The following is a 288,358-nucleotide window of genomic DNA, read 5'->3' on the forward strand; positions in this document are numbered from 1 at the left end:
TTATTATTAATATCATTTATCATTGTTATGAGTCTCATACGAAATCGGGTTACTCCAATTAATTTCAATGTAAGGTAATCACACAAAATTCAGTTAACAATTCTAAGAAAATCCTGCTGTTTAGAAGTCTTAAGTCTTCAAGACTACTAGGGGATATCTTAGATGAATCCTGATCCTCTTAGTTTGCATAAATATTTTAATCTATCTCCCGTAACTGCTGTTTTTGTATTACATGTTGATTATCTCTTTTTTTTTTAAAGTCGGTCCGGCCTTAATTTTCCTTAGGTCACCGTGTTTTTCTAGCCAACCTATGGTTGCATTAGAGAGGATATCTTAGTGTTAAATATTCGGATAGAAATCCTTCAAGTGAATACATTCCCTCGTTATATTTCCTAATTTTCGTCTCAATCATTCATACAGAGGTAAGCTATACTATTAATGGTTAGTATTTTCCAGATTTCGTTATATACATACTAAGAGAACTGCTAGATCCATGTTAATAAATAGAAGTACAGTTGGGAAGCTCGTATAAACAGGGATAAGATCCTTTTCCGAATCACATTTCCTGTTTCGTTTAAATGAAATGCTTCAAATGAGGTGAGGTCTTTAGTAAAAGATTTCTAGGTTTTGTTTCCACACAAGTTGGCGAAGTTTTCTCCCCACTAGAAACTTTTTTTTTTTTAATCTAGCAAGCAAGGTACATTCAAGAGAAATATATGTTCGTCAATAACACGTTTTTTTTTTTTATTAGAATAAATGGAGATAAAAATGGTATTATTATAGTATTCCTTCAAAAGACATTATCGACCGTTTGACTTTCGACGATGCTCGCTTAGAAAGACCTATGTTTGAATTCTAGGACGTGAAGAACCTTTCTAAGAGCTTTTCAATCAAATGGTGAATTAGCCAGTCTCATGGGAACTCGGTTTTTTCATTCCTCAAAAAAAAAAAAAAAAAGGCAAACCGGCCCCTTGAACGCACGCATATCTATAGACACAGAATTCTATTGGAAAAAGGAAGACAAAGGGAAACTACCTTGTTCTGTAATTCCCCAGTAATGTAGCATTGCTACCCTACTAGCCAATGAGCTGTGGGACAACGCACACACACACACACACACACACACACAAACAGAAATTGATGATGGTTGGTGGCAGAGCATTGTTTCTATGGGCAACCAGAAATTTGTCGCTATCAACATAGTGATATTTCAACACTACACCTCTCTCGTATTATATACGTGTTGTCACTTGCCTGTTTCGGGGTGAAGACTTTGAGTTTCCGGAAGGGAAAACCTTAATGCCTTCGCATGAGACTGGCCCACTCCTCCTTTCACAGGATTCGAACCCAATCGAAAACCTCCGACTGAGCTACGGGGACTTTCCCGTCAGGAAAAATAAGGCTAAACTAAGCAAAATTAATTACGAATTTGAAATTCGTAACATTAGATAACAAATATATTTTGTACAAAACATTAATGCAATATCTTTAAAAAATATTTTCTGTCTAATTTTACTGCAAATAAGACGTGAAAAATACTAATCTCATTTGCACTCACAGTTTATTAAACAGTCTATTTTTTTTTTTGACGGTTTCATTTGCTCTTCGTTTGATGCTCATGTTTAGAAATTTCCATGTGAACCAAACTGCTTAAAATTTCATATTTTGGGGAATACAAACTCACATATTCATGCAAAACACACAAGGGCAACTACCATAAAAATGTCTACATATGTCCTACTTTATGTATGTTTAAATGAAAAGAGAATAAATATACATATTAGCATCGGGAATGTCAGAACCCAATGTATACTTACACACAAAACCAATATTTCTTGTTTAGTTTAATATCTCACTTGGATCCCCAAAAGAACAGAAAGAAAATGAACATCATTTATATAAGTAGAGAAGGGTAAACAAATGTTTAAACAGACAGCTAAGGAATTAAATTATTTGCACCCTCTTCCCACTCTGACTTTATCTTAGTCGGGAGCGAAATACGTGTAGAGCATACAAAAGAAAAGAAATCCACACACACACGCACACATGCCCACATACAGAAAAAAAAAAAAAAAAACAGAACTCTACTCTCCTTTTGTATGGTTTGAACGTGAATGTATTATCACGAGACCCCTCCTATTGTTGTTGGTAGCTTAATTGTCCATTATGTCACGCGCTCACCTGAAATGTTTATTTCAAATTACAAGAATGAAGCAAACCCGATTTCATTACGAACGCTTACAATTTATCTAGTGAAACAGACAATATCATTATTGACTCAAAAAAGACATGTACAACTTGGACTGTTTTTGAAAGTCACAGTTTTTGAATTGTTTGATTTTTATATTGAAGATTTTTCCGATTCTGTTTCCAGCTTCAACATTGCAGTTTGTTTCATTCTTTTATTTATTTATTTTTTCTAGCGCAAGGGATTGTACCTATAAAAGACTTCTTTAATATATTAAGGGATGCAGAACGTGTATATAAGGAAAACGATGTTTTTATTTCAAATACAAAAACTGCAAAGACTCTTCCCATACATACATAATAGCATTTATTACAATAACTATTCTAAAAACTTGTTCTAAAATTTCAGGTAAAAAAAAATAAAATACAGAATTATTTTATCGTTCCAGAAGCCACCTATCGGTATGCACTATTTTCAAATAGAGAAAACAAATGTTTAATAATAAGTTTAATTTTTTTTTGTAATAATAATAAATATTTTACGAACTAAATATAAAAAAGGCTTAGATTTTTTTAAAAATTTCTAATATAAGAATTATGTTAATTTAAATAACTATTGTAGCATCCTTTACACCCTGTGGGCGTACATGTTAGGAATTTGATGATGATGAAGATGAATTAAATGAAATCTTAATTTATTGTCACCATCATCATCATCATCATGCCGGTATCAAGTAGAGTCAACATGCTCTACTTGATTTCATCGCAAAGCAAATGGCATCTAGCATATCAAAAAGTCATTCTTCGTAAAGATAAAGCCATTATGAGAGACATGATACAGATGCTAACCAGGTGCGCGTGTAAGTTTGCGATTTAAGTTCTTTTAGATATATCAATATTAGATGAATATGATTTTCGATAACCATAAAGTCATAATCACACTCGGTAACAACATGATAAGCTTGGTACATTGACCAGTAATTGATTATTTCTTTTTTTATTAGATGCTTGCAATAGCAATATATCTAGTAGTCAATCGGCTACCTGAAATTGCTAAATGTGGTTTTTGTCCACCACTTTTTTTTAGTTTTGGCAATTGATGAACAGCCGAAGCTAGAGTTATATTCAAGCAAGTCGTAGCATTCAAATGTTGATGGGTTTTTTTTCAATTCGTCACTCCTACATATCAAAGCAAATCAAGTCTGTACCATACCTTGTCTGAATAGAAATATTCCATACAGTGTAACAGATATCGTTTCTTGACAAAGAAAAAAAAAAGAATAAAATAATTTACACACGGTTATCTTTTTAAAGCTTTTATTAGGGTACTCGTAGAAGTTTCTGGTACTAAGAGTACTCTTCAGTTTTGACTTGTGTCAGAGTACAAGCTTCGTGATCCCAGAGTGCTTCCGTTAGGTCCCTTAGCTATCAGGGCACCCCTTTTCCATCGCGTGAAGCTGAGGGATATGGTAATTACTCCGTCAGTCAGAGTTAGATGTGTCGGAATGCATTCTTTAGTGCAGTGCTTCTCAAATGGGAATTCGTCAGTTGTATCGGGGGGTGGGGAACCCTCGAATTAAGAAGATTCTATTCGGCGGAACATAAGTTATATTTTACCGCCTCTTAATTTTATCGTTAGCTAGAAAAATGTTTTTTTTCTCTGTAATACATTATAATTTCTGTATTTTTTTTTATATACTTCATGTTAAGTAACGTTGAAACACTTAAAATTGCGTTGTAATTTTGTCGATAGACAATACACACTTCCACATGCCAAGTATCTAGTCTTGATAAGCGCCAGTCCCTTACATATTTATTTTTCTTCTTTACGGAGTCTGTAAGCGGTCATTCCATCCGGGATCGATAGTTATAAAGTCCACATTCAATAAATCTCCTATAAACTACACAGCTAATCAAACAACACTCTCTCCCATTGTTCTTTTAGTACTGTTTATGGGGATTCTACACTTAAAACGATGACTTCAATTGACACTTGTACTATGTCCTCTACCTACCTTGGATCCTATTTCTTTGCACGACGGACTTCGTTATCCAAATCCTACTTCACTTGTTTCTTTCTTACCCTTAACACCAAAGTTAGAAGTAAAAAAAAAAAAAAAGGTACAATATAATGACAGTTTCATCCGTCATCATTCTCATTGCCACCTAATGTCCTTTGAAAGTTCCCACAAATTTAAATTTCCTTTTATTTCAACTATAACTCAATTCCCTTGAACTTTGCACCGCCGTAGGAGTCTGCAGTTTAGGAGGTATCAATGATACCCTCTGGTCGAAAAGACCTTTAAAAAAAAACGTTTTTCAAAGGCTTTTTCAAGTGAATATGAGTTAGGTAGTTCTCATGCGATGGTGCAAGGATTTTTTCCCTCCTGGAACTAGGATTTTTTATTCCATAAAACAGGCAAATTGGCCAGAAGAACGCACGCAGTTAACAGACATAGTGCACTGATTTTAAAAGCAAACTAATATAAAGCTTATGTTGCCAAGTTATGCGTATGAGTTTATCAAGATTTCAGTTAACAATCGACTGCTTACAGCGAACTCTATTAACTGTACTCGTAAACAGCACTCATTGTTGAACTTGTATTTTAGTGATTATCTCAATCCATCACTAGAACTGCAACGAAAACTACATTTAAATTTGAAAGACTAGTAATATATAACATAGCGAATTGTGTTACATTATTTTGATTGTTTCTATTGATGTCACACAGCGGATTTTGATAAAGAATTAGCGCGAGTATTTTGTAGCGATCATTTCAGAATAAATGGGAATGTCGAGTTTCTAATAAAATTTTTTTGCTTGTTTAATATTATCATTATAGCAGCAAGAAAACATCTCCGCCTCTTACGATTCGTAAATCGTATTTCAAGTCCTTTTCCGGTCATTTCTTCGGAGTTTTCCCCTTTGTGAAATTTGTGGCGTCTATAAAAGTACTGAGACACAAATTTAAGTTAATCTCGGAAAGTGTGACAGAAAGCCCTTTGGAGTTCTTTTCACGTATTTCGGCAATCGTTCATCCCTCTCGCTATTTGAGTACAGATATTGTTTCCAACAGCATCCCCCCCCTTCCCGAAAAACCAAGAGACGACACAGAGATCGCCGATAAAGCAAACTACCGCCGGTAGATGGCAGCACCTCATCCGCTATGGAAGGAGGAGACTCCCATGATGCTCTGGGACACCGCCTGTCTATCTTTCTGACGTCACAAGCCATACTCGCAGTTTACTGAATGGAAGGTCAGCAGCGGGAAGCGCTCTGTGATCTCCCCGCTTTTGGAGCGCTTTTTAGCGTAAAAGGCGACCGCCCCTGTCAGGAGTAGTACCGTACTACACTACAGCATGCCAAGACGCAAACAGGATCGGCCGAAGCGGATGAAATGTAAGTAATTTTCGATGTTTTAAACGTGTTTTAAGATCACAGTTTTCAGATAAAGTCTCAGACGTTGGTGTTAAAGGCGAGGCCTAGTACTTGCTTGTGTCGCTAGGATCTGGTGTCAAAATATGTCTCTACCTGACAGCTCGTGAGCGAGGCGTCAGATGCGACTCGTCTCTGGTACGTCTGCTTGTCAGTTTTCGCAGGGGCCTTAAAACAACTGTACAGAAGGAGAACCATCGCAGTAAAAGGGAAAAAAAAAAAATGGATTTTTCCAAAAGGGGGGTGTTTAAAAAAAAAAAAAAAGTCTTTCGTTCGCGCGCGCGCTTCTGAAAAACCTTCTAGGCTTACGCCATTTCTGGCTTAAAGCGTGTTGAAAATTGCAGTCTCGAAGGCCTGCGTCAGCCTGGTACCATCTGCTGTTTATTCATTTCTATCAATCAAGGCGCGCTAGCGTAGATGTCAGTCATGTGTCAGACTGCTTTTGTGCACCGCTCTGTAATCTATCCTGGTAACACCATCCATCAAGAACAGGCTATTATACAAATCGCACTGTATGCTGGCAGCCCAAATAACTCCCTCCTTTTAACCATAGGAATAGTCAGTAGCACGCGGCTTTTTTTTTTTTTTTTTTTTTCTGCAGATAGTCCCAGGAAATATTTTTGACTGTCTTTCAACCTTGGACCGCGCGTCTTTCAACTGGTCTCAATCCATCACTAGAACCGCAGAGTTTTCGGGGGGGGGCTGCCAAAGAGAGACAGAAAACGTTCGCGCGGGGCGGGTTTGGCGATACAAACTAGGCAAGAGGAGGAGGAGGAGATGAAGAAGAGAAGGAGTTGGGATGAGGGGGGAGAGAGAGAGAAAAGGTTTAAACTAGCAAACCGGGACATTCGACGGGGGATCGAGTGTCACTGGAAGTTCTCGCACATATCAAATATTCTTCGAATTCTATTTCAAATTTATGATTGCGCGAAAAAAACACCAGCCATAAAGGAGGCGTCTGGTTGTTGAACATGACAGCGCTTATCTGGCGCGAGACGATGATTTAGGGGCTTTGTTGAGCACATAATAGCCCCGCCGTGGAAGTTCGTCGGTGACGTGTTTTTCGTGTTCTTCCCATAAATTATCCCCAGAACAATGTCAAACGTGACCTGCTGGCAGACAACCCGCTTCCTTCAATCATTCGCGGTTGCGTAAACGTCCAAAGAAATGTGGCACTTGGCAACGACAAAGGATTGCTCCTCTCCCTGAGTAGGCAGTTCTGAATTCTTTTAGGCTGTCTTAAGGCACTGCTGTTATCTGGGTGGGAAAAGGAAAAGAGCTATTGTTTACTTTAATCGATAATGGACTTGCAGGAAATGAGAAGGAGGGGGGAGGGGGGGGTTATTGCTGGCAATACTTTACAAAAATAATGGCAGACTTTTCTTAAGGTTTTCCTCCCCCCCCTCCCTTTTTTCCCTTTTTTTTTTCTCTTTATGTCATGCATTTCTTTTACTGTTCACTTAGATGCTTTACCAACTATTGTTGATGGTAATAATGTTTGGTTGATGCATCTCTCGCTTATTTAGCTGTTTTCTAGGGCTTTGCCTTCGCTACGAGATCGGAACGGTACAAGTGGGTGATCACAATTGATGATTGCCATTTTTTTTTACGTTGTTTGCAAGTCTGTAGCTTTTTTGGAAGAGCCCAAAAGGAATCGACCAACTAGTAAACACAGATAATTGCTTCCATACGTCACTTAAAAAGCAACCGTATGTCTTTGAACTGGAAATCACATTTGCAAGGAATGCATTATATTTACTTAAAAACGAAGTTGGGCATCTGCTAAACCCGGAGATGCTTAGTGCCGAAAGAACCCCCCCACTTATTTATTTAAACGAAATTAATTTGGGTCATTTTGAAAATGTACATAGTTACGAAAAGATTGTCTTTTGATTTCTTGTTGAGGATCGTCTACAAAACGTTAAGACGAAGATCAAAGTATTTGAATTTTTAAACATAAATGGCTACTGTATATGAACCTTAGATTCTTGTTATCTAAGTGGATGAATAAAACTATTGTTAACTACGAAAATTAAGACTAAGGACCGTTTAGTTCAATAGGTATCCATTGATTGTGGATATCCTACTCTATCAACGTTATCCTAACAACCGTATGGTCCAAGTATAGAACTGAATATTTTTAAACATCTTCATCCATACTTTATCCTCAAAAATTATTTAAAACGCAATTCCCATATATTTTTCGATGCATTGCTTATGATTTTTCAAAGAATATTTGAATGACTGAGAACTCCATTGTTTGTTGACTACCGGGAGCTGTTCATTGGTATGCAGCAGAGTATCAACCCAGGCATACGAACGATCAAGCAACCTAATTCTCGTAGGCTAGGTCAGGAATGCTAAGGACGATATTTCTGACAGCCCCCCATGCTGGACTTGGTTGTAATCTCGAGCTATAATTCATTGGCATCTGTTCATCATCTTGTCTATGATGGTATTATGAATATACCTTTTGCCTTTGTTGCATCTTCCTAACTTCATTCGTCACTGACGGGGGGAGCTGGGGTGGGGGGGTGAAATGAAATATGTATGAAGACGTGGGAAGTATATATTTGAAAGGACACAAATATCACGTTCTTACGCTTTTATTAAACTTTTTTCCTTTAGAGTTTGTTTCTGAAAGAATGAGAAGTCGATTTAGTGATGTTTGCTTGCATTTTTATTGTGTTTACGTGTGGTTACCTTTAATTTATTATTTTTTTTTTTAAGATTAAAATTAAGGATATAATCTTTAAATCAGTTACAGACGTAAATAGTAGACCCTTTTTTTTTTAACCAATGTATTTTTTTTTTTTTCTCTCGTCAGTTTTTATTCGTTGTTTTCTATGGGCAATTACATATTTATTACAGGCAGAATCCCGGTACAAACAACTACAAATTGCGCTTGGTAATTGTAGGGAGAAACGCCAGACCACTATTGTAAAGGCAATTAGATATAGGTAAATTATATTCGGAGCTCGCTCGCCAAATAGCTCGATCATTAATGCAAACTGGTTTGGAAAGTCGAGATTGCAACGTTTGTATATTTGTGTATAATAATTCATACTTGTGGCTTTGGTAATAACGCCGAGAAATCACGGACACGGATTTAAGACAGCAATGATGGTCACGTGAGAAAACAGTGGTAATGGCCGACAGAACAAAACATAGATGAGAGAGTAATTATCTGATTGAACTTGTAGTAGTAACTTTCTAACTGATGAGCGTCGATCATTTTGAAACTGAAGTTTTCGGAATTGACTTTCTACGTTGTGGTTTTCCTTCCATTAAGAACAATATATATATATATATATATATATATAGATTATCTGTTAATCGTGCCTTTTTTTTTTTTTTTTACTTTTCCTCCTAAATGATAAAGTGTCATAATCAAAGCTAGTTAGGCTTTGTAGATCTCTTCGTTATGGTGGGGCGTAGCACAAAGTTTTCGAAAAGCAAAATAACTTGGAGGGAGGTCTTAGTACTTCTTATCTATTTTCAGATCGGTTTTTGAAAGAGAACGAACTCCTCTTCTCCTTTCTTTCTCTTTTAACGAGAGTTCATCAGCTCTTTTATGGAAACTCTTTTGTCCTTTGTTTTGCCTTAAGATGGGACAGGTAGTTTCTGGTTATCTTTGAATTGATGATTTGCCATCACCGACGTAAAAACGATAATAAAACCAATAATTCCTTTTTTCTTTTTTTCTTTTTTTTTCCAAGAGGTTTGATTTCATTTATCGTAAAATTTGATCGTAGCGAGATCTCTCTCATTCTGTCTATTTTTTCCCCCATAAGAAAATCCTACAAACATACTTGTGATTCGCGCATACTTTTCTTATGTAATCGCTGAAGACACACACACACACACACACACACACACACTTCTTAATGAATATAAGGTCGATTTAGAAACTTAATGCCTAAAAAAAGGGAAATTATCAAAAAAGGAAATACATCGCATAATCGTTCCCCTATTCAATTACTTAAATGTCTCAATCTTTGGTTAAAAATCCATGTGTAAACCCGCATTTTCTGATCAAAATTCCTTATCATTTAAGATCATCTGTGTTTTATTGAATTTGTTTGTTCGAAAAGTTGGATTCTTGTGACTGCTTAAGTGAGATTTAGTTGATGTTTTTATTGCTCACATATGTGACCAAGAGATCTGCGTATACTAATCCCTGGACTAATATTTCAAGCTTGGAATCAATCTAATTCATTGGACCATCATCTCACTCATATTGAAACTTGAAGCGGCTAGAAAAAGGCCGTGTTTAGCCTACAGGTTAAAGTTCCGAATTCTCAACGTCTTAGCCTAGCATAGAGTGCTACAGACTTCCAACATTTCGTAGGTGTGATTATCATTTAAAAAAAAAAAAATCTTATAACGAAGAGTTGCAACTGTTTACAATAGGGGATAGTGCGAGAATTATGTAATCATCTGGGATGACGTGGATACATTTTTCTTTTTCTGACGGAGTTTCAAAGGCCTGATTTATTTCAATATCCAAGCATCAAGGATAATCCCAAAGGTTTCCTAGAAGATACCCATTCCATCATGACTAAAGCAGCGATAAGGGAAGAGAGGAGGGTTGTTAGTGATGAACTTTTGCAACACCACCTTGTATGCAAATGTGTTTGGACTAAAAGGCTCTTTTTAAGACACACAAGACAAAATTTGCATAAAAGGTAGTATTGGAAAAGCTGTCTCAGTTGGTACTTCCGTTAGTTCATAGGTTTTCTTTCATATACATAGTGCAATAACTTTGATTATGATTAAATTATTTTAATCAGCTAATTAACTTTCATTTTTTATTGGTAGCCGTTAATTTAAATGTGCAGAAGTTCCAAGACATTTTTACAGTAGGTTTTAAAATTGTCCCCTAGTAAAACGAACGATTGGAGCTACCGATTTAATGCGAACTAACATTCGACTGAAAAAAAGGTGATTTCTCCTTAAAATATAGAACGTAGAAATACAATCCAATTAAACATTTGTTTTATAATTGCGTTCTCAATATATCCGATTCTAACGCAAGATGGCTGAAGTCATTTTGAATTTTACTTTTAGCGATTGTTTACATCTCATGATTGATGTAAGAACTTAATGAACAAAGTATCGGATACGCCTCACTTTTGAGTCTCCCAGCCTTGTTATTCATCGAATAGTCACATGGTTAATTCTAGCCAATCACAAGCTTTTTTTCTCTTAACCGTAACACTACTAATTGGCCATCTTTCCTGCATGGGTTCTGCTTTAGCCCTCATCTCTCTCTCTCCATCTGATGTTCGTTCCGATGATCACAACCAATCCAAGGGTCACTTTTTTTTCTCTCCCCCAGAAATTTCTTCCTTCAACAATGTTTTAGCACCTGACATTCCTTCACTTCGTCACCCCGAATACCCAACAGTGGAGACAGGTGGTCTATTCGACTTGACCTATTTTCTAGTATGCACTCACTCGCCTTTTCGGTTGCTCCCATTATCATTCTGGTTTACGAAATCGAAATATTTTGTCTCTCCCTTCTCCATCGCGCTTCCCGTGTATGAGAATGTGTTAATTTTTTTTTTTTTTTTTTTTTTTTTGAGGGTGTAACTTACGCTCCGTAATCTGACCTATAAAACTGTGGGAATGGTCAATGTGCCAAGTGGTGGTAAGGACTAGTTACTCTTTGTAACTTCGGACTATATGTTATGTGTGTGTTCTAGGGGCATGCGAAATGATCTTTTCACGTATTCTCCGATTATAGCCAATACTCGTTATGTAGTCCAATAGATTTCAGTTATACAAGTCAATAACATTTCCACTTTCCAACTAACTTGCTATGACATCGAATCCACTATGCTTTGAATGCGTGAATTAGCTAGTAGATAACTGTCCGGTTTCTGACCAATGCTCTGCTTATTAGTGATCTGAAATGATTTTTGAAAGAAAAAAATAAAACGTGTCATGGGACTGTACCCAAGGATCTGTTACATGCTTGGTATATCTACAGTATCAAATACGTTACGAGTTTATCGCGGATGAGATTTATCATAAAAAGCTGCCTTAATTGGAATCTCTACTCAACTCGTGAATATTCAGTTTCCTCAGTAACATCGGATGATTTTTTGGTTAAAAGACAACCACCAGACTCGTATATTTTAACTAATTCACACTTGTACCAAAGCAATTAACTTTCATTCATTGTTGCTACATCCAACTACATTGTTGCTACATACGTCATCTTAACAACAACAAAAAAAAAAAGGGTTGAGGTCTCTAAATATAGAAAAATCTTTTGAATGAGCTTATATAATGATAAGATGCTTACTCGATGACAGATCGGAATTCTATCGAACCTTTGGTTAAGTTTTAATCCCGCAACGACTGGATTCTCTTTGGCATCGATACTTGTTGCCAGTCTTAATGATATTCAGTTCTCTTTCTTTTGGCCTTTTGGTACTTTTTTTTTTTATTCTTCCCATTTGATGTTTTTCTCTCACACTTCCTTTGTCTTTAGTTCGGTTTTTTTTGCCCCTCAATCCCTCTATCTATCTGCATTTTTATGTTGAAACAGCAGTTTCTTAATAGACGTGTTACTTCATTTCAGATATAAGGCAACAATATCTCTATAACTCGCTATATATAGATAAATGACTAATTCTTTTTCACCACAGATATCCACATTCTATTCTTAAAAATCTGTTTTTCACTTCTTTCCATTAAAATCTTGGCACACTGCCTCTCATGTGAATTTTTATGCTGGTTTTTTACCCTTACACTTATTTACTGTTTTCTCTGTTGGATTAAGGAGACAAAAAAAAAAGCCTCAAAAGGAATGTGAATAGCTTTTTCCTGTTCGTCAACTATAATAATTTGTACATTTTGAAGACATGGCTAAGCTGTTACATAGCGTTTCCAACTGTTCCTCCCCCCCCCCAACACACACACACATACATTCATGAAGACGCACGTTTGAATTTATGCACTATCCAGCAGTTAAGATTCTCGTCGGTTATCTCTTGTTTTTCGGAATTCGCGAAATAGTTTTGTCATCCGTCTCCTGAGTACGGGTGTGCATTGCTAGAGATGCGGGGAGGGATGGGATTTCTTCATAACAGATTCAGTAATTCTTGATCTATAATTTAAGGGAGAGAGAGAGAAATAAAAATATTTCTTGGTCGTCCACCAAGCGACTTAAGGCCGTCTAGTACGAAAAAAAAACCACGCATTCTGTGAATTACCAGAATTCATATTTATACTCGGATGTATAGGTAGCATTACTACGAAATGCGTTCAAAGTCGGTTTTTTTGAAAAACCGGAGCTTCCGGAGGAAAGCCAATTCCTCTACGCCTCAGTCTGAGACCGATTCACTCAGTGCTTAGAAATATGAACAACAGTTTAACCGTATATTAACTAATCATGTGACTAAATACGCAAACCACAAAATTATGAATATAAGTGTGTGTGTGTGTGTGTGTGTGTTTTTTTATTTAATTTTTAACCATTACAAGTGCTGACACGAATTTAGTCAATAGTGGGATGTGATAATCTTAAAAGTATTAAAGAAATTAATTAATAATCCAATACGCCTCAAGTCTAGACGGGAGTTTATTATTCACCTCTTCTCTCTCTCTCTTCAACCCCGGCTTGTTTCGTCCCCCTCCCACTTTCGCTTCATACTTTTCTAGAGAACGAGTTTGCTTCTCAGGCTTCTGATTGCTAGACTTTGCGTGACATTGCGATGAATTTTCGTGCTAACAGCCTTTTGATGTCTACGAATTTTGCTAAATAGGTGTGTATGTGTAATGTACCATAGGGGAAACAGGATTGAGGACATGCATACGAGGGAGAGGTGTGTCACTAACTGCAGACAGGAAAAAAGTCATCTGTTAGAAGATGAAATCGATTGCTCTGTAGTTATCATAATGAGGAATGAAAATCTATGGGACTTTTGCTTTTGGAAATCAACATAGAGCGAGTGACGTAAACAATTAAATAGTGAAATATACATAGTGGCGTAACAATCTAAATGGGTTCGATTGTTTAAAGCATAATCGGAGTCTTTTAATCTTAACAATCAGTGTTTTGTTGTTGTTGTTATCAGTGACTTTCAAATTCAAGACTACGTTTTTCTTACAGTTTTTTCCCCCTTAATTTTTAATAACTTATCTCTTCCTCCTGCGGTATGACACCAAGTTACGCGATATCAATCCTTAAACTCTTGATCATTGCTTTGATGTCACTGATGCGCGCAGTGTTTAAGAATGAGATTACAATTCAAGAATTTCGCACCCGTTTTAAGGAAGTAAGTGAACAGCAGGTGGAAGTAGGCCATACCATTCTTGTGTTTAGTTTTTTTTTTTTATCACGATTATAAAATTAGAAGATATATCGTCAACGGATGATCTCTCATCCCTGTTTTAACAAAGTTCCACAAAAATATTCATGGGAGAGTCGTTACCTGGATAAACAAATACGAGGCAATCGTGGCCAATCCATTGGTTTAGAAACTAATCATCCAACGTCTTATTCGTTAATACTATCCAAGGATTATTCCAAAAACATTTAACTTAGGAAGATCAAAGCAAATCGAGGATTACGTCTAGTAAGTGCTACGTTCACTTTCTGACATTTCGCCCCACAGGAGGGAAATTTGAATATTTGGGAGGGGACAATTAGAAAATATACATTATTTATATTATACTCTTTCAGAATTTGGCTGACTATTATGCTAGGGGAGGCATCAAAATCTTTCAGACGTTGAGGTGGGTCATGATCCAAAAAAAGGTTGAGAAACAGTGCCTTATACAGACGAAAAATTGAAAATATTTATAAATCTTATAAGCTCAATCTTAAGATGAATTTTTCTAATTCGGTTAATATTCACTTTATAGCGAACTTTGCTGTCAGAAGTCTCTAATTTACATAATGCTATGTGTATGAGTTTCTACGTTGAACCGCTTCGTGCGCTATTTCATGTTGGGATATCATCTCTTTACGGCTTGACCTAAGTGTCATTATTGTGGTTATCAGGATGAAATAACTGTAATTTTCATTGTGGTATTTGCGGGGGGGGGGAGACTTCCATTACCTATTTTCGTTTCAGTATCAGTGGAAAGAGGAAAAATGACGCGCGCTCGTCCACACACACACACACACACACACACACACACACACACACACACACACACACACACACACACACACACAGCAATAGCATGAAATTATGATTTAATTTAAATGAGTTTCTCAACATTTGGACTTTTCAAATGAAGGTAGGAGGAGTAAGATTTTCATACCGAAAATTCAATTTTTTTTTTCATCCTGTAAACAGACAAATCAGCCTGAGAACACACCTAGTTTAAAAACATAATACAAAAGGCCCTGGGAGGAATACTTTGTCTGTAAATGAAGGGCAAGCTCCATCCAGTTGTCGGTTGGCTTTAGACTGGTTGAGGGTTTTCCTAATTAAGGCAATTTAATTCAATCGGCTTGTCATTCGTCTGCTCCGTCCTCTAAGGGTATTTTAGGTCTGTAGATGTCTATTCACGGCGCCAGTGTGCTTGTTTTGACAGATAATGAAATCAAACTTCCAGGAGAAAAAAAACCTACACCTCCGTATGAGACCGACTAACTCGCCTTTAATTGAAAAACCTTAATAAAAGTTTCTTGCATCATAGACGGGAGTCGAACCCAGGTCTTTCCACCCAAAAGACTTCATCGAAACCGACTTAGCTGCAGAGGCTCTGAAGGACAAGCTAGCTTCATGAAATTCCGTTAATCCAAAAATCTAGTGAATAAATAGTTTGTTTATATTCCTCCCCTCTGAAAACAGTAAATGCATCCACTATCCATCCCTCGAATAATTTGTATTCGATGAATTGATTGGGATTCATTAATGAACCCCAACCATTTATACGCTCCCCTTGACTCATTTCTCTGTTCATCACTGTTCAATGATTGAAACATACACAGGGTTTTTTCATCCCTAAAACAGACAAACCGTCCAGTAGAATACACACAGCTAGCAGACATAATTACACTGACCTCATAAACTTCTTACACATAAAAAAAAAAAATCAACAACCACCACCTTTCACAATAGCTGCGTATAGAATACAAGCAGCCAGACAAGCTACACAATTTCTTGTACTTGTCTTTTTTTTTTAAACGTAGGAGACACAGTTTACAAAAGACAACTGATAGCAAAAGTGATGAATCGATGGAGGGTAATTTTGATGGGACATAATGTTCAGTTTGTATATTAGAATGGCAAATCCGGGAACTACAAATGTAATGTTCGCTGACAAACACTGTTTTAAATCAATAGTGTCCACGAATCCTAATTTATAAACATCAACATTTAAGCGCAAAACAAACGCAAAACAAGACTAGCAAAATTAATCAATTAGGTATAAGTGGGTTCTTCGTGAAGGGAGGGGGGGAGAACTGCCACTTTTATGTAACCCCCCCCCCTTCAACCCAACCCTCCTCCGGTTCCTTCCTATTCGTAAGAACGTAATGTTCATGTTTATGGCTGATGTAAAATCAATGATAATGGAAGTCTTGAAGAATGTACTGTAAGTTCGGTGGCTCTGAGGAAGTTAAAATTGGAGATAACAAGGAATACTTTCTGACACTCGGCTTGTTGTAAGAGATGTGCCGATTTTGGTCGAAGAATTCGACGAGAGTTTCTCTTCATTGTACGAGAATGATAGGTTAATCATGATGAAAAGAAGAGATAGTAACGTCTCCAATGAAAATACATCCGATCGTACAAATTATAAACAAATACGAGATGGTTTTAAATGCAAAAATTACCTGATTTAGTTTTCATCAAAAATTCTCTTCAATTACAATCCTTAGTATTATGGATTCCCTTACGGTAATAATGAAATCCCCTCCAGATTCCAATTTATTATTTTATTCCACATACTGTTTTAGTAATTGATCACAGTCACTTGTTTCTGTCCTGCTAATTAGCATAATTTATTCTGAGTGCGTGCTAGAATGCGCTCATTGTTACAATAGCGATATCCACATATCGCATGCTAAAACGTATTAGATTACGTCACAATGAGTGTTGATTGACCATTTTTGTATTAAATTTCAATCTCTACCATTAGGATTAACTGAACGATAAGTTTAATATTAATGATAGTTACAATCTATTAAGGTAACGTAAGCTTTTCTCCCATGAGAATCAAAGACGTAATAATAGGTATCCGTGACAATAGTTAAAGACTTATTCTTTTCCTAAACTACTTCGAGCAGTCAATTAAGATTAACTTTCGTTTGAATTATACCCACCCATTAAGTTAAGGTATCTTGTGTATATGATCATTAAGCAAGTTTGCCCATTAAAAGCCTAGGGTGCCAATAATATATTTTTGAATATCTTCGGGCATGATGAGGAAAAAGAGATCGGGGGAAAGAGTACAGTGGAAGGGGGTGGGGGAGTGGCGACAGCAAGTTTATCCCCACACAGTTTAATTTCCAAGATTACCACTTCAAGAGATAACACTCTCATATCAGTTTTCTACGAAAGTTCCCGAGGATTCAAAGCCATTTTTTACCTTAAGGTTACTAAGTGCTCATGTAAATTGGCTCTCCGGGGATTAATGCAAATAAAATAATAGTAACTATCTTATTTGCCCACATCTTTCCCACGAGAAATCTTTAATGACTTTTAGATGAGCCTCACTGTATAATGTAGGGACCCGTTTTTCATTCGGTTTTTGTTTCCCCCCCCTCCTCTTTTCTCCCCCTATTCCATCGTGTGATAACGAAACAGTATGTACGTAATAAACACCTCCCTGCACTCCTTAATAGATGGCAAAAGTGCACGAGGTGTATAAATGAACCTTCATGCGATATACATATGTCAAGAGTCGTTTAGGACCCATCTGTCAACACATTCATCATTGGGTTATGCTTATCGTTTTTTTTTTTTTTTTTTTTTGACTGCGAAGATTGCTTTCTCTCTGTATATGTATACGTAATAATTGTCTTTGCCACTGTACGTGTATATTTCTGACCATATATATCGGGCGCATGGGCTTAAAAAGAAATTAACATGGTTTTATATACATCTGTTGTTACATTTGAATAGGAGGAAAGTTATACAAGGAAATACTATGATTTATATTATCCCTTGTGGATTATATACTTTAATATAAAGACGATAAAATCACCAAAGTTATAACGTGTTTAGTATCGGCTGGAAAAGATAGTTTTCCAACCGGTATTCTGTACAGAGTCTTGATGGTCTACTGATGCTTTTAGTGAATATTTTTGTGGTTGGAATGACACCTTTTGCATCCGTAACAGTGTTAAAAACAGGTGTATTATCAATGTGTTTTTTATGCCATTTCTTCAAGGAAATGTAGAAACAATAGCAGTTAATTTGAGATAATTTTTATTCTGTCTTTTCAATTTTTTTGCCTTTTTTTTTTTTACCAATCTGGAAAACATATTTATCTTCATTTCCTCATCCAGAAGCCGTTTATTAAAATACTTCTACATCTGAAAGCTACCCCCCAAAAAAACCCCTCGATACCAGTACTACCGGAGGTTAAAATATGATTGGATAATCTAAGCATTCAAATGTCAGTCGGTGGTTCTGATGCAGGCGAAAGAGAGAGAGAGAGAGAGAGAGAGAGAGTCAAAATGAGAAACAGAACGAAGCAGATTCTGTTCATCGTTTGTTAAACAGGCTCTCGGATACCAGCGAAGAGTAATCGGAAAGGCTCACTGTTATACTTTAGAGCGCTGTCAAGGAAGGAAGCAATTGATTTTCCTGTGTCCGCTCGCTGCGTGTGGAATGCCAGGAGTGCAGGTATATGGAAGTCTGCCTTTCACTGCACCAGGCAGCTGTCGTTAGTGGGGCTGATTGTGTACTCTTTTAATTAGTGATCGCAGACAGCTGCACCGCTATGGTTCGGCTACGGTCCTAGTGGCAAACTACTCGTGCCTTGTATCCACACTCCTAATTTGGGGGGGGGGGGGGAAAGAAAAGAGAAACTGTTAAAGCTAAAGCTCCCTATCCTGGCGGTCATAATTAGAGTTAGTTCGTCAGACTATTTGTGTATTCTTTTCATCGCTATTTACGCTTTCAGGTGCCAAGTCGATTTTGTTTTTAGGGACAAAGTTTTGTTGAGGGGTGAAGGATGTCTCTAGTGTCGGAATGACAATACCGGAATTCGAAGTAATTTAGGACCCCCCCCCCGCACATACACTTATCATCGTAGCCGTATGCAAGAAACCTAATAAACGTAAAGACCAATTCCCCCTCCCCCGCGCCAACTCCAAGTGAATCGCCCTCATTGAAAAGTGCGACGGTATCTCCCCCCCCCTCATCCACCAAAATATCGAATGATTTTATTTCAAGCAAATGTTTGAGGATTTTGCCTTAAAACTTCTCTTCTTCCCCCTTATGACAGCCGTCTTGGTGTTAAGACAGCGCTGTACATTACTGCCACTATAATTAGCCGTAGCCGTCACTGGTGAGCTGCTTCACTCATTACCTTATGTCGGAGATAATAAGATACTAACGTAGAAGGAGCGATTTTAACGAGCACTGTACGGTAATCCCTAGATAATCTTGGGAGGATGAGGACAAACATCTGACAACTGTTGATGATCCTTGTCCACAACACTATGTTTAAACCACAATGCCAACAGGTAGAATGTTGATCCACTAAAGAAAAGAGAAAGTTAGGAAAGGAAACGACGAAGCCAAATATTATGCAGTATCATAGCTAATAATTGTTTATATCGACTGCCTTAGCCTACTAAAAACTTGACATTGATAGCTAGTCTTTTGTTTGGTATTCTGCTGTTTTGTGATTCGTTCTGATTGGTCCAATGCAACAATTGTGCAAAATCAATTGGTTCTAACAATGAAAGCTTGTTCAGGAAGTATTACTGATTGTTGGATGTAATTAATTGTTAAGGGAAATATTGTTTCCGTAGACGTAATGGTGATTATAATCTTGGCTAGTTTGATCTGTTTAATATAAAGATGTACTAAATGTTAATACGGATGTTATTAAACCTGTTACTAGTAGTTCGTTCAAATTTTGTTAATTTGTTTACATATTTATTTCATGAGTAGGTTTGATTTCATTGGTAGATTCATGATCCCTTGTCGGAAACGTGATTCTAAATAAGTGTATCATTTATGAGTATTTGGAAGTCGATATTAATTTCTTGTGAACGATATATAATAGTTAATGGCTAGTAAAAATAGGGATGCCCGTTTGGACTGTGCTGCAAGTCTTTGCGTCTAGACAGAGATGAAAAGAATTCTATTCCTGTGTGTGTGTGTGTATATGTTGACTTCCTGTCGTATATATATGTGTGTGTGTGTGCGCGCGCTTGCTATATTTATGGAGCTAGAAGGGATCATGGCTCCGCGACAAAATATGGTTATTATTATTGATATCGGTGGCTGTCGATACTTGTAACGCCACCTAACCACATCTTTGTAATTAATAAACTATAAAAATTCACCACATGGTGGAGTAGCCGGGGGACTTGATGATTTATAGAGGTACGGCGAATGACCACGAAAACGCAGCAAGCTCCCGTGGAACAATATTTTCATATTTCACGAACGTCGGCGACGGGATTAGAGGGGTAGTTTTGGCGGGAAATGTGACTCTCATAAAGTACCCCGAATGGTGGCAACACTGTCAAGTGGCCTTAAAAGCTTAAGAACACTCTCGGCTGCAGACGTGAGAGGGATGGATATGACCGCATGTTTGGTAACCTAGTAACGAGAGTATACAAGTTGGAAAGAAAGTTCCTAGAATTTTTTTTTTTTTTTTTTTTTTTTCCATCTTTCTCTTTGTGTGCGCTTGCTTCGTAACTATGGAAAATCATCATCTTCACGGTTAAATAATTTATGGAATGCCACTATTTCCCGGCAGATGGCGCTGAACTTTATACAAATTTGAAAAGAGAAGATAATTATAACACTTTTTTAGAGTATTTCAGATTAATCGATCAATATTCAAAGATATTTCTCTCTCTTTTTTACGCGCGAGCACATACACCCCCCCCCCGCATCTTCATAAATACTTCTGTCTCTTTTTTTTTGCTTTGTATTTATTTCTATATAATAAAATATCTGATTTTAAGACGTAACATTCAGGCGGATGTGATGTAATGCCTTAATGAAATATACAAGTACTGCCATTGTTATCGTATTTGAGAATTTATATAGCGTTTATGTAAAGTGCGTATGTTAATTTTGGAGCTATCGGGAAGTATGCCGGACAACAAACAAAAATCGTGCCTGACACTTGATGAGGTAAAAGTTATGCAAGACCAATATTGCATCAAAATCCATCAGTCGATTGTAGAGTTGAAGCACTCCTAAAATCATCATCAATGTCTAATAATGAATACTTAACTATAATCATCAGATATGAAATTGTGTTAAGAAGAGTCTTCTTTTTTCTCAACCTTCTACCCATCTTGGAATAATAATGAACAGACAAACAATGCTATTATATTTTTTTCTGTTACGTAAAAGCTATAAATGTTCTCAAATACGGCAACAATGGTATTACGTCATATCCGTTGGAATCTATTTCTTTGGGTTTCATTACATGATCAAGAGGAGGTATTTCTGTCTGTTGGTATTATTTGTATATTTCATGGAGGTATTACGTCACATCCGCCTGAATGTAACGTCCATTCTTTGAGTTTTTTATTTATTTTTTTGCTCTGACGTAATTCAAGTATTCTAATATTGGCATAATTATTTTTAAAGGTATAACAACACAGATGGGTGACTTGGGGAGTCATTTGACAGCTGTGAAATAATTCCCTTGTAAAGCAGGTCATGGGTAAAAGCCTATTCTTTTAAACCAATATGCTATGTAATCATAAACCCACCTTTTGTAGTTTGCCCACGAGGTTTGACCCACAGAATTTCGGATCAATCTAACTTTGTTCATTTAGGGTTTTTTTTTTTTTTTTTTTTTTTTTTTTTTTTTTTTTTTTCGATGTTCAAAATGTCATGGAAAATAAAACGCAATGTATAATTATTGTGTTGTCTTTGTTTATTGTCCTCTATTTTCTAAAGTGGTACAACAGGATTGGGGACCACATTTCACGCAACAAGGAAAAAAAAAAATCGAAATGGCTCGATTACTTAGTAATTTCGTTTTGACACTGAGAACCTGTTAGAGAGAGCAGGAAATAGGTAATTCATCTAAAACTAGTGATTGATTGCATTCCTGCCAGCAGTCGAGACTTAGTCTGAGATAAAAGTTATACCGATAGGAACATGCGTTAACATTAGAAATGTTTGGCTGATGCCGATGGCCAAAGAGTTCTTTATGAAAAGGTCATAACCCCATCACTTTTTTTCCCCTCTGCCTTTCAGTAGCAAAAAAATAGTAAAACTTCAATATGAAACAAAAGAAAAAAAAAACAATGTATGTGTCGATCACATTGTTGCCAATGAGTGATTGTTGAATATATTTAGCCAACCTAACATAAAGAGTATTAATAGCAATTCACGCAATTTTAATTATTTAGAGGCTAAAAGAACTTATTTAGAATTAATCTAGCTATGTTACTTGCATTTTTCATAAGTGAACTTTTTGTTGGTGTATAAATACAATTATTAAATAAGAGCCTTAAATGCTCTATTTTGATAAAATAAATTAATTTAAAAGGGGATATTATAGATTCATTCTTATTTTATAGCTAAATATATAAAATAGTTGTTTAAATTGCTGATTAGCAAATATATGCCTAGATGCCGTTCTTGCATCATTAGTTGGATGATGATATGCTCAATTGAAAAACTGTAAATTTCCTATCCCCTCTTCCCCAATTTTTTTTTTTTTTTTTTTTTTTGCAGGAGGGGAGGTATCTAACCAGTGTTTTATTCACCATAATTTCTTACCGTATCTATACAGACAATTATTTAATTTTTTTAAATAATATTTTTCCCACTTAATACTAGAAATGTATGGACAAAAAAAAAAACGTTTTTTTTTTCTATCTTCTTAAAGGAGTTTGACGAACAACGAAAGCAATTCTGACAGGAAAAAACCACTGATGCACTTTCCTCAGTTAAATATCCTAACGCTTGCTTATATTTTCAGTCTGTTTGTCATCAATACTGTTTTTCCCTCAGAGAAATAAAAGGTTAGACGAAATCAACCGAAGTCAGTTATTAAAGCCGTGCTCTGCTGATGGCCGATTTCGGTTATATAAAAATAAAAAAAATAAAAAATCAGAGGGGGGGGAGGGAAAGAAAAAAAAACGGGAAAAGATCTTGCTACTACAGTAATTACAAGACCCGGATGTCTTCATAAAATTTCCATCCAGACTCGCTTCCCCTGCCGTCTTGTTTTAAAGTGGTTGACGTCTGAGAAAACTCGCGGCTGCCTCTTTGAAGAATCCGGGCATCGTTTTTTCCCCCGTTACCATAGTAACCGTAATAGCAATATGTTGTATCTAGACTGATTGCAACATTGCCCCCAGTTAGTATCACTAGAAGCAATGTGGCAAGTATGTTGGGTTCAATGCATTTTCCAACTTGATGAAATGCGTCTCTCAGATAAGCTGAGACAACAAGACAAGGAGAGAAAAGCAACCACCGCGCGCTCTCTCTCTCTCTCGCGCGCGTTCTTCTTAAAGCGTTTGGTTGGGGGTAAGTGACGTCATCATCGTTTGTGGCTAAAACCGGGTAGTCGTTCTAGTACATCTTGTCTCCCACCTTCTCTCCACTATGACATTTGTAATGGATCTGCTTGATTGATAGTGATACAACCACTTGCAAACAAATTGACTCGAATGGTTGCCCACCAACCAGGTCAGGGAGATAAGTACAGAGTAGGTTGGCAACAATGGAAGGCCGCCTATTACCTGTAACCTCTTTGAAGAGTCTTGGAGGTTAGTTTCCTAAGATGAACTTCGTTATTAAGAAATTGTCTAGAAAAATGGGCATTTTTGTGAAAGGTTAAACTTTATGGTGTAATCATAAGTCTGTTTTTTGGTGTTTTGACCATGAAAAAAAAACACTTCGAAATATAAAGTATACAAGTATTGCTGGGTGTTTTAACACTCTTTTGCATACGGGTCTTTTGGTTACCGTTGGGATGGTAATAACACCAAAAAACCCGTATATAAAAGAGTGTTAAAACATTTGAATTGCAAACTCAAAATCATGAAAAAAAGGTGTAAAAAAAAAACCTTTTTTCTCCCAGGAAATCCCTCTTTTACATATGGGGTTTTTGGGTTATTACCATCCTAACGGTAACCAAAAAACCCGTATGTAAAAGAGGGATTTCTTGAAAAAAAAAAGGATTTTTTTTACACCTTTTTTCATGATTTTGAGAGGGATAAAAATTCTTAATTTAAATTAGAATTGGAGGGAGGGGAGGTCAGCGATCTTCGTAAATTGCACTATGAGTAGTTAACATCTTAATTAGGTGATAGTAATCGAAAAAAAAATTATCACGTTTGTAGGATGTATTTTGTTACCTAATTCGCTACATCCCTCATTCTTAAGGGATAAAGAGAGACTAATAAAATATTGCTTCAAGACCAAGATTCATTCGTCATCAGGTTTGATTTAATTTTCTATTTCCAAGAGAGAAAGAAAGAGAGAGTCCTGATTTTTCTCATTCTAAATGGGCCTCCGTGTGTCTAATTGCAAATCTCCAAGACGTGGAACAGGCCCTTAAAACATTACACACAAGCTAAAGACACATGCATTGTTTTATGACAAGGGAAATTATTCTAGAAAGAACGACATCACATCATTACAGTGGAACCACCGCCCTCCCTAATCGAGGTCGGCTTGCCACACAGTACTCCGTGTTTCTTGGTGATTAATTAGTTTAATTTCTTCTTCTCTGACGACTCCGGTCTTCAACATTTATTTTCCCTCAACCAAATCTTTACGTTTCTCTCTGTGTGTCTGTTTCTATTCCCCCCTCCCCCCGCACGCTCTCTCTCTCTCTCGCTGTCTTTCATTCTATTTCCCTCCCACCGTATATTCCCCCCTACCTTTTTAACAATCGCCAATGGAAGCAACCACACGTGACCTTCATACACCTTTTCGTCCGCATCGTATCGGACCACACTGACTCTATAAATCAGGTGGAAGGAATCTTATGGGTGTGTGTGTGTGCGCGCGCGCGCGCGTTCGGGTTTTTGCGTCAGTCATTACATTTAATGAAGTATTGACTTCCTACTGGGAGGGATTGAAGGTTTCTGATGGCTCCAAACGTTTTGTTCTGACAGGCATGCCAATTAATCTCTAGGACCACTGCGGTCGAAGGGGAGGGAAAAAGGCCCGCTTAATGTCGTTCTAGCTTCGGGAGCAGGTTTTATGCTAACTAGCGTACCACTCTTTTACTTCCACGCTTTTCCACCCGCCTAATAGCGAAACTGAAAAAAAAAAAAAAGTAAAAGAGAGTTAAAAAAAAAAAAAAAACTCCTCCCCCCTTCGTCAGTTTCGCTCGTGTCGCTAATGTCCGTAGCCGGAAATGCTTTTAAAATTCAGCAATGCACTAATCGAAATACTGATGCAGATCGTCGGCGTCGATTCCTTGCGTGAAGGCAAATATGAAGACTGTTTCCACAATTAGGCATTATGGCGGATCGATAATGCTGAGGGAGGGGGGGGCGGTTAGAGAGAGAAAACTAAGGGGGGGATACACAGTTGATTGATGGCTGGAAGACGGGCGCCAAAAACAACGAGATTACTCTGATACCTGCCTATACAAATAACTCAGAATCAGTTTCAACCTTAATTTTTTTTTTTTTTTTTTCTTTCTTCCTTTGGTTGGGGTTAGTCTGACAGCACGAGGTCTTTGGCTGTATTGGTGTCGTGACTTACTTTCATTTGTAGATTTATTGAAGGCTTTCGGTCGAATGGTTGCCTCTTCGTGGAGATAGATTGCTGGCTATTTTGGTCTCCTTTTTTCCCTACTCTGGAAGCCATTATGGCTGTAGGTGGCAGCACTAGAACACGCCCTCTGGGCAGAGCGTGAAAGGTCAGTTGTTCATCTTCAGAGGGAGATAGAAATGCCCGTAATATGTGTGTACATATATATAATTAAACCTATTATTATATACACAACCCTACGACCTGAATGTTAACTGTTATTTCCTTTGCATTGATAGCTTACGTTTTTCGTAGACTTATACAACATACACTTGAAAACATTACCAGACTTTAACTTCTGTTTTTTTTTTATCCCCCCCCCGAAAAAAAACTGATCTTCCGATTAGTTTCTTACAAGGACAATGTGTCCACCAATAGCATCTTCTACTTGTGCCCTTATGGACTTCAGTAATTGTTAGCGACTCGTCAAGCAGATCTTTGTAGACTTGTTTTTAGTCCAGGCACGTTTGTTGTGTTCACACACTGTCTGTCAGCTATTAAAAGATGGCGGCTGCAAAGAAATAACAACACGAAGGGTGTTTGTCAAGTTAACAGGAGAGTGAGAAGGAGAAGAAAAAAAAAAGTTAACTGTAATGGTGAAGATTGAGAACGAAACCCATGGGTAATAGTTGATTTTTCACTTGTGTTGCTGTATGTAATTGGTGTTTGATAAAAGTTAGCAGGGTTTTTTAGATTTAGTTGAAAATATATCTGTGAAAACACTCCCTATGGATTCAACGTTTATTGCAGACAAGAAAAAAAAAAGGTTGTAATTGACAGTAGTTCCCCTGTATTAGATTTCTGTTACGTAAATTAGCTGACCAATGACGTGTCAGTTTTCTTTCATTGTTGTCTCATGTATTGTTTATACTAAACAGCTATACAATTTCTTTAAACAATTAAATTTCATTGTTTCCAAACTACGCATGCGTATCAGTTACATTTCATCTTAATTACTTTTAAGCTGTTCTTTCAAATAGATACATTCATTAACGTAAAAAAAAAAAAAAAAATCATATTGCTGTGTCCCAGTTGTTGACAAGAATATGAACAACTAATCTAAGATATTCTGATGACTTTAATTACAATTTCTACAAAATGTAATGGAAAAAAACAAAACAGAAACTTAAAATATTACGTTTCCTATTGGAATATCCCGCACATCTGACTTTGAGAACCTGTCTTTGAAGCGTCGATTCTTCAACATAAATGTCTTTTTCTGTTAAATATCAACTAATGATGAATTAGACCTACTTAGTTATCAGATTTTCCCATCAAACATTAACTTATTTATTGGCCTAGTTTCCTGAAAGTTTAAAACATAAGAATAGCCTATTTCGTATATAATCATGTGCCAAAATGTTGCCGTGTGAGTCGCATGATTGAGTCTAGAATATTAATGGTTTAAGCATTAGGAAACTTCATTCTCTGTTAAGCAATCTTTCTATAGCGTTAAATAGATTCCTTTTCCTGATAACACGAGCCTTTTGCCGACGCTGTACAAATACCGTAGATCGATCGTATGTGGGTAATTTAGCCATTTTTGTTGCATGTGTTTTACGTGGCTATGATCATGAAAAACGCATATATGATTGACTATGAAGTAGTGCGGTCAACCAAGGTTTTTTTTTTTTTTAATTTAAATTTCGTCGTGATTTGAACCCACAGCCAGTCGGAGTGTAGAGTCGAGATCTAATCGGCCAATATTTTTGAATTATTTATCATTTTGTTCCATTTTCAGACATTCACGGGTCTTTTCTTGGATTAACATTAACCTCTAGTTTTTTTTTTTTTTTTTTTTTTTTTTTTTTTCCTGTCGTAATCCGTCTTAGCAGTTATGTCTTTTTCTTGCCGTATCATTTGTGGAATTAGCATTCTACAGTAAAGACGTAACAAACCTTAAAATCTTCCTAAAAAAAAAAAACTCTTGATGTATTTAGCTAATCAATAACCTCCCCTTCTCTTTTAGAAACTTCTGCGTTATCGTACGAACGTCTGCTTCGGATTTGTGCCTTTTCTTTAGATATTTCCTCTATCGCCCCCCTCCCCCCAAAAAAAGACCTTGACTTGCAGTGAGTCAAACAAGAGGCGATGTAGATATAAATCCCTCAAGTTATTCCAAAAACGACATTATTTACGTTATTAACATGACAAATAATTAAATTTTGACTTTTTTATCCACATATTTGTATCTCAGGGAAACCATAATCTTTTCTTTTATCCTCCTCTTTTATTTTCCAAGGTTTACAACTTATTCGAGTTATATATTTGAAATTTTGTAGACTGCAGAGTCTGAATGTACATACTACAGAAGGTAGTAAAACTACAGTTCATCGGAGATTGAGAGAGACAATGACAATGCCAAAATCTAACCCCCCCCCAAAAAAAAATTAATAACAAGGTTTCTTAAATTTGGGATCTTTGGACCAGAAACGCGCCAAACTGCGCTACTGTCTTCTCTTTTTTTTTTCTTTGTATGATCATTACATAATTTTTACCCCTTCGAACTGCAATTCTAATATTTCCTGTGATAATTTTTGAAATGCTGCGAAGTGTTGTTGTGATTTTGAAAACTTGCAATGCGTAGTTTCTCTAGCCACTAGAACGCAAGCAAATCATTAAAAGAATATTGGCAAAATTACTTTAGTCAAGGAATCTAAACACATTCCCCGTTTTTGACGATACGCATTTTTATTTTTTATTTTTTATTTTTTTTCGAGAGGGGGGGATTTAAAATGGATTTGTTATGTCGATTTCTGTGCTGAAATAGCTTTTATCTGAGTTTTATATGAATTTTGTGACGTATTCATGTCCGATTGTTGACCTAACTGGACATGAAGTCGCTCTTATCAATACTCAACCAAGCAATTTCCTTGAGAGAAATTGGGGGTTGGGAAGTAGAAGAAAGTCCAGTTGCTTAATATACGGGGTTAATTACCGTACCAAGATTTACTTAGCACGGAGATTACCAGATTATAGTCCGTTTCGTTTTTTTTTTTTTTTCTTCTTCTTCGGCACTGCCTCATCCCGAATTAAAATTCCAAGAGGCGAATGTGCGAACACGTCTTTGATTTAATTAAAAGTGGTGGCTCTTTTCTTTCCGCTCAGTAGCGATGCAGTGTCGTTTGCATGTAGGTTACCAATGATTGATACGGAAACACCAACAGGACTGCCGCTCCCTCACACCTTCCATTTTTTTTTTTTTTTTTCCCTACGCCTTGCTCACACACACACATTTGTATGTCATGACGTCACTATAAGTAAGAAAAACAGTGAGGGATGACGAAGAGAGGGAGGGGGGGGGTGAAGGTTGAAAAGTGAAGAATAATAGACGCTGCTCGCTGTAGTAACCCACTTTAAAGCAGTACCCCGAAGGAGGTAAGCGAAGCTTCTGCCGCTAATTACTTATCATGACCTCTAACCGCCTTATTTGTGTTTTGACAACTATCTAATTACGCCGGTGGCGGCAGTTAACACATGGTGCAACAGTGATGCGGGAGACGCCCATTACACCCTTTATCTGGTCCATGAAGGCAGGGTTGGGAAGGTAATTAAGCCTAAAGCTGGGCTAAAGTGAAAGTGGGGAAAATCCAAAGAGAACAGCCGACATCTTCCGACACTCAGTTATCATTCCTGGTCGCCCCACACTTGTTAAGAACAGTCGAGGACTGCAAGGGACGCAAAAAAAATTATAGGGTTATATGGGATTAGTACGGTATTTACTTAAAACGGGTGTCATTTATTTCAAATTTCTTTATAAGCCGTTCTTTCCCCTACCCTCCAGTGAGGCCCTCATTCTTGTGGGAGAATTATTCTTCGTGTGACATCCCCATTAGATATTTTAATCGTTTTTTTTTTTTTTTTTTTTTTTTTTTTTTTTAAGTTTTTAGACGCATTGACATTTCTTTTGTTGATTTCTTTCATTTTCTCAGTGGTAATTTTTGTATTGATTTATTTTTATATAGTTCGAAACTAGAGACCAAAACGTGAAGCTTTTTTTTCAAGCCACTTTTACACCTCCAATAATCAAGGAGGTGGTGGTGTCCCACCGGGCGATGAAACTCATCTCCCATCTAAACACTATGACAAACATTGATGCGTACAAGAGCAGATATGTTTAAACACTCGACCAACTAGAACGTCAGACAACAACATATGGAAGTCATAAACTCAAATTCGTTTGTGTTAACAAACTTTTCTTTAAAAATATAATAATTTAAAATATAGTACGTAGATTATGGTAGGTTTTTTCCCCTCTTGGAAATTGTTTTTTTTTTTCTTCCGTAAAAAAGAAACTGGATAGTACAATTAACAGGCATAATTGGTGGTTTTATAGCTCTAGTTGATGCTTACCTATTTTCTAAACAATACTTCCCACTATCGATTCACTTATTACAAATATCCATTTTGTAAAAATATCCTTTGATGTCATGTTAAAATTTTTTTTATTATTATTATTCATGGTTTAATTCTAAGTTGAAATATTGCGTTTGTAGCAAATGCATTGAGTCTGCTAGTCACCCTTATCTCCGTAAAGAGGTCAGATCTACTTGAACCTCATACGTTTTTTTTTAAGGTATTCATTTTATTGAAGTGGTATAAAGCTACGATTCTATAGTACGGCAAAATTTCAAATTACCGCTGCTCCGTACAATTTCATTGGGAAAAAGAAAGCTTTTTTTTTTTTTTTTCATCTAAAGTTGAGACTCACTGATAACTATAAAATCTCCCAAACACTCTCTTCCCTATCTTCTTCCCCCCCTGATCCTCCCCCTCTCTCTCTCTTCTTGAGGTGATATAAAAGTCACATGTTCAGTTTCCGGAAGCTCGGGCGGTGAGATATAAATGTCGCGCGGAGGCTCGATTTCAACGTCTTTCGGGCACGTGGTAACAATATCACGCGCCACAACGCAACAAACAACTGTCAACGCAGAGATAGCGTTGGAGAAATCGATCGAAGAAACAAAATGACAACATCGCCTTGCTTGGTCTGTATGTCTTCTTGGCTACGGCAAGGGAGGGAGTTGAATACTTTCAATAGCCCAATCCAGCTTTGTATTAAAGAAGAGGGGCGGGGATATAAAAGGGGAAAAGCTTGGAGTGTCGACTACAATACTTCCGTATTGTAGTCGACACTGGTAAATGTTTCATAAATATTTCTTCACTTTTTTGATATTGTTTATAGGGAGTGGGTCATGGTCAGAAATAAAATTCGTATGAATCTTTGACGGCTTTTTCTAGTGGACGTCATCTACAAAATAAATAAATAAATAAAACACAACTATTGTTAATATTTTAGCTTCTGTATAAGTGGGGCTTATCTGATGGGGAGGAGCTGCACTGGTTGAACGTCTGCTGGGTGTTTTATGCGTTCTTTTTATCCATTCTTTCAAACAGATGACTAGACTACAAAACCTACGTTGGATGACAAAGTAGGCTACAAAAAGCATAGAATAACTGCAAAAAAATGTTGATAATGGTTATAAATTATACTAGCTAAGAAATTATATTGTTGGTTAATCCTTATCCAAATGTAAGTCAAGTTTGTGGGCGAAGTGTCTTCACGACTAAGTTGCTTGTATAACAGAGGCTGATGATTTCACATCAGTTGCTTTAGTATCCCATAATGCAAAGCCCACTTCTTTTCTCAAGTACATAATTCTAAATATTAAGGGAGGGTCGCTATCCAGCCCAGTTTTGAACTTTTATTAAAAGGTCTCATCCATGGGCGTCCGCAGAAAATTTTCCAGGGAAAGGGCAAAGCTTGGAGACAAATAATGACATCAATAAATTTTTATTTAATTTTTTAATTTTTTTTTTCACAAGTAGATCCCTGGGGGGAACAAGTGTCCCGTCCCCCCCTCTCTGCGAACGCCCACGGTCTCATCAGTGGGAACTAAACCCAGGAAGATACCAAAGTTTAATGCAGAAATTTATATATTTTTCGCATATTAGTAATAAAAGGGTGTATAAACTGATTATTAAAATACTCTGGATCAGAGATTGTTGCGTAAAAAAATTTACGGAACCATGCGATCAAAATCTTTGGCCTGTTTCAATTTGCATAATTGAAAATTCTACAAAAGGAAGCAATCAACTGGATAGCGTGGAGACATTACTTCTATAGAAATCTTGAATTGCTAGTTTCTAACAATCTTCCAAGGTGACCACTGCCAAACATGATGGTACGACAATGTCAAGGTTATCGGCAACTGACTAGAAAGATGGAAAGAAAAAAAAAATTTTTTTTCTCTCCACGCCCTCGTCTCCTTTAGCTGAAAGAATGATGACTCCGAATGTTGACACCACAATTTAGTTCTTAATGACCATCTTCAGAGTAGGGGAATCTGGTTGTGATGGCTCCTCCATCAGCTGTCAGGACCAGAGAACGAGAGATATGTCGAGTGTCCAGCACATCCACGTGTCAGCAAGAGGTCATGGCCTGAAGAAGTGTCTGTACGCATCCCTTACCCCCACTGCTGTCAAAACATTGATTGGCTGGTGAAAGAATGGCAGCAACTCATAGAAGTAATGTCTTCTTACGACCTCGGCTCAATCTTGGAACTGCCAGCTCGTTTTATTTCTTATGAAGAGCCCCATTTTTTTTTCTTTCTCTTTTTCCTTTTTTAGTGTTCACTTTAGATCGTTCATTATTGATATGACGGTTCAAGATGAAAAGAAAATGCCATGTACAGAAGGAAAAAACTTGTTCCGTAAAGTTGAAGCAAAATATTGCACTATTGTTAGCCAAAGGCTTTACGAGAAAGCTATAATCCATACTTCGGATATTATTACGTCATCTGAAAGAACTGTTGCGTAACAGTACTATGTGTGGGCTTATCATGACGATTTAGCTCTTTATATCTTTTAATTTGTATTTGCTAAAATACATAGTTTTTAAAGTTACTTAGATTGTAAACTAGACTATAAACATGAAGCCAGTAGGATGTTATTTAGTTAAATGTTATTTTCGATGACATGTGTATACTTGTGGTATCTTCCATAACGCCAGAGCATGCGAAAGAAAAACCACTACAGAGTTGACTAGACTCTAATCACCAGAGACTTTTTCCTTCTCGCTCTTCGGCCTATAGGGGTGTTTCCACAAAAGCAAGAAGTGAGTTTTCTCCGAGAAAAAGTCTGGATTTTATTATTATTATTATTACTTGACACCTCCAGGGAGTCCAAAGACTCGAGGGAGGGCATCTACTCCACCAACTACAACGAACCACATCATCTACACCAACGCCATCTACTGTCCACCACCAATAGCATTTTCACAGACAATCACAAACGTCCACGCCCAAGGCGGATTCGAACCCGCAGCCTCTTGGCTAGGAGAGCGGATACGCTAACCACTCGGCCAACCAATTTTAATCCCGAAACTCAATAGAATCGACGAAAGTTCCCATGTGAAGGCATCCAAATAAATACTTAACGACATATATATTTATGGTTAGAAATATAGACACCACACTCTCAATTAGTACGCTGTGGGAATGCACTTGGCCTCGGCGATGATGAGAAAATACCTACCGACTCTCACAAAAAAAAAAAAAAAAAGGTCTTACTGAGTTCCGTCTGCTGTCTTTAGGAAATGACAAGGTAATAGAGGACTTTATTTATTTATTTTATTCTTACTATCCTCTACTGGTACGTAGAGCAATTAAAACGCGTGGAGATACATTTCCGTTGTTTATATTTGTGTTTTGATTACACATCTACAAGATAAATATCATAAAAGCCATTTATCGGAGAATGTGCCGATCCCAAGGGAGATCGCCATATTCGTGTCAGAGGAGCATAATCACACGATAAGTCCCATAGAATCGACGTTTCGATTGCTATAAGCCAACCTTCATCAATGAAAAAAAAAAAAAATGCAAAATAACGCGTGTGTGTGTGTGTAAAACCGAAATACGGTAGTATTGAAGAAACACAACCAAGAATGTTTACATCTTAAGATATTTCTTATTGTTTGTGTGCGGGTAACGAGTGATGTGCTACCCCGCGATCAGTAAGCACGTTCTCCTTTTCTTTTTTCTTCCTTTTTTTTTTTTTTTCCTGTAAAAATAAACACGCCAAACAACGCTCCCGATCTAATTGCTCCGTTGCCTTTGCACTGGTTTGTACGGAAACTCGCAGCTCTTTGTCAAAATTTAATGTTCTTCCGCGCGCGCGGGATCACGTGAGGGGCTCACAGTAAAGTGGAGATGTTACAGGAGACTGCTTCGAGAAATGCCACCAAGGGTTGTTGGGCGTATGTAATGCAAAATTAGATGTTAGAAAATGTCTTTACGTTCATGAGTTTGCGAAGTCTATTTTTAGCTGTTGATGACAGTGTTGCCTCGTAGCTCGCGAAAATTTCACTATGCATTTGCACCGGAATTAAAGATATAAAAGCAAATCTTCTCAGGGCTGTCTAGGAATCAACAACTAGAAGCTCTCTACCAAATGTAATTCTACTAACAATGTACTCAGAAAAATACATAAGCCTGGTACTTCGTTACGTATTAAGATTTGTTTTTCCTTTTTTCTTTCTCTCTTTCCGAGTGAGAAAGGGCTGTGTGTTTGCCAAAGCAGGAAGCTTTACCCCGTCGGTCTCGCGCCTTCTCCTCCTTCTAGACACCGCGAAATATAATGGTAAAACAAAATAATAATGCACGTATAGCTCATTCTAGAGGCTGGCTAGAATGTGTTGATTTTTTTTTTTTTTTTTTTTTTTTTTTTTTAAGAAAAGTTGGTGGGTTTTCGCTATTTACTTTCCCCTCTCCCCTTCTACCCCTTTTTTTTCTATTTCGTTTGCTTTCGGAATATTTTTTGATTCAGTTCACTTGATGTTAGTTTTGTATTTGCCATCTTTTGATGGCAACTATTTGAACTCTTTTGACAAAGTCTAGATGAACTAATCTAGTTTTGTGAACTACTGTAGAAAAAAGAAAAAATGTTCGAAGCGAGGGAGATATCCACAGATCGAAAGTTAATAGAGCTGGATATCCAATAATTTAATTTGATGTCATTAAGAAACATAATTAATTTTTGTATTTTAATTTAAAATGATCATTTCTCCATTGAATCTTCTTTTATATTTTTCCTTTAAACTGATTCATTTCCATAGTATTATTTACAGTAATATTTAGAACATTGAAGCCTATATGATTTCTAAAAAAAACCTCATTGACTATCGCAGTGAAACTTACAAGGGGGGGAACACTCTTATTTGGGTGTTTTTTAATATCATAATAGTATGGATGCTTCCTTAATGAAATAAAATTTGTATATTTCATAAATATTGCCATTTCTCCTCCTGATTTATATTAATCTTTACTGCAATAAACATGTGAATTTTATCCTCCATACAGCTGAGAAAGTAATTAGGTTTTCAGGGACAGTTGGAGCTTCACATGCGCTTTCAGAATTAAAAATTTTTTTTCAAATAACTTTTCTAGTGATTTAGAATTGCACGAGTATTTCTGCAAAATGCTATTATGTCTGGGAACGTATTTGGTTGTCTGTTATCTAAGCGTGCTCCATAGTTCGATTTGTTTGATTGGAATACCTATCTGCTTGATTGGTCTACCTGCTTATGAACCTGCTTGTGATTACAAGCTTATGAAAGTACCCGTTGATTAGAAGCTCATGAAAGTTCTAAACTGTTTTTCATCGCAAGCTCATGAAAGCCTTTAACAGTTTCTTTATTAGAAGCTCATGAAACCTCTTGGTTAGAAGTCCCTAAGTTGAACACGAACGATTAACCAGGAATCAACAGAAAATGAGTACGCTATCATGGAATATATTCGAGAATTTTTGAAAGGTTAAATTCCAGCAGGTCATTTGAATAGAATGCAGAATACCATTTTATAACCATGGTTACTGTCTTAGAGAGGAAGCAAAGAAAACGTACCCACCAGATATGTGTTATAGATGACAGTCCTTAAGTTGGTGCTCGTGAAAATCGCCGAAGTAGCTAAAAGCGTTGATGGAAAGCTGACAAAATCTATTGACTTTCATGTATTCTTTTGACCCAACAAACACTTTCTCAGATGGCAGCACTGCCTTAACAAAAGACGAGATGACACGCACTTTTACTTAGCGTTTATAAAATTTTCTACTGTTTCCTTTTACTACGGTAGCGCTTGTGTGTGTGTGTGCGCGCCGGTCGGTGACGGTGTTATTTATGTTGCATGTTGTCGGTCCCTGGTTGACATTGGTGCTGAGTTTGCGTTACGTGTTGCATCGGACAAAAGTGTCTCAAGTCTTCCACACATGTTAACAACCAGTCACTGTTGACAGGTTAATAAACTGCTCGTGTCAGCTTGTACTTGGGCTTCACACGAGGACAGAAAAGGAGTCGAAAACGGAGAGGGGGAGGGGGGGAAGAGAATGAGTTGAGATGCATACGATCGCTAATATTTACTTCGCCTCTTCGGGTTTTGAAGCTAATGCAGATGGCAAGAAATCCACTGTTAATCTAACGTCGACTGGAGTCTGGAAGATCGTGGGAATTCTTGTAGCTAGTTATTTAACTATACAAACTTATTAAAGCAACCATGAAGTTAACTTTGACATCTTTAAATTGTCTATCATAATCACTTTATTTGTTCACACAGCCTTGGTGTTTATAGAACACTTGACAGAACCCTCCGAAGGGACACTCTTGTGACTACTTGATTTTTAAGTTCTTCGTGGTTTCATTATCGTGTTCATTTGTTGTGATACTCAAACTAGTTGAACTCAAAGAATCATTCAACAACCCAACTGTCCAAATCCTATAATGTATTCTGTCATTTCTTCTTGAAACCAAAAGTATTTTAATAGCATCACACCAGATGGCAGCACAACTTATGCTAATATAAATTGCTGCCAGTAGTATTTAGGACCGCCTTCCAAGAGTGTTATTATGTATTCTTAACATCCTTGTTAATACATATGTATCCTATTCTTATTTTTTTGTTATTGTTCAAAGGGCACCTGTGCAGAAAAACAAACTAAATACCTGTTGATAATTTTTTTTGGTTTATACCATCGGGAGCACTGAATATATAAGTGGATGTTCTCATAAATTTATTGAAGGTGATCCACCAATTCCCCCCTCCTCTATCCCTCCCCCTTTACCGGCATAACTGTAACTGTTCGCGAATGCATTATTTCCAAACGGTCCTTTACAGTAAACTGTGAAATACGTTGCTATAGTAACCACTGCCTACTGTCATGTGCCTAGAGGTTTCTCGCGTGTTATAATGTAATTCGGTGTATCATTCCAAGATCCGAAGAAGCATCCTATCTTAGACGGGTTTTTTTTTTCTAACTAAAATTGATTAAAGTTTTTACATCATTTAGCAGCTTCCTATTAAAAAAAGTATGCTTTTAAATGTTTCTGACTGTTGCATGAAGTAGTCTTTCACGCATGAACATGAAATCATTTGATTTTTTGATATCTTCCTATTTAATATGCCAATATCGGGAAAAGTCATTACTATGCAACACATTCCACTTAAAGTTCTTCTTGGATGATACGACTGTTTGCTTATTTAACAAATGATAGAAAATGCCAATGATACTTAAATGTTTAATAGGCACTCGGCCCTATTTAAGTCTTGGTGTTCTTAAGACAATATGAAATAGGGAGAGTGCTTTGGTACTATTCTTGCATTTTGGAAATTAGAAGGGTCTACAATTAAATAGCAGTTTGGTAGATATTAAGACTGATACAATAAGACTATGGGACAAATACATCAGAAAATGGTGTATATTTTACTAAAAGAGAAAAGCGATTCGAACTTACGACTGGAACAAAAATTCATTACACACTGATGATGTAACACTGGAGATTGGTTGGTTGTTTTGGATTAAAGGCCGAAGCAACTATGAGACTAGGATATTATCTGTAAATTGCGTGTTCTCTGGCCGGTTTGCCTGTTTTGCGGTATGAAAAAAAACCAAAGTTTCTGTAAGGAAAAACCCTAAGACTAACTAACTCATCTTTCGTTGAAAAGCTCTTATAAAGGCTTTTCGAGTCCTGGACGGGAGTCGAACTCGAGTCTTTCTACTCAAAGGGAATTGTTGAAACACTAAAGAAAGAAAGAGAGAGCCAGCAGGTACGATATTTATGACAAGCGAAGAAACAGCAAAATCTGAAAACCACACTTTCCAGTTGCTTTTCTAGTGAATTGTAAACCCAACTTTGACACTGCTCATCTCTCTTTTTCATTAACACCTGGTCCTAATTGATTTGCATTTCTGCAGTCCATTGAAGCTTCGTCTTTAGCTTGTTTAATCTCTCTTACAAAAAAAAAAAAAAGTGTTGGCACGAACGTTAATAAAATAAACTCGAGTGAAAAAGTGTCTAAAATCTTGACGTGGTTGTCAAACAAAGTGTTGACATGTCTGTGAGCACAGTTTCTTCCCACCCAGCACGGTACACTACTTGGTAACGGTCTCTCCTTACAAAACGTCCGCTAATTAAGCACAAGTTTCCATAATGAGCAAGACCTGTCTTCTTGTCTGGGTAAACAGTTTCAATGCTGACAATTTCTTCCTTGCACTTTTGACGACAAATAAAACGGTGTCAGGCTAGCTTGCAATTAAGCCTTTCACTGCCGCTGTCACCCTGGCTACAAGGGGAAGGTATTGTCTCAGCTTCGTCATTACACAGAAAAACAGGAGAACTCCACTGATGTTTCTTCATGCCTGCGAGAGTGCAGACGGCTTGTGTGTAATGATGGGACAGGGTAATGGCACCAGAGAACAAACAAGGCCCCTCCCCTCCCACTCTGATGGCACGGATTCCTGTTTGTTGTGCACTTTGTAGCAGTCTAAATTACATTTTGTCTGCTGTGGCTCTCTCTCTCTCTCTCTCTCTCTCTCTGTCTGTGTGTGTGTGTGTTGTGTACACGTATGCCGGCAGACTGCGGGGTGATGTTTCCATCTTTTTGGTAACTGTTATCTCTTGAGAGGGTAGGAAAGGGGTGGCTATCATTTGTAAACTTCTTGTGTACATCGTAGAATTTAGCTCGCGACGTTTCGACGGTACCTACTCGACTATCATCAGAGTTCTAAGCTAATTATATATATGCGATAGCTTATATACAATAGACTGCTAACCATTGTAGTCAAAAGATATTTGTAGCAATGGAAACTCTTCTGATTTCTCTTAGTTCTCTATTTTTTCTTCTTTATGTAACTTAATGTATATATTCTACTCAGTTTTTTGGAAGAGAATCAGTGTTCGTTGTGAGTGAAACTCAAACTACAAAATTATAAAAGAGATTTTTGTTTGTATTACCACTTGCTCTATTCCAACTTAACTAAAATGTCAGCTTATTTGCGGATGTCATCCTCGCTTATATTGCTTAGCAATACATTTTGTAGACTCTCTATCAGTGACTTTATTAGCATATTAATTTTAAATATCCAGACACTTAAGCATTAGTTGGCAGAGTCAGCCGCAAGATTTTTACATCATAAGACATTTTTTTATATTTTTCCACCTTAGAAATTCGAGACCCAGAGACATCTCCTCTCCCCCTCCATCGGTAACGCCATTTCTATGTATACTAAATCTTCTAAATTTGCTTTGGCCGGAAGAAAAACCGGAGTTTTTGAGAGAAAAAGCCTCGCACGCTTTCAACTCACTTAATCCTGACTGAAATAAGGCTTATAACATTTCTTCCATCTAGCCGATATTTGAACTTCTATTTCATTACACTAATTATCAAACCATGTTTAATATGATGTAAGATGTGGTTTTCTATTTATCTTCATGACAACTTATACGATGATAGTACGAACACTTTTATGGCACATGAGTATTCTATTTTCTTATTATTTGATTCCATTTATTTTGTAATTAGTATCACACCGCTGTATAGATTTCGGTTTTGAATATTGTATAGACTTGTTTTTCATGTTCTGACGATTCAAAGATATGCAGTCGGTACTTGAAAACGGCAGTATCTTTTAAAACGTTTCCCAGTATCCATTGCATTTTAATTTTCATGAATCATCGGTTAGGCTCTTTACGATACAATATTTTATATTTAAGCTGTTTTATTTGGAATTCATCTCGATTGAGAATATTCTTGTTGGACGATTCTGTTATCTATTTAAGGCTCATAAAAGCCTGGAAAGAGTGAAAAGAAAAAAAAAAGTTGTTATTATGTAATTTGTTTGTTACTGTGGTGACAGGAACACAAGGAAGAACGCATCTACAGTTGCGTATCCGATGGTTTGTTTGAATTGTTACAAACGATAGCAGTTTAGCTAAAGAGGTTTATGTAGTTATGAAAACTAAATCTAGTGCATTCATATCACCTGTCAGTGAATGCGCCTCGTGCACTCGTAAGAATATATCTCTAATAGTTATTTTTGAAAAGTATTCTGTTTCTCCAACCTCTTGAACACACTTGGGGTTTGTCTGCATGCCATCACGATTCTCTAAGACGCCTATCCTCTTGGCGACAAGTATGACACAGATAACCTCCAGTTGTATCCTCGAAGATGTGTATGTGTGTAGTTCGATTCTGACTGCGTTAAGAATTGCTCTGAATTCCTAACAGAGACGAACCTTCTTAAGTAATTCTTGTGAGATTAGACACCCTGAACAATTCACATAAGGAAATCTGATTGGAGTTGGAAACAGAATTCGGGTTATGTTGGGTTTAGTTAATTGTCGGTGTTACAAAACATGCTGATATTTTTAATGTCCTGAAATTAAATGAATAAATTTAATTGATTTCATTCAAGGGAATTAAATTATAAGCAAAATGAACACTCTTAGTTTATGCGTGCAGGTATGCAAACGTACAAACAAAATTTAGCAAAACAACAACTGGATCGCGAGTGATTTATACCGTCCGGCACGACCCCACTCGCTTGTTCATCAGAAACTTGAAATGGGGGGGGGGAGGCATTTTTCGAACATCAGAACATTCTGAGGTATGGAGAGACCTCCATGGCGCAGTCGAACATTCTTTAATTCAAATGATACAGTTGGATTCCCTCGTAGTATACGAAAGGAACCTTTATTAAAGGTTGTCAAGTTAAGGTGAGATGTGGAATTTTCAACCCGCATAAAATGCAAAATAAAATGTAAACGAATTATATAACTTAGCTTACTCACAGTATTAGAAATATGCTACACGTCTTCAACTCTTTGTGAGTAGCATTGATGGGATAATAAATAGAACTGCATTTATTAGCAATAAATATTATCCAATCTTTGCAATTACGATTGGTTAGCTAAAAAAAGGTATAGTTTAGTTGTTGAACCTCTCAGCAGTATGGAAATTTAGCGAATGGCAAGTCATGCTACGAGTTATAAATTGATTCAGTTAAAAATTGGTGGATAGAAAAAAAAAATTCGACTAATCTTCAAAGGGTCTATTCTTTTAACACTGCAGTACATTATATAAACACGTGCTAAGAACTGTTTTCACATCTAAGATGGTGAATCCGAAAGGAAATGGAACCTAATGATAAACTGAAGATTCCGAAAAAATCTATTTGTATAATATTTAACATTACGGTTATGAAATCTTTTTTTCTCTCTAACAAATTTTTAAGAAAATCTTTTCAAGAAAAGCCATTGAATTTTTTACTAGTATCATATAGGCTACCGTAATCACAATAACAAATGGAAACTAGCTTGGTTATAATAAGAAAAAAAAAGTTACCTAAGTTTTAAACTAACTTCTGTTGTTCCGATAGAGAAAAGACTCTATCTAGAAGAGTTAACCTCTTTTGTTTTATTTTTTTTTTTTCTGTTTTGTTTTGCATATGTGCGTGTGTTATTAAACACTAAAATTTGCTAAGGTTATATTTCTTCCGTTGTGTGGGTTTCATCTGTGGTTTGAATTCATCACAAGGTAATCTAAGTAAGCCATTCGGAGTGGATACGCTACTAGTACGATATGTACACCGTTCTTATTTTTCTTTTCGAACAACAACAACAAAAAAAAAGACTAGTAGCGTTAGTCAAAAAAAAAAAAAAAAAGTCTTGTTTTACTGCATTCAGAAGAAGGAAGGGAAAAGAAACAAGAGAGAAAGAAAGAAAAAAAAAACGCAACTGCGCTCTGATCATTCTGATATCCGTTTCTAACGTATTTTGCATATCTCTGTGTAGTTTTAAAATATACATCTTGGCTCACTTTAAAACAACAGTAATCAGTAGTGGTGTTTGATGTGAGAGATAGGGGCAAACCAGCGAAGGGTTTTGCTAGAAATTCGACCCATTACAATATTAGAAAATTTGAATAAAACGTTTACATACAACTTTCTGGCATGAGCGCCTCATTTAGCCAATCACGGCATCGCTTCCCGACCCGTGCGATGCAGAGTAGAAGGGAGATGCCGCCTAGGAAAACCGCCTGCATTTATTCTCGCTCGTTTGCTCATTAATAGTCTCCTGTTTCTCTTCATCAAACTGCTCTAGCTCGATCATAGGATCTGGCGCATCATCCTAGGCACCGGCAATTCGTTGTGTAATCTTGTTTGAAGGCTAGCAGCCGTCTCCCTACCAGAAGTGACACAAACCAGGCGTCCTCTCCTATCCTTATCTTGAACGAAGCTTCAATGATTGAATAGCGGCTTCTTTTTCCTAAAGGGGAAACACACACACACACACACACACACACAAACTAGTGAGAGAAGCGAAGGTTTCTACAGACTCCATTTGCATGCTTCTCGTTAGGCTTGTCAAACGTTTCCAACCTTCGCCGATTTGATTAGGGTGCAGGCCTACCACCTGACACCCCATGACTTCGTCTAGGGACGCAGAAGGCTTGTCACATGACCACAAACGCCTGTAGACAATTAAACAACTGTGCTTAAGAATGACCAGACTTGAAGCTGGGTCACAACAAACATGCCTAATGTAATTCACTGCTTTAGTGCTAACCAATTGACTGTTTTTTTTTTTTTTGTGTGTGTGTGTGTTTTTTTTTATCTTCTCTTTCATTCGTTTCAGATTTGTCAACAACGTTCTACTAGCGTCTGGGTAACAACAGTCAATTAAAAACCACAAGTTTTTCAATCGTACGCCTCTGTTACTTTGTATAATTAAACCTAGTTGTTTCACTTCGCTATGCATAAAACATCAGTCTAACATTAGCTAAACAACCGCCAATTTGTCACATAACTTAAAGATTAACGTACTGAATTAACTATTTATTAATGGAAACCAAAAAAAAAAAAACGTTACATATTTGTACGTGATTACTTCAATTGTGCTTGTAATGGCATAAATATGTTGCATGTATGAATTTGACCAATTAGGCTTAACTCATTGGTTCATCATTGCTTTAAAACGAATTCAGATTTCGATCATTGCAACTTTCAGAAGTGTATTTTATTGTTTTTACAATCCTTAATAATCTTAGTGGATATTCATTTTTTTATACAACACAGATTATTAATTTATTGATTGTAAAAGATCCTGAAAAGAAATTTACCTATCGTGATCATTATCCTTTTGCTATTTTAAATGTATTTAATGATCCCATCGTAAATCATTACAATTTTCATTTACAGAATCGGTGATGAATCTCCCACCTTTTAATATAATTGACTAAAACTGACTTCGTTTTTTTGTGTATGGAAAATTATTGTGGAATGCCATCGGGGGGAGAATAGATAAATGTTGGTAATCTTATCAACCCCGAGATAGCCAACCGATCTGTTTATTATCCTGTTAAAGGGGTGAAGTAGATAGTGGGGGGGGAGGAAGAAAAATGCTGAGTTTGCGCCGTCTATTTCAGATACGTCATTACACCACCCACCTGTTATTATCTAAGTGGAGATGTAATCCCTGTAGATTAGTCCTCGTTTAATTACATTTGCTGCACCAAATGTATCTATTTGTGATAAATGGCACCTTTCGATGAAGCCCTAGTCTTCAATTGCATTTCGGTAGAAGCCACCTACTGAAAAGCACAGGTTAAACATCAGCTGCAACACCCATAGTGCTGCGATTCAGACTAATCCCCCCCTCCTGATTTCTCTTCCCCCTTACCGCCACATGTTTTAAGTGAGAGAGAGAGCGCCTACTAGAAGATTTTTCCATTATCATGATTACTTACACTCCTGTCCTCTATTATCACACGTGCTGGGGAGCCATTGTTGCTTGCCTTCAGTGAGTCGGTTGTATGTGTGTGTGTCTGTCGCCGCGTAAGAAAAGGGGGCATGTTCCAATGAAGTGGAACTGCTTGTCCGATCTGTAACACAGGTGTTACAAGCTTACAGAACACTCGTAATTTGTCCCTGGGTGCGCGTATATGTTGATGAGCGGGAGACGGGAGATTTAAACCCCGGAGTATGAGAGGGTTTTTTTTTTTCGTGGGAATTCAGCGCTTATCAAAGACCGTCCAGTCGACGTTTTTTTGTGAACTCTTAAGGTGCAAATTATGTGTATCGTATCTTTGGACACACACAGGCGAATTTTAACATTAGTAATGGGATAATTTGGTTGGCATGTCGTATTGGTTTTGAATAGAGTTACTTGATCTTTGTTCTTTGTCATGTCTTTTTCTTTCTTTCTTTCTTTCTTCTTTTTTTTTTTTTTTTTGACATATATCCTGATATGGATTATGGTGAACGTAATCTCTGATAGGGGATTTAAGTTAATTAATACATATATAATACGTAATCTCCGATAGGAGATTTAAGTTAATTATCCTTTTAAATCCTTTTAAAATTCAGTTGATCTTCGATTAAGTGTGGAGGATAAACCGTACGATGATCCAATAATCTTCGGAGTCTTTCACTACAACTTTGAAATGAATTCATTTGTTAGGGTTCTGTTCTTTTTTAATTATTTCATTTTTTCCCCTTTCTGCATCGATAAGTGAGACATTTTCGTATGTCTAGTGCTATGTTTACTATTCTATTGACTTATACGACAAATTAAAAAAGAATTATTAAATATAACGCACGTGATTAAACAGTGATAGCTATCGTGAGTTACATTCAATATAAGCTTAGAGACTGTTCTTGATATGAGAAAAAAAAAAGGTCCGACTTTGGTCACACTAAGTTATTATTATAAAGATCATTGTGACCATATCGTAGTGCTTAAAAAAATTAAAGAGTCGTGAACGTAAATTGCATCTCATTGTTATACTAACACATCACGCTCTACATATTGACGTTTTGATTCGCATTATATAAAATTCCATTTCTCAACTTTTTTATTTCTTAAAATTATACACACGTGTGTATAATTGAATAATAATTGAATCCTACTCTTTCCTATCACCAGATAAACTTTAGTGTTTTCTTTGGTTTAACCATCTCTCCTTCCCCTTCAGACAAAATCCTTACAATCTCTACATTTCCATCTTCATATCGTCTAGAGTAGTTAAATATCCTCGGAGATTTCTTGGTAATTTATTGCTAATATTAGAACTTTGCATTCTCCATATTTAGGATCTCTCTCTTTCTCTCTCTCTCTTTAGCTGTAGAGGAGAGAGAGAGAGAGAGAGAGAGAGAATGTGTGTGTGGTGAAAGCTGCAAGAATTTAATGGAAGCTGCAAGTGACTTATAAAAAGGATCCATGTTTGGTCTATAGAGCAGTAGATAGGTACTACAGGACTATCACATTTTGTAGATGGGATTATCATAAAAGATAATTCCCCTTTCAGTTTTTCTATAATTCATAAGGCTAGTTGTGAGCTGCTTTTAGCTAACACCAGCATCTTCGGGAAAAATGCATTTATCACTTCGCATAGACAAATATATACATCTTTATATAATGAAATAATTTCCTGTATTTGTTTATTGTTGGGAATTAATAACATGGGCCCGAATTCTACAAAACAGGAGTGGAAGTAGTTGTAAAATTAAAATCAATACGATTTATCCCACTCTGTCACACACAAGCGTTCAGTTCCTCTATTTGTTTCTGAATTTGTTCAAACACATGCAGAACCAACCAGCATCTAGTCACAGTTCAACTCCCAACTCACATAACAGACGTGTCTTTGTTCACCACTTTTACTTTCCTCCTCCTTATGTATTTCTTAAAAAGTACAACCTGCACGTATTCTAATCTAATATTAATAAGCCCCTTTCTTTCAACTTTTCACCCATTCGCAATGCTAGTATACTGTATGTTGTACCCTGTTCCGTGATCGCTTTAAAAACTGCAGTTCAACGCTGTTACCGATTCTACTCTTGTAGTTTTCTCAATAGAGAGTTAGGAAAAGATCACAGGAGTAGAACCCAGCATCTTTAAAAAGTTAATAAATAGATTATTAATAAAAAAAATGTAGCCTGCTAGTGTAGATTTTATTGTATCTGCTGCTGTAGATTTCAATGCTTTTTTTAAAACATCATGTAGATTTTAATGATTTAAAAATCGTGGCCTGATGCTGTGGATTTCAGTCATTGAAAAACTGCAGCATATGATAATAATTAATGCAAGGATGTTGAATATTTACACAATTCCTAATTACTGTAACGCGTAAAGCTAATTTCTTATATTTCCCACCTGTTACTTCGCGTTTAGCTGAACTACTCATCTTGAATGATTATGAATTAAATTCATAACCGAGACTCGTTAATATAGAGGAGTGAATCTTAGTTTAAATGAAAAATCACTGAAGGAATTCCTGTATGATAATTTATAATGAAAACAAAATACCACCTTTACTCTCTCTTTACGAATAGTGGCTGGTCACTCCTCCATCTTTCGATCTCGTACCAGCTTTTCTTACCTCGCATTCATTGTGCTCATCGCTTGCGTGTCGATTGATGACAGTCTTCCTTAACTTGACCATCTCCGGTGCAATAATCGTGATATTCTAAGTGTTAAATACAACCCTATAAGGGTCAAAAGTCGTGACATACGAAACGGGAACTACCTGCCACTGCGGATGACGTCATTGACACCATTTCATGAACTTCATAGTAGTAGTAGTAATCTATTGATTACATCCATTGTATCGTTTTGACCTCTTTTCTCCGGAGTCACGGTTGTTTTGAAATTCGGAAATATGCACTTATGAGGGAAAAATAAATGAGAAAAGCCGTTGTTGAGATTTTGCCTTTTATTGGAAACAAATCCGATAGCTTGGAGAGTAAGAGGATCGCGTTTATGAAGGTTCAGTATAAGTAAAAGAAACATGATCTATCGGTAAGAATTACGCGCTATCTTAAAACTGTTTCATAAAAATATTTTAAGGATGAAGTAACCTTGCTTGAGAAACCTTTGTTGAAAATTGGAATTTTTTTGAGGAGATTTTGCGAGACAGGTTTGTGAATCATTGGAGTTTCTTCGTAGCGATGCACTAAAGTGGATTCATGAGAATAATGAAAAAAAAATAATAATAATTAACTAAAAACACGAATAATCGAAATTATAATAAATAATAAAAGCGCAAATATGTGAATCATAATTTTCTGACAAATTGGCTAAAAACTATGCAGGAGATTTCCAGTGGCAGACATTCAACTGCATACGAATACAAACTCGTTTTGGGTCAATGTTATGTCTCTTATACGAAATTATGAAAGCGGATGCGAGAGCTGTGACATTCTGACAGATCACTGGATAAAATTTTAATAACACTTTTTTTGCATCCAAAAGACATTGATTTTTTAATCACAGATTTTTTTTTGGACTGCAAATTTTTTGGAGTCCAGTATATAAGTGACATTGATTGGATGTTGCAGTTCGACTTGCATACACTGCACAATAAGGCATCTTTGATATTTGTTTTTCCAAACACATCCTCCGTGCTTACTTGATCATCCCTCTACAACTGTCCCTTATCTCAGTGGTTGTCAATTATCAACATAGAGGAGATTATCCTCTAAAATAATTTTGAAATCTGTCTACAAAAAAAAAAAAAAAGCGTTGCTGGTGGAGGAAAATGCATCAACAGCAACCACATCAATTGGACAAGAAATAAGTTGCAATGGGGAAGGGGTTCGAACTTCTTTTGTTTGTTTGTTTGTTTGTTTTTGATAGTCCACGGTAATTATGAACCTCTGTCACTTCCCATACACGGTACTAAAAGTATAGGTTTACCAACCATCCTCCCGTCACAGTGAGAGATTTTGAGATACTTTTTTTTTTAACTTCTTGCTTTTAATACATTTATTCATTTACCGAAGATTTTTCCAAGGGTTATGACTGTGATGTGTCCCATTATTCTATTTGGAAATTATTTTTGAACACTTTTGAAATCGTTTTCAGAACAGTCTGAACACGTCTGCGATGGTACAGTTGAGAACAGTCACTGATATTGTGAAATTAAAAACTTTTTTCTAATATATATATATATATATATATATATATATATGACTTAGCTATTGTTTTATATTCTTTAAATGATTTAAAGAATATAAATGTACTCAACCACTAACTGAAGAATGATAAAAAAATGATCGGAATGCTATAAACTGACTTCGTCATTCAACTTTCATTTAACAGACTTTGTGGTTTGTTTATGACCAGAAACCTAAATCCTGATCCCAATTTTATCAGGATCAGGATTGTATCATCGTGTGTTCATGAATTGGTTTACTTATTTCTTAAGCGCAGTGAAAAAACTGAATTACTAGGAGTAAAATTCCAGCTACTGTATATGTCTAGTTGGGTAGGAGAGATCTGGGTTCGATCTCTAATTTATTTGGATTAAATTTCATCTATGATAAGAGGAATTTTTCTAGACCTTTTTTTTAAAGCAAGTCTTAGTTATAGGGTGGAAGAATCCCTATTCTCTCTGTTTATACTACGCTGTCTGCCCATCTGCGACGTTCTGACAAAATTTAAAATGAGTTTCGGATACTTAATAAGCCTACGGCACATCAGTGCATCATTCATTCTATTATGGAAAGACCAACGTTCAAATCTACTCAAAACACTGAGCAACTTTTTGTTGTTCCAACTTTAGTTATTTTAAATGAGGATGAGCAAGCACGTTCTGTAATAAATTGGTGGCTTCTTCCACGAACGTATCATTCCTTTTATATCCGAAATGTACTCAATGAGATTGGGATGTGATGAACGAAGAAGTCCTATTAAGTGAAAGTCACTAATGTTCCTGTAACCATTCCTAGACGGCACACGCTCTGTGATGATATGCCGAGTTAATGCGAGTGCAAAATTTCAGCTTCAGTTGAAGGTGAGCTATCCGATCCCAAGCGGTGGCAGTCGTTTTTGTTCTCTCTGAAATTCTGATTTAATCTTCTGCAAAACAAACCAGTCAGAGATCATAAGGAACAGGAGATATAATACACTGGTATCATAGCGGTAGTTACCTGATCCTAACCAATACGCTTCATCTCCTACCTTAGATGATGGGGTGAGAGTGAAACCCTCCAAGTTAGTGCATTGTTATATCCCAATCAGAAGTTTCCTACGCAAGTGTTGTAACACGTTGTAGTTTGGCCAATTGTACATCCTATTACAATCCTTCGTCTGCCTTTCGCATAGGGGACTTTACAATCCTCTCAATTCTTCGTCTACCTCTCGCACTGATCAATTGTTTCAGGTCACCTGTCCGACAATGATTTGATATTCTCTGTTTATCACATCGTCCGTAGTTGACGGGAGATTCCATTTGCGGGTGGCCATCCTTGTAGATGTTTCCCGAACACCGCTAGTCATCCCGAGATAATCCAGTACCTATTTCTTGCCATTTCTGATTACGTGTAGTTAGTTAGTTACAAGTATTAATCGATTTCATTTAGTATGGGAATGCATATAATATGTTCGTACCTAAATATAAAAATATCAATTTTTTTTAGTTGCGATTTCACGTGTGTTAACAATTGCCAATCCAAACCGCAATATTACAAATATAACTTGTAAACCAATTTTCAACAGCGATTCTTACTTTGATTTTCAATCCTAAACTTTTGATAATAAGTAAAAATGAAATAAAGCGTATAGACTTCTTATTATAACCAAGGAAATTTCAAAGGGATAAAGTATTCATTAACATTAAGTATATTCCATACAATAGTAACCACTCGAACATAATCGGATACTTCCCATAAACCTTTTTTTGTCCTAGATTTCCAATTACATTGACCATTTTCTCTATTTTACACTAAACATCTCCAACTTTTCTTTTCATTTTAACTTATTTGAGTTTTTAATATTTCGTTCGTAAACTGACTTCACTACAAGATTCTTAATGCTTTTTTATCATGCAGTGTTTTAAACAATACAGTTTTTTAAATAGCGAATCATGTTGTGGCGATAATGCGCATGTCAATGACGTTTATAGATACTTGCATTCGGAATTGGATAACGAGAATAAATTATGAATGATGTTTTGGTTTTCAAAGCAAATGGATTTAATTAAAGGGTTAAGATGAAAAGAGGTTTTTCTAGAAAAACTTAAATATATAACTGAATAGTGATGCAAGTTTTTTTTTTTTTTTGTGGTGATATTTATACAAAAGTGACGAAAGATACCATTACTTTTTATTAGTTAGTAGTATAATTCGTTGGATATTTTCTGTTCATGCCTTAAATATGACGTTTCTTCCACGCATGCGCTTTGATTGAACAATACGATCGCATATATATTATATATTAGAAATACTATTGCAATTATATATCTTCATCACATAATGTAAGGCAAATGATACCCAAGAAGGGTATCATTTGCCAGCATTGCCAATATTTCAATACTTTACTTCTAACCGTAACCATTAAACCTCTGATTGTGCCTCTCGAATCTCTGCGTCCCAGGAGGGGGAGGGGTAACAGCAATGTCCTAGCCTCAGTTAGAACTTCATTGGCTACAGCATTGCCATCCATTACCCTCCAAGGGTATTGGATTGAATGAATCAATCACCGCATCTCTCAACCGTAACAACAACAACAACGTTACTGGCTTGCTGGGTGAAGCATAAAATGCTTTTTATTTTCTCCTTTATCTGTGTGGAGAAGCTTGAAGGGGGAGGTTGTGAGACTTATGCTCGCACTTTGTGAGCTATGGAGTTAGCTCTGTTCTGCTGAAAGTAGGATTGCCTTGGGTCTTTTGTGTTTTTGATAGTCATGTTCACTATAACTGGAAGCTTGTCTGATTAGTGGATTGGGATGAGAATGTGCCTTGCTGAAGAACTTTTCCGCATGGTCATGAAGGAGAGAACGGATGTCAGGGGTTCCGGTTTCTCTGTGGATCTGCGTGTTTCTGACGAACCATGGGGCGTCTAAGATCATCCGCAGGCATTTGTTTTGTATCCTCTGTAGTTTCTGGATGTTAGATTTGGATGTGTGACTCCATCCAAATCTAATTTGTTTTCACCAGTTTCGACCAGTTTTCACATATGCATCGGGGATGCATATGTGAAAACTGGTCGAATTACCATCTTATATAATAACAGCTTGTTGCGTTTATCCAGTTTGCTGTTGCGATTGATCAGGGGATAGAGTTTGGCTATGGTTCTGGATGTCTTTGTACCTATGAGCTTGATATGGCTGTTGAAATTTAGCTTTTTGTCTAGCTGTACTCCAAGGTATTTGGCTTCTGTTTGCCATGGTATCTTTTTTCCGAGAAGTTCAATATCATCTTGGATGAAGGCTTTGCGTCTGGTGAAGAGTATAGCTGAGCTTTTGACGGGGTTTACTTGTATCCTCCAGTCGGAGAACCATTTCCCTAGCTTTGTGATAGTATCCTGGAGACGACTGATCGCCAGGTGTGGGCGGAGAGATCTTGTCATTATGGCTGTGTCGTCAGCATATAGGGCTGTGATGGTAGTCCTCAGGTTCTGTGGAATGTCAGCCATGTAGATTGTGAAAAGTAAAGGAGCCAAAAGAGATCCCTGAGGTACTCCTGCCAGGATTTTGCGCCTAGTTGAGATGGTGCTATTTATTTTTATCTGCATGGATCTGTCAGTGAGGTATGATTTTATTAGACGGGTAAGGTTTGTTGGTATGTTGGCCTGAATGATCTCAACCGTAACAATCTCATGTGAGAAAGTTATATTTTTCATAAGTGAACTATTGATAGGTGCGTATATAAATTTTAAAACTAGGAGTCTAAAAGGCTTTATTCTTAAGAAACTAAGTTATTTTTTTAAATTATATTATATATACATTCTAATCTCATAGATAATTTTTAAGAAATAATGGCAATATAACCGTAGACGTTGCCTTGTTCTGCACTAATTAAAGACGAATCGATAAACTAAATTTATTTGCGTAATGCAATGAGCGCATGCGTTAAAGTCGAAATAAAAACAAAAGACTAGTCTGGAAATGTGACCTGCTGGATTATCCATTCATTGTTGTTTTTAAAAGCACAAATCATTTTTTCAGTATTCGCAGTTAAAAATTATTATTGTTGATCGTTTAGTTGTTTTTTAAAGACATTTCGAGATTTAGAAAATATAAATGAAGTAAAAGTTTCTTTTTTTAGTGCAATATTTTATTTAAAAAAAATTCTGACTAATCTCAAACTTATAAATTCTCTACAGTAAAGAGAGGGATAATTATCGTAAAAGTTGAGAGATTTTCAGAGAATAAAAAATGTGAAGGCGTCTTTTAAAGGAAACTCTAGAGAAATAAAATTCATTTAAATGGATCTATAGAGAAGAGTACTGATGCTTGAATTTTAATGTATATATTTTTTAAAATTTTATCCGAACATTATAGAACTGCCAAATGCATTATCTACAGAGAAGTAATTGAGCAATTTGATATTCATTGAGAGTTTGCAGATCATGAATCCACTATAGAGTAGATCGATTAAAAAATGAGTGAAGAAATAAATAGGAAAGGTATGGTAAAATATACGCCGATAAAATATAAAAAACTTTTTTATATTTTATCCCTTGATGAACTGTCTGTTTTATGCTATGGAAGTCGCAAAAATGATTATCAAAACATCTGGGGAATTTGCAATGGAGGCGTTGGCGATGTTGATAATTGCTGATTGCAACATTTTTAAAAATCAGGAGACTTCTTTTGTAAAAATGCATCTCTACCGTAGTCAAAGACATCGGGACTCTTGTTTTTCTTGGTATTTTTTTTCAAGAAAACAAACTAACCGAACAGTGTCATCTAGTTAATATTTTGAAATCCGAGAACTCGACATACCAATAATGAATGACTCAGACCAGAAAGATGAACAAGACTTTAAATTAGAATGCCATTAGTATAACATAGGAAATGCGTTAAGGGTACAGTAATTACGTATGTTGGCCGTTGGAACCTCATTTAAAATAAGTATTTCAAAAATGGCATTGCGATACTACTTTTTTGAACGTATGAACACCCGCAGGAAAAATGTCAACGATATAAATGTAATTTATTATATTCAACACGCAAATGTAACGTGTTCTACATCTAGTTAAAATATAACTTATTGGTAATTGCAAGTTTTTTTTACGTCACATTGTGCAATTAAAGCATACGCCAAAGAAAAGCAGTGTCTCTCAATTTGTATTTGCTACGTGCACTGTTCTCGTGTTAAAAATTAGTTTTATTTGTCGGTATGGAATGAACTTACAAATATTTGTCTAGCGTTCCAAATTTTGCTTGGGTTTTAATCGGATCACCCTCTTAGCTACTATGTTCAAATGCGAACAACTACAAGCAGTCCCACCTAATACCCCGAACTTGACTGCGGGGACGATGCACTGAAGTATCGGCTTACGCCTTGAATTCTCCATTGCGGAATCAACATCGTGAAACTTGTTTCTTACTCCCAAAGGATTGTTTCTATTGTCCCATACAATGTTTTCTAGTCTTCGATGTTTCTTGGGGTTTCTTGTAAAAATTACAACGCTCCTTTTGACATTCAGGATACACCTTTTAGGAGCATTTGAATCACTCTTCACTTGAGTGTTTCAGTTCTTATATACTAGATTTGTATTTCTTAATCCTCTTTCTTTCTCTGTTTTTCAACTCTTCATGATTTTACAATTACTCTTGTATGGGAAAATGCTTACTATTACATCCATAACGGCTGCTACTAATATCTCTGGAGTTTCTGTGCAGGCTTTTATGTATGTCCCGTTAACATCAGTAATTATTCCGGAGTATTTTTGTAATAAATGTTTAGAATGAAAGTCTATGCAAAATATGAAATCTATAGAAATGTATGACACTCGATCTTTTTCCAGACCGTTTTCTTGTTGTGTATCAGCTAGCTATTTCATGTTCCCAAGAAATCTTTTGTTTTATATTTCAAAAACGTATTCCGGAAATGTGCATCCAAATTTATTCGGATGGCCCTGTTTCTCAACATTGTCACTTTATAGGCCGATTGAATAAGTTGATCGTCAGGTAGATTAGTTGGATAGATTCATTCTAATTGAATGAGAATGAGATGGAGGAGGCATGCGCACGAAAGTTAGCTGGTGAGCAAAAGATAGTTATTAAATATGCGAGAGCATTCTAGTTACTTTATTATTTATTTCTTATCTGTGACATAATAAGCGAATTAATGAAACGAAAAGCGTACTATTGTGGACATTACTTAGTTATTCCAATATAACGTCACCGTGACATCGTACGATCACTCCTGTACCTCATAGGGTTTTGGGAGTGAAGTCTTCTGCTAAAAGAAGTGGTAGGGTCGCAAATACCCTTTCCACAGTTAGTTGGACAATCACTAACATTCATGCCCACGACAGGATTCGAAGCCGCGGCCTCTTGGCTGGAAAGCGGATACGCTAACCACTCGGCCAACCAGGTCGACATTATGGACATTACATGCCGAAAATTCGAATTTTTGGTGTCGGATTTTCATAAAGTCCAGCAAGGTACAAAAGGGAACCTCGATAAGGTTGAATGAAGACTACTTATTGGTTCATGTCTTGCAAGCACTTTAGATAAGCATTGCCGAAATTGCTGTAGATCACTTGGTATCGAAGATGTCCTTTGATTTTCAAAGACCTCGATTAAAATCGCTTGTAGGATGCGAAGAATTTTTATAAGAGCGTTTCAGCTGAAGGCAAAGTAGCTAGTTATATTATACGGAGCAGCAAAGATTTTTCTCTGGGAAACTCGGGTTTTTTTTTTATCCCACAAAAAAAAAAAAAAAGATAAACCATCTAGAAGAATGCATGCATTTATAGTCATAATACACTGACCTCCATAGCCTTAACTTCTAATGAATTATAAACAACAACAGCTGAAATTGCTAATGTTTCGCAAAGAAATGTTTTAAGGCCAATGTTAGCTTGGGATATAAAGGCAAACAAAAAAAAATGAAAAGTGAAAATAGTACAACAGGAAATAGTGCAACGTAAGAGGAGCAAAAAAAATTATTTGACGCATGCATTTTTTTCTTTTTTTTTCTTTTTTTTTTTTTTTTTCAAATCGGCACTGTCATAAGCTCACCACTCCTACCACCATCCACTGAAGGAGAAATATGCATATTTTATCATCTTCCAAATGATATTGGGAGCACCAAAAAGCGAGTAATTAAATACGAAGACATATGAATTATTTATTAAGTTACGCATAGGCAATTGCCTACATCGCCAAATTATATAAATCGTCAGTTACCGACATTTTTTAAACAGTGTATAATTTTAAAATGTTCAAGATAATAATGATAAGGTAATATAATAATTAAAAATATATAATAATTTAGAATCATTCTGCAAATATATAACAAACGAGGGATAGTGTACTCGCTCTCCAACCAATAGGTTGCGGGTTCGATACCGTGCAATACTTAAAATATTGTATGGGAGGCAGCCCTGAGGTTTCTTAGTGTTTAGATTACGTGATGATGCACTTTGATTATGCCGAGGCTGATCCTTCCTCTTTTTCCAAACAGATGAAGATTGATTTCGAGGATGATACCATCAGAAAAACTATTCTATCCCATCTTCCCTTTTTTTTTAAAAGGATGAAAAAGGCTGAATTATGTAAGTTTTTCATCGGCTGAATACGTACTGCTGTATATGATTCAAGGATATCCAAATAATACTTTGGATATCCTTCAATCATAAACGGAGTTCGAACTCGGGTCTTTACTACTAAAGGATATCGTCGGTACATGGAATTTAATAATACAGTTTGGGATTGAGGATGTATACTAGAATATGTTATTTGGTTCAATTTTGCTACCAATAAAATAATTTTTATTTGTAAAATTTATCAAAAAATAATTCGAAATTATACTTTGTGAGAATCTCTATTAAAATCTGTCGAATCAGTCCAGTTTTGGACTGATCTAGGTTCGATTGTGATAGTTAATGACATCACCATAAAAGAATGCGATCTTCTTGCTCTTTAGCAAGACACCCTCGCAGGCAAACGCTTCGCAAAGGATTAAATATAATGTATATTGAACACACAGACACCCTCTTCGAACTTGACGTGTCCAGAAAATTTAAAACATAAAACACATTTTTATTTCATATTTATTTATTTCACACATCAGGGATAAAGGTATCGACATTCTCTAAAATGGTATACGCACAATAGTGCGTATATCATTCCATTTTTGGATAGAGCAATGAGTTGAAACCATTTCATACCAGTGTTTACTATCTTAGGAATATTCGTATTTCCATTCAAACTCGGTGCGCATAACGAGAAATATATATATTTGTAAAAGTACGTCTAAAATAGCAAATGTAATATCTTTATTTAATTATAGTCCAAAGCTTTAAATGTTATCCATCTCGTTTTAATAAGTCGCTAATATTTATACGAGGATTTGCGATAATTCTATTGCATAAAAACTTCGTCCCATTAATGTTAACAGGTTTAAATTTATGACATTTAATTCATACATTTATAGCTTGGAAATTAAGGTTACGAATTCTTGTCTATTCTGAGGTAAACAGAAATTTGTACTTAAGTATATGTTTATTTTAAATAACATTGACGAAGAAATGGCAAGGCAAGTCAAGTGCTTATAATACAGCAATGTAGTGAGTGGTTCTAGAGCAGGCCTATCGTCCACGCCTTTCCGGGTATCTTTGCATTTCGTAACCATAACTCCAAAATACTTATAGGTCGTATGCCTTATAAGTATGGTTTGTCTGTATGTTACGTATCGTTCTACTGGTTGGTTTGTTTTGCGGGGTGAAGAACGCGAGTTGGAAAGAAACCATCCACTCACCTTCAATTGAAAATTCCAATAAAGGCTCTTCACTTTCGCAAGATACGTCCAGCATATTTTCAACTACTTATAAAAGTCTAATATAAGTTTGTTACAATGTCTTATCACTTTTATGACAAATTCTCTGAAACACTGCTCACTTTTCATACTAGAGGATCGCGTGTGTGTTCTCCAAAATCACCAGTGAGTGTCATGAAAAACCTAACTTGAAGAGACAATGATATTACTAGTTATTTCGTGTCAATGGTCGGGCTTTCATTACCAATCTTTTTGTTTGCTATGTCAGGCATTTTAACAAGCAAAAGAGAGTTCTACAGTGCCCATGGGAGTCGAATGTCATTTGTTTCCTATTTGGTACCTTCCTCCCAAAAATCAAGTAGCTTTACTCATTCTTGTATCATCTGCTTTTGTTGTCCTTATGTTAGTTCATTTGAACTACTAGAGACAGCATTTTATTCAATGAGAGAAAGAAAGAGAAACTTAAATATATTGACCTTTACTCTCTCAAGTCGTTTTTAAATATAACAACACAGTTTCTAAACTAATGTGTGATATGCAAAATGTACTGACGAAACTTGACGATAGCCGCTGATTAGAATCTATAGCGTGAGATGTTCCGACCATCCATAGTAACTGTTATAAGAAAAAAAAAAAGTTCAAAAACAATTAGCTCAGTAAATCTTCTGTATTCGATTTATACATTTAATCAGGAGCGGCTCGTGCATAGGCACTGCGGAACTGCAGCACCCCCAATTTTTTTCGATATATAAATATATTTATTAATTTATTTATATTTGCCTGTAATATTTAATTATATCATCAACAATCCTATACAATTCTCTTATTGTGTATCAAAAATAATAAAAATCCATCTTATAGCACTTAGGTAGACGAAGGACGCTAGCAGCACTGTGTTTACCACACTGTCATATTGCTAGTACTGTATTTGCTAGCATATACACGTTTATGCTAGCAAATTACATTTGCGCGCAAGCATATACACGTTTTAGTGAGATGCGAGCTATTATCGTAATGCGGCACTGTCCGTTGCACAGTTCCACTGTTGTTTATATGCAGTTTGCGCCAGTAGTAGAGTGTTCGTAGTGTTTATCGTGTTTACTCCGTGTCTTTAAATATTTGGACATTATAATTAAAGGATTTAATTGTAATGTCAAATAGTAATTTTGAATTATACCAAACTGTATAACTTTATCAACAATGAACAATATTTTTCATGTTTATTTTTATTTTTTACATTTTTATCATAATTTTGATATCTTATCCAAACACGTATACGCTGCACTTACAGTGTGTATGCATATTTCGAAAGTTGAAGCCCCCTCCCACGATTTCAAGCCACGAGCCGCCACTGCATTTAATTAAATCTTTATCCGACAGATCACGGCAAACAGCGCCATCTGTCGGAGAACTGTATGAGTAAACAAGACCTGAAAATGTCCACAAGTATGTACGTATGACGCGACAAATTGAGTCCGACCCTTGAACTTTGTTTTTCAATTGTGTCAGTCTGCTTTGTGGCGACAGCAGACAGCACGCGGAAATGGGACTGAGTGATAGCCATTTCTCCAAGAACCACTACATTATTTAAAAAAAATAATTATCAAAAATAATCAGTAATTATTTTTGATAATTCTATGATATTTATATACAACTAGAGACTTTCGATGCAAATCTCGATTACTTCAATCGTTATCCGACAGATGGCGCTGTTTGCCGCGATGAGTTATACGTGTCTTTTAAAAAAAGAAAAGCTTAAATAACCATGCTGAAGAATTTTGGTCATTCAGATAGCTTGAAAAATTTGTCAATTCTATGCTAGCCTCTCTCTAAGTCTTCTATCGTACTCTCCGAGGATAGGTGCAATATAGAGAGCTACAGATGATGTATTTAGGTGCATTTGTTTAATAATCCCTCTGCTACACGGCAGTTGTCTGCTACGATACAATTGAACTTCTCATCTCTCCCAACGTTTGGAAATGCACGCCTAGTAAAAAAAAAAAAAAAAAGGTGGTGTGCGTCCGTCATCTAAGAGCGTTGTTTGTTTTTCTTTAACATAAGGTGAAAAATTACACCACAGTGTACGCATCAGACACATCATCCAGAGAACCACGAAGACATCCTCTGTAGATCCACTACTGTAATGTTCTCCACTCTCACAATGATCGCCAAAAGAAGTTTTTGAAATTTGGCATTAAATCAGTTGTCAAATGATATTGAATTCTCTTATGGTGTTAGCGAGCGTAGAGTAGGTATGAAATAGTGTCTATTGCTACCACATTCATCATGTTGTTATTGTGTGGGAATTGTGATCCATATTTTCTCTGAAAGGGTCCGTTTCCTCACTCAGTTTCTCAGTATTATTCTCCCTCGCATTCAGCCAACTGTATATTGTATCGCTTCCATTTGGCATAGGGAATAATAACTGTCTTTCCACTTCATGCCAAGATAGCACTGTCGATCATAATGTATGTAATCTGTCTGTACATGTTGGAGACTGTAATAAAAACGCTGGGCACATGGGAAAGGGAAGAAGAAAAAAAAAAAAAGAATTATAGCGTTCTCTAAGAGCGTGGTAGCCTTCGTACCGTGAAATATGAGTAGCCTTATATGCAGCATCATGCAGATGCAAGTTGGGTGTCAACAGTAGGCCTTGTAGTCTCGAACCCAGGCTACAGGTGTATGTGTGTGTGTGTGTGTGTGTTGTAGCTTAGTGATGATAGCTCTTCAACGTTCGTGCCACACCGGATGACGTGTATCCCTCTTTCTCTCCAAATCACGTGGTTTGGAACAGTTGATTTATGACATGACAGCTAAACGAAAGCACAAAGATATATGGTAAGGCTTTTATAACCCCGAAGGTGTGCACCTATCTCTCTCTCTCTCTTTCTCTCTCTCTCTCTCTCTCTCTGCTTGCTGCCTAAGATTTAAAACCGTCTTTTAGAAAATACGTTAATTACAGTTCAGCGGACGCACCTTGTTTGCTCATCTATAGGGCGTCCTCAATTTCTACTTTAAGTTTGGCTGTTAGCTAAATCGCCCCCCGTCTCTTTTTTCCCCCGTTTTTACTTTCTTTTCTTTCTTTTTTTTTTATCACAGCCGCTTGTTTTAGTACGTTCTGACAATCAAAGATAGTTTTTTTTTTAACTTTTCGATATTCAAAAATAAAAAAAAAACTATCGCTTCTTAATGTTATATTTATTTATTTATATTTTTCTTAGCGTGACATTTAAATATAAGAATGGGAAAAACGGTAAAGATCATGCTCACATCGTGTGAGTATTTTGTTTACGGAATTATGGAAATTATTCTTTATTGGATTTATTTTGTTGTTGCGTTTTGTGATTTAAAGTTTTGATCTGTAAAAAAAACAGAACAATTAAAACTAAAAATAAATCCTTCACGCAATGATAACACTACATTACAACAATCGTTTGAATTTTGACAGCCATAAGTGAGAAGTAATAGGATTGTATATACTATATATGATTACGAAAGTAAAAAAAAAAAAAAAAATTCATAGGAAAATATTAAAAAAAAAAAAATCGGTAAAAATCGCTATTTTTGACTTTGTCAGAATTTAACAGACAGTCGTACGTTTAAATTCCCGGATTGTTTGTTAGTTCTACATTTTCATCACACGATTTTTGAAATAGAGTACATCGAACTTAATTTGATCCAATCAACCAAGTAATGCATTCTGTCAGATTGTTCCGTTGCATCTCTGCTATCTTCACTGTGCTCTTCCTTCTTTTGCCTTTCTTGTCTTCTATTGCGCAGCTAATCAGATGATGTCCGTGTACCTCATTACAAGGGGTATTTTAGCCTGTCAACATCCGGGGGAATGGGTCTTTAATTGCATCACCGACTCCCTCTTCCAAGGTCTTTATCGATGTAATGTACGACAAGTGGGGAAAACTTTGGAGACTGTGAGAGGTGAAGATTTGCTTGCCAATCCTCTTGTCGTCTGTCTTGGAGTAGACGTTAGATCTTCGCATATATCGTTTAGAAACTGAAATAGTTATCTTTTATATATAATAAATGTCTACGTGACTGACAGAATATCCTGTTTTAAAATATTAATACTTTAATTACAAATATCTTTCAGTCAGTCATATTTTCCGAGTAAAACCCGATGAAATATTTTAAAATATCGGTTATACGTGGTTATTTATCGCATGTGTAGAAGTGTGGTTTGCTTACTAAACGTAGAATTTCTTTTAGTGTTTTGTATAATTTGCTTTCTTGGTCATCAGAAAAATTGTCCACTATCACACTGTATTTAGCGTATTCAATATAAGCAACTATATATGGTTTAATTCTACTTATATGCTGGCCCAAGTTGACTAAGTGGATTTTTTGAAAGGTAGCAAATCTGTTGTGCATTAGTAGCGTGATTGGTCTGAAGATTTTTTCTAACTTCATTCATTTATTATGATTTTTTGATTTTATTTATTTTTTACATAGTTCGGAGATCCTGCTCTTAGACACCAAACATGGAACTTTTTTCAAGCCACTTCAGATATCCAGTAAGCAAAATGATGGTCTCACACCGGACGATGAGGTTCGTCTCCAAACTAAAAACAAAACACCCATTCTCCCCGCAGGATTCGATATCAACCTCTTAGTTGGAGAGCGGACAAGCTATCCGCTCAGCCGAACCAAGCTGGCAATAGGTTTTAGTTTAGAATTCCACAGGAGAGATGTAAGTTAGTTTGATTAGGATTATAGACGAAACAACTAAATAACATTACAGTTTATATTTTAAAAATTGAGGATATTAATTCATAAGATTTCTTTTGAATTAAAATCCTTGCATTTCAATCACGTTTCGGGAAATGTGTAAGCACCTATTAGATGCATATGCAGTAATTTCGTGTAGGTTGTCCGTCAGTCAGTATATATTATAATAACGCCTCTGGCAAGATGGAAATGGGAGTTTGGATATACGCAAGATGTCCGTGTTGATTCAGATTTGGTTTTAGCTTTTATTGACAAAGTTTGGCAGAATGTTCAGAAATTATATTAATAGCTGCACAGATTGAATGGTATTTAACTAAATTTGACATTTAGAATCTGTATTAAAATTGTTTTTGAAGAGTTTCAATTCTAGTTTCGACTGCTCCATCGGTAATGGCAAAACGAAGTTATGCCTACAATACGTAAGCAAAAAAAAAACGGTCGCTGTGTCATAAATGCGCTATAACTTTTTATGACCTCTTTTGTACCATTACTTGAGTGTGTTATTTATCACCAAAACATGATAGTTCTGTCAAAAACAGCGGAAATATCGTCAATCCAAAACTCAACTATAAATCCCTTCAACCTGTTTACTGTGTAATGTGTTTTTTTTTGGTCACGTGCATGCAATGCATTCCAATTATTGTGATAATGAATACAATAATACCATTAATAAAATCATCTTTTGTTTAGTGCGCTTAATAAAAGTATTAATTAAATATTATGACCAAATAAGCTGTATAACTAATCTGTTTTAGATATTGATGGAGTACCTCGACGAGGGGGGAGGACTGGTGTGGGATTCAAAGAAACTGGACTGCTGTCCTTTAAGAAGGGTGTATACCTCTGTCGAAAGTTCGCAAACCAAAATGATAATTCATCAATGTCATTTTGATTAATTTCATCACTGATTTTCTGTTAACAGGTAGCTTATTGATAGATAACAGATCGAAAGCTGTCAAGTGGAGTTTGCTTTTACAACTTTCGAGTACATGTTATAATAAATGAGTATATTACTTATATATGTATATACCTACACCGTAATAGTCCTTTTAAAAAAATGGCTATTAATTTTCTTATATTTATCCCACAAATATACTTCGAAAGACTGAATTTTTTAGCATAGCTTCGATGGTAAGAGAACTTTATTTCCATGTTTACACTTTTACGGGCATTTTTTTGTTAATCCTGGAATGTAGATTTCTCTTTTTGGCTTCTTTTTAATTAGTGTTGATTACGGGTTCAGCTGTCCTACTCATAAAGAAAATACGATGTTTGCATACACGGATTTCTGCTTCAGAAGCGTAGAGAACTTTCAAATCTTCTACTGTTAACCACTCGTTCTCTCGCTTTATCAACAGTTATTTCAAAAGTCTCTTTTAAATGACCAGAATAAGCGATTGGAACTGTAGAGAAAAGATTAACGCTTTGTAGACATCTTTCAGCTTTCTTTAGATGAATCGATAAAACATCTGTAGTGACGTGGGTCACATACTTTCGCACATACAACCAGTTATAAGTCCAAAAATACATCGCTAATATACACTAATGAACTTTTCCGATGTTATTGAGCAATACTGGGGGGTGAAAGTATAATTAAATTAGGGCATATTAACGACAGTTTTCTTATAGCAGATGGAGTATTTTGAAAGATGCGTCAGACCATCGGAATATCAAAAGGAAACGCCTTCTTGTTACCTTCAATTCATATCCTTAGTAATTCAACACGTTTATATGATGTCCATGGTTTATCACGATTCCCAAGTTTCATGTGAAGGTGGAGCTTCTGTAGCTCAGTCTGTACTGACGGGCCCTTTGAGTGAAAACAACCTGGGTTCGAATCTCGTGTAGGACACGAAGAACTTCTTAATGGATTTACAGTTAAAGGTGAGTTAGCCTGTATCATAAAGAGGGGAAAGGATTTCTCCGTCTCTTCCAGAAACTTGGGTTTTTCATCCAGCAAAACAGGCAACTCCGCCTGGAAGAACACACACACGCACGCACGCTAGACTCATAGTTGTTTTGGCTACCGAATTCCAAACAAAAACAATTAGCTGAAAATATAGGACCTTTTTTGGTTATTTTTGCAATGCTTTGCCACCTTTTTCACTACTAAACTATCTCAAAACAATTTCTTGATGACATAATGAGTCACTGAATAATAAACAGCATTCCATCCTCTGAACTCGGCTCAGACCGAGCCTAGCTATATACTCCCACTCGCGCCATTTCTAGTTTTTATTTCATGGTAAAGTCTGGAATGTTTTTCGACCGCGAACGTGCTAAATATTTCGTACATAGTTCTTAATTTTATAGCTATAAAAAGATAACTATACTGCTAAAACCTTTTTAAATCTCATTAAGTATGCAGACCCGTGTAATAATAGAAAAAAAAATGAAGACATTTAATTCTTTCTTTATTGTGGAATGCATCTACCAAGGAAATGTATATTCTACATTCGAAGTCGGTTACCATCTGAATAAAATGCACAAATATAATGATAGAAAGATTATATAAAATGCATCACATGATATCTTGTCATATCAAAGGAGAACTATATATCGCGGTTCATTGTCACATGACACTATGCCACACCATAGTCGCTGAATCCCGTTAAGAATACCGAACTTTGCCTTTTCGATACCGGATGAGTTGACCAGTCTCAGACGAAGGCGATCGTACTTATAAGTACGAAACCCAAAAAGGTCTATAATATCTTCATCCATTTACGCGTAGGTTAGCATTCCATCATTTCAAATCCGTAGACTGGCTACCAATTTTGTAGGAAGAAAAACTGAGCCACTTCTGTAATGAACAATCCTGAGAAAGATCGTCTTTGTTTGAATCCTGTCTTGTCCTAGACAGGATTCAAACCCACCCACTTCAGTTTATATGACATCATCGACACCAAGCTATGCACGATCTATTATTCAGTTAAAACACCCTAATCAAGCAAAAAATGCAATAGATAGTTATTTTGCATGACAGTATTATAAATTCGTAATATATCTATCATAAGATTTACAGGGTCAACATTGTGACATGTTATGTATAATACAATAAACATGTTAAGCTCTGTTATCAGAACGTGAAGTTACATACTTCTAAAAATTACAAGATTTGGTATGGAGTGTACGTTTTATTTGAATGTGTGCAACGAAATGATGGTCAGAGGTTGAGTGATATTTGTTTCCGGACAGAGGGCCTTTATTTTTTTAAATGCGAAAGATTTTTGTTTACAAAAAAAATAAAAAATAAAAAGGTTCTATAGCAACTATTAGATTGGAATCTGAGTCATGCCCATCACCAAGGGAAGTCCCCTTCCGAATAGGGAGATGTTTTTATTTGTGCTGTATGGTCCACTAAAATGAGAACCTATGATCTTATTATATTTCTTTTGTCTCCTCGGTCTTCTGAGGTAGTTTGGCTATTTTTAATGGCCTTTTCCAAGACCAAAACTCAAGATGATCTCGTTTTTCGTCAGAACTTTCAGAAGCAGTACCTCACTGTATCCCTCATGGACTTGGAATGTGTATGAAGTTAGGTGAAGGCTTCGCTCCCTATGGGGTGAAAAACCTTATCATCGCACAGAGAAAGAGCTTTGTTCCTTTTTTTTTCCCCACCTCATATAAGACCTTGGGCAGATGGGGTCTGATTAAGTCTCATATCTGAAATATTCCCTCATATTCTTGGTGGTTTTACGCGCCTTCCTTTGCACTCACAGACGTTCAAAGATTGGTCTTTGAACCGCATTGGTCTCGTATCTACTGTTTTCCATTTCAAATCGGTTTCTCTTGGGAATTAAGATTTTTTTTTTTTTTCCTTTTGACTACCGAAAGTTTCTGAGACTTGTGGGAATTTGAAAAAGCATCGGACAGAGAGTAAATAATAAAAAAAATAAACCGTGTTTAATTGTCAACTTCAAAAATTGTCTTTGGCCTAACGAAACCTAAATTTTTTCGACTTGTTTACGAGCTTCTATTCTCCCTTTTTTTTTTTTTTTCCTTACAGAGTGTATGATGGCATCGCTTACAAATGACGTGTATCTCATGTTGATCGCTTGTCACCGGATGACACAGTTAGTATAGGTTAATGAGACGGCAAAGGATTAAGGTTCCGAAACATGGTCAGGCAATGAGATTTGAATTTCAGTAGTTGTTTCATGTGTAAGATAAATTATGGCCTTTGACTTGTTTTTATTTAGTTACGAAAGATTCCCATGCAACTTTAAGGACGCTAGTTCTCCCCCCCCCCCAGTCCCCCATAATATGCATGATTGATTGCCAACTGACTAAAAAAAAAAAAATAAAAAAAAATAAGATGCCCCTCGAAGTAGGAGAAATATGAAACCGCTATATTACATGCACGTATGTTAATTGTAGCTTGTTTCAGGACTAGTTTTGCCTGAAGAAATGTCATTTGTGGCCATAACTTGTGAAACATCAGATACTGGTCTTTGTTGTGTTCCTTTTTTGCATAGATAACCCGAGACGATGCAGTTTCTCCTTAACCTATCTTCATTAAGAGTTTCCGGTTTGTGTTGTCTCAACTAATATATTTTAGATGCCTTTAGTAAAATGGTAAGATTTTTGTTATTTTTATTAGATTCCTTCTCTACTGTGCTTGTAGCATGCAAACCATTCATTTCGGAACCAATATAAAGCTACTGATTGCGATGTGATTGTTTTTGTGTAAACTGCGTGTGTTCTCGTGGTTGGTTTGTCTGGTTGAGAAACGAAAAATCCGTGTTTCCGGGAATATATATGAGAACGGTTGACTCCCTTTCAGCTGAACGACCCTCATAGTGGTAGTTTGCGTCCTAGACAGGGTTCGAACCCAGATTTTCTAACCGAAGGACATTGTCGACCGACTGCGGCATGTTTAGAAAAACAATTATTTTTGTCATCAGTGTATATGCTAGAACTGTTCTAACAATGATGCTCCAGCATACAGATCCTTATTTGTATCATCGTATCTGATCAAACACCAGAGGGCTCTGCGACTCAGAAAAATTGTACTACATTAAGAGAAAAAATATAAATTATATACAGTACCAGTGGGATGGTTAGACTTGACGTTGAGATCACAATCTAAGAATTTCTTTGTACACAGTTTACAAACACCTTATCTCCGATATTAATACTTTTTTTGTTGTTGTTGTTGTTAATTGTAGTCTAGTTTGCATTTAAAATTCCTCTCGTAACTGGACAAACCATGAATATTTTTTGCTTTAAGGCTACCTAGAATCATTTCTACCCACCACAAAATAAAACCACCAAAAAAAAAAAAAAAAAGAACGGCTTGAAAATCTCGAACAAAGTAACGCAAGTCGTCGGCGTTTTCTTCCCGTTCATGTGCTTCCCGACTGAGGCGGGTAATGATAATGTCACCAGGGGTCGCAACACTACGATAAAGATCAGTCTTTTGCTGTGTGTCGCCGCGGTTGTCGAGCTGCCAGCTATCTGGGTGGGGCAGTAGCAGCCGACACTACTGGTGGTGCTTTGTTCCCTGTCTCCGATGTCATCAGGGGGAGAGGAGGTGTGGAGGCATGCTGGGATAGCTGTGATGTGACCCGTCAGCCAGGTGGGTTGGTGGTTGATTGTGACGGTGCAGCAATTCCGCTTTGGCTTTCGCCCGTAAATACATTTAGGGTTTACTAATGTCTATTTGTTGTGATTTTTAGTTTTGATATTTGAAGTATGTTCTAGTTATTGGATTGTTTTTAACCAACATATTTATATAAGAAACACGTCATAGAATAAATTTTTAAATAATGCTATAGATGGACACACCCTTTATTTATTTATTTATTTCATTAGCGGCAAGGCACGGGCCACGAGATAATCAGTCCTTATTTTCCCATTTATAAGTTTTTATTGTTGAGTTCCTTGGGTGGGTTGTCACCCTCCCTCCCTCTCCAACCAACAAGCTGCAGGTTCGAATCCCACCGGTGTGACACCTCCCCCGTCCCCGAAAAAAAATCCATGTTTGTTCTTTAGGTTGATTTCCAAATTATATAATCATCAGTCCGCCAATGGCATTAAGACGTCCACTTAGGCAAAAAGCCTTTACTGGATGAGATTTACGTTAAAAAAATTCTCATTTAGCTCCAGAGTTTGCTGGTGAATAGTAATTATTTTTTTCTCTGTAGCATTTGGTATTTTTACCGTTCCATATAGTTTTATTTCTTAATCTTTCTACGCATGCGGGCGCACGCACACACACACACACACACTGTTTCTCTCTCTTTTTTTGAGCGGTCAGTCGAAATTATTACTGTCGATGTCTGTCAGATGCTTACAATTATGTTGATAATAGTCAAGTCGCATACAAAAAAAAAAAATGAGGGGGGGGGTTAAGAAGGGATTTGTGAAGAAAATAAAACAGAAACCAAAGGCCGAAAGATAAACGCTTGCTGTTTATATAAAATCACGCTCTCTTCTGTCTCGTGCAATACCCATGCACTTAATGGCAGTGAATTGAGAGTTAATTGGGGAGCGAGCTCGAGTCGACTTAATGATGAGACAACAACGCGAGTTAAGTGACTCCATGCGCGGTGTGAAGTTAGATGTGTTGGCGCAAGTATCAAAGAAATCGGGACTTTACTGGAACATACAGACAACAGTCCAATTATCAGAAAACATCTAGCCAACAGCAGTCCTATGAGTGGAGGGTGTTGGTGTGAGCAGACGGGGAGAGAATTAAGAATCGTGTGGTCTTACAGACGGACTATAATCGGTGCAACGACATTAAAATACACCGGTGGGTTTACAAAGGATCATACTAGAACGCAGACTATTTCGAACGGTGTTTATAGCAGCACGTAATCTCACCGATGTCCCACTACTATTAGCTAAAGAGAGCCTCCGTAGCTCAGTCAGTATAGACGAAGCCCTTTGATCGGAAAGACCTGCGTTCGATTCCCGTCCATGACATGAGGAACCTTTATCTGGTCTCTTTCGACTAAAGGTGAGTTAGCCTTTAGTAAAAACTCTTTACCTTCCGTAAAAACTCCTACGGCGGTAGGGGTTTTTACACCCGGAAACTCGGGCTTTTCGTCACTCAGAACAGGCAAACCGGCCCCGTGAACACGCACACACACACACACATTGATCTAAAGTCATAAAATACATACATACTCTCATTAGGATGTTAGGACGAAATAAATAAAAAATAAATTAGCTAAAGACTAGTTCCTACCATGGATATTCGAATAAGGACATCTTGTCTGAATCGCAATTCAAATTGACCCACTCTGACAACAGGGATGATGATATGAGTCAATGGGTCCATCATACGAAACGGGAAAACTTCAAGTCAGCGATCTGATGTGATATAAAAAGTCGTTTTGGTATACACGCTGCGTCATTTGACATCGATATAATAATCTGAATGCCAACAGCGTACTTGAATATTGTTGATGCATCTCTTTATGCTTATCATTATCTCAGTCGCAGAATAATAGGCCATATCAAAATATAAATCGTTCAGAAATGATTCCGGGAGTATGGGGGTAAATTTAATATGCTTCATTGGCTGTCTCGGCTTCAGTTCGATTTCAGCTCAGTTGAGAATATGTGGGATAAAGTGAAACGAGCTGTTTGGAACCAGTAATCTAATCGACAACGGATTTCGCTTGGATCACTAAGACAACTGCACGGATTAGCATTCCTATAGGATCCTTCTGCCACTACTTCTCTCTGTTTTAATTCATTCCGGACGGATGTCCTGAGCGCTGATGGGACTCTACTTCCAATTGAAGAATATTTGATAAACTATTCCGTGTATTCATTTGCTACTTGCACACTATTACGGGAGTAGGTCGGAAAGTACTGTAAGGTGTTTATTAACATTATCATTAAAACAATGTAATCCTACTACTTTTGCGAACGCTTAGTCCTGTAGTATACACGTTTTTGATACCTCCACCAAAAAATGAAAAACTGAAATAATTTTGACAAAAGGTCATGGGACAACAAAAATTATACAAAATCTGATACAAATATTCGTATTGACGCATTACTTTCGCAAAGGTTCCATGGATCCCTTTCATGCGAAACACACACACAGAGAGGCCATAGGAAAACTACATCGGGTCGAACATAGCGGGATTGTTGATGTCACACGTGCTTTACTTTGCATTCTCGTTTTATAATTTTAATGTAAAAAAAGCATTTTAATATATAATGGAATATTTTAAGATTTTTAGAACGGCCTGCAGAGTAAAACCCGTGTTTTAGGGTGTTCAAAACTATTGGTTACCTATTCCTGCCGTAGGATCTTTTTTAGCGTAATATTTTCATAGGTGAGAGTGGAGTCCACAGTATGGGATGAAAACTGTCAATAACTTATCCGATATAAATGTTTTGTAAGTGCAATCTTATAATGACTTTATACAGAGAGCAATTAATCGTTCGATGAATCTGAGCCTCAATAGCTCAGTATCAGCGATGTCCTTAGGTTGTAAAGACCTGGGTTCGAATCTCGTCTAGAATGGGAAGAAGCTTCACCTAAAGGTGAGTTAACCGAGCTCATACGGAGGTGGTACGGTTTCTGGTTGCGTTCGCATTCATCTCGTTATCCCTATATAAGATGAATGACTTGAAATCATTATAAGGCGTTTTTCTTTGACTCAATTTAAAGCTATTATTAGCAAAATCATTTAAAAAAAATAAGATAACAGTTGATTATTATCTTCACTACCATGTGACCTTTGCAGTGCTGTATTGAATTGCGAAATATTGGAAAACAAGTCTCAGTCCGACAACAGATGACATTAGTAAGATCTCAACTAGCAATTAGGATAATCAGTAAAAACATGAAAGCAAGTATTAAAAGCAAACAAATAAAGTAAATACGAAATGAGCAACTATCGCTTGGGATAATATGCTAGAATTATTTTCTACATAACGCAACATGAACAAATGAGATGTGTTTTATAAGGTATTGCACAATAAAAGGGTGGAGAGAGTGTGTGTTTTCTCCATAGGGGAATACTAATGGCCGTGTTATAACTAAATTGAGGTAAATTGAACAACATAATAGCGAAGGATCCTGTATTTTCTATCATTTGTCAGTTTATGTTACATAATCGCTTGTCTAAAATAAACCCATGGATAATGAATTGCATCTAATTTGTTTACATGCGGATTTTTCCCCCCAAAACATTACAATATGAGTTTGAATCATTTTCATATTAGAATGTCTGTTACTTAGTTACTCGTAGAGTTAATTAGTTAATTATAAATTTGTTTGTTTTTTTTTAAATTGCGAAAACAAATTCTGTAATAGCCAACGTGAAGTAAACAAGCTCTTGTGTAATAGTTTCATCTCATCAAGTTGTTCTTGATAGCTGTGAAGAGGTACACGTCTTGTAAATTAAAACCACCCGTGTAAAGTAAAGTGAATCTAATCTCAACCGCATACAAGAATTCTTCGCAATTTATTCATACCTGTAAGCTTACTCTTGATCATTAAGCTACCTAGTCACATCATTTCTTATTCTTGACGGAACGTTATGAAATTAACGGTTACATAATCTACTAACAGATGGCACCACTATTTTCAAATAGGAAAAAATCATATGTGGCTTAGAAGCTTTACTTAACGTATTTCTTTCCTGTTGTGAAACTGTATAGATGAATAAGTCCTGTTGTGTTCTGATTGACAAAATGTATTATGAAGGCAAAGAAGTTGAACAGGAAAAAAATATTTTAAACCAGATGGTGTAGTTGTACCTCAGACCTGTGGGTATACCCACATACCTATACTGTGGGTATATGAGATTAGATGGGAAGATCAAGGCATCTACTGAAAATGCATATATTCCCAGAAATAAACTCAGTGTTTAAAATCAAGTGATTGGTTGCTAATTGTAACAACACTTACCGAAATTAAAAGAATATCAACGTTGCTTATGCACTTGCAACGATGCAAAACCCTGTCCACAAAGTCAAAGAGACTGGAAATGTTTTAGATCGACCTATAACCAGATCTAGGTCGATCTAAAACATTTCCAGTCTCATACACATTCCTGGAGTATTGTTTAAAAAGAATCATTCGTGATATTGCATTGATTTCTGTACAAACTTGCGTTAGCGAAACAAAAATAAAACCGATAATCGCCTGTTTCTCGACCCGACTTGAGCTTTAAGATATTGCATAAGAATAAGATTCAGTGATATCTGTTCCTTAAAGAATTTTCTTTGATGGCTACGATTGTGTATTTGTTTAACAAAAAGGAAGTGAAAATATAATCTAAAAAGAAGGAACTAAAGACACCCTATAATGCGAGAAAGCTTACTTAAAATGTCTTTATTACATAACTGATTAAATGCATTAGACATTAACAAGTGTTAAGTTCTTTTGAACTTAACTTTTCCGTGCCATTTGTCTAAGGGTTGATGACGTAATCAGAAACATCTCTTGTTGATCAGCAGCCACAGAATTCATTTTGGTAGTCATCCCTTTCTGAAAGAATAGATATAAAATTTCTATACAAATCATACCTCAAATGCCTTGTCAATCTTTTTAGGAAATCACCTCTGTAGCAAAGTCGAAACTTTCGTTGCCTGCAAAGCAATGTCTGAGTTCTAATCTAGGACGGGAGAAATTTTTATAAAGGCCTTTCAACTAATAGTGAGTTAGCCAGTCTCATAAGATTTTAAAATAAATAATCTTTTTTTTTTAAATGATTATCTAAATGATGCGGTTTAATAAATCTCATTAACACAACATATTTAACATTAAAAAAAATATATATATATATATATATAAGTAAAATACTTTATAATACTGTGAAAATTAGAGCCTAGAAGATAAACCTAATAGTATAATCGCGTACAATATACGTAGAAGCGCTGTAAGTAAAAATTAGGTTTCTGAGTGTTATTTCATGAATATATTTAATATCGGAAAGCTGTTTATATTTTGTGCCGCATGAAGTCGCATCATACTACAAAATGACGTCATTTCCTCTGTTAAGTTATTACAACAATATACGGATGTAACTTGGTGAAATCTAACGCGAACTTGCAGCAGTTAAACCAAGAAAAGTTGTAATCATTATTATAAGTAAATTAGCCTTGAGTATACAATTCTTTTTCGAAGTACTGCTAAAGGCAACAATATTTAAAACCAGGATATTTGTCATTCTCTTAAATAAGCATCCTATATACTTACTATATCAACTATTTTATTTTATTTTTTTCAAAACAATGCGCTTTTTTTGTGTGAATCCAGCCGGAGCTACGAATTATTGATGCTACAGGAAGCCGTCATGACAAAATGGGCAGAGATTTGAGTAGCCATCAATAAATTTGTGAAGGCCATTTTCTTGCTTCACATTGTTGAAGAAGAAATAAAGCGGAAAAAAAAACAAAAAAAACGGAACTGTCAGTATTGGGATGGATATCTGTTACTGAAGCTTGAGAGAAAACAGATCGTGATACAAAATTCTTATAGCAGGCAATGTCCAAACTATCGTATCTAAAGGCATTTAAATGAAACCATCAGTAATACTTCACAAGCAGATGATGCACTAGTCTCAGATTTCTTAGTTGCATTTTGTATGAAAAAAAAAAGGTTATTCATATAGTTGTGGAATAAAAAAAGACACTATAAAACTATATAGTTTAAAACTATATACTTGTCTTTCCATTATTATAAATAATAATAATCTGTTCGTCGAATTGCTTTGATGTTATTCTTTACTTCAAATATCCGAGAATATCTGTCCGATATTCTATTCATGTATTATATCGGCCCACAGTTTTCTAGCTGTTATTTACATAAGTGAAAAATTATAGTTTTTTTTTTCTTTAATTTATCTACGAACAAACTTTAAAATAACTAATAAAAGTTCAAAGAACAAGTCTAATTGAATATTTCTGCAATGTTCTTTGAACTAACTCAAAGAATCTCAACTGAATGTCGTTGTATCTGAAAAATTCCTTCAAACAAGAACGAAGGAACAAAACTATACAAAGAAATAGATTTTCTTTTTATTTTGATTGTTAATGGGCTTCATTAGGAACTGAAATAAAGTACTTGGTTATTATTGGCAAGTGTTGCCATTGATCAATAACCTGTATTTGTATTGGTTTTTCAATAAATGGCTATTCAAGTACTTTTCTCAACGCCCTGCTTTAGATCGATGCTCTTGGCGGATGATTGCCATTTCGGCACCGTCTCCTTCTTACGGCCTGGGTGGAGTGCACTTCGACACCTGACCTTTTTTTTTTTTTCCGTTCCCTCTTCCCCACCATATGGTCCTTTTTTTTTTCTTTTATTGTGAGTATATCGTTGTGTGGGTGCAGGGGGGGGGTGCGTGTTTAGTTTAAGAGGCCTAAATCCTATAGAATAAGTCCTATAGAGATATCATTAAAACACCAAACATGATTAAGCCACGTCTTTTATTTTTTTTATCTGTTTTGATTTTTTGTTTCTTAAAGCTGCTATTAACCACACAGTTTCAATTCGATGCAGAATTACGCTGTGTCAAAAGGTAAAAGGGGGTACCACGAAACTAAATTGATCAGCTAGTAATTTTAAACTCTTGTTGTCACTCTTCGCTTAATCCGCATTTAATTCTCCCACCCAAAAGGAGAGGAAGCAAGCATGGGGGGGGAGGAGAGGAAAACACCAGCGCAATTGCCTCTTCTATAGACGCTACTTAGGCTAGTTTTCCGTTGCTCTTGAAGGAAAGAAAGTAACGCCACATACCTAACTCCATCCATCGCCATAATTCCGCACCGAACACTCGGTTTGTTCTTCGTAATTAGCCTTCTTTTCAGCCCAGGCAGCGACCGAACGACATGAGTTACGCGACAGCCGGGGTTAAGCCGCCTTGCAGCCAGAAGTAAGGTGCCCAAGGGTTTTGTGGCTTCTCTGAAGTCTTGATTGATTGGTAGCCAGTGAACGTGCGCTTCAACCCCCCCCCTTCCACCTCGCTCAGCCTCCCCTCTTTCTATTTTTGCTCCTTTTTTTTTTTTTTTTCTCCGCTTCCCTTCTTGCCTTGTGTACTTAGGGCCGGCTGGGCGCACGATGACCGCGGTGTCCTTGTCCAAACGCCGCTAATGGCGCCCTATTCATCTTGGCTCGCATTCGTTACTGACAGCTGTCACCATGGAGATGGTGAAGAGTTCGCTCGACAAGATGAAATCTTTTGGGGTCGCCTCAAGGATCAGCCGTCGTCGTTTCTGGACGATTGAGCCCTACTCTTGTCTCTGTCCTCCCCTTCGTTTCTCTTCCCCCCTTCTAGACGCTCGTGCTTATGACTATTCCCCTCTCACCCCTCCCCCCATTCCCAGCCGTACGTTTGCAAGGCTTTGTCCGTGATCGACACTTGGCTGACCCGGCGACGTCAATACTGCACAAGTTGGCTGCGCGCGGCGGACTTGTCACCGATGACGGCAGGGCCGTGGATGGGTTGCCAACCAAAGCAATAACAAGAAGAAGAAACTCCCATCTTCTCATCGTCGCTTGTCTTTATCCTTTCGTCGTCTATCTCGGCAGTCTTTGTCTCTTCACTTCGACTGTTCTGCTGCCTATCTTGGAGACAACGTGAAAAGGATAACAAACTGTCCGGCCCATTTCTCCGTCGACTCACTTCTTCCTTCCCCCCCCCCCCTCCGCTGCGCCTCTTTTTCTCCCCCCCCCCTCTACACCCGACAGACCTCAGGTTGCCCGCATCGGGCACAATAAAATGCCGGAAATGGAAGCATTAAGGGGAGAGAACGAGATGTGTTGGGCGACCGCGCCTGGGATTACAGATGAAGCTGGGCTCCTCTTGATAGATATCAAAATTCTCTCATCAGCCACCGATGGATGGAAGGATTCGCTGCTAGCGGCTGCGGCCGTGACTTCCCCTCCGCGGGCGAGATGGATATCCTGTCATTCCGGGCCAAAGGCGAGATCTTCTTCTTGGCAATATACAGAAGTAAATGGCTTCTTCGACTGAAGAGGGTCACTATCGGGCTCTTTATGGCTTTCGAATCACCCCATCCCCAATTTTATAGCGATCCCTTCCTAAATCGCAACAGAATCGCTGGATTTGTTGAACAAAGTTTACGGTAGCTGTGTACGAAGCTTTTCTCGTTGCCGTTACAGATTTCCTGGCCGCTGATTCTTGGCCCCTCTGACTTTAAATAAACCGTCGTGTGTTTGGGTGACTTTTGCCCGCGCAACTGTTATCACCGTTATTATATTTTCGCCACCGTACGCGTTATATAGACCATCAGATATGGAGTGGGCGAATCATAGCTATCACCCCCTCCCTCCCCCGTTTGCCTTTGTTTCTACCCCCCCCCCCCCCCCCCCACACACACACCCTCAATGAGTCCGTGTCATTTTGTCACGCGCGTGTCACTTAGCTTCTGGTTTTGCGCTTTATAAACGAGATGGAAGTAATGGGGGAGCTTTAGTACAGACTCGTATATGACGATGAAAGACTTACATTTCTTCTCTCGCTCTATCTTTTCTAACTTAACCTTTAATTCCCAACTCGCAGAGGTCGAACGGCTTGTGAAATAATACAATCATAAACTCAGAACCACACCTATACATTTATGATCCTACCTCGGTATTTCTTGTAAATCCAAAGATTTTTGTTTCTTAAAGTAAATTATTTTGTTGGAAAAGAAAAAACTTTATTATTATTATTTTTTTTTAATTTTTCAGGTTTTTAAAACTCCCATTAGTTTAAATACTTTAGATTTCTAATGGTAGGTTACGTATACTCCTATTACTAGAGGGAGCCACTATCAACTTAATAGCTTTAGGAGCAGTATAATATGAAATATAAAAAGCCTGCAAATGATTATTATAATATCTCAATGTCGATTTCTACAAGACAAATGTCACATTTTATTAAGTTAATTAGCATAGCTATTAACTACTGTTTTTTTAGTTTATTCAATGGTTTATACTTTTTATTTTATTTTAGAATCTTTTCATCATCTCTTTCATACCATCGCGCAGTTAAGTACAGACTGCACTGTATACTTGGAATATTCCTTTGCACCTTTTTTTTTTTTTTTTGCTCGAGGTCTCCGCTCTATTAACAAATAATCGCCCGTACTGTATTCATTTAATTTAAGTACTGTACATAAATGAGCCGAGCAGCACAGAGCGGTTGGACCTTCTGCTTTGCAACAGCAGCAGCAGCAGGAGGGGGTAACGTTAATGAAAAACACTGCACTTCAATACTATGAAGTGCCCATATCGATCTTGTTGGCAAATATCCCATAATGTGACAGTGACGGGAACACAAAAACTCCGCTCTGAATCTCTGACAAGTCGTACGCTGCCTTGTAACTGTTGATGCCTGGCAAGTGATCCCCCATTAAATTTACTGTCAGCGGCCCAGATATTCGACCTTAATATAGAACAAAAAGCCGATTAAAGTAGTTATCATTTAGATAGGTGTCGCTTTTTTTTTCCTGTACCCCCCCGAACCTCCTGGTGAAATTACTTAATTCATTAGAGATCCTGCTTCTTTAGTAGTTTGACAACTTCTTTTTATACAGATGCTCCGGAGAGACGCTAAACTAATAAGAAGCGAAGACTTGCAGATCGTTTCCGCTTTTAATATGTAAACCCTTCTTACACTGTCTTCAGATAGACGAAAATGACTTTGTTTGCAGTTCCTTAAAGATTCTTGTTTTGGAAAAGAAAATTCGTAAGTGATTGTGTGTGCGTGTGTATTGAAAGTAAGCTTAAGGAAAAAGAGCCTAAGGATGAAAACAAAAAAAAAAAGGTAAAAAAAAAAAAAACACGAATAACAAGTAAGTGAGCAGTAAGCGCAACGTGTGTGTGTGTGTGTGTGTGTCTGTTATAAGAGTAGGTTCCGGAATATATATGTTTTTTTTTTTTTTTCATTGGTGAACGTTCCTGTTTCTTTCATTCTATTCTCTTCCCCCTTTTCCTGACAGGTATAGACGAGAGCGTATTTTCTATCTATCCAGTTGGAAGTGAAAGGGGCCTGATTGTAGATAACGAGGTCAGGGAAAAGACGTTAGGGGTTTACCATGTAACCTGATCTCTTACTAACATCAGGTAAGCCTGACGCTAGAAGAGCCGAAATAGTGCTTCTTATAATACCTCATCTTTTCCCACATACCTGTGACCTCTTTAGCTCCTCACAAAGCTACTTGAAGGACATTGCGTGACTTACGACATTCCGCATCAGAACTGATGTCACGTGACATCGGGGCGGCAGGAAAAAAAATAGCAGGGGGGGGAGGGGTAGGCTTTACAGAAAGGATACGAAGGGTCAGGCGTTTTTCTTCTGCAACCTCGGACTGCAGTCCGTTTTGAGGGAGACCCGCCCAAGGTCTGCCGGGAACAGAAGTGCGTGAATAAAGCCCGGTTAAGTCATAAATCAGGGGAGGCGAATGCGAAAACAGTTTAGCCGAGCGGGTTCCCTAAGGTCCTCTGGCCGACTGATGATAAGGTTATGTGGTGGTACGAGAAGGTCAGGAGTTGTGTGGTCGGGGTAAAGTCTCTTCGGGTCCGAAGGTGAAATGTTGGTGTGTGTATATAAAAAAAAAAAAAAGAAGAAGTACCGGACCACAGACTCGTGCGTCTTGTAGGTGGGAGACTTTGTTCCCGCAGGTAGTTTAAAAAGTGACGGATGGCTGTGAAAAATGGACATGCATCTTTCATGGCCGTACAACTGGAGTGTGGCCACTGTGATAGCGGCTTTACATTGCCTTGTCCTCGCCCCTTTAGTAGCTCTTGGGACTGATTGGGGTCCTACAATCCTTTTTGGCGTATTTTTCGCTTTTTTTGTATAAGACTTGTGGAAGGCGATTATGAAATAAGATTAATATGGGATAGGCGAGCAAGTTTTCTTTGCACCATCCAAAACTCGGATAACTGCACTCCTTTTTAATCTCATTTACGTAGCCTTATAACAATTTTTCACGTGGCTTCCCTTCGGAATAATTTGTTCCTCTCTCTTTTGATGTGCTTTTACAAAAAAATATTTAAAAAAAAAAAATAAATCTTGAATATATTTCGTGACCAATGCTATTCAATACTACTGTTACTTATATCAGCTGGTTATGACCGAAGAAACAGCTGTGGCTGAGGTCAAATGATAAGCTCTCAACTGTGTGTTCTTCGGTCGGTTTGTCTGTTTTGTAAATGAAATATCTTAATATTTTCAAGAAGAAAAAACTTGCCATCTCCTTACGACACCTACTAACTCGTCTTCAGTCGAAAAAATCTTTATAAAGGTTTCTTTATAAAGATTTTACAAAGTCCTCTCGACTGTGCTTTGGAGGCGTTACGAAATTTCAGATGGCGGTGTTAAAACCATTGTTAGAAAGACGTTAAGAATACGAAGGTTAATCCTTTGTTAATTTTTTTTTCGTGGATAGAATTCTGTACCAGTTACCATATCTTTACAGTTTCTTTTTTGTTACAGTAATTAACTTGCTTGTAGTTCTTCATTGGATTCAAGCACTATCATCTATTCAAGGATGTTTGCATCATAAATCAGAAATAATTTTTTTGAAAAAAAACTCGTGTAATAAAATAATAGATAAATAGATTAACTGTTATTTCTTTTACCTTCTATGACCTTCGAAAGTACATGATTGGAAGGATTTCTACGTAATTTTAGGTGGGAATAGTAGCTAGAAGCGTTTCATTTAGTAGGTTAGACCTTCATCAATTGAGGCGTGTATTTCTGTAATATTTGGCAGAAGAGTTGTGTTTACAGATTGCTATTAATCCGCCATAGAATTTTCTTGAAGACTACCATATTTTATTACATTTTATACTCCGTGACAGTCTTTTTATTCTGGGTAACATCAAGAACATTACTTGAGCAGCACCACCTATGTATTTGCTACATAAGTGTAGCAAATACTTAAGTGGCGAGAGCATGTATTTTGGCTCCACACAAACACTTTTTTTTTTTTTTTAATATTTAACAAAGGATATAAGTGACCGAAAAATTCATCTTTAACTTTCTTTCTTTTTCTATTTTAATTTTTCAGTATTTTAGACGAATTTTCTTTGATTTACTAGCCCTCTATCTGATTCAAATCACTTCGGTTACAGAAACAAACAAACACACACACACCAAAAATAAAATAAACGAGTTCGACTTAATAACAAAGTTGCTATTCTAATAGCAAACTGTCATTCACAAGTACTTATTAACATTTTAAAAATCAACAGATACTGGAGTTGGGTGTCATACTGTAATGAATGAATATGTGGTTAGCGCATTTTGCGAAGCTGTATCGCTTTCTTGTTTGTCTCATTCCAGGGGAGCGTTTCTAGCTTCTAAATAGCCACTAAAGAACTGGTGTGTGTGTGTGTGTGTGTGTGTGTGTGTGTGTGTGTGTGTGCGCGCGCGCACCAGTAATGTACCTATTATTTTTTTTTTTTTGACGATTTTAATCACTTCGACCTGCTTCGAGTTGTCTATTAGGTCTCTCTATAGGCATATAAAAGATTTTCTTCAATTTCTATAGTAGTCTGAACGCTCGTGAGATCTGGTGAAATCGATAAGTTCGTCACTGACCTTCTTTGTCTCCCTGACCACAATCCATCACAAAGTTGTCGGCTGGAAACAAAGTTCGTGACTCAAGGAAAAACCAGTGGAAAATATCTGTAAACGTCAGTGTCATCTCTGTTTAATAATAATTCGTTTCCTGTTCAAGTTCTTTTCTTTTTTCTTATTTAGTACGTTGAAAGAAAACTGCTACCTTTCTTTAAGCGTTTTCTTTACCGTCGTGTCTAGAGAAAAGTTAAAATGGGTTTTGTCTGAAAGAAACTTTACAAAAATATGATCAGTGATTTTAGTATCACGCACACAACTTTCATAGGAAACACTCCACATAAACGTCCAAAGAAGCACTAATTTATGTTCAGTGTTTTGAATGGAGGTTAAATATTCTGTCATCTGTCTACATATATAACTGGCCAAGTTTAGACTATATAAAGACATGGAATGAAAACAAAACATTGTAAACAATAAGTTAACAAAAAAAAAAGTCAGTCTATAAAGATTTCAGCCTTTGTAGCTCAGTCGATATTAACGAACCCCCCCCTTTGATTGGAAAGCATCTGGGTTCGAATCCCGTATCATACGCGAAGAATCTTTATAAGGCTTTTCAACTGAAGATGAGTTAGCATTCTGGAACGAAGACGGAAGGGATTTCTCCACCCTAGAAACTCCGTTTTTTTTTTTATCCCGCAGCACTGGCCAGAACACACACAATAATTAAGAAACATAACACACTAGATTAGCGTCACCTTGTTCAGCTGACTATCCGCTCATCTGTACATAAGCTGTTTATTACACCAAATACGAAATAGCAATATTGTATTTCGTCCTTAGCATGTAGATTGAGCCATATCGTCCAGACAGAATACCTGCCTCCCCTTTTCCCCTGACCAAATGTTTGTATCGAAAAGTTGCTTCTTATTATGGGATTAGAAATATCTTGAACTTTGTGGGTCATCGAGCTTTCTTGTTGTAATAAGATATTTTCATCGAATTTATAACATACGTGGAAATATTAATATTCCAAACGAACACTCTTCTTTTGAACTACTGGACCATGAAAGATGTATTGAAGATTACAGGATTTTATATTATTATTTGTTGTTAAAAATCCACATACCATACAGCATGTTCCAGTAGCAGATATACTAGCTGGAAATATCTTTCTCTTTACGCTATGGAATTCAATAATATATTAATTCATTAAAATATCGAAATAAAGTCTCGCTCCAATTAAATTCAGGATTCTAGATTGCTTCCAAAGCTGAATAAACCGTTATCTTCTCCTGGTTATTAAATGCTTTAAGGTTTAATCCGTACTGTTTCCTTATTTTATTACGTACATGCAAAGTTCAAGCTCTTTAAAAGCTCAAATAATTAGCAACGACATATTTCCGATAGAGGGCGATGCTTGGAAACTAATGGGCTGAGACCTAATGGGATAGGTAGCCAAAGTTAATAAATGTTGGATTTTCAAGATGACTAGGAATTTGTATGCCATTAAGATATATTTAAGTTATCGAACTAACATTCAGTTCATGCGTAAAAATAGTTTTAAAAAATGGATCCAAGTACGAAAAATAATTTGGAAAAAACACGTGACCTTTTTCTTGAGGTCCAAAAACGTAGCTTTGATTCCAACCTTCTCATTTGGGACAACAAATATTATCGATGTGGTTCTAAAATACGAATGCCAATGGATTTCTATCTTGAAAGACTGATTTCAGAATCTTTTGTGTTTTCTCCCCCTTGTCCCATCAATCTTGAAGAGCCAATTATAGGACATGCGATGACCCTGACGTCAGCAGTTGCGTAACCACACACACACGCACCCAGTGCTTTCCCAGGTGTGTAATTTGCCACTTAATTTATTCATTGGCGCCTCTTGATGAATTACCTGACAATCGGCCTTGGTGGTCTGTACTAAGAGAGGCGTGTGGCTGCTAGAATACCACATTTAATTTTCCACCAGTGTGCTGGTAGCATTCTCGAGGCTAAACATTGTGCGTCGGGGCTCTCTCTCTCTCTCTCTCTCATGTCTGCCTTTTGCTGGTTTGCGAACAAAACCGACGCTTTTGAATACTACAGTTGATTCCCTAGACTAATCCAATTAGTTGTGGCGAAATAGCGTAAGCAGTTTAATGCCAAATAACTGCGGGTGTTGCTCGGGATCTTCGTTCGAAACACCGGAGAATGAGGAGTTCTCTTTGATGGTTCTCAATTTCTGAAGGTCCTTTTGTGCATTTTTAAAGGTCTCCCCCTTTTGCATTTGACTCCTAGAGTGGATTCTCTCCTAAATATTCGCCAGTCTTCCGCATAATGTGTGAAAGTGTACTCGCACACATCAATAGCCGTTAAGGATATGGACGTGTATACACTTGAAGCTGACTTGTTTACCGTACGGAGTTCTATCTGCTGATACTAATGATAAAATGGGAATATTAATTCCCTAGTTTATAGGGAAACACTAACACATTTTACGAATCAAATTTGAATTCGAATGCGTTTTAAGGACATGCGCAGGCGATAAAGGAGATCAACTCTGATTTGGGTGTTGATGAAGAACAGATTATGGCAGAAATGAACAATAAAAAGAAGATAAATTCAAATTATTTTAAATAGATGAGAGTTAGCATACTTTTAGAGTGCTGAAAGTATACTGACGTTAGTTTTTTTTTGTTGTTTTTCTTTCACTTGATACAAAAAAGTAAAAGAAAGTATCACATCTAAGGGAGCTTTAGATATGATATAAAAAGTCAACATTTTGAATTCATGTCGATAATATCCGAAAAAAGAGCTAATCGAGTTAAGGCTCTCTCTCTCTCTCTCAGCGAAGGCTAATCCCAAGAAAGGGCGAATCGAGTTAAGACTCTCTCAGAGAGAGCTAATCCGAAGAAAAAGAGCGAATAGTTAAGGCTCTCTTAGAGAAGGCTAATCCGAAGAAAGGGCGAATCTAGTTAAGGCTCTCTCAGAGAAGGCTAATCCGAAGAAAAAGAGCGAATCGAGTTAAGGTTCTCTCAGAGAAGGCTAATCCGAAGAAAGGGCGAATCGAGTTAAGACTCTCTCAGAGAAAGCTAATCCGAAGAAAAAGAGCGAATAGTTAAGGCTCTCTTAGAGAAGGCTAATCCGAAGAAAGGGCGAATCTAGTTAAGGCTCTCTCAGAGAAGGCTAATCCGAAGAAAAAGAGCGAATAGTTAAGGCTCTCTTAGAGAAGGCTAATCCGAAGAAAGGGCGAATCTAGTTAAGGCTCTCTCAGAGAAGGCTAATCCGAAGAAAAAGAGCGAATCGAGTTAAGGTTCTCTCAGAGAAGGCTAATCCGAAGAAAGGGCGAATCGAGTTAAGACTCTCTCAGAGAAAGCTAATCCGAAGAAAAAGAGCGAATAGTTAAGGCTCTCTTAGAGAAGGCTAATCCGTCAAAAGAGCAAATGTAGTCAAGTTCTCTTAAATAAGGTTAATCCGAAAAAAAGAGCGAATAAAGTTAGGGCTTTCTTAGAAAAGGTTAATCCAAAAAAAGAGTGAATGGAGTTAAGGCTCTTTTAAATAAGGTTAATCCGAAAAAGAAAAAAAAAAGAACGAATGGACAGTAATGTTTAAGAGAGCCTTATTTTCATTCGCTGTTTTTCGGATTAATCTTGCGTCCCGATGTGCATTCAGTATCCGATTCCTTAACCCATTTCAATGCATTCGCTTTAAAAGTATATTAACAAACTACTCGAATAGCTGTTGAGTTCATCGCTAGTCTCGAAGCGGGTGAGTCGTCAACTTGTTTTCAAGCGGATGCGTATTCTTATGTCATTTGTACCGTTTTTCATACTAGAAGACTCCGTCTGTTATCATACTATTATTCCCCCCCACCCCCACAACGTAAAGAGAGAAAATAGAGGAGGGGTTCATTAAACATTCGCTTAGATACTCATCGCCTTCACTAATACAGATTCTCATCTGCGGCCAAGACAGATGTCCTCTTCTTAATATTAAGGCACGCCTATCCTTCGTCTGAACACGCGACAGTCTCTCTCTTTCTCCACTTGCCTGCTCCCGTCATGTCTGCCGATCATCTCACTGTACTAATTTTAATGCTATTGATGAGCGAAGAAGCTTTTGGCATTTATATTTTTTCCCGTCCACTCGCCTACCCCTCCCCCCCTAACTTCCCCTTTTTGTATTTTTGTTATCGTTTCGTTTCTCGCATGCTAAAAGGGAGAATTAAACGTCTTCGTTCTAATTATATTGGAAAACGTCCAGAATATTCATTAGGGAACTTTTCCCCCCTTTTTCTTTCTTTCTTTTCTTTCCTCTCTCTCTTGTCCCCCCCCCCTTCTTCTGTGTCGGTAAATGATCGTTTGTGATCTAATGCTAATTACTTTCCCATTTTAAAGCACAACATCACTTCCTTTAACATACACTCAAGTCTGGATTGGGTCGAGAACTTTTCTGAAGAAAAGTGGATCTTCCGAATTCTTAGAATGAACGAAGGAAGGAAAAAGAGTTGAATTGAGAAAGACAGTCATCGACAAATTGATTGGAAAGGATGCGAGGTTTTTTTTTTTTTTTTTTTTTTTTTACAGCATTCTTGTTAATCTCGTCATAAGAATTTCTAAAATTAGTTTGCTGAAATAAGTTTACATAAATTAAAAAAAAATCAATTGTTCGACAGCATGTCTTTTAAAGTCTTTTAATTCATAGACATAGAGGGAGCTAATGAGAGGATAATTCCAGATTTTGCCTGAAAAATTCTTCAAGATTTAGACTATTACATGCTTCTTTCTTCTGCGTTCGCTTATTTGAAATTACGGCCGAAGCAACTAAGACTATCAGACAAGAGTATTATAGATGTAAATTGGATGGATTTGAAGTCTACTTCTTCAATTCATATTTTATCCTTTCTCGTAGGATTCTTTAAATACTAAACATTTTTCGACGTTTGCCCTTTTGACACGATTTGCTTCTTTGTGCGAGGGTACAAAAGGACAGATCGTGTCCAAATATTTTGCAATAACTTCCCTCTGGCTGCACGGAATTTAATAAAAGTTGGGATTTAAAATGTACTAAGGAATGTATATGGCGTTTAATTTTTATTTGATTTATTTTTTTTTGTAAATATATAATCTGTGAAATATCTTTCCATGTGGATTTTTTTCCCTCTCCGTCCGTAACAAATACGCGAGAAAAAGTCCGCTTATAGCAACAGATTTTATATAATTCTATAAACTTTAACGACCTCTTTTTAAGAGCAAACGCTATTCTAATTACCATTGTCATCCTTACCTCAAAGGTCGGCAACCTTTTTTATATTGGGAGCTACGTTAGCCTTTGGCTTCGTACGGGGACTTATCGTGTAGCTATTAAAGGTGTTAACAGGTCAGAGAGAGAGACAGATGGTACATTTTATAAAATTATTACGAACAGTATAAAAAGAATACAAGTTTTATCTAATGTGACATAGCAAAATATTTCGCAGCTCTATTAAATTGACGCAAGAGTTACATACGGGTCTCGGGTTTGCCAACTGCTAATCATTTATCAATGTAAAAATGAAACGTCAACGCATAGAAAACCAGACCACGTGATTTTTTTTTTAAATCTTTTGCCAGATAATGGAAAGAAAAATCTAAATGAAGAAGCAAACATTAAACCTTTGATCAATTTGATTTATTGATGTTCCGGATTAATAGTTAGATTACGGGGAATGCTAAGAGAAACGAAAATTGTTATTGTGATTATAAATACCTTATACTTGAAGAGTCAAGTACAGTAGTCAATAATTAGTATTACGTTAATTATATTTGGATGTAATAATCAACTCTTCTTTAGAATTAATAAAAAAAAAATGTATTTTCGAGACGTTATCCACGGAGCCTTTATAATATTTGTATAAACCAAGTTAAATTTCGTGGATTTATACGTTTGGAGATAAGACAATCAAAACACCACGAAATTTGTATCAAGTTCTATACAAGTGCTTGAATTCCAACCTTATTTGTTTTATTCGAATGATAATAAACTCTTTAGCATGCATAGTTAATACAAAATAGCAAAACTATTTAAAACGCACTTTTGTAATTATATATAATTTGAATTTATTATCAGAGGCTAATGAACTATGTGACCCAGTTAAGTTTATACTCAGATCGATTGATAAGCAGATAATTGAATAAACAGATGAAGGTACGAATGGAGAAATGGTAACCTTAAAGAAATGTAACATAAGACCTTTACATCCGTTTCTTCCGTCTGTGTTATTTATTCTCGTATTAAACAAGGCATTTTGCATTTACAAACATGAGTTAATATTTAAATGTATCAAGTAATAAGAGATTCATTTTCGACTACTGCGAATAGCTGTTAGGCAGTTAATAATAGCACGGAGTTTCCTGTTGATAGGAGAGATTTTCTATATCTGTGATCAACAGGGCATGAAGGTAAACTTGATTTGAATACCAGGATGTTATAGTAACAGTAGAAGGTGTAGTGTGCTGGTACCGTTTAGATAATTACCGCTGTCTCCTGCATGACTTATTGCTCTCTAACTCACTGTCGTGTTAAATGAATGATAGATGTACTAGGAAACAGCTAGGAATCATTTCCCGTTGACGTATGTAACTAACGATTTAGTGACTGTTACCTTATTTGCGTAAACATCTGTACTTCCAGGATAACTGCCTGTCTACGCAGTTTCAGGGAACAACATTGCACTTAATTCCATTATGCAACTAGTCCTTTTCCACACTCGATAATAGATTCTTCGCTCGAACGTTGTCTATTGCTATAATAATCTGCTTAAGTTATTTCTAATATAATCTGTGTAATAGACCACTTAATGCGTTTTATTAGAATAATATTTTGGGAAATATTTGCAGTCCTAATGATGATTGGTTTATTAACTTGTTGATTTCATTGTTGACGTGTGCGACATCACGCGGTAAACAATAAAAAACAGTATTACTGGATATTGCGAAAGAAATAAAGCGACATCACGCGGAAAACAATAAAAATAGTATTACTGGATATTTCGAAAGAAATAGAGCGACATCGCGCGGAAAACAGTGTTACTAAGTATTTGGAAGAAATTAGAGTTGAATAAAATTATTCTTTTTTTATACTTGAAGAGCTTTAAGACATTTAAATTACTGAAGAAATCATATTGATGATTAACCAGTAATATTCAAAACACTATACTGTATTTTATTTATAAAATGCTTAACTCTTTTTCGGCATTAAAAACAGAGAAATTATTATTGTAGAGACTTTGAAATATCTAAGTTCAGAGTTCATTGCTCTCTTGTTGTATATTATTACTCGGCAAACCAGGTAGTACTTTTTGGAATTCAAACTTTCATATCTTAAACAGATGCACTAAGATCTGTTGTTCTTATCTTCAAAGCTCAAGTCAGAGAGAAAATTGGTCAGGTAATTTTACAAATTAGGTAAGAAACACAGTTTGTGGTTATCTTACCAACATCCTTAAACCTGCTCCAGCTGTGAACTATTGCCGCTGGTCTTCAGTGTGTTATCTACATGTCAACTTCTCTCTCTCTCCCTCCCTGTGTATTCTTATTAAATGACTAGTTTAAGGTTGGTGACCATTTCTCCTAATCTTTCCAGATTGGAGTAAAGTGATGTTTCTGATAAGATGTTTGTTCTGCTTCTTGTAAGCCGTGCATAAGGGTACTTTGCTTAGATGATTGACGATCGCAGCTGTAGTCCGCTCTAGGTTCAAAACATTTGTCTTAAGACAATCTTACAGACTTTTATGGCTAGATTCTAATGAACTTAAATGCGTGTTAGGTACCATTAGTAAGTGAACGGTTATTGTAGATAGAAGCATTCTAAAACTAGTGTATATTTCTTATATAAATAATTTCGAATGACTTTTATCTAGAAAAAAAATATACCCTTTTTTTTTTTTCTTTGAAATTGTTATTCTCGTGTAGTTGTCATTTTTGATTTTAGAGCCGTCTACTAACGACTTAGATACAGAACCTTATACTGTCTTTATAGCTTTATATCACGCAAATAGCTCTTCCATCCTTTAGAATAAGTAGACCCCCCCTGTGATAAGGGGTCAGGGCGAGATTCAGCAGATGAGTGGCATACCGGCTGCATTAAAATGCAGCCTACTCTGCCTGTTTTGAGGAACAAACATCTCGAGTTTTAGGGAGAAACTCTAAGTGTTTCTATTAGCATTTTAGGAATGCAAAATAACTCCAATATTTTTCACCTGATTTCTTACCTCACTGAGTTTTATCTGGTATTTTTCCCTTTTAAGTTTATCCCATTATCTTCCAACATAAGGCTCATCCATCTTTCTCTTTACATCGGAGCACTAAGACATAGCTATTATTCCTGTTTCCAGATGTCGCTCTCATCGCTGTTGATTTTCATACAACTGGTAACAGAGTGGTGTTAAATAAATTATGTGCGCCATTTCTGATAGCTGCTTGATGACTAGTTTAAACAAAGCCGATTGGTTTAGCCTGAAGACTGTTTCCGGTTTCTACCAGCATGGAGGGTTGGCCAACCGTGACAGGTGCTTGTTAGAATGCATCTCTTGCTAACATTTCTGTATTAATCATTCTGACCACACAAAAAAAAAAAGAAAAAGGAGAAAATATCTATAAATTTGGCCACCCGTGTTTTTTTTTTTCATTCGTTCTTGTTAATAATTATTCTCTGACGCGCATACATAATATGCTATGAAGTAGCGGAGTACACATGTAAAACGTTTAACGTCATGCTAGTAAGAGAGAAAGAAAGATTTAAAAATAGATTTTTAACTTTTCGAGAACTTCAGTTGTTTATTTAACATAATAAAAATCATCGCACACTCAAAGATTTCTGTAATAGCACATTTCTAAGTATCTTAACGTATGTTGTAGGCCTTGGCTTATCTCCATGAACTACAATGCAACTATTCTTTTAAATCAATAATAAAAATTAAACATGACATGTTTGTAATAAAGTCGACGTTTCCTCTCGATTTTGAGGTACATCCAACCATAGCAATCACGTGATGATTCATATAGTAAACGGAAGTTTTCAATCATGTTTTTTTTTATTGCACGCAGTCTGTGTTCGTAGTTTCCTGTATCGAAATATTGTTTGTAACTGGATGTATCTGAATGACTTTACTGATCTGTTGAAGACTTATTTGGTAGTAGAACTGCAGTAATTATAATAACAGTACTGAAGCAAGTCTTTATCTATATTTTTCTTAAGATAAATTGTATACAGGATTGGAATTTACTTCGTTTTTTATTCGAAAGTCATCTATATCATTGGATAACAGACACCTAATGTAACTTTTCTTCATTAATTATCCAAAACTGACATTATAAAACCGGCATGATAGGTGTGGTGGGTGGAATGGCGAAGGTCACTCTAATTAGACTTGTAATGCACAGTCAGCTTTGGATGACTGCTAAACACTTTTTCTGCCGTTCACGTGTAAAAAAAACTGTTTTTTCGATTCTATCACTCGTTAATCTCTTTGTATTTTAGTTGCTTTATTTATGTTACCGCCATTTTCCTTTTTTTCCCGGCTTTTCTTTTCTAACTCAACAAGTATCCTTGTTGATCTACAAGAAGTGCAGAGTGGATATTTGGACTTTCTTACCCCATCCAATTTCGATATCTATCCACTTAGTAGTGCTCAATGCCAGTAGTTTACATTTTCAGCTCTTAGGTTTCTACTCGTTTATTGTTCTATAGATATCCGCTTTTCTGTGCCATTGCTGAGTTGACATTATCCAACAAGGTCGTAGATATGTAGAGGCATATTAGTATTTATCTTTTTATGTGTACACTAATGATTTCTAGAAGCTTATCTAATGACAATGTAGTTAAAAAGAACAATGAGTAATAGAAAATATAAATTTAATTGGTTGTTTTTGAATACAGTTCGAAGCTTTACCTAGTATTTGAAATCCAGAGGAGGTAAGTAATTCAGACTCATTAAGAAGCAAATAATGATTATATAGAAATCCAATAATTCTCTAAGTTGTTCGACCAACTATCGTAGTCCCCTCACTTTAACGATTGTTATGAGTATTAGTGTGGTCTCTTTGGAAGGCTATAGCTCAGTAGTTTTTTAGAAGGCTCAGTAGTGTCCAAAGTGATCTGGGAAATCAGCAGACTTCAAAAATAACTTGTTCTGCCGTAAAGCACATAATATACAAATATACATTATAGATTATAGTGAGGTCTCTCAACTCACAAACTGCATAACATCGAATAGAAATCAATCAATCAATCAGATATTAATTGAAGATCATTTGAAGATTATTTCTAATGCAAAATTAATGATTTTAATATAAAAAAACGCTCGTATTCGTAATAGAAATACGAATTTTACTTATTTTTCTGCTGTTAGATTTTGGTAATAGCTTGGCATAAAACTAAGTTGATTTAAAAGGTGCTAATAGTTTTCTAACAGAATATCAATATCTACGATATGGTATATGCAGTTACAATAATTATCGATCAGGATTTAGGATTGCAGAATAGTGTTCATTATATTGCAATAATACTTCAGTACATTCTTAATACATGAAATTCCACGCTGTGGTTCTAGGAAAATTAATTTACTAGCTTTCTGGAATACAAAACTACAAGGGATGATAATGTAGTTCGTTGCTACCATAGTAAGAGATTAGATGTTGAAAAATTTTAAGTTTTGAATCTGCGGAAGTTTTATTAGGATTTCTTTGGAATCTTGTATCGTTGCTCATGACATCTGCCCAAACGTTTTGAGGCGACTATAATACGAAGATGTCAGAATTAAGATACGCGATTTACGGTTGCCGATGGCGTAAACTGAAACCGAAGATCAAGAATGCAACTTATCAAATAACGTCTTTTCCACTGTGTATGAATTGTTGACGGCTGGATTTATACTCAATAGAGATCTTGCTTTTCCAATATGATATGGCAGATTAGCGTATGCTGTACTCCATTTTTCCTAGATGGAAGAATTTAACAAAAGAACTCATCTCCCAGACTTTACATTACTTTGGGAATCAAAGCGGATAATTATGAGTCATAAAAATGATAAAACAGTGTTAGGGAAGAAGTCACTACACATGAAAACAGCTTGGATAAAAGCAAACATGGATTGCAAGTGCAACATTAGCATCCTTAGATTGGCTACTGTCCAATCTGGAGACAGTATTATTAGCATATTTAGAAGTTTACAATTTAAATTAATATTTAAAATTATCTGTTCTTTGCAGTATCACTGCCTTCCTAATCTTCTGCTTTATTTGAAGCATTGTCCCGGACTTCCTTAAAGGGATATGGGTTACAAAGAGACATTAATTTGCTCCTTATAGCTTGATTTATTATAGCTATGCCGTTATGAGATTCTATTTCCGCATATTTCTTAGTCTTATGTTCTGATTTCGAGATTTGTAGACCTAGTCACGTCGAAAGCGTTTCCTTAACCATGTAAGAAGGAACTGAAGACTACACTCTCTGAGACAAGTTCATTAACACTCTTAAATGCTCAAAAAATAATTTTTTCCCTCGTTGATCAATGACCATTAAGAAAAAATAGACTCAAAGATAGTTAGTTATCTTCGAGTCTACGTCACCTCAAATGTATTTAATATGCAAACCATGAATTTTCTGTTAGAACTCCCCCCCCCCCACACACACACACAGAAAAGAAATACGCATGCTCGATAGTGCGAAACCTCCTTGCTACAATGCACCTATGCGTATTGTGGGGGAAAAAAATCCAACTCAATACCCGTAAAGTGTTCCTTTGAAAACAATTAAGTTTCATTTTTGGCTAAAGTTTAAGCATGGAGACTCTGTGATATCAAATAATTACCATCGGTTGAATAGTCCTGGCCTGTCGTCGTGGTTGTTGGACAATGACCTTAGCCTTGTTCTCTTTATGTTGTTCTGGTTTCTTGAAATCGATTCCACTCAGTCGGTTACACATTTAGGGACACGCAACCGTCTCTGATGGCCTTTGCAACTTCTTTCAATACCGATTGATCTTCTGTGGTAAGTTTCTTCGTTATTTTGCAATGTTGTGTTCAATCAACTGTCAGATTTTCATAACTGATTCCCACTTTTTTTTTTTTTAAACTCCCACACTTCCGGAATTCGATTCCTCGCTGACGGATATAGCTGATCAGGCACTTTGTTCGCTGAGCAAAGGACGGTCCACGCGGTAGAAGTCTGTTATAACGAGAGTTGACAATATGGTTATAACGAATACTTTATACGTAAACATTTAATTAAGTAGATATTTATGGCACAAATTCATGTTGTCATTATATTCGTGTGAATATTGGAGCAAGCATGGCTACGAAATAGTGGGAATAAAAGTAGAACATAACTGCACAATCCACTTCCATTTCAATCAAGTGATTTTTATTATTCAGACACTTCAATCAGTTTATATTAAGCAGTAAAAGTAGTCTACAAACAGGGCACTTGAAAAGAGATAAAGAGAGAGAGAGAGAGAGAGAGAGAGAGAGAGAGAGAGAAAGAAAGTGTGTGTGTGTGTGTGTGTGTGTGTGTGTGTGTGTGTGTGTGTGTGTGTGTGTGTGTGTGTGTGTGTGTGTGTGTGTGTGTGTGTGTGTCATTCCATTGATATAAACAATCATCAAACATCAGAAATTCGGTATTGCATGATGAACAAATGCAAAGAGTAAAACTAAAGATAAAATTATAAACAAACTTATCTGTAACGCATCAAATCATTAACTTTATCAATCAAAACGCCTTTATCAATTATTTAAGCAACTGTGGAAAATATCGAAAAGAATCCCTCATAATAAAATAACACTATCGTAACAACCGAATGATGTTTTTAAACTTAACAATATTGCTAGGTACAAAAGCAATTATTAAAAGTAACTTTCTTTGTGTGATGCTATTTCCTTCGTGGACGAAGCAACACCCATAGTAGCCATTAATGAATGAAATTTTATCTTTTTTCTTTTTTTTTTTTTAACCTTCGTTCCTTCTTGAAAAAATTTGTGGCAACATGCTTTCATCGTGAGCTTAAACCAGAACCTCTCAAAAGGTTCTTCCTAGACTTCTTTCAGAAACTTGCTTGTGCTATTCCAGGGTGAGATGGAATGTTATCTGCTGACGAATATTTTAAGTGATTTCGCAATTTCCTTTGTTGATTTTCAAGTTGACGCACTGACTTACGAAGCCCAACACGTGTTCATTTGAAAAGTTCCAGGTTCGAATCCCGTGAAGGACCAACGAACAGTTTAGGCTTCTTCAACTGATCATAATCTGACTAAAGTCGGATGGTTTCCCTCCGGGTATTCTTATTTTCTCACTCATAAAGAGACTGGTCTTAAAATATGTACTTAACAGGAAGGGGAAAAAAAACTGTCTACAAATCGAGTAGTTGGCGACAGGAACACACAGTTTACGGGTATCTAAGCGGTAAACCTCCGGGCAGGTCTAGTACAAGCAAGCACAACCGAGTGAGCAAAAGACGATCAAGTCTTCAGTACTATTTCTTGGGCGTGTCGTCTTGTAATTCACATTCGTGGCGTTGACAGACTGTCTTCTTCAGGAGGTGGTCCTCGAGACGACCTCAAAGCTGAACAAATTTAGGCGCGTTCATATTTGGATGGTTTGAAGTGTCGGGTCACGCTCGTACACTCGCTACTGTACGACTCAAGTTGGGGATGCACAAACATTGATAGTTTGCATCCCGCGGTGCGGGGAGTGGCCAGACTGCACGTAATGACTTTTAGCGGAAACCGGATGTAGCACGTCGGAGATCAGACGGACTGTTAGTTCACACTAAGTCGTCACTGTCTTTTCCTAGGATGCGGTATAGTTCTCAATAAACAATCCCCCCCGTCCCTCCCGTGCGTACATTTTGTCGTAGCCGACGGCGTTTAAGTCCGGTTTCATTTCGTCGACTGCCAATAATGTTTTTTTTTTTTTTTTTTAATTTTTTTTTTTTTTTTAGTTTGTCATCGTCAACCCATTCATGTCTTGCCAGGTGTGACGGAGACATGCCTGTCACTTTAGTGCCAGGTGAGGGACAAAAAGCAGTATTCAGATGACGAGAGGTTGACCGGATGCGAAGTAGTTGCAGTCGCCAGACGACACCTGTTTCGTCACAATCATAATAGGACACTTTACTCACTTGACGTACGGCGCAGAGGTCATTACCGAAAGAAATTTACACTGCTCTCCCCCTCCCCCCCTAGTTTCATTTGCTAGAGGGGATGTGGTGTGGTCACGTGTGGGTCTTGTCTCTCGCTGTCTGGGTGGGACAAAAAATGTTTTAGGGGGATAATACAGGTAATTGGATTTTAAATATCTGCTAGATCGTCTCACCAGCATTAAACCTGTAGAGGGGGGGGGGGGGGTTGCTCCGACCAGCTGCAAAGTAACCTCGCTGTTAATCACAGTGTCATTTAATTTTCGTAAGATAGTCATTATACTGCATCGGCTACATCGTATAAAAGTTTGTCGGCCACCGATTTAAGTGGTCTTTCCCTCCTGTCAGATTGTACCACAAGTTAATTTTACGAACTGAATCTATTTACAAAAGAGGGAAGCGGAAGTGAAATATTCGTAAACATCCGTTTACTTTTCATTCAAGATTGTGGGAAGATCTTACATTTCTTATGACTCCAGAAGCGATTCTTCATAGCTATAATCCGAAGTTGCCTTTTTTTTTCAGAATTATCACGTGATTCGTTGTATTGAGTTAATTATTTTTGCTGCGATAGAACAGTAACTTTGTAATATAGTACCAAATGGTTCTTGGAGGAGGTTCTCGAAGTACGGTTATTGTCGGAGTATTATGTGAAGTGCAGGCGTTCGAAATTTTTTTATAAATCTGTTGACTCGTGGATCATCATCAAATTCCTGCCATGTACCCTCAAGGGGTGTACAGGATATGATAGTACTACATGAAAAATTTACATCATTACTAACTTCCATCTACAATTTTCCTCCAAATCAGTGTTACCTGTCAATACTCCGACTTGATCAGATCTTATATTTCTATCTTCTAAGGCACTTTTTACTGTATCAATCCACCTACATCTGGGTCCTTTTCTTACCAACCTGGCAGAGAGTACTTGTTTTGCTAATCTTTACTCGCCCATTCTGTTTAAGTGACCATACCCCCCTGAGATTAGCTCTGCTAACGTATTCCTGGATGCTGACAATGTCAAGTTCTTTCCTAATATCCTCGTTTTTAATATGATATTGTCATTGATGCCATCTGTTCACGCGTATAATCTTTCTCAGGACTCTCATATCTGCAGCCTCTAGTCTTTGGTCAAGTGTTTTACTTCTGACCCAGCTCTCAGATCCATAAGTTAAAACTGGTTTGAACACTGTCTTGTATACAGCTAATTTAGTGTTCTAACTAATTTCTCTCTTATTTCATATAAATTTATTCAATTGACTTCCCACCATACCAGCTTTGTTGATTCCGTTGTATATTTCCATATTTAATTTACCATCTTCACTAAAAATCATGTCAAAGTAGCTGAAATGTTTTACTTGTTTCACAGGTTCTCCATTCACAACACAGTTGACATTTTCAATGATTCTGCCTATTTTCATTGTCTTCGTCTTTTTATTGCTGACCTTCATACCATATCTATTACAACAGTTATTCAATTTAGTCAGGGAATCTTGCAAACTTGTAGTGGATTTACTTAGAAGTATAACATCGTCCGCATAAAGCAAAGAGGTTGACATTAACATCTCCAATTTTGATATCATGTTTAATACCACTTTCCTTCATAATGTGATCCATATAGATAATGAATAACAGAGGAGATAATGTACATCCTTGTCTCACACCTGATTTAACATTAAACCATCTCCCTGTACTTCCTTCAATTCTAACTGCTGACTTACAACTCAATATTGCTTGATATAATGCCCCATTAACACCATATAACTGTAGCGTATTGAATAGCTTCTCTCTTGACAACTTGTCATATGCCTTTACCAGATCAACAAAACTTAAATTCAGATCTTTGTTATATTCCCATGCTTTCTCCACTATTTGTCGTAAAGTGAAGATCTGATCCTGACAGCCTCTATTTGTCCTGAATCCAGCTTGTTCTTCACCAAACATTTCTTCCACAATTCTTCTCAACCGTTTCTCAAGTATACTTGCATAGATCTTGCCAGGAACACTCAGTAGGGAAATTCCTCTGTAATTCTCACATTCAGTTTTATTTCCCTTTTTATATATGGGTACTATGAGAGCTCTACTCCAATCATCGGGAATTCGTCCTTCTGTCCAGGCTTTCTGAACTATGCAGTGCAGCCACTGTAAGACTCTCATACCACCATACTTCAGCATTTCTGGTCGAATATCATCTACTCCTGCTGTCTTTCCACATTTCAAGGCTTTGATGGCTTTTTCTACTTCAAGTATGGATATGTATTCCTGACTGCATGCCTGGTCAGTGTTTTTTATCACTGTGCTGTCAGCACTGCTTGTTTCATTTAGCAGTTTTTCAAAGTAATTACTCCATACTTCAAGGATATCTTTTTCTCCTGTTGTCATGTCATCTTTATCATCTCTAATTCCTTTTACAGCACTCTTTCCTCCATTTCTGAGTTTCTTCAACAACCTCCAGAATATCTTGCCACCGTCTTGATATTTATTTTCTATGTTCTTGCCAAAGTCCTCCAATGACTTTTGTTTAGCCAGTTTTACAGTGTTTAGCTTGCTTACATTTGTTTCTGTATTCTCTAAGAGCGCAAGCTGACTTATTTGACAGGAACTTTTGATATGCTTTCTTCTTTTCCTTCACTGCCTCTTTAACTTCCTGTGTCCACCATGGAGTTCTGATTTTTCTATCCTTGCAGACAACCTCACCACATGCCTCTCTGGCTGAATCAATCAGGGTTTTCTTCAAGGCTTGCCACTAAATCTCCAAGGTTCGGTTCCTGTTCTCAAACTCTTTCATTTTTTCTTCAATAATTTTGTGTATTTTAGTCTACATTTCACGTCTGAGAGCTGCTCAATTTTTATTCGCTTTAAAACTTTCTTACATGTTATTCTTTTCAATATGAAATTCATTATCCTGCTCAAGACTAAATAGTGATCGCTTTCAATTTCAAATCCTCTGTACACGCTGGTGTCCTGCACGAGGGAGAAAACATCACTATCAACAATAACATAGTCAATGAGACTTTTCTTATTCCTTGTCTCTTCTCTCCATGTGAATTTGGGCACATTTTTATGTTGGAACATGGTGTTAGTAATAACCAGTCCATGTCCTGAGCAGAAATCCAACAGGTATTTGCCATTATTATTAGCTTTGCTCTTTTCTCCAAATTTCCCCAAAATATTCTTGTATGTCTGACAATCATTTCCTACTCTGCTATTTAGATCCCCAACTAGGGTCAACTTTTTTTCTTTCATTGTGTCAGATGCTTTCTCTAGAGCATTAAAAAATTCCTCCACTTTTACCTTAGAACCTTCTGTGGGACCATAGGTACAAATAAGTCTCATTGTCCAGTTCCTCATTCTGATATTAGCCCACATCACTCTACTTGAGACTGCCTGCCATTCAAGAAGATTAACTTCGTATTTTGTGTTGAATACTATGGCTACTCCTTCTTTTCCTTGATTGTCATTGCCTGAATATAACATTTTGTATTTATTGCTCTGAAAGATCTCACCAGTTTTTGTCTTTTTAGTTTCAGTCACCCCTATTATGTCGATCTGGTACTTATCTAATTCTTCAGCTAGCTCCATTTCTTTGCCATTCAGGCTTCTTATGTTGATAATACCGATCTTTAACTCTGGTAATGTTGAGTTGGGGTATGCTTTCAGATTTGTTCCAGTAGCTGACTTTTCGCTGGCTGTTCGCCCTTGTTCCCTGGCAAAAACAACGGGGGGGGGGGCTTTGTTTAACCGGGCAACGCCCCAGCCGGCATGAAATTTTGTCATGTTGTACCATCATTTTGTATATTGGGTTAAGCCAATAAGAATACAATTTGGTTGGCTAAATCCCAAATTGCCAGCCCATCCTCGTTCGTTCAGTATCCGGGTAGATACCCAACAGGGTGCACCACGAGAAGGTGAGGATTGGACATTAGGTCAGGAGCCCTGGTCGGTTCTCCGCATTCCTTTAAAGGCTATGTGGAGGTCTCCTCTCAGTTATACAGTTTGACCCTTAAGTACCCCGACTCGTGGATTGATAGTCTAATTATATTTTCCTAGGTTCAAACTTGTTCTTTTTTCTTGTATATACTGACAACTTTGAATTGTAGCTAGTGATAGTTCGACACCATCCTTGCGCCTGCTGTGTGTGTGTGTGTGTGTGTGTGTGTGTGTGTGTGTGTGTGTGTGTGTGTGTGTGTGTGTGTGTGTGTGTGTGTTTTCTCTTGCTGGTTTGCATATGTTGAAGGACGGAAAAACCCCTTCTCAATGGAAGGCGAGATAAGTCATCTCGCCTTCCATTGAGAAGTTCTATTCAAAGATTCTTCGCGTTATCCATGGATTAAAACTGGGATCTTCCCACCCGAAGAATTTATCTCAACGCACTCATAACCACAAAATCAAAGTAAAAAGTAAAAAAGACTGGTCACAATAGATAATAACTTATCTATTGTGACCAGTCTGAGACCCTCCATAGCTCATTCTGTTTTTAACGATGACCTTTGGATGGACAACTGAAAAGTTCTTGTTAAGAAAAACCTTATAATCACCGACTTGTGTCATCAGTATAAAGACTTCTACCATCCTGTCTTGTATACAAATCCTGGGAAGGTTTTGAAATATTTATATATTTGCTAGAGGCATACTTAATTACCATCTCACGATGTACTTACATCTTTTGTAATTGGGTGGCCAGTTTTCGATCAGGTTGTTTACTATAAAACGAGAGACGGCTTCCTAGTTTGAGATTTTTCTAGCGATGCCGAAATGCCCGAGTGCTCCATACATTCATCCATTCTTTTCCTCCTATACATGAATCACCTACTCTTACTTACCTCGAATCCACTCCATCATAGTACTCATATATTAAACAATGATCTCCTTGAACCATTTTTCAAAAAAAAAAAAAAAAAAAAACGAGGACAACCTAGCTTCAATATTATTAAACCGTAGTCGCGTTTGTTTCTTTCCTCGCAAAAAAAACATCTTACTACATCCAAACAAGATTAGATTTCTTTTCTTGGGCCGATTCATCTTCTAGCGTTTCTCAGCCACAAACGTATCAAACACATCACACCCATAGTCTATACAGCTTCAAAAAAAGAAAAAGTCCATTTTCTCTCAAGACATTATTTCTAACTTGTACAAATAGGTGGGAGATGAATTTCATTTGCCCGATGTGAAACCACCTTCCCGCTTACTTGGAGACCCGAAGTGGCTTAAAAAAGTTCCATGTTTGGTCTCCAGAGAGCAGTGTTTCCAGACTATGTAAAAAATGTTACAAAAAATATGACAACCTGTCTGTCAAAGATGATGAGGAGCATTCGCTGTTGTATTAAAAAAAAAAGGAAGAAAGAATTTTCCACAATCATTACACTACTTGCTTTAGTGGACTGCGTTCATTAGCATCACGTGTCTCAAGTTTCTTGCTGATCACCATACTCTTGCTTACCTCTGGGTTTCAGGTGTAATAAGATCATTGGTCTGCTGCGACACCTCTTCCATTATCTATAGATCCAACTCTTACAATAGATCCAATTCATAATACACTAATTTTGGACCTCATGATTTCGTATATTTGGAAAATCGTACATTACCATAGTACGTTACTATGGCAATAATAATCATAGCGTTGACATAGTAATCTCAACCTTCTATAGTCTAATTATCTCCCTGTCGTTTTCCCGTGCGCCTTGAGAACGAGATTCTAATATGTTACTTATGACGTCACCTTTTCTTTGTTTATGAGGCAGCTTGTGAAGTCACTAATATCATTTAAATTATTTTAAAGTAAAAAACAAAACACTTCAAACTTCCTTTCCTGCTTTCTGGATTCTGAAGCATGTCGAAATCGCTCTGTTCTTTGCATGTGTGTGTGTGTGTGTGTGCGCGCATGTGCTAAACCTCTATTGTTGCATTAAAAAAATTCTATAGTAGCTGTCACATTTAAAGAAAATCTCATAGTTTGCACATTTTGAGAGCGAAAATCTAATCTGAAAAGATATAAATTATGTGTAGACATGTGGATTAATCCGTAGCTATGACAACACCGATGCGATAGATTAAATGTACTAAATAAGGCACGTTGTTTGTAGTCACTGCGACATAACTGGTTTGTTTATTATCAAAAGAGTTATGAATATATGTTCTAGACAACATAATTGTCATAGCAATGTGTGTGAATAGTTTGGATAATCATCTCCCACAGGAAAGTCTCCCTCCCCCATTCTTATGTAGATTCTTTTCATTATCTCAATTTTTTTGTTGTTTCTCATAATGTTTGTTTCGTAGCTTTTGCTTTTAATAGGAAGCAATTTCAGGCCATTCAACCGTTTTAACTCTGTTTAACATAACTATTCAGACAGGAAATAATAACCTGCTTAAAGGTAGCACGCGTGACAATTTTTTTTTTTTGTGGGGGGTAGTTTTAGCAAGGGGTAGAATTTCCAATCGTCTTGTCAGGTTCTTGTATACATTCAGAATACCCAAATTTCATTAAGTTCCATTTAGGAGCGGAGTTATTGCAATATATAATTTGGGAATGTTTTATCCTATTGTATATTTGCAGTTGATGTAGTTGAAATAAAAATTAAGGATGTGAAATACCGAATTTCAATAAACTCGCTGTAGCCAGAGCCTTGCATACTGACAATAATGGCAAACGAAATCTAACATGTGCTTATGCAATTTGAGTAACGAACACCAATTGTATGGTTTATGCACTGTCACATCATGTATAATAAAGTAAATATAATCCTCGGTGTATATCTTGCCTTAATTTCAACGATTCTAAGAGTATAGAAAAGTTTCATAGTGTTTTAAACTTGCACAGTAACTATCAAATGAATATCATTTTTTGTCGTCTTTTTCTGTTTTTACTTGAAGCGCCTGGATAGTTTAGGTTATTTTCTCTGCTTGACACTGCATTGTGTCAAGCAGAGAAAATAACCAGAATCCAATTGCTCATCATCGAAGAAGCTCTGATCCCATAATATCGTCCACCTTTCATAATCTAAACTTAAAAGCATATTTCTCCAATAACTAAACTTATCAACGCTCTTCAAGACACGATTTGTGTGCTCATCGCTTCTCTGATCCAGTTTCGCTCTTCTTATTAATAACTCCAAAGTTACTGGGATTAGTATGAAGATCATCCCAACAATTTTTGCGATCTCTAATCGGTTTTTCCAAACACCGTATAACATTTCTGACTCATTGAAATAATAGTATACAATAATCATCCTTTGAACTATGCTGTTTGGGATAATAATATTAAGTATGGGATTGTTTGCATCAATAATATACTTAATATTATGAAAATTATTCAGCCAAGCAGATCTGTTGTGTGTGCTGATATTATAACCATCATTAAGTTCCTGACAAATGATGTTAAAATGTATGTAAAGTGAAATTGTACAGTACATGTGTATACTATCAAAAGCACTTCTTTGCTGCCATGTTAGTTATAACGAGTGTGATTCAAGACTCCCTCATTGCGAAGATGCAAAATGAAAATAGATCTGTAAAAATCGTATGGATACTTGAGAAAATTTTCGTCCTGGTTGAATATCGCCCCTTAACAATTCGATCCTGATAAAATCTTGTTTTATTTTACTTTCACCAACTATAAATGTTGAACTAACTGAGCGATTTCGTCATTTACAGCCTATCGGAGCAATAAGCAATATTGATAGACAACACCAATCCTCGTAAAATTTTTCTGATTTGCACAAATAAATATGTCAACTAGTCTGTTTGCCGTGTAGACTCGAATTCTATGTAACACGGATGTACAAGCCTTCCAGGACAATCCTGGAGTTCGCTCCACGAATCCTGACTTGGTTATGTGACCTCTACTACCCTTCTTTTTTCTTTGGTTAACAAGTCAAATCGGCTAGAAGCACACACTGAAATTAACAGACAGACAGACAGACATAATAGACTTAGTTGCTTCAAGAGATGAGTTTTTCGAATGGTGACAGTACGGTAGTATTGGTTATGATCTCATACAAACTGTTATTCATCAACATTCCACCCCCCCCCCCCGAATATCAAGTACTGTAAATCAAACTGCTTGCTTCTTATCTATTTCCTACCATTGCTGTATTATCTATGACGCCAGTCCAACTTTTGATTGTTAATAAAATACATCAATAGGTATTTTTGTGCATGTGTGTGTGTTATTCATATCAAGGAAGTGAAGAGGAAGGGGGAGGGGTGTTATTTAGGTTCACGTAACCTATGCAGGCATATCTGGAAACATTATAACCAAACATTGTAAACTAGAAGCACATTCTGGACCAATAGCTAAGATCGTTACCTTGACTTTGCAGTCTTACCTAACCGATACCTCTGTTACAGTCCTAAATGTCTCTGGGCAGTATGAGGCATACTCACGTGCATATACGTAAACAAACACTAGTGTGGTTACCACTTTTCTCTCTCTCCTGAATCCTTGTATCGTGTCTTAATAATATTCTATGACTATTAGAGAATTTGGTCTCTTTTTGATACCAAACAGTTCCATTACAACATAGAATAAACGATAGCTCTATAATAACTAATATAATTCACGACCTGGGGAGGACAAATCCTGTTTCCGTATCCCTACAAGGATGTTAGAATTTCTTTTCAGAATAAGACTAATTCTGTCTCAGACGAGAGACAGTTTTTGTTGTTCTTTGAAACTTGCAAACTTCCCTAAGAAAAGAGACAATTGTTAGGCTTACATTAAGCCTAACAATTGTTCAGATCATTTTATGATAATGGGCTGAACATCAACACAAAGAAAGCTAACAAATACCATCATTATAAGTTTTTCTACACTTGGGCTTCTAGAACATCTTAGCAAATTTCCTGCTATGATAAGACATCTTTCTCAATGAAAGCTCGATTTTTCGTAACTAAGACAGTGGAAGTGCATTAGTCATTTGGCTCCTGATTGTTTTTAACTACGTGCTCGAACTAATTTATATTTTGTATCATCTTTTCCTACTTGCCTGTCTACGAAAGAAACACATCGGTATCTTAAAAAAATGTGTTCGCAATCCTTCTGCCCCTAAAAAAAAACGAACAAATCTTTACCTCTAATCGATGTTTTACTGTGCCTTTTACGCCAACTTTTCAAAAACAACGGGGAAATCTATTAACGGATAAGTTTTACACTACCTTGAAGCCTCCGTCTAATTAATGATCACCAATATGGATTCCGTCGCTGTCGATCCACAGGGGATCTTCTTGCTTACGTCACCCACCTATGGATAAATGCCACGAAACATTTCAGAGGAAAACTGAAGCAGCTGTTGGTGACATTTCAGGGGTCTTTGATCGCGTTGTTTGTCATAAAATCTTCTAAATATACTCCGATCGGAGTATATAGTCGACCTTCTGCAATTGAGCAACCAGTTTCCTCTTTGCCCTGTTCCCTACCCATGTGAGTGGTTAGTTTTTTTTAAAATCTCAAACCTCTGGATTAATGTTTAAAAACACGAGTCTCTCTCTCTCTGGCTCTCTTTTCCAGGGGCAGCGGATCGCGCGCCGCTTCCGAGGCATCAAACTATAATCCCGCAAGCCACCAAGCTGCTTATCCTATAATAGGTTCGACAGAAAATGTAGCGAAACATCTCATTTCCATCCGACTCTTACACAACCATTACGATGCGATTTTGGACCATATGCAGTCTTTACCCTTTATTAATAAATAAAGATGCTTCCAAACAGTAGCAGTTGTGTGAATTATCACACAAATGGTACTGTTTGGAATCATCTTTTTGTCATTTGTATTTCTTAAATATTATAACCCATAGATATTCAATATTCCTAAACGTTTTTTTGGTAGTGGTATCCAGTCAAGTACGATATCAGCTTATTATAGAGTCAATAGTCTTTCCTGTTTGGAACTGCAGTAAGTAAGGGTTGTTCTCATAATATAAAGTGGCCGACTAGGTGACTCTCTCCAGTTTTTTAAGAGTGTTATCTTGCTCCTTGTACATGACATGTTTCGTCCGCGATAGTATTCTAGAAATGGATCATCCACCTTTTACTCTAGTGGGAGTGTTATAAGAGTGACTGGGTAACGTTGTTTGTTCAATCTGCAAAGATTATCCTTATTGTAATGGTAAATGCCACCCCCGGTTCTCTGTTTCTCGGTAATGTTCTTCGGCTAAACAACCAAACCGACTGTTGTTAACGTATCCCTTACAGATTTGGTTGAGTGTTTATACTTCACCATCTTAGCGGTCACTGGTTTAGTCTGATTTGAATTACAGCCGAAGCAGTTAAGACTATGAAGCCAGTGTATAAGATCTGTTAACTGCGTGTATTATTCTGTAGAATTTGCTTATTAGCTATAAGAAAAATGTATTTCAATAAAGAAAACTCTTCCACCGTAGTATGAGACTGCTAACTCACCAGTTGAAAGGTCATTATAAACATTCTTTGCCTTTAGATGGGATTCTAATCCCAGTCTTTCCCCCCCCCCAATCCCCAAAGGGCATCGTCGATACAATTGAGAACGAAAGGGACGAAACAGCAGTTGTCTACAAACGGAGACATTTGGCAGAATTTCAGTATGTATTGATTGCCAATATTAAATTCATCGTATACTTTCGTTACATCGAACTTCTTCATTCAGGGTTTCCTCAAACTTTTTCTACGACGGAACACTTCACAAATCCTGAAATTTTCACCGAACACCTTGGTTATTCTGTAATGTATTAATTAATAATTAATTGGTAATTTAGCTGATTTATTATTATTAAATAATAAATGATGATTAATTATTAATTAAACATCAATTAAACCATCATTGGATTAATTTGTGCTGATTTTCATTGACATCGCCTATTCTGATCACCAAACATTTATATTATAAGTACTTACGAGTGAATGCAGACTTTTTCTCCTGTGTGCTGGTCGTTTTCCCCTCCTTTTGTACATCCTGGAGATCTTTGTAGACTTGAGGTGGATGACTCACTATCTGTTCCGTCACAAACACCTTCAACAAGAGATTTCTTAATACCAAAATTAAACAAGGTGCCTTGTCTCTTATTCATATTAGAATTTAAATCTGTATTCCTCTTACTTTTAAAAAAATCACGGCACTCCGGTTTCAGAACCAGCACTTACACACTGCAATACGAACTTGCGAAGAAAGTATTCAGTATTAATAGATTTGAGAACCGGATGCAGACTACCTTGATCTTCAATTTCAGTGGAAAAATTTTCTTTTACTTCCTTGCTGATTGGTCACTGACATTTGCAACGCAGATGCTATTTCGTTCGGTTTTGAAAACACTCCGCCCATTGTTGTAATCGGCTTGCAGGCAATTTTTATGATCGGTCATAAACGGAGATATTCTCTTTCCCGTTTACTGAAAGATTTCGATGTGTGAAAATTAACGATACACAGATGTTATTAGGCGTTCTGGGTCTGAGCTTTTCGACATATTCACAAATATTATTCTCCTCGGTATATTTCTACTATAAAATATTTATTCATGAAAAATGCTTGCAAAACTGAAATGACAAATTCCAGAACTTCTCGCGAACACCTATTCACCTTCCGCGGAACACAGTTTGAGAACCCCTTTAGAGTATTATACTTACTTCTTTCAAGGGGAAAGTCATGTGCCAACTATTAATTTATTTAAAGACATTCCATTTGTAATGCAATGGGGAAAACGGGTAAGGTATGACTTAAAGGTTTGCATATTTCTGATGCATACAACCATTATTACATGGGTGAGATACTTTTCAAATAATATAAAGTACCGATAAAATGAACCGAATATAAATAATTTCTTCTCGAAAAGGAAAACAAAAATACTTGTTTGCACCGAAGATCAACTAACCCTGGAATCAACTAAAAAAAGTCCCAGAAAAAGTGGTAAATAGAATCCAACCTATAAGGTCTTTCTTTTGCAGATCTTGCATTATCAAAGTTATCAGAAGAAAACGCAGGCTTGGACTAGATGTCAGTATTATGAAATATTATCATACACGCATTATTTCAGTCACCAGCTGCATATGATGATTTCATATATCCGATCATAGAAAAAAACTCGTATTCTACATAGCCTTAAAATCTCATCATTAACAGAAGCACCCTGACTTTTCATTCATAGTATATTTGCTACACACATTTGTAATTTTTTTACACCTAATGATTATTATTTTATCTTAACACGAAAAAAAAAACTTGGAGAATAAAAGTAACATTGACAATACAAACATCTAAAGAAGAGGTCTTATACTCCTGTTGAAGCGATTACAGAAGCACTTTTTTTGTGTGTGTTCACCTTCCCTCCTTATTTAAAGATGCTTTGTTTGTTGGCAAGTCTTAAATCTTCCATGCCTCTCCTAATTATGCCCTTGGGGTAATATGTTTACTCAATACAGCTGTTGGGAAAAATATTTCAAAATACGAAAGGGATCGATACATGTACGCGCATACATATATACATACATGAAGCCTGTCTAGGGTTGGGTTACACTATTATATCCTCCAGGTCACAGTTTTCTCTCCTATGAAGTAATTTCTGGTTGGCTGGGGATGGATTTGGCCTTGTGTCGAGCTTGATTTATGAAGCAACCTGTCAAGTCTACACCTAATTCTTTTGTTGCCCCTGATTTCATTTATTAGTATAATTAGTTGTGCCAAGCATATTTTTTTAGAATCTAATTAGCCTGGGTTAGTGACTGCCTGTGACGTGTGAGAGATTTGTTGCCTACGTGAAGAAATAATATTAATAATAAAGAAGACAAGCAAAAAGTTGAGAACATTCTCCGAGCCTTTAAGTTGAGATAAAAGTGTTTGAAACCTCTGTTGGAAAACAGCCAGAGAAACGAGTAATGTATGTAGATAAGACATTGAAGAGCCCTAGTGGAGACCTTTAAGCATGGGAATCGTCAGGGTATAACTTGTTAGTTATTGCTAGGTGACAAAATAGGACCATACGGAGCTGCTGCGTGTTTCCACATTTCCGTAGGTTATTTGGAAACTTTGTCATTAAAAACAGACAAAACCACTTAAACATCTTTCAAGAAAACATAAAATAGAGAATCACCGTTAAGAAAAATTCCCATTGGCATTGTTTAATGATAGTACCCGGTGGTAAACCTTGCCATCATGTGAGTCCACTTTAAAGTATCTCAAGAAAAAAAAAACTGTAAAAGCTTTTTTTCAAAAGTGATACCTACTGCGTCATCTCTCTGTCACGCACAATACTTTTTTCCTCCCTCAGCGCCACCTATTCGACGTGCTACACATACTAACACTATAAGATAGTTTAATAAGTGTCGGTGTCCATAATGGAATGCGGAAATAGAGGGTGAGGAACTTAGTTCCGGTTGCAGACTTATTTTTTGAAACAAGAGTACTAGGGAATTATAGGTTAGGCTTAGCAAGGTGCGAGATCAGATAAGTTTCTTTCTTCATGATTGACCCCTTGTCGTGAAGATATTACGATAACAGAAATTACTTGGCCAAGTGCATCGTTTGTTTTGGACAATATTGCAAGGATAAAGTTGTTAATGGCTATTTTACAATGTTTATGCTCCTTTTATTTCCAAAACGGAAGAAAAAAACACATATATAAATATAGTAATTCCGATTTTACCCTTTTGTAAACACGTGAAAAAAAAAAATATGTTCAAAATTTTCCCCATTTTGCATAAAACCGAATGTGCCTTTCCATTTAGCGTATATAAAACACTGAACTCCAAATTACAATTATGTAGGAACGAATCCGTAGCTAGCATCGATTTCAAGGCATCCACTCCCCAATTGTAAATAGAAATATGACATCCATTCCTGTTGTCCATTGCAGACTGTTGAATTCAACCAAAAAATTTCGCCATGGAAAGGGTTATTTTTTATCAAGCACCTATTTTGAACGCATGAAAAAACTTCGAGATAACTCATCTTAATATCCCTTATGTTTTTAAAATCATGCTCACCATTGTTTGCATTTTTTTTTTTTTCCCTGTTAACTACCCACCTAAAAATCAGTTCTTTTTGACGCCATTATTTCAAATATGTACATCGTATGAAGTGTACTTAATGAGTCGAATGGAAGAAGTCGGCCAACTGTATGAAGAATCTCTGGCTGGTTATATTAGCAGCCAACACCAGCTGTGTATTGATATCTATAAAGAGCGGGCCTTGTGTGTGTCTCATCTAATTAAGCAGTCACCGGCATAAAGGCGACCAATTGTGTGCCAGAAAATTTGTGATGTCGGGGTTGCTTCTGGAAATGATATAGTTTATCTGTTACTAATTCAGTTTTGTCCAAAATGAAACACATTTGTTGGAGAAACTCTGATATCTACTTTTCAGGAAGTATGCCAATCATGACGTACTAGGAACACGAAATGTTCTCCCAAGTAGCTTCCGGTTATCTGTTTATCACCGGAAGTGCTAATTGTGTTACTGTTAGCGTTTGTCAGCAAAGTCCAAATCTCCCCCCCCCCCCCCTATGCCTTGTGTTGAATTCAATGACAGAGACTCAATTATCGGAGGTAGGGAAGGAGATGTTTCTCGAAATTTTGCTGGGTTGTACAAAAGGAAGCGATGTCATGTTGGTTGATTTCACTGGCATTTGTGATTAGCTGAACATGAAAATTGTGGTAAGGTTTGCTGGTTAAGGAAAAACTAGTTGGTAACTTTACACACGAGTCATTTTAAGCTAACCTTCGAAATAGAAATTGTATTCGAATCGAAGCATTGATATAAGTACGCTTTGTTTTAGATGCATTTTTAACAACTGATATTTTAATTTGTGATTTTTAGTTTATCTTTACTGATAAAACTAAAAATCAATTGATACTTCTAAAATCACCTAATTGTAACTTCTAAACCTAAAAGTATACCTTTCTAAAATCCTTGATTGCTACTTCTAAAAATCCCTTAACCTAAAAATCATCTAATTGTTACTTCTATAAATCACCTCACTGCTTAAGACATTGTCTTCTGCTACACTCCTTCCTAATTTAAAGTATTGCTTACGACTTCTATATTTTGCCAGCTTTTCTTCTTTTATTAGGCCTTTCATACTCTATTTTACAGGAAAGTTTAGAAGATAACTATTGGACACGCAGTAAGTCATATAACAATATAAACTAGATTTTCAGGCTCAATTTTCTAAGTCAGATTATTAAAAAAAAAGAAAAAAAAAGCTTGTTGGCAACAAATGAGAATGTTGCTAGTAGCCTCTAAATCTTTCCACCATATTCCTCTTTCTGGTGTTTTGCTTTTGATGCATTCCATTGTGATCCTATTAGATTTGTATATCAAGATTCCGGTGATTGCACAAACCAGTCTAATTGATCGCCGACTAGCATTAAATAATCTGCATTGCAGTTAAGAATATTTCAAGTTTTAAGTGGTGCTTCACGTAAAGAATAATAAAAAAAAAAACACCAGGTTTTTTTTTTTTCTATCTCTTGCTACAGACAGGTAAACATAGTCCCGAGATGTGTGGGAAACCGAACAGATGGTTCAGCTTCCAGCTTGCTCGGCTTGGCTCAGTAATTACGAATGGCAACCGAGGACGCATTTGAAAGAGGCACTGCTATACCCTTCCTCGCTTTTTTTTGTTTTGTTTTGTTTTGCTTTGTTTTGTTTTTCAGGTCTCTGGCAAAGGCTTTATTGCGTTTCCAAACACACGCTGACTTCGATATTTCTCTTTCTTATTCATGTTTCTTCTTTAGCAATCCCTTAAAAATATTGTTTCTTGCACATACCCCAAGATTCTAGCATGCAAAGTAACTCTTCATAGCATGGAAAATATATACACGTCCTTGGTAGAAACTAACAATATTGACTAAAGATTATTGCTGTCCTAGCGGCAGTTCTGAAACTGACTTGAATTTGTTGCAGTACAATGATAATCCTAGCGGTGGCTATGAAAAACTAATTGTTGGTTTCTTTCATTGCTATGGTAATCGGAGTCAAGTATTATTGGTCAGAATTAAGGGAATTCTGTCGATGCAAGATGGAAATCTATACATTGAAGGAGACGTCCGTTTCCTTAAATTCCAAGGATAGGTCGATTCTTCTGCTACGTGTTCACACATGTCGAAGATGGCGGACGTTTGAACCTGCTCAAGTCGTCTGTCAGGAACGCCATGTTGCTGACAAAAACTGCGCTCGTCTCTCATTTGCAGGGCAACGCTCTTCATCACGACTTGGTCCTTTGTTTCGCCGCTCGTCCGCCCGGAAATTGGTCCACGTGTCATTTATTTCCCCCCCCCCCTCTCATATGTTCATTCCCCTGCTCTCTCTCTCTCTCTCTCTCTGTCTCTCATCTTGCTTCCCAGGATTCGCAGACGACAAAAAGATAGCGAAGCTATCCAGGTATTTATAGGCGGACAGGAAAGATAGATCTGTCTGTCATTCAGCGCAGGCGGGCGGGCAGAAGACATGACGAACGGCAAAGAACGCTGGGAGCGTTCCGCTTCTCCCAAAGGGGTGATAGGCGGCCAAGTGTTGTTGGACAACAATCCAGCTGCCGCCGTAAATACAAGCCAACAGCGCTGCTTCCATGATTTATAGTTCCTGTCTATCTTGCAATCTACACGGGCTCATTATCAGCCGCCGCGCGCTGGCTGCGCCGCGTGATGTGAGTTGCCTTAGCAACACAGTCATTTGCTTGTGCGCATGCCCGACAAAGCCGATAGTAGGCCATGACTAGTGAGGCGTTTTCTCATGTCCTTCTTGACTAGACGTAGTTGGGACATTTTTTTTTTCTTTTTTCAATCTTTGCCGATCATGACGCCACCTATTGGATGGTTAGCCTACTTCATCGGTGGTACTGTTTTACTTTCGAAGTTGTCCCCTAGTTAGACAAGTAACAAATTCTATGGTGATAAAAGATTAGCCCGATATCTTCGTTACGACGAATTGCGATAATACTAAACGGTTTAAGTAACGTGAATAGCGTCTGATTGTGCCGCTCTTGCTAGCGCATTTCTCAGAAAATAGACATTAACAACAATCGTAAGCAGAAACTTCACTTCTGCTTAATTTTTTCCAGTAAATCGAACTGAATAGAAGAAATAAACAAAATATTCGCTGACGACAAATTAATTTTATACCAAACAATATTCATTAACTGTTTTAAGACACTGCCATCTTGCGGGAGAATACGCAATGATGAAATTATCAAATTATGTGCATTTTTTAAACTCTAGATTTATAGAAATCAGAAGTATATTACAAAAGACATTTTTATCTGATATTAAAAAAATTAACAAAATATTAAAACTACCTTTTAAGAAGATCATAATATAACCTATAGGGGAGAGTAAAGTTTTCTTTTCACCCTGTGATAACAAATAGTTTGTAAGTTTCGTTGACTCTGGTATTTTGATGAGCTTTTTTAAGTAGCGATAAAAAGGCGTACTCTTAAAAAAAAGTACAGTGAAATATTTGCACATGGCGTGCACACATCGTTGTCTCTCTCTCTCTCTCTCTCTCTCTCATTCCCCTCCACAAGCTTCTTAGTACCGCAGGACAAATATCCCAAACTAGTTTTGACTACTGCTGGAAGTGTTCTATGTTTACAAGCGGGTATTTGTGGAAAGCCAAGTTGCCTGTCAATGTAGTAGTGAACAGCGTTGACTGTGAATTAGGCTCAGATGATTCACTGGTTAGTTCAAACTCCGGAACACGATCGGTACAAGAATTTTGTAACGGCTGTTTTAACTGTCTTCTTATGATGGTAAGAATTTGTTCGTATTGTGAAATTTATGTATAATATTCCGCTTGACGGGGGGAGGGAGGAATTATTTGAATCGGGAGAGTACTAGAAGAGAAATCTGTAGTATATTGGTGTTTAGAAATAACTATACCCAGAGCGCTCTTTTGTGAAGTGGAGATGGACGTCAATAGCGATAAAACTAGTCGATCTCCTGTTGTATTGTTAATGTCATTTGCAATCATGTTCAAAGCTTTGTTCGGAATACACAGTCCTCTTGTATCGTTGAAAATAACCAGTTGATGATGGACTATGATCACAAGTCCATCGACGAAGATTTTTTTTTGTTTCAACAAGTGTATGACGTATGGTGTGGATTATATCACCGGGCGTCAGTTATCTTTCAACCGCTTTTGAAAGGGGGCGGAGAAAGAAAATGAAACAACCTAAGATGGATTCTGACCATAAGGAATACCTTGAGATGTAAGAAATGTTACAGAACAGCAGACTATCAGAAGAGATTTACTTTTTATCAAATGAAAAAGTTACTTTTTTTGTTGTTGTTGAAGTAATTGAGTCTCCAAGAACCTTCAGAGCTTTTCAATAAATTGTCATATTGAAAAGCTCTTATAAAGTTCAAAACAGACTTGTCAAAGATCACTTGCATTGACAGCAGGATTTGGAGACATGGTTAATACCTATGGTGTCCCTGGGGAGAGGTTTATAGGGTAGTGAGACCCAGCAATTTAATGCCATGATTTCGCTGAGAAATAAGACCCTTTTTTTTATTTATTTGCGTAGACCACCCACTTAAAAACATTTCCAATGACGCTATAGTTTCAAGACTGCAGTTGGAATGAATGAAAGCCTCAGGAACCTGCAAATTTGTGTGTGCTAATGTCACTATGCCTTTTCTTTAGGTTTATAAGAAGGAGGATTAATTGGGCAAAGAAAGATGAGATACATTTAGTACTCGCATGTTTTCGTATTATCAAACCAATTGTTAAATTCAAGTAAATTAGAATTATTTCTGCATAGTTGAGTTCGCCATGATGATGATGATTATGGCTAGATCAGCCAACTTTATAGCTTTAGTAAAATTGAATTCGAGTGAGTCTTATGCCTCTATAAGCGCTCATTGTAGCAGGAAAACTATCTTTCAGGGTTTATTAGAACATTAGCTTTCAGAGGAAGCTACCGTTAGCATTACTGACTTCGTTAGCATTTATATAAAAGGTCGGATACCTCCCACGTGTGCATAAACATAATAAAGAACAACACCACACCTTCGTCCGTTTCATCATCCTAGAGGTATGTCGTTACATTGAAACAAATAAATCCATCAGGGAGGGGTCGTCGTCGGGGTCACCCATCAGACGACAGCAATTTTGTATGCGAGGGCCCACAAATGTTGATCCTCTTTCACGGTCGACTTCCTCGAGATTTTCGTTGCTTAATCTTCCTTGCGTTTAATATAAGGTGGACATAGTTTCATCAGGACTCAAATTGCCAAGGAAAGATACCTGGGAAAGTATGCAAATGTCTGTTTCCTCTGAGGTACAGCTGACCTGTCCTTCTCTCCTCCCCTCGGAGATGTAGAGAATTTCATCTCTCTCTCTCTCTTCGCTTGCGTTTGAAGAGCAGTGCGAGGGATGATGAGATGACTGGTTTAAATTGCAGTCATTCCTCATTTAATTGGAGCGTGGTGAATTACGTTGTGTAATTTAATAGAGAACGTGAAGTCGGGTCAGGTAGGTATGTTGGCGGGGCTCACACGGCGGTTTAGTGGAAAATGCTTGACGAAGCTGAAAATAATACTTCGGTTAGTGTTATTGTGGGCTCAAGGTGAGACTCCCTGTTTTACTGCTTAACACTCTCTTTCTCTCCGTGACGAGTTTGGTTTATTGCACTTATGGGTTTACTATATGCCACTTGTTTAGCAATGTAGAGAGAAGAAATGCAAAGAGAAATACGAGCATTAATAAAAATTGGTTACCGCTTTTCATTTTACGGAGATTTCAAACACAGAAATAATGTCGTATGAAATACATGACTACTCAACTGTATACCATTAAGATAGAAATTCTAAGCATTTTTTAATGCTTAGAATTTTCTTTTATTCCAAAATAGACTGAATGTATGCATTGAATATTTGCGATCATTATATGGATATTTTACATTCATCGTAGTACAGTTGGTTTAGATGAGTTTATTATGTGTTTTCAATCAAATGGTGATAGCCGATCTCATACAGAATTAGAGGATTTTAACTCCTGGAAACTCGGGTTTTTCGTCTCTCAAAACAGGCAAACTGGTCAGGAGAACACGCGTTATATACAGACTGGATACTTCTTAAGCTTTCACGAACTATTAAGGTTCTTAGCTGTAGACTTCACAACGGCGACCGTCTCGAGGATAAGGTGGTTAGCTTTATGCCTCCCGGTCTGTGTGTGTGTGTGTGTGTGTTCACGGGGCCGATTTGCCTGTTCTGGGGGACGAAAAACACCTGAGTTTCCGGGTGAAAAAAAAAAAAAAAACCCTACCTCCGTATGACTCCAGCTAACTCTTGACATCATGGACGGAAATCGAACCGAGGCCTTTCCGATCAAAGGGCTTCGTCTATACCGACTGAGCTACAGAGGCTCTCGGTTTCGAATGCCTGCCCAGTAAAGTGTGGATCGACGCGTAAAATTTATATTCAACGAATAGAAGATTGGCTTTCTTGTTGAATCCTGTTTTCGTAGTTTAAAGAATGCTTCATTTGAAATAAATTTTGCGGTGACATTCCTAATTCTTTCTGTCATCAGAGATAAGTTCTGGAAGTCTAACAGAAGGATAATTCATTACATCGAAAGTTTGCAATGCTGTTTCCTCCGTTGATTTTCACACGTGTTTCTCCTTGATGAAGTTACCCTGAAGTGGGATGTGTGATAATTTTCTATCGAGAGCTCTAGTTTATCATCTTGTAATCTGCCATTTAGCCTAAACCATCCCGTTATCTTTCTCTGGGATGTTAGCGATTCAAGTTTCAGCAGTCTACTTCATCTCAAAGCCACACTAGTCGTATTTTATTGCCTAATTAAGTCGAGGACGCAAACGGTTATTTCATCTACTGGAAAACGTGTATCTAATGAATAATAGAGTTGTTCGCATTCGAAGGTCTTTCTATTCCCACGTGCGGTTTTTCAGTTAATCAGGACACAGATCGCGGAGGAAAAAAAAAAAAAAAAGAAGGAAAGTCGACTATTGCTGTTTGACACGCCATCTAGGACTTTGTGACGTAGTTACACGTGGTAGATGAATTGGTCATTCCTCCCTTTCTGCAGTGATGGGGGAGGGGGGGGGTATGCGTCTCTGTTTGCCTGATTGGCAATCTCACAGACAAATCCACGTGTGAAATGGTTTCCGAAATGCTAAAACCGTAGACTCTATAATCTGTCATAAATGTTAGCAATTACCACATTTATAAGAGCGGTGTTGAGCCCACAGACATGCGCGGAATGAAGGTACTGGTTAGCGTATAGATTGAATCACTTGATGATGGTAGATTTAACTGTGAGAAAAGCAGCCAAGATAACCTTTACAGCACTGATGTAATAGGCACTGTGTTGATTTGAGAAAGTACTTTGCCTCTGCGAGTACCCTTCTATTAACTGTTAGAACACGCAGATAAATTATGCTTTGCCATAGCATTAACTCTGCAAATTTCTCCAACTTTTGGTATTTTGAAAAAGCTGTTGTTCACACCTATACATTGTCTTGGTAGCGCAATTGTGAAGACAGGGAGATATTTGCACTTAAGTCGGAATTCGTAGGTTAGAACGCCATTTAGACTTCTAGGACCCTTTTATAAGATCTTTTCTAATCAAGAAGGTATTTAGTCGACCTCGTTCTGACAAAGTCAGAAGAAGGGTTTGGAACATACGCATCCATTTAAGAAATATAATACACTAGCCTCATAGCAAGTGATTAATGATCTTGTGTTATAAAAATCGTTGCAATTGTTATAATAGCCAATAATTTCGCACTTTATTCAGCTTTGTTATAAGCATACATAGTGCCTGTTTTAAGACACCTTTTTGCAGAATGAATAAGTACCCATAAGAATGTTACAACTGTTACAAAACTTACTGCTGACATCCTCGTGTGGTGGCCGGAATAAGAATAGTCCCACTGTAACCCATTCATGTCGTACGAGGCGACTAAACTGGACGCAGAGTTTTGAGAGTTTCGCTCTCTTAGGTTTCTTCCGAAATTTTGCTACCGGTGAGAGTCTTAGATTTCGGGGTGGGTTTGCCTGAGAGAGTATTTTGAGTCTCTGAGGAGGGTGTTCTCCAGCGAGGCCTGTGAGGGGCCTTGTCGGTGGATGCTTTTCCCTGAAATATGAGCGGCTCTGCTCGGTGGTAGGGTGAGTCAGTCACTGAGTGGGCCAATGCTGAGTTGGACGATCTTTCGGCCACTGTGGAGGGGTCTAGGGATCGTTCTAATTTTTAAACAGGGCTTTACTTAAACATCGCCGCACTGTAACCCATGCATGTCGTTAGAGGCGACTGAAATGGGACGCAGAATTTCTAGAGTTTCGGTCTCTTGGGTTTCTTCCGGAATTTTCTCCCCCATGTGGGGGGGGGGCTTATATTTCTGGGGGTTTGCCCTAGAGAGCATTTTGAGTCTCTGAGGAGGGTGTTCTCCGGGGTAGCCAGCGAGGGGTCTTGCCGGTGGATGCTTTTCCCTGGAATATGAGCGGTTCTGCTCAGTGGTGGGGGGGGGCGTCAATGAGTGGAACTAACGCTGAGTTGGACGATCTTTCGGTCACTCGTAGGGAATGGTCCGGGGAATTGTCTTAATTTTTAGAAATGGCTTTACTTAAAAATCGCCCCACTGTAGCCCATGCATGTCGTGCAAGACGACTAAAATGGGTACCCAGGGAGGGTAATGGATGGCAATGCTGTAGCCAATGAAGTTTTAACTGAGGCTCGGCTATTGCTATTACCCTCCTGCCATGATCAGAGTTTATAGCTCAATAATACCCTATCCTTACATTGTCCTCTACAGATAAAGAGGAATGTGAAAAGCATTCTTGCTTCACCCATCTAGCCAAAAAAAACAAAAAAACTTACTGCTATTGAAAGTTCTTTGAATAACGTGAACTTGTCACAGACAATAATAGTTCTCTCTCAAAAACAACAGTAATTCTAGACAATCGAAAATTCAACTCTGAGTAGTTTTTAATTGTATTGTACGTAAAAAATTAGAATGTGTCACATGCGTAGGCAGCAATATAATAATTTTCATTGTTAAATTAGTCCTAGATTCAACACTGGTTAATAAAATTTTTTCCCCCAAACGTTTAATGGTAAAACGACTTGAAATGATAATATCACCTTGGTTGGATGAAATTTAATTTAAATTTGGTTATGTAAGACCACTATTAAAATTTCTCTGTTCAATTCGACATCTCAAGTCCGGCAGTGTGGTTGGATGTTTGTAAGTGGGAAATAAACTTCATCGTCCTGTGTGAGAACACCACTTCCTCGCTTATTGGAAGTCTAAAGTGGTTTGAAAAAGTTCTATAGGTTTGGTCTTGTAGGGTTTTCGAAACAGTAGTTTATAATTAGTTGAAAAGAGTAAGGAAAGGAACTGTAAGAAGCCTTACGCTAGTTGCCGAATCAAAATTGCTCTTCAACCTAATAGCTACAACAGGAATAAAATGACTTAACATTTTCTCAAGTTTGAAAAGCGGTTTTTACAGAATTCCCAATAAATGTTAGGCTTACAAGTGTTTTCCTCCTCTTCTAGCAGTTCAATACTGATTTGGCTAGCACAGCGCACTACTGGACCATCTTGTGGGTTTCTTTTTCGCTATCATTTTCTCTCTTTTTAATAATATTGGCCACATTATAAGGACAATAAAATTTGCACGTGTTCTGGTTTATTTGCCGGTTTGGCGGTAAGAAATAAAACCAAGTTTCCAGGAGGTAAAAACGCTATCACCAGGCCTGGATGTAAAAGGTTGTTGTGGCCTCTAAACTATAACTTTTTAAGAAGCTCCCTTTGACTGAGTAAGTTTTAGGTTATCTATATTGAGGCCGAGGATTCTTGTAATGTGAAGCCGTAAACTGTAGCTTATCTAGTTTGTGTAAATTCAGCCCTCCCAAGAACTCACCTCCGTATAACAAATTAACTAACTTATCTTCAGATTAAAAGCCCTTACAGATGTTCTTCCCATCCTAGACAGGTTTTGAATCCAGGTTTTTCCAACAAAAGGACAATGTTTTAACCTATTCAGCTACCGAAACTCCCGTAAAAGTGGGACATCTGCATGGTGTATATACATGTATTTCAATGTTAATAAACGTGCAACTATGGCTATAATATAAACGTTTTTTCTGCTGTTTTGTGTTGATATCAATTTTTTTTCAACTTACAGTAGAGAAGTAACGTTAATGAGTGATAGGTTGGGATGATGAGGACACTGATATTACATTTCAGTACTCGTAGGAAAAAAAAAAAAAAACTGTTCTATGAATTGAGATTCAACTGATCTGAGAGTGGTTAGTCACCGCACGTATATTAACAGGTTTAGAGGAAATAATTAATGACAGTTCTGTTGAACGATGATCAAGGAATTATCTGCAGGTTCGTCTATATGACAGAGTGGGATGAATCGGTTAGAAATACACCATTAATCAATCTGCAGAGCCAAGAATTGCTATGGAAGATCTTGAGAGACATTCGTAGACGTACTGTAAGTATTTCATATGTGTATGGGTTTGCAGTTCTTGTGTGTCGAGTTAAAAGTTTAAGGGTGAAATAACTTATTACAGAAAAGAATCCCCCCCCCCCCCAATCTATCTTTGAATGCTGAGAATTGTATGGGGGAGTTGGGGGGTTCTTTTCTTCAGCAGTCGTTACGAGTGCAAGCTATTATGCAAACTCTATGAAATAACAAACTATTAACAAACCTATGGACTGGATCTACATTCACTCGAAAAGTCTATTGTTATATAAAAACAAGGTAGGCGATAGTACAGAGCCTTAATATTCAAACATTAATTGAAGTTTAAGGATAAAAATCAGTCCTCCATCAGAAGTAGCAGTAGACCAAAGAAAGCTGTGAAGTGGTCGCAAACGACAGACCATAAAGCACGACCTCATTTCAGAGGACTGCACACCAACTCAGATCAAATGCTTTGTAGATATCAAAGCGACTACTTGAGTTTTTTTCAAGTGTTTCCATAGCTTTTCCCCACGTTAGTGATAGTACAAAAGTAAATTTGATTTCTCTGTTATTTTAGGAAGCATAAAAGTGAGAATCACAGAACAACTTAATTCGGTGGTGAAATGTTTGTCAGTCGCTCTTGGGGTATTTCCATTAGATTCGCAAAACAGATGTGTTTATGTTGGCCTGGCCCAATAGCCTTAGTTGCGTTGATTACTATTGTTATGGTTTAATCATAAACCATAACAATACTTCACTTCCAATTCTAAGCATTTATCATGATGGTACACGCTAACTTCCAAGCTTCATGATAAATGCTGAGAATAGGAGATTACGGACAGCCAATACACACGATTCGATACTGGAACATAAGCAGGTCAGAATAATCGGGAAAATGTCATCGCATCAGGAAGACTTTTGATATCCAAGAGGCAGGAGGAAATTTAATTTTAAAAGAATGTAGTGGGAAAATAGATTACGTGTTGGGAGAGTGGAGATTGAACGAAGAATGTACGTAATTAACTAAACAAATATGCCTTAGTTACCTGAACGTAATTCAAATGAAACCAAAGTCTTTCTTACCCTTTCTTTTACCAAGTATACATTGGGCCTTTGTGTACATCTCTACCATTTGGGAAGAATCCCCAAAAAAAAAACGATTTGTTTTACGAGTTGTCCTGAGCGTTTTTTTTTATTTTATTATTTTTTTTATGCCGTTAACTGCTTTTATTGATGTTTCAAATCAAAATCTATTAAGAATATACTCTTTATTGAGGGAACAACATGTTAAAATGCACTGTTTCAATTCTCTTTCTATTCTCATCTCTCAATGTGTTCATCATTGTTTAAGACGCATGACTTTTCCTTGTCAAGGTTTTTCGTTCAATAATATTTAATCGTAAATTAGCTAGACTCATTCGCTTTTTATATCTTCTTTTGTCTATGATCTTTGTCTTATGTATAGAAAAAGAAAAACGACTTGCTGTTCTTGTTATATCTAGACAAACTCCCAGACACAAACGCATAATAGTAGACCGATACGTTGTCTGGCTTGTGTGCAGTTAAACGAGTATTCTCTTCCCACGATTATCAAACTTAACCATTTTTTTAAAAATCTACCCTGGCGGTAGAATTCCAAATAAAAATTAAATACTTATATTTAATTTATTTTTTATGAAATATGTAAATAATTACTTTGAAAATATGTAATATTTTTAGCGACAGATCTGTAGTTTTATTATTCTTTTCACGCATTATTTATTAACTACTGCGCATGCTTGAAACACGTGACTTGTCGTCTGGCTATTGATGTTTTCCTTGTCAAGTTTGCAAATAAATACATTTCATCGTCTGCAACCAATTGCATTACATTAATTTTATCATTTAGACAAAAAAAAAAAGTTTTTATTTTAAATACAATACAAATTTCATCGTTCTTTTTAAACACTTTTTTATATACATTTTGAAGATTCTATGAATTTTTAAAATGTTTTTTATGTGTTAAAGCGAATCCCCATAATCTTCATAGAGACAAAGCAACTGCAGGAACCTTTATATTGTAGCCAGTTCCTTACTTAAAAGTTCATTACTTAACTATGTAGAGTCTTCCTGAATATACTCTACAAGATACATGTTTGGTTTCGGGCGTATCTGCAGGAAGATAAAACAGCACAGCTTCCGCGCTGTCTCTTTATTCTTAGCTGCACCGTTTCTTGTCTTTAGCTGTGACGCATGCGCAGAAAGGGTAATTTGTCAGTTATCGGATTTTGCTTGGGGCACTGTCATTGTTGACTTAACTAATAATAGGGTCATTAGTGGCATGTGGCTTTACCGCGAGGTTTGCCTTCCCCTCTTACTTTTGCTGATCTTTTTCTAGTGATAAGGTGTGGGGAGACAAAGCTCTTGCATCTAACAAGGGATGAGTTCATTCCTACAATAACTCGGTTTTGTAACTGCGTCCTTTTACCGAAGCAGGCACATTAAAGAGGAAAGGAAAAAGGGGGGGGTGGTTGCGTAATACGTATTTGTTTGGCCACATTCTCCCTCTCTCTCTCACACACACACATATACAACAAAATCTCCTCTTTTTTTTTTCTTTGATATGATAAAAGCTGAAATTCAAAATATACGAATATTTTAATGGGCATTTTTTGTAGTAGGAGTGCCTTAATGTTTATTGAATTTTTTATTTTATTTTAAATGCTCAAATAATTGTGTAATTGAAAAATAAACTAATCGATGATATTTTAATTATCCGTCGGTACACTAAGAAGTGTTTTTTTCTTCTTCTTTCTTATTTTAGGAGTTGATTGTGTCAGTTTTATTTCCAAATTGGCAAATACGACTATAATTATAGATCAGTAGTATAACGTAACAGCCGTAAAATTGAACGATATGTCTCTTTGTATGTTGCTATTGATAGACACGTCCTAGATATTTTCACATCAATTGTTACAATTATTCTTCTTCGATGTCTGCTACGTTCGCCCTCTAGTGGCTTGTTAGGGCAGAAGCGTTGGATTTTTGCAGAAAAATATTAATACAGACGCATTACCAAGATCTATTTAGTTTCTTTTTGATTCTTGCATCTGATCATACCGTCTAAATGATTAACTTAAAACTCAAAGAGATTATAAATAGTTATTTTGATTTATCTGTAATTGATAATTGTAATCGGAAGCTAATTTGAATCGATAGAATGTTCCAGATTTGACTTCAACAATGATGCGATTATCGAATATCATAATCTCACATAAAGATCTCACAGTCATGGATATGTTCAATAATGTAGCTACTGAAAATGTTTGTTGTTTTAATTATATCCGTAACTATTTAAAACAATTTATTTATTCCAGTAGAAGTGTCATAAATAAGATTGCTCAGTGTGTGGATAGGTCAGTCTTCTCAAACTCTGGTTAACAAGAGAACTGACAAACAATTTATTTGATAATTGCTGTTGTTGATTTTAAACTGTAAGACGAACTAAGAAGGAGAAACATCTCCCTTCCAGTCGTTGAGAAAAATGTCTAAATATTATAGAAACGTCTTTGATGGTATCCTAAATTTCGTTCTACTGTTACTAGGATGGTTCAAATAATACAGAGAATAATGCTTACAGGACTTTGAAAAACTACTGGTTCGAGAGTAGACATTCCTTCCTTAGTGTCCAAATAATCAACTGTATTTATTTCATTCGCTTATTTTTCCCGTGGAGTTTGCTACGGCTCGTTTTCGACTCCCGCCGTTCTTCCTTTTTCCCTTTCCGAAAATGGAATCCCGCTTTCTCTTTCTCTCTTCCCCCCCCCCCCGTCCGTATGGCCGACATCACGCTGCAAGGAGCAGGGAGGATCCCTGCAACTTGTCAGTCGTTGACGGACGTGCACTGAAAGATGAGAGAAACAGGATGGTTCAAGCGACGACTACTTCGATGCAGCCAGGCGTTCACTGAAACGCAAGTGTGTAGCATGCACAGTGTTCAGTCGGTCAGCCCCCTGGCGAGAGATGGCAAAGAGCTATTTATGTCCCTTTTACCTCGAAACGCCAGAGTCGGACCGGTGGAAATGGCCCCTTTTTCCATAAATCAGCTCACCCCTCCCACGAGATGGATCTAAGACAGCAGGCGATACGATCCTACTGATTCAGCATCGGCCAACTGCCGCCGAATCCAGGGCCCTTGCATGTGCTTAATGAAGACTTGCCTGGGGACGAGATTTATTTCCGCCATTCTCGCAGTGAATTATGGGCCGTATCCGGTGTCGTCTTTGACTGCTCTTTTTGCCTTCCCCCCAATCGTCCTCCCTCCTCCCGCTCACTCCCATCTGACCCGTCGAAAAGAGAGAGAGAGGCTTAGCTTAGCAACATTACCTCCAACCCCAACCTTGTTGGATGGACGGCAATTCATATTTGGTAGACGTTTGTAGGACTTTTCCATTGCCCACGCCTTGAATAATGCATGGTTTCAAAGGGTGAGGGTAACTTATAGCTCCCTGGCTATTTGACTGATGGAGGGATGGGCAACGAGTCATCGATGAATCTAACAATACTGCCTCCCGGTTTTGCAACAATATCCTGCTCTTTTCTGTGGGCATACCTGAGTCCTGAATCATCGGTAACAAAGAACGCACAGAAATTGACACATGCGTTTGGCTTGGGTACACATCATAGAGGAACGAACGCATTCCCCTGAATGAGAAAATTACGGCAGGGAATAAAACCAGAAATTGCAATAAAAGGCTTACTACTGGACAAGGTCCGATAGCAGGGGAGAAATGCAACAATTCAATTTTCTGCATATTAAGCTGATTTAATGCCTTATTTATAGAAAATATTATTTTATTGAGATGCCATTCACCCTCTTTACCATGTACTATTGTATTTCTGTACTGGAATTTAGATTCTGATGTGATGATCCTGAAAATCTTAACTACATTTCATTGTATCACAGTTAAATAAATTCGCATGGAGAATTGTTAGCATTTGAAGATATAACAAATTTATTGATAGCACGATTGTGTGTCGTTGCTAATGGGGGAAAATAATGACCATTTCATTAGTATCCCTTTAATTATTTCGGTTTCACCATAAGTCACATTTGGTGTGCAGTGTTGTGTGTCCATTCTACACTACCCATTATTCTGTTGATGTCACCAATTTATTGCTGATTGCAGACGTCGTTGAAAACTAGATCTGCCACGCTTTAATCATTGACAATAAATACATTTTAGAAATCATTAAATGCTTACAAATGTTATTCTGTTAAAAACAGAGAAGAGAAAACTATAATTAGTCAATGTTATACAAGTTTTGGTGACTTTAGATCATCGTAAGAAATGGGATGGTAATAAACTTATTACTATATGATTTAAACCGCATTTCCTCTTCCAGGAAATTCCACTCTCCCCATCTCTTCTTCATTCTAACCTATAAATACGATGCCCAACTCATCCTCTATTAAAGCAAGAAATGTTAAACACAAGTATGTGGTAAAGAATGATTGTGTTCAGTAGAATCTATCAGTCACTCTTACTCATACAGAACTCCGGATTTATACATCGAGTCCAGTGTTTGTTCGCTGTTGGAAACACCAAAGGAAGATTCCCTTTAGGTGATCGTGTTCATCACTGCATGCGATTCAGTCCTAATCTCTGAAATGTCTTCAAAATCTTTTTTTGTCTTCTTTAAATCGCTAGTTCATGGAAAGTCATATTTGATGACTACAGAGATGCAGGACTACAACTACATTGTTCTAGGCTTAAAATAGTTGCTCCTGTAACGTACTGTGCGCTGGAGCATTGTCATGGTAAAGAAACCAGTTCTGAGTGTGCCTCTAAACATTTACTCTCAACTTTTAATGATACCTAAGGAGGTAAAGAGTTAACTGTATTAAAAAGTATGTAGAATTCAGTTAACTCTTTACCTCATAGTGCGATCTTTCCAACCAAAAGCAAGCTCATTCTTCCAATTGGAAAGATCCCACTATGAATCTTTATAAGGTCTTTTAAATGGAAGATGAGTTAGCCAATCATATATACTACAATTGCGGGGGAGGTATTATTTTCCTGGTCGAAAAACGCATGCAATTAATAGGTCTTCGCGGCTTCACGTAATAATAATAAACAGTAAGCCGATATCCTTTGACCAAACAGCTGGTTATCATAAAGCTTATTTCGGCTAACTTCCATTCATGCGTCTTTGATATTTCTTTAGAATTCGGTGTGTGTGTGTGTGTGAGGGGGGAGGGTGAGTTTGTGTCCTTAAAAAAAGCTGTAAAGGTAACTCTAGCATGAAAAAAGTGTTTGCAAGCTTGTAAATGCAGATAAACCAAGTCTACTCCCTATTTCTTTCCCTCCTTTCTTCCTCTATTTTCCGTTACCAAATTCACCTCCAGCCGATCCCTCCCTTAAGTCTGTATTAAAGATTAAATACCGTCTACGATTCCGTGCTGACAGTCTTAGTGCATTTAATAGTCCCTTCCATGAAGCAGCCGTTAACAGTTTGTTTAGTGATTACAGCCGAATCTTGCCGTTCGGTCACGGCTGCAGTGACGCCTGGGACAGCCGAGGCTCGTACTTGAAGTGCTCTGTGCGTCGTCTGGTTGTTACACTTTGATTATGTCTGTCAAGTTGGCCAATTGGGTCGAAGGACATCTTTGCTAGAAGATGTTCTCTAATCCCCCTTTGGTTTTTGCCACCCATTACTGTTGTCCCTTTGGACATATTTTCCCGAGCTGTTTTGACGAAATAGCGCGGCCCAAACTCTTAATTATCCAACGCTGCAGGAATGGGGAAGTGCACCGTGTATGTGCGCGTGTTTGTAAGAGAGAGAGAGAGACAGGGTATACCAACATCGAAGCCCCAGCCAGTCCCACAGTTAGTCGTATCGCTAATGAACTTACAGGAATTTGGTGCATTCTTGTATCGTGGCAGGGTTGTAAAATTGAATGTTGACGTTAATAGGTTGGCTGTAGTACAGTAGTAATCAGTGTCATAGACCAGTTGTATAGCTGAAGTGTGGCCACTAATAGGAGTGTTGCAGCTTACAGAATATTCTGGACTGGGTGAGAACATTATCAAGTTTAATAGGGTAGCGTTAGATGCAACAGAATTTTTGTGTGATTAAAGTTCGTTAATAGCTTCCGTAGAAAGTATTGTAGAGGTCACTAGAATTAAAAGGAAACCATTGAATGACTAATTAGAAAATTGAATAGCCTTTGGCAAACAGGATAGAATATTTCGATACGATAAGATATTAATATTGATTATATGTTATTGTTTAGAAGCCTTACGTGTATGTCTGTTTGTTTTTCTAATCTTACATCGTGTTATTCAAGTTTCTACACGAGATTTTTAAACATCAGACGCCACTGTCAAATTTTTAATACAATTTAGATCTCATTGCAGCAATTAAAACAAATATTTTTGTGCTCGCGATATTAAGAAAGTTAATGGAGGGATAAAGAATTCTTTCTCTCTTTAGATGCCTATTACGCTGCGTTTCGAATGTGATGTGAAGCTAGATATACAGAAATCATAAAATCATTATAACTCGGTACTATATCATAACTATAATAATTCAGTTAAAGAGTAAATAAAGTATAAATACAATTATTATTATTTCGTTAGTATAAACATAAGTTTGCGTTCTTTATGAGCTATGATTACAAAGAAGCAGTAATTGATTGTATTCTACATTGTTTTTAATTGACTAAACACATGCGAGTTAGAAATGCGATGTGAATGTTCTTTCCGACTGTAGTAAGTGATTGGTAAAAAGAAGACTTAACAAATCTTTCGCACCATAAGAAAAGAGGGAAATGAGTGTCTACAATATTTGCTGATTATTTTTATACTAGCATACATAAAGTCCATATTATCTACCCAAAAAAATCCCAATTTAATATGTAACCATAGTCAAACCACATAAATATTACATACCATTCATCTCTAGTATAATATACAACCATAGAATTCTTTCCAAACAAATTCAATGACTTCAAACATTAGATTTATATTTATTTAAAGATGTTTTAATGGGGACAATATCTTTAAGAATATGATAGGCAAACTATTTTGTCCTACATTTTTTCACGCTATACGAACCTAAGCACAGCATAAAATACCATTAATTCATGTAGCCATCAATTACGAATTACAGATATTATCATATTCACAATTCTGATACTGGCAAACCCGCACTATATGGTACTAGTTGTCATCCCGCTTCCATTGCAATTTATGATCGTATAGTCGAAGAGTTACGACTCTGATAATAGGTTTTGTTGATTGGAATTAGGCCAACGTAAGTCGATGTACTATCTAGGTTAATTCCGTGTGTTCTTCTAGCCGATTTATCTGTATTGCGGGATGAAAAAAAATCCCTCCATCTCCGTATAAAATTGACTAGCTCATCTTCAGTTGTAAAGCCCTTATAAAAGTTCTTTTCGTCCTAGACCGGATTCGGACCTCCAGGTCTTTCCATCCAAAGGGCTTCTTCGAAAGTGATTGAACTACGAAGGCTGCCGATAATAGGTAAGGGAACTTAGCAAAGTGGAATGTTTTAAGACCTCTCTGAAAGTGAGGGATGGCATTCTCCCCCACTTCAAGCGTGCTGACATCACTAGCTAAACTTTAATCCTGAAGAATATCACTCATCTATTGTTGATCAGTTGTATTTTTTTCGCTCTCTTTTCATATAAATTAAAAACAGGAGAGTTTAGCGAAGATAATGGGAAGATATCTGCCTTTAGGTATAAAAGATATCTGCTATCTTAATAGACATGATTTCTATGAACAACTTGAGAATTTATGCAAAAGTGAACATCACAACTGAATTTAATCTCCATCGAATTAAACAACTTCTGGCAGTGTATTTCATTCTGCTTATAGAAAACCCTGGTGGCTTCAGATGCAGTCAAAAGCTATCTTATCTATATTTCCATTAGGGAAAAAAACTGAGACAAGTGACGCTAAAATACCAAAACCTGTTTTTAATGTTGTTTAACATTACCCACAGTGGCTTCTTGATCTGGGGAAATAGTCGTAACCTTATCTCCGTATCCAACATTAGCAAAGGTTTCCTGGAGACTTTTTATCATCACATTAGGTTTAATCCTCTACTCTATACGTTTATATTCCACTTGGGATCCGTTGAAACACTTGATGTATTTATGGTTTATCCTCCACACGCTGGTTGAATGCTAACACTTAGCGATTTGCTTAGCTCCATTTTTAATAGTTCGACCAGAAATGCTTAGAGATCTGAGTTGGCACGAACGTATTTTCATACTACGCATGTATCAAGTAATCTTAAAAATATACAGGGGGCATCCCCCCCCCCCCACCAAAGGGTAAATTCATTATTTCAGTCAGATGGGAATTCCTTATGACCGATTTTATTTTATTTTATTTTTTCATAATGGAAATTATGTTTAAAAATGTATCCCTCGTGAGTAGAACAAGACTGGGACCAGTGGATTACCGAATATTCAGAATCCTATATCGTTAACATATTTAAAAACGGATAATAAAAACACTGTTTGCATCTTTCCTCCATCCCCCCCCCCCCCCCGGAATCCCTTGGCGGTTAGATGACTTCAGTATAAGTTGCGATAGCCTTCAGTATTACTCTTTGGGAACTTGGCCTCACGGAATGTTACAAAGTTGACAAGTAGTCCTAACTTGTTCGGCATATTCTGCTTCTAGTGCATGGCATAGTTATATAACCTAACGAGTAAAAAAAAAAAAAAAAAGAACGGTTGTTTAAAGAAGCTGATTGTAAAAGAGAATAAAGCCCTACAGTTGCTAGGTTGTTTGTTTAAATTGCAACAAAGCAACTTAGGCTATGAGAAGTGTATTAAATCTATCTGCGTGTTCTTGAGTTGGTTTTTGTCTTTTTTGTGGAGAGCAAAAACAATATTTGTATCCCAGATCAGATTTAAGGCTATCCTCTTACCTATAGTACTATTTCTTAAATCTCGTAAGTTTTTATTTTTAAAACAAGTGCTGAAGCTCAGATAGTAATGATGAAATATCTCCATACTTGATTATTTCCATAATTAATGTTCAGAAGATACTCAATTTTTAGACAAATAGAGATCTATTTTAAAGATGTCTGTACTGTTGATTTAAATCCAGATCCAATCTACTTATCAAGCCAAGTATGTTGATTTTCTCTGAAAATGTGTAGGAAAAATCTCCCCCCCCCCCTACTTCTCCTTTAGGATCGTGTATTTTCAATCTTTCTGCTGAGATCTGTTCAGAGAATTCCCCCCCCCCTCTCAAGAGGGATTATTGAATATCTAACAAGCACCCTATTATTCTTCTAGTTTAATACAGAAAAGTAATGCACGCAAAAATAATAAACACGAGGGTGTGTGTGTATGTGTGTATGTTATGCTGTTCTTTAGTTATCCGTCCTTGTTCTTAGATACGGTGCATGTTTTCTTCAATAAATTCATGAAAACGAAGAGTTAATTACCATAATTAAGGTTCAATAAGGCACTGATGTTACTCTTAAAAAATCTACAGGAAGTTTGAAAAGATATTGTCCCTTAACCTTATTCCTTTACACGACGGAAATCGAAGCTTGAATGGAGTTTCACAAGTCATTTTATGTTTCTATTTTCTTTTATCCATGACACTTGTATTCCGAAATCCTATGGTTGTCCGATCGCTATTTGTTTCAAACTTGAGTATTCAATCTATAACATATAACAAATCCTGTTAACGACACCTATAAAGGCGATGAAACCCTTATAGTCCTTATAAGGACTGGTTTAAAGGGGCGAAGCAAGAATGCTTTTCATCTTCCCCTTTATATCTGTAGAGGACAGTTTCGAATAAGTGTTATAGAGCAATTAAAGCTCTGATCATGGCAGGAAGGTAACAGCAATAGCCGAGCCTCAGTTAGAACTTCATTAGCTACAGCATTGCCATCCATTACCCTCCAAGGGTATTGGATTGAATGAATCAATCGCCGCATCTCACGGTCGATTGATTCATACCCTTCCGATGAAACCCTTATAGTCCTTATAAGGACTGGCTTAAAGGGGCGAAGCAAGATTGCTTTTCATATTCCCCGTTATCTGTAGAGGACAGTATAGGGAGAAGGTTATTGAGCTATCAAAGCTCTGATCATGGCAGGAGAGTAACAGCAATAGCCGAGCCTCAGTTTAGAACTTAATTGGCTACAGCATTGCCATCCATTACCCTCCCTGGGGGTACCAATTTTTGTCGCCTCGTACGACATGCATTAGCTACATTGGTGATAAGTAAGTAAAGCCAATCTCTAAAAATTAAGATGATCCCTAGACCACTCAGTAATGGCCGAAAGACCGTCCATCTCAGTGTTGGCTCCACTCAGTGATGGCTTTCCACCCACACACCACCACCGAGAAGAACCGCTCATATTCCGAAGAAAACCATTCACCGACAAAGCCCCTCACCGGGCCGTGCCGGAGAACACTTTCCCCGGAGACTCAAATTGCTCCCTTAAGGCAAAAACCTTAAGAGAGCGAACTCAAACTCTCGAATCTCTGCGTCCCAGGGGATAACAGCAACAGCCGAGCCTCAGTTAGAACTGAGTCTCTGCTGTTGACGACATGCATTAGCTACATTGGTGGTTTATTTTTTTTTAAGTAAAGCCGACTCTAAAAATTAGGACGATCCCTAGACCACTCCATAGTGGCCGTCCAACTCAGCGTTGGCTCCACTCAGTGATGGGGCACCCCCCCCATCACCGAGCAGAACCGCTCATATTCCAGGGAAAAGCATACACCGACAAAGCCCCTCAGTGGGCCGTGCCGGAGGACACCCTCCCCAGAGACACAAAATATGCACTTCCAGGCAAACCTCCCGAAATCTAAGCCCCCTCATCGGGAGCGAAATTCCGGAAGAAGCCTGAGAGAGCAAAACTCTCGAAACTCTGCATCCATTTAGTCGCCTCTTACGACACGCATAGATTTGCGGTGGAGCTATTCTTATCCCGGCAACCACAACCTTAGTCCTATAAGGACTGGCTTAAAGGGGCGAAGCAAGAATGCTTCTTTTCATCTTCCTCGTTATCTGTAGAGGACAGTGTAGGGATAAGGTGTTATTGAGCTATTAAAGCTCTGATCATAGCAAGAAGTAACAGCAATAGCCCAGCCTCAGTTAGAACTTCATTGGCTACAGCATTGCCATATTTAAATTTAAAGGTAAAGCCGTCTCTAAAAATTCGGATGATCCCTAGGCCACTCAATCGGGGGCAGAAGACCGTCCATCTCAGCGTTGGCTCCACTCAGTGATGGCCTTCCACCCACAAATTAAATACATTTTCCACCACCGAACAGAACCGCTCAAATTCCGAAGAAAAGCATTCACCGACAAAGCCTCTCAGCGGGCCTTGCTCTCTTAAGAGAGCGTACTCATAACTCTCGAATCTCAGCGCCCCAGGGAGTAACAGCAACAGCCTTCATTGGCTACAGCATTGCCATCCATCCATTATTACTCTCCAACGGTATTATTAATCCATTGTATCCACTCCCGATAAAACCCTTATAGTCCTTATATAATGACTGGCTTAAAGGGGCGAAGCAAGAATGCTTTTCATATTCCCCATTATCTGTAGAGGACAGTGTAGGGATGTAGTCCTTATAAGGACTGGCTTAAAGGGGCGAAGCAAGAATGCTTTTCATATTCCCCATTATCTGTAGAGGACAGTGTAGGGATAAGGTGTTATTGAGCTATTAAATTAAAGCTCTGATCATAGCAGGAGGGTAACAGCATTAGCCAAGCCTCAGTTAGAGCTTCATTGGCTACAGCATTGCCATCCATTACCCTCCAAGGGTATTCTCCAGATAAAGCACTATACTGACTTTTGTATGTGGATGATTCATAAGAAAAAGAGGTGTTCGAAACAATACCAGAAAAGTATGGTTTTATTTTTAAAAAAATACAAGAATTTTAAGATTTATATATAAAACAATATTTATATCTTGTATTTCTATATACAAAAGTATGTTTTATGCTTTTTTTTGCTTTTAATAAGCGTTTACATTTAAATTTAGTTTAAATATAGTTCATTTCGCAAGGCGTGAAAACCATTTTAGCTTTATAGCATTTGTAAAATTAATTTCTTTCTTTTTTTTCTGGTAATCTAATAAACTGACGAAAACCATTATTTTTTTTAGCTGAAACGTTGTTATAGCAATTATCACAAGCAAAACTATGCCGTTGCTTCTGAGACCTTTTGAGAGGACCAATTAAAGAGTCTTCTCACAGACAATGCAATGTTATATTGCAAAGCAATCTGGTTTAGGACTCCGCTCAGTGGCGCCCCCTTTGCGTCATTATAAAAAAAAAAGCGAATAATACTACCTTTTACTAAATTCAGTAAAATAATTAATAATAATACGAAATAATATTTCTTTTAATGAAAGAAAAATATATTTCTGAATCTTATAAATTATTTCACAGAACTGCAGGTCTTTTTTATGAGGAAACTTTTCTCACAAGTTATCAGTGTACGAGCTGCAATTCAGGTAACCGCCATTAATAGTTATTCTTGATGTATACCAATGAGGCCCTCGGAGCGAGATATAGGAGGGAACTTTGACACAAATTACTGCAACTTATCAACGTAATTAGAGTCATATGGGAAAAGGGGGGAAGTATTCTTTACTGGAAAAAACGATCCAATACGACTATCACTTTAGATTATTTTGCTACAATTCATAGATCACTGCTTGACTTGTTTGTTTAACATTCTTATTAGGTTAAGTGATAACATCCAGTTAGCAAGGAACCCCTATGTCAAAATTCAAGTCAGATATAATCGAAAGGCATTATTATTCATCTGTCGGGTCCGATGAAATAAAGTTTAAAAAAAAAAAATGAATGGAAAAAAATGCAGAAAAAAAAAGGGGGGAGTTAAGAACCTATGCTTAAGAGCTCCTCTTACACATTGAACTTCCTTAACCCGTCCTACACCTCTCCAGCCTTCTTTCCAACTCCATTAATATCCAGCATTAGTAGAGTGACGGTTTTAAGACCGTATAAGCTGACGTAGAACATCTCAACGGTTGGGTCTTAGCAAAGGCTCGTGTTTGCAGCCTGCACCCAGGAGCTCCCTGTTCCTCTGTGGAGACAGACACGGCCGAACTTCCGCCGGGAGATTAATGCGGATCTTTCCACTTCATTACCGAGACAGATTAATCAGGTTTTTATTCACAGCACAATTCTCTGCCATCTCTTAGCTCGCACAAACTCCACCTTACTCAAGGTAGTAGAACAAAAGGGGAAAAGACCGCACTTTTACCTGCAGGTTTTTAGAATAATAAAACAAATCACTCTCGTTCATGACGCTTTTAGAGGACGTTTATGTAAATTGGTTGCCTTGGCAACAAATTATGTCGCCATGGCAACCCCCCCATATGCTCTAGCTTGAAACACGTATAATCACAGACTGGCATCTTCCATTTTAAAAACAGTAAAAGAAAGGAGATTTGTGCTGATGCATCAGGGCTATAATTACTGCAGATGTAATGGCATAAAAAGATATGTTTACAGCTGCGTCCGCCTCTTTTGCTGCATAAAAGGATGCTATCAGAATTCCTGTATACTTATTTATTTGCGCTTATCAACTGTCTGAGTAAAGCAACAACAAATAATTTTCTTTAGAAATCTAAAGACACTCTTGCGTTTTATAATGAGACAAGCGTGTAATACTCAAATATTTAATATTAATACGTAGGAAGGCAAGTTTTGAACCGAATTTGGATATAAATTTCCAAACGAAGGGAAAGAGGCAACTGTACTCATAATGTGAAAAAGCAACCGGAATTGTCACTGGATTGTTATCAACTGCAAAAAAAGATACCCATCGTTTACTCCGTTTACTCAGATTCAAAGGCCACAAAATAAGCGATGCTTATTTTATGGCCTTTGAACAACGAGGCTTCATTTAAATCGCATTTTATAATTTTTGAGGAGCTGTTATTTTCTTCAGTACTCCTAACATGGTCAAGAATCGTTGAGTAGCGGTTCCTAAATAAGGATTTGTTTCCGAAAGCCTCATAGGGGTTTTTCTCCCCAATTGTTTCTTATCCTAATTACATCTCTCTCCCTCTCTTATCGATTACTTGTAATACTTGCTTAGTCCATTTGTAATGTTTAATGACATCGTACTGATTTTTTTTACATTTTGTTAATTATGTATACACTGAGTGGTCAGTTTATTAAGTAGTTTTATCTAATTGGGATTAGCATTATCTATAATCCATTTTTAGAACTAATGAGGATGCTATTCTCTCAGTTTGCCAGACACAGACTTTATAAGTGTTGGAAAAGAATGCTGACTCGTTTTGTCAAACTGGATTACGACGCATTTCTGTGTGACGAACAGTTTATTCCACCTAATTTCTCAAATATTCAACTGAGATTAAATCCAATGGTTAAGTTGACCAATAAGGCATGTTAAAGTTAAATTAAGGCACAATCATTAAAAGGAATGATTGTGCCTTACAATATGGTCCATTATCCTTCTGGAAATGAACAGTTTCTAGATGGATAAACTGTGAGCTTGAAGTAATACATCTGGCCATCGACAATGTTCATGTAGTCTGAGGCATTCAGAAGTTACTCCACCGCTATTAGGAGAACTAACTTGTGCCAAAAACCCGGATTGATTACCGTCATTCATTGATTCCTGCTAGTGTCGTTATATCTGGTCCAGCCATCCTCGTAGAACAACTAAAACTGGATTCATCAAACCAAGAGACTTTTTTTCCCACTGTTTTCACTTTACCCATAGTAGTTTTTTGTCACTGAGAGTATTGGAACAGAATGAGGTTGCTTAATGCTGTACACCATTCCAAAACCAGATCACAGTATCCCCCCCCCCACACACACACACGCATACACACAAACCACCACCAAGTCTATTCTGAATTTTTAGTTACACAAACAAACCCCCTCCTATCTTTTCATATGTACTTGATTATAATAAAATTAAAAATTATGGTTTAAATATATATTAATAAAAAAATGTTAAATTTATGTATTTGCCAATCCTCCTCTTCCTAAAACTGGGTATGGATTTGATGCCTACAGGAGCCTTAACAGTGTCAGCATACTTACCAGTATGTTTACTTTGAAGGCCAATGTTGTGGCGAACTATTAGTTGATCAATTATGGTCCTTCTGTTAGGTTGCATGAATTCTTTTAACTCGCTCTCTCGCATCAATAGTCTGTCTTCGGCCATAAGATTGCTGTTCATCGGAGATGCTTTAAGATTGTTAGTGCATTGAACTAACTACGCCCAATATCTAGATTTCCATGATAATGATACTTCCATTAGCACAAGTCAGGCCAACTATTATTCCACACTTAGTCAATTGGCTCCCGTTAGTAATCTATTATCTCAAATACATCTATACATCCGTACCCAGTGTGCATTTGTATCTCTTTACCTGGTTTATATAGCCTGGAATGGACACGTGAATATCTGATGAAGTGGTAGATTCCATGGATGACGACAATGTATTTAATAAAAGGCACTGTGTGAGTGTGTGTGTGTGTGTGTGTGTGTGTGTGTGTGTGCGCGCGCGCGCGCGCGCGCGCCCACTTAATTCATAGGCAATTTTGTTAAACAAGCAAATCCAAAACATAGTATATTAGATTTTGTATTTTTTTTTCGAATCCCCAGGCTGAAAAAATGGAAACTCTGCTTCTAGAGCATTTTAGTAAAATAATAGTAACGCATGCTCACTAACATTTGATATTTGCCATTGGATGATCTTTGGTCAAATATTTTCTATCATTGTTCACTGAGTGAATCTCCTCTACAGTCATCTGGCTGTGGGTTTGAATCCTAGGCATGGGTGTTCGTAATTGCCTTTAGTTGGGAGGATGCATTTCATTGCACGGTGTGACCACTATCAGGATATTGGAGGCTTGAAGCGGCTTGAAACCAAAGAAGTTCCATGTTAGCTTCTAGAGAAGAGTTATCGGATGACTTAACCCTCATCTTATCCATTGAGATTATTTCAATAAGTTTATAACCTTTTAAGGATGGGACTGTCATCAAAATGTATATTTGAAAGATTCGAAAATGTTGGTTCATTTTTATATATTTGAGGATAAATTATGTACTGGTGAAATAATCTCCGAGTCATCTCAGCATATGAAACATATTAAAATCAGTTATACCAGTTCGAATGAATAATGCAGGTTTATATTTATTAGTAAATCTTTCTACGAAGCCATTTAGCGAGTCTCAAAATGCCGTACGAAATGTTTTTGTCTATTGAAGTAATATGATTGCATTCTTTTTGCTAATTTATTATATCGCGGAAGGCACTCTACACCACGCCATTAAACGCACACTAATGGTATTTTAAATTTATTAATTGTGTGTGTTCTCCGGTCAATTTGCTTGTATGCGGGAAAAAACCTTACCACCTCCTGTATGAAATCGGCTCATACAAAGCCGAGTTCGCCCTCAATTGAAAAAATCAAAATAAAGATTATTCTCATTACGAGAATCAAACCCAAGTCTTTTCCAATTAAAGGGCAGAATGCGTTGTTCTCCATCTGCGCTACTAAGGTGTTACAGTGTATAATTCTTTCCAGCTATTTCCAGCTTATTCATTCATTGATCGATCAACCAACTTCATGATTACATATGTCTATAAACTGTGTATTCTCTATCCCGTATCTTTGGATGAATTAGACCCTAGTTTCCGAAATAAAATCTTGCAATCTCCGTATGAGATGGGTTAATTCACCTTTAAAAAAACTCTTATGTGTTTTTCTCATCCTAGACAGAATGCGAACCGAGGTCTTTCCAAGTAAGGGATTCATTCGCTACCGACTGAGATACGGAGAATTACTGATTCCGTTATTAATCACTAATAGTTTTTCCAAGCGAAGAGGCGATCAAAAATATCGTTTTGATTACTTCGAGTACAAAGTATTCTTTTGGTACTTCGATTACAGAAGTACCAAACTATTGTTTTCATAACATCGATTACAAAAGTATTCTTCTACGTACTTCGATTATAAAAGTATATTCTTTTAGTACTTCGATTACAGAAATATCCTTTTCAGTTTATTGGATGTGCAAAAGTATTGTTTTGATTACTTCGATTATAAAAGCGTTCTTCGGAGAATTTCACCGTCACAGGAAAAGCCAAATCCGTATATTTGTGAATTACAACATTTCTTTTTTAATCCTCCTCTTCTACCTTTTACGATGTGGAGGTTTCTTATTCTTGCAACCGAATCGTCTCGAGGATAAGGTGGTTAGCCCTATGCCTCCCGGTGTGTCCAATGTCTGTAGATGCAGAAGGGTCGGTTTACCTGTTCTGGGGGACGAAAAACTCGAGTTTCCGGGTGAACTCCCCACCTCCGTATGAGACCGGCTAACTCACCTTTCGTCGAAAGAGACCTTTATCTGGTCTCTTTCGACGAAAGGTGAGTTTCTCGTGTCACTGACGGGAATCGAACCCAGGTCTTTCCGACCAAAGGGCTTCTTATAACGATTGATCTACGGAGACTAAATTACAACGTACGGATTATATTTGAACTACATTGATTCTTAACTTCCATATACCATTAGCTGATATACAATCGTAGATAATAAATATTTAGTTTTGTTGCCGATTAATACAATTATTCAACTGTTTCTTTATGGAGTAATGGTAGGAAGTTGCATTTTATTGTTCTTTCCCCCCCACTTTTTTTTTTCTCTTCTTTCAGGTATCCTTTTAACAAGCGAGTGCACACATAGTAGTCACTCATTAATATTTCTTGGGAATTTAGACACCTGCAAGGCATCTAATACATTCGCGTTTTTTCTTCGGGTAGAGTTGTAATCCGTTTATTCTTTATACAAAGAAAAGGTACCTTAGAAGAGAGGAGAAGACGCAAAATTAAACCTGAATGAAAAGTTAAAAATAAATGTGGGCTTGCGACAAACACATACAGGAAAAAAAATTAACGAGAAAAAAACATCGTGTGTGTTTGTGTGTGTCCTAGTAAAGAATTGAAAAATAAACCATCATCATCTTTTTGAATCCACTTCTTTTGTGTTGCAAAAAATATATAAATCAAATGCTTTACTCAATTCATGCAACGATTAGCTAAATCTACACCGGTTTTTATTCCCTGCCTACACTTTGCGTGTTCAAGGGACAACCAATCGTCCATACTCAAGTTATAAGGATGATTTCAGGAAACCAGATGGCTTACTGATAAGGCTTCTTCATACGTGGGCTTCCTGTTACATCAAACATGTCTACAACCTAAGTTGTCAGTGCGGTTCATCTCATATTACCGGTTTGGCAATAATTATTTAACGAACGTTAAAAGGCGTCGTCGGTGACCTGTTTGTTTCTATGAGCCGAATTCCACTAGCGATGACATTTTTGAGTCATTTGGGTATTACCATAGTACGGTCACGACACTATTATCTGTGACGGAATGTCATAATGCTTGACGTTTTGCAATTTTAACAAGCCGTATTTGTAACCTAATTTCAATTATAAACATTAAAATAAGAGTTTTTTTTTTTTTTTTCCATTGTTCCTGTTTTGTGTGTCGAAAGTAGAAATTTAAATAGAGATTTCGATCATAAATTCTAATAATTCATTTCAAAATGTCCGCTAGAGGGAGCAAATAATTGACCGTATAGTAAATACGTTGTTAAATATTATAAACAAAGACGACATGGGAAAGAAAAAGACAAGCCATTCAAAAAAAAAAAAAAGTCAACGGAAACAAACTGTTTTTGATAATTATAGTGTTATTAAGAACCAGGACAATTTCCTAAATAGCAAGCTACTAGAAAAGTTAACTGGTAAGAATTTTAATCCCCATTTGTCGTCTGTCTTTGATTATAATTCGAGCATAGTTAACAGCTAATGCCAGTAGAGGGAGATCAGTATGGAATAAATTAGCGATATTATATTTATCATTATAACAGTTTCAGTCACCTTTTGTTAATTTATACCGATTTAGGTTTCCAGACCATAGAGAAAGTACCGCTCTTCTCTGAACACACGAAAATATTTATTTTTCATTTTATTTTATTTGAGCTACTAGAAAAGTTACCTGGTAAGAATTTTTATCTCGCTTGTCGTCTGTCTTTGATTATAATGCGCGCATAGTTACGGCTAATGCCAGTAGAGGGAGTCAGTATGGAATCAATTAGCGATATTATATTTATCATTATAACAGTTTCAGTCACTTTTGTTAATTTATACCGATTTAGGTTTCCAGACCATAGAGAAAGTACCGCTCTTCTCTGAACACACAAAAATATTTATTTTTCATTTTATTTTATTTGAGCTATTAGAAAAGTTACCTGGTAAGAATTTTTATCTCGCTTGTCGTCTGTCTTTGATTATAATGCGCGCATAGTTACAGCTAATGCCAGTAGAGGGAGATCAGTATGGAATAAATTAGGGATATTATATTTATCGTTATAACAGTTTCAATCGCTAGCCTTTTTTACATTATGCAACAGAGGCAAAAATTTAAACTAGGGTTTTCATAGTATTACTTAATTTATACCGATTTAAGTTTCCAGACCAGAGAGAAAGTACCGCTCTTTTCTGAACACATAAAAATATTTCTTTTTCATTTTATTTTATTCTTGTACAATTTAGACTCGACAGTATAAAATAGTGGCAATAATTGCCAATTAGTTTGCTGTAAACAGATAAATTTCCTGTCCGTTTCATCTCCCTCCATCCCCTTCGTCACACATGTACTATCTTTTAGTAAGCAGTTTCCAACTCTTACTACTGATACTAACCACTATTAACAGCAAAGGCTAGTCTTTTCCCCTGAGCACCGTATAGTCTGTCGCGAGGGGATAAAAAAAAGAATCACACACCCGGCGCAGCTGTACAGACAGACAGCGAGGAGCTAAAGGGATGAAATAAAAAGCGTGTAAAAGAGCTGGTGAGACTATGGTCGTCGTCTGCTTTTGATCAGTTGGTGTATGTGTATATAATGGCCTCTTGGCCAGCTCTGATGGTGTGTCGGAGAGATGACTGACAATAAATCATGACCAAGGATGTGCACTGGCACGGAACCTTGGTATTTGGCAAGCTCTCTCTCTCTCTAGCACGCATATACGCGAAACGGACGCACGCACAGACGCCGGAGACAGAGCACATACAACGTGAGTTGCATTACTATGCCTGCTTGCGGCTCGCGGGGACCACGTGTTCTCGCTGCTCATTGCCTCATAATATGAGCAAAGACTTATCACTCCGGTAGAGTGAAGCCACAGCTGGTCACACACACACACACATACTGGAAAAAAAAGTAGTCCCGCCCTAGTTGCTATCACCCACAGTGGGAGGTCGTCAGTCGTTTCGTTGTTTTGGGCCCGTCAGTAGCGGTAGCTTGTAGGTGGCAAGGTAAACGATAATACAGACAACGCTGTCTTTCTTTCTCCTAGATGTCGTTTTTTTTTTTTTTTTTTTTTTGTACCTTTTAACTCTTCAAATATGATAATTCTCTGACGGTTTTATTTTTATTATCATCATTATTAAGTTTAGTCATTGATTTAGCTTTAAAGTTGATATTAGCGTCCTGTGGACTTCGGCTTCAAATAATCAGGTATTTTATGGATTGAATTGTCATTAATTCTCTTAGCTTTTCCATATAATTATTTTACTTCTTTTTTTTTTAAATATTAAATTGCCTATTAATAGATGATACTGAACTCGGTGTTCGGAATGGGTACGTTATATGCTGGAGAAAATTATTAGTTATGATAGTAGGAAGAAAGAGAGAGAGAGAGAGAGAGAGGGTATAGTATACTGCTTGGATTATTTTTATGGAATAGTGTTAGGGAAAGGGAATTATATCTTATGGAGAGAAAGAATATAACACATATTCTATCTTTCCAGTAGTGAACAGGCGTAAAAGGCGTTATGCTCAATATGTCATATCTTATGTCAGCTATTAAAAATATTGCTTAAAAAAAAAAAAAACACTGATAGAGATTCGCTCGCGTTTTTTTTTTTTTTTTTGTTTATTTTGTTTAATCGTGTTTTTGATTTTCAACATGCAGACGAAAATGGTGGTTTTGTTTTCGATACAGTTGGATTGGAATTATAATTCGCCGATGTAACAAGCTATGAGGTGGTGGTAGTGTATCATAGCTGTTATTTGCGGGTATTCTCAGGCCCGTTTTGTATGAGATGAAAATCCCGAGTTTCCACTGTCGTCACCCCATGAGAATGGCTAACTCAAGTTCAGTTGAAAGCTCCCAAAGATTTCTCGCTTCCTAGCCGGGATTCGAAAACCCTAATGTTTCCAATCGAAGGATATATGTCGTGTCGTGTCATGTTCTGGACTTTGTTTTCAATAGAAAGTACTTCATGTTAACCACATGAATAATTTATTCTCTTGTGTTAGTCATGTCCGGGTAAATAAGTTTTTTCCCTTATTATACAATCACTTATTTCTGTGCTAGAGGGACCATTCATACTGTTATTTCGTTCACTTTTAACGAATCCGTAACCTATGATCAGCATGTCTGCTCAGAAATTTGTTTTCTGCTATGAAAAATAAGGGTTGACCCCTCGAAAATATCATTCAGAGGCGGGATGCGAGCTTACCAGAGAGGCGATGCAGAATTCTCTACCAGAACTCTATTATTTAGCCTCAATGTTTAATTTGTAAACTTTGCGCTAAATGCGTAGGAAAAAAACCATGATTTCACTGCTTTTTTATTACAGATGATAAAAAAAAAGTGTTTTTTTTTTTTTTTTTTCCCTATGAACCAAAATCAGTTCAGCCTTTGCCTCAACTGTCATCCTTTTGAGATGCCAGTAGCGGTTTACACGTCGTGTTCTTGGGTAGTAAGTTAATTATGAGGGGATTCAGTAAGTTTATACCCATATTAGGTCAGAGTTGTCTTACTGTACTTGTTCTTACAGTCTCGTTCTTATCCCCGCCCCCATAGAGAGAATATCGTAGGATTAGAGTTTACGGCTAATAATTCTTACGCAGTGTATATATATATATATATATATATATATATATATATATAAATGTTTCCAAAGAATATTAAAAAATTGACTTCAAAACGAGTCTGATTACTTACAAATACATAGTCTAATTTAAGTTGAAGTTATTGGTATTAATCTCAATTAAAAAAAAAAAAAAGAAGAAAATTACGACTTGTACAAGTTGCCTCTTTGCAACAAACCATTTTGTTAGTTGTGTGGTGAGTTGCCTCGATGACTGAATACTGATATTAATAATGATAATCGTTAGTTCAAATTGCTATAGTTAATCGTTGTATTTGACAGGATACTCGACTTATAAAAGTTATACAATAATAATAATAAATTCTGGCTGTTGTAACCACCACACTTTCTATCTAACTAGTTGTAAGTTGTTCAGATACTGTTTGACAACTCTGTAAGTTGTTTTTTTTTTTTTTTTTGTCGATTAATACAATACACTTCCCTATATCTGAATAAAGAACACTTTTGATGGTTAACTAGTCTCGAACAAAAACCATACAGAAAGATGGAGACTCCTGATTATCCATGTATCATTCTCGGTTGTTCCTTGCCCGATAGTCAGTAACAAAACTTATAAGAACTGCAAAGATTTAGATTGACTACAGATTCCATTAAAACTAATCTCGCGTCAAATTGGCAATGCCCTTTGACCAAGTGATTACGTCGTCTTTTGCTATTTGGAAGAATCAAATTCCTTCAATCCCTCGAGTCCATTTAATGTGGAAGTAATACGTTCTTTTTGGATAAATAAAATGATTTATTGTTCCTGTATTTATATTACTGATAGAATTTCGATAAACATCTTTTTATATTGCATGGAATGTTGTAATTATAATGGCTTTTGTAATATTGATATCAATTAGATAACATTGAATAATATCGACGCACAATCCTTATCTGTGATACCTTTCTTCATCAAGCTACTGTTTCAGTTATGGTAGCTTTTGGCTGCCAGTAAATTTAATTTAATAATTAGCTTTTGATTAGAAATAATAATAAGGTTACGCGTTAAAGATTTAATACTGGACGAAGACGCTAGCGCTGGACCACAATTACGCATTAGGCACTCAAACAGTTAAGTATATTTCAACCCAAGTAATAATTTAATATAATATGTAAATGTGGATTGGCGATTTGTCAAGTACATCATCATTCTGCACTTAATCGACCGAAGTTTTGGTTTAATAACCGCATTTATACCATATTTAGTTCAGTAATCCATTGACAAGATAGGGCGATATGATTGGGCAATCGTTTCCCATAAGACAATTCCACCCTGAAAAGTACACAAATAAGATTAATTTAACAACAGATAGGCTAGCGTCTTTCTTGATAACTCAGCGTGAAAGTAAAACTCATCAGATCCGTTCACATGTTTTCTCCGTGTCATACAAAATCTCCAGAACATGTGCCCACTTATATGTCTTCTTTGTTGTCATTATATCGATGTTATACTGTATGTGTACTCACGGGTAAATCATTCGTCCGAAGAAAAATTTCGCCTGCACAAAAGACTGACTAAGAAGATACAACAAAAATCAAAGTAAAGCAGTACATAGATCTAAGCAATAAATATCTGAATTTAATTGGCTAATCGAGCTAATTGGAAGTGTTATGTATCAATGATCTATAAAAATATTGTATCAACTTGCTTTAATCAATAGAAATTACGATTATTACTATAAGAACACGAAAAAAAAATAGTGATTCAAAAACGTTACTTGTATCGAAATCTTTAAAGAAAAAAGTCCCAAAAGTACCGCACCGTTTTCACAGTAATGCATTCTGTGCAAACTAACTTTGAGGAGGCAATCTCTTCTCTTTGTGTTCCTTTTTGCTCAAAGATCTGTTAATGCCAAGTAATTTGGTTTCACATAAACCTAATTAATGCTTTGATCGAGGTGGTTAATCCCACTACATGATCTGCTGTGTCTATCAGTGTGTAACGGAAGTATTATCTTATCAAAATTACTAGACAATGTTCCTGTGTTTTTTGTATTTTCCTAAGGGCACTATGGAAGAGCTCGGAACCAGTTAGGAAATAATACGAGAAAAGAAAACCCGACATTCTTTGATCTTCAATCCTTTAGTGAGCGCTTATCTTACATTCAGTTATGGTGAGCTCTTTGGCACTTATGATTTTCTCCGCCTAACTTCCGTAACTTTGAGGTTATTTTCCTTGTTGACGTCAATGCCAATAATTCCAACTGATCACCATTTCCTTATAATCGGATTATTAACTTTCATCTCTACAAACACATTTGGTTAGCTAGTACTTTTTTTTCGATAAGGTCTCGTTATTTTTTCCAAACCTTGTTCTTCCGACAAGTATGCCTACACGATTAGTATTAAGATAACTTCTTTCTCTGCATATACCGAAACACACAATTAGCTTCAAATCGACTCTGTTATCAACCTGAATCCAATTTTGAAAAAAGTAGAGAGTACAATATGCTTAAATAATCTTGATTTTTTTTCTTTGATTCAAACATTAGTTGCATCTTCCATTTGATCTTATTTTACCTTTCTTATGAATGAACTAAGATAAATTAGTATCTCAGGAGTGGCGTTGAAGATTTTGGAAAAATTGGTCAGGGCCCGCATTCAGAAATGGGTTGACAGTGAATCTCTAATTTGCAATGAACAACACGGGTTTATTTACTAAGGGAAAGTCATATTTTAGCAACTTGCTCACATTCTATAACAACATTACCATTGAACTAGACAAGGGGAATGGGCACACCATGATACGTTTGGATTTTGCTAAGGCTTTTGACAGAATACAGCATGGTAGACTGTTGCATAAATTGGAAAAAAATGGGTTTGGGTTATAGAATATTAGCATGGATAAGAGGATGGCTGACTGACAGATACCAAAAGGTGGTATACGGGGGATCTGAGTCTGCAAGGTTTAGGGTAACAAGTGGTGTACCACAAGGATCAGTGCTTGGTCCACTGTTATTCAATCTGTACATTAATGAGATTGGGAAGGATTTGATAACCAATATACAGCTATTTGCTGATGATGCAAAGATAGGGAGGGTAATCAGGAATGATATGCAGTACTTGCTGAATAATTTGAATAGGCTGGAATTGTGGGCATGGGAAAATGGGTGTCAATTCAATGTCAGTAAATGTAAAGTCATTCACTTCGGCATGATTAGATATCCAATGTCGTATTTCATTTGTGGAATTAGGCTAGAAGAAACTGATGAGGCTAGGGATCTTGGAGTGTTAATAGATAGGAAGTTGAAGTTTAGGAGCCATGTGGCAAAGATTGCAACTCAAATTGCAAATACAACTCAAAAGATAATTGCAATGCTGAAACGAACGTTCACATGTAAAGATAAGGATGTCATTTTGCCTCTTTACAAGGCCTCGATAAGACCTCACTTGGACTATTGTGCGCAGGTCTGGTTTCCGTTCCGATTCTGATATATTGGAGAGAGAGTACAAAGGAGAGTGTTAAAAATGATATCAGGATTGTGGAATACTGATTATGAAGACAGATTGAGAATTTATAGACTATAGACACTAGCAAACAGGAGAAAGAGGGGTGATATGATTGAGACTTACAAACTTCTGAAAGGATCAGAATTTCAATTGATGGAATTTTTTAATTTATGAAGGGTGGGAAAAGGACGAGAGGGCATCCTTGGAAGCTGATAATGAAGGCTGCCAAGAAGGGTGTGAGGGCTAGATTTTTTCTCTCGGAGGGTGATGCGTGATTGGAATGGATTGCCATTGGATGTTGTGGCGCAAGCAGTGTGAATGAATTCAAGAATAAGTATGATAGCTGGCGTATGTATTATGTGGCCTCTCTCTAGATGAGTCTGACTCCCTGGAGGTCTCTCTTAATAATAATACATACAGGATGTGATTCTGGTTATTTAGTTCGAGAAGGCATGTTTTCATTTGAGACCAAATTAAAGGCAAAACCATTTTGCATATTGGAGGCCTGAAGTGTTTGTTTCAAACCACTACACAAAGCCATTCATATACAGTATATCTATGCCCGTTGAGCCATTCTTATAGTTATCTCTTCCTAAAAATAGATGGGAAGAACACCTAAGAATATACACCTGACAGGTATAGCATATTGATGGTCTCACTTGCTTCGTGATAATTCTAAAAAACCTAATCTCACCGCATGGACTCTCAGGCAAATAATGATGACCGGAGATAAACAAATATTGTAATTTTGGTAAAGAGGAACATAACGAAAATGACTGAAAGAGACTGGAAATATCAATTGCTGTAATTCCATCAAGGATCATTATCTGGCACTAAGAGTTAGCGACACCTTAGCTGAAATTTGATTTACTAAACAAACGGAGCCTTTTCTCCACCTCAACAACAGCAATTTCCTGTAGTAAGTGTGAGTGAAATCGTCTGAATTCATGCACAATGAACTATAGTTTCTTCTCCTTCCTAATCTGACACGAGAGAGATGGAATGAGTTGAGATGGATTAGTTACCATTACTGCAGAAGGAACTAAGGCTATTAGGGCCAGTGCTTGTCGGTTAGTTGCGTGAGTTCTTTTGGCCAGTTTATTTGTTTTTAGGCATAAGAATTCCGAGTTTTCGGAAGAAAAGGTATTCTACCACCTCCGTATAAGATCAACTAACTCATCTTTATCTAAAACGCCCTTATCCTTACAAAGTTTCTTTCCTCTCTTTCTAGACCTGATTCAAACCCAGGGCTTTCAAACTAATTGCAATTGTCGCGACCTCCGAATCGAAAACAGCTGCATTGGTGGAATAGCATGTGCTTCCCCCACCCCCTCTCGTATTATAATATTCTGTTAGAGTATTTCCCAAGTTTAGCATAGAATTTTATCATCGCAAAACTTCAAAGTTTTAGTGTCGCTACACTGATATAAGAGCTTTTCAGCAAAGATGAGTTGACTGCTCATTTTTCGGACCTCACTGGAGAGCTACCAAGTTGCGCACCAGCTTGGTGAGGAGAGATACAATGTCTCGTTAGGTAAATTAGGGTGATGGGGTGAATGTAAAGGTGTGCTCATACAGCACACCTTTCTTTGATATATGTATCATTTTAAATCTTGTGAGTGAGACATTAAAACAGGTCGGTGTTGATATAACTAATATTTCATCCTAAGTGCAGAAAGCCTCTCCCCCCACTCACCACAATAAAAAGCTTTTAAGTAACAGAACTCAATTGACTTTTGGGTAAAATGCGGAAGACTGTACGCACACTTTTCTTGAGATAAGTACAAGGAATAAAACAAGAATGAAGAGATTCAGAAATGCAAATACAACCAGAAAATACCTTGCTACAATAGAACATTTTTTTTTCGCAACGACGTAGGTGTCAGTAGCAAACACTTCGAAATAATTTAAAGCAAATTGCTTGTGACGTCAATGGAAAATGAAATACACAAAGACCGTATTTTAAGGCCATATGCATATTACATAAAGTGATTAGTTGTGTAAAATTCCATTTTACCACAACACACACAGACACACGCATGCATCGCGATGGTTTTGTTAGGAACCATATGTTATCACATTAAGGAACTGAGAGTGATAGCAGAATGGAAAAAGTCAACAAATTGCCTTTTAAAATGCTCCATCTAGTGTGTGGCCAGTAATACATTTCATTGCATTGTGTATTTATTATCTGGGTATAACAACAAATGAAAGAAGGTTATTACATCATGGTTAGAATAATGACCAATGATTTTATTACTGTTTGTGCGCGCGCACATTCAAACGTTCACTTAGGGTTCATTATCTTATTCCGTAATATCATGTTAAAATGGGTATAATGCAACACCGGCGAAGCCTTGAATGAGAAAAATTGACAGACGTACACAGGAGGGGCATGATGACTTCGCCACTAGGTGGCGCTACTAATCCCAATATTTACATGGTAAATACGTTATTTGCCTTTGTTAAGTCAGCAAGGTATCGCTGCAATTTTCACAAAGTGCGCTATCATTGTTTGGATTACTATGTCAACCGATGTCAAGGCAAATCATCTCTCAATATACCAAGCGTGGCTTCTCTTGTCTTTTCGTCAGAAAGACATCGGAGAATCCTGAATAGCTTGGATGACAACTGTTTTGGTTCTTCTAATATCCATTTAATAATATTTAAAACTTGTATTCCAAAATAAAACCTATATTTTATGATTTTGATACTTTCACGTCTATGTACAACATAGATGAGTATGCTAGCGTATATTCAGTCATTTTCAGAAAAAAAGGGAGATAAAAATTAATAAACTATTGTCCTATGTCACTCAGCACAGCTCCTTTGAAATAATGGAGGTCATCAATAAGAAGCTGTTCGCCATCTGGAGGCTCTCCAGTTAATCATTGGTCACCAATATGGATTCTGCTACTCCCAATCCACAGTGGATTTTCTATCACCTTTAGACACTTTTGGAAAACTCGTGTGTCTTGATATGTCCAGGGTGTTTGACTAGGGTTTTCACAGTGGCCAACCATCTTATGCCATACCCTCCACTCTTTTATAACTGGAAATCCAGTAACATCTCTCTAGTTGTTTTCAGTGTATGGTTGGTATCTTCCTCTACTCAAATTTTTTGACCATTGCTAGGGTATCCCATTATACCTCTACTCACGCTTTTCGTCCTACACAAAAACGACGTTCAAATCCTATCCATAGTTTTGTTGATGGATGGGTTCCTGTCCTACCAAAACGCAGCCTTGTGCTATTTCCACAAGAAAGACCTTCTTTCACTTCCTCTTACGTTTAATCTCAAATCTTAAAATTAGATCATATTTTTTTTTCCTTCCAGCCGGCTTTCACCTATAGCCTTTTCTAGCACAAGCACATCATCACATCCACAGCCTTCAAAAAATAGTTTGGTGTCCTTTACTACTAAGAATGCTATTTCTTACTTGTATAACTTCTATGCTGTAAAATAAATATAAATAAATAAAATCTTTTTCCCTCAAAGGAGAAACAGACAAAGCTCTTTTAGCTCTAACTTTTTTTGGAGATTGGTGGGCAGCTGGCCTCTCCTTAGCCATCATCAGTAGGTGCCCATCTATTTGATGATTTCAAGGCATCATGAAGAGAGAATGGCAAGCCACTGCTGCCATCTCGTGTTTTTCACAAGGAACATCGATCTCCAGCTGGTCAAGAAACATATCAACAAGCTCCTTCTTTCTCCTTAATTATGTATCCACAAGCGATTCAGGATGGGTGTGCTTTAAGCTTGATACCACCTACGTGGTATAAGCTTTGCGAACATCTCGTGTATAGGGTCACAGAAAAAATGTTGGATTGAGAAGCGCAATTATCCTATAATGCGAGGAAGCTGGTGAAGAATTAGACCCTGCAGTACGAAACGTTAGAATCGGTGTTCGGTCACGAGCTGCCCATTTACCACCTGTTTAAATCGTAGTGAATGCCTTTTAACGATTCAGTCAGTTTCATACGGAGAAGGAAGAGTTCTCTCTCCCAGAAACTGGGGTTTTTCACCCACAAAACAGACAAACTAGACAGAAGAACACACGCAATTTACAAACATAATATACTGGCCTCATAGCTTTAATTGCTTAATCATCAGGTGACATGTCGCAGGAGGAGCCAAATTGAAAATCTTGTTATCTTGATCATAGCCAATTTGAAAAGCATTAGTTAACCCTTCTTAACTGAAAGATGCTATGCAACTTAGTATGCCGCCTCTTTAATCTGTAAACATCTTCATCAATTGGCAACCTGCTCTGTAGGACGTCTACTGGATGTGTAGAGTATTACTAGGTGGCAGTATGTGATTTTTTATGTAAGTCTATCAAATTTGGTCATCTGTTATTATCCTAATATCGCGAGGCAGCCTATTAATTGTGTGTGTGAAAGTCTTTCAATGCAATTTCAAATCATCTGCTCCTGTTATGTGTGTTTAAACGTTGATAGCAATTTGTAGCAACAATTTGATAAGCTAGTTAAAAGGCAACCGCGTATTTGTTATCAGTTGGTTAGGCTTAAAGATTGGGAGTTCCACTCTCTTGCAATCTCTTAGCTGTTCGGGCTTCCGCTTTTCTGCTCGGAAAGAGGATGAAGAAGGGAAAAAAAAAAAAGAAAAGAAACGTAACTCGTCAAACCCAGTCTAAAAGAACGTGCTGGAGTACCACCTTCCTGTTTTAAGAGATCACAGTATTTTAAACTGTGCCGTTTGTGTTCCCCCTGGAGACGGCCTTAAAGACGGTGTATCTGTTGCCGAAGACAGGTTGTCAACGCACTAAGTACTCCCCAAAAGAAGGCGTATCGTTCGCGGGCAAGGTTATCGAGAAGTATCAGCTTCCCCAGCTCGCACTGCCTTCGATCGTGTAACTACATGGCCCTACTGTTAATGTGCTACCGATGGACGTGTTTTTCTCCGCACTATCTGCTAAAGCGGGATGATGGATCGATCCGCCCCACTCATGGGACTCCGCAGCTAACTGAGGGGGGGAAGAAGGAAAAAAAAAGGGGGGTGCAGAGGACGAAAGACGGGGGAGAACTGGCCTACACTTGCCTTCCGTAAACTGTGGGGTTAGGTGTGCACAAAGCGACAATACGAGTGCTCGGATTTGTCCGCCTACGTTAAGAGAACTGGTTGCCCTCCGTTTTGACGACACGTGAGTGTTGTAAACTGCGTACACACCCCCCCCCCCTCTCTCTCATAGTCACGTGGTGCGGAAACCACTCCGCTTGTAAAGAGGAGACGATAGGACAAAGTCACACGAGATTTGTATAATGACATCGGAAATATTATTGGAAGTTGAAGAGGTTTTTAAAAGAACAGCATTGGTTTTTATTGACCCCCCCCCTCCCACTCTTGCCTTTCAAAATGGCTTCACCTCGTAACTGCAGAAGACAGTCAAGTTTTGTTAATGGAAAGCATTTGAAATAATGAATTCCATGATACTACGCATGGGCAAGATTCAGTCCTGGATTACTATTAGTACTAACCGTAGGAATAAGCCATTTAAAAATGAGATTAATTAAAAATAAAATTAAAAAAAAACTATTGTGTGATTACTGATTTACAGTGTGGAGGGAGTTCACTTTCAAGCTGTAATAAATTCATCTCATAGTTAAGTTATTCGTATTTTCTAAATTTATGCGGAGTGATGTATTCTTTCACCATTCGATGTCTTTTAACTTTCATTTTAATGCGTATTTTAATTCTAATTTTTAAATGAAAGAGATGTGCGTTCGATTCTCATTGCCAACACGAAGAACATTTCTTTGGCTATAAAATGGCTCTTTCAGCTGAAGGTGAATTGGCTGGTATTATACAGAGAGGGCAAGGTTTTTCATCAGTAAACGACAAACCAGCCTGTGAACATACAGTGAAGTTAGGCGAGAATGCCGAAGCATATAATGAACCAGGAACAAATGAATACAGAGTATTACTGGAGTGGGCTAAGGGATATATTGCTGTTGTTATGATTCGGTTCATCGCGTTCTAGATGGGATTCGAACCAAGATCTTTTCAACCAAAGTATATCTTCGATACCAACTGAACTATGGAGACTCTTCTAAAAGATCTGCGCTGTGTCTCGCCTTGATAGGATCTAACTTGGGGTATGGACTGCTAGAATTAGTGGTCTTAATTGAAACTTTTAGATTAGCCACATTGATCTGTCATATAATGCAGATCAATGCGGTTTAGATTTGGCCGTACATTCGTTTTTCACAGAAAAAATAATGTACGTCCAAAGTATGATAAATTACATTCACACAGAATCTGGTAAACACCAGCTAATGATAGAATTTGAATCGAAATGACTGTCTCTCTCTCTCTCTCCCTCCCACCCAAAAGTTTGGGAGATTCTTATCTTATACAATCATCAATGAAATAGTTTTTAAGAATTATTTAATAATATTTTATTAATAGTAATCTTCTGGCACACGGCAACAATTTAATTGGTAATCCACCGACTGTTCTGTACTTTGTATTCCATTCCCTTTTAAAAACTGTTTGTTCTACACTGATGATGTATTATTAATTTCAGTACGAAATAGCTGTACCTTTATTTCATTAAAGTTATTATTGTTGATTTTATACGTGTTAAGTTATTAATTTTAATTATGCCACAGGTACCGCTAAAGATTAGATTTTCGAAACGATATCTTACGGAATAGGGTCGTTAATCCTTATTCCCGTAGTATCCTATATCTGTATACTGCGTGTGCTTCCCTGGTCGGTTTGCCTGTTTTGCGAATAATTATGCTTTCCCCCGTATGAGATCGGTTAACTCACCTTCAGACGAAAAGTCCTGGTAAAAGATTCTTTACGTCCTAGAACTTTCCGACTGGAGGCTCATATTATTAAATTCTCTTTAGTCCTGGATCCAGTTATAACTGTACGCATTATTTTTTCAATCACACTTAAACAAGTTAATTGAACCATGGAATGTAAAAAAATCTGAAATGCGTAGTAAATAATACTTTTGAAATCTTTGTATTTCATTTATGAAGTATACTTTACTATCTTATTTATATTAACGATTCGTTTTTGCAATTTTTTCCTGCTAGCCCTTAAACCTTACATTTTAAGATTTAAGCAGACTTAAGGTTTAAAATTTCAGTACCTGATACACTACAAAAAGAAGCGTTACAAACAATTACTATGAAAGAGAGAGAGAGAGAGGCTTTCAGGAGTTATCCTACAATGTGTTATTAACCTTTTCGTTTTGTGTTACGTCATTAGATAGATACACAAGTCGACTAAAAATGCTATTACAAAAGCCTCACGTGGGCTAACTAGAATTTTTTTTGCTTCCTACTAAGTTCTACATCTGTAATAAGTCCATTTGTGCTCCTTAAACTTTAACTAAGGAATACTTTTCGTGTGTAAGGCTGGTAGGTGTGCGTGCGTGCATGGCCCATAAAGAATTAAGTTGAGTCGCATCTACCCACGATTTTCCTTCCTTCCTGTAATCTGGATGTGAGTAGAACGAGCACGAGACTTTAAGTACGCTTCATTAGGGATAATGCTCTCACTCACTTCCTTGCAAGTACGGGGGTTATCGTGCGAAGTCGTGTATGTGTGTGTGTTTTGAAATGCGAAGTCAGGATGGAGCCTAGGTTAAAATCTTTTCTTAGTATAACAAAGGTCATTGAGGAGGAAGAGGTTTATTAATTTTGATTTCTGTTAATCGTTATTTTCTCTCTCATTCTATCTATCTTACAAAGTTAAAAGTGACACTCGACTAATCTTTATTTACTAGTAAAATTTTTAAACTCTTGTCGAATGGATTTTGAACACAACTTTAGTGAAGAACTCTCTCATTTTTGTTCCAGTACATAAGCGAAAATAGTAAAGAGAAAAAGCAAAAGAATAACATGAAGATATAATGAAAAATAAATACATTAGTACCGAATACGTATCTCATCTTTCTTTTTATTACGTGGCTGTAACAAGCAGAATAGCTTGTTATAGCTAATTTGACTTCATATACATACATCTCATTATAATAATGATAGGATAGTTAATTATATCTACAGAGTCTACTGTGTTTATCAATGTTTATATTTGCTAGTTTTTACGAGGAAAAAAATCTGTCTTCAATAAGACAGATTGACACTGACACCTTCAGTGGAAAGTCCACAGAACTGTTTTGCATATTGTAGGGAGCAGGGAAAAGTGGAATATGCTTGTCTGTATTTTATTCTTAAATGGGATGCACCCACTCTGTCATTTTCAATAAGACAATTCAGTACAAAATCACTTTGGTATTTTGATTTCGTTTGAATTGTTGCCTAAGCAACTAAAGCTGTTAGTCCAAAGGGTTATGTCTGTTAACTGCGTTCTTCTCTGTTTGAGATGGCTAAAACCCCGAATTTCCAGGAGATAAATTCATTGCAACTTCTACACAAGACCAAATAACTCATTACAAGTAAAAAGTCTTTAAAAAAGATTGGTAGTTGAATCCTTCTAAGTGAATATATGCAATGTAATGTCTGTTATCGTCACATGTGTATTAATTAATAGGACAGGACAATAAATGATTTTTCACCTACTTCCATCATTATACCTTCATGATTACCGAAGATCAAAAGGAGATATTATTTAAATTTCATCTTGAAATAATGATTTATGGCTAACTTATCTGACTTCTCGCACACCACTTTTATTAGTATACAAGTTTTTGACTTTTCATTGGTGATGTAAAAAATTGACACGCTGAAATTTAAAAATTGAAACGTAAAACTATAAAACAACGATATGTAAATATAAATGTAAGACACTGCCATTGAAAAAATCGTTAATTGTTTTGAAGGTATTAAAAACTTCGAAACAAATATTGCGATGAACTAGGGATGGGAGGAACGCCAATTTTTTGCCTGTTTTCAGAAAGTGATCTTGGGATAAACTTCTTTTCTCAATTAAAAAAAAAGTATCTACTTAATTTATACAGAATATGGTAACTTCAGTTAATAAAACATAGCGTTATATGAATATGGCTTTAAATAAACATGACTTTATAATTTAAGTAACATTGAAGTAGTTCGGTTAAAAATAAGGATAACTTGTGTCAGCGAACTACAACTGTTGAGTTGGTCGTTTTCCTCTCCTTTTTTTTAATGCATGATCGATCATGTGATTTTATCCATTCTTGTAGTTTATCAATAGATAAACTTAAGCCGAATTTCTGATTTACATATCCAAAGAACTCTGGTTTCTTTGAACTTGGCAGACTAAGGGCAATGGATATCACTTGTTTAAATAACTGAAGCAAAAATTCATTTCCAGATAATGAAGGTTACCACGTCAACGCCGTAAATTTCACGGTTATGTAAGCCTGTTTTTTTTTTTTTTTTTAGCATTGCTATTCCACCCTGACATTTCCCCATCATAGCTTGGCAGAAAACAGTGAAGAGAAAAGTTTTGCATACAGTAACTCTAGGTGTTGAACAGGATGAAAAATTACTTCCATTTAATGACTCTGTGAAGTTTTTTTATTATTTTTTTTTTGTGGCCCTCAACGGTATCTACATAGTTGCTCAGGCTGCCATCTGGTGATGTCATTGTATTAATCGTCATTTAATTCACTGCACCGCACCATTTCTTTAATGCCGTTAACGGGTTGTGGCCAGTTGTTTGACTTTTTAATTTTTTTTTCCCTCCCCGGTTACTTTTACTGGGGAGGTATGGAAGAGAAGTGGGGGGGGGGAAGAGAGAGGGAACAGAAGGATGAGGAAGATAGAAAGGGACCTGGTAACGAAAGTTCAGGGAACTGGCAATAATAAAGAGAAGAATTAGATGCTGTGTGTATGTGTGTGTGTGCGTGCGTGTGATTCTTCCCAGTCTCCTTTTGCCTAGAAAAGCGCTGATGTCTGTGAAATGCTAGGTTTTTCAAACGTTTTTCTGACGCTGCAAATTACTTGGCAGTCTGATAGAAAAAAAAAAAAAAAAAAAAAGAGCCAAACTAGATTAGCCTGTTTTGCATATCCATTTTTCACACACACGTTCACACTTGACGTTCGCCGTAATAATTTATAATGTAAATAAATCTTACATAAAAATCCGCCATTGTTATTGGCTGCTCTGACGTGTTTTTCCAACATTTATCTCCCACGACGAGGAGCCCATGCCATAAACAATCATATGTCACGTGGATGGTGCAAGCACAGGTTAGAGGAACGAGAGGTAGAGGGCGGGGGGGTTGTTAGGAGAAAATTGGGGGGGGATGCCACACACTTTCGTAGGTTGTTGAAAAATAAGTTTTGGGCCAATTTAAGTAGCGGCCAAATGAGTTTATCTTTAGGTAAATATCTACATTCTTTTACCTGCTCTAATTTTAGATTGTTAAGTGTTTGTAGATCTTGATATTAACTTTTTTTTTTAAAACAAAAAAACCCATAGAAGAAATCTGTTAGAGGGCGCTTAAGTCATTTAATTAACTTAGGATGGTTGTTTTGATTTTTATTGAACGTCAAATTCAGCAGCTCTTTGGGTCATGTAATATATATAAATGGATATGATCTGGAGGAATATACATTAAACATTCAAGAGCTGCGGTATTGCTTCTTAATCACCTGATGTATTAAATATTCAGAGTGTTTTTTTTTTTATCTTATCTCTTCTTACGGTGTTATAGTTACATGGTGTTACCGGATATGGTCAATTGGAAGTCAGTTATCACATCCGTGTACTGTTTCCCGGAGGGTTTATAATCGTTAAGAAAAAGGTGGATATATACGTAAGCGAAGTACAATTTTTTTTTCTTCTTAGTATATATATTTAGGGGTGGGAAGGGGATGAACAGAAAGGACAAGTTTAATATGCTAGGTTTCGAGTTGAATTTACCTTTGTCAGTGATTTGTTGATCTTGTTCGTCTTTACATTTGTAAGGGATCTTTTCCAATTTGCTACATCAGTGCTTTAATTTTCTTTCTTTAATTCCTTCCCCTCAGAATGGGAAGAAGCAATCAATCATTGGATGCTTCATTACTCGTTACACTTTGGCCACATTCTTGCTATGAACCACTTCAAATTATTTCTTCGGGAACACAATCAAATCGTTTAAGTTCGAATGTGTGTGCAGAATTATAATCTACATCATGAACACCAAAAATACGTAGTGATTTGAATTGAACTAATTATTAATGATATCGTTTGTTTTTTTTTCTAATTATTAAAATGGCATTCCAGTTTAAGTCTTATTATTATCTCAATCTTTTTTTTTTTTTAATTGTTCATCGTCAAATGTCATTACGCCTAAATTTAACTTGAATGTACTACTCGGTTTTTATGAGTAAAATTCATCTAAAAGAATGAAAAATGAATTGAATTTAATAGTTTGGACTCTGAGGATATTTTTGTTAATATCCGTTCATGACATACTGTGTGCTCTACGGCCAGTTCGTCTGTTATACGGAATAAAAACTCGGAGTTTCCGGATGGAAAAAATCTTAACGCATTCGTATAATACTGGCTAATTCGTCTACAGTTGAAAAGACCTTATAATTGAACTTAGCTTAGCAAGTCTTTTAAGCTAAGGGAGATTCGGAAAATAATAGGAACCACTATCGAACAATTCATGGTTCATTTTTACTTTGTACATTTCTATAAAATTAGAATTCGTATTGATAAAATATTCTGAATTAAAATTCTATTAACGTTTGTATTTGTAGAATGTATCCGTAGCTCAGATGTCATAAGCTGTATTCATTGCTTTTTAAATGCCTACAGAAAATATGAAATAAATAGGAATATACGAAAATAAATAACTTCATTGGTCTTGTATAACAGAGCAAAATCTTCGGTTTTAAGGTAGATTTTATATCAAAATATTTTTACTAGTCATTACCCCATTAACACACACGCACGCAACAAACAAATGAGAGTTTGTGTGGCCATTTTTAGAACCATGTGGTTCTTTGCATTGAATCAAATACATACTGAAATAAAACGCTAATTATACTCCAAAGCAGCCATCCATATGATTTTCAGAATGTTTACGGTTTATTGAACAGATAATGATCGGCGACTTCAACCTTTAATCAACAGTGCATTTTAAAATGTATACGAATCAAAATTAAATTACTCAAAACACTTTAAAAACATTAAATTATTTTTTAACGTTTGTTAACCATTTCAAATGTAATATTACAAGTAGAAGAAACTTATATATTATAGAAATACTGGAATAATTCTTAGATGACTTTAATATGTCTCAATGGCGAATTCTTGACCAACAAACATAAGAATTGTCTGTTATGTAATAAAACGGCTCTAATGCAATTTCTATGACAATGTTTATGCGCTTCTAATTTTTTTTTTTTCTTATACTCGTTTTTCTCCTCGTGTGATGGACAATAAAGTACAGGCATTTGAAAAAAACAATAACAGTCAAGGTTGCGTACTGTATTTGAATATGCTAAGTTTCAGGTATAAGTACGTTATGAGCGTATGCGCTATGAAAAGTGAAATCCTGCACAGCTTAATCACTCTCTCTCTCTCTTTCTCTCTGGCCTGCCTTCCACTTTCTAAACCAGCGATTTTATTCATTTGTACACTTTCATGAAGTGTTTGCTCTCGACGAACTTTGGCAGCGGGCCAAATAGACGCTATTAGAAAAATAAATCTTTCTTGGGAAGGTTTTACACTAGATTATCGGAAGAAAAATGAACAATGTTAGAGTTATTTACACTGATCCGTTCTTAATCTTGTCGTTAAAAACGTCTACTTTTGCTCCACTCATATTCTTTTCAGTATTACAGTTTTTGGCTCCTGGCGCTAATCATACCGAGAGAGAGAGAGATCAGCCTTCTGTTTTTTATTACTCTAGTCGGGCTGATAACTATAATACTGCATAAGTGAACGCAGCCGTAGCATCTCCTACTTCTTTTGATACGTATTGATAGGTTTTTCTAGCTTCGCCGACAGACAAATTACCTATTATAAATTTGATTCAGGATTTATTCAGCTGACCGTTCGTATAGACTTGATAGTTCTCATCTAGAATTTGTTGCATCCTAGACAAGGTATTAAATATATTATTGAGCCCAGCGAAAGTCATGTCTATAAAATATTTTATCCAAACTATCTACGAACTTTTCAGAATGTTCGAGACTGGACCAAATACGTTTTCATATAAACCACAATGTTCCTGTTTGCGTAATAATCGAATTCCTCTACGAACCTTTTTGTTATTCCCTCTTCCCAGGCGATACAATCGATGCATGGCAATAATACCAAGTGTCCGACCTCTTTTGGGTCAAGATTTATTGGATTGCGTATTTGTAATGTTTCCATAGATGCTCATATACAAAACTGCGATAAAGTTAAAACACGATCCGTTTCATTATAAATTTAATTAGCGCTAATAACTTACCTTTTTGTGTACAGAACGCCCCCTAGTAATAGATACGGGAAGCATTCTAGCTTAATCTTTTGTCTCAATTCTTATTCATTAAAAAAAACTTAAAACAATCACCTCTCGGAAAAACTGTCTTATGCCTTTTCTAATACCTTGCTCACCTGTCATCTTCCCTCCGCTCCCCCCCCCCCCTTTCTTTGTTTAAAGACTGAATTTAAGTAGATAGGAATTGACAGAAATCAGTTAGTAACATTAACATAAATTAAATTTTTAATGTAAGTCGAATCACATCTTGACGAATCAGTAAGATCATTTTTTTTTTTTCTCGGAAGAAATACCTTCCCGTAAAAACCACTCTATCCCTTATTATCCCCCCTCTTTTAAGAACATTGCACGGGTGGCTTGTGACTGAGAAAGAAAGCAATTCTCCGGTGTCTAGCAGTTAATGCGTTACGTCTGAGAACTCGTTAGCAAAGTCGTGTGCATATGAGTCTGTGTTTAAGCTCAAGTCAAAGCCAACTGCTTACAGTGAACAGAGAACCAAATGACTAATGACGCAATATTTCCTCCATTTTTTAAAAACCCATATTAGCAGAGAAATGCCACCGTCAGGAGGGTCAAACACTAAGAGCAAAAGCATGGGGGAAAAAAATGCAAAGTGAATAAAAATAATTACCACCATTTTCTGGCAGAGCACATCCTGAAAAAGGATCTTCAAAATCTTTTGATTGTCCCTAGGAGAGGGGAAAGAAAATAAAAATAAAAATAAAAAACTACGCTAAACCACTGATAAAATACACCTAATACAGTCAATTATTGTACAGTAGCGACGTCTCTCGGCAAGCATTAGATTAATAGAAGTACTCGATAAATTAAAATGAAAGCAAGTTAACAGGAATGAGTCTTGCTTGTAATGATCTACCGAAAGAGCAGGCATGTGCGCACGCACGCACACAACGCTCGCAGATCAGTGCTTTCCAAAATGATTAGCAGGGATCAGTTGTTCAGGCGGCACCCCGAATTATATTTACAATGGAGAAAGGCAGCCTTAAACAAGTGAACTGTTCTTAATATTTTACTTTCCACTACAGTAGGTTGTTATACGGAGACTGACGCTAAATCAGCCATAGCTTTTTACTTTGTGATTCACTATGTGTTCCTCAAATTTCCCCTTTTGTTATGGCGTGATGCGATTGGACAAATTGTTTGTTTTCCCGTTACAAGAGTTAGGATAATAAGTCTCCCTTTTATGTTATTTTTTTGTTTTTATTCTTATTGTTTAGACATTGCGTAAATAAGCACTTAAATGTTTTTCTAATGTCCTGGTCAAGTAATCGGTTACCGAGTTTAAACATACGGGTCTTGAAGAATAGACGTACTTAATGAATCAACAATGGCTTAGGCTTAAAATGAAATTCTTATTAGTTAGGCCTAAACTCTGGATCACAATTATTACAATTGAACGGTAGGAGATTTAAACTTTACTGTTGAATTACATCACCGATTTTAAGTTATGCATTAAGAGAGAGAGAAAGCCAAAGCGACCCATGAAACTCGACTCGGAAATGGAGATCCGTTTCATATGGACCTTGACTCCATTACTTTTGACATGTTGTCTGTTTTCTTGACGGCATATTTTTGGGGGTGGACAGGATTAGTTTTGTAACACTCTTCTAGGGCTGGGTTTCATAATTTATCCCATCCCAAACATTTGTCTTTCACCGAGAAGGAAACGACTCCTTTGGAGTTCAGCCTACGCAGTGACCCTTACATGATGCAGGTGTCTAGTTGTTGCACGAGATGACGGAGCGAAAGGGGTATATGAAGCCGATGGTTTTTCCTTATGACTCAAGGGCATCCGTGTGATTGATTGTTGTCGTGCACTGGCAGAGAAGTGAGTGGAGGTCCTCTCCTGGCTTTGGGTTATCTGTAAGCAGAATCAGTTTATCCGTATTGGTAGTTAGGAGGCAACTTACTAAGCGGAAATCACGTGGCTGACAAAGGCGTTTGTATTATTTTCTGGTTGTGACGAGAATATTTTAGACACGACTATAATTTCGCTTCGCCAAGTGTACACATACGTAAGAGGAACTGCCCAAGGGGGAAAATAACCCAATGGTTATTTGCGTTTTTCACCAGATTAGGTCGCTTAGAATAATCAGAAAGTGTAGCCAATTATGAATATGCTGTTATCACATCTAGCGCCATCTATCGGAGTTATATATAAATTATTCTTCAGGGTACAACATCAGATTTTTTTAAACATTATCCCAAGAAGGGATAGAGAGGGAAAGAGATTTCGTTACATTTATCCCGGGGGGGGGGAGAATTATCTGAAAAAAAATATCTTAGATCATGTATATTCCCCTGTTTAGTGAACTTAAAGACATGCATATGACTCATTATCTACAGAAATTCTTATGATGTTTAATTTGCTTGATTAAAAGACGAATAGGATATCAAACGCATGTTGCTCCTTCATCAAAGTGCAATTAACACTAATAGATAGGGAGAGGTTATCAAATTGGTTTAACTCTAGATAAATATTTGAGATTTTTTTAGTGTATTCCTGACAAGTTTGTGATTACAAAAACTTGACAGAAATGCACTAAATGTGAATCATGTTATACACCATTTAGTCTGTAATGGCTGTTACTTTTTTTTCTATCCCTGTTACTGCATATTCTCGAACGGCAAATACCCTAGTTTAAAATTAATTGACGTCATCTTATAAGGTACTTTGGACAACAAAATATGATTAATGCTAAAACACATCACAGAATATCCAATCTTTTAAACACGGGTAGCTAGGAGATGTTTCTAATATTGATAATCCTCGAATGTTTATTATGCTAGAACTGGGGGGGGGGGGGAGATTTGTTAAGTAATGAAGTCATCGCTTCTAAAACTGGATCAGCTTCACATGATGGAGTTAAGAACATTTTTGACTTATTCGCGTCAGTTAGGTAGAGTTATGGGACTCAACGAAATACACTCGGAAACATGAGGTTACAGACGCGGAAAATTAAAAGCTGGTAGCTTGCATGTTTGAACGCAAGCATAGTTTCCCCCTAGGAAATATTGTTATTTGTAGCCCCAAACACAGTTCTGAATAGCAATTAGTTTTGCTGAGTTTGGTGTCATTTCAAATGAAATACGACCGAGTAATAAAAAAAATTAAAGAATTTTGGGCAGGAAGGAGAAAGTTTTGATACGTCTGTCTTTCTCTGTACATCGCTTTGCAACACGAAACACAATTTTGTGATGATGTTCCTTGAAACATGTAATACGAGATGTAGTTCCGTGTCTTTTACTTACTGTAAATGTCTCCAAGGATATTAGAAATTTCCAAAGTATTTATTCGGTGCAAGAGTGTAGAAAGAGAATTTAATAAACGGACAGATAACTATACTGATAAGCTTTCATATGTGACAGCAAGAGTAAGGAATGGAATTTGTCGTTGTATAAATTGACAGTAGTTAAATAAGTAGGCTGTTTCATGATGGGAAATAGTCGGTTAACATACATGTTGACTCAGAAAAGAGAAAATTGTAAATATACTTTGTTTGTGTTGTATATGAAACCGGCTAACCCACCTTAAGTTTTAAGTATGTATATTTGATATTCAGTATGTAAAGCGTATGAAAGACCATACACATATGTATGGAAGAACCTAGAAATCCACCAGGTCAACCAACTGATTATATTCTTCATAGGGACCACAAGCTGATTTTTAAAAAATAGTTATATTGTTTTACCACGATCGGTTGAGCAACTATACATTCTCTTCTGTCGACTTTATAGTAGAATAAAAAAAAAAAAAAATTAACAATGCAAGCAAGCAGACTATTTGGCTCGTGAGCGTTTGTGTTGAAACTTGGTCATGTGAAGAACAAAGAATTTTTTTTGTTCAAAAATGATGGATAGGTTTCTCCCCACAGCGCCTTTGTCTTTCCATAGGTAGATCTCTTTAAGACAAAGAGTGTTTGTGAAACACGAAGCAAACGAAGACAGATACAGAATACTTAACGCGTCTCTGACGTCATTCCTCTTGCTAAAGTCAGCGTCTTGGATTGACTATCTGTCCTATTTTTTTCTTCTTCTTAGCTATGGACCTCGAATCTTATGATTATCCTTTTTATTCCTAATTTTTTACCTACAGTATATACATATACTTCCAGTCTCCATATATTTATCGTTTTTTTGTTTCTTTAGGTACAGTTTTTCCCCCTCTTTAAGTAAACAATGTTGTTGTTGTTAGATAGATTGCGGTGATGGGTGTTCCTTGGTATTAGAGTGTCTAGAATCTTGCGAACAAGTGACAGATGGTTTGCTGTGTGAAATTCTGTTGGCAGTCCTGGCTCGTGTAAATTTGGAACAAAACGCATTAACGTCTGCCCCAGTTGTTAGTGTGTATAAATACAGATGAAAGAGTAGCACTGCTACTACCATTAACCACATATAAATGCTACAGAAAATGTCTTGCAACATTAACTGCAAGGATCGTTCAGGAATAGACGGTTGTCATACGGGTGTAAAACTGTCGTCTGAGTTCCGGGTTAGGTAGGCGTTTGTAACTTGCCTTTTTTTCCCCTTTTTTTAATGCATGTTTTATCGTCTTACAGAACTACTGGGTTTGGGACATTACCAAAGACCCCCCCCCTTTTAAGGTGAACAGTAGTGTTGTGGCCAGGCTATGTAAGTTTTTAAACTGTTTCTAAGAGTTGTAAAAAGAAGTGAACATTCTATTGTATCTTGGATCCTAATGTTTTGAAGCTTTTAAGTAAAAGACTTAATGTATATTTTCTTTTATCTTTAAAGGTTTCTTTTAATATTTGTCATAGAAAACTTCTATTGATTCTGTAATGTATCTGGTAATTCATGCATTAATAGTTTCTTTGAACCTGGATGCATTCTGGTCATAATTTGCAGAAAGTACTGTACATTTTATATATATATATATATATATCATTACCTTGAGACTATGTTTGTGTGTTGAATCTCAAGTCTTTTAACACACAGGTTTTACAGCTCCTCCTCGTGTATATTACTGTTCCTGTTTTTCCCTTGTAGTTCATGTGAAATGTCAGACGATACCCAGGGAAAGACCAGATGCACGATGGAATGCTGTCTGTCATGATTAATTGTTGCATACTGAAAAACACCACCCGGAGGTAAGAGGGAAGTAGAATGAAAAAGAAAAAAAATACCCTCATCCCTTCTGCAGGTGACCTGTTAAGTTGCTTTAGGTACAAGGCGTAATAGTGGTGCTTTAGTTGTTGCTTCAGGTTAATGGCGTGGAAGGGGGAATATATAACTCTTTTGCCCCCATCATCAGTGCATATCCTTAAATGCACATAAAAAGGTAGTCTGTCTTCCGAAGCTTATCTTTAAAACTATTTTGTTTCAATGTTAACTACAGGAAATGAGTCGACATATTTGTCTGTAAGGTCTACTGAGCTCTTTTTATTTTGTACGCTAATTGTTTTGAATGACTGGTAACCATAGTGATTTATTGGTCTTTTAAAAAAATGTTGGATTTAATTCCATGTTTTAGGCTAGTCGGTAAAATGCGATAAACATAGGATCCATCGATGAAGACAGATGGCATTCCAACCATCGAATTCTTCTGTATCCATAAAGCATGAACAAAAACAAACGCGTATTTTACTTCTAATCTTTAAAATAGATAAAACAAAGTACATCCTTAGAACTCCAATAGTTATATTTGGTTTTGTAAGATGTTCAGAATCCGATTAAAACATGCAAGGATCGAAAACATTTGGGAATAGTCGATATATAACAAGCTTTATGGAGAGTTTATCCGTAGATTCTTCTCCAGTAACGAAACGGAAATGCCTGGGGACTACACGACATACCTCGAAGATGTAAACAGATTTTCTTTTTTCAGTGTATTATTAAAACTAGATTGAATTTCCTGGTAGTGTTCCCTGCAGGCATTTATGTATCGACTTAAGTAGAAATATGAAAACTGGTCTTCTGTAATTATCAGAAAACTCAATTACTACAATTTTTAGAAAACAAACTCTAGTTTTTTTTATTAGTTAAGTGTCCTATTCAATAAACCCAACATGGATTCATTTGTGATAGGCATTTGCCAGCTAATTGAAGGGCTTTGAATCTTTATACCTTTGGAAGCATAGTTTAAATTAATTGCCAGTTTTTCTTTAATGAACTAAAAGTAATTATCTTAGATGAGGATTAATTTGAATAGAGTAAGTTTTCTGTCTCTGTAAAACCAAGGTTCCCCCCCCCCCACCCCTCGAATGTCTTTGATTCGAAGAATTCATATGATTAGCTACTTTTCTCTACAAATATTGGCTGGCCAATCAGGAAGCGTTGGTGGAGTTAAATCTCTGTATCCTAACCAGTCTAATGGACTTCTATGATAATGATCTACATATATCATATTGGAAAGGCACCAAAAAAAACCATGAAAATTATATTGATATCGTTGGAAGAAATGAGTCTATATGATAGCATTACCTTTTCTCACAAGACAGTGGTGTGCCTACATATAACGCGATATCAAAAGAGAGATTTAGTGGGTTGTAAATCCATATTTAAAGGTCGTCTCGGTATTGAGGAAGATGGTGTAAGAGTTACTAATATAACATGGTATTCGATGCACCAAAGTATTGTTTGCTATAAGTACACCTGTGTCTACAGTTCAAATTTATAGCTCTGCGATAGATTAAGAGTCGTTGCTGATTCATCGTGTATCGGTGAGGGCATGTTTCCTCGTATACCTTGTGCCAGTCTCATCCCATCCTGTCTTCTTCAGCAAACACATGTGTGTGCGTCATCTTAATGCAATACTCTGATGGGTCCACTGCTCTAAAATCTAATTGTCTTTAGAATACGTATTCATATTTGGAAAATTGTGGTTCTAGCAATCTTATCCTCGACGATATGATACTGAACTGAAGTTGCAATCAGATGAGGAAATGTGGCAGGCGGGGGGGGGGATCTTAGATTTCCTGAGTAATCTGCACATTAAGATGCCTTTGCATAAAAAGCTGAACTCATCTGTAATATTTTACCACATCGTCAAGACTAAAAGTCATTATTGTCCTTCTAAGATATATTAATTTTTACTTTTTTTTTCTTGCATATATGTAAACCCATACAAGCAAAACTCCCCCTTGTTTGTCTCTGGCACGGACTCTGTTCAATACACACACACACACACACACACACACGGATCTTTTCCCACCCTACCGTTTCTTTTTTTAGATATGAGCTGAGTCACGTAAGTGTTGGCCACCCCACCGTCACGGCTACAATTAACCCACTTCCTGGTTGGTTGGCTTTGGTGATTTTCGACACCTCACAGTTTCAAGATGTACACGATAGTGATAATGAGTTAAAAGAAAGGCAAAGTATTTCCAACTCTTATTACTTTACTATGAGAACTCGTCATTACAATCCACAATAATTATAACCAAGTTTGGCCTCGTATTTGTCTTCAAAGACCTTAGTGATAACCTTTTTCTGTTAAGGTAAGAGCGTCCCTATTTGTAGATACACGAAGAAAGAATGTTCAATACTATGCAAGGACTGATTCTTTTGTTCTTTGAAAGACCTTGTGTTTTTCTTTGATCCTAAGAGAAGCATTATGGGTTAAGACATCTGTGTTCAGTCCTGTGATTTCTTTTAACTGACAGCATACTTCACTATGACGACTTATTTGGCACAAGGTCCTTCCACCAAATTTATTGTACCTCTCAAGTTATAGAGCACCAGCTTGCCGAGCGGCGTTCTGTGGTTCAAAGTTCGAGAGATCGTCTAGGGTTTTTTTGATTTTTTTTTTTTTTTTTCAGATTTAGTTTCTTCTAAGTCTTGTCTTCCAACAGAATAAATACACAGTTGGGATAGATACAGAATTTCCTTTACCACTACGATTTGAACAAAAAAAAAAAAAACTAATTTCAGAAAAAAAAAATTGGGAGAAAGAACAAAAGAACGATACCAGGATTGTCCTTGATCTAATTTTTTTTACACAAGAATCTTGAAAGGTTAAACCTTCACTATTTTCAATTGTGACATTTTAAAGTTTTGCTTCTATACTTATCTCTCTCAGCTACTGTAAAGAGTCCAATGTTCTGACTGACATTTTTTGTAAGCTTTTTTTTTTAAATACATTTTCCGTAAATGGATAAACATCTGTTCATTCTAGAATAAGCCATCGATTTATGTTTGGCAGTCGGAGCACATCTGTTGTCTGCTTTTTTATCCAAAGAAAAACACCTGGTGAGTTAAAATTCAACAACTAAACTATGAATTATGAAACTGCATTATGATTATCTTTGGATGGTAATTATCGGGATATTTTGTTAGTTATTTTAAGTCAAGTTCATAGAGAGAGAGAGCAGAATTGAATCGTATCTGTTAAATTATCTTTAGTTGACCAGAACGAATTATAACCACTCGTCTTCCATACGAAAGAGGGTAATTTCCGAATGTCATTTAGATTTTTGTCAGCTGTCTGAATGGGCTACACGATATGTTAGTAACATTACTTGCCTTCAAATGCTTCTGTCTTTTATGACGGGTTTCATCTTCGCTCAGCGTGTAAAAAGTTCAGTTGACAGATCACGCAATAGTTTTCTTTAGGGGGAAAGTAAACTCCAATTCCCCTTATCTCCCTCCCGTACCCGAGAATTTATTAGCACTTCTGTGATGCATGCAACGAAAAGTTTAACTACAAACAATTTTCATTTTACCAATCTTGCACACCTGAATTCACTTCTAAGGACAACAATCCCTTACACTTCAAGTGATTCTGTCTTGGTAACGAAAAATATCCTTGGAAGAATGTACGTTGTGCTATGTTATTGTCATCTTTCTAAACAGCTTAAAGGATACAAGAAAGCTTATGTTTGTTCAGATTAGGGTTAGCAGTGATGAATTTTAGGAAGGTGGGAACATTTGTAGGAAATGCAAGGGAAAAAAAGGGGGAGGAGGACATAGTTAAGGGACATCATCCTATACGAAGTTCCGAAAGAACTTGAGGGGAGGGAAGTAAAAATTCACAAAAAAAAGCTATACAAGTGTCGCCATTTATCTCAAACAATAGCAAAGTTTGCCAACAAAGCATGGAAGATAGCCGAAATATCTTCCCATGGGTTTGAAGTACAACACTCATCACCTTTATTTCATTTCTTACCATGTATTCCAATCGTAAATATGAAATATGAGTGCAAAACGAGATTGTGTGTTTTCATTCTAAGTTAGAATCTTTTTTCTTCCTTTCTCTTCCTTTGTGCGTGTGTGTGTGTGTAGACGTTCCGCTCCTAAGTGACACGGCGAACAAAATCACCTCCTATTCTATATTTTGTGACCCTCATCCATTGTACAGAGCGGAGGACATGTTGACTTATAGCCAACCGTCCACCGATGGTCCAAGTGATTTATCGCCTCTTATATCACCTTTCTTAGGTATTGTGCGCTCAGCTTTAGGAAACAGAAGGGGGGAACGCTGTACCGTACTTCCAATCTCTCTCTCTCTCTCTTTCTTCCCCCCCCCATCCCATCTTTAGCTTTTCCCCCGGTTGTAACTGAATAGTTCGTGAAAAGACAGCGGTCGCATCACACACACACAGAGACCCTTAATGACAGATAGAAAAATGTTAACTTTTTTTTATATTTTTTTAGAGGGAGAAAGACTGAACGCTGTTTTGTTGCAATGGGGGAACTCCGTATAGGTTGACTGTGAATGTTTTCCGTTGTTAATAGCGATCTTTGTAAAGACCTATTATGAAAGAATGAATGTGTAAAAACAGCTTTAAAACAAATCCGTTAAGTCCATGATACACGTAGTCACCGCTAGGTGGAGCGCTACATAATGGAATTGCCCTAATTTTGACTCCTACAGAAATCAAGAATAGCTTTTGGTATGAATTTTATATAAGCAAATAATAACGTATGCAGTGAAAGATCCTGATGTGGCCAACATTCAAATTTCATTTGAGTTGGTGCTTAGTGATACAGGTAATAAAATAGTGGATGTTCGTGATTCTCCACGGTTACTGAATTACTGGGGATGTAATATATGCATCGTAAAGAAATATACCAACCACAACGAGTCTCTGGTTATTGGGATGCTGGTTTGATAGTAAGGATAACAGTAATTTCAGGACAGTATCATTTCTGTTTAAAACACTAAGATTGATTGCTCGGAGAATCAAATTCAGTTTGACGTAAAAAAATCATTCTCCGATATCTTCTCCCATTTTTTTAAAGGTTGAATCGAATTTTTGTGGCTTTCCTTTAAATACAGCATAGTAACCCTTTTGCCTAAGTCGTGAGGTTTTCTTTTTTCCTCTAAAATATTTACCATTCAAACTCGGTGGTTTAAAGATAAACTATTAAAAGGGTTTTTCTATTCCCATGCGCTTTATCTGTCGTCAAAGAGGTATTAAAAAGGTCAGCTATCCTTTGATGTCTAGCGTCGACTGATTATTAGATCTTGCAGCTCCGTGATGTGGAGTGACAGTCGCAGGGAGCCAGCTGCGAATGCTTTGTTCTCCTTGGAGACCGTAACGTTGTCTGTACGACATCTTCCAGTACGTGTGTGTGTGTGTGCGTGAGTGTTTTCTCCTCAAGTCACACACACACACACACTTCCATAGGCAGCAGTTGAGATGACGAGAGTGAATCGCCACTCCGATGGCCCACGTGAATTATTAGTGGTGTGGGGCTGGTGTACCGCGCGCGGGCAACAATGGCAGCCTCCCCGGGCTTAGATCAATAACAGCACGTTAACTCTGTCAAGTGTTCGGGAGCCGAGTCAATGATGCAGACCTGCCGCTACACATGAGGTCACTTGCTGTCGCAAGGCTCCATCACTCCGGCCGCGCCAGTACTGACAAGGTGACGCTTGTGAAGCGGCGTTCCACACTTAAAGTGCTGAAAGACTAGCGTTCTTTTTCTCCTTCTCTCTCTCTCTCTTTAAGTTTTGTTTCCATTTCTTCGTTGCGAAGGCAAAATTTTTTCCGATTGTCTGCAGATCGTTGGGTGCATAACAATTTCGTTGACTACGTCGTCAACAGTTTGAATCTTACAGGCACAGAAACGCTCTTCACGCACGGGTGAAAGCATTTCAACCGGAAATGACTGTTTTTATAGCTTTTCCTGCCAGACCTTTACACATAGAGAATTTTTTTTTTTTTTTTTTTTTTTTTTTTTTTTTTTTTTTTTTTTTAACATTTACGGAGTGTGTGACTATTCTGGTTGTACAGAACTCATTTTTGATACGATCTTTTTAGATTATTCTTCAAAGGCGATATGGTGAAGAAAATTGTTACTGTTACGATTATTTTAAATCCATGACTATTAAATGATACGCAGGTTGCTATGGTTTCCATCTAACAATGAGTCAGTTTTTCTGATTGAAGTTCGTTGCTTATTACTGTGCGTGTGTGTGTGTGTGTGTGTGTGTGCATGCAACAATACAACGTACGTTTTTGTGCTGAATTTCATTCATATTTGCAAATATTAAAATCGTATTAGCCAGATGGTCAGACGTTAGAATTTAAGTCATTAGATTCACAATTGCTCGAGTATTTGAGGTTTATGCATTTAAATATTTTCGCTTTTTTTTTATGCGAATGAAATGCCGAAGTATAGGACTCCGTGGTTCTGAAGGAGGTGGTAAAAATCTCTTGTTCGAGGTTATAAGCCTTTAGAAGCACTTTTTCTATAATGATTTGGTAGAAAATTTTTATTCCTGTCAGATATACCTGTTAAAAACTCAATCTATTATATGGAAAAAACTTAAACTTGAAAAGGAAACAAAACTATACCTAAAAATGCTTACACTTAGCCTTTGAATTAGCCTTAGACTTGATATCAGGGTCAGCATTCTTTAGATTACATTACGCTACATTTTGAATTAGCCTTAGACTTAATCAGTATCAGCATTCTTTAGATTATATAACCTTCACTGAATACTGGCAATTACAAGGGCCTGTCTATTAATAGTTATAAAAAAATGAATGCTTAAGTAGTAGCTTCCTGAAAACGACGCCTTTTTTTGTGTACTGTATCATAGCCTTAATACATTTTTTATCCGGATTTCTTTCGAGGTGTGTTTCTGTTATAGAACCCAGGAACAATCCAGGTTAGACTATGTAATAAAGCGAGGGGGGGGGGGGGAGAACATATAATGCATCACATTCTCCTCCCCACACGCACACAGTGCTTCTTCCCGTTATCCTAACTGGTAATATTACTCGCATCAGTAGGCACCTTCGTTAAAGCAGTCTCTAAAATATTTATTGTAGGTACTCGTATTTGTTCTGTCCATCCAACGTCACTGACACAGCAGGAAGAATTGTGTCCATCGGTTGGCTAAGGAACTCGTCCAGAACACAAAACACTTTATGCTGTTCTTTTTTAGCCAAACCTAATTAGCCAGTTTTACAGGGTTCTTTCCCCTCTCTCGGATTATATTCGAATATTTCCTTCCACGCAACAAACAAATCGGTCTGTGAACACACGCAATCCGATCACATACTTTCGCACTGACTCTAACCATGGGTGTTAGATTCTTTTCATGGATTACCTCAAATGAAACAAATCTTATGGCAAACAATGGACATAATACTGTGCATCATAGTTTTTACTATCTTAGTGGTTCAATATACGTTGTCTAATAAATATAAAATGAAGGGATGCCACATGTCCTGTTGTTATCTGACGCGTATAATTTACGAAAGATGTGTATTTTATTACACTACTTTGCTATTGTATATGGAAAAGTTAGAATTGTTAATTCCATTTTTTTGCACGCAGAAAAAAAAATACTGTCATCGCATACTACACCCTGGATCCCAGGTTATACCATAACGATATACATATGTAACCCTTGGTGATATAGAACCACATTAATGTGTCTATAGCAGCGATTCTTATGTTTTAAAATGTGTTCCGTATCCTCTCCTCTTCGCTTTGTGATTTTCTAAAATATTTCTTTCTGTTTGCGAGATTTTTTTATATTGTACTCTCAGCAAGTATTATTAGCTTTTTTTTTAATTTAATAAATTCCCACACCTAATTTTGTATTATATAAATCAAATATAAAATTAAAAAAAAAAAACGTTGTTGTTTTATCAAAAATGTCGACAAAAAATCAAGAAATATGCATAAAAATACGTTATAATATACAGGGTGTTCGGGATAAATTTGACAGTTTCGTAAGGAAAAAGAAAATCTTTGTATCTATTAAATTTAATGAATTGACAAAAAAACATTACAGGAAGAGTTAATTACAATACTATCAACAAGATTTACTCAAAATAACCACCATTAGCATCGATCAAAGCTTCAATTCTGCTTCGGAACCTCGAACAAGCTGATGCTACAGTCTCCCTGGGAAGGGCCGCAAAAACTGTTTTAATTTTATCCATTAACTGGGCTTTTGTATTACTGGAAGTGCGATTGGTGTCTTTTTCAACTGCGCCCCATAAAAAATAATCCATGGGGTTAAGGTCTGGGGAGTTTGGAGGCCAAACATTTGGACTGGTGAAGTCGTAGAAATTTTCAGACAACCATTTTTGACTTTTCCCAGAGGTGTGGCAAGGGGCCGAATCCTGCTGCCATACATACGGCCTACCATTGGCTACCCTTGTTATCCAGGGCTTGACTACAGTTAGCAACTCCACGAACAAAGCCCAAATTCCAATGCCAGGGTTCTTCAACACCTGTTCCTGCAGATTTGCGAGGAATTCTGCTGTACGAACGCAATCAGATCGTCTGCTAGGGATCTTTCTTCTTGCTACATCCTCGTAGTTACCATTGCAAGTCTCTAGTTCATGCCTGATTGTTTTTACTGTATTCAGGGAGCATTGGGCAGCAGTCGTAATATCCTTATTTTGATGGCGGGCACGAATCATCATGATACAAGTTATTCTCTTCCATGATTCAGGTGGGTTCCAGCTATCCATCCTTTCTGACATCTTGTATATGAATGAAGAAGGGTCCAAACTTTTAAATGAAGAGAAGTGTGTGTTAATACATGTAACTTACGGAAAAATATAATTAATTATAAATATGTCAAATTTATCCCGAACACCCTGTATAATATATATCTCTACAAGGGTCGTTTTCCTCAGGTCAAGAACCACTAGTATATAATAACTCAGGACCAATATTGCAATAAAAAAATTGCATTTAAAAATATGCAAAGGCTTCTCTATTCAAATATTATTGGCTCGAAAACTTTTCAATTTCATATAAAAAAAGTAAACATCAAAGATTCTCAAATAGATTCAAAAAAAAAAAAAAAAAGTTATCGCTTTGCATTATGGGCAATTACGACTTCCTAAACCGGGTGATAAGCGAACCAGTCTTCCCTAAGGCTTTACAGGTCGTCTGCTAATGTTATTTCTCTTATTTGTTTGAAATGTTTCATTTTTGATATTTTTTAAAAAATCTGGAATATGTAAGCTATTCTTAAGTGAGATAGAGGGCTTTACATATCATTCGTAATAATCCCCACGTGACGTTCAAGTTCAATTGTTTGTAACTATTGACCGATACATAATGATGTATATTTCTACCATTACAAAGCAGTAGTTGCAGTCTGGTCTTTTTAGGCCTAACAATGCAATTCATATTAGCGATATTCTTATAAAAACAGACAGTTATTCGTTGAAATTTTTTCTCGCATTATTACAGTAGCAATCCGCGAGTACAAGACAGTCCGCTGTTAATTTTAACCTATTAGTAGTGGAATTTCCAAAGTAAATTTTGTACATAAATTGCCTATATTCTCTTGGTCGACCTGCCTGCTTTGCTGGATAAAAAAACCATAGTCTCCGGTAGGAAAAAAACCCTGTCACCTCCGTAGGAGACTCGCTAACTCACCTTCAGTTGAAAAGTCTGCTTCTTAGATGGGATTCGAACCCAGGGCTATCCAACCAAAAGACATCATCGAAATCGACTGAGTTACTCAAATATTTGAATTAATTTTTGAAAATGTGTGAATATTTCACAAATTATCTTAATAGGCAGAGTATAGTCGCTTCTTGATAAGTATAAAATAGTTTTTTTTTCTTTATTTTTTACATTAGACAATATCTTTTGTCTAAGTCGGGTTGTTTAACTGCATATGCCAATGAATAGCGAAAAAGATTCCATTTTTAGGCTTAGTTAAGCCTAATTAAAGTTGATTAGATCAATACTAATATAAAGCCAGCTACTTGCTCTGCAGGATACGTCGTTTCAATTGCACCTCCTCTTTGTCACAAAAGCTGTCTGTAGACGCTTTCAAGAGATAGACGAGTATTAAATATTCCTTTAGTTGATTTTAAATGAACAGTTACGTCATTCACACCCCTATTAGTGAACACACCTTTTTAACACCACACTGACGAGTCTAAGGATATCTGGGTGGGACGCCTGAGAGACAGGAGACAGGTGTGTGTTATTGCAGTAGTCTTTTTCTCCCCAGGAGTGGCGACTTCTTACTCGCCTGTCTTTGTAGGTAGTCTGAAAATCGAGTTGTGCAAACAGGTTCCGGGGCCTACAGAAATGCCATGACTTGAAGGAGCCATTTCATGTGCATGATGATGCTGTTTGAATTAGCACTAGGTGCAGTGTGGGTCGACAAACGATGAGGTTGGGGGGGGGGGGGCAAAAGCAAGAAAGTAAGAGGAATGAACTAGCAGCAGTACCTTAGACTTGTCAAGGATAGACGATTTAGTGCTACTTGTTTTCATCTCCCCGGCTGAGTCTGGGAGCCGACGATGGCCAAGAAGGGGTGCAGTGTAAACACGAGAATCAAGCTCATGCCGGCAAGCTGACGTCTGGATTGCTGATGGATCGACTGCAAGCGAACTGGGCGATGGGAGATAGCAATTAATCCTAACTCTCTGCTAATGATTCGGTGACTTGCCCAGGCCCTCCTGGTCGTCATCACAGCAGGTGAGATCCATGAGCGAATACAGGCAGATACTTAGTCTGCCTTTCTGTGAGAATCGCTGACCGTTGTACATTGTATCTCGAGAGAACAAGACATCCAGCTGTTCCCTAACTCACTGTTACTAGAGCTGCGAATACCCTCAGGTATTCACTACTCTCTTTTGAAATAGAGTAGAAACTTCCTTGTTGGATTTTAAGACTGATTTTCAATTCGAGATTTCAAATCTCCAATTGTTAAAAATGTAATAATGATACCGTACCGAATATATTAATTGTCAACGTAGTAATAGAATAATGAAATGTGCACCTTCATTGTTGATTTCTAGGCTGTATCTGATTGTTGTCTAGTAGAATTTAGTATCTGGATTCTATTGATTAGTTTTTTCAGGAGATTTCTAATCAGTCATTGTTTACGATATTTCAAAAGTTACAAAATTCTGTCATTAGCTTTACTACATCACTTTTGTAGTTCTGCTGTCATTAAATTTGATAAACGTTTTAAATCTCTCCCTCTTTCTTTAAAGGGTTATAACCTATACACTAACACACGGTTGTAGATTTAATCAGGAAAAAAAAAAACGGCATTTTCTTGTTCGCACTCAGATATCCAGTTAAAGATCAAGTAGATACTACTCATTTGGCCTAACACCTTGCTATTGATTACAGGCAGTTGGCAATTCTTGATGTATCTATTAGCATGGTAGCATCTGTGTTTTGATTATACCTGTTTGTATATAGAAAGATAAGCTTAGACTTTCCTCTCATCATCAACATCCACTCCCCCTCTACCAAAAATAAAAAAAACACGATTTGGAACCTAGCCAAGGTCTCCTTGTGCACGCATCAACCACACACACACACACAGAGAAAACACGTACGGACAGTCACTACCGCCCTCAACTGTCACTTCTCATTAAAATCTATGTATTACTGCACTATTTACAGCCATTCACATAAAAAACAGAAAAATCCAGGCAAGTTCTGCATCCCAGTGTTATAATCCTCATCATCACCGATGTAGATTATTTATTATTTTCTTAAATACAAGATTTGGCTTCCGATAGTTCTTTTTTTCTTCTCTCTTTTATCCAGCTTTCCAGGATTCTTTTAGTAATTGTTGTTTTCCTTCGTAAGGTTTTGCAACTGTTACAAATTAGCCTTATCACACTGTGTCCAAAGTGGAAAGATGAAGGTTGACGTCCCTGTCCGTAGGTACACGTAATTACTAAGACTGCCGTAATTACTTTTGCTACATTCGGTAGGGACGTTTTAAATCTTTTCGTTGATGTGTCACATCCAGTTCACTCCAAACTTTTCTTCCCTTTTCTTAGCTTCCGAATTGGGGGTGCAATTTGAATTATTCTGTTTTCTTAACACATAAATTCTCTTAATTTCAACAACACAATACTTATCTCGCTAGAGAATTTTTTCTTTCTTTCTTGGTTTTGTTTCTTCCAGTTAATACATCACATGTGACTGCTGAGGAAATTATTCATGGCGAAGAAAGGAAATGCAGTTCTTGTGGAGAAAGATGGAGTGAAAGTAGGAGGAAATTCCTTGAATGATGAACAGAGGCGTTAAAAACCCACGGGGGGACTAAATAAAGGGATGGTGTAAAGAAAAGTGCGATGTCAGGAGCTATTAAAGTGCTTTAATCTTTGGGATTGAAATTGTGAGCGCAAGTTGGATCCAAGCAAACATTTGATTGTTGTAGTTGTGAATACAACAGAGGCAACTAAGGAGAATTGAAGTGTGTTCTGTGGCTGGTTTGCCTGTTTTATGGGCGTAAACTCGAGTTTCCAGGAGATAGACATTTCCACTTCGAAAAAAAAACCCGGAAAAAAAAAAGTCACTTGCAATATGGGGGGCTAAATTTGAACTCTCGACTCTCGCAACACTTTTCTCTTGTTTCTTTAAACTTAATCCCTTTCAACATTCTTCCTTTATATTAATGAATGTAAAAGATTTAAGATTTTATTTAAAAGTTAATATTTAAAAAATATACTATCGTATATCTCGCCTTATTTGTTGTACACAAAGACCTATTTCTTACTTTTATTTTCATCCTATTCGTGAAACTATTGTAATAGTCAATTCTATAAGACGAATTAAACAAAAGAAGAATCTTATTGTTATATTGTTCACTCATTTTTAAACAATTTTCGTAGCAGCATGTAAACTAAGCAAAATATCCGAAAAAAAGGTCTTCAAGTTCATGACAAATCTAGCAATTTTTTTTTTTTTGAGTTTTTTCCGATTCTTACAAATATTCCCTTTCAGCAAAGCTAAAATTATTTTCTGGGTTTAAATTTTTCTTTTTTTTATTTTCCATCAACGAATCGTAATGAACTGGAATAGCTGAACAGAAGCCAATATTTCACTTGTCTCTATGTGTCGACCGTAATGGCGGTCGACATTGTAAAGTGGCATTCCTTGCAGGCAGCAGCTTTTACCCCGCATCACCGATTCGTTGCCGGTACCTAATCGTTCCATTAGATGAGTATTAAGGAGCAGTCGACAGCGGGAAATTAAATCAGTTAATAATTTTCAACTGAGACGTCTTCTATTCCCCCCCCCACCCCACCTTCTTTCCTTGCCATCGTCACCCCGTTCGCCAATCCCCCTCTGAAATACCTTTGCCTTAACGTCGACCCTTTTCTATAAACATCCCCATGGAAGCAAGTTCTCGAGTAGAGGGGCGTCACAGGTGCGAAAGGCCAGCGTCTGTGGTGCAGGACAGCCGTCACTTTAGTGACAAGAAGCTGTCATGGCTGCCAGTGTGGAAGCTAACGCGCCAAGAGGGTGCGCAGGAGGCAGCCTTTAACTGACAGCTGTCTACTCCGGAGAGCGAGAGTGGCAGGGCAAACATAGCGTAGGACGACAAAATCAGGGCCCCTATCGCGCCACTAATCGCGCACGTTCTACTCAAGCCTCCCTACGAGCTGGCAGACGCAAAGCCTTGTTATCTTGTTAGGTTTTTTTGGCTGTAAAACGGTTGTACCCTGTGACAACGCCTTGCCTCTCTCTCTCTCTCTCTCTCTCTCTCTCTCTCTCTCTCTCTCTCTCCTCTCCTCTGCCGTGCATAATTTGTCAGATTAATGAAACAAATTGTACTGCCGTGCTCCAGTGTGGCCGACGGGATTCTGTAATCAAGAGTAGATCGACATTCTTCGGTGTGCTCACGGATATCTACAGAGTTTGTGGAAATGGCAAAAAAAAAAATAAAATAAATAAATAAATAAATAAAATAAGAAGGGGGGAGGGGATTGCAAACGGAATGATGTAGATAAATGCATCGTCTAGAATTACGACAAAGAAAAGGTAAATCTTTAACTTGCAGGTTGTCGGTATCTTCCTTGGGAACAAAGCTTGTCTGTGTGAGAGCTAACAAAGCCTATTAAAAATACTCTTTTCAGTGTGTGCGCACACACACACACACAAGTCTACGCCGGTTTTGTTTATATACACTGGCACAAACGTCTGCGTTTTGATTGCATGGCAGATGATAATTTAATTGTTTACAAAGACAAAAATGGGCATAATTACTTTTGGTGACTACAAACAAAGGAAAGGTTACACTAGTTTCCGAGAGAACGAAGAAATTTTTATCATTTTGTTTACAGGATGCTAGTTGCGCTTTTCGACAGTGTCGGAACCTATTCTGGAAGTTCAGTGCAATGACATAGTTGATAAAACAATAGGAATGATGGGAATCTTAGAAAAACCTGTGGTTATCTGCTGTACGAATTGTAAATGACAGGAAAAAAAAAACCTTTTGTAATGAATTCATTGGAAGTAGAACTATTTAAACCCATTTAGATTTTGTTTAGTAATTTTTCAAGCCTATTTCTTTTCATAAATCTTTCTCTCTTTCCTTTCAATGATGCAAATACCTAATAATAAAGTCCCCACACTACCTGAAGACATGACACCTTAATGATCCTTCCATCGGAAGTGGAGAATGCTCTAAAGCAAATGAAATCTAACAAAGCACCCGGGATAGACCAAATCCCATAACTCTGGATAGAAGAAAAGCAAACAACTTTAAAATTCCTTACTACACTTTTCCACAAAATCATTAAAACAGGAGAAATACCAGAAGATTGGAGAACAGGAATTATCATGCCAATTTACAAGAAAGGTGTTAAGAAAAATTGTAAAAAACTACAGACCAATCACATTACTCAGCCATGCTTACAAAATATTTACAAGAGTCTTACAGAACAGAATAATGAGCACATATGAGATCCTTCTTAGAAGAACAGACAGGCTTCAGAAAGAATCGCTCCACTTTGGGTCAGATCTTCATAATACAAAGACTAGCAGATTTATACTCGGAACGTAACAAAAATATCTATTACTGTTTTCTAGATTTTAAACAGGCATTCGACTCAATAAACAGAGTTACCTTATTAAGAATATTAAAACAGAAACAAATCGATGAAGATACCCTAAACTTCTTAGAAAAATATTATAGTCTCAGAGAAGCAATAATTAAATTCAGTAGTATAACAACAGATAAAATAAACATCAATAAAGGAGTAGCCCAAGGAAGTCCCATCTCCCCATACCTTTTTAACATCTACCTAGAGGATATGGTTAACCAAGCCTTGGAAGGAGAAAAAGGGGTCAACAACCTAAATGGTTATAACCTTAATAACATAAAATACGCAGATGACATTGTAATGATAGCAGACATAAAAGAAAAAATGGTGAACCTAATAACCAACTAAACCATACGGCTAAAGAATACAGCATGACCATAAATACAGACAAAACAAAAATCTTGACAATTGATAAAAGCGAAGAAAAACTAAACTTCTCCTTGAATGGATCAACAATTGAACAGGTAAAACAATTCAACTATTTAGAAACAGTAATAACAGAACACTTAATAAGCTAGGTAAAATCTGGAAAAATAATAATACCCACTGTGCTATATGCTTCAGAAACTTGGGCACTCAAGAAGACAGAGATACGAAAACTGGAGGCTTTCGCGATGAAATGTCTCAGAAAAATAAATAAAACCAAACGGACAGAAAAGAAAACAAATGAAACTGTAAGACAAGACCTAGAATATACAGACTCATTAATAGAAAAGATCAAAAGAAGACAACTTCAGTGGTACGGACATGTCGAGAGAATGCCATCAAAAAGATTACCCAACCTTGCTCTGTATGCAAGAATAAAAGGAAGACCAAGAACTAAATGGATAACATCAATAAAGGTCAATTCTGGATTACAAACATATAGACAGCTCACCAGCCACGCAAAAAACCGAGACTCCTGGAGGTTGTTGCGGAAACATGGAAGACTCAACCCGTCCCCGACGGAAGAGGTAGGTAAGTAATAGGGGAGGCGTCTCAACATTTGCCCTCGGGTGGAGAGAACTGGGTTCGAATCCCGAGAGCCCAAAGAACCTTTATAAGGGATTTTTCAGATAAAGTAAGTTATCTAGTCTCATACAGAGGTCGAAAGTTTTTTTTCTTCTGTAAAACAGGTAAACCGGCCAGAAGAATACACGTAATTAACAAACACGATACATTGGCCTCATAGCCTAAGTTATATTCTATAAATGTAAATCTTCTCCACGTTTAAAAAATAAGTCCCTTTGCAATCCTGTTTCTCTACGTTTATCGGAAACGCTACTAACGGACTACAACAATGACCTGTCTAGTCATCTCTTGGCAGGCAACTCTTTTATAGATATTTATTATTATCAAACGGAGAGGGTGTACTTCTGTGTTTGCATTTGTATTTAATTTTAAAGCTTTATATCTGTGTATAAACACTAAATGATCAAAGTTTTCTTCTTTTTCATCATTCTATATGAGTTTTATTCTTTTTTTTTTATTATTTCTCGTGATATTTCTACCTCTTCTCATAAGGCCTTACAAGGTATGCATAAGAGGAAGTTCTTTATGAGTATATGCTCATGAAAACAACAGTATTTCGCAGATCATCTAGAATTAATCCTCTCGGAGAAAGCATCATTGGGGATCTTCCCCTAACACTTGCGTATCTTGGAAACGTAATGTCGAGTAGTCAGGAAAACAGTTACGTTTGTAAAAACCGTGTTTGTAGGGATATTATAGGGATGTAGACCCTACATGGAAAATGGCTTATCTCTCTTTTTTTGGTTTATTTAATAAAGATTTGACTAAGACATTCGGATGTGTGTGTGGTACGTGTACTGCATATCATCTAGTTTTAACTGCATGGCACTAGCTACATAATGCAGTTGTCAATGATGCCTTACAGTCTGAAGTACATGTTTAGATGAGCTGAAGCAACGCCATTTGATTCTCTGGGGTGTAGTTGCACTGAACTCGCGATTTGCAGACTCACTTCTCTCCCTCCCCCATCCTGCGTTTCCTCTTCACTACCCATCGAATTAACTGTGGTTTTCCGACTACAAATTGCACACACAAATCACAAAATTTCTACTTTTGATTAAAGCCTGACTTCTTCGTTCACTCTGTACTTAATCTCGGTGAGATTATTGCTTACCATTTAAATCATCATATCTTCATAGATTATTAGGATAACGGAAGTTTCACGTAAGATCTGTGTGAAGGAGAACTGCTTGTTTGACATCATCAGAAATAGGAATACTCACAGCCAAAGGAAAAAGAAATAAACATTGAAAGATACTTACAAGCAACTCCGAATCAATATAAGCTTGTCGTATTACAGACGGATTAAATGAAAGGGTAAAAACACACTATTTCACGAATTGTGTTTTACGTTACTATTTTAATCATATTTTAAGTTGCTAATTTAAATCCTGTTCCCTATTTACGTAAAAATGTAATGTTTACTTTGCAATTTTTTAACTGAAATAAACCATACATATTTCGTTTCTTCCATATGTTTACCTTAAATTCTAGACGAAATAGATCTGTCTGTTGAGAGAAAAGAAGTACTGCCATCTATCGGTTACGCTTGAAATGACAATATATACTAATGTTTTCAAGGTCGAAAAATTGAATTTCGTGTTTTATTAATATAGTCTCATAGGTAAATGAGGTTGTACAATTCACATTTAGATAGAGATCTTGTGCTTAATGGCCATTGACTTTGTTGTCTTTTCTGTTTGTGTTTTATCCGTTTCCGGTCTAGTGACTATAACTGCAGCATCAGATCTGCGAGCTTGTATACAAATGAAATGTAACAATGAATGACGTCATGGATAAAAATGTTAAGGTCACATAATAACGTATGGAAGTGTGTTTGATTGTTTTGGTAGCTCGTTTTGCTTTTGTTTTTATAAATATGAAATTAAATAAGAATTATAAAAGATTTAAATTCGCGATTTGCAGACTCACTTACTTTCCCATACTGGCATTCCAATTTCGTTTCTGTTTTTTCTTAGAAAAAAAACGAAAGAAATGTAGAAATATTCCATTTTATTTGTCTATCAGCATTGGCAAAAGAGTAATCCCTAACTGCATCCCTACCACTTGACGATGTATTCCAATCATAATCATTTCCCCACCCCCCACCCCTCTCAGATTGGCATTGGGGGGTGATGAATACCTCAACGCCTGGCCAGACCGCAATGGTGTAGCACGTCTTTTAAGAATATCAGCCCCTCCTAAATGGAAGGAAGGAAAATGACTCTCTTGTCACGATGACGTATGATTGACGGCCCGTCTCAACCAGACACTTCGCCAACATACAATAGCTTACCGAGCAGCAACGTCATTTATATATATATACAATTTTTTCTTTTTTTTTTTTTTTCGCCATGAGTGACGTTGTGTATGGAATACACATGCGTACTTATCGGAGAAGAACACGGGTTTCTGGCATCCTCATATATAACCGAATATTGCTTACCAGTCCTAACCGTCTGACTCTCTCCTACCTCAGGCACTGCACTTTCCTATTTGATTGATGGGGACATTCGCTTTATCTTCGCCAAGATTTCTGACATCTCCATGACCTCTAAGCGCCTTCAGTGAAACAACCGCGTCTCTTTACTGAGGTCTGTGTGACTGATGTAACGGGCAGCTTCTTTACCCCCCCCCACCCTTCTTCTAGTTCCCCCTGTAACAAATAACACAGAGGCGGATGACACTTGGCATAGCAAATAGGTTTTTTTTTTCAGGAACTTTTCCTTCTACAAGCCCGCAATGGGCACTTGTTTCAAGGAAAAGAGGAACATTGTAAGTGTTCTAACGAAGCCATTAGCTTTTAATCGCTTCCTGTAGCTTCTACTTTTGCCTCCAGGGGGCGAAAGGTAGCGATGTACATCAGCCTATGCATTTTATAAATATTTCGTAGCTCATACATAAAAACTAGTTTTTGTTCTATCTAAAGAACATATTTTATCTTATACGGGATGGAACATAATTTTAAATTGTCATATTCCTATTCTTTCTGTGAAATCACTTTTTTTTTTATTCTATCCTACATTTACATCCGACTTTCAATCTTGAAAGGGCCCAGAAGTGCCAATGAACTATTTAAACCGAAAAAAATGGAAATTATTTTATTATTATTATTATTATTATTGACTTAAAGACAAAGTAGGATGTGCAAACTAAACCGATGAAACTCGAAACGATGATACTGTTTTATGGGGGGAGAACTGAGATGGAACCCCCCCCCGGAAGAACCTTTATAAGAACTTTACAATGAGTGTTGAACTAACTAATGTCATGCAGAAGCGGGTGCGTTTTTCCCTCACGGATTTCAGATCCCCCCCCCTGCAAAATAGATTAACCAGCTGGAGAACACACGTAATTATTAAGGAGTTTTCTTGTAAGTCTACAAAACCTTAAACACATAAGTGATTATTTTAGAGAGGAGAATTTGGTCTGTTGAACGTAATGCAAACACCTTGAATGGTGTATTTAAGATCATTAAAGGTGTCGGAGAAACCCATGATGAGTATTCCATCTCAAAATGAATTACTTGACTAATGTGGTGTCACGCGATAATATAACCAGAAGTTTGACGTCCAGGGAACGGTCTTTGTAATGTCCACTTAAGTAGTTCTCTCTTTATACACTGACTTTCTTTCCACCCCTAAAAGTACAACTTCGCAAATAAATAACTTATAAAATACATCACTCTCTCTCTCTCGCACAGTAGTGCCATGAGGATGGATAATGTCAACAGATTTCTTATTATACTGTTATATACATGTGATAGCTCTAAAGAATAGTTGTAATTTGGAATGGCTTTGTCGTGATTCCTTTTTTCTGGACTTTTGTTTATATATCGTATATAAACAATGGATAGAGTCTCTGCTCTTCAAGCAACTGACCGTGAGTTCGAATTCCACCGTGTATATTTGAAAATGTCTTGAGGTGATAGCGATTTTCATCGTCCGGTGCGAAACCACCATCCTGCGTGGAACTTGGAAAAAAGTTCCTTGTTTGGTCTCTAAGAGTAGAGTTCTCGTATTACTATTACTAATAGTATTACCAGTATTACTATTTGCCTACATACTAATATTTGCTGTAGGTTTTTCACAGGGGCGAATGCTGGTCTTGAAATTCACGCTTGCTCTTGTTATCATTCAGGGAGTGAGAGGTGTGATTGAAGTCTGATTAGTGGAATAATGAATTACTGACCATTTAAAAGTATATATTTAGAAATTTATGTACATTTAATCATACAAATAAACATTTATTTTACAAATGATATTCTATCTTTTTCAATTTAGCTACTTGAATATAAATTCTACCCTACGGTTCTTCTTTATGAACTGGTCAATAACATCGTCATGAAAAGTTGGTTGTAACTTAATTTTCCCAAGCAACACGCACACTTGTAAAGACTGGCTGAAGCTCACTGGCTAGAGCTGCGTTGACTGCGTATGGCCGGTGTTTAAGCAACAGAACGAGACGACGTGAAATGGCGATGCGCGCTCTTGAAATCACAGTGCTGCTGTGAGGACCTGGAAGCTCATGCAACCGAGCAAGCTAAGGTAGCTTTGACTAGACGAGCAAGCATCGGCCTTCAATACACAACGCAAAGTTCAATTATTGCTGCGCAGGCTTAAGACGTCTTCTGTCCACAAAAATAAAAGCCTAAATTGAATGCTTATAAATGCATGCATTTATTAACAAATAAATATTACTTCTTTCTCAAGTAATGAGCTTGCACAGCAAGCATGGAGAATTCGTCCCTGGTGTTTCATCTTTTACATCGAAAACGAAAGAGAAAAATCTATTCAAGATATTCAAAATAAGATAGGATATTCCCGATAGGAAAACTGCATCACGTTTCAACCGATTAACACAGTTCTTTTATATTTTCGTTTTTTATGATAAGAAAAAGGTGTTGGATATAAATATACTAGTACTGCGGATAATCTGCAGTTCATTCTAAAAAAATAAAGCAGGTTGGTTAATTATTTCAAAATAATTAAACAGGTAAATAAAATTAATAAATATTAGTTAAGTAAGTTTGATGTTGGACTGAACAGGTTGCGACTGTTTTGCGCGCATGCTCTATCGTTAGGACTGAAAAAAAAAAAAACCGTTACATTAAGGATAGCCTTATATCTTGTTGACATTCTTCATCGCACCAGTTTTATCATCTCTCGCTAGTTTCCCTTCTGCCAACAGAAGTTATTTTTGCATATTCTTCAGGGCTAACTTTTATATCGATATAAAAAAAGCCAGTAAATACGTGAGTGATTGGCCATACGAATTTGTTAACTCATATGCTAATGACACTTCACATTCCTGAAGCGGATACTTACAGTACAGCGCATGCTCTGTTTCAGTTTCCATAGCTAGTTTGCTGTGTCCAAACAATACTCATCAACGGTTTAATGTAGAGGTGTGGCCAACACATAACCGGTAGTGAGATAGTTGACACTAAGTTCTAAACGTCACCCTCCGCTGTTGACAACTACAGCTGGGGTTGACGACCTGGGACATCCAGCTCCCTTATCAGGTGAGAACAAAGAGTCGAGTTAAGAAAAAAAAAAAAATGAAAGAAAAAAAAAAAGAAAAAAAATGGTCGTCCAAGTCGCGCAGGTGAAGCGTTGCCTGCCGACATCTCGACTCGAGGGAACGCTGTGATTTATGGTGGGAAAGTGTGGTGACTAGAGACAGACCCACACCGGGTCGTACTGTTCATTAACGCCTTGCATTTCCTGCTTTAAAGTTCCTCCTCCCCCTTCGTTTCAGTTGGGATGTGGGAAGTTCCATTAGCAGTCCCAGCTCACGACGACCAGACCCGGGAATGTTCGTGGATGTTATTTTAGCCACACATGACTTGAGGCTTTCTGCTTTGGGATGGCGACGGGACTATGAGAGAAGGCGGAGAAGCTGCTTGCACAAGCGGCATTGTCTCGAGGCGGATCATGGCCGTCTATAGGTAGGGGTAGGGTAATTAAGTTCTGTAACATAATGCCGTGTGGAATCTCGGCTTTTTGTGCGGACGGCGGTGATGGATGCGTGTGTGCAAGGGTGAGAGAATGTATGTATACATCACACACAGGGAAATGGGCCGTGGGCTCTCTCTCGCTAGCTTCGCTGAAACTTCACGAGTTTGACAATTAGCTGGCGAGATAGCGTCTGGTACACCTCGGTGACTCTTTTTAACCTTCTGCCAATGGTAGTTATCTCGTTGCATAGGTAGACGTCGGCTAAATGCGTACTTTAGTATTCTTTCTCCTTGACAGACAAGTCTGATGAACAATGGCCAGAGAAGCTAGTCCGTTTGATTCTCCACTTGGAAATGGGGGGCGGGACACAGAAATTCTATTCAGAACTTTTCATACTACCATTACTCGATTATAATCTGATTGTTGCTATAGTAAGCTTTTTTTTTAACGATGATACGACAATATCTAATAAAAACAATACATTTTGGCGACTGTTGCCATAGCAACATTAACTACAGTAGCATTTCTTAATACTAATGAATCATTTCAACTTCCAAAGTGACTGTCTCAAATAAGCTAATCGAAATATGTCTGAGACTTATTAAGACCCAGTGGCTAATCTTTTATCCCGTATTGATATTGACATTGACTAGACATTGATTCAGCGGATTAGAAACCGAAAGATATCATCTTCTCATCTCCAGCGAAATGTTACTTGACCCCCCCCCCCTTCTTTCTTATTGCTTACTGACCTAAATTCAATATAGATAATGTTATTAGTTTTTAAAATCTTGAATTTTACATAGAATCTTAAGAAATAATTATTTGTATGATCCAAAAGATGATTTCAGGCTTCCAATGCATGAGTAAAGAGATGTAATTAAACCTCTAAAATCAATTATCATCTTTCGAATAGCGCATTGCATTATGGTAGATTGAATTCATTAAATAACAAACGAATTTTCATAAAATAAAATAAAAAAACTAATAATTATCCCCCCCCCTCCAAGTCCTTGTATTCTCTGTTAACAGATATGGTTACTTTTCGTTCTGATCTTTCCTCCGTCACCACTGCCGTTCCCCCAGCCTTTCGATTCCTTGTTCTGCGGGGTGCCAACATAAACCTGTTACGTGTGCTAGACTCTCTCTTTCTGTGTAGTAGTTGTTTGTAGGACTTTGTAAGTAGGTGAAGATCACATGAGAACGCCACTGTGGCTGGAAGCTATCGGAGTTGTACGGCTATGATATTCGGGCACTCAGTCAATACATTGTTCGATCAATACTGTAACAGGTAGTTGCTAGAACTTCGGTTGTGTCGATAAGCAGTTTCACATTCTACATCATTGGGGGCGCTGCACTATACCTGTCTGTGTGATCACCTGAGGCTGGTCTATGACGGGAACCATTAGGACAGTGTTTTGAAAGGGGGGGGGATTAACAAAAACCACGTGTGACCCTCCGTGTTCCAGGCTTTTAGGAAGAGATAAAATACTCGTTCTAGAAAGTGTGATTGTGAAAGCAGCGCCACCTGTATTGTCAAATGTAGATGGGTTGAATCGGAGAAGTATCAAACTATATGAGGAATCTATTTTGTCTACGTTATATGTAAGTTATGACTTTTTTTTTTTCTGATTTTAGGATTATGGATTTTTTTTTTTTTTTTTTTTTTTTTTTTTTTTTTTTTTTGGCTGCAGAATTGGTAAATATCAAAAACTCTAAGAATTTTTCCTAGGTTAAATTGATTGTATGACATTCTCTCGTCCCATGAGTTCAAAAAACGAAAAGTTTTCTGTCCTATATTTTTCTTATATTCCAACACAAAATAGTGATCAAATATTTAACTACTGGGCGACACTGTATGAATTATTGATATTTCGATAACAAAGTTAGCCTCCTAAGCGTATCTAATGCTAATTCAAATGGCAACTGGAACAAATTGTATTCAATTTATTTACTGATGTATTTGTTAAACAGTATCGTCCCATTAGTTAAAAAGTATGAAATACAACAGAGGGCGTGAAAAAGGCCTCATCTTTTAACTCTCCTCCTTTTTTTTTTTTTTTTTTTTTTAGTTGATACAAAGAAACGCAGTAGTTGAAGGCTTTATGTCAACATGGTGAGCTATTGTTTTTAAATGTTTAGTTAGGGAAAAACAAAAAGTTTTTGAATTTATGTCAGTTGTATATTCCAATTCTAAGAACGTATTAACGTCATTTCCGATGTATTTTTTTCATGTAAATCTTTTCGAATATTCTGTAAAATGTGCTTTGCGTTTTAATCAAGTGGTCATTTCTCTTAGTTGGCGTAAAGAACACGCAATTTAACAGGTGATCCAAGAGCATGCTCACGCATTCTATAACCATGGGAGAACAAGCTGTATAAAAGTTATTGTGTGCTGGCCTCTCCGTAACAGGTTTATTGCAATTATCAGTATGCTAGATGATACATGATGTACTAGGTTCAACCACAAGTGCACACTGTGGGTAAAAGAGGGTCGGGATCAAACTATAACTGACCCCTGAGGCGATTCTTGGGTTTGCGGATCTTGTCAGTTGGGAATAAAGCTATCGAAGTTGTCGTCAGCATGATAAAACCAGTTACTTGTAGTTTTTGTTTACAGAAGCGATACATGTGTGCTTGGTTTCTTATTTATATTTTGCTACCTTCGCCGGCAATATATTTAGAATGACGTAACGTTTTCTATCTTTTTATTTTCACACTGTATCAAAATGCCACGTGCCTGTATTAAGTGTTAACGAAGAAATGTATGCGAGTTTTTTTGTTTTGTAATCCTCAATAGAAGGAAGGAAGGAAAAAAATCAAGCTTCCGTTTTTAAACTAATTTAGAAATTATCCATTCATGTGTAAAAGTTAACATTTTAAGGTTATCTGTGACGCAACAAATAATTATTTGTTGCGTCACATAAAAAATTGTAAATTGCAACCAACAATTGTAATTTTATTGTGATGCAACAATGCAGAATTGCAGCCAATCAGAAGAAAGCTGAAAAACGAAATCTAATATAAAATCATTCTTTACACTAACTGAACATTTCAACAATTAAAAACTTATGTATTTTTGCTTATTTTTTGTCTCTTAGCAACGTTCATTGTTATGATATTCCTACAGATGGCGGTGTCTGTTCACGCCTGTTTTCCGATGACAGAACAGGTAGCTATTAAATGGGCTACTTATCCTGGCATCTTGTGTTAACAAAGATGCCACGTTTCGTTTGTAAAATCTAAAACTACCTGTCACCATTTCGCGCTCCCACCCATTGACAGTGGTGCTCCCTGCCGAGCAAAACAGGAAATGTGCAGTAGTGACAGATCAGCTGGTAGTTTGTCAAAAGTAAGTTAAGGGAGGGAAGTTTTTCTCTTTTTTTTTTTTATTATTCTTTCTAAGGTTGCACCTTATAAATATCACCAACAGATTTATAACGTCTAGTCAACTCAACCGGCCTTGGCAGAGAAATTTGTTTGCTCTGTGTGCGATTCTCTTTCAGACAACAGTCTGTAGAATAGGCCACCGTAAGGAGAATTCTAATATCTAACTGGTATTACTTGAACATTATGCGAAATGGCCAAAGATCAGAATATTCGAACTTCTCTTCGGTATTTACATCAGAAAAGTGTTGATTTGTTTAAATAATGTTAGCCGCATTGTAGATCTGAAAAAATATTTACATTTCCAATTCCAGTAATTTAAAAAAAAATTTTAAAAAATGTTCTGTTATATTCCACCTAAGTTAATTCATAGTTGGTGTTGATTTATAATTATTTAAAAAAAAGAGAGTAAAACTTCATTTTAGCAATTATCATTTATTATAATAGGGAATATTATAAATCCGTTCGTATTTAATTATTATTTTAATTCTTCATCCTTATTTCAATTATTTTTCGAAACTTTAATTTTCAATACATGCTGTGAAATAAGAATTTATAATACCCTCTTCTGTTAATAGGACGAGAATAATTTGGGATTATATATGGATAATATTGCATCGAGCATGATCCTAAAAGCGGATACTAAATATTTGATCTAAAACAATTCATCAATTTCAGATATAAACATTTAAAATGCGCTAAATATCAATATTATTCATTAAAGGCTTAAACTGAATTTTTAAAATTGTAGAATTATAGATGGCGCTGCAGACTTCGTGATTCGTGCAATTAAGTTTGCTCTCATCAGAGCAAATAACTGTCAAGTGTAGTGCAAATAGAACGGACTACAAGTGTTAATTGATATCTTGTCTGGTCTCAGGTATCATTTAAAAAAAAAAGCAAAAAGAAAGGATGCAGTGAGAGGGAGGATTGCATCCTTTTTGTATTAGACTGATTTCCCCCTGGTGTGATAACTTCTCAGGAATGTGTAATCCACACCGTTGATGCCTGCGGTGTTGCAAGACCTTGTTCCCAGGTTTAAGTTGCACAAAAATCCATAAACCTTGGACGGTTAGAAATAAATCATTACCGAGTAATTAATAGCTAACTTCATAGAATGCTGGTACGTGCAAGTCTTCTAGAATTTAAATGAATTCAATAAATTGGATTCAAACCAGTTCCTTAGCCTGAGGGGTAGGGACACGGAGACAGAACAGGCCAAGGATAGATACAGTGTTGTTTCGTGTCTATCATCCGGAGATGGATGTGAGAAAGCGGTTAATTGATCAACTGCATAAAAAGAGGCTGAAAGCTGCATGGGAAGAATATTTACAGGCCATTGCAGGAAGATCGGCTTTTTCCTGGATCAGCTGTCAATGGAAACTAATGGGGAGGAGGTTGATAGGAAGAGCCAATTAATAGCACGATAGTTGTTTTCTGTTTATTAATATCCCACAACAATTTTTTTTCTCTTATCAACGTCTTTTGTTGTCTTATTGATGTTTATAAAGCCCTCTAACTAACATGCTGCGGGTTCAAATCCTGTCGCGGGATTCGTAGAAGTCATTGTAGGAGTAGAATTTGAATGTTTAAAAGCATATAATTAAATAAACTTAATTAAATTATATAATCATATACATGACAATTCGATGTTGAGTTTATAGCTGTAGAAGATTAATTCAAAACAATTCCATACGTTTCAAATGCAGTTTTTTTTTTTTTTTTTCTAAATCTAACGGCTCGATTTCATATATTTTAAGTCTCCCTTGAATTTATAGCCTGATGGATTCTATTCTCCACATGCTGCTTTTCTTTGAGCCTTCGTAGCTCAGTCGGTATAGACGAAGCCCTTTGTTCGGAAAGACCTGGGTTCGATTCTCCTCAGTGACGTGATAAACCTTTATCTGGTCTCTTACGACTAAAGGTGAGTTAGCCAGTCTCATATGGAGGTAGGATTTTTCGTCCCCTAGAACAGGCAAACCGGCCCCGTGAACACACACGGATTACAATCAGGAATACTTAAGATCCAGCCATATCGTCAGCTATGCCGGTCCCAAGCCCAGATAAAAATTAGGGTGGATTGAGATGGTGCCGTACTTCCCTGTAAAAAGGGTCTCACGGTCGTTGTATCATCATACGCTAAATAAAATGCTTTTCTTTTCCCTATCTCCCCTCCCCCTCCGATATTACTTAAAGGAAAAGAAATTACATGTAAAAACTCAGGTAATCCAACATGTTCTTCCTAGACAGCATCATCAAACATTACCTGCAAGAATCTTTCCAAAACAGATAAGAATTCCATTTTGTCACTTCTTTTGGTTTTTGGACTCGGTGTGAGTCAGGTTTAAGTTCAGTTCAAAATCTATTTATTAGTTGTCATACACAGTTGCACTTGATTCTCTCTCTCATTCATATTCGCTCGCGCGCACACAGTGGAAGTTTAATTGAATTTAATTAACCATCATTTGACATGATTTTTGTCATTTCTAGGCATCGTTTATTGAGTGGAGTTTTCACAGAATCCTGCAAAACATAACACTACGCTTACTTTATTTTTGTGTACAAATGATCTCGCCTTCCACGTCCTTCTTGAACTTCCCCTCGTGACAACGTCCTCTACTATCACAGCACTTGACGGTGAAGGACCAGAACAAAAAAAGGTTAGCATCACCCTGCTGGGAAACCCAAACACACCGAAAGTGACTGTTTCCTTTTGTGTCGTAGAAAATACACACAAGTCACTCCATAGCGTTGCATCACTGTGAACACACAATTTCCATCTCGACCCTCCCATTCCTTTGAGGCAAGACTGCGTGGATATTTTTCAAGACCTAATACCAAACTTGGACATGTGGGATAAAATATTATGGGAATAGGGAAAATGCTGGAGAAATATCGTCAAGTTATGTGAAATATAAATATTCTGTCTTATTTCAAATCAGTCGTCGCATGTCGTGGTTAAAACATGAACAGTTATATCTGCTTCGTATTCAGATGAGATGGATGCATTTGTTTTGTCTTTAATAACTTGCAACATCTGCTTGTACATCTCCACATCAACGAAGTAGTTGATATTTTAACTAGTTCATTTCTATAGATCAGCCACAAGGCGAACTGGAACTACGACAAGAATTATTCTAAACCAGAACATCACCTCACTATAACATCACTACGCTTGAGTAGATAATGTTCTCCTGACAGCCACCATACTAGACATTTCCATTTTATATGAAGAATGGATGTTGCTATTCATCACTCTCAACTCATCACTGTTGGCCACGTTTGTCTTGTGTAACAGCCCTTTCATGAAAGACCTGGTTATGGACCTTACGTGCAATGTTATGTCACAAACTGCAAACATCTTCTTTATTCTCAACTTTCTGTCCATCTATGGTGCTAATGTACTATAGGTTGAATGACTTCTCATGTATGGGATCGCCATAGAAAAATGTATGCATCTACTTGACTGTTTCGTTGGGTTTTTTTTTTTTTTTTTACTATTAAATTTTGAACTAATATGAGAGATTATAATAATACTTTGATGGACGCTAAACCAAAACCGCGTTCCGTCTGGAGCGTTGTGCATAAATATAGTCAATTAGGATTGATTTCCTTGCCTTTATTATTTATCCTGTTTTTCTGCCTGGTTTGTTACCGAAATTGCAATAACCAAACCCAGTTTGAAACTAAGTTTGAAGAGTATATTTCAGATAACATAGTCAAAGACTTCTTGACTTGCAAACAGGAATCTTCGCAATCCCTCTTTTAAAAAACGTGTTTGAGGAGATGGGGGGGGGGAATCTATCCTTAGACATCTAACGACAAACTTGCACCTGTCTTAATAGCAATTGTTTTGGTGTTTTATTTTGGTGATATATTTGTAAATATCACAATTTATACTTTAAATTCTACACGTGGATTTTAACTTTTACTGCAGCTTGTCACAATTCGGAACGATACTGTTTTCTACCTTAAAAAAATATATATATACACATACACAATTTAAGAAAGCCAGTAGCTTCTTAGAGCATTCTCTCACCTCGACACTCTCTTTGTCCATTTCCCCCTTTTGTTCCATCCTCCCCGCGTAGTTCACACACTTGGCTCTGATGTGACATATTTAGTCATACTGTACGCCATTAATTTTATAGCAGGCAAATAAGCGAGAAAAACAAGTCTATAAATGTCACTTTCTATTGGAAGAGGGCGCTCCTAAAGTAACCCGTATGAACAAACGTGATGTGGAAACAGACTGTAAGATCACATGATGTATACACATGGTGATGACGTTTATAGAAGTTAAGAAAGCTAGAACGAACGTTTGCTATAAGTCGTCCAAACATCTCTCTCTCATCTCGTGGTAAAATTCTCTTCTCCCGAAACTTCGAAGGTCCTTTTGTAAAGTGGGTGGTACCCTCTCAAGTACCTGTCTAATTCCTCAGTTTAGCAATTTGTTCTGCATGTTGCACAGGTGGGCAAACATTGATGTCCATATGGTTGGTAAACAGACAAGCCATGAAAGATTAGCCTTTTAAAACGAACCACTGCAAACGTGTCTAGACGTATACACAGGTGTAGGAGTACGCACGCATTCATAAAATGCACACTGTTGCGACATACCACCTTTTATAATAATTAGTAAAGTCAGACTGAATCCCTTGTCGTGAGATTCATGAGACGAACTATGGATTCTTCATATAACTTCACTTCTTACTCTGTTGGGTCATTCCAATGATTAAACATCTATATAATACAATCCATCTTATTCTTTGGGACTCCGAATTATTCCAATTCTTTGCATTGATGCTTAAACAGTAGGGAACAGAAAGATATGCAAGAGGACTTCTGTCTGAAAAAATGTCTGTTGAAATGGGGGGAAACAGGGAAAATTTTTGCTTGCGGTTTCAAGCAAAGCTGTTGCTAGTCCCATCTTTATTTAGATTATAGACGTGGTGAGAATTTTCACCCCTTAAAATTGGCCGTCATCCAGAAGATACCAAGTCTCGAAGACAAGGTCATGAGGGCTATAACTCAAAGCTGGAGTGCAATTAATACGTCAGATGACGATAGCTAAAAACCTAGCATATAATTTAGATATCCTAGTGTTGTGATTTCCATAAACAGGACAATCCGGTTATGACATCATTATAATAGCCTCCATTGAGAAAAATAAACTGCTTTAGTTATTTTGCGTATCCTCCTCTTCTATTTTACTGTTTAGTTTATTACTCTCGCGATGTTTTAGTATTGTAATATTTTTTTTTCCTCCTCTCTCTGAATGTTTGGTGGATCTAGTTTCTCTATGCAACAATCAATAGGAACAAAGTCACCTGCTCAAGCTTTTCCAGCAGGTGATAGCTTCTATATTAACTTTTATCTTGACTCTGCTCGTGCGCTTATATACCTCCTTTTGCATGCACCAAGTCTCATTGAGACCATACCTCACATCCATAGAAATACGATCTATCTGATAAGGGGAGAGGAAGAACATGGTGTGGTTTTTTTTTTTTTTTTTTTTTTTTTTTATAAATGTTTGGAGAGTTTCTGAAACAAACATGAACTAGGAAAATCGACCGCTTATTCTCGAATGTTCACTAACATGCAAATATGCATGTGTTATTGTTTATATTCATGAGGAAAGATATGCAAGAAAATGAGAAAATGGAGGGCAACTTGATCATTGAAAAAAAAGGAACAGAAAATACAATTCATCTTAAATATTCATCAGATTTTAAAAAGTAATGATTATGGATAAACAACTATTCTTTCTTTTTAATGTTAAATTAATATGCAAGACGGCAAAAATTATTTTAAAATCATAATTTAAGTTTATAACTCCAACAATATAGTACAATAGTAATGTGCGTAGCTAAGTATTACAAGTAGGCTCCTGTAAAACCTTTTGAAGAACTTTGATTCATTGCATTAACTTACTCCCTTATTATATTATTAAAAAAATATTTTATTAAAAATAATAAAATTAAAAATTTGTTTCTTTTTATAAAAGGCGAACAACTTTTAATTAATATTTAAATATCAATACACCATTATTATTTTAGTATAAGAAAACTATAACAATATTAGCGGCTTTTTGTAATGCAGTTTAAAGAGATTGCCCAAATAGGAAAAAAAAGGGGGAGGTAGCAGTAGATACTCATAAATCGCACAAGCACTACAAATCAGTTAAAAAAAAATCCTGGACGGCTGTATTTTATTCTTGACAACTATTTGGAACCTACGCAATTAATCTTAAAGTGACATGGCTGTTGACACTTACCTGTGTAACCCAGTCCATATATAAGGGTGTGGTTCATCGTTTCGGGTACTGTTGGGACCACTGGGATATATCTTACAGCTTTATTGTGAACAGATAAAAAAAAAATAGGATTGATAATGATGTTCTGGCGATGGGCATTATTGAGTCTACATTATTTCATACGAGTGTTGACGACTGCGTATCCTTGTCATCGAACATTGATATTGATTCTTGGAGTTATTGGGCATGTTCACAATCGAAATTTTCTCTTGTCATTTTGTTGGTTAACTAAATTCAATATTACGTTACCACGTTCATATATTTTTGCAACTATGCATCCCATAGCCGTTTGTAATGCATATATTAAAACATCACAGACATCCATTGAGGATGGATGTCTGTGATGTTTTCACTTAACCCATTGATTGCATTCATTTTCTTGGGGATGGGGAAGTTGCCATCATATAATTGCATCGCAGAAAATGTAAAAAAAAAAAAAAAAATGCGAATATTGTTTTCATAGATTTTTTTTTTTTTTTGGAATTATAAGCTACTCAAACATTTTTTCCTTGACTACTGACCTCATTATCTCTGTCGTAATGCAGTTAGATGAAACTTTTAGTCCCCCACACACTTGTCTCTCGTATTTTAAAGGGTAGATAACCAATTGATTATTAGATCGTAACAGTATAAAGAAAAGACAGTTCGTTTTGTGTGAGTTTTGCATGTTGAATAATAACTTACTTCCTACACGCACCAATGGTTTGAAGTTTAGCAGTTTCTACTTCAAACCTCTTTTCTTCCCTCAATATAAAACACTTCCTGGTGTTCAGAGTAAAGCACTTGAGTACACTTGAGGAACTAATAGGTATGAGGAACTTTGGCGTAAAATTTAGATGTTTTCTGGTGTTGAGCTCTGTGACCTCCGATTCAAAAGGTAAAAAAGTAAAAATATAAATATATTAACAGCTAATTTGATTAAAAATAAGAGATGGCTATTAAGACACAGTTTATTCTATATAGATATTTTTCCTTTGATATTTAGTTCCAATTTTTTACACTTCAATTCAATGACCGACCTTTTCAATACCATTGCACACGTAGTTGAATAGTGCCACAGGTACAACTAGACTTTCTTTTACACTTGGTGAAAAACTCTGCTGGGTGGCGCTGTGATCTCAAGTGATAATGTTCTGAAGTGGCTTTACCAGCAGACAGCAAACATCGGCCTGGTTTGTCCATTTGTGTGGTCATTCACTGCGATGACATCACACAAAGTGTGAGGGGGGGACGTAAAGAGGGGGATGGAAGAAAGAAAGCAGGGGGAAATGGCAAAGCACGAGATGATTGTCGTTTTCTGTCCGGAAGAAACGTGACATTAAGTTTCACTTAAGTTTACTGGGAGGGAATTGTTTAGACAGAGCGTCTGGTTGAACCCACAAGGGTGTGGCTTGTTTGCGTTAGTTCGCATACGTAACGTTGGCCTCCGTGGAGAAAAAGGTGAGCAGTGGAATTTCATTGTCTGATGCTTAATAAGGCTTCATTCATGATGCTAGAAGTGCTCGTGTGCTGGAATAATATCGCTTCCGTATGCTATTCCAATATTGCATTAAGACTGTACTTTGAAAGAGTCGTTTAATTCATGGTTTCAACATTTAGCTTCTCACCTAAAATTGAAACACTCGTATTATCATTCGTTAGAGGGCGACACTGTCGAATCATTAGAGTTAATGGTAGGTATTTTTTTTGTTTGTTTCCATTTGATTTACAGATATACACTTTAGCAAAATTTCTTTGGGGGGGGGGGAATTGATTTGATTTCGTAAATTAACAACGAACATAAATAAAAAAAAAAGTCTTTAGTTCGAGATTTCTTTAGTTTTCTTCTACGTAAAGACAAAGCCAAAACTAACAAAAAAAAAAAAACTCCCAATTCACTTACCAGCGTTACTAACTTTATAAAAAAAAAAAAAATTCACGATGTCATCGAGGTGACCTGCTATCGAGAATATGCCACTCTAAACTACAATACTGTTCGCGGCAACTTTTTTTTTTTTTTAAACCTTCCATAATCCAAAAGAATATTTTTGTTCATGTGGGTAATATTAGGCCTAACTCTCTTGTCCCGCCACAAGGGGCAAAAGGAAATTTTGCGCGTGTTTTTCTCCTCCGCCAACGATGTTAATGGTTGTAAAATGAGTAGGTTGTGCGCCTAGTCTTGGACCCGCGTTCCTTGCGCAATAAACGTTCGAGGAAACTCATATCGTTTGTCATGCCATAATTGCCACTTTGTTGGCGTCTTGGAGGCGAAGTATCTTTGTATCGAGGGGGACTGACATCATCTGGCAGACATGAATGACCAATAGGCACATAGGATATATACAGAGACCCGGTCTGCAAGTGACTGACAGGGCTGGCGGTTGGCCATAGATCATTAACTCCACTTATTCTGAATTTGCTATCAATCGTTAATTACAGTCGAAAGATCGACACTAGCGCCATCTAGTAACGGTTTTTTTTCCTTTCTTTTCTGCCAATTTTTTTTTTCTCCCTTTACGATGCATTCCAGAGCGATTTATTGTAGTAGGTATTAATTATTGAAAAGCTTTGCACGAGCTAAATTGAATACACGCGCTTCACAAATGTGCCCTATTTAGGTGCATTTTCGACTTGTACCTTCAGGCATTTATAAATGAACGTTGTTATCAGAACACCTTTTGCACAAGACATCATTAAGGGTGAAAGGGTTCTAGGAGGAGGGGGGGGGAGAAGTCAGTACCGACCCAACATAATGGTTTGCACGAGGCAGAGAATTGTTTTAAAGGAAGAAAAATGACATCGTAATGTGCAAAATGTGGCTAGCAAAAGTGAAGAATCTTTTTGAACGTAACAAATCAAATTATCACAATTACTACCTACTTGTTAGATGCTGCCAAGAACAGAGAAAGAATAATTAACGACTGCCTTTTGACATTAAGAACAAATACAAGACGGCTAATATTTAGATAATGGATAATCTTGAGATCAACTTAAGATCTGTCCAGTAAACAGGTACACAGAGAGGAAGAGATGGGGTAAACGAAGCCTTGTTTTGTTTATAAAGTTTTTCTATAATTTGCGAGGGTGTCTTATGTTGTCCAGGTATTTCACATCGCCTTGGGCATTTGGGCGGGGGGAAAGCATAGCGAAGGTTAATTATGATATTTATCTCTTAGTTGACTCGTGCTATGTTCGCGAAGGTGTTGTTCATCAGGGTCAAGAGGGCGGAGAAAATGCATCGATCGGACATTCTCTTAACCTTTCCTTTTTTTTTTCTTTCCTTTTCTCCGTCACACACAAGAAACCGGAATGGTGGAGTGACCGCAGGAGGACTTTCCGGAACGGTCAACCTTGACCCTGTGACCTCTTAGTAGCGTTCGCTTTATAGACTGGCTTTGTTCCCGTTGAAGATAAAGCATCCATCATGAGGATTGATGGGACGTTCAAAGATTGGCGTTGTGCAGCCGCCTGACTGGCTATACCAAACAACTGGGGAAAAACTTCAGTACCCCACTGTAAAAGGGGATGGGCTATAAAGACAGGTCTTGGCGAGACTCTTCAATCTTTGCGGTCGTCCGAAAAAGCGTTCGTTGATTGTCCGTCTCCGCCGTACCGACTGGTCACTGTCTGTTTCCACCTAATGACTTAAAGGGAATCCGAAAGAATTTTAGAAGGCATGAAAGGAAGAGGCTGGGGGGGGGGGGGGGAATGAAGGGGAAGAAAATGCATGTCAGACTTGATAGGTGGTTATGGGCTGAGTTGAGGGTTCAGCCGAAGCATAAAATAATGTAGACGTATTGTAGGTAAGATTTAGTAAAGACCCATCCATCATTGCAAGGGAAATTGGTTTCGAAACGGTATTTTCACTTGGCAGCTCTTAATCAACCGATTTATTTAACCAGAGATAAAATCGCGCCCTCTGCGGGATGTTTTTTCAACCAATTCCAACAATGAGTCAGTAGGTTGATGAGTGGTAATAATTGGTTAGAGTCGAATGGAATGTGGACCGAAAATATACTTTTGTAACTTAAGGGGTTGGCGATATCGTTCTCTTTCGCATTAACGATTCAAGGTGAGAATGAAAACAATTGAGAGAAAGTATAGATATTCTCCAGCCACTTTTTTTTTTTTTTTGAGAAAAATAAGAGACTTAATCTTATTTGTCACGCCACAGGATAGAGGTATCGCAAATTAAGAAGTAATATACTCCCAAAGTCAAAATCGATTCTATTTTGTTAGAAGCAACGAACCATAAAACTGTCAATAAGTCTCGGCCATACGTTTACTGCTATAGCCTGCAGTTACTGCATTTGTCACCCAGCTCCTAGAAATGTGCATACTTGAATGCCTAATGGGAAGATAATACTGGTCCCACCACCAAGGCGCCGGGTCTTAATGACCTTGTTGGGGGATGGTGGGAAACTTTCTGTAATGTCTCTAATGGGAACTGAAAGTTTAAGTAAAGAATTCTCCGGTTTTTTTTTTTTCCTTTTTTGTCTTATTGTCATCTGCAGCCGATGCCTGCCTTCACGCAAAGAAGAAAAGTCCGCATAAAAATTTTCCTCCGTGACGGAAAAGCACTAAACGATCCGGACATTAAACCCACAGAAGACGGTCTGTTGCCGCACTGTGACACTTATCAACCGACTAGGCGCTCAGTCGGCTCCATCTGTTGAAATAACTTCCACTGTTTTCCATACGTGTGTGTGTGTGTGTGCGTGACGCAACAGTTAAGAACCCCCCCCCCGACTCTCCCCAGTCCCCACACTACCGTACTTGTGAGCTAAATGCTTGAAGAGAAAATAATGGACGTCAACCACTTAGATCTGAGTCTTAGCTGAAATTGCAGATGCCGGAGTATTGCACTGGCGACTATTGACTAAAATGAATATTCACAGTCCAGTGAATTACCAATTCTACTTCATTTAAGAGCTTTTAAAAGATACAGTATGGTTTAGATCAATTTATTAATACCATTCGTTATTTGTTTGTTTGTTTGGCAAATACACTGTCAAGAATAGGTCTATGAATTGGCCAACAATATCTGATTAAAAGTGGAATAGGCTGAGATTACTGGAACTTCTGACAGCTATTGTTGTGTGCTAGAATAGGCTGAGAATTGCTGACAGATATTGTTGTATGCTGGAACTTTTGCTATGGTGGTGTGCTGGAATAGGCTGAGAATCGCTTGGACGATTCTCAGTCTGTTCCAGCACACAGAATATCTTTCATTTGGATTTTGGTGTACTTCCACTAGCAAGCATTAAGTTCATAATAAAAAAATAACTAATTATCTTTTTGGGTGAGATTATTTTGTTTTAGATGCTGGTTACTCATCCATTACTAATGTTTTGTGGTTTATTCTTGATAACCTTGACATGGAACAAACAAACACCCGAAAACTAAAGGCCTAACTTTTAGCTCATGTTTTTGTATGATATAGGCGCCGTCTAGTGTCAAAACGTATTTTTATACCAACAATATATAAAAAAGGTTTCTGATTGCAAATGGGCGACCTTTGCCTTTTAACCCTTAATTATTTTCTCCACCCTTCTTTCTTTCCTTTACAAACACGTTGATTTTATTCACATTGAATTAAAAAGTAGACGCAAGTACTGTTATTTGACGGACAGTTGCTAATTTCTGACGTTTCGGCATTAAAAAAATAAAATAAAAAAAAACTTTTGACAACAGCGCTGCATTATCTTTAATTAAAGTTTTCTTATTTTTCGGTGGCTGAGAGTCGGTAATTAATGTCAGTGATTGATGTTAATGAGTAATTATGTGTTTCCGGGTCACGTCACCAAATCTGCATTCTAACTATGCCGTGCGACACCTTGAATCTCATCCGGTACTATTAGCCTACAAGGGCTAAATGTGAATAACGGTTCTTTGTAACCATTGCATACGTCATCAATAAAATCTTAGTGCGAGTGTTTGTATGGTCACGTGGCATACATATGGGAGAGGAAACCTTGTGACTTCTGCCTATTTTCTTACGCGGGATTGCTATAGAGATCTGACTGGGAAACTTGTCTACACCCATCGATTTACGTTTTTTTTTTTTTTTTTTTTTTTACTGCCGATACTTGTTGAAACTTCAGTGTACAGACTGTTGCTATAGCAACCATAGCATTGACAAATGGTTTCTCACTGTACTGCAAGGAACACACTACGACATGAAGGGTGTAACAATTTGAAGCACCCAGAATAATCCTAGTTATCATGACGCACGAGAGACAAGGGTTACGAGGAAGGTGAAAGATAAAGGAGCGAGACAGAGAGAAACTGCGGATGAGCAGGTGTTGTGAAAAAATGTCTAGTTAGGATACATCTCAGTGCTCCCAGATTTTAACTTTAGCGAGGAGATTCCGTTTGGAAAGTTTACATATCATTAAGCCTATAAATAAAGGGTAAAGAAAATGCAACAGCATTGAAATGCAGCCAATTATCACGCCTTTAGGAACGTTTAGGAGTTCTTGATATTTTTGCTGTTTCGGTACATCCTTTTACTTTGTGATTTTGAGAACGTAGAGTACCGATCCAATTCTAGATATCATGTCATAATTTAGTACTGTTGTCATCATCTTCCCTGTCAGTTTAGACTCAATGAACTGTCAAAACCAGAGTATCTTGGCTGCTTCAGTAAGGCGGTTAATCCTATCTGTATTGTGGCTGTAAATTGCGTGTGTTCTTCTGACCGTTTTACGGGATGAAAAACCCGAGTTCGGGAAGGAAACCTCGATCTGCGTATGAGATCAGCTAATTTACCTTCAATTGAAAAGCCTGATAAAAATTCTTCACGTCATACAGGATTCGAACCCAGGTCTTTCTTGGGTTCGAATCTGTTGTTCTTGCATATTATAACTCTGGGCAGAGAATGATGCAAATTCTGACTTTTTGTTTTATTTTTCCGTTTTTTTAAAGGTATTTGGATATCGTCGTCGTCATGGAAAGTTGAAACTTATCTTATACAACTTGTAATAGTCGTTCATGAATCTTTTCTTTACATATACTTATCTCAACGATGTTGAACCCAAACTCAACAGATAAATAAAATTTTTGTCCATTAGGAACAAACCTATTGATTCTAGTCCAGTTTTACAGTTTTGTCCCTCTCAAAACGGAACAGAGGGAAATTTTTCGACCTCCATGACTCCAATCGCATCGTTAGCAATGCGAAATACAAGGATCCAAAAGAATTATTTAAAAACGAATAATTACCGAGAAAACATACGTCCAGGAAATGAAATACATGATGAAGAAATTTTCTGTTGCTCTTTTTATCCATTAAGCATTTTGTTTCCTCGAATTTAAAAGTCATACTCAACTTGACCTATGAAAACGTCGCCAATAGGTGATGTGTAATTTCGTATAGCCATTGAGAACATTCTTCCATCTTTCCCTCCCTTATTTGAGTGCTAACGCTAGTCAGTAAATAAAATCCGATTCACATGGTCAAGTGACATTTGGAAGATGCATTGCTGGATACCACGCACAAAGCTCTACGAGACCCCATAAGCGTATATACCCAGTGAGGAGAACGCCCTTCAAATGGAGAGGGGGGGGGGGTTGGAAGGATAAATTATTCCCTAGAAACATTCAGGCTCTGGACAGACAGATATATGGTGGGAGAAGGGATAGAGAGAAAGTATGTGTAACCTCTAAGACTCCGAAAGCACCTGACACATTCCCTTGCCTATTCCCATCGCTCTCTTTGCATCTACAAACGCAGGTGACATGTCCTCACCACGCGTTGTATACAAAGTGACTACCCCGTGAAGTGCTACGAGCGGATGGTCCACCCGTATGATTTCACTACGGCTGTGAACGTCGTCGGTCCGTAACCAATTGTATTGTTGAGCGGAAACACACCTGTTTGAAGCCGTAACTAATGTCAGTTTGACTTTCTCAGGTTTTTCTGCGCCCACCGGGGCTGTTCCACAGGTGTAGAGGACATCGATGCGGTGTACCTCTGTGTGTTGGTGGCGAGAGTTGTCGGCAATGAACGACTGTTGCTAGGTCTGCATTGTGGCCTGAAGAAATTAGCACCGTGCACCAGAATGTACAGGACACGTTCCTTCCCCTCAACTCTGTCATTTGGTGTGTGTGTGTGTGTGTGCTTGAATGCGCATGTGCGTCGCCTCCACCTGAGTAATATTTGAATTTTAAATTCTTTTTCGTAATTAGACATGACCCATTGTAGAAAAAACCTTTTAGGCTAGTTATACAGAGTGTAACCTCCAACAAAATGGATACGGTATGACAACGCATGTGACAAAGACATGCTAGTCATAATTATTCGGATCTTCATTGCTACCGGAAGAAGAATGAATTGAAACACTTGAGATGTGTTCAGTGACTGCTAACAGTGTAATAGCTAGTTGTTCACCTATGGTTATCAACCGAAGGGGAAAAAAAAAAAAGTTGCATCATGCGTGACGTCATAATATATTTGTTATCAACAACAATTAGCATGCGATATAAGTAATTTTTTTTTTTATGTGGAGAACGGACTGATATTGAACCAAATGCATTACAGTCATCAGTTATTGACGTATCAGTCCTACAAGTTGAACAAGATCAGCGAAGATGTTCGTATTTATTTGTGATTATTCGTCCAGTAAGATTATGAATGAATGCTTGGTATTCCCAAGTATCTTATTTCCGGTGTGAGCTGGACAGAGTTACGCCTCGAACCACTCCAGTTTCCTCTCTGTAAAAAGATACTTAAGAAGTAGGTGTATCCAGTCATCAATGATTATGCCCAGGTTTGACTATACACTGTTTTTCATACCACAATGATGATGATGAGAAAGAAAATATAAATTCACAAAATATTTTGAAAATCACAGTATATCTGAATTGCAATGGATCGCCATTGTAATTGGATTTTGCGATTTCTGATAGGAATAAGAGATTCACATTGGACTGGTTTATTTCTAGAACATTTGTTCGGAGTAAAGTTCAGCGAATATGCCGTTGCAGTTTCCATCTAAAGAAATGGTTGTCTTCCGATTTATTCAGACTAATCAAATAATACTTTGCTATTCACTACACTGAGCGGAAATTTCAAGCATGTAGTTTGGTAGATATGCCGTAACATTGTGCGTAATTAGTCAGCCAACAAGGCGATCTAAGTGAAACTAAACGCGGAATAGTGGGCGCTACAAGTGGTGCCCACTATTATAAGGTGATGCAAGCATTAGAAAACTGACTTCTTGCTAGTATGTTCATACAACAATATGTCTTGAATGTATCAAGAATAGTCCACCCACCAGCAGCATACAGCTAACGGTGGTTCCTGTGGCCAGAGACAGCGTGCTTATTTGAGAGGCCAAAGGACGATTACGAAACTTATCTTGTACATCTGATGAGTCACCATTGGTCGAATGGCTGCAGCTGCACAAAGCGTCGGATCTTACCAACAAATGACCTACAGCTTCACTTCTATGTATTAAAATTGAGCAACTACGAATAGAATAGTCATCAGACTGAACACAGGACTCCTGCGTTGCACCCAGAGGGGGGGAGGCAAGGAACCTGGCACCCCCCCAAAGAAAAAGAAAAAAAAAAACACTAGAAAATTTTTCAAAAATCTTTTCCCAATTAAAATTCATTTTTTTTATTTATGTTGTGTCGTGTCTTCTATTTCTATACTATTTATGAATTAGCGATCATTGCAGATGCTCAGTCATAGGTCGTATGCAATGCGTAGTGTGCATTCTCAAATCTTCTACTCAACTCGGCCCTCCCCAAGATTAAATCCTGAGTGCGCCACTGCATAGGAGTAGTGAATAAGATCATGCAGGGTCAGAAATTTTTGTTCCAGTTATTTAATCCTGATAACAAGAGTATGTGGAGACTATTTTAATGAATTCATCGTACTAGGAAGTAATAGCACTACGGATTTTTTGGTGGTTTTATAACGTTTTTTTTTTTAATTTTATTTTTTCCCACAAATTTTACAACAGAGATCGGTTGACTTCTGAATGACAAAGCCTACTTGAATGCTCTTTACAGTATTTCTTCATTCTGATAAGTTCGAGGATGATTCCAGGAGCATCAGGTACCTTCATGCTCCTGGAATCATCCTGGAATAATTTTTTTTACTTCTAAAAAGGTTAGTTTAAGATTACAACGAGGCAATTAAGTCATGAAGAATTGATTCCGAATGAGATACATCCAATATCTCATTCGGATATGCAACAATATTCATTCAGTAGCTAATCTTCGTATAACCAACAATAAAGTTTTTTTTTTTTTTTTTTTACTTTTTCAAATCAGCATCTACCTATCTCTCACCTTGACACTCAATTGGTCAATGCATTAAAGTAATCTTTATGCAAACTTACTTCTGCTATTCGGCTCGCAGTGAACCTGTCGCTTATACGACGATACTTGATTGATTATGTAGTAGAACCAAATAGTTGGAAAACGTGCTATCAAGTCATTGAAATCCTTTAAAAAACTTGTCACACATGCCACAATATATCAGATGGTGTCATAATATTACTTAATTATAGGAAAGTTATTTCTTAAATCACTAGTTATATCCCGTTTGTTAAGGAATATGGATATTTTATCCTTCTTCCGGCTATCCAACCTACACGTGGCTAAGATGTGTTGCAACTCCAATAGCCTCTCATATATGGAATTGATATATAAATACCAAGCTAAGTTTTTTAATTTATTCTTTTAAGCCATTTATTAGTATTACAAGATTGTATTAATTATTATTATAATTAACAGTGGGAGATGATTTTTATTTCTTGCTATGAAACTACTTCTGCTAATTGGAGGTTTTAAGCGACCAAATGTTAAATAAGGGTTCCATGTTTTGTTCTTTTCCACTATGGTATTGATCTATTGGGCTCCAGACCTTGTACTAGTGGGAATGCCATAAAAAACTATATATAACCAATTTAAGAACAGAACTATGAAATAAAGAACTTTCACTCAAACTAATCCCCAGTCATGGGTTTATGATGAATTTTTCTACTAATTTCTGCAGGCCATATTTAATGAGAGATTCTATTAGATTATCAATAGTAAAATCGAAGGAACAGTAAAAAAATGCCTTATTTTTTGGTAGAAAGAAAGAACAAAAAGCAAAACTTAAAACGCTTCCAGTGAACTAGCAGGTATTTGTAGAGAGCTTTTTTTTGGTATTTATGTTGCCCTATTCGTTCTTTAGCGTGTTCATTGATCTTTCTGCATCTGTCTGTTTCTTGAAGCTTTGTTTTTATTTACCCCCAAGAGTTTAAAAGGACAATACCGGAGGGTTTGCAATGTGGGAGGAAAGAGGGGGGGGGCTGAAATCGTTTCATCCTCGCTGTTCTGTTTGTGTGTGCGTATGTACACCTTTCCTTCTAGCCTGACCTGGAGCAGAAAATCCAATCATAGCAACGCGTGTCAATAACAAAAGAAACGAAGTCTTCGTTTCTTTATCAAGTAAAAGTTTTGGAAAATCTTGTTGAAGGAGGGAGAAGTAAATAGAATGTTTAGCAGAGACAAGAACAGCAGAAAAGAGAGAAAGAGAGGGTTGCATTGGGAACAGTGAAATTCTATCTTAATAGGCTACAAGTAGATCATCAGACGGATGTGTATGTGCAACGGTTGAAATTTTGCACTTTCCATCTGCCTACACAGAAAGTCTTTCTCAAAATTTAGTTTTTGTACCATTTCTAAGTATTGTACATATGTTTTAGTTTGTCACGAAAGGAATGGCCAATGGTATCAGCGTAAAATATTTGAATTCTTTTATTCGAAAATATAAGAGTCGTTTGAATTGTTGAATTCGACAAAAAACATGAGAGAATTATATTGTTGAATTGGACAAAAAAACATGAGAGAATTATATTGTTGAATTGGACAAAAAACATGAGAGAATTATATTGTTGAATTGGACAAAAGTCACAAGAGAGTTATGTTGTGGAATTGGACAAAAAATCATAAGAGAGAATTATATTGTTGAATTGGACAAAAATCATGAAAGTTATACTATTGAATTGGACAAAAAAATCTTAAGAGAGAATTATATTGTTGAATTGCACAAAAGTCATAAGAGAGTTATACTGTTGAATTGGACAAAAAAATAAGGAAGTTTTTGAAGAAAATTGGGAAGAAACACGCGACTCATTTGAATTGTATTAGAAACCCGAAAACCACACAGAATGCAGCTATCAAATGGTTTGTAATTTCATTTGTGATGCTTCAAATAATACAGGAAACAGACGTATATGAATCGAAAGATATTATTTATGCGCTAACGACTAACTTCCGAGGACCGTTAACTTGTAGCTGTTAGTGATAATAGATTCTATTAGGAAATGGGGGAAGCGAATAGTGAAAATCATTATCAAGTATATATCGTCATCATTGTATCATTCGTTTAAGTAAACTCCGCTTATAAATTGATGAGCGTCACCTTGACCTTCGGATGACCATTCCGATATCGCTACCTAGCAATCGGATTACTTTGTTATATTTATATATTAGTGAGTAGTGGCAAAGGTTAAAGAATTGCTTCCTTCCGTAACGTCTATTCAGCTAGTTATATTATCGAGGGTTTGTTAATCGACTCTGTGTAAGTGATTAAGTTATTGTCGTCATTTCCTGTTTCACGGTGTGGCGAGCACCACCTGCCGACTATTGGAATAAACACCGTACCCATTCGTTTATTATGAATCGAGAAATGGGGAGGAGGAACAAAGAAAATGGGTTTATTTTAATTTTTGGCCGAATAACGATGAGTTTAGCAATACAGGATTAGGATTGATTTGATGAACTTTCTACCTTTCTAGTCGGTGGTGTTTCCTATTAACATGCGGCTGACTAAACAGCAGTCATTTTAGCAGTTAGCAAGTCACAGTCAGAGTAAATGACAGCTTTCAGCCGTGGCAAGCAGCCATGCCTAGCGGGACTAATCCCTGGCACGGAAAGATGCATGTATTGAAAGGGAGAGAAAAAAAAAAAAAAAAGAAAAGAAACCAAAGAGGGGGGGTGACAAGGGGGGGGGACAAGAAGTAATGCAAGAAGCCAGGTTTTTGCTCTAGACGCTTACTTGACCTGTCAGGCAGTCAGGTGACAAATCTGTTTCGGCTACAGCAGCCAAGTCATGCCCAGGGTAGCTCCTTACACGCTGTCACAGCTGTGCTCCTACAGGGGATGAAAAGAGAGAGGGGGGAAGAAAGGAAACGTTTGTGTGACGTCATCGGTGACGTCCATGTTGTACAATGTGGCGCGCGTGTATTTGTATTTAGCAAGTTTTTTTTTTTTTTTTTTTTTTTTTTTTTTTTTTTCACTAGCGGGAAATTGAAGAGGTGGTGTTGTGGGAATGCACTGTTTATCTCAACTTAGAGCAGGAAATGTCTGAGGGAAGGCGAAACGGACTCTTTGTTTCAACCGTTTCTTGCTGTGTCATGTGAGTGTCACATGCAGATAGTTCATTGCAGTGAGTTCCGATAAGAACCTCCTGAGCTGTCAGTAGTCAGGATTTAATATTGATCGATGCGTCAACGGACAATTACTTAGGCAGGTAAGATAGCGAGCAGTTGCTCCAGTAGGGTGGCGGTGTTCTTAACACGAGGGAGGGAGGGAGGGAGAGAGAGAGAGAGAGAGGCCTTCTGGATGTGCTACCAACTACAGAATGTTAATTGACAGCAGTTAATTGTGGAAATTTTCCCCACGTTGCGAGTCTGATAGAATAAATAAAATCTAAAGGACTTCTCTGGTGTGTGGAGACTTTATTAACACTGCATATACTGTTAGCTCTGAGGTTTACCAGCTTTTTTTTTTTTTCACTCACTCTCTCTTCTTCTTCCTTTCTTTCTTCTCCTCTGCAACGATAAGCCGTGACATTGTATGGATTTAATTTAATTAGGACGCTAAAAGTGACATGGAGGTTTTAAGTATAGTTTTACTTTGAGAAGACGTTTTTATCTGCCTTCGTTTCACTTTTAAAATGTAAAAGAGACCTGGTTTTATGTAAGGGGTTGCGTCTTTTTGTTAAAGAATCTTGACAGTACTTCATGAAAATTTTAGTAAAAAAAAAAAACTGATTAAATTATACCTGTTTATTTGCTTGAAGTTTATAAGGTGGACATGTTAATATTGCTTAGGGAAAAGAACTGGGGATGCATAACTCAAATGCGACGGTAAATAATTGACTACGAAGTGATAACAAGGAATTGGAATGGAGTATTGGTGTAATTTGCTTCGTTAGTATATTTGCTGTATCGCACAAAATCCTCTTGTTTTTTGCAAGTTTTTTTTTTAAATCCCATTAGTCATCAAAGCCTGGTTATTACTTTGAGATTTTTTTTATTATTATTAAATAACTATATCATTACGGACAAAACAATATATATCTCCAGCCAGAGTTATAAATATATAAATCAAGAGTTTAGGTCCTTACATAAAGACTGGCTTAAAGGGGCGAGGCAAGAATGTTTTTTATTATCCGTTATATCTGTAGAGGACAGTGTAACCATAAGGTGTTATTGAGCTATATAAAGCTCTGATCATGGCAGGAGGGTAACAGCAATAGCCGAGCCTCAGTTAGAACTTCATTGCCATCCATTACCCTCCCAGGGTACCCATCTCCCAGAGTTTAGGTTCTTAAAAGAACTGGGAAATGGACTCAGGCCTTGACTCTTTATCCCATCATCTGAATGAAGAAAATCCGTGTGGATGGGGTGTTATTGAGCTAAAAGCCCTAGTCATGACTGGCATTGCCATTCCTTACCCTGGAAGTCCTAAAAAGGACTAACTTCTACCTGCCTCAGAGTTTAGGTCCTTATAAGGACTGGCTTAAAGGGGCGAAGCAAGAATGCTTTTCATCTTCCCCGTTATCTGTAGAGGACAGTGTAGGGATAAGGTGTTATTGAGCTATTAAAGCTCTGATCATGGCAGGAGGGTAACAGCAATAGCCCAGCCTCAATTAGAACTTCATTTTACAGCATTGCCATATTTAAAGGTAAAGCCGTCTCTAAAAATTCGGACGATCCCTAGGCCACTCAATCGTGGGCGAAAGACCGTCCATCTCAGCGGTGGCTCCACTCCGTGATGGCCTTCCACCCACACACCACCACCGAGCAGAACCGCTCATATTCCGAAGGAAATCATTCACCGACAAAGCCCCTCAGCGGGCCGTGCCGGAGAACACTTTCTCCGGAGACTCATATTGCTCCCTTAAGGCAAAAACCCTAAGAGAGCGAACTCAAAAACTCTCGAATCTCAGCGCCCTTGGGGGATAACAGCAACAGCCGAACCTCAGTTAAACTTCATTGTTACAGCATTGCCATCCATTACCCTCCAAGGGTTTCATCCATCCTGCACCAGAGTTTAGGTCCTTATAAGGACTGGCTTAAAGGGGCGAAGCAAGAATGCTTTTCATCTTCCCCGTTATCTGTAGAGGACAGTGTAGGGATAAGGTGTTATTGCGCTATTAAAGCTCTGATCATGGCAGGAGGGTAACAGCAATAGCCGAGCCTCAGTTAGAACTTCATTGGTAACAGCAATAGCCGAGCCTCAGTTAGAACTTCATTGGTAACAGCAATAGCCGAGCCTCAGTTAGAACTTCATTGGCTACAGCATTGCCATCCATTACCCTCCAAGAGTATTGGATTGAATGAATCAATCACCGCATCTCACGGTCGATTGATTCATCAGAGTTTAGGTTTTGAAGTTATGACATCTTTATTATTTTATATATAGAAATAAAAACGGTGTATCATAGCATTTTAACTAAACTGCAGATATGAAAAGTACATTTAATTTATTTTTAATTTTAAGTATTACTTTATTAAAAAGATATTCTTTTTAAATTATTTTGTTCTTTGAACTTTTTAAGTTAAGATCGAAGGCACTCCGAAGTTATACATCAACCTCTTAAAATCCTAAAATATATTTTTTATAGAAGCTGTAGGTAAGGCATCTATGAAATCATCCTGCGAATATTAAAAATAATCTAACATAAAAACAAATAATGAAATTAATTTAAAATTCTTTTACATATATTGCGAATAACCGATATAGTAGTATTTTAATAACAATAAGTCACAAAGCAGTTTCCCCCTCCTCTTTTATGTACATCTTTTTTTCTTAATTAGTATTATCTGTATTTTAAAATATTTTTTTTTTCCATACACGAAAGAAGTTTATGAATTCCTCGTTTTATTTTCTCATTCGGACAAGAATCCGAAATAGGTTGTTCCACATGTGTAAGTTAAAGACGTGCATAGTATCATAACAACAACTAGCAGACATATGGTTCACTTAATTGTCGCTAGATGTCACTCAGAGCTGTATTTTGCATGTATACATTTTAGAGGTCAAAGCCTTCGGTGAAAGGTACCTTTTGAAGCGGCAACTGATTAGTAGCATAAAAAGTTAATGGGAAAAGCTGGCAAGCTTTGGCGATCACATCTCGAGAAAGTTTGCAACGTTTATGGGCCAAAATGAAGCACGTCCGACCTCCATTGGACCTGTAGTTCCTGCTGCTTAAATGTCCCCTTCGTGATCTGGCCCTCCTCCCTCGAAGAATGGGAAAGAGAGGCGTCACTCAAGGCAGTGCCATTGAAATGGGGGGGGGGCGCAAATTTAATGTGCTATAGCCCTACAAAAACATCGGAGGCTTTCAGCTGAAGATTCTGGATAGATTCTATTTTTTTTTTTTTTTTAACTGAACCTTGGAGATAGATTAACTGGTTATGATCTTTCCATGATGCCACTGTGAGTAGAATTAACTTTTTTTGTTTTCTATTCTTCGTATAAGTTGTCTGAAATTGATTTCATTTGCAGGATGTATTCAGTTGGATACTATCATAGCTAATAGTATTGTTTATGAGATGTTAGCATGATCTCTTTTTACGTTTTATAAATGTAAGAAAATTCCAAAACTTTTTATGAAAATCAGTGTGCATAACTGTGTGCTTTATCATTTACACGATACTTTTTGTTTCTGTTATTATAGTTATTCTCTTCTTTTGATCGAGAACACATTTTTTTTACTTCAGAATAAAGTCTGGGGAAGGAGATGCATCCCCCCCCCCCAGTAACAAATCTGGATGATCATCGAGTTGATTCACTCTTTACATGACATTGATCTTGTCATCTCATATTACTCGTGTGTATAAATTTCTAAAATCTTCTTCCTGGATACGGCTTTCCCACGTGTGTGTGTATGATATCCATTTAAGTTAGTTCTGTGTACAATTCTGAGTCCAGTAATGTATGGTATTCCACTGTTCGCTTTATCATTTTTTTTTCAACTTAACCAAGTTGTTCCATAGATGGTCAAAGATGCATTGAAGGTTTTCTTCAAATGTTAGTTTCTTTGTGATTATCCTACATCTTAATATTCACTCAGTTTGAGATCATACGTATGTAGTTAAAACGTTAACTTTGCAAACATGTTTCACTACTAAGGGGACGTTAGTCAACTATACTTCAGAGATTCTCTATTCATGTGTACGTCCGCTTATAGAGGGGAGGATCTTGATGGATTCTGCCATCCTACTTTGTTTCCTTTTAATAAGATGAGAATGGCATCTGAAATATCAGTAACCATATATCTTCATAGAAATATTATGAAAGAGCAATAAAAATTGACCTATAAACAAAGGGAAAAACATGACTGTTGACTAATAAATAATATGAATCAGTCGTTGATAATAAGTCCAAGATTACAGTAGCACAACAAAAGGGGTGGAATATAAAGTACGCACATATTTGAATATGGAACTCTATTGAAATGATGTTGGACTAAATATTCAGAATGTCTTGCGTCTATTAGAGATTGTTTCCCGAATAGCTTCCATCAATTCCTGCTTGACGAGGTCATAAATAACTGAAACGCGGTCTAAAGTTAATAAGTATTGCCCTGGTTGATTTCTAGTTGTCCATCATTACGCATTAAAAGTAAGAAGTTGTGAGACAACCTGTGATTCCCAAACGAGAGGGTATTCACCTATCCTGCTTTTGTTTTCTGTGAAATGTGGTGGCCCTCCCACAAAAGGGGAATGTGTATCGAAGAATGGGGTCAAAGATCTAAAGGAGTCTTATGGGGACTACACGCGAATCCTAGTGATTCACTGACAGAGGCATTCCTAAGTTGTGAGAAAGGGGTCAACATAGCCGGAAAGTCCGCTTTGAATCTTATGATGGGTTGGTAAAGAGGTGGTCAAAGATGTATCTTAGTATTTTGATATCATCTATAATTATTTTTAAGGATTGGCTGATTGTTATTAACGATAAATTTGTAATTTAATTTTTTTTTTTTTTTTGTGTAGTAAATAGTTGTTTTGTTCAGTTGTGAGCGCAGGCATCAAGGCTCGTAATATACTTTTGGTTGAAGTCCAGATTAGTGTACTTAATAATAGACGTTTTGGATTTTCTGCCATTATAACAACTAAGATTTTAAGCGGTTTTGCATGTGTTTGTAACTAGCCAGTTAATTCATTCTTTTCAATTTTATTTCATCTTGTGTAGAGAGGGAATTTGTACACCTTTTTGTTTTACATCTAAAATTACTTCATTTCGTTTAATAAATGAGACAGAGAGGAGGGAGGGATTCTCTAATAGCTGTCGAACTGCAGATGTTCCCTCCAAAATCCCTAAACGGTTCAAATATTTTTAATTTATGATTTAAAGTTCATTGAGAAGTACAATAACTTCGAGGGGTAAAATTCACGATTCCCTATTTTTCCTTTCAACAGCCACACGCACGCGCTCACACAGGGACGGGAGAGAGTAATGAGACCCCTTAGACCGTAGCCAGTCCCCTTGTATAGGTCGGGTGAATTTTCAAACCGAATCAGCCTGTTGCTTTTACAGTTGGGGTCTCTTATGTGACTAGAGGATGCAGTCACTTGCTAATAGATAATTGATTACTCTTATGTGGCTTGGGGGAAAGAGAGGGGAGGAGGCCGAATAGCTTGGGGAAAGCGGTTGTTCCCCCATCAGGGTGTGGGACCGCTACGGACTCTACTAGGATGGGGAGAACGACGTCCGAGAGCAAAAGGCCCGTCCTAATTGGTTTGTGCAGCGTCAATGTCAGCCAATCGGCGAGTCAACACCTCCCTCGCTCCTACGCTGTGACCTACCGCAGTCAGTCATGAAGTTACATCACGCTTGGCCTCAGGTCGCCGAGAACACTCGCTTCCCTTTTCCGCAGCAGAAACTACGGACGGTTAAGACCAAAATTTTAGTTCGTCGACGATTTTTGGTGGTGGTGTCGAATGGACTAGTGAAAGCGAAACAGTTTGTCCCTCATTTGATCCCCCACCCCCCTCTGAAAAGAGTGTCTGTCTGTCCCGCGAAAATCTCAGCTGGTGAAGAGAGAGAGTGATAGGAACATGTGGATGAAGGTAACCGAGCTTTGCTTAGAGGAGTTGGGCTAGTTAGCTCTATCGCGGCATGGACTACACACACAGCGGAAGAAAAAGCCATCACCCTTGCCGAAGGTCGGTTGTTGACTGTTCCAGTTTCACCTGAACTAAGGGATATGCCCCACGTACGTGCTGTGGTCATAGACAAAGACCATCGCGTTTCGTTTTAACAGCCACGAGATGGCGTCCTCTGTACAGCTGACGTTTGAATTGGTCGACACAGAGCAGTTCCATGGCTGGATCAGTCCTAATTGCTCAGACGGGTAAGGTAGTTGTCAGTTTATTAACCATTTCGACGAGTTTTTTTTTTTTTTCTCATATCTTTTTGAATTGTGTTAAATACGACAGTTTTTTTATTCAACTTTTGCGTCGATATCAGATTTCATTTAACCTGGTTTAAAATTACTGTTGTAAGAATTTATGAGGTTTTAAATTAAAAATATAAAACACTAAAAGTAATATTCTGTGTCTTTTGAATACGTAGGTGTGCAGCTGTGTGTGTAATGTGCTTATATTCCATATTTTTGAATTATTATGACCTTTATGAGTGTCATAAATATCAGGGGGGATGGAAGAGTAACTTATTATTCCCCCATAAGGATTTATGGCAATAGGGTCTGTTTGTTTTCCTGCTAATATTTTCTACATATTTCCTCTCTCAACCTATCATGCCATGTTTCTACTATTGTTATTTTTACCTGTTCAAGGTCTGTACAGAGTCATATATTAACGTTACAGTATCGGTGTTAAAGGAATTTTTTTTAGTATTCAATATCTTACATGTAAAAGTCCTTTTTTATTGAATAATCAGTAATACATTCACGAAGAAAAAAAATATATTTATTTATTTTTTTTTTCACGCATCTCTCGGAATAGTTACGAACAAACACGTGTTTCTGAAATTCAAATCATTTTAGGTAATAACATGCATATTTAAATAAACAGATGAATAATAAACACAGAACTTTTCATCGTTGGCTATTCACACTTGAGTTTGGTTGAAGAGGGATAACCAATTTACGAAGCTATAAATTATTTTTTTAATCCGAATTTTTACTGTCTTAGTTTTGCTCCTATATTCATCAGATTCTTGTCTCTGTATATTAAGGAACCACCCAGAACTGTCTTCAATAATAAATGACAATTCTTATTTATTTATAATATGACGATACAAATCAGAGATGGAATGGTATTCTTATTGTCCCCAAACTCTTTTCAGTGCTATTTATGGTAGCCTCTACTCAAATACATCTTTTAATTTTAATTATTAATACTTAAACTAATTAAGGAACTGTAATTTTAACTAAAATAACAGATTTTTGAATGTAAATGCTAGGTAATTCTCTAACATAACTAGAGATTCATAGCTGAAAGGATCCTTAGTTCACTAATACAGGAAAATATGCGATAGCCTGCTAAAAACGATATTTTACAGATTAAGAACCGATATACAACTTCTTTTTTTTAAATAATTCTAGCAATGCAAGGTTGGAAGAGCCCTCGTATCATGGGTGGGTTAAATAATCTGCGAAATAATCCTAATTTAAAGACCAAACATGGAACGTTTCGTTCTCATCTTAGTAGAAGATCGGCAGAATGTGGGAGATGAACTTTAGGTGACATACTAGATGATAAAGTCCACTTAATTTGGGGCCTTTTAACATCGAATAAAGTTTGTAACGCAGCTTAAGATCAATAAACAAACTGTTTTGTTAACCTCTTCTTCGTATGTACGTCATGCTCTTTCTAGACAAAAATGGGCATCCATCTTATCAAGATTAGAAACTTGCAGGGGGGGGGATAGAAGGGAACCCTCTACATAGTAGAGATAATTAGAAATTAAAGACACTCTAGGGGGTCATTATGACATTGCTTCTCATTTTCCATATGTGGATATTACCTTTAAAAGGGCGCATTTTCATCATTTCTAACTTTCCAATTTAAGTTTTTTTTTAAAAAAACAAAATTACAAAATATAAATGTAAAATTAAACTGACTTAGCATCTTTAAAAACCGATCAAATTTCTTCCATTTCTATGCTAGTGCTATAGAGGTGAGTAGTCACTCATCATTAGCTTACTATACTCGCTTACACACACACGCACACAAAGATAATGATCCTCCTTTGATGCAGTACAATAAGGAACACATCGGCGTAAACAAGTTGTTTTTTTTTCCCTATCTATCACAACACCTGGCAGTTATTTTTACCTGAACTCAATTAGTGTTCTACCATCAACGTCCGATGATTTTTTTTTGTTTTGTTTCTAGTTGTATTGCTATGTGTGACAAGTAATTTTTTGTTTAGTGCGGCTATTTTGAAATCTGTACGCATGCGCATTGATAATTGTCGCATTAGGATTTTCGCTATTGTTAAATTATCAGCTCTACGTTACTTGTGTAAGAGTGGCGTACCTTGCATTCCCTTCCCATGGTTAGTTTTATTTTCGTAATATTGCGGACATTACACTCTACCGGTTTTCCCCCTTTTAAATTTTTTTTTTTTTTTTTTTACTTATTGTAAAAGATTGAAGATTGCGTTGTTACTAAGCAGCTTCTACGCTTATGGATGTCTATTATTCATGTTTTCCCACTCTATTTATGTCTTGTAGTATTTGCTGAATAAATATTAGTTGAGTGATGTGTTTGAAAGTGATAGAATTATTTCATTAGGGTCACTAAATAAATTTCCCCATTGCACAGGTTTGTAAGTAAGAGATTGCGCTCATAGATAAACTTTTTCTGTTTGTGTAAGTTAAATCTAATTCATTAAAGGTTGTGAGAATGACTGTGATTCACATTAAAAACATCCTTGTGATAGGTCCAACTATAAATATATTATTTTAAAAATAAAAAGGTGTCTTGCCAAAGTACTTCATATAAGGCATTTATTCTTAAAGATTATGCTAGTCATTAGATTAAATGACAATATCAAAATAATTCTAAAATTAAAATATATAAAATTATAATTAAATAAGTGATATTTTATGCAAATAAAAAAAAATTGATCATGAATGTGACTCTTTCATTATAGCTTATGATAGCCGGCATGTATGCTTCCGACTAGCCGTCTTCCATCTGGTCAGTGGCTCTAAATTAAAGACGGGAAAATGAATTTGAGTTCCCAAACAGCATAAAATGCCATTCAGAGAAACAATCATAACCAAAATTAATTTATGAGGTAGTTGCAAAAAAACAGGAGTGAAAAATATTCAATCTCGTGGCGTCTTGACTTGATAATACAACAATGGCGTTTTACTGCTACTCTTCGATTTAATAATCCCCTACACAAATTTGTGCATAAAACAAAGTTTCTTTAAATAATGTTACTGATAAAACTATACTTGACATTTAAGAATAGTGAAAATATATGTGGTTTTAAAAAAATTTTTTTTTTTTTTTCAATGCTTTTAGGGGAGGATGGTGACCAAAGTAAAGTGCAAGATATCGACGGCCGATCCACCCTTGACAGTTTAGTGAGTGGTGATGGTGTGCCCCCCGTAGAAGGTAGTGCTTCCAGTAGGTCGTCTTCTCGCAGTTGTACTCCAGATCCAAACCGGACTGTGAACTTTCCTCTGTCTCACGAAGACACTAGTTTCGCGGAACCTATGGACTACGTAGATGCTACCGACTGTGCTCCTCATCCCATGGACATATCCGCCACCTCATCGTACATAACGGGAAGTGCCCCGGTGGACTGTGATGATGATGAGGAGGAGGACACAGACGATGTCGGAATGACTGCATCCGCTGTTGTGGCCACCATCGAAGAGGACGGACCGTTGGATTTCAGCTTAAAGAAGTGCGTGGAGGAAAAGATTCCCGTAGTGTGTCAGGAGGATGGTGTTGCTGATCAAAACGGGCTGCCTGCAGATCCCCAAGACGGTCCTCTCGACCTTTCGGTACCAAGGAGGAGAAAGGAAGTTGTCATCGAGTGTCCTCGACAGCAGAAAATGGCCAAGACCGACAATTTAATTCCTCAGCCTAGTAGTCCTTGGGGTTATTGCTCCCCTCGACATCACCCTCAATCAGGAAGTAAATCGTTAGCTGAGATACCCGTATGGAACGGCAAAGTCAAAGATCGCCACGATAAGCACCTAAAGCAACCTCTCTTGACAAGGTCAGGGGTATACTCGCTGTTACAGGGAAAGACGGCCAGTCCTCCACTTACCCCAACAGTGCTCACTCCCCTAGAGAAAGGAGAGATGAGGAAAAGTGCATCTAAAAGCGAAACGTTTCGTTCGGGCAGTCGTCATAATCCGTGGCAAAGCCAGTGGATGAACCGAAGTGGCGAACAGACCAAAGATGTCTTCACGTGCGTGTGGTGTAAGGAGTCGTTCCGAAGTCTTGCCGAGATGACGGTCCACATGAAACAATCACCACGATGTGGAATGGCAGGCATGCAAAGTTCCGCTCCGACCACCTCTCCATCTTCCTCATCTCATCAACCTCCATCTTCTTTGCCATCTCCCAAATGCTCCACGTCGTCGGGAAGTGCGAGTGCTGTCATAAAAGAAAACGTCACCCTCCCTCGAAAACTCGTTCGAGGTCAAGATGTGTGGCTGGGGAAAGGTGCCGAACAAACTCGTCAAATATTGAAATGTATGTGGTGTGGCCAGTCTTTCAAGTCTTTGGCTGACATGACGACACACATGCGGGTGACCCAGCATTACACCAACATCATCAGCCAAGAACAGATAATCTCCTGGAGAACTCCCGAAGACAAACTCGCTGCCCAGTCTCAGGTAAATGCCGTACTCACCTGTAAGGTGTGCGACCAAGCGTTCGGCAGTCTGAAGGAGTTGAGTTATCACATGGTGAAGAACTCCCACTACAAGGAACACATCCTCAGGTCAATCACGGAAGGAAGTGGTAGACGACGGCAAACCAGAGAACGAAGAAAGAAGTCGCTACCCGTTCGCAAGTTGCTCGAACTAGAGAGGATGGAGCTGTGCAAGCAGGGGCCACCAGGTCACCACGAGGTGCTGAACGCTACCAAGAGCGAAGTAGTCGACGGGAAAATCTCCTGCGAAGAATGCACAGAGAAAGTGGATGCAAAAGACTTCGTGCAGCACATCAAAAGCTGCAGCCAGGGTTCCAAATCTCATTCTCATAAACCTCCTTCTGGCAGCGTAAGTGACAATTATCGAATCAAAACTCCCGATCCATCATCTAGCGGCAACGTGTCTGCCGTACAGCATAACAGGAGATCTCCATCGTCGACAAAAGATCTCGACCAGGACGACTCCAAAGCTTCGGGGTGTCCTGTGGAATCCGAAGAAGGTGCGGACGGAACCGAAAACACCGTCAGCACCTCTGTACTCAATGCCATCGAGCGGCTCATAGAAAAAAGCTTCGAAAGCAAGGGCAGGAGAGGAGCTAGCACGTCTACGGGGATTCTGCAAAGGTTAGGAATCGACGAAGAGGTTTATCCCCCCTGGCATCCTTCTAGCTCCCCGAATTCATTCGGTGTTATAAGAAGCAGTGTGGACATGGGCAGTAAATCGAGTTCTCCCCTCGGCAACGTGGCAATAAGGCCTCACGATTACAAAGAATCGGGAGAATTCTCCGGCTCTGAAAGCCGAAGTCGGTCTTCGTCGACATCCGAGCGACATCACTTCGACGACCGTTTGGCCTTCGGGAAAGAGGTTAACCGTGTATCGACCCCAACAAGCGCCTCCCAATCGTGTTCTCCTGTCCATTTTCAAGCAGACTCGCCTCTCGAGGAACGTTCAGTCTTTTCCAAGGAGTCTGCCACCGGTGTTTTGTCTTCGCCTCAGCGAGCAACGGATTCACCCCCGCCGCCGCCGCCACCTCCTCCTCCTCCATTAGCAGATGACCATCGAGGACGAGAAGACAACGCTTCCGAACGAAATTTGACCACTGGTGATACCGGCGTTCTGATGACAGGTGTTACCATGGGAACGACAGTTAAACAGGAGTCTCCAGACGATAGCCATCCTATCGATTGCAGTGGACGTCGTACCGACGAAGGGGACCGATTATCCCCTTCCAAGAATAAGACGAACAAAAGCGCGAACGAACTTGCCCTGACCCCAAGTGCGATCAAAGAAGAGATAGAAAGGGATGTTTGTGATGCAACCGACGTGGATGATTCCAGCAATAAACACCGATCTCCAATCTCCATGCACATAAAATCGACAGAATTAACGAATGACATTCGGGAAAGCTCGTCTGAGGGTTCCCCAGTTCCCACACGCAACTCGGAAGTGAAAAAATCCAAGGACTCTGCCGGTGATCACCCTTTAAAAGAGCTTCAGAAATTACTGGACAAGACAGATGCTCATCTCTCTCGGCCCAACTTGCCCGCCACTCCAGGATCCATTTTGGCGTTTAGCTGGGCTTGTAACGAAGCCACCACCTCGGACTCTCTCATGAAGTGTGCCTTCTGCGAAACCCACTTTATCTCGAAGGGTGCTTACCGCCATCATCTCAGTAAAATGCACTTCGTCAAGGATGGCAGTGTTGCCGATGCGGCTTCTTGGAAATCTTCTAGTGGTTCGGGGACAAACAAAACTTCTTCCCACGAGTCCCCCATGCCAGTAGCGAAAGAATCTCCAAATACGTCTGTGGACGAAAGTCCACATTCAAAATTTCTCAAATATACAGAACTCGCTAAACAACTTTCTAGTAAGTATGTCTGATGTCTAGTGGCTGGACTTAGAATGGCATCGAACTATGGTTTCTGTTAATTTTTTTGTTTCAGTCGACCAGATGTGGTGTTTTTAATTCTGTAAACTCTGCACTTTATTTGTTTATAGAGCACGTTCAGTTGCGTTTATTGCAATAAACAAACAAATGCCTGTCACGCACAAGAGTTTCCTTAAAGGTGGCTATCAAACATCAAAGAGATGATGATGAGACCGATGGGTTATCCCTAAAAGTTGACTTCGTAGTTAATCTTTAAAAATTCCTAGTAACTTAGATTTCATTCTCTTTCCTTCCTACAACACCCAGTTATCTAAATTAGTTTAACTTTAAAAAAAAAAAAATGTTTCCCGAAGAGCTAAAAAGTGTATGCTTTACAACGAACCAAAGTTGGTTTTAAAACAGTGTGATGATCTCTCATGCTTCGAATATTCTCTTTTTTTTTGGGGGGGGGGGGAACTTTCATCACCCAAATGCAACAATTTTCTTTACTTTTCTTCAATTGTCTCTTATCCCCAAAATACTCGTCACTCAGACAAGGATTCTCCACGAAAAACGAATATCAATATCGGTTGTCTTTCCTAGTGACCACATAGCTCGCTCTTTTTGGGGCAATAGGGTGTTTCTCCTGATGACGCAAATTGCCTGTGCTTATCCCCCCCCCACACACACAAATCCCACCCTTCCCTCCGCCCTCCACATTCCCGACGTTACTTCTGACAAAGTTGTAAAAACTGAGTAGCTTCAGTCCATGTGACTCTCGGATCATTACACACGTCTCCCGTACCAGTAAGCTCAGTATCAGCTACTGTCACACAACCAGTGTGTTCGGAACGCAATGAGCTGTACCTGCATTTCTTTTTTTTTTCTTTTATCCACCCTTTATTCTGTCGGTGGCCAGGTATAGGATTCTTTTGCCATCGCTCTAGTCGTATCAAGATGGCAAAGACGCATAAACATCCATCAGATAAGAGAGAAAAAAAGTCCAAACTTGTATTGGTTAATTTAACTGGGTGCTTCTCTAGTTCTATACGTAGATTTCTTAGCCATCACTTAATATATATACATATATATATCTTCGGATCTATGTCATCTCAGCCAATAAGAAATGAATGTATAGGGTGGTAGTGAAGGGGAAAAAAAAAAACCTTGGTGTCGAAATCTTTAATCTTACATCTTTCTTGTAAGAAAATATAAACGGGGGTTATCCCAATGGGGATGAAAGATGGACAGATTAAAAGCACCACACATGCACATAAAGGAACATTTGTTTCTTGTATATTCACTTCTTTTTTTCACTCTATTCACAGAACTACTTGAGAACTGTAATCACTCAGTTCTTCCATTGTTAAGAGACGGAGAGTTGTATATATGTACTGAAATTAATTCAAATCCTTGTAAAGAATACATACCAGGACATTTCTACTTTGTGCTTTAAGTAAAAAAAAAAAACAAAAAAAGAAAGTCGAAATGCAAGATACTCTGCTCATATCCCTCCCCCCCATTTTCCCCTTCCCCCAAATTTCCCCTCTATCAGAGCAAACTCTGAAGTGATTTGCAAACAAATAAATCATTTGTATAGTTTGTCTGCAGATTGAACTCAGTGAGAGAACTGTTGGAGGCAAGGAAAAAAATTACCAGGAAGTATCAATCGATAATAATAAACTGTTTAGGAGAGAATAAAAAAAATTTGCCCACTTCTGACAATGTACTTATTGTAATTTTTTGCGTCTTTGGTGTGCTGATATTTCTGAGGAGTGCTTCCAATTTCCATCGTTTTGATCACTGTAAATATTGTCATTCATCGTTATAAAATGTACATCTTTATATTGTTATTATTTATTACTAATGAGCTCTATCATCGACTTTCATACCAAGATCTATTAAAGAGGGTGTTCCTCTCGACTTTTGTTGTTTGCTCAATTTCTTTATACTTTTTACATGCAAGTATACTATAATATCATATTAAATAATTCAAATTATATTACAAAGAAAATTTTCATTGTAAACATGATTTTCATTTATACACCATTTTATTAATGAAAATTATCTACTATATCTGATACCACAAGGGTTATAGGGAGTTAATCGACCGTGAGATGCGGTGATTAATTAATACCCTTGGAGGGAAGGTAATGGATAGCCAATGAAGTTCTAACAGAAGCTCGGCTATTGCTGTTGCCCTCCTGCCATGATCAAAGCTTTAATAGTTCAATAACACCTTATCCCTACACTGTCCTCTACAGATAACGGGGAAGATGAGCAATTTTTGCTTCGCCCCTTTAAGCCAGTCCTGATAAGGATAGGAAGTTGATTGTTTCAAGCATTATTATTATTAAAAGGGCTTTCAGATTATTATATTTCAAGCATTATTATTATTAAAAGGGCTTTCAGATTATTATACTGTATATAAATTAAGAAAATTGCTTTTTGGAATTTAAAATGTAGTTGTAATCATATCCACCATTGTTGGAAAAACTGCATCGAAGTGTATTTTCTCCAATACAAGACCGATTGGTTCTTTCCTAATTAGAAATATGCTCTACTATCGTTACGACACAATCCTCCAAATCAGAATTCTTTCGATTTTGTTTACGCCGAAGAAAATCGTAATAATTATGAGAAATATTTTATCGCCATAATGAAAACCAAATTGATATGAGATTGTTTTTTTTTTTTTTTCTGCGAAGGCATTTCCTTTATTTAATGCTTTGTGCAGAAGTACTTGAACAGAATATAAGTAGCACACTCAATATCACTTCTGACAGTAGACCAGCAACGATCGCATTTTAACCTGGGATTGAAAATCATAATAAACTTATATATTAAGATAAGAGTTCATTGATGGAAAACAGTCGACTATCTCTAGAGAGAGAGAAAAAAAAAAAAAAAACTCTAAACGAATTAAATGAGAGTTAAGCCTAACGGATTATACTTAACAAAGCTTAGAAAATAAATCTAAGTCATAAATTTCTTTGCTACTTGGTACTAAGGAAATACGAGCTAAACTGTAGCTTTCCTAAGACGAACCAAAGGAAAGTTAACCAAATCTTTAAGAAGGCACTAAATAAACTGTTTAATTTAATAATGTTAGATGAAAACTGCATTGCATTGGTTGCTATTGTCTGTTTTATTTCATTCATTCTGTTCCGGTTGCCAATATTTTAATTGTGAGAAGAAAACAATGTATGTGGCAGAATGATAAAACTAATACTAACATTAGCAATCTCATATTTCGATTTTAATGCCATTTTAAAGGTACAAATTACAGACAGACAGCACATTTGACAATCTCCATCTCCACACTCCAAACCATGATAATTAATCTTTCACTGCAGAATAAGAATTCAACAAAACTTCCAGAAGAGTCGTAGAGAATTATTACCAGTAAGTTGTCATTTAGAAAGCCAATATGCCGTACCGGTCGATTAGACCCTCTTGATATGTACACCTCGGTTTGAACTAGGTAATAGGTTTGCGGTAAAACGAGTACCTATCGAACTATGTGGGGGATGATGAGAGAGAAAGAAGGAGGCACTCTTTCTCTCTCTCCTGAGGAAACTAACAATTAGGGAACGAGTATTTTAAAATGTATATTCGCTGTGAGTAAGTACTTGGCACATTACCGGGGGACTTTTAAAGTTCGTGTGTCTGTAACGTAGTTTATTAAGCAGTCTCCACTTGGGGTTGGGTAACTAGCATGCGAGAGAAGACGATATATGGAGATTTAAGACTCCATTAGTTTATGTCCATCTCCCAAGCTCTCTTTATTTCCACAATCAGTGCTGAAGGTTGGTTAGATGGATGCTTGCTGTCACACACTACACCACGTCCGTAATTAGGAGATAGGCTAGAAGCAATCGATTGGCCCTGCAGTTTACAGCAGTAAAAGATGACAATCACAACTTGAAGACTGCTAGCGTTTCATGTGCGACACTCCTTTCTCTCTCTCTCTTTTCGGATGTCTGTCTCATAATCTTAACTTCTGAGAATGCTTTTAAGAAGGGGAAGAGAGAGAGAATCTTATTGGTATTTACAGGTGTGCGTGTGTTTGTACTATTAAGACACCGAAAGCTCTTTAAAGAGGTTTTCTTTTCATTATTTCGGCAACCTTCATTACTGGTGTAGTCTATTTACGCTATTTGCCGACAGTGGATCTTTTTTTCGAATCACTTCGTCTCCAGTAATAGCTACATGATCGCCTTCGCACCCCCACACAACAACAACAAAAAAGCAATCTTTTTTATTCCCTCCCCTCGAGTACATTTAAATTTTTTTTTCTTTGATTAGGTAAGCATATTAACCGAAACCAATCGATTTGTTTATTTCTCGGAGACTGCGATAAAGTAAGCTACAGGGGTGGGATGGGGGGGGGGATGCCTGAAAGCCATTAACCATAACGTGTATAATGCTGACTTGACAGTGTTCTGAATACGAGACAGACATGCTTACCTTTCAGCGTACACTTGTTAGCATTGCAGTTACTATCATGAAATGGTCCGATGCACTTGCCTTCCCCCCTTTAAAGACAGAGGTTTTTTTTTTTTTTTTTACATCTTATATTCTAAAGGAAAATTAGACATGTTTTTAATTAACTAAGTGCCTAGGAAAATTGTTATTTTATTTGATTAAATGGACATATCTTGCCTTGATTAGCGTAATCATCTTTGGATAAATGTATATCGAAGTATCGTCATGTAATGTTGATCGTATTACATTGTGAGGAGGAAAAGAATGCAAGCGTGTCACGTGAATAGTTCACAAATAAATATATTTTATTGTCAGTGTGTTTAGACATCGAATTTGGGACGTAAACGGCTTCAAACAAGCTTTTAAAGGGCATTGAAGCAGTAAATGTACCATAAAGACAGTCTCTTATCCATCCCTCCGTTTTCTTTTCTTCTTATGCTGGTTAGTTTTTTTTATTTTTTATTTATTTATTTTCGTAAAGTAAAAAAAAAAAAAAAATTCCCGTTCATTTCTTTCCCCTCTTTTCCTCCCCAATAGACACGACTGATCTGTCATCATTTCTTCTGGCACACTTCCTATTCTCCTAGAAACCACAGATTAGCTCGAGGCTTCTGGCACGTGCCACGCGGAGTGACGTAACAATTACTCACCGCTGTGCCGCGAGAAGTGCTGGAAACTAGAAACTAGCAGAAGACAAACCTTAGGCACGTGGTTCACTCGTGTAATTTGATTGTACAAGTCCTCGAAACGCACAACGCGAGCTAGCACGCTTGGCGCGCGCTTTTTTTTTTTTTTCTTTTTTGCCTCCTTTTTTTTTTGTGTGTGTATGTGTGTGCGTTTTTCCCCCTCTCTCTGCTGATGCAGTTTAGTCTACAGAGAGGAGACTTTCACCACCATCACGCAACTTGCTGACTTGCCAAGTTTTCCCCATTGGCTTCCAGTAGAAGCGTATAACACCTGATATGGCATTGCTACTTGGCTGTGTATTGACTAAAGCCGTTCTCAAAGATCTAACAGCTGTACTAGCGAACTGTTGCTCTGATAGAAGTGGAAAAAAAAAACAGGGGGATGAAAATGAGCACAAACAAAACAGAGAACAAAAGGAAATGGAACTGTTTCGAACAAAGGTTTTTGTTTAACAGACTTTTGCAGTTGTACATATTTTATAAAGTCGACTTTCCATCGGAAAAAAAGGAACCAAAGCCAACAGATAATGGGATCGGTACGTGTGGCCAGCACTTTAGCATACGATTTTTCAATCGCATTTTCCTTTGTTTTCTTTTTTGGTTACATTCTGTTTTTCCTTTTTTTTTTTAATAGTCACAACTTTGCACCATTAGATCAATGGTGTTCCGAGAAGGGCGTAGAAATGACATCACGTACGACAATAGCCAATAAGAAAAAAGATCAGGGTCCAATCATCTTAAAACCGAAAAAGTCTCCGAAACCATTTGGGAGTGTTAAACAAATAGAAATCTTGGATTCTAACAAGAAAGTTCCGCACTTTATACGAACCATGCATATACATAACGCTAAAGGAGAACAATAATTCCGAGATTACAGGAAGCAAATCGCATTTACCCATAATGCTCTATTCTTAAGTGTTACAATATTTATAAACGCAGTTACACGAACGAAAACAGTCGAATATTACAGACTGCGATTCTTTATTATCCTATTTATTTCAAAGGCTAAGAAATGCAGTTGTGCTTCGAAGAATACATTAATTTGCCAATTACGGCAAACAACAGATGAAAAACTGGTTTTTGCTTCCATCTTTTATCATCGCATTATTGTGTAATATAAAATTACAGTCAGTGCAGGTAACGCATGAGGGATATATTGTGGGAGGTAACGGTTACAGGGTTCATCTTGAAGGTTGATCCGCCTGACTATTTTCGGTCAAGCCATCCCATATTAAGCCTTCTTCATCATCATACCAGGATTGCATATTTTGGTGGCAATTTATTTCTGTCTTGAACTAAAAGGAAGGTAATAATTTTTGCAGCAAAACCTGCCCTAAAATACGCCAACGCATGTTCGAGTCACACCATTGGTATCGTAAGCACGTCGTCAAGGATTGGCATAGTTCAAGGTCCGATGTTATTGCTGACTTTTCGTAAGGTTATTTGTGACGAGACTGTTCGAGTGATTGACTGCCTTCCTTACTTGGAAGTATTTCTTCAAAGTGGTAGCAGGAGCTATTGTGATGAGCCCCCCGCCCTTGAGTGAGGTCATTCATTATTAAATAATCAAGAGGGGGGGGGGGTCAGTAGATAGGAACAATTTTTGACAACTTATTTTAGATTACTTGATTTAATTTTGTATTTTAACAGGAAATTGACCTTGCTAACCAACATGTAGAGCACCCCTCCCTTCCCCCACTCCCTTCTGTTTCAGTTTAAATAGTTTGTAGATCTATACAATGGCCATAGAGTTTAACTGAATTCTAGAATACACATTCGTTTATAATTTCAAACAGCACCGATTGAAACTTATCAACCTAATAATTTTAAACGCTGAGGTTGGAAATTTACAATCTCGCATCCCTTTTTTGTTTTTACAAGTGGAAAGACTTCAACATCTTCTCTTAACGCATCCTTTGTATGCTAACAGGTAAGTGGATTTCTGTATTTAATTTAAAAAATGTCGATTTTGCCTACTTCATAATTTATATTGTAATTATGCAAATATTAGAGATTATAACTATAGATGATTAAAATAATTAGCTAATCGTAAATTTTTGGATTAATTCTAAGTAGGTGAGACTGGATTTAGTTTATCAGTTCTTTGCGTACAACTGTTCAGAATTCTAAGCCGAATTGTAACTTGGCTTATTTAGTTATTAATGTATAAGGTCCAACTACTTGGGATTTTTATGCTTTTTTTGGGGGGTGGGGGGGTAGGTTATCTCATGGAAGAGAAGGAATCAATAGGTTGAAAGAAATGGCTTTGTTTCTTTACCCTGAACTTGGATTTTAGTAAAAAAAAAAAAAAAAAAAGGATGTATCCTCTCTAAAACACAATATTTTTTCTCACACCTGCAATCTTTCCATCCATCATCTTTTAAGTTTCTTTCTTACTGCATTGACGTCTTCGATGACAGTCGCTAGAGGGCACTGATAGCTTAACGAATTACACATTTCCCAAGACATTTCCTCACCAATGATGGGTAGGGAAGATGGCAAAAGGAAGACCAAACCAGGCCATTTCTACGGAACTTGGAAACGTGACCACATCACCGAGACTTGTAGTTCGTATACTTCAATCATGACTCTTTATGGCAAACTTGCTTGATACCTGTCATTAGAAAGACGAACGCAGACCTCCCCCCCCCCCGTAGCCGAAAAATCTTTCTATTTCTTCCATTTCACTGTCTCGTAACCCTCATCCACTCGAGCCCCTGTTATCATTTTCCCCTTAATCACATTGTCACGGAACTTCTCGCTGTGTTTCAAAACTCACTCCTTCCCAAACTTCGTTCTCTTTCCCCCCCCCATCCCCCCCAGCGTATTCACCGTGCCATCACTCACAAGAAGCAACGCGTTTCTGTCAAATCATTTCCCTGTCAGCGCTCGTCACGCAGGATTAGAACCTACCTTTCTCACGACCGGTACTCTTCAAATTTCATCTCCACTCCTGTCTAGATCGGTGGCATCACATCCTGCTTAAGGGCACTCATAATTCTCCTTACTTCTCTCTCCCCCCCCCCCATCTTTTCGAGTTCAAGTTGTTTGCTACTACCTACAACCAGTTTCATTTTTTAGGGAAGAATTCCTTATCTATTTCTCCTCCAAGAAAGAACGACTGACCCGTTCGTGTAGAAGACAACGAACATTTGCATAAATGGATCTTAGTGTGATGTCCGGAGGAGAAATCTTACCGCAAACACTAATATTTTTCTTTATAATATAATAATGGCTTAAACCTCTTTGTAGTGATTGCTTTACTCTAATAAAATCTCAGGTGTTTTCCGAATCTTATACGGTCTCCCCCCCCTCCTAATTAGCAGTTTGCTGTACTACAGCGCATTGATAGCCTGTGACTTATGTATGACAACCGTAACATCAAAAAATAAAATAAATAAAGGGAACAACTTCACAATTAGATGGTAGCGTCAGGTAAATCAGGGGATTTGCATGCCCAATAGAATCAAAATCTAATTATACAGTTTGGTTTTTATAAGGATCAAGTAACACATGGCTCATCTGAGATGCGATTTGTTTTCTTTTGAATTGTTGCCTTTTTTTATTTTTAATCCATTATCAGTTTTGTACTGGATACTACCGATAACAATGAAGTTTATAGTTTGTCCCGATTGTGACGTCATTACGATGCTCTGCGTGTGTATTTCTAACAATTACTTTTGTTATAAATAAGTTTTGTTTAGTGTTAAAAACGAACGATTCGAGCTCATAAGTGTTTGCAATCGAACTCAATAGGAGTCCGTGAGTGGAGATCGGATTGGAAATTATAATACGGACACAACTCCTCCCTGTTTGGGTAGAATTTAATAAGCTTTGGGAGTAAGGATGTACGCAGAGACGTCTAATGTGAATAGGACCATTTCATTGACAAAATTAGTCAAACGCAAATGTGTACAGTACACGTACCAAAAAAGCCGTTGTGATGATGACGTTGCTGTACAAGATTGCTATATGTATCTTTTTTAAGTCTGCGATCATTCCCTTATTCGTTCTATTACTGACAAAATGGAATGATTGACATGCTTCGCCAACAATCAATCTTCGATTTGTTTTCCCATATTAAGTACTATACTTCAAACAATAAGGGCATCTCGCTTACAAGGTGTGTATGGGGGGGGGGGAACAAACATACGCCACTAAGGAATGTGTTTTTCTCTGTGTACAATGCTTCTCCTTTTCTTTCTCTCTCTCTTTTCTTAATGAGTTTTTGTCATGTTTTCAGTTTCCGGGTACCTCAATACCCACGCAGCACTTTAGGAAATAAGTGTGGGGAGTTTTACTTCCCTTCATGGGGTTGTTGCCTTTACTGAGCGTGGTTGCCATGTTGATTAGTACAGCGACTGGTTGATAATCCTCCAAATCGTTAGGTGTCTGTTCCGTTTATAATTTGCCTGTCTACGACATACACTTGTAAGCCCAGTCTGTTGTGGTGAATATGAATCAGATAAAAACTCCCAGAGTTTTTTTTTTTTTTTTAACGTGTCATTTGTTCCCCACGTGTTTATTTCCTTAAGGGGAAGAAAGGGGGGGGGAGGGATAGGATGTCTTGTAAGTAGATGCCGATAACGACCTATTCTCTCATTCCGTAGTAACCTCAGTCAGTCGTCACTACGGTGTGAATGATAAACGCCACCTTTTTTTTTAATCTTTATTTATTTTTACCTACGTCAGACTTCGAAAATGAGGCGGAGGTCATCCGCCACTCTCCACAGTAAAAGACTCGCTGTCAGGGTCCTGTAATTAATGGCGTTCGGTTAATGGACGTAGTCATTAGTCGTCTTGGCAATGAAGAGGTGACGGATCTGGCGACTGATGGGGTCGAGCAGTCGCTCTCTTGTTCCAGGTGGCCAGCCCGATTTTTCTTTTTTTTTTTTTTTTTTTTTTAGATATCGTGACCCTTCTTATGAAATGCATTCGCATCATTTGTTACGAAGCAACTTTTGCCGCTAAGGTGACTGAAAAATACAGGAAAGGTGACATCTTTGCAACCACATTTGTCGACACTGGATGGAACGATACGGTTAGCGAGCTTTCGGTCTTCACCGCCAGGTGGCGCAACCTGACGGGTTATTTGAACTTAAGTTGTTTTTTTTTTTATTATTAATTACTTAATTATATCTCAATAAAGACAATTTGCGAATTATTAAGATCCCCTTTCGGTATTATTTCTCTATTTATTTGTCTCTATTATTTATCTAGTTTAACTAGGTCGATTTCGTTCTTCCAACTGAATATGCGTCAAAATTCTATTAATATCCATTCTTGATGGAAATCCACTCAATATATTGGTTATTTGTTGCTTTGCGCATGCGTTATCATAAACAATTGAACTATTTGACATACGCAACTATTGTAGATATAATTTTGCTATTAAAATGGTCTCAATGACAAGGGGAAAATATTTATGATCGCCTCACACGGTTTTTCCAATAACGGTCTGCACTTTTAACATACATTTCAAAAGTTTTTATTAAATTCCACTCAGCCATTGTGAAATACTTTAATATTAGTTTACGTATAGTTTGCAAAATTTTGTCAATAGAAATGATCCAAAGGACTAAAATTGCATATCGTGGATTCGATTTCAATCCGATGTTCAAACTAAACAAAAATTGGAAGGCTCGAGATACTTTAATTCAAAATTTCGATTTAAAAAAAAAATGAATGTCGCAGAGTTTAATAGTTTGCACGCTGATGGGTTAAAGGATTCTAATTAGGTGCTCGTGTATTTTAGAAAATGCATAAAAATTCTGTTACAATACATTTCACACTTCTCTACTGTTAAATTATAATTCCCTTTGCTTCAAAATCCTTTCTAAAATTGTAGAACTAATGCTGTTTTCATTTTTGTTTCAATAATTGAAAGTACCAAACGAAATGTTGGTTTCATCTTCAACAATAGTAGCTTCAACTTATTACACGTGGAAATAAATTGTCTAGTAATATACTCAACTCTTTCGACTAACAAGTCACGGGTTTCATTCCCATTGCCACATGGATTTTTTTTTTTTTTCCTGATCCCCATCATGAGATCCTACCACTAGGATTGAATACGTTCCGTGGCCATGATATTAAAAACATTCTCATGGTAAATGGAATCCATCAGTGACATGCGACGAGGGAGACTTGACAGGTGTCAGTTGCAAATAGGTAGTATGTAGCCTTGAGGAGACGCTTTGCGTTTAAGTGTGGGGGTGAGAAAGAGAAATGAGCAGAGGTCGACTTGAATGACTTCAAAAAGGAGATGATAGTGGGAGCCGGATGGAGCTGCTAAAGAACCGTACCTCGGTAGCGTTATCGTTAAGATAGCTTCCTAAAACAGCGTATCTCTCGGGAGATACACTGCACCAAGAATAATGCATTGAAGGAATGGGCTAGAGATTAGCTGGATCCCTAATCTGGTTGTTTTAACGGAATTTTCAGCAGGAATACGAGTCCTGGTGCAGCCAGTTATGGGGCCCTTCTGTATCGTCGTAATAGTTAAAATAATATAGAAGGTGGTGGAGAATTACATCCAGAGGCGGGTAGGTCGTGATTTGAACTTTTTATACAGGACAGCACAACTGTGCTTAAAGTAAATCTTGTTTTACAAATCTAGTCGAAGTTTACACTTCACAGAGTCCGAATACATGAGGATTCTTTTAGATTTTGCCAAGGCATTCGATGGAATTGCACACAGGAGGTTATCTTACAAACTCTTCTTCTTCTTCTTCCTTTTTCCTATTAGGCCTATTGACCTGTTACGGAGCTGTCCTAAGCCCTTACAAGCCGTATCCGTCCCGATGATAAGGTAGCTAGCCCTATGCCTCCCGGTGTGTCCTATGAATGTGGCCCGTGTGTGCATGGGGCCAGTTTGACTTCTTGTGGGATAAAAAACCCCAGATAAAGTGGAGAGAAAACCCTGCAGTACACGCTCAAGACTGGCTAACTTGGCTGTGTCTGAGAAAGATCCTTAAGCTCCTCACGTCGGCGCCGGGAAACGAACTCAGGACACTCCTTTTCCAGGCGTGTGGTTGCGAAGCGCAAAGCCACTCGGCTAACCCCGCGGACCACACAAACTCAATGGGATGAATATACGAAATAGGCTTGTGGCATGGATTAGATAGCTGGTGACAAGTATCAAAGATAAGAGAGCTGAATCTAAGAGAATGGGGGGGGCGGGTACTACAGCCGGGTTCTTTCCTTGGATCACACTTATTTAGCTTAGGAATAGTCTAGAGAGAAGCGTTCAGTTATATACAGATGATTCAAAGCTGAATCGGATTAGGGACACGGACTGATTTTATAAACAAATGTTAATGAGCGCCATTTTAATATCACTATCTATTCTAGACTGAAGACATTGCAGACTGTATATTATGTTAATTGGAATTTGTTCGAAGTGATTGAAGTTAGAAACTTATGGGGAACAGCAAGTTAAAGTTTGGAGGCCCAAAAGTCGGGAAGAATGTGACACAAGTTTTCATGGTGTGTGTGAAGGGAAAAACCCTGCCTGTAGACATTGCGTGTCATCAGTGAATAGGCGCGGAGGAATAACCCTCAAAGACTCTGCCTAACTCTCTGGAAGTGTCCACGACATTATCACTGTTGCTATACCCCCAAATGAATATTCAGAACAAAAACAAGCAGATAAAGCTAAGGATGGATAAAAATAGCTTAGCGTTATTGAAGTATATGGAGGATTTTTCGGAAATTTCATGGTAGCATCAACTCTTCACGTGGATACCGGCCTCAGTATATTTTAGTGTATAATGCTAAGATCATTATTGCAGTCTGGAATGCCTACAACTTATAATAAGGGGACAAAAAACATAACAAAAAAGGCCGTCAATCGGAAGACATAAATCCAACGTACCCAATAATTCAAAAGGGGAAGTTCAAGTGAACTTTCTTATAAGTCCAATCAATAAACGACTTCTATTTGTTTCCTTCTAAAGAAAAAAAAAAAGTCTGTTGGAACATCTTATTTAGTTAATGAGTATACTAGTAATTAGAAACTGGCTTATCTATATAAGACCCTCGAACATGTGCGCGAGATGATGGCGAATGTCAGACGGCTAACCTGTAAAGGGTAAATGAAATACTCAGCTCGAGGTCTGTGTCCCTCCTAATTTTAGACAGGCATATTTAATGTCGTCCAATTTACTTACAGTATTCATAGCTCAGAGGCGAGATGGGTAAATGATTTTTTAAAAAAACCCACAGTATGCTGTACTTACAAAGCTTGTCATTAACGTCCGATAATTCTTCTAAAACAACCGGCATCTCAAGCGGAACAAATTGACTCGGTTCACTTCATGTTATTAGAGTCGGGATGACTGCCCCGTGTTTTTACGTCGGGCATAAAAAAAGTAGCCAACCCTCTCTCTACCTTCTTTAGTGTACTAACAGACGACTTAAGATTGATTAACAAATTTCACAGAGTTAGTGAACTAAGGGACTCATCTTGGCTGTCCTCTTGTCAGGCAAAAAAAAAAAAAAAGAAAGAAGCGAAAGAAAAAAAAAAAAAAGTTATGTTGATACAAGCCTGAAGATACCAGAAATGAAACACTATAAAAATTGAGTTTATTCTCAGTATTAAACATTGTTGGAACTGCAATCTACAGACGTTCAACTAAACAATGAAATAAACGTGTTTTGTAATGTAACTATGGAAACCGTCTCTCTTTTCGTTATTATACATTTTGCTAATTATCTCTTCAATGATTTATCCACCTTTGCTTGGATCTGACTCAAACTCGCCGGACTGTGACTAAGTGGATGCTTCAGACCACATTCACAAATGCAACATTTAATGGTTGGTTGAGTTGAAATCTAGTGAGTTGTAAAACCTTCGTTCTTGCAGTTAGAAGACTTCCACAGATCATTTGTTTGTAGAGACTTGCTCTGCTTCGCTTTCCTTGTAGGTTTTTTTTTTTAAGTTACGTAATAAACTTAAGCGAGGGTAGTTTCTTACGATACTCACCTAATTGAACAGCAATTTATATTCCATAAATAAGAATGTAAAATTCTTTTTTTAAAAAAAAAATACAAATTTAAATACTAGTTCGTTTATCATTTCTACCGCAAGGCACTAGAAAAGATCTTAAGAAATGATGGTAGCTTTATTTACAGCTCACAATCATAGGCCTCCTATGAGAATTATATGTGCCCTTTAGTATTATAACATAATCTGAAATTCCAATTCAAGATTCGACAGTGCTGCCTTCTATTGAAACTAAATGGATATCGTCCGTCAAGTATAATCTATAACAGCATTTATAACTTCTCTTTTAGTTTATCTCAATTATTCATCTCGTTTCTGATTACTAATCAGGAAAAAGGCGAAGTTTGTGGACAACTTAAAGTCAATAACTTTTTAAATTAATAAAAAAATAAAGAAAAATTTGGTCGCATGATGCTATTGGGTGAAAAGTACAGGATGGCTTCGTGACCATCACCTACTAGGATTAATAGTGTATGAAGGTTTTCAACGGACCCCTTTCAAGGCATGGTACACACACTAATAAAGGTCAGAGATCACATCAATAGCGCAGTAGTTTGTTGTGTGTGTCAATAGTTACTGTTTGTTTACGAACCATCAAATGGAAGGGATGGTTCCTCCCATTCATTTACGTGTTGTGTCTTCATGTAATCAAGGTCACAGTTGTTTAATTAAAGTCTTTCTCGTTCTGTATTTTGTCCAGTACGTGGCGTATCTATTCCATGCATTCCCTAGTAGATCTTCTCTCTGCACTGATATATAAATGCTTGGATAGAAATTTTGTCTGAATTTCTTTTTTTTTGGGGGGGGGGATTATTTTTCATAAGTACTTTTTTTTTTCGTCCTCTTTTTTCTTGGTGGTCTTGACAGGGTTAATTAAACCGAGCGTGTCTACGCTAATAAAGAGAAAGGGCGAATTGCGTGTATGCTTAATCTTGTGGAAGGTTTTTGGTTAAAGGTTTAGTGTTTAGCTAATTTAGCGATCAGAGAGTGGCGAGGAATATTATTAGTTTCTTTTGTTGGCGATTCTCATAACGTATGACGGACACACACCATGCGGCCAACGTCCATGGAATAAAACAAACTACGTCATCAGTTTAAGCAGGGGGAGCTTGTAAATCCCTTCATAAACTGCACGTTGAATTTCATGCGTCATTATCTATGCCTCTGTCCGTCTGGGGGGGGGGGGGGAGTTTAAAGGCTATTCTATACGCCCTGTTGAGTAATGGCTAAAGCATGCCTGATCTCATCAGTGTACGTAAGGGATCTTGTATCCCCATGTTTTTATCCAATTCATCTTTGGTCAAAAGTCTCGTGACCTCATCGATAATCCTAATACGAGTCTCGATCAGAAACTACATCCCTTTCTCGGTTTCAATCAGATAAGTTGACGTCTTTTATACTATTAAAAAACAAATGTAAGGTTTTCATTAACCTGTCTAGCCCTTGTCCTTCTCATCTACAAGAAAATAACACCTTCCGTGCTATAATAGTCCGTGTTTTCTTTTACGAGAATCGTCTCTTCTCCCCCTTGGGTCTTCTCTATTCCCTCCCCCCCCCTCACGGTACACGATGTAGGTCACCGACTGTTTCTTTTCAATCATAGGCCACACGAGGTCAGCTGCATTCTTCAGTCCTTAGTCACAAGTCCGTAGGGTGTCCGGTTCCAAGGGACCATTTTAATGCCAATAATTTGATTGCCATAAAAATGAATAATGTTGACAGCATGAAAACTAACCATTTTATCACCCCCCCCGTGTTTTTTTTTTTTTTTTTTTTACCCTTCTCGTTCCCTAAATTACTTGTGGTTATTGTACTGTAGGTGGTGGCATCTTTTTTTTTTTTGCAACACCAAGAACTGGTATTGTACGATAATATAATCCGCCCTGCATATCATTATCCGTATATTTAAAGACCTACCTTGTATTTGTAGCAATTCGCTAAACTTTGCGTTTGACGTTGCTGTTCCATTTCGATGTTTTCCAACACTTACAACTCCTTTAGTAGACTTGGAATAAATGAATTAAACATGCTGCACCTAAAGACATTTAAAACGGTAAAAATGTATACACTATTTGCATTTTTTTCTGCTGGTATTTATCAATGTTTCAAATCCTATATTAATATTTTCCTTCTCATTTCATAAGCCAGATATAAATGTTAACATAGTTGAATTTATTATTATAAAGTCTGGCGAAATATCTGTCCGCTGTATCCACAGGGTAGGCATTCAAATATGAAAAGCCCTCTCCGAGAGACAAATGCGCATCAAATAAATCAAATATCTGCTTTTACATGTAACTGTGGTAGGCATTTAGTTTACAACAGACAAACTTTTGAACTTTGATTATTTAATAAGCACCTAACAGCATGGGGTTGTGAAGAGAAAGGTCCTGCTTTGTGAACTTGTTGTTACGGTGTGAAGAGGCCCACAGTTGGGAGGTGCTTCAAGCGACACTGATTTATTTGTACCTCCAAAAGGATTCTGACAGGACACCACACAACAGTCTAATTGAAAACGTTCGAGAAAAAAAAATATTCGGAAAATAACACAGTAGAAACGGACCAGCAGGGTAAGAAGAAACAGAGGGTGGTCGTACATAGTGTCAAGTTAAAGTGGACAGGTGTGACAGGAGAATTTTTCATCTATAAATACCACAGACGGCATCTATCATCTACTGAACGGTAGGGTTTAGGATGCTAAATATTAGACCGGATTGGTTTGGTATATAAATAGAGGGATGGTTATGCAAATATTTAATTGGAAGTAGCGATATTTTAAGGTGGTTGGGATGGTTGATTATCAGCTTTATAGATTAAATTATATATATCAACGTTATCCTAAAAGATAATAACCAACTATTTATTCAGTTATCCCTTTAGTTTATGCGACTGTAATACTACTGGAATCAATTTATGTCGGATTTATATTGAGAGAACGATAGAAATATTTCCATGTCCAATCTGCAAGGTCGGAAGCTCTGTTTAATGATTTTAATCTGTTCCTGGAGGATATATATATTAAAAATCGGTTCCAAAACACATGTAAAGTCAACCTATCAATGACTATTCGAACACGTGCGTGTGCTCGTGCGCAAATATTCAAAGGCCAGTCTCGAATTGTACGTAATGGGTTTAATACTCACAGAGAACGCTAAACTCACGAGTCCCACGTTCGACCGAATTGTTACCTCCATTTTTATTTTAATTTTTACTTGTTGGGTCAACATACATATGGGCAAAGTGTTTCTGCTATGAAATGGAATAAACCTTAAACTAGAAATAAAAAAAACAAACAGATAATCTTCCCTGCGTATTGAGAATTCATAGACCGTATTTGGAATTGCCTTTACATCTAAAGTTTTCATCGGAGGATTTTTCTGAGCAAATATCGTGTCTCTCGCGTGCGGTGTTCATAATTTTTAACCAATGGGTAAAGTGTGTGTGATGGGTTTGGCTATCTCAATTTGAATAAAATTAAAATTTTAATTAAAAAAAAAAGATTATACATCGCTTGTTAATCATAATAGAACCATAGTAGAATCTATTGAACAAAATTTAGGTATTAAAACATCCTACAAGATGAACAGTAATATAAACAAAATATTTAAAAGATTTATTATAAGGAAATACTGAGAAATAGATGGAGAGAACAAAGAAAGAAACTCAGAAGAAGAAAGAGACGTTGTGTGTGTGTGTAGTCAAAGGTATTCTAAGCAGTTACTAAGGAGTTATTGTATGACTGTGGAGAATGAACTTGCCGAGAAGCGATTAAAGTAACCGTCAGTGTTATACGGCCAAAGTTCAAATAGCCGAGCAAAGGTTATACCGTAGAAAGAGAGAAGCGTGGCGATAGGCAATCTATGTTCGTTAGAAGGAGATTTATTCGGTTTATTACTAACCTAACGTGTGTCCTTTGGGGGAAACTTGAGGGTGGTCCTGACGAGTTTGTAGCAAAGTCATAATAATAACCCCCAAGCGTCTGTTGACGCTGCTAAGACTTGACACAACTTGATCCTGCTTGTCGTATCCACCAGCAACATATTTGCCACCCTTTAACCACTTATCCAAGCCATAAATTTCTCTCTGTCAACTGCATTCCCCTTCGGTCAGCTTGAGGTCGAACCAGAAAATTTACTCGATCTTGGTGCTCTGACATTAAAACCCATGCTTCATATTCTCCTCTTTTCATATCCAAATATTTAAAATGGGTAAAAGGCCGATGTTTAGTGGGCAATCGTGGGACTCGTGACGTCACGAACAAAATGGTCGATGAAAATATGTCTGACGGAGAAACAAGTGTCACAGGCCAACGTGTGCTTTAAACAATAATCCGAGAATAAGTCCTGGTGACAGAGAAAGGTCATTTTGTCGACGTGACGGACAAAGGTCAGTACGTAGACACCGGAGATTAATAGCGTCCTTCATCATTATGTATGATGTGTTTGACTATGACCTCTGTTCTCACACGAAGAGGTCATCGAGAAGTATGTTTGATGGTGGAAGAAAAATGGGGACATTCTGTTTGTCGGACATTTACTCACCACCCCTTTAGACCCGCATGGCGAGGTTAATTGTAAAAATTTTAACATCTTGTTCACTGGAGACACATTTTGCATTAAGAGGAAGTTCGCTTTTGAGTCCTGGTTCATCTTCAATGGAAATTCTGCAAGAAGATTAATGTGATGTACTTTGTTGGGCTTAAAAACTCAATAGTTGCCAAAGTACAAAAAATGAACTTTTATAAGTACAGCAATGACTGTAGGAATAATAATTGCTGCATTTTTAGAACAAAATGCAGCAGAAACGTGACGTCATAGAATTTCATAGAAAAATAACGAATCCGTTGATTTCAAATTTTCCAAAAAAGGCTAAGCTACAGAAAACCATAAAAGCTTATCCAGGGATAGAAAAGTATATAAAAAAATCACTCTAGACACAGTTTGTCACATTTTCCGAGGAGCGCCCTCTTTAGGGAAAAAAACAAAAACCTTTGTCATCCTTTAAAGCATATGTAAAAGATACATCGGCGCACCTCTCTTTGAAACCAGCACATCCTTTGACTACGGACAAAAATAGGTCAATTAGACTAACGTATTTTTTAATATTTCTCGGCAAAAGAACGGCGAAAATTGCTGTCCATCAAGGGACGGTTTCATTAGCCTGGAAGTCCATATAGTTATATTAGGATGCGGAGAGTGATGGTGGCCAATGATGACATCATCCCTTGTGTTGGTGTGCGCGAGGCCATTACTACCACGCGGTGTTTAAGAGTCATTTACATGATTTTGGGCGTAATCGAGACTTCGTGCTATTCTATAGTGTCCCTGAAGTAGACGGTCCCTTTGCTGGGTTCTCCGAGGCCGGCCGTTGTCCTTTTTTTTTTTTTTTTTTTTTTTTTTCGGCCGTGCCTATTATCCGACATCCCGTAACAAATAATGTCTTGCACTTAATGAAGGTTCCCCTCTTCGTGACAGCCGTAGGGCCTCTCCCCCCCCCTTATCCCCTTCTCTCATTTTTCTCTGCACCTCTTGTGGTCCTACCACGTGCAGTTCCCGGGAAATCATTCCGGAGGGGTGGTTCATATTTAGAGATTTATGGACGAGCGGCTATGAGGCCACTGAGGTGTCTTCGACGGTATGAATGCGAAGCGGAAGCAAACGCTAAACCGTCTTTCCTTGTCCGTCAAGAACAGGCCGGGGACCTCCGCCACCGAGTTTGACGAAACGGCGATGACAGCGTTTCTTCGGTTTAGAAAACAACTGTGGTTTTTCTGTGGGAGGTTGGATGAGAGAAAGGGGGGGAGACGGTGGGGAACCATCGGGAAGTTTTGATCCGGAGGCATTTCCGTTCTTTTAGATGAGCCATACCACGGGAATGTCTAGAAGCGCGTGATCTTCACCAGACTGTATTATGTGCGGTGAAAGATCATTTCAGCATCCGTCATTTGACACTACCATCAGGAAACATTCCAGTCACCTCCAGGGTGCGCGCGCAAGTCGTCTGCAATAGACCAGTAACTTCCAATGTTTTGTACTTCTGCCTCGTATAAAGTGTGAATAGGGTTCCCACCCTATTCAAACAGTATCGCACAATACGATACTTTTGGACCATTTAAGACCGGCTAATTCTAGAAAACCCTCCCCCCTCGTCAATTTTATCGAGGTCAACACTTTTTTTAAAAGACCATATCGGGGTTAAAGTAGCTCGGTATTAACAATTGTATGATCGACAATAGAGAGGTTTGATAACTCCCCATCGGGAGAATTCCACCCACACCAAACTAATAAAAGGAAACACATTATCCAACTTGTCAAATTCACAGACTAGCACCACTCTTTCTAATTTCGTTACCAATTTCTGTACGTGTTTAACAGATCAACTGTTCTGTGATGATTAGCAAAATATCTGACTGCTTCTCTTAAATCACGCATTTCTTAGGAACTACACTTATTAATCAAATACGTTGATTAACGTACTAGTTACGATTGAACCATTTTCATAATCCAACTGTAGGCTTTAATATTTATAATCTTATCAATAACAACTTAATCGATAGTTGATAGCATCCAAGGAAGAAAAATTCTACAGATTTGGTTTACAACGAAATGCTATTAAAAGTACTTATTTAAAATAGAAAAGGGTGTTCTGACTCTGATACCGTGTTTTCTTCACTGAGATAAAAGAAAAAATCGCATTTCTATAAATTCTGATTCTTTTTTTAATTTTCTTTTTTTATATATAGCGGATGTATCAGAAGAAAGGTTTTTACCTGACGGAAGTAGAGATAAATATAAGTGCATTCGGAAGTGGCGGACTGTACTTGATTTAATATATGTAGAGGAAATGGTGAGGGGAAAGAGTGACCCTATTGAGAACTAATACGGAGGATTCATGACCTTGAAGCGTCCGTATGTTATATCTAACAATTGTATGAGTTTGTCGAGCTTATGGGATTTGAATCCGGATATTTCCAAACAACGGAAAATTGCTATCTTTCCGACTACGCTACGGAGTGAGATGGGGATGAGAGTAGAATTATGTTCAATTTCACTTAAACGGTGAATACGATATTATCTGTAGAAGCTGCAACGCTCCACCTTTGCCAAGTGACCTTTGTTTTCAATACATTATATGATCCTCCAAGGGAATTGTAGTTCGCTTTTTTTTTTTTAAATAATAATTTATTTTAAGATTTCATTGGCAAGATATCCATCTCAGTTCCGTGCCTAAGATCTCTTTCTGAAACTTATTAAAAAAAAACAAAAAAAAAACTGGGTTCTATCCTATTTCACTAAATATAATTTTTAAGGTTAGAAGATGGTAAATTCCGCATATGAAAACCTTGTAATAAATTTAAGGCATTTATTATTTCTTAAAATACGTTATTTGGGAGAATAACATGGCGAAAAGGGAAGATCGGTTGGCAATGTCACTATGCCTTTTAAGGCGTTCAATGTATGGGTGCGTGCGTGCCTTTTACTGTCAATAAAATGCATCCTTAAACAGAGGAGTGAAGAGCTGAAATTTTATCCATAAAGTGCTGGTAGCGATATGGAATGAGAGTCTCTAAGGGACATCAAATATTTCGATAGGAAGTACAAGGGGGGGGGGTAAAAAAAAAGGTCACATGATCAACACCATTACGATTGTTGAAATTTACTAACACCAAGAAAGGGAAAACGTAATTCTCCAGACGAACGTCGCCACAGAATCGACACAAGAACGCCTACAAACACATTTCGTATTTCTGAGAAGCACGGCAGTTAAGTTGACTCGTGGTGTTTACATTTTTTTTTTTCTTTGTTCTTCTTCTTTCCAGTTGAAAGAAAGCTTTGATGCGAGAAGGAACACGTCATCAGCATAAATCTACAAACTAGACGGCCCTGGATTGTTCGGAAGGCTGCCCACAACAGGGCATTCATGTACGAATGTAGGGTGGACCATTCCATGTAATTTATGAACTGCAAAGCATTCAAATCTGTAGGTGGTGACGTCGACCAATTAAAACCAACCAGGAATCGAAGAACGAATTCCACACCTATGAATGACCAGGTGTTGTTCTCCCGCAACATGCGTAAGGGGGGCCCACACGACCGAATTCATCATCGCAGACACGTTTTAAGAGGACCAAAACCCACATGAATCCACCCTGAAACGACAGAACACCTCGGAGTTAGTGAACTTGACGCCTTTGTTAATGAAACAAGTTAATCAAAGTTTGGTGTCGCTGCTGCTGTCCCACCCTACAAGTCGCACGCCCGAGTACAATGTACCCTTGAATCCCTTCCCTCATTTCCCCCCCCCCCTACATACGTTGTTCCTAGCAATCGGGTTCGCGAGTCAGTTAGTCCTAATCACATCATGGTATGCAACTAATGTCTGACACACCCGAAGAATTCAAGCGGCTATTTTCTTTATTCATTAGTAGAGTGTTGCACACCCCACTTGAATAATACGATCTACAGTTGAATACTTCCGTCTGGATTAGGTTAGTTATTACATGCACAATGAAAAAAAAAAAAAAAAAAATTTAACTTTTAAGAATCCTTATCATTAAAAAAAAAAGTCAAGTATTTTATAACAATGAAACTTACCATGTGACTACTACGATAATCATTGGTTCAAATTAAGCATATCAAAATTTGGAAGCGTAGATCGACTCAATTGAATGGTTTTACTCATTACTCATGTAGGGTGTTCAGGATGTCCAATGGAAGTTTTTAGGGCCTACACTAGTGGCTTTGTGGACACTTGTAACTTTTAAAGAGTGTCCATAAGCGGAAAATAACCGATTCTGCATTCTAGTTATGTAATTTGCATATCACACAACACTTCATTTTTCGTAGCGACCAGAAACGCTGTCTACCGTTTGCCAGCGAAGTTGGGAAAACGGTGGTGTTCCCTTAGTTGGAAACGCATGGGTTCGAATCCTGTTCAGAATGCGAGAAAACTTTTCTACCGAAGTTAGATTAACTTGGTTTTTCTACCTTCCAAAAAAAGAGACAAAATAATCGCTTCGTGGATTTAGACACTTGAGCCTAATTCATACCAAACTTATCCTAACCCCCAAAACGTGTACATTACTGTCGGGTGAAGGAACTTACCAAAAAAAAAAAAAAAATAGTATAGCCCAAAAAAAAACAATGATTGTAAGGTCAGATTTTTCAAGATGGCCTTATGAGACTTATTTTGCTCGCCTTCTGGATGATCTTATAGCTTTTCTCCAATCCATTCGGCGATTGTTTTCTCCCATAATTCCTAGCTGCTATAAATTAGTATTCTTGAAAAAATGACTCTATAGCCTAAGAACAACTGGTTCATTCTTTGAGCAGTCTTCTATTATTAAATGTCTCATTGCGTAGTTGGAGAATAAGTCTAAATCATTTCAGTTTGGTTAATAGATTAAACCTACTCCTCAACTCAGTAAAACATCTAATAATTAATATTTTGTAGCAGTTAAAATTACCGACGCCTCAGAATAATTCCACTGCTTGCACCACTTTCTCGGTGATACACGTATTTTAGTTTTCCTGTATTGATCACTTTTAACAGAGTTTTAAAATTACTTAACAATTGAGAAAATTAAGGCTTTATTCTCAATCTTAATATTCTTCTAAGATATATAACAGAGTACTTCTCACTAGTTTAATTACAATTGGAAAGAACTTCGCACATTAAAACCAACTTGCCTTTCTCTATTACTGTTTATATTACTTGGTAAGTGATGGGTGATATTCAGTTGCGAATGACATATTCAAAGCCACCTCTTGTCTCCGGTAACAGAACAAAGACTTATGTACAGCATTCAGACAACCCATTAAGGAAAAGCTTTGGAAGAATCTATGCATCAGAAATTCTATCCAAGCAGGTGGTAGCAGAGGTAGAACCTCAAGGGTATGACTGACCTTTGTGTATTACACATGATGAGGCTTCGAGATTTGCTCATTATTTTCACAAGGAATCCATTATTAGCTCATAAAGAAAGCGCGTTTAATATATGTGAGGGGAGTGTATTGTTAACAGTTAATCAAATCTTGGAAAGAATAAAAAAAGGACTTCGAAACCAGCATAATAATGGAAGCATATAAATCAATGTGACTCATAAGTGTCACACTTTGATTGGAAGCTCGCATTTCAGTTGAAAAGGATGAAGATAAAATATTTTGTATAATGTCAAATACGGATTGTATTAACAGTGAAAGAAAGTTAGATGGTATTACGCATGCTCAGATTTTCAATTTAAAAGAAATATGTCAATGTTTTGAAAGTAACCTATGATGAGCTTAATAGGTTTCCATAGAAACCATTGTTGGATTCGGATATCAATGAGAAATCCTGCTGATGTGGGAGATGAAGTAGAATTTTGTGATTATTTTTTATTCTTTTTTTTTATTCGATGTATCACATCCCTGATTTATATATGGATAACAAGATCAAAAAAACAATATGGTGTATAAATTGCAACTAAAAATTTTGTTATTTTTTTCTCTCAATTTAGAAAAACAATTTGAATCAAAGGATATATTTTAAATGTTATGTAATTTGTAAAGAAAACGTTTTCTAAGTAGATGTTGAACTACCTGTTTGACAAGTGATTGTGTGTCGTTCCTCCTGGTACCTAGGCGCTGTTTATATATGCGAGACCAAAACAGATAACAAAGACAGAAAAAAAGGGCTAGTTTGTTCCATTTCACAGAGACTAATTTGAATGGTTCTCTGAAGTTAATATTATAAGTAGATTTCATGACTGTTAGAAGAGAGGTTACTTTTTTTTTTTTGAATACAGTCTAAAGTGAACGCTATTGGTGCGATTAATGTTAGCAAAAAAGGAAGTTCTCTATTGAAACGACACATTGAAGTTGTACATGTGATTGTACGGTCGGTTCTGGCATATTTCGTGAGGACAAAATTAACCTTTACAATAGGCATGTAGCCAAGGAAAATTTTGCTAAAATATGAACGCCCTCTGTGTTTAAAAGAACCGTGCATTTGACTGACGATCAACGCTTTAAAATGTGGGCCAAGAGGAAAAATAAACAGCAGACTGGTGCTCATGACTTGACATATGCTAAAAGACTGATTAACTCCCTTGGATATGCCAAGTAGGTCGACTTTGTGCGGTGTGACTTACTTGAAATCAAGTGAATGAAGGAAGAAGAGAATAGTGGGAAGTGTTGAAGGGAACAGAGCAAAAAAGAACCATTTACGTAGCCTGTTTGGGTTTTTCAAGTACAGTAGCGACTCAAAATAATGGTTGGTGTTTCGCACCGTGTAAAAAAAAAAAAAAAAACATACCTGATATTTCTTTAATAAAATTTATTTTTTATTAATATAAATAAAAAAGCTCTTTATACCAATGAAAATGGACTGTTAACAGTTTAATTCCTTATGAGGTGTTTTAGATTTCGTGTTAAAGATGGTCACTGACTGAAAATATGGGCAATATTTTATAGATGTTATTGTTTTTTTGAGATATCGTAATCTTCATTCTAGTAAATATTTTAAAATAGGGTTCTTTTTAATTTGAAAATAAAAAAGCTTAAAGTTTGTTAAAAAGGAAAGATTAGTTTTAGGTAGTTGATGATTTTCACCATCCGGTGTGATACAACTACCCTGCATAATAGAAGTCTGAAGTGGTTTGGGTTTCGGAGATAACTGGCCCAATACATACCATGAGTTTTATACTGTCATTATCGTAAGATATGTGAAGTGTTCAAAAATAATAAATAAATAAATAAATAAAAATACATAAATAGAGCTATTGACAATCTTTATTTAATTTTCCGTTTGATCTGATTAGATAGTCAAAGGTTTAGGATTTCGGCTGATAGCCAAAAATAACTATTGGCACATTTAGGAGTAATATTAAGTGGTTGTAGTTTTAAAATATTAGCAAAATATTATTTTAATTTGGAATAGAAGAATCCGGATAATATAATTGAGCTTCCTCGCAAGTTCAAAAACAATCAGCTAAATTGGCTACGATCTCCGGGGGGGTATTGATTCGTAGTCCATTATTTAGAGATAATCCTAACGTATTATTGTGACTTAGCTGCTAAATATGATAGCGAATCCATCTTATGGATGACTGTGGATAAAAGAAAAAAACATTCAGATATTAACCATTTGGACAATATGGCGCCCACCTCCAGGTACAAACACAGAAAGAAAACAGATGTGGCTCATGTCAGCACAGAGTGACAGGAATGACGTATGATCTCACAGCCATACTGTAAGCAATAACTGCAATCCAGGGAGGTGGATTACGTGAAATGGGGAAGAGAGAAAACCAAAAGGGGAGTGTGCGTTTTTTTTTGGGGGGGGGGACGTTAGTCATTGAAGGAGATTAATTTCTAAGATGAAAATCTACGATCTCAAGTAGAGAATTCTGTATAAGGCTTAATAAAGAGGCTTTAAATTAGGGGTTAGGATTTGGGGAGATGGGTGGTAGGACTTCAGTCAATCCATACGATTGTAAAAATGTTTTAACTACAACCCGAAGAAAATGAGGAAAGGCACGAAGTGAGAGCCGGAGGGTACCACGCAACATCTATGTGATGAAAGTAATTCGTCTCCCATAGCAACCAAACGGCCTGAGAACTGGGATCTCGTATACTCCCTACAGGAGGAGCAAAAGAGGCTGGGCTGTGTGTGTGTGCGTGCAAGATGCCGCCGAACATCCTCGGCCATAGCGGGGGAGGGTGTTAATGGGGCACGTGGATGGCCCATGGACCTCCCCGCTCTGCTGTAAACGATGCCAACGTCACCTCATCACGTTCGCTATTCCCAGATGCATAATTCCACTCCGTGCAACGTTCTTGTCACAGTAATTATTGGCCAGTGATAAAGACGGCAAACCGGGCGATCCGTCTCGCGCCTCCACGCTAGCTGCCCGCCCGTATACATGAGCGAAGGCTTAGCTTGATATGAAACGCTGCTCCAAGGCGTGATTTACCTGCCCAGCTCGTGATTTATGAAAATGACAGACCCACGCAGAGGTCCTAGAAGCGAAATTGAAACCTGATTTATTGTGACACACAAATCTGATGGTATCTCAGTAATGGTGTGGTTTATTACAATACAGAAGGACCTCCCCCCCCTCGTAACCCCCTTACGTCTCCCCCCCCCCCCATCGCTCCACGTGACAAGTGTGACTGGTGGTTGTTGCCAGTCTTCCTCGCATCCATCTCGGTTGAATGTCGATAGAGGATCCTCATCAAGTTTGCGTTTACGCTTTTCAACAGTTTCATTCTTTCTGTCTTTTACCACCAGAGGGAACTGCAGGGCGCTAAGGATTCAATAATTATATTTGTCTCAGAAGTTTTTTTTTGTTGTTGTCATCGTTTAATTTAGTGCAACATCTAACTACTTCATTAGACAACTATTTGTTTCATGTAAGTGAACTTTTTTCCTTGCATTAGTGCAAAATCAACTACAATGGAGTTCTATACTTTTGTACGCCTATGTATAAATTACTTAAGTAATTTATACATATTTACATTCACTATACAAATGTTAATCTCACAGTAAAAAAGTAGTAAAACTCTGAGTATATTTATATGGTGTGGGAAAACATAAATGATAAATTTTTTCCTCTTCTGTAAACTAATAAAAAATTAAACATAATTCTAGAAACAACTTCAGAATAGCAATTATATTATTAAATAATATTTTTACAAATAATTTATATACAACGACATAATTAAATGCACTACTCATTACCAGTTTAAATACTAATACACAAACACTTGTTCTATCGCTCCGCCACCTAGCGGTAATAAGTAAACAATGCATTTTTGGAGAATGCATGAAATCACGCCGATCGATTTCGGGTTTAAAATTTCTTTAAGATTCTTTTATTTATTTATTCAAGGAAATGTCTTATAGCCTTAAATAATATCTATTACTTTTATACGTTCACCAGTGAATTCCTTTTAATAATTATTTGTCGGGTATTATTTGGATTTAATTTATCACAGCTCCGTGTTGGGGAGCTGCCTTTATCTAATGCACTTTACAATATATTGTGTTCTTTCTTTGAGACTTTGTTCTCTCTAAACTTCATAGCTCTCGCGAATAAATCACATTTGAATTCGACTTCCATTGCACCAATCTAAATCACGTTGACTTTTTCCTTTCTGTCGCCTTTCCCGCATTTGATCTCAGCGGCTCTCCATTCTGTTTAAATATGTACTCCGTCGTCCAATTTCGAGCTTACAGACCGTATTTAATAACCAGCGCATGCTCGGTAAAACTCCATCTGATTCCAGGTATGAGGATAAATAAGATGTAGCCAAGTGTCTGTCGTCGCCAAGTATGATAATAAATAAGATGTAGTCAAGTGTCTTGTGTCTCCGAGTACGTATCCTCAGAGGAGCTATTCACCAAGAAGGGGAAGGGTTTGTGCAGGGGGGTGAAGTTAAATCCTTGTGACGGTGGCCGTCAACCGAAAGTCCGGGCCACTGCCAAACGGTCGGCTGGTGACGGACGGCTGGATTATTGTTAATACAGCAGTACGTGTCGACAGTGTCATAAATAGTGACAGAATGGTACATGCATACATCGTCACTGGTGGCTCGGTGCCCGGGTCTCAGGAGGAGGGGGGGATGTCGCCACCTATTCCCCTCCGTCTCTCTCTTTCTCTCTCTCTCTCTTAGTAATAATCACGACATTCTGCAGTCAGAGATACAACCGGAGTCGAGGAGTACTCCTGATGGACTGATGTGTGATGAGGAAAATGCTAGCACGCCTAAGAGGGAATTAAAGGAGAAACTGCAGGGGGATAAAGATCAAAGGGAGATACATGGAACAGCATCACAGAGGCAGAGTGAACGTATGAAAAGAGAGAGAGAGAGAGAGAGAGAGAGAGAGAGATGCAAATGATGGCAAAAGACAAGCATTTGATAGAGAGAGAGAGAAAGATCGATAGAGAGAATGAAAGAAAATAGATGAGTATAGAGAAATTGTGTGCGCGCGCATGAGAGACAGGATGGAAGGAAATGTGCATGTTTGTGAAAGACCGAAATGAACATAGAAAGAAACAAACGATGGATAATTAGATAGATGAATACAAAGGGATTATTTTAGGAATCGTCAAAAGAAAATCATTTTGAAGTTTTTTTTCCCTCCGATGAAAACGTGAAATTATACCAATAAATTTATACTCTTTCCGAGGTAAAGGCTTATTTAAATTAGGAAGGCCTAAGCGAGTTATGGTCGGACAAATAAATTGCTTATACAATGTTAAGGATTAAGTCAGTTTGTCGTGTTTTGTGATGTCACAAAATGAGCACCAGCACATGTACATCCAAGTTAGTATAAATAGTTAGATGACAACTGATATACAGAAATTAATTTTTAAAAAAAATGAATAGAAATAAAGCAAAGAATCAGCAAAACTAATGTTCAGCGTTTACTCCAACCTAGAAATCATTGTTATTGTTATCTATGGCTTTCCACTAAAAATTCTCCGTGTAGTTCGTTGCCAGTATCATCTAGTCGTGATACTCACTCTCCTCTGTAAGGTTTGAGATGTCTTTCAAGGTAGTAGTAGAAGTTACAGACGTCTCTTTGTCTTAATCCTCAGATGTCCACGAAGATAAAGTTCTGGCTCATTTCCTAACGCCATTTTTTTGGATCGCGATTTGTTGTTATTTTGTTTAAACGCCGACGTGCAAGAATCTGGATTCGATACTCGAATTCGGTTTATCTTTTAGACGCTTCAATGTAGTTCATGTGGGCCATTAAACTAAATGTAGCTGCAATATAAGTAAAGTCTTCTTTAGGCTACTCGATGATGGTTCTGTTGTCAACAAAGGGAGAAAACCTTAAAAGCACCGTAGCCAATCATCTCGAGAAAGTAATAAATATGTAAAAATCTTGAATTTAAAGCTTTCTCTGTACACTAAACTGTACATCTTAAGAAAGAAAAAAACCCCAAAAAATCGAGCATCTTATTTGAGAGCGCTAATCTTGATCAATTCCACACGTAGGCCGAGCCATTGAAAACACAACTGCGTAGCCACATGCAGCGTCCAACACACTCACAAAACGGTGCTAAAAAGGACACCTACAAACGCGACGTTCCCCCCCCTCCCCCCCCAAACATCCCATCCCATCTCTCTCTTTTCCTTTTACGCTTCTTCTAATTAACATCAGCGTTTGTGTTTCTTTTTGGTTAGCTCGGACGACGTTTCAACTTGGCGATCTAAACCTTATGTTTTTTCAATGTGACATTCACTTCGACTTCAGATTTCCAGGAGATAATGAAATAAGGATCATTTGCATATGCAAATAGGGGTTTACCCGCTAATGAAGACAGGGACGTGCCGAAAAGGGGCAATTCGGTTCCCTGCTTGAGGTCGTTGTTAAAAATAATCGTCAGAGCCTTTCATCTATGGAAACTTTGTTATTTCCTTTTTTTTTTTTTTTAATTTTTTTTTTTTTTTTTTTATTTGGAAAACGGTAAAATTTGTCTTCTCATTTCCATGAACGTTTCAAAATCTAATAGGATATTTACTCTTGTAGTTAGAGAGCTCAGCAATGGACGAAATCTGATGTCACAATTGGCAACACGTTCTGTGTGTTAGCTCGAGACTGGATGCCTAGTTTGTGCCAATATTGTAGATGGTGTAGATTTCATTCAAGAGCACGCGACAGAGAGAGAGAGAGAGAGAGCGATTGTCGAAATTAAAATCGGGGTGTCAGTTGTTTAAAGGAATGCAATGAGAGAAGCCATAAAGACATTCTGTTTCGCTATTGGCTCATGTGACTCTCTATGTTTCCTTCAAGTCCAAGTCTTGAATGGCTAACCCAGCAATAACGAACACAGTTTAAAGTAGATGCAAGTTGAGAGGTTCCCTTTATGCATTGTTATAACGCTGGCTTGTAGAACTTGTATTGTTTTAGATGCGTGCGCCATCTAGGAATGTAAGTAAGAGATTTCCATTTAATTAATGTAAGCACGTGAGACGTAAATTAGTTTTGTCCGCTGATCTGGGACGAATCGATTAATTTTGACATTTGCCATTGGATATACCGTTTTTGTTAATCGATGACACCAAAATTTTATTTGTATAAATTACAAACTAATGTCGATCGTTTCAAAATGCTAATAAATCGAATCAATGGCATTTGACTCTTGGAGGGTAATGAATGGCAATGCTGTAGCCAATGAAGTTCTAACTGAGGCTCGGCTATTGCTGTTACCCACCTGCCATGATCAGAGCTTTAATTAATAGCTCAATAACACCTTATCCCTACACTGTCCTCTACAGATAACGGGGAATATGAAAAGCATTCTTGCTTCGCCCCTTTAAGCCAGTCCTTATAAGGACTATAAGGATGCTAATAAATCTTTCGCGATCTCGTAGAAAAATTCTTTTTCAAGACAAGTCAAGGCGAATTTTAATTTTTTTATTCGTACAAGCTGTCAATTACAACGAAACAGAGTACTACAGATATACATAAGACCGAAAGCTATTCTACTCCCAGCTAATCATACAAGTGCCCCCAGAGGGCGAGCGTAAAGTTCACAAATCTCCCTTTTCCAAATAAATTCTTTACAGACAAAGGGAAATATGAAAAGCATTTTTGCTTCACCCATCTTGACAGTAGCGTTATACGTCATGCTAATAAATCATATTCAAAATGGATCCACAATTGGATTTAATTGTAACTAATGTATAAAACATAGATTCTCTTTTTTTTTTTTTTTTTTTTTTTTTGAGATATACTGATTAAAACATTCCTGGTTTATTCACAGGTTTATTACTGACTGTTCAGAAAGGTATATTGTATGAGCGTACAAACTAGAGAGAAAAAAAAAAAAACATAAATAATAGAAGTAAACAATCAGTGACGTCATCTGAATCTAATTGAAATGCACAAAAGATTATGATATTATCCACTAACTCCATAAACAACCGCCAGATGGCTGAGATCGAAGAAATCTATAGATTCAGTAGTCTTATTTGTATCACTTTTCCCATCAGTATAACTCCATACTTCAGTCCAAAAAAAAAAACTGCACCCACCCCTGGATTGGAAACATCCGGTTTTGAATCCTGTTTAGGAAGCGACAAGCCATTCTAAGGGGGATTTTCCGATGTGTGTTAGCCGATCTCTTACGTTAGTGACATGATTTTTCTTCCCACAAAACAGACAAACCGACCATAGAACACACATGACATAATGCACTGGAATTATAGGTTTAACTGCGTTAGCTTATTGTAAACCAACCGACTAATTTACTTTGTCATATTAGCTTTGATAATATGCATACTATTTTATGTCTGCTAGTTCCATTCTCTTAGCATCTGACTGTTTTTCTTATAGAAAAACTGTAAAATGAAAAGATGGATTGTTTCTTATAGTTTCAATCTAGCTAAAAGTTTTTTTTTTTTTTTGTAGCACCTCTAAGTTTTTGGTGGACTTCCCAAATAACATAAAGCTCACTTAGAAGTCAGCGAAGCTTACATTGGACTTCTTAATCCCCACCATCTCAACAATAAAACCGATACACAGAAATAATTTTTACACAGGACAGTAACGAACCAGCATGTTTAAATTCACTCAACCACCTCAGAATATGCATTTAAGTCCAGTTTATTGAAACTGTGTGTGTGCCCTGTGAAAATGTGCATACAAAAGACAATGGAAAATATGACCAGACAGATCGCCTACATTAAACAGTGACTGTAATGAAGATTACAGTACACACCGAGAAAGTGTACGCACACAAAAGTGAGATCGGAATCTCTCTGTCTCACGACCCGCGGGTCCCTGAGGTAATTAAATGTAATTAGGTAAGAGAGAGCAGCACTAAACGAGGCTCAAAGAACTGGGATAATATCCATTAAGTTGATGCTGTTGATGGGGTGTGACTGACAGATGATCACCTTCCAAACAACATAGCATACTTACTTCTATTTTACGAGGTCCTTTTGCCGATAGGTCATTCTAGAATAGCTTTTATAACGTATGACTTCTTATAGGGGTTACACAACTCAAAAAGAGTTTCAGAAATCCCTAAGATGTGTAATCGGGGGGATATGTATGAATATATTTCCATTGTGAAAGAATTAATTAACTGCAGTTTATCGAAAAGACTCTCCAGGCTTTTCTTTCGGGTAGTAGTCACTTCTGCGCATGCTTCAACTGGCAATAAAATGGAACAAGTTAAAAGAATTAGCGGAGCCTTAATAGAATGCTCTTTTCTTGTCGATGGAATCAATCACAAAGGACTTTTTTCTTTTCAGATATGGATAAATAGATAAAAGAATCCCTTATAAAAATGTAACAATTAATTCTACGACTTTCCCAGTGTAGAAAAGGGGTGCATTTCCCTCAATAGTACATCAATACGACTTAATCTCATCTCTTCATACCGACAGATGTTCATCGGTATGGAAAGCTTATAAACAGAGCCCTCTTGCGGATGAAAAATAATGCATTTGGAATGAATACAGCTAATCTCTTGCTCAATCAGATAGATCCACTAAAAGGTCAACGCAATAATAAATACACACAGTTATTTGAAGACACATCGAACGGACTGTGAGAAAGGAAACGGACAGACTGTGGGAAAGTACAAACAGAAAGAAAAGATAGATAGAACACACACATACACACACACACACATACACACACACACACACACAGCGAGAGAAAGAAATAAAACCCAAAAGATAAGCAATTGGCTGACTGCTTGAAGTTTCTTATAAAATTAGTCCCACACACGTAACCTATCGATTGATATCCGTTTCTATGACAACAGATGCACCACGCTGATGGAGTAAAACCGGTGTAACCGCTGTTTTGATTTCTGAACGAGGGACCAGATTAAGTACATTAGATTGACACGCGTTATTCTAGCGTTGTACTCTCTGCAAAAGACGTGGGTGCATTTTGAGATGTTTAGGAAACACTCGACAACACTTGTCTTCTAATAAACATTTCAGAGTGTGGATCAAGGAACAAGTTTATACTAGTGTGGGGAAAAGAGACGCCTGGTTCGAGCTAAGGGAGATGAGATGATTAGCATTTAAAAGCCAGTTTACTTGGGAACGTATAAGTAATTTTAGTGATTATTTCCACTATTTTTTTTCCCTGTTTTTACGTATCATTCCCTGAATTGGATGATTTACTTCTTTGATTGGTGATTTTTGCCTGTTCTTGACTCGCTGGAGGCTCTGTAGAGGTTTACCTCTTGAATAAGTTGTTTTTTACCTGCTGTTCTTGAATCAGTTATTGTTCCTCCTCAGAGGAGGAGATTTTTACTTCGTTTCTTACTTAAAAAATGCTGTATTATGCCCGAACAGAGAATGGTATGTAAGAACAAGACAGAAAAATTAAAGCTTACCTTTTGGGTTCCACGTTCGCACATATAACCACTGACACGCACATCAGTGTCTGAAAAAAAAAAAAAAAAAATAGAAAATAGAAAAAAAAGATGAGTTAGAAAAACGGAGGGGTGGATATCGGGATAATCACCTACGAAAAAAAATTCAAAACATTTATTAAAAAATAAAGAAGGGCAATAAACACCAAATAAGGAAAAAAAATAAATTAAACACGAACGAAATAGAAAAAAAAAAGGGAAATATAAAATAAAGAAACCAGGGTATTAAGAACCAATTACTTTATTCTCATTGTACAAACCAAGAGCGAACAGAAAATTCCTGCAAGTCTTTCTTAATTCTGCTTCTACTCACCTCCCCGTCTCCGACCGCCTGCGCTTAGTGATAAACTGAGTCCATCTCCCATTTTCCACAAACTTCGCTACTCTTTCTCTCTTTCTCGCTCGCTCGCTCTCTCTCTCTCGGTGTATGTGTGCACGTGATTTCTGTGCAGTCCTGCAGTGACAGCTGTGTGACGCTAGGAGAAATTTTATGGGCCCATTTTACATTAGAATTGAATGACTTTACAGGCCACTATCACGACTTGTATCTTTTAATTACTCTCCGAAGACATGCCGCAGTGCAGGGAACACAATACCGATATATCTGGCCGCGGCGGGTACTGCTTATGACTTATTCTCGCCCATCAAACCCGGGAAAACGGGGTAGTCGCCGTTATTTAACATTTGTCATATATTTCCCGTAGCCCGGAATTACAGGAAGATGTTGCTCATGAGATACGAGTTCGCGCTCCGCGAAATGACATGTGCCATAATATGCCCGCACAAAGTATGGCATGCCAGAGCGAGACATCACGTCATGGGAAAAGTATGGCTCTCCTCTCGGGTCACACATTCGTCATCGAAGGCCCAGTGTCTTGGCAGGGTAGATGAAGTTTCCTTCATTTGCACAAATTCGAGGCTCGTTACAACCATATCCGGACGCTGGGGGTAGATGGCGAAAAACGAAAAGGTATATAGAGAGTAACGTCGTGTACTGTGTGCCGTATGCAAATTTATGCCCGTCTCGGAGAGCCCGATTATTCTTGGCGGCAGCAGTAGTGACAAGATGAAATACAGTTATGAGCCTTTCATTTCTCTTGATGAGATAATGTTATAGAGGCACAGACTCGACCTATTGCTCCCCAAGGATGCCACCAACGGCCGGGAAGAGAAAAATCATTACTTCAGTCCGCTAGACGGCGCACTAGTAACACATCTTCTGGGAGGAATACGTTACTTGGTACCGAGATGACGACCTTCTCTCGGTGTAATTAAAGGTCGCGATTCAACACTGATGGGAGTGGAAAGGGACTTTTTTTACGGCCGTTGGGATGCTCTTGAAACACGAGAATGTCCGATAAGTCCGTCACTATGAACTTTGGTAGCTTATCACCAATAGGAGAAGTTGCAAATAGTTGGTGGCTCGTTAAAATGAAAGTAGAATTGTGGCGTGATCTTTGACGATCCCCATCATTGCACCGGGTTCGTGTGACAAGTATGCCCCCCCCCACTTCCTTACCCCTACCCTCCAGGTCCATGCATTATACCAAAGAATATACTAATATGCTACGAATCTGCCGATTAGGATCGATAGTATGGTAGATGAACAAAGCGTATAAACAGACAAGTGATGATAGAAAGAATAACGATAGACAGATAGAATGCAGAACATTTTCTAAGACAAACATATTCCTTCTCAACCATTTTACAGTGCTTTTTTTAACATTTATATCGTATATTTTAAGGCTATGAGGCAACTGTATTATGTTCGTTAATTGTGTGTTCTTATGGTCGGTTTGTCTGTTTTGTAGGATGAAAAACCCGAGTTTTTCATCCTACAAAACATCTAGTCTCATACGGTGCTGGCTGTTTCCCCCTCCTCCGGAGGGGAAATAGCCAGCACCATATGAGATCAGATAATTCACCTTCAGTTGAAAAGTCCTTATAATATTCTTCGCATCCTAGATCCATTTTTTTTTTTTTTTTTTTTTTTAATCAAATGGCATTGTTGATATCAACTAGGCTACGGAAATCCCAATGTTGAAACAGCACTTTATCAGTTCGCTTCATCTATTATTGTACTCAACTCACTGGATAGTAAATATAAAACTAGCACTTGCAGCTGATAACAATTTCTTTTGTATTTCGTGTAATTCCATTCTAGGGATTGTACGTTGAGTGAGATCTTTATTTATTCTTGTTATGTCGGTGTCCAATAATATTAAAGAAATTCATTAGCCGTATCTAGTCTGCTTAAAAAAATTGTTCTTGGCTTGAACAACGCACTAAGCCTAAAGGCCATATGCTATCCACGCCTGCTTTCGATAGTTGAGTATTGAACTGGAGTCATGACTTGAAGCGTGCAACTATAGTTAGCAAACCTACGAGAATTAACAAAATGACGAAAAAGAAATACATGGTGCGTATTCATACAGAAAGAAAATGCCAATTTCTAAGGATAAAGTATTTGCTAAGCGAAGAGGAAAAATAAATGTCATGTAGGAGCAATTTCTCTTAAAAAATCTGATTTTTCCCCAATACTACTGAAATATTGTTGAGATTTGGATGATGTATTTTATTGATGATTTTTCCTATTGTGTTGGGAAAAAAAAACAAAAAGCTACGGAATCAGTGATACATTTATTCGATAGATTTTGTAAAAATTTATGCTAATTGCTGAAATAAAATATAGGATTTAAAACAAACGCATAAAATATCGATAAAATATTAATAATAATTTTATACTTTTAAGATTATAATTAGAATGATAAGCAAACTTTATCATGGTTTACTGATGTAGTAAACCACGATTTATATAATTTACAGGACTTATTTATTCTTTTTTAGATAATGAAATTTAAAAAAAAAAAAAAAAAATGAATGTGCTTTTGATTTCAAAGCTACGTTCAGTCAGTTACGCCAGCGATATGAATGCACATCTTTATTTATTACGGAACTATCAGCTGTATTCTATTTTTATTAGTTGGTTTCTTTTAATTTGTGTGTGTGTGTGTGTGTGTGTGTGTGTGTGTGTGTGTGTGTGTGTGTGTGTGTGTGTGTGTGTGTGTGTGTGTGTGTGTGTATATACACACATTTTAAAAATTTTTTTTATTATTATTATTTTTTTTTTTTTTTAATTTTTTGAGGAATAGCAACGAGGGTAATATGCGTGGTTTTCCTTTTGCTGTGGTTGGTTATATGAGAATCGGTTGTTGATCTGATTCCTAATTTTTTAGTATTTATCTAAGAATCAGTTAAATAAACTAACAAACTTTAATTACAATAGAATTTCTGTGTAATAAGGATCAGTTACCACAAGAGAAGTTGACTTTTATGACCAGGTGCGTACATCGAATGATGAGAATTAGGTTTTGTTTTTCTTTTTTTTTCTATAGGACAGCCTATTAATTTTAAGAGGCAGATGATGCGGGGAGAGAGAGAGAGAGAGGTCTAACCTTCATTTCGAAAAGATTATTTTTTTTTAAGTGCAATATATGCTTTTCATTTTTTTCCCTATTATATTTCAATTCTGCCGTACAATAAATAAATAAAGAACACACCATATTTCATTCTATACAAGCTGAAAAGTGGAGGATGCATTGAGAACTCAAAAAATATGAAATAAATTTAAAAAAAAATACGCTGACTGGGGGTGGGATACGCAGTAAGTTTCCAACATTTCTGATGAGATTTTAAATGTTCTTTTGTGGGTGGAATCTTCGCCTAACTTTATGAGGTGTAAGAATATATTCATGTGCTGAGTTCTTGGACTGTCTGGTTTTTATACCCCAGCGATATTATCGTGGCGTAATGTGGGGTGGATTCGAAATGAACGTGCATGTAACCAGTCCTGACCAGTCGCTATAATTACAGCGGGCTGATATCGAAGTGCCAGACGATCATTACTGTTCCTGCCCCAGTAGATTGAAAAACCGAAGGAGGATAGAAGTGGGAAGCTAAAGCCTTTTACCTATTTTCCTCGCGCTTCTTTGACAGCCTTCATTACTTTTGTGTCCACCGCACTCTCTACAACCAATTAGGGGATGTTTGCAAAGCACGCGGCAGCAACGGCAGAGATTTCTCTGGCACCAGTCAGTGATAGGCTTCATCATCTGGGACGACGGAACAAGATGCCGGTTGGATCAAAACTCTCCCGTCTCTGGGGTTTCGTAGGCCACATAAGGGTCATTAGAGTATGCGTGTGTGTGTACATGCAAGCGAAAACGAGGGCATTCACGAACCCGGGCCGATTTTTCTCCCCGTGGAGTCGTCCTCCTCCTCCGCACTCAGCACCTCGCCTTTTGGGCCGACGGAGGAGCCGTTCCTCTTTAACGCCGTACAAAAGACGGACGCCTATCTAGCGTTCGCAGTCTGGAAAATGAAGTCGGCAGCACTTGGTCACGAGAAGTGTGTAGCGCGAGCCCTAATTAACACCTTTGCTAGCCGTTGCGATGGAAGCGAAGAGGAGGGGGGGGAGAAGATACGGGTGGGGGAAGGGAAAACGCTGCGTTCATCTGTAGCGAGGGCCACGCTGAGATCGTTGATAATGAAGGGCAAAGGTGGACTACGAGCCGCAATATTTTTGCGGCTCGATGCTACATATTTTCCCGGCTCTGGGATGAATGATTATATGTGAGTGGTGCGGTCCGAGTAGACGAACAGATCGTGCCTTCCATGCCTCCAGTGATTTAATACGGACCTGCAAAGTGACAGGTTATCAGCGCAAGGAGGCGCGTTTTGAACGCTCCATCCCGTGCGCGCGGAATTCCGGCACACCAGATCAACACAGACAGACACGCAAGCCAGCTCGGTGTTTCACTAATAACTGTCAGCCGTAGACACGTGATTAACCTGCCACTAAATTGTAGGGTTGCATCCTCGCAAGGCGGGCCACTGTCCTATTGAGACCATTGTGTGGGGATGTGTTAGGCCTAACGTTGCCTCTCCATTTCCAGACGGGGAACCACACAACTGCGTGGGCCGACGTCAGGTAGTGCAAAAAGGGTTACTGGCAATGACGATGTCCGTACTTGGGGGGGGGGGGGTGTTTTTTTTATATATATATCCCTGGAATAGCTTACACGCCCTTACTTGGCGAACAATAACACGCAGGCTTGTCGAGGCGATTATTGTGTCTAAGGGCCGATATAATAGCTGTACTGTGGGTTCACGTGCTCCGACAAAGAGCAGCTGTCTGGCTGGTTGAAGTGATGGCCTCCCCGGGTCCCGACACTTCCATTGTGAGCACCACTGTAATGTCCCTTATTTGATAATTGCCTGATGGGCCCTGATCATTGTGAAAATAGGAAATGATGCTAATTGTCTACCTTTGGTCATCCATGTGTGGTCTGCTCCCACCCAATTGCGCAGTCGAGTCCTCCTGTCCTCTTACAGAACACCATTGACTGGAAGGAGCGAAAGAAAGAATGTGCTGTTCAGGTATTCACTGCACAACGAAACTCCCAAATTGATGTTAAAGTGCGTTTTGATTAGCAGCTTACCGGAAGTTATTACACTCTTTTCAAACAGCCAATAGAAATACCCCTAAGCTTCAGGGGAGGTATACAGACTTGGCGGAGGTATACAGGAATAAAAAAAAAAGGCAAGTCATGACCTTTACCTCTTACCACACTTAACCTGGCCTTAAGAGAAGGAAGGAGGCCAAAAACTGACATCAGTAATGTTGGGGGATCGATCCCTTTATTACCAAGGTGTTGCCAATGCTTCAGCCCTCCTCTGTTTTAAAAAAGTTTTCATTTTTTAATGACATAAACATTTTATATAAATTAATGTTTTCACCTTTAAAAATTTTAAATAATTATTTTTGTCTTCGTAAATTACTTACAAACTAACTGAATCTAAATCGACAGGAATTCTGCTCTTTGATGACATATGTTTGCATCAGTTATAATTGCTATTTTTATATATCGGAATTTCTTTGGGTGGTAGATGATGTTCATCTTCCGGTGTGAAACCACCTTCCAACTTATTGGGGAGGCTTGAAGTGGCTTGAAAAAGTTCCACGGTTGTTCTTTAGAGTACTGTTTCTGGGTGTAACCCTTTCTTACCCACGGTACTGATGCTAATATCATTATAGGCTAATTAGCCTTTTGGTGGGATATTCGCATAAAAACTATGAAGCAATTTCTCGCATTTCTGATCATTTTTTAAAAAAAAAAGAGTATTTAAGATGCTGCGTTTTTTAAAAATTCAATTTTCTCCAAAAAAGTTTACTTTTTTGAAATCATAATTTCTTATCCCCCCCCTCCCATGTTTCCAGATCGCTTGTCCCTTTCCTGACTGCGACTTCACTTAAGGTAACCCTCATGACTAATTCACCACGTCTCACAGTAACACTGTAGTAATAAACTGAATTTTTAAAGATTCGATTAAACCTTTAAATGGGCTAACCGAACATCTAACTGCAGACTCTTCATATTTAAAAGCTATTAAAATGTAAAAATAAACATAACATTGCGTTCTGTAAGACAAACGATTAGAGAGCCATGAACACAAACATACTAATACACACAGACGAGAGGGATGCGGAAGCTCTTTAGAGCTAGACCGGTTGAGGGTAAGAGACTAGTACATCAAAATTCATCGCAGGAACTGATTGCCCATTATCATGGATGAAAACGGGTCAGAATATGTCCATTTATCAACATTTAGTGCAAAGTGTAGCAAGTGTGGTAACGCAGTTCAGGTATAATTTTTACAGCAGAGTGTGAAGTATTTAAAAAAAAATGAAATTGCACCATTGAAAGGCTATGAGGCGGTGTATGATGTCTGTTAAGTGTGCGAAGGTCTTTTCAAGCAAAAGCATTGTTGATGCTCTTTTTCTCTGGCTGAGTCTCTAAAATCTCAAATATTCCATTCTAATAGCATTAAAAAAAATCCCCCCCTCCCCCCTCCCTCAATCACATATATAGTCAGTTTCGGCAGCGTACATTTTCGATAAAAATTAAATAAAATATTCGCAGCTGAATGTGAACAAAAAGTGTTGGTTTGTTCATTATTGGGTGTCCATAGCTCCTTTATAATGTGATAACTTTGAACAATCCATTCTAAAGCTAATCTTTAGAATCAATAGCCTTCTTTTTTTGTTCATCCCGTCTACAATCATTCTTAGGTATGTCGCTATTCATCAGTACTTCTTAAAAGTTACAAATTACAGAATTTTCGATGTGAAGACATTTTCTTGTTTGTATCCAACCGAATTTTCTCTATAGAAGAGTCGGTTGATCTCTCGCAAGTCTACGTATATTTGATTATTACCGAAAAAGACAAGATATTGTTGGTTTTCATTTATATTAATGCAGTACAATATTTAGTCATTTCTTTTGAATTTAATAATAAACATAGCTGTGTTTTGTCAAATTATTTATAACTAACCGGTCTATTGGCAATCAACTACAATCTGTACGTTGCAGACCACGAGATTGTGTGTGCGTGTGTCTTATAACTCGAGATTTGTCGATTGGTTTGGGGGATTTGATAAGGCTATATGCTCACAATCCACCAACCAATGGCTGTGGTATGGTGTGCATTTCTGAAGATCAGCTTGTCCGTTTTTCAGGTAAACAAAAGCGAAATTTCACGGTGAGTGATACTCAAGTCCGTGGTATTATTACCACACAGAAAGAGGCTAAAATGAAAGAACTTTCACACTTCAACACTATTATTTACCACTCTAAACGTCTCACCTCATCTATAATGTCAAAGCAGAGCCCTCTACAGGCCACACTGAGCATCGCAGAGGTGTAGTAAAATTATTTTAATCAACTGTTAATTTTTGTTGAATTAAACGGTACAATAAAAATCTTAATTTCTCTCTCCGGACAATTAATTCTTTAGGTGAACAAATGGAAATGAGACGCAGGAGAGAGGGCAAGCCATTAAAATTATCATAACCATCATTAATGTAGGAACACTATGTCTTAAGGACTGGGACCTTCCTACGAAGCTGTAAGTACAGAAACATCTTTTTTTTCTCTCTCTCTTTTGGCTTTGAGATAATCTTCGCATTATTCGTTTTCCTCAAAGGTGTAGGAATGAAGATCTTACGACTGCATAAAGACGATTTAGCAACTAAATTGAAGAAAGGATTAAATAATTTTCGTTTTTGATTATTTGTCTTCGAAATGGGGTGCAGAAAAGAGTCTTTATTTACCCCTGTTCATGTAAAAACAACTCCAAGGATAGCAGAACTGAACAAAGCAAAATTCTATTTCAGAAAGAGAATAGCCAATGGTCATAGTACAATATAAAAGCAACTCGTTGAGATACTGGAAAAAAGCATACAAAAATGTAAAATCATGCATTTACTTTTACTGAATATATTTAATTAAATATATTCCATCTTCTCTTGTAGATGCAATTTGAATCTAGGTGTTTCAGAGCATTTTATATTTATATTATCGACTGAACCGTAAGTTATGTATGAAATTACTTTGGAAAGTTACAATGTACTAGCTTATGTACTTAGGCAGGATATTTAATTTAATAACTTCGAATATTAATTATTTATAAATTTTACTTTAAAAAATAAAATGGTGTATTAGTAAATCGTAATTAATGTTAAAAATTACATAAATATTAGACAATTTTTTAAATATTTATTTTATTATTATTATTGCCTTATTTTAATAGGAAAATATCATAAAAATTATAGAAATAAATAACATTTTACATCTGCTCTGTCTTGCTTACGTGTTTAGGATAAATGCTTTATTGTGTCTCCGTAGTTAGCAATTGGCAAGACATGGGTTTGAATGGAATCGAGAATGCAAGGAATATTTATATGAATATCTCAAGACGGTGAGTTAGCCAGTCTCTAGGAAACCTCCCCTGCTTTCGTGTAAGCATAGCGAGGTTTTCCTCTGGGAATCTCGGGTTTTTATTTGGGTGAAACTGAAATGGTTGCCTGTTGGCCTAGTTGGCAGATTAGACAACGTACTCCCTCTCCGACTAATAGACTGCGAGTTCGAAACCAGTTGTAGAATAGATGGTAAGTGTCTTTAGGTAGTAGCTGAATTGGCCGATGTGAAATTATCACCGTGATTATTGGAGGAAAAATTACTGTTAGGTTAATTTTTATCAACAGTTCTCCGTACAATTAATATGTTTTTTTTTTCATCTCTTTCCCATCATGCGAATGCAGTCATTTCTAAAAGAATATTCAAGTATTAACTCTCCTGACATCTCCTCAATAATGACAATTTCCCAGCGAGTTTCTACACTTCCTACCCCATTGCATCCCTCACCAGCAGTACCTCTAAACACCAGTGCGCTACCACTTCACAAGCAGGAAGAAAACCTATTATAGAGGCGCCTAAGAATCGCAGTCAGCTTGGGCTGTAACCTGCCGGTCAAGGCGTTATCATTAACTGAGACGTGAGTGACGGCAGAAGGGGAAGCTGGGAAATATATTGCCACTTCGTGAGGACCAAGATAACATCTATTGTCTGGATAGAAGGGCCACCGTCCTCTAGCTACAGGGACAGTGCTGGTGAGATTTCCGGCACACACAGTTCCTGTGGTCAAAACATGCAGTTGACAGTGGGTCAGGAAATATATGAACACGTATGCGGTACAAACAGGTTTGGCCAAGATCTCCATCTGATCAAAATGAAGCGTTGGAGTGGCCACAACTGCTTAAATTAACTACTCTGGTTGCTCTATACGAGATAACAGAGACACACATACCGAGATAGTGGACGGAGAAGTTGTTTATACAGAGAGTTTTTTTGCCTTTGGCTTCTTATCGTGAATTCTCATGCACGGTAAATACCTCCGGGTATTCACGATGCCACTGATGTGACCGCGAAAATGGTGAGAACATCAAAAGAAATTGGTGACTTTTTAAAGGTTTATCAGCTAAGCCTACATTCACGAAAAAGAGATAAGAACAAGGCTTACATTAGGTTTTAAATAACAGTGTCCATAGATACTTGTTGTAGGTTGAACAGGTGAGAAAAATGAAAGGAGAACCCGGGGGGGGGGGGACCGGGGCGGTATGCGAATACTTTCTAGGAATATCGTGTTACACTACTAAACCTCAAACCAGACTTTTTTAAGCGTACATAGAGTGTTAGCACCTGTAAATATTATAGAATTTATTAACTCCTATCTGTGTCTGCAACGACATCATTAGGGAGACTACAGAAGATCGGTTAACAACATTCAAAACTGATATGAGTGAGTCACGTAGCGTGCTTTGCACCCAGCTGAGTAAACAGCCGAATATATTAGAGTTCAAACAATGGTTGGTATTGTTTATTATTCAGAAACAGAGTTACGTAAATCATACATAAATACTTGGAACAGTTCATCGCTATTGCTTTCCAAAAACTTTGAAGTAGAATGCAATCATAACGATTGAGATTCCGAGCGTCGCATACGGTGTCAAGGAATAGACGATCCGATTTGAATCTATTTGAATACAATAGCTTGGTTTCATTTCAAAGAATTGTGTGTGTGTCTAGTGTCAATGACATGGGAAGTAAATCAACATTAGATTCTGAGAGTTGAGTTCTGATGTTCCTAAATTCTGATCACAGAACAACGGCAGAACTTTGTTGATAATAATTATTAACCAACTTAAACGTCTTCTTAGAAATCTTACTGGCCATGCTATTCTTATGTTACAAACAATTTCAAAGATAAAATTGGACAACTAATTCTTCGACTCTGATGATAAATCTGGCCTATCTTGCTATGTCATTGATACCAGAAGAGCCTCCGTAGCTCAGTCGGCATAGACGAAGCCCTTTGGTCGGAAAGACCTGGGTCTAATAGGGAAGGGGAAGAAAAGGGAGGAAACCCCATACAAATAAATAAATAAATAAATAAATTGATCCCAGACAATTCGAACGTGATCATTTGTCCCTTGAAGCTTTACGACACCCTCCGATACTCACCGTTTCTGAATGCATACCTACCTCAAAGTTTTTGGGAAGTAATCACCCTTACCTGTTCGTATATTTTTTATAATAATGATTTATTATACTTAGACACAAATAAATATGCACATGTCACGTGGCTCATTTCAGTTTTCAATGGTGTCTGCCAACCTTTTCGTCTCTATCCTTGCTACAAGGAAAACGCTGTACTATTTCGTGAATTTTTCCATAAAAAGATCCCCAAAATAACCCTATGACCTTCTATTTACGAGGGACTATTCCCCAGTGTATTCATTATTATTGCTTACGGATAATAATACTAATGAGGAAAAAAAAAAGGAAAGGATATTGAGGGTATTTTTATGTTTGATTTCTTGAAACAAGAATTCCAAATTATTCCTAGCGGTTTGTTTCTCAATCACTAGAATATATATCCTTATCAGTAGTTAAAATTCTTCCCTGCTCAGTACTATCATATACATCATTTTATAATTTTGTTATTTTCCGATAGGTGGAGCCTTTAGTGAAATATTCTCCTGTGGGCGCTTTACCGAAGTAATTGCTATCACCATGTGGGCTCTACTTCGCACATTAGAACAACAAATAAAACTCGGGGTGTGTGTGTGTGCTCATAAAATTAAGAATTAAAGTAAGATTTGTATCATCGCCATGTGCTCAATAGATGTAAGACGATTTTTGCACTTAAAACTTCGCAAAAACAAATTACTTGGAGTTTCTCTAACCAATTTCTTATTTCATTTTAGTGAGTGGCAATTTACTCTTTTAAGAAATCACCTGCGTATTGCCGACCGTCTTCATAAATATTAAAGAAAACCTATATTTATAAGATCCTCTTAACACAAGTGCATCATGTTGATCATTAGAGGGGTTTTTAACTGCCTTAATTGCTCTCTCCGAACGCAGTTATACACTTTGATTGACACCCGGAGGTGTCAAGCATCTTTCGCCAATACTGCTTGCAAAGGACGATAAACCTTCTTTTTTTTTTTTCACTTTTTTTTTTCCATCTTCGTTTCTTCTGCAGTTTAATTCGACGTCTTTGGAAGCAAATCCCTTGAAGTTGTTCAAACGGCTCGAATCTGTTGAAGTGAAAAGGAAAATACATTACACCTCTAGCCAGTCCTTAAATTGGGGACATTTACCAAAAACGTGGCGTTGCCGCAATACTCCGAATGAAAAGCACGTGGAGATTTGATTGCCTGTTGCTACACACACGTCCTTCTAAATGATGTACTCATTTAGACTAAAGAACTTATAGTTTCGAAGGCGGTTTCGGCTAAGAAGTTAGACGTGTTTCCTTCGCTGTAATTAACTGCCAGATACTTAAGGTACTGCGGATTTCTGTGAAGAGCGAATAGGAGCCTATAGAGGTCGCTACTGGTGAAGGCAACAACGCTTAAGGAAGAGACAGGGAAAAAAATAAGAGGAACATTGGGAAAGAGTGAAAAAAAAATTGAGTGAGAAAATGACCAGGACACAGGAAATTGGAAGAGTGTGTCTGGGGGGGGGGGCTTAAAAGTAAGGGTTCTCTAAGAGGCATTCCAATTTTTGTGGACTCTAAGCATTGGAGGCCAGCCTGGATGACCGAGTGGTTAGCATATCCGCTCGCCAGTCAAAAAGCTGCAGGTTCGAATCCAGGCGTAGGCATGGATGTTAGTGATTGTCTTTCACTTTCATACAAGCGTACAAACACTCTCCCAAGATGGAATGGGTCACCATGGGAGAAGTACACCCAACCCTTCCGCAATGGGAGAGGCCTTTACCAACAATGGGGAAGGTATTTACTTACTTACTGTCCTCTTCCGTCGGGGACGGGTTGAGGCTTTCGTGTTTCCACAACAACCTCCAGGAGTTTCGGTTTCTTGCGCAACTGGTGAGCTGTCTATGGGTTTGTAATCCAGAATTGATCTTTATTGATGTTATCCATTTAGTTCTTGGTCTTCCTTTTATTCTTGCATACAGAGCAAGGTTGGGTAATCTTTTTGATGGCATTCTCTCGACATGTCCGTACCACTGAAGTTGTCTTCTTTTGATCTTTTCTATTAATGAGTCTGTATATTCTAGGTCTTGTCTTACAGTTTCATTTGCTTTCTTTTCTGTCCGTTTGGTTTTATTTATTTTTCTGAGACATTTCATCGCGAAAGCCTCCGGTTTTCGTATCTCTGTCTTCTTGAGTGTCCGAGTTTCTGAAGCATATGGCACAGTGGGTATTATAATTGCGTTATATCATTTTATTTTTTGCGGTTTAAAGAGTTTATTATTTTTCGAGATTTTTCCTAGCTTATTAAATGATGACCATATCGACTGCATGGTCATCGTTATTAATTGATGACCATGCAGTCGATATTCTATGTTTAATAGTGGTCATGGTATCTAAGTGTTCTGTTATTACTATTCCTAAATAGTTGAATTGTATTTGGGGGGAAGGTATAGGCTGAGAAAAAGAAAAAGCATTGCAGAATGTGTGCTATAGATTCCAATTAAGTAGAAGTCACTGGATAGTTACAAGTGTCCGTTTCTGGATACTTTTGCTCATCCTGTTTCTACTTTTTTGATGTTGTACTTCCCAAATACTTTGTGATCAGTTGGTTCGCGAGGCACTGACACGAATTATTCGCGTAAAATCGAACCGAACCACCTATATCAAGGACCAAGTATGGTCCTTGATATAAACACCCTAAAGTAGATAGACAGTAAACAGTTTTTAAAAAAAATCAAGCGAATATTAAAGTTATCAGCACAAAGTGCATTCTAGTTTTTACATAGAAAAAAAAAAAAACGTAGTAGCGAGTTAAATGATTTAAAACTTTATCCCCACCCTTGAACTGTAAGGAAATTATGCCAAGAAAAACAAGATGGGAGAACTCTTCTCACAATGCAACTAGCACTTCAATGACCTTTGTAGGAAGAAGAGATCCACAAAAAAGACAGTGAAATAAGGTTACCGCACGTGATTTCCATGTTAGAGCAACCCAATCGTGAATTGCTTCCAGCAGGGTTTTCTGTTTACTTCGCACAGCCTAAAGGGCGTTGTGCTGACGGAACAATAGTCAATTCTGAATACTAAAATATCGGCGGAGTTACCAGGTGAAACACGTCAAGGTTCATTTGGACTTCTCACTTGCTCATAAAAGACTGTCAAAGTTTATGTACAAGTGTAAAAGAGGGATCGGATTCCAACTTCCCTCAACCGTTGAATCATCCTCCTTTTAATGTGATCTCGATGGAGTTAGCTGACGTACGGGTCAACTACGGTAGCGCTCTTGACCACTGCTAACTTGGGCTCCGTGCATCATGATCTCCTCGTATCGCGTGGTCGGTAGCAGTGGGATAAGGAGAGGAGGTGGGGGGGGAGAGTAGAGGCAAAGCGACTGCGGGTAGAGGGGAAAAGAAAACATGTAACGGCGAATTGCTTCACTCTGGGCAGCTTCTCATATGTCAGACGGCTTTGTCATGCTGTCATTCAAGTCTTGCGCGGCCGCAGGGTCCCATGTCGGGCTGGAGACGCGGGGAAGCTTTCAACCGTCACCTCCACATTACCGGGACAGATAAAATATGACCTCGGCCTGTCACAAGGATGATGACTAATTTGAAATATGTCCTTTATCCCCGTCTTCTCTGTGGACATCCGCCCCAGTATGGTGGAGTTGCGAGGCGGTCCTGTCATAGACAGTGATGGACGGTGTGGCTATTCTGAAGCCTACCGGCAGCCCTGTGATGACGATACCAGAAACTAGGACACTTCTCACCCTTTCAGGGTATTTTTTTTTATTCGTTGACAGGCCCCAGTTGCTTCCCCTGGCCCTTTTGTTGGACATTTCATCAATCAGCGAGGTAATTTTGAGATAATCGTTGCCCCGACCGGGCTCCTGTCACACGGTATCGTACTACGCATGCGCGAACTTCTGTGGCGAGTTGAACATCTGCCAGCCCGGTCCTTGTATCTTTTTGGCTCTCGTGTCGCCTCGATTCGGGAGATTCTATAGTCCGCGAGGCTGGGCCCCACCCCATCCCACTCTTTCGTATAGCTGCAATGTCTTGATATATTGCGCAGCGTTCACAGTTGGAAGAAGGAAGTAGGCGTAAGTCGGTGTCTCCCATAATTCACCGCTGTGTACAAGATCGCAGCCGTCAGCAACAACAGACATAAAATACCTTTCTGCTGAAGGAGCGTTTCTCTCCAAAGCCATCCGTTCGGCTACTGGTACTTAGGGATTGGCGGGTTTGAAAAAGAGCAAAATGGTGTACGGATAGATATCTTTTCAACTAGGGTTTCATTGCCACTAAAGAGGGGGAAAAAAAACGGATTTCTTCCTAAATTCCTTTTCTACAGAAATTTGGCTTTTTTAAGGACACAAATTTGTAAAACTTGATGGCAAGCATGATTTTATCTATCTGTTACTACTAGGTCCTCTTCTATTTATAGCCATAGTGAAAAGTACGATAGTACCATCGACTTTTTATATTTTATAAATTTATTTTTAGTTAGAACAGCTTACTGGTATTTTGTGTAAAAAAAAAAAAAAAAAAAAGTAGCAAAAATTGAATAGAGAACAGCCATGTTTATTTAAGAAACACACTGAATATCGTAATAAGTGCCCGTTTCACTAGAGGGCGCTGCAGTCAGTTCCAAATGGCTTTTTTTTTTTTCATTAAGAAATCTTTAATTTTAGTTTAATTTTTTATATTTGTATATACGAGGCGGAATATTAATTCTTTATCTCATTAGCCCGTTAATGTCGATATACTTACTCATATCATCGGCAGAGGGCATTGCTAGTTAAATAATCACTAGCAATAAAAAATGAAATATAAATGAATGATTAATATAATTCATTTGCATTTCATTTTAGTACTAACTCTACCCGCTAGAGGGCAATGAGTAGTTTACGAAATATACATTGTTTAAAAGAAAAAAAAAAACGTATACATTGAAATCCTTTGTTGTTTTAACTGCATTGTTTTACCGGTAGAGGTCAGGTGAGTCGTTTCGAGGATGAATTCAAGCATAAGACATAGACTGCTTAATAGATTGCGTGACGTTTAAAATGTAGAATAAAAGTTTAGACACTTGCGCAATTTACTGCAGCACACTTGACACTTTATATAGGTTTCAGAAGTAGTCACTAAATAAGAGTGGCCCATAAAGTGGAGACATGACAACCCTCTCTTGCCTTGGCTTAGCAACGAAAACGGAAAGCACTGTTGTACTGATGGCTCCTCTGGAACCAGAGAACAACCGAAGAGAAGGTAAATTTAAAGTCCCGCGGAGGATTTCTTCCTGATCCACGGATTATTCGAGCACAGAGATAATCATTGCACGGTGGGAGTTGCTCCGCGCTTTCTCTGTCTTTATTAACGGCCGGCGAGAGGGATGTAGTTTCGTGTAATAGGACCATGTCGTAAATGTCAGCACAGAGCTGAGAGACAGCTTTCTTTGCTATGTAAATGATTCGCTGCAAGAAACATAGCTGAAGGGAGTGAATGCAGATAGGAATTGATGGACCAAGTCGCAGGGAAGGGCTTTACGTGGTTCGCCTCAAAACAACACTAACGTTAATTAGGAAAACTCCTTTATTCGTTCTTTCTCGTAACTGTTTTCTGTAAATACTGAAATAACTCACGGCAAAAATGTAAATGATGCAACACTATAAAGACAGGCCAGAATCCCTCTTAATAAACATACTGGGAAAATAGACAGACATTGAGAGAATGAGAGTGAAACAATGCAGAGAGACAAACAGTTTGGTTTACTAATAGAAAACCTGAAAAGAGAGAGAGAGAGATTAACTGGATGTATTAATAGAATGTCATTCAAAGAAATGATACTGAGTTTGACCGATTCATAGATACAAGGATAAAATATAGACACATTAGTAGTAAAAGTGAACTAACAATAGATTGTACGCTTTTTCTATTAATTTATCAAACAATCCATTGACTTTTTAGTACAAATCAGACAAACAATAGAAATGAAGTGACTGATTGATTAACAGAAATCGGGAGGACAATAGAAATAAAGAAACAATCGATTGGTGGAAACGTGGATTTACAATAAAGCTGAATACAACAATACACTGGTGGAAAAATGGATCTATAATTAAAATGAGGACAATAAACTAGTGGAAAAGTGGAGGATTTACAATTAAAATGAAGACAACAATAGATTGGTGGAAAAGTGGAGGATTACAATAAAATGAATAGAACAATAGACTGGTGGAAAATGGATCTACAATTAAAAAGAAGACAACAATAGACTAGTGGAAAAGTGGAGGATCTACAATTAAAATGAAGAGAACAATAGACCGGTGGAAAAAAGGATCTACAATTAAAATGAAAACAACAATTGACTGGGGTAAAGTGGATCTACGATAAAAAGAAGACAACAATAGACTAGTGGAAAAGTGGATCTACGATTAAAATGAAGACAACAATAGACTGGTGGAAAAGTGGAGGATCTACAATAAAATGAAGAGAACAATAGACTGGTAGAAAAGTGGATATCTACAGTAAAAATGAGTAGACCACGGATTGTTTGGGTGATAAACGGACTGACAATAGAAATGGGTAGACTAACAATAAAAAAATAGCGACTGATCAATTAAAAAGTTGACTAAAATGTGATAATACACAGATAATTCTTGACTGAATAAAATCGGATTTAAAAAGTGAGTACTTTTAATTAAATTATTAATTAAAAATTGAAAAACATTAGCAATAATCATACCCTTGGTTGAGGGATTTGAAAAGAGTGCGAAGGCAGTTAAAATCCTAAGGCATCAATGTGTTATGTTTGTTAACTGCGTGGATTTTCTCGTAAAGCTGTTATAAAATGAAAATTCTGCTTTTATTAATCGTAGAAAAAACACTTCCCTAATTTTGCAGGCCTAACTGATCGATGGATAGTATTTTTGCTCTCCATCCAGCAGACAGTGGGTTCGAATCCCACCATGGGCATAGATGTTTATGAATGTCTTTAGGTGAGAGTACCATCCTGATAACTGAAGATCCAAAGTGGCTTGAAATATTTTCATGTTTTACGTCATATTTCTTATTATCCCCTACTTAGTCTGCCTTTGGTATACTAAATGCGTGATTGCTTTAAAAATATTCATGGATGGGATCGTCTTTAAAAAAATAAAAAACATTTGAATCGCATGTGTGGTTCCGCCCCCGTATAAAAGAAGTCAAAAATGGGAACAGTAAGAGCATGAAAATCGAAATAATCGGATATGAAATGCATCCAAAATACGCCCTTTTGTGGATTGAAAGAAGGTAGAAAAAGTAAAGTTAAAATAATACGAATTAGCTAATAATATTTCCGTTTGTATCTTTAACATATTCTACAATCTCTTTTGTATATACTTTGACAGTAAAAAATAAAATAATCTGTTCAATGCTAAATGAATCAGTACTTGTCTGGAGTGCTTCCATATTAATTTGAATAATTAAATTAATACAAAAGTATTGTACAAACACGTTTGAATTCGTTTTGTTTTGTTTTGTTTATTACATTTGCGTGTCGTGTTATATCCTTTTCAACGAGCAAGTTGCACTTATCTGTCAGCCTAATCAGTTTTGTACTTCAGCGAAAGACAGTTCAAATAAATAAACGGGACCTTCCCACTAAGCCATTGACCTCGTTAACAGTAGTTAGAATACACGAAATGGGTCTTAATAGTCTGGTCACAGATACACCCAATAAATTATTTATCTTTCAAGGAATACCGTAAAACAATTTTGACAGATTTCAAAATTTTCGACAGCGCATGCGTACGCCAATGACTTGCTAGCACAATTAGTTGCAAAGACTCAGAATTGTCGCTAGGTGGCGCCTTTCAGAAGCATGTTCGAACAATGCGATAACAGATAAGTTTGTTATTGCATGGGATTTTAACGCGAATTTGCCCGGATGTCTGTAAAATGCGCGTGTGTGTGTGTGTGTTCTGGGGCTGGTTTGTCTTATGGCGTTCCTTTTATGACAGAGCTGTCAAGTATTTAGAAACAACAAAAAAAAAAAAAAAGAAGAGACAGAAATACTTCAACTATCTTCAGCTTTCAAAAAAAAAAAAAGACAACAACATCTGAATAGATAAAAAAAAAAAAGAAAACCGGAAAGACTTCGAGTGTCTCTTATTACTTGCCGTATAACACCATTGTCTCCTTGACGGTTCTAATATCGTCTACCACTCACGTGACCTTTCGCGACAACAATAACCAGTAAACGAACAGAGAATAACAAATGTCAGCTAGTATTAAACCTAAAGCAAGACATAAGCCACTTTTTTTTTTCTTTTTTTTTTTTTTTTTTTACGGTAGCGGATTATAAAACAATAACGAAGAGTTGAAATTTAAGACTGGCATTCTCATAAGAAGACGAAAGTAGTAAAAAGAGAGAGAGAGTGGCACATTCGGTGTTGTCGCTGAAACCCGTTTTCTGATTGCCTAGAAATTCCTGACAAAAGGCCATATATTGGTTTCATCGGGTTCCCCTATCCCCAAATAAGCCATGTAAAACAATGTGTGAGGGAACACTAAATGAGAACAAAGTTCTAGCTATCATAACTCAGAGTAAATGCAAATGAATGCGCACAGAAAGGATCATATCTATCCTCTCTCCGTTAAGTACCTCAGCAATTTAGCCTGACGCAGACACGAACGTATCAAGAAAGTGCCTCTTTTCCCCATAAATAGCCCAACTTGCCAGATCTGCAGGCAACGTAATGTTGAAATATCTGTCCTGGGCGTGAAATACTCTAGCTATTAAGCAAGTGCGCAATGACTTTCCATCACAAGTTGTGAAACATTTTTCACTAGCCTGTTTCATCGCCCCCATCACTCGGACCAACTTTCCGCGAAAGTTATGCAGAAACACGTAAAAAGGCTTTACCGGTGTTTGGCCAGCAGTCTTTAAAACTGTGTTATTTGATTAGAAATTTATTTATGAATTGCAGTTGACACTTTAAAGACATCATAAAAAGAATGCATAGCGGCTACGGTGTCTAATCCTGGGCCTCTGTTTCCGACAATAGGGTTCTCTCCCTACCCCCCCGACTAACTTTCTTACCCCCCCTTCTCTTTCGCTCTGTGCGCTTTGACAGCGTTTGAACACGTGGACAATGATCTATGGTGTCTGCTTTAATACGCTACACCCGATAAAAGAGGGCGCCACCTGTACATTGTTTGCGAAGAGAGAGAGACCTACCTTGATCTCTCAAGCTGGGGAGAGAAGTGGTAATTATCATACAGACTTGATTCGTCAGAATACTCTTGTTACTATGAAAGGAGCTGTCCGAGTTGTTTGGAAAGGAAAAGTCGTTCTTAGAGTGGGTTGCGACACCGTATTTGTGTCAACCCTCTCGAATTGTTGTCTCTCCCTAGTGACGGGTGGAACTGCAGGATAAATATATGATGGAGACTACATGTGCAAATTAGGAGGGTGTCAAAACTCTGAGAAACTAAGATTCACAACTCTTTCTCTCCGTTCCCCCTACTCCTACTCACCTCCTTTGTTAAAGGAATATTTAGACAAAGAGATGGAATTCAATGAGAAGGGAATAAATTGCCTATAGATAAAAGGATAGATAACAAATTTATAACTTGATACGAAATAATAAAACCAATGACAGAGAGAAAAAATAAATAAAGAAAAATGAATGTAAACATAAACGCGAAAAAATAAATGGGCAAACTTCACAAGAGAAGTGAGAATTATGTAAGACATAAATCGAAAAATAAAATAAAGAAAATAGAACTAAAAGAATAAAATCATATATATGCACTGCGTAGTGGAAAATAGAAATCCTTTGCATCAGAATATGTTAAAGGAAATATAACTGGAACGAATTATACTTTCCAAAGTCTTAAAAGATAATGGGCACAAGCTGAAAGGCATCAATGTGATATAACTGATTGTAACTAAGGTCTATTGTTGTTGCCTAGCTAAATAGAGTAACCATAGCAACAACTATTCAAATCACTGGATTATCAAAGGTAACTGTGACAGAAACGAGACTCTATACTACAGAGTTTTAATGATTTCAAGGGCGAACTCCATTCTGCTGTCCAGTATTTGAATAGCGCATCTCTTTGATTCCTTGAAGGTGATGGTCGCTTTTCAATACATCTGTTCATAGCGAGAAATCGGTCTAAAGATTATCAAAGGGACAGGATGATGTAATCAGTCAACCTCTTTCCATATTTGGTCTATATGGTGGATTATGAAAAATAAATAAATAAAATTAATAATAATAGGAAAAATTCTTTAGCTCACTTACGGTATGAATGTACATGTTTACAAAATAACCTTTTGTAAACAAAATAACCTTTTACCCCTTTAGCATTTAAACTGGTCTGAACATGTCGTGGCATGCAGTCTTGCACCTGCTTCAGAATGAAATGCAATGGATCCTTCTTGCGAACAGATCCTTTCATCTCAATCTACAGATGCTAGATGCGGTGATTGAGGAGGCTGTTTAAATACTGATAGTTTTGGCGACCCAATGGATAGCACACCCACTATCCGCCCAATAGATCGTGGGTATGGAATTTTACTGTAGACAAGGATGTCTGTGGATGTCTTTAAGTGGGGAATGAATTTTATTGTCAAGATCCTCAAAGTGGATCTTGACAATAAATCTTTTTCCGGGGGGGGGCTTCCCACAGAGAAAACTCTGGAGTTTTTAGTTGATAGTAGAGAAATTTAAATCTGCTGCCATGGTCCGATTCATTGTGTGATCCTATATGTTCCTTTGACTATTAGCGTATCGCATTGCGCTTTTTAGTTTTGGGGCCCATTATCAGTCTCTCGCATCGACAAACAGCTTCCAAACACAAAACCATCGCTTTCTGGATGTTACCTGGTTAACTGATCATTCTTAGTCGCCCGTCTTGTGCCTTGCTGAAATCCTCTTAGATCGTGCTGTTGGTTTATTAACCAATTGAACTGCGCGAACACACACACACACACACACACACACACACACACACACACACACACACACACACACACACACACACACACACACACACACACAGTATTTCGGTATCTGCTTGCTTTATACAAACTGGAATGAACACATGACTCTCTGTCTGAAGAAGTAGATGCGGTGGTGAGAAAGAAAGAGAAGAAAGCATTTAATAAAAAATTGACCACTTACCCTATGATATTGGTAGGATGCGAAAAAATGTAAGAAAACAACGAAAGACTAAAAAAAAAAAAAAACAGGAAAAAATTTGTGGCAAGAGTACCCAAGGATAAGAGATTACGAAATCAACCTAACCGAATAATTCAAAGAGAGTATATAATTGCTGGGGTGCAAAGTCCAACTCTATCTTCCCGTGGTGCACCCTGGGGTGTTGGGAATCCTAGCCATTATCGGACCTGGACCCAACACCACTAACAGAGCTCTGGCGAACACTTCAGAACCCTGGTCAGGAGAAGTGTATATGCGACCACAGCAAACATGCCACAACAACAACAGAAACGGCCCCGAGTCCTGCGAGGCCCACACTTAGCTTTCTAGAGCGGTGGTAAGGCACCGAGTGATGCCAGGAGTGTTAAGAATCTCGCAGATGAAAACAGACCGCCTTTTAAATCTATGAAAATGGCAATCGGTACCCTCAATACTCGAACTTTGGCAAGAGACTATAGAATAGATTTATTAATCAAAGAACTAACCAATATCAACTTGGATATCTTGCTAGTGAATGAAACAAAAAGATTGAAAGAACTGACAGCAAGATGGTACAATGGCTCACAAATACTCCTTGGAGCATCCTCAAACAGTAGCAAAGAAGGCGGAGTGGGCTTCATTGTTAAATCTAAGCTCACCAAGTCGATCCTTTCTTGTAACATCATATCTGAAAGAATAGGTGTACTGGTAATTGGAATAGAGAACAATATAACAATAAAATTAATATCCTTCTATGCTCCAACATCTGTAGCTGATAATCAAGAAAGAGAAAATATTTACATGAATCTTGAACAGGCATTAAATTACAAGTCTACATACACATTCGTTGGTGGTGACTTTAATGCCAAAATGGGATGTGGAAAAGAAAACGAAAAGTTCAAAAGACCACATAGCCTGGGAGAAAGAAATAGAAGAGGAGAGAGATTAGCTGAATTTGCTGCAGCTGAATAACTCTTTATCATGAACACTCTTTTTTTCAACAAACGCTCAAGAAGAAGAAGATGGACTTGGCAATCATCGAATGGAGACACAAAAAATTAAATTGACTACATTTTAACAGACTATAAAAGACTGGTACAAAATGTTTGTACAATAGGCGAAACATACTTCAACATAGATTCTGACCACAGACTCCTCAGAGCCATTATAAGACTAGACCACAAAAAAAAGAACAACATATCCGGGCAACATCAAACCACAAAAGAAAACCCAAACGATCAGACTACAACAAGTTCAGGAAATGCATAGAAGAGACCGAGTGGACTGTTAAGAAATGTTACATAAATGATGTAACGTTTATTGATGATTTATAAATCATCACCAAAAATATAAATCACCAAAAATAAAGTCAATATAGTTATTGACTTTATTAATAAATTCAACGAGTGGAAGAAAAAAATCAGAAATTCCTGTGAAACAAAAGAAAAGGGAACGACTCTCACCTCAAACTATAGAACTACTGAAAGGGAGAAAAGAATTGAAGAAATCTGAAGAAAAGTTTCTAGAATACAAAATTATTTGTAACTTACCAAGGAAAAGAATTCCAGAAGACTACAAATCTTTCAGGATACAAAAACTAAGAGAAGCAGTGCAGGCAAAAACAAGACTGAAAAAAAAATAGAGAAAGACTTAAATTTTAAACAGTCAATTCCATCTGCTTTACAGGACCAAAATGGAGAAAAACATACTAATAGAAAAAGGATAGAAGAAATTGTGCACAATTTCTATAATGACTTTTATGCAACTAAGTGTCAAGTTTCAGAACCGATCATTCCAAAACCAAGCAACATACCAGATGTACTTCCAGAAGAAATAGAACATGCCCTTAAGAAAACGAGTAAAGGTAAAGCCTCAGGACTCGATCATGTTAAGGCTGAAGAAATTCAACAAGGTGCACCAATTATTTTTAAATCCTTGGCTGCCAGATTCACGTGGTACTTCAAAGAAAGAAAAATTCCACAGGAATGGAAGACCTCAAAAACCATACTTCTATTCAGAAAAGGGAACAAGGAAGGCATAAAAAACTATCGTCCAATCTGTCTTATATATATAAAATCATGAACAGAGTAATACTGAACAGAATCCAAAACACTTCCGTAGAGAGAAGGCAGGATTCAGAAGAGGCTTCTCCACGATAGATCATATCCAGGTTATTTCACAACTAACAGGAAAATGCAGAGAACACCGAATCCCTCTATGTTTCCTCTTTATTGATTTTAAAAAAGCATTTGTGTCACAATGCAGTCATTAGTGTCTTACTGGAAATAAACGAGGACCTACTTACATCCACAAGATAAAAGAAATTAACAAAAATCAGACCACACAAATAACTCTATTTGATCAACCTATACGTATAGATATAAAGATAGGAGTCCGGCCAAAGCGATGTGATCTCCCCTAATCTATTTATCAGCACTTTAGAATGCATTCTGAAAAAAATAGACCTAAATGGGGAATAAGTATAGATGGTGAAAAACTGCAAATCCTTATGTTTGCCGATGATCTAATACTGATATCTCACAACCCAAAAGACCTGGAAGAAACGGGTGAAAAAATATACACAAACAGCAGTAAGATAGGCTTAGAAATGAATAAGAAAAAACAAAATGGATCAAAAACAGCTACACAAGTGACAGTCAGCATGTGTTAATAACATCCCTATAGAACAAGGTGGCGCCTACAATTACTTAGGACAAACAATAAAAATGAATAACGATTTACCTGAAGAACTAGCAAAAAGAAAGAAAGCTTCATGGCTATCATTCAACAGACTAAAAGAAACACTTACTGATCCAAATCTTGACATCTCTGCGAAGGCAAAACTATTTAATAGTGACATTCTTCCATCACTCACATATAGACCAGAAACATGGAACACGACAAGCAAAGAAGAGACTCTCAGAATAATAGAGACTCTCAGCGTGCAATAGAACGTGGGATTTGTAACATCAGCAAAATGGAACATGTTAGAAACACGGAACATAAAAGATGTGGTAACTGCAGTATATGAAAGTAAGATGAGATGGGCAGGCCACATAACCAGACTCAGGGATAACAGATGGACATGTAGAATACTCAACTGGCAACCAAGGATAAAGAGAAAACCAGGAAGACCACCCACAAGATGGGAAGATCCACTAGTGAAATCTATGGGCATAACATGGAAGAGAGAGGCTCAAGATTGTTGGAGGCATCTTTGTACTAATGGAGAAATCCGAGTGAAACACAGGTCCATCAAGGTAATCGAGGTAATATAATTGCTATTAAAATATATCAGATATTTCGTCAATAAACAAGAATATCACATATTATGGACTATAAAAATAAAGCAATACTCCCTCGCTTTATATGGAACATTAGATTAATTACGTTATAAAATTAAAATACTAAAAAATCCTATTTATACTAAGAGTTTTCAGATATTTAAAGCATCCCCATTTTCTACAAAAATCATTATTTTAATATGTTTGAAGCTCTTAAACACATCCTAACGATTAAAAAAAAATCCATATTGTTAAATTCTTTCTACACTTCAACAATGAAACAGTTAAAAAATCACCTTGCATTGTTGCCTTTTTCCCATTGTTGAATGTATTCTAATCTTCACCTATGGAGGAAATACATTGGCGATATGATCGCGTAAGAAATAGTGACATTGCGTGTATAGGTATTTTGGTTGGCGGTTCGCTTCCATCGCACTGATCCGTAGAGTAGTCCCAAGGCACTTGTTACTTATTAGGGAAGTGATTAATTAGACCGCCACTAACCACCTCTATCGTCTACATGTGAGCTGATAATCGCCAAGCAGCCCATATGGAATAGAAGCTTTAATTGCCAAGCACTGCATCTTGATGGGATGTGTGCGCGGATATATATAGGGACTGTCTTCCCCACTTCTGGTGACTAACCACAGCACGACAGTCACACGAGATGTGTGTACTTATAATTAACCTATACTGTATAAACTGAACTGATGTTCGGAGGATCATAATCTTGCGGAGGATTGCACTGATCGAGCTATTTGACGAAATCCGAGCCGCCTTTCTTCGATGGTCAATTGAAACACCGTTTCATCTAGAATACTAAAAAAATGAATCGTTTTTAGCAAATTAATTGATTGGATTTCGATCGCAAATGTAAAAAAATTCACAAAATTGTTTAAAAATAATTTTTAGACTCATCAGTTTTCATAATCGTTGCTTTGAAAAGCAGGTAGATAATTTTTTTCCCCAGTGGTATTGTCGATTCTTACGCCATCTATAGTTGAACAGTTTTAGTAGATTTCATTCAGAGCTCGTGCTGCACGCCTTACTTGAATCGTGTTGATTACTTTTCACAACCCTCGTGTTTTTGTTCAACTGTTTATGTGTAGATTTCTTTCACAGCGCCTGTTGCACTTTTGTTGTTGTTGTTGTTGTTGAATTCTTCGTGATAAATTCTTTCATGGCACGTGTTGTGACGTTTCAGTTGTGTTATTTACATCATATTGCACGTGCTCTATGAACTATGTAGAATTCATTCGTTGCACGTTTTATAGCTAAACTGCAACTTCTTTCACAGCGCGTGTTGCATGTTTCACTTCTATTGTTGCGTAGATTTCTCTTTTATATCGTTTGGCACGTCATTTAATGTTAGATTTTTCGGTACATTGCACGTTTTAGAGTCATTATTATTCCGAATTGTTGAACTGTATACTATTAATAGCAATCAAAAAAAAATAATAAATAAATAAATAGAAGCAGTCTCGCTACAGCAGTTCAGTAAGGCTAGTTTTATACGACTTTAAAACCTCTAGTTTTGAAGGCTGTGAGCCGATTAATAACATTTCTGTTTCTAAGTCACCTAACGTTCAATTGAAAGAGGCAAAATTTATCGATGAAATTGTTAGGCGGGGAGGTGCTGAATCCCAGGGCAGCTAACAAGTGGTTTGAAACATTATTTTAGCAGCTGTCACGTCTTTATTGTATTAATGCTTTTAAGAGAGCCACCCAGTTCAGTAATTGAAGTGACAACTTTCGTTCAGTTGTGCGGTTATTTGTACCAAGTTTGTTAATTACGGTTCTCAGTAATTAATGTTCTTGTTTCACGGGCAAATATGAGTGTCTTGAACAGAAGGCTGCAGATTTCCGCCTCACCGAAGAAAAGTGGGACTTGCAAGTTTTCAGCTTTATTCCAATGGGGGTGAGGGGGGACGGGGGTGGAAAAGCGAAGGTAGTACCAAGGAGTGGAGTTTAAAGGAGCTGTCTCGTAAGTCCAACATTGGATCTGATTGTGATGTCTTAGGACTTGGATAATGGAAGTGTAATCTCTTTGGAACGGGGGTCGATCTTAAGAAATGATATTTCTACATTACTTCCGTATTCAGCTATCTCTCAATTACCATCCTATAATGAAACAGAAAATTTAAACAGACCGTACATGCGCACGCCTTTCGACAATGAGATTGTTAACAATTCAAATCAAACAATGAATTTTTCGTCTGTATATTAAAATAGGATTAAAATCCTGAGAGACAAAACGCAACGATCTGTAAAGCAATTTTTTTAAATTAAAAATAAAAATAAATAATAGCACGCATGCGCAATGAGATACTTTTCACTAACACGACAGTCGATTTCCAAACTATTAAATCCAGTTGAAGTATTGCAGATTGCTTCGTTTTTTTTTAGTGAAAAATTTGCTAATTACAACAGCCCATAAAACACTCTCTTAGCAAGTTCAAGTGACGAAAAAAAATTCGTAAACAAAGCTAAAAAACATTTCTTATTTAGGCGGCACTTATAAATTACTTAAGAACTGTTTTCCGCACTCAAAAAAAAAAAAAAAAAACTTGGAACATTCCTCTACGTTTTTCTTCAATTCAATTTAATCCTGCCCTGCATTGATGTTTAGAATGTACTGTGGGAAGGCGTACCGGTTTGGATGCAGAATTGAACTACGGCAAAGCGACCGTTACATTTGCAAAAATGCGAAGAGAGAGAGAGAGAGATTTAGCCTTCGAACAACGTTTTTCAAGTTGTCGCTGCCTGTTAGAAAAAAATTAAATAGTACACGTTAGTTAGCGTTCTTTTTTTTCTTTTTTTTTTTAAACACTAGTAGATGACTGTAGTACTTAACAACAATCCTGATTTATTTGTACACATTCCACATCCGTATATGAAATAATGTTACGCTTAAAAATTAATGTGAACAAAATTGACGAGATGATCCTCATAGAAATGACGATGTTATCAACACTTTATTAAATTTCACGTTACAAAAATTTACAGGATCAGGAAGCGGACGAAAACTTAAAGATGACGAAGTTCCCCTTCTTCAAAATTCATCATCGCTATTAGGAAGATGAAGTTATTTACTTAAAAAAATTGTCGACAATATCCTCAAGTTAAAAAACTATCATTTTCATCAGGACGATGAAATTCATGGCTTTTAACGTTAAGGATACAAATGAAAGAGAGATCTTTAACTTTGAAAAATAGCCATTCTATTCAGGAAGACGAATTCCTTAGCTTAAAAATTTAACCTTTTCTTTAAGATGAGATTCATAATTTAAAAAATTACAATTCTATTCAGGAACATAAATTTTTCTCCTTCAAAAATTGCTCACTCCATTCAGGAAAATAAGATTAGCCATTAGCTTCAAAAATAGTCATTCTATCCAGGAAGATGAAACCCCTAGTTTAAAAATTTAGCCATTTTCTTTAGGAAGATAAGATTTTAGCTTCAAAAATGGGCTATTCTATTCAGGAAAGCGAGATCCTTGTTCATTAAAAAATAGCCTTTCTTTACGAAGATGAGATCCTTAGCTTAAAAATTTAATCTATTCTTTAGAATGAGATCCTTAGCTTAAAAAATTAGCCACTTTCTTTAGGAAGAAGAGATCTCAGCTTCAAAAATTAGCCATTATATTCAGGAATATGGGATCCTTAGCCTAAAAAATTAGTCATTTTATTCAGAAAGATAGGATCCTTGTCATCAAAAATTTGTCGTCCTTATCACGATGATATATTTTTTTCTAATATCGATCAGGTTGACGAATGAATTGGTTTCTCGGTTACAACCTTTACTTTGTATGCATCCATCTAGTGGGAACAATGTACATTTTCTAGCAAATGCAAGCAGTGAACATCAAATCGCCCGTTACTCTTAATTTTTATAGAACTTGGAAAACTTTGTGTAGCTGTGTAATTATAAAATTTTCTCTCTCTCTCTTTCTACATCCGGTAATTCTTTTTCTGTTAGTTTTCCCCAAATAATGTCCTTTCACGTGTGACCTCAGATAGTTACTGGCTGGCGAACAAATGTGAAAATTATTTGAGATTTTTTTTTTCTTCCCGAAGCAAAAACCTATCTGGAGTGCTTTATTAAAACCCATTTAATTTTAATCACGCTACATAAAAGAAGTACAGCATCTGTGCCCGGTTATAAACGAGATTCCCCCCTTATTATAATCACACGGGTGACTTCAAAAACTGCCGCTATTTCCTCCCTGCAAAAGGTGGGATGTAACGAAAAGAGGCAACACATACATACATACACACACGCGCGCGCGCACTCACACAGTCTTTTGTGCCGGCAAAACCACCTCGCTAAAGTTCTAATTTGGAAAAGAGGCTATCTTAAATGAACAGGAATTTCAAAAATTTTTTCCTTCCTAATATCTCAACTCCCCCACCCCCATCTCCCCCCCAATGCTTCTACTTGGCATTGTGCTTCAACGAAAGATATTCATTGTAGAGGAGGATTTCTATATCAGCAAGCGAATAGTACAACAGTTCGCCCAAATCTGGCAGTGTTTGCGGTTCCAAGCAGGAGACAAAAGTTATAAAATTTCGCGCACCCCATACGGAAGCGGAAATCAGCCACATCAGTCACCGAGGAAGAGCATAAAGGCTTTTTATCATAACCTGCAGCAAGATAACAAGGCAAGCATCGTGGCCGGTCCTGTCACTAGGAGTATTCGTTTGCGCGCGCGCCCGCTCTTCACAGAGAGAGAGAGAGAGAGAGAGAGAGAGAGAGAGAGAAAGAGGGAGGTAGTTTTCGTGCAAAGTCTCTTGCTTATTCTAGCGCTTGTTTCTGTCTGTAACTCCGAGATGAAAATGTATGGCCCTACGAGGGGAAGGTGATGTTAATTAGTTTCTACGGATTTCGTTTTTATATGCGGACATAATAGGTTGCTGTTGTGTGCTAGAAAGGAAGGAGTTGTTTTCTACTAAGTGTCGCTTGAGGTCGCTGCTTGTTCTTTGGTCATTAATAAAAACGACGGTATAATAGTTAGAATTCGCTAGTGTAGTGACATATGAAATAGAAAAAGAAATGACTCGAGACTGTGGACAAATACGATGCAATTTGGAAGCTTCTTTTCTAGCTACTGAACTTTTTTTTGTAAATTCCAAAAGCGCTTTGACAATTAACTACTGGAAATTTATTCGCAAGTTTTATCTGCGACTATGAATTTTATACTTGTCTAAATGTGCAGTTTCCCCACTGATTATTTCTCGTTAAGCTGTTACTCGTATAAATGCCCAAATAAGAAACAAAAAAAAGCCAAAGAGTACTCATTTTCAAAGTTATCTTGATCCTCATCATACGATGAAGATTATTTCCTTATAAAGTTTTAGATTTTGAGACAGAAGAAAATTCATGAATATTAGGTTTACACAATTTCTGCATGTAAAATTATTTACATTATTATTATTTTATACATCTTTTATTTTTATTAGAAATAATACTGTAACTTATATTTTTTGTTATAATTCATGGTTAATAGAATAAATTTAAAAAATTAATTTCTAATTTAAAAAAAATTATAATTACATCTTTAAATGTTTTGTATCACAATTTTATAATTTTATCGATAAAAGCAATATAAAGCGTCGTTGGAAGAATTGGAAAAATGTGAGGAAGAATGATGATTCCACCCTGGGAGGGTAATGGATGGCAATGCTGTAGTCAATGAAGTTCTAACTGAGGCTCTGCTATTGCTGTTACCCTCTTAATAAATTAAATTAATTAATTAATTCTTTAATTAATTTAATTAATTCTTTAATTAATTAAATTAATTCTTTTAAATAGTTTAAAATGTTTAATATGTTTTCTGAATTTCTAAAAATATACCAACACCTTTAAACGTTTTGCATCTTAATTTTATAATTACTTTAATAAAAGATTTTAGATTCTAAGAAATAGAATCATTCATTTTGGGATAATACTATGTATTTAATTGTATTGTTTTTACTTTATTAATCTTTAGTTGTCGATAATGTTTAATTATGCCAACAATATGCTGTCATCATCTATACAATACATTTCTCATTACCATTTGCATAAAATCTTAGACGAAGAATGCCCCTGTGAAAATGACTTCACCGCATATTTAAATCCTAACTCGGTGTCAATAATGGTTGAGAAATGAGCTGAACACAGGAAATTTTACAATTTTGTCATCGGCTTTTGTACGTTTGTATCACAATGAGAAATTCAATGATGCGAACCACAAACAAAGAGAAAGAAAGAAAGAAAGAATCAATGAAGGGTCTATTTTCGTAAGAGAAACGTATTTTGTATACAGAGAGAGAGAGAGAGACAGCAACTTTCTTCGCTTATTTACCACCAGTTTCGGAGTGCTGCTTTTAAAACTGGTGTTAGTGAGACGAAGCGACTGTGACGAGGGGGGGGGGTAGGGTGGTGGGGAGAAACCAGAGTCTTTATTCCTTGTTATGGCAGCGACTCCTTAGCGTGATATCAATTAGCCTTACGTCTTCCGTTTTAGGTTAGATCATATCCCTCATCAAGCCCATCCCCTTCACCTCCCCCCTTTCCTACTAACAACAGTTGCTACAGCAACCATCCATGGATGAAATGATGGAACAGATGACAGTGACAGTTGCCAGGAGTAATTAATGGATTATCTATGGTGGCAATGCCAGCAAACGGGAACTGATTAACAAAAAGTGACTTGTACTGACACCAGACCCATTAGTTCTTGGAAGGTCTGGAGATATTGTTCTGGTGAGCATGCGCACTTGCTTTGCATGACACGAAACGCACATCTTAGGAAAGCAGAGAATGCGGTATTCATCTTAGACCCTCGGATGAAGCGCAACTTTCGGTTTTGACAGCACCCTTCCTTGTGCAGCATCTGGCTGCCACTATCCGGTGCACGGAGTGGAAAATATATCAAATTAATCTTCGTTTCTGAGCGCATTTAATTTGCGTTTGTCACCACGAATAAGGAGGTGGCGCTCACGACAGCCAGCGTCGGGGGGTGTTCTCGCCGCTAGCTGCCGGCAAAGGCAACGAAACGCTTTTGCTCCCCACCCGACATACGTCACTTTCATCCGCAGTGC

At 37.2% G+C, this 288,358-nt stretch overlaps 1 protein-coding gene across 1 annotated transcript; it reads left to right on the forward strand.

Annotated features, from left to right (window-relative positions):
- The first annotated feature begins 5,456 nt into the window (after positions 1 to 5,456).
- Positions 5,457 to 221,728, forward strand: LOC150103272 (protein tiptop-like). The gene is made up of 2 exons (XM_090397630.1): positions 5,457 to 5,587; positions 218,071 to 221,728. The coding sequence occupies exons 1-2, from the start codon at positions 5,548 to 5,550 to the stop codon at positions 221,319 to 221,321; spliced, it is 3,291 nt and encodes a 1,096-aa protein (XP_090253756.1). The 5' UTR covers positions 5,457 to 5,547; the 3' UTR covers positions 221,322 to 221,728.
- Positions 221,729 to 288,358: the final 66,630 nt, after the last annotated feature.

Source organism: Typopeltis vanoorti, chromosome 9 (genome assembly GCF_054136105.1).
Source record: "Typopeltis vanoorti isolate ZY-2024b chromosome 9, IOZ_Tvanoo_1.0, whole genome shotgun sequence".
Lineage (NCBI taxonomy): Eukaryota > Metazoa > Arthropoda > Arachnida > Uropygi > Thelyphonidae > Typopeltis > Typopeltis vanoorti.

Bases quoted from the DNA above. Each gene is read 5' to 3' on its own strand.
- LOC150103272 (XM_090397630.1), top strand. From the start codon at position 5,548: ATGCCAAGACGCAAACAGGATCGGCCGAAGCGGATGAAAT. The intron at 5,588-218,070 runs GTAAGTAATTTT...CAATGCTTTTAG, and splicing joins TCGGCCGAAGCGGATGAAAT to GGGAGGATGGTGACCAAAGT.